The 282999-nt window shown below is 42.8% G+C and overlaps 2 protein-coding genes across 2 annotated transcripts; both read left to right on the top strand.

The window, feature by feature from the left end:
* The first annotated feature begins 6219 nt into the window (after positions 1–6219).
* On the top strand, positions 6220–209934 carry Adarb2 (adenosine deaminase RNA specific B2 (inactive)). Its single transcript, XM_026412094.2, has 11 exons — positions 6220–6306; positions 16805–16922; positions 45099–45185; positions 56057–56964; positions 136935–137049; positions 166523–166691; positions 169849–170000; positions 178883–179051; positions 193532–193713; positions 207886–208059; positions 209885–209934. Exons 1-11 carry the CDS (start codon positions 6220–6222, stop codon positions 209932–209934), a joined length of 2211 nt encoding a protein of 736 aa, XP_026267879.2.
* LOC144256849 (prohibitin 1) lies at positions 108749–109764 on the top strand. The gene has a single exon (XM_077802492.1). The coding sequence runs from the start codon at positions 108804–108806 to the stop codon at positions 109620–109622; it is 819 nt and encodes a 272-aa protein (XP_077658618.1). The 5' UTR covers positions 108749–108803; the 3' UTR covers positions 109623–109764.
* Positions 209935–282999: the final 73065 nt, after the last annotated feature.

Raw genomic sequence — 282999 nt, forward strand, 5'->3', positions numbered from 1 at the left:
AGCAGCCCCACAGTGAAGGTTTGTCAGATAGATTAATTTACAAAGAGAAAAACAGTGATGAGCAAAACCTCAAGTTATATTTAATGTGAAGCCTCTAACACCTGTCCCTGCTCCCATCGCCTCTTCATGTCATCTTAGATCGTCTGTCGGCTTACCCTAGATCTAGTGGCTTAATCCAATTCCTTCTTTAACATCTTGTGTAGAATATTACTGCTTTCTTTATGATTACAAGAAAGTCAGTGCATGCATAGTAAAAGATCCATGTTGTTCTAAGATATAACCAATAAGAGGAGGGGAGAGGAGAGGAGAGGAGAGGAGAGGAGAGGAGAGGAGAGGAGAGGAGAGGAGAGGAGAGGAGAGGAGAGGAGAGGAGAGGAATAACAACAGCGATGATAGAGAAGGGAAGTAAGATAAGAAAGAAAAAGATTTTATCTACTCTTTAGCAAGATTCCCCAAATCAGGCATCTGAAGTGACTCCCTAGATAAGTATGGTGCAGACCAGCCCAGCAGGCTTCCTGTCAAATGCATTTTCATTTGAACAAATGTATTAGAATCCAAGAAGCCTAATCATACTTGTTGCCAACCTATAGACAAAAGACTGTCTCAGCTGGGTCTAGTGGTACATGCCTGTAATCCCAGCATCTTGGGAGGCTGAGGCAGGAGGATGGAGAATGAAGCCTTAAGTAACTCAGTGAGACCCTGTCTCTAAATGAAATATATAAAAGGTCCGGTGAGTTGACTCAGTGGTACCAAAAAAAAAAAAAAAGACAATCTTTACAGTGTGGATGAGGGAAGTGGCAGTGACTTCTGACCTGCATCCATGCACTTAGGTCCATGTGGGGTTCCTATACCTATTCAATAATATCCAACTACATCCTCCTTTCAGGGTCATTTCTTTGAGAGCCAGGATTTCTGGCTGCATACCAAAGGCTTAAACACGAAGTTTCAGAATCTGTTGTCTGCAGGCCATTGGATATGCTTTTGGGTAATGAGTGTTTTGTCCTACAGCAGGTTAATGAGATTTCATCAACTAAAACAACACCAGAAGCACCACCACAGTTTATGATCATGATTTAGTACATCATTTTGATTATGAAATTTATGCAAACATAAATCTACATATCGCCGTAAACATTTAACTAAATTTTTAATTAAACTTTTAAGATAATTATAGGTTTACATGTCATTGTAAGAAGTATTACAGAGATATCAACATGTACCCCTTACTCAATTTTCCTACAATGAAAACATCTTCAAAACTACAGTACAACATTATAACCAGGATATAGACATGAATACAAGCCACCTATCTTATTCAGATTCTTCCAGGTTTACTTGTTTAGTTTATTGTCAGTCATGTGTGTGCGTGTGTTGTGTGTGTATGTGTGTGTGTGTTGTGTGGGGTGGAGGGTATACAGGTGTTTAGCTCCATGGAATTGTATCCTGGATGAGGGCTTGTGTATCCACCATTACCATCAAGGCACAGAACGTTCTGTCACCACAGGATCCCTCATGCTGTCCTCTTACAAGCACTCTCACCTCTCTCCCATCTTGAACCCCATCTATAACATCTATAACAGGCAACCATTTACCTGTTCCCCTTTCTATAATTTAGTCACTTAAAAATTGATATGAAAGGAATGATAGAGCAAGCAACCTTTGGAGCTCTTTGTTTTTTTTTTTTTTCACCCAGCCTAACCCCTGGAGATGTATCTGTGTCATTATGTCTATGAATGCTTTGTCCTTTTTACTGCTGAGTGGTGTTTCCTGGTGTGTATAAATGGGTCCTTCATGGAAAAGCATCTGAGCTGATCCTAGCTTGGGGCTCTTATGAATTAAGCTGCTATGAACATCCACATAGCAGGTTCTATGCATTCATAAATTTCATTTCCTCTGGGATTAATGCCCAAGAAGGCAACTGCTGGGTCATATATTAGTTATATGCTTAGTTTTATAAGAAACTGACAAACTATTTTCCAGAACAGTTGTAACATTTTATATTCCCACCAGCAACATACAAGTAGCCTAGTTTCTCTATCCTGACCAGTATCTGGTATGATCACTACTTTTTTTTTTAGCCATTGGGCTAGCTGTGTGGTAATAGCTCATTGTGGTTTTAATTTGCATTTCCTTAATAGCTAAGGATGTTGGACATCATTTCATGTACTTATTTTCCAACTGTATATTCTCCTTAATAAAATATCTCCTTCACCTATTTCTAGTTGATTTGTCCTTTTGATTACATTCAAGTTTTGAGAATTCTTTATATAATTTAGATACTAATTCTTTGCTCAATATGTTGGTTTACAGATGTTTTCTTCTAGTCATTAGTCTGGCTTACCCTCTTTGGGTCTTTTGTAAAACAAGAGTTTTCAATTTTGTTAAGGTCCAATAGATTGAGTTTTTCTTGAAAGGATTGTGCCCCTGGGTCTCATCTAAGGATTCTAGCACAATTTATTGAAAAGCTTTCTTTCCTCCATTGGATCCTTTGTTCACCTTTATCAAAAATCAGTCGGGCTTATTTGTGTGAGTCGATTTTTGAGTCATCTGAATTTTCAAATTCAAACTTGGATGTAAATTTTAAAAATCATTTCAGATAACAGACACTGTCATGGTCCCCATGTCTGCTCTTCTCCACTTTCCTGACTGTGAACACATCCTTCTAAGGTGGAGCTAGGAAGCAGTGCTTAGCTCCTGGATGCCAGGGCCAGGTCTTGTTCACGGCTGCACCCTAGGGCCCAGGAAACTCAAACATTAGGAAAACGCTAAAGTTTGTTGAGTAGATGAGTGAAAACAAACAAAATCATAAGCATGATGATTATGGATGAATGCATAATTTAATTTAAAGAATAGTGAACCAAGATGCAAGGGTTTTTTGTTTTGTTGTTTTGTTTTTATGGTGGACCTGGGCTGTACCATAAAGAAAGAAACAGCAATGTAAGATATTAGTATGATGAAAGAGTTCCTGAGCAAATCCTCTGATGACACAGAGATGCTCGCCATACCTTGAGTGGAGCTCTGCCTCACATGGTTGTAACAGTTCACATTCCCACCAACAACACATGAATAGCCCTGTTTCTCCACCCTCATCAGAATCTGTGTGGCCACTATTTTTTTTTTTTTCTGTAGCCATTGGACTAGCTGTGTGGTAATAGCTCATTGTGGTTTTAATTTGCAATGCCAAACATCAGGGACCATGCAGAAGACACAGTCTCTGCATGTAAGAAACTTCTTTTCCGGAAGGAAATCCAACTAAGAATATGGAGTACATTTGAGTTAAAGTGAGTTAGAGATGATGAGGAAGAATCAAAAAAAATTGGAAAACATCAAAAACCAAGGGACCTGTGTGTCTCCAACACTAGACTCATTAGCTAGATGCCATCAGACATGTGACCTTCTGATTCTCAGTTTCCCTGTTGGTGAAATGGGAACAAGCATCCCTCTCATTCAGTGTTGCTGGGGGAGTTAATAAAAGGGCATGTGGCCTAAGGCAGCCATCTGATTCCTAAAGACTCCTGTGGTTGTTTTATGCATAGAGGTCCCAGCACAAATGAGCAGCTGGAAAAGTCATGCTCAGGAGCCTCCAACCTTGGGAAGTCCAAGCCTGACCACAGGACCAGGGGGCAGGGATCTGAATCCACAGTAAAGTCCAAACACGCCACTCCTGGCTTCTCTTGGCAGGCATGGTTTGGGACAGGGGTCTCTTGAGGACAGTGATCTGGGATCTTGCTTTGCTGCCTCAGTTACTTTGTTTCAACACAAAACTGCTTGTTGAGGAGCCAGTCCCTAGTCTGATGAGAGAACCAGGGTGAAAGGGACACAGAATGGTCACAGCATAGACCCTCAGCACTGGCCAGAAGTGGTCTTCCCCACGCCAGCCCTGGGTTTCTTCCAGATCAGCCCCACAGGCCTCCACCATCCCAACACCTGTTCCCTTTGCGCAGCTTCTAGGCCAGTGCAGCTCAGTGGCTGTCCCTGTCTCAGACCCTCGGCTCCGTCTACTTCACATTCTCAGCTTTATTACAGGTAATAAGCTCCACCCCTCCTCTGCAGATTCAGATGTGTTCCTTCTCCCCCACATTCTTCCTTTGTTTTCTTTTTAGACTGTGAAAGAGGACAGAATTGTATGTTTCACAGAATCCTGTGGCCCAGTTTAATGTCACCAGCACGTGGGAGATTGATTATCCTGTGTTGGTGATCTGCCCTCCGCGTGGTTTAGCTTCATGCCACTGACCAGGGAGCTGGGGACACCAGCTTAAGCCACCAGCCCTTTCACCTGTCAGATCTTGACTCCTATTCTCTATATTGAGTTAGTTTTGTTGTTTTAGATCAAATGTTGAGCATAAATAAAACTTTCTGACAAACAGCACTCACTATTCGGCCTTTTTGAGGAACACTACCCCGTGAAATCCGCACCCGATTCAGCTCCACAGGGAGTCATTCTCTGTCCTCCATGTTTGCACATCTTTCTCTGACAACCGAGTTATGGTTGGAAGTTGGTGGCTTTAGGCAGGAGTTGGTATTTGCTAATCTATTTCACCATGTGTGCTTGAACACATGTGATATCTTCGTGGCGATTAAAAAGAATCTGCTCAATCATGAAATGCAAGTTACAAACCAAGTGCAAGAAAGGCAGGAAGTAAGGGGTTGTTAAGTCAGGAACAAAGAGTGCTTTCATGGAAGGTAACTTCTAAGACTTTACAAAAGCTCCAGCAGAGGAGGGCTGTTCTTCGTAGAGACCCTGATCCTCCTCTGAGATCTGAGGCCTGTGAGCGCATGCTCCACGGAGACCTGCTGAGTGATAAACAAACAGGACATCCAAAGGAATCCTCAGGTCATTGGAGGGTCTCACATCTAGTCTCAGACATTGGACACTTCACATATTGCTCAAAAGATGTATAAATTTAAATTTCCTCAACCCAAATAACATTTGTTGAGCATCTATTGTGTTCTAGGACAAAGCATATTATCCATTCTGTAGGAAGATTAAAATTTATTCTGGGAGACAAACACCTAAATGAATGAATGTCATTTAGCATAATGTGTTCTGAGAAACAGGTGGTGTATGAGGTAGTGGAGCCATGACCAGATCAGGCCATCAGGAAATCAAATGAAGCAGACAATGAAATCTCAATTCTTCTTTCTGCAACTCAAGACAAATTGCAGAATAACGGGACATTTCCTTTGACCAGAAAACCTTGAAAGATCAAGAAGCAAGACAGGTTCTGTGCTCTTTGAATTCTGACCACCTCACCCTATTGTTTTTCCAGACAATAATGAGGGTTGCACAGGTGTGCACACACATACTCAGACACACATCAGAGCACGAGGAGGGATAGACTCATTCCCCTGTTACTGTGATTAGCTTTTTCCACGCAGCTGCTAAATGCTTTTGGAGAGCTTACGTTAAAATTTCAGCTAAAAAAAAAAAAAGTCACAGTTGATGTTACTTTGAACAGCTGGTGGTTTCCTCCACTCACTCCCAGGTGGCCACAGTTCCAATTTGTGGCTAGCCTTGTCTTCAAACATCTCGGGGCAACCAAAATACGACAGGATGACAGATCGTCCTCTCAATGGATACTGACAAACAAATTAGTGCAAAGATGCTTTTCGTAGCAGACCAGATGTGTTGAGTTCTATCATATGGAACAAGCAATGAGAAACTGTCCGTGCCCCATCTGTGCCTTTTATTTTTTATTTATCTCTCTCTGTCTTTTTTTTTTTTCAGTCTCCTAATGCACTATCATGACAAAGTGCCAAATTTGCATGCGCATTTAATGAGCATGTTGAGAGACTCGGCCTCATTGCCATGTCTAAAACTTTCCTAGGCTATAACCCAAGAAATTACACCACCCAGCCACAGAACTCTCGGGGAGAATACAAAAGTAATTTGTAAATACTCCACTAGAACCTGAAACTTTACTACAAGTCAGTACCCACCAGGTAGCGGCCATGGAGCATGGCACTGCTTGTGTGATCTGTACCCTGGCTCTGAGATAGACTCCCAATGGCACGGTTGAGATACAGCCTTCCTGCTTCTCCTCATCAGACTAGGAGGTAGCTAGGTAAATAGCTCTGGGCTCCTCTTACCCCCAAAGCCACACTCAAAAATTCTAATATTCTCCGGGTTCCTTAGCTAAGATCAATCAGCAAAGTCTGAGCGGCTGGTATATCTAGAATCTCATTAAGAAGCAGGAGAAAAGGGAAGATGGGTCAGGAATGGTCTCCCCACCTGTCGAGAAGCCCAGCATCCGCTACAGTGCCATGAACCCCCATGGAGATGCCCAGCAGTGCACCTCAGCCATGGTGAGCCTGACTCAGGGCTCAGGGAAGCCAAGGGAAGATGGAGAGGTTTCTGGAAGTCTCATGGAATTGTGCAGAGTACCCAGGAGCCAAACACCATTTTAAGGAATGAATGGTAATCAGGTTAGTGAAGAAATAAGGGCAGCAATTCCAGGAGAGCAGGGAACCAATGGTCTGAGCCAGGCCTGTAACCTGTCGGCTTCTCATCTTCATGAGGCTGAAGGTTGGTACAGGGGTATAGTTGGAGAGGTGAGCCAGAAACCAGATGAATCCCCGCCACAATGAGAGACTGTGAGGTTTCTGAGCAGGTAGAGAGCTTGTCCCCACATGCCCTTCCTTGGGGTGGGCTCTAGGAAAAAGTATGCAAGTTGGGGCACCTCTCTGAATCTATAAAATAGGAAAAGCACACATTCTACCTATCTCACTAGGTTGTTTTGTAGCTCCCAAGAGCTCACTTAGCTGCAGGAGTTACCATTAGAAATACCCAAAAGGTGGATGCTCCTGTCGCCACACTCCGAGTGGTCATCTTTATGAAGACTCAGTGTAGACGGAGGGAGAGGGAGCAAACAACAGGCAGAGGGTGTACTGATGTCCTTCATACCTGGCTGCTGCCCAAATCTGAGTGCTTTAGAAAAGCTCAGTGATTCCTTCCCATGTGAGTAATGGGCAGACTGCGTTCTCTGATGCACATTAACAGATTAGTGGCCACTGTGGCCATAGTCGTCAGAGTTCAATGCTCAGCTGTTTCATTCCATTTTCTGCTGCTATAACAGAATGTCACAGATCGGTAAATTGTAAGTAATATAATTTTATTTGGCTCATGGTTCTAGAGGCTGGGAACTCCAAGATTGAGTGGCCACCATTGATTGGCAAGAGCCCTCTTGACTTGATTGATTCCACATAATTTTAATCATCCTTTTGACATAACTTGACATCCCTGTTCTATTCCTCCTGCTGACCTTGGATCACAAATTTATGGGGGTCAAGAACTGAGTCTTTGTTTACATGCACAGCCTTGGGCTTTGGTGGAGGACTCTGGCCTTTTTTGAGCATCCTTAGCTAGGAGCAGCTTTCAGATTCAGTGTCTCAAGCCCATTAGTCTCCCCTAGAATATGAAGCCTCAAGATGCTTTTCCATACAACGCCAGAGAAAAACAGCCCATCTGATGGGTACATTTCTCAACCCCTCCTCATAAGGCCAGTATGTCAAGGGAAAGTGCAATTAGGCAAAATGTTTTCTTCCTCCTATTTTAGTCTAGAAGTCCTTCAAGCACTCTAGCTGGATTTAGGATTAGAAGATGACTTGTGTCCCCACCATTCAACCACTTTCCTATCAACATGTCCCCTGCCCTGGGGCTCCCCTTAGGTGGTGACAGGGTGGGTCTTATGCTGTAAAGGACAAAGACCACAGTCACCACCAAACTACAGTCATGAGCTCTCTTAACTCCACATTCCCTTGTGATGCATCTCATGGTGTTATCGAGCACCTTGACTATTGGCACATTTCATACCCTGTCATCCAAGTTCATAAAGGCAAGATTTTTGTGTATCTTCACTAGTGCTGTCACCCCAGGGCCTAGACTAGTGCTAATTCTTGGTACATGTCAATAATACTTATTTAATAAGTTAATACAATTCTACAATGACCCAGATTGTAGACAATAAGAAGTTCAAATCCCTCTATGACCTGCAAACTCCTATAGCTTTTAGAAAAGGGCCAATTATTTTCCAAAAAAAAGGAAAAGTAGATTTTGTGAAACCACAAAGCAGCGACACTGAAATGTTTGATATCCCTTGTTTTAGAATTATTGAGTGTGGCCAGTTAATTCCCAGATCCTGAACAGCCCTCTTGCCTGGAAACCTACAAATCTGAATAGGAGATAGGAACTACAGGATACATGGGTGGGTAAATGTGCACCGGTTTCTTACTCTAAGGCTTTGCCTCCCACTCCCTTTTGTCTAGATTAAATTAAGCCAGGTCCGATGTCCCTGTCCAGGTCCCATCCCTACTCTACCCAGCATCTTGCCCATTCTGGTCACCTGGGCTACCATCCTTGACTTTGACCAGAGCTGGAGAGAAGAGGAGCTTGAGCGCCCCTAGTGGTGAGCGATTTTCATTAAAGCATTAGATGGACAAGAGCAAAGGCAGAATCCCAGGTTGCGTGAGAGCAGGCAAAGGAGATCTGAACAATGCTGGACTGATGAGAATTCCCCATTGTCACCTGGAATGGTCGGTCCATCTTTTCTTTACTTGCAGACTTGCTAAGGGTGAATGCATAACACCAGCTCCTTTGGAAATGTCCCTTACAACCCAACACAGATTTTAGTACCGTGTTTTTCAAGACATTCTAATTTGCTGCTGGCCCTGGAAACTTGTTAATTGACAGGGTCCTCAGGAATTATATTTTCTTGCCCTTAGCTTTCCAGATTCTGTACCCTGAGTGCAGAGTGAATGGTTCCGGCTACAGGCTGTTGCTCACTCTCTGAGAACACCATGCTTTCTCCCCATATTTTTCAGTCAGGCTATTTCATTTCCTCTGCCTTTTATTTTGATTCCTCTTTCTGGAAGATGAGGACCTGCCATCATCCATCAGGGATTTTATTCTTCATCGTGAAAAGCCGTAGCCCAGAGGCCAGCTTCTATTTGCTATGTAGAGACGGAAGATCAACCTCAACTCCAAATTTTATAAACCTCTTATAATAAAATCCCCTCAGATGTAAATGCACTGTCTCGATAATTAGATAAATACACCCGACTACTGGTTACCAGTCCAGTGAAGGATCTAATTATATTATTTTCAGTGACTGCGCTGATCTGACAATCTCCCATCAAATATCTGTCTCTGCTTTTTGCTGGCCTTACACATAGCTATCGATGTAGAAATACTTATAAAAGTAACTGCTCAAACATGAAGACCACAAGGCGGGAGCTCATTAAACAAAGAAATGGTGTGAGCTGTGCTATGTACTAGATTAGAACTTGAAATGATATTTCCTGCTAGCAGGTAAGGTATGGGCCTTTTAAATATTATTATTCATATTTAATCATTCACTGAATGCTCCTGCCTAATTGCTAAATGTTTTCTCTTGTGCTTAAATTTTATGCCACAGATTATTAAAAATTGACTTTACAATATTTATTTTACTTATCTTCTCAAGCCAGACTGGGCTTAGCCCATAGATTTGGTGAATTATTAATTTTTAAAGGCAATTTGTGCGACATTTTACACTTGGATGATGTCCAGAGAGACCCTGGTTTCTAGTCCAGAACTTACAGGACTGAATCACTTTGATTCATCTTTAATCTAAAGACTCTTAAAGTGCATAGCCAGAGATCTAAGAGCTAATGAATCCCTCCGATGTAAGTGAAAAGCTAACAAGCACTCAGTTAACATTTAGATTCATGGGATGAAAGAGGAAACTACCATTTCCAGCAGGTTATCTGAGCAATAACCTTGGACAACATAATTCATTCAGTTATATAACAAGAGCTGCTTAACCACATAATGAGACATTAATAACAACCACCAAGCCCAGAAACACTGCAGCATCACCCTGAATTTTCTGCAGATCCCCAGTGCCAAACTTCTGGACTTACCACCACAGAGTTCACCCAGTTCAACTGGTGACACTGTGTCCTCCAAAACTCACCCCCAGCTTTCCTTCAATTCAGGCTACTTGGATGAAAGCCAAAATAAACTTCTCTTATGCCAATACCCATTTGATGTTTTTAAAAAATAGTACATGATCGTGAGTTTCCAATGTCTATTCACTAAATCTTAAATTTAAATTATTGATTAAATTTGGAGTAGGCCTCTAGGCACCAAAAAGGTAAAATGATTAATAACCAAATGACTTGTCACCTTACATTCCTGTGTCTATATAAACCCCTGCTTTTGGTTTTCTTGTCTGAAAACCAACTTTGTCTAAATGTTTGTTTCCTTAGCACTGCTGTTTTACCAAGATCCAGCCTTCAAAGTAGATGCCTTTCTTCTCTCTGCTATTCAGGAAGATAACATACAAAAGGGGTAGAGGAAGCAGGAAATTTTTCCTAGAAAATTAACAAGAATTGAGAGAAAGATTTATCTTTTTAGAGTGTCCCTGCAGGAACTTTGCATGCCTTGATCTATTTGCAGAAATTTGAATGCTCATTGAGCTTGAAAATCAATGTTTTGTCAGCGTTGTTCACCCTAAAACTAGCCAGGGTTCTGGGTGGAAGACAATGAAGACTGATCCCATTGTTTTTCACTCACTCTGGCCAGAGACAGCTTTTCAGTGTAGACTTCTACATGAGCATAATGAAAATAATTTGCTCAGGACCCTGGAGAGGGGCTTCCCCCCCTCCAATGCAATTACAGTTGTTCTGCTGATACCTTGAAGAAAACTTTAATTGTGTGACAATCAGTATTTAGAGTTTCTCCTTAGCACCTAGTGCCCTGTCTCTAGCCAGAGGACTCCCTTGGAATGAGGCAACAGAGGAAGGAAGATATGGCTGACTAAACAAAGGAATAGGTCTTTGATAAATATTAAAACTGGAGCCCTAGACCTGAATCCAGAGTGCTTTCCTGGAGCTTCAGGGGATGCTCACAACTGACTCAAAATTCAAACGAGATGTTTCTCTGCTCCAGGACTGATTTTCACAGACACTTTAACAAAATCCCACCAGGCTTTCTGCTCCAAAATCCAAGTCTCTACAAACATCTGAGCCTTCTGCTCAGGAAAGCCCATGGAATTACCTTCATATGGTTTTTTAAATGCACTTCAAGTAGTTTATTCATTAAACATTCTAAGCATTTGATTTACAAAGAAATGAGCAGGGTGCTTTCCACTAATAACCTGTGCATGCTGGTGCCTGCTCTTCAAGGATAATTTTCTATCGCACCGCGCAGGGCCACAGCACTCGGTGCTAATATGTGGGGTCGGTTTTACTCATCGTGCAAATACCTGTTGAGCACCAGACACTTTGGTGACATGGTAAGTGGAGAGCTGCTAAGTGGCAGCTCAGCACATCCTGATGAATACAAAGTCAAGGTCAGGAATGGTGTGCTGAGCCCTGAGAAATGGTACCCGCCCTAGGCCTCAGTGCTCAGGGCTTCCGTCCAGGAGGAGACAGTTCCAACCCATGCCACAGACATGGAAAGAAGGGAGAGAAAAAACAGTAAGACAAAAATACCAAAGCCAATGAGATCTCAGACTTTGGTCCATGTGTCAGGCAAATGTTGTAAACTCTATTCTTATCAACTTTGATATGATTTTAGAAATATCATTTATTCCTCTTTTTCATTGCTCACCTGCAAAATGATAATAAGAACAATAATAATATCCATCCTTCAGCAAATCTTCATTGGTATTATGAGAGAATAAAATAATCTACACAGGAAATTAGCAGAGTACCTCTGAAATCCTTTAACAAATCACTTGGTCAGGTCTACACTGTCCACATACTTTGTAACCATATGGTCTATATTTCTTGACCATCTGGTCTACAGTTCTGGGACATCTGGTCTACACTGCATGCCACCATCCACACATTTTCTGTGTGTGCATATCTAGTGGATATGTCCTGACTATCTGTATTTCCTAACCATCTGGTCTACACTTCTTGACCATGAGGCCTACATGGCATACCACCATCTATACACTTCCTCACCATATGGTCCATACTTCCTGGACATCTGGTCTACACTGCATGCCGCCATTCACACACTTACTAATCTTGTAGTTTATATACTTCCTGACTGTCTGATCTATGCTGCCTGACCACCTGGTTTATACTTTCTAACAGTTGTCTACTTTTTTTGGGGGGGCAGGGGGGACAGATGGTAGAGGGGTACTTAACCACTGAGCCAACCACTGAGCCACATCCCCAACCCTTTTAAATTTTTTGTTTGTTTTGTTTTGAGGTGGAGGAGATGTTTAGGTCCTCACTAAATCTCAGAGTCTGGTTTTGAATTTTCAATCCTCCCACCTCAGCCTTCCAAGTCACTGTAATTGTAGGCATACACCACCTTACCCAGCAGCTGTCTACTTCTTGACCATCTGGTCTGCGTTTCCATTTACCATTTCTGGTCATCTCTCACGCGGGACTTGCTCTGTGGCTCCCACGTCAGCAAAACAGGACATTCTGACAGCGCAGATCTGGCTGGGGCAGGGCTCCTCTAATGGAGCTCTCACCACTTGACTTACGGGATGGGACCTGCTTCTCATGGAGAGTAAGAGACTACATAGTCCTTTTCTAGGCGAAGCACTGGGCAGAATGCCGTCCTCATAGGCTTGCAAGGGTTGCTTATAGAGTTTGACTCCTATCCCATGTCCATCTGTCCATCAGCTGAGTGCTCTATATTGCCCCATGCTGAGCAAACAAAGTTGGTGGGGGATGGGGACAGGAGCAATTACCAGGAAAGTGGGTATGGGTGAGCAGGGGTGGACACCTGACCCAAGTTGGGTGGGAAAGGGAATCAGGTAGGGGCTGCCAGGAAGGGGGACATAACAAGGTCTTGCAGACACTTGGCCTGGCAGAGAAGAGGGTTAAGGATGGTGTCACCATGCTCAAAGGCTCTGGAGGCATTTGCTGAGGCCCAGTAGCACATGAGGAGACGTATAGCTGGGGCAAAGGGGACGGTCGGGTCTCATCTTCACACCCCAGCAGTGAGCATACGCAAGGGGATTTTGAAGAGGGAAGAAACCCACCAGATTTCATCCTAAATCATACATGTGCTAGCAAGTCCCCCCAGGAGACCAGATAGGACTGACAGAAGGACAAGCTTGCCCAGGGCCAGAGACGAGGCCAGAGTGAGGTTGAAACAAGTTACTGGTGTCAAGACCTGCCCTTCATGTCCAGAGATGCATGGAGGCTGTGGAGCTGAGGTAGGTGTGGACAATGACAGGTGACAGGAGGACTCCTACCAGCAAGTCTTTAGTCCACTGGGGCAGGTAGAAGCAGTCCCAGCGCTCAGACCAGGAGAGCTGAGGTCTTTGCACTCCCAGGGTCTCTCCTGCTATCACCTGGGGGCCAGGTAATACTGCATGTTAGGGTCTCCCTGAGTACTGTGGGGTGTGGTGCAGCATTGTTGCCTCCAGCCATTGAATGCCAGAAGTACCCCCACCCCTCATCACAGTGTCCCCAGATATTGCGAAATGTGTCCGAGAGTAAGATTCTGCCTCCCAATTGCATTGGCTTAGCACATAATGAATATCTGATGTTGTTTGTTTGGCTTAACTGAATAGAAATCCCAGTGTGAATCACAGATACTGGATAAGAAATTCTTTATCCTACTTAACTGAACTCATTTCCAACATTTATTGAATATTGCTAAATATTTCTATCCATCTTGGCAAAATTGACTATATAACTTGCAAATCAGCTTTTATTGAAGACTATTTGGGTTTTGACAAAAAAAAAATTTCAAAAGGATGGATTTGTCATTGTGCCTGTGAGCACCCTTGGCAATCAGCCTGCAAGCTTCTCAAGGACAAGGCTGAAGTGCCACTCAGCAAAGCAGTGAAAGCCCAGAGGTGTGGCTGGATGGAAATCTGGGCTGCACTACTTAGCAGCCTGCCACCAAATTTTCTATGCACCAGGCTATTCTGCAAAATGGGGCTGTGTTCAGGCCCCTTCTCATGAGAGAGCAAGAACTGAAAAAGGCATGTGATCATATGATAAGCAATCACTACATTTATTATTTTGTTTGCTAGAGGAGTAGGTAACACTGAATAGGCAATTATTAAGTCCTAGCATGGCCCACATGTGAATTTAGTGCCACAAATGTGCATGAAGAAATAGAAATAGAGCTTTACTACTTAGAACTCAGCCTAACCAGTACAGGGAGCCCTCGTTCCGCAGGACGGAGCACATCTTCTGTCCATCAAACACCCACTTCCCACAGCACAGCATTACATCTGTGTTTGGAATCACCCAAGGCCCTGCTTCATCTCCAGGCTGTTAACCACCCAGGTTGACTCTAACCTATCCTGCCTGTGGCCCTTATGTACCTAAGCTCAAGTTTAATTTAAATATGCACTTACAGATTTGTTAAAATGTCATTTGAGAAAGAAAGAAAGAAAGAAAGAAGAAAGAAAGAAAGAAAGAAAGAAAGAAAGAAAGAAAGAAAGAAAGAAAGAAAGAAAGAAAGAAAGAAAGAAAGAAAGAAAGAAAGAAAGAAAGAAAGAAAGAAAGAAAGAAAGAAAGAAAGAAAGAAAGAAAGGAAGAAAGGAAGGAAGGAAGGAAGGAAGGAAGGAAGGAAGGAAGGAAGGAAGGAAGGAAGGAAGGAAGGAAGGAAGACCATTTCTTTCAGCAAACTTTCAGGTTCCTTCTCTAACCAGTTCTTCAAGATGATAAACAGGCAAAAGGAATCCAACTCTTTAAATGTTTGAACTTTCTCTTAAAGCCCTGAGAGCTGCCTCAAAACCAAACTTTCCTCCCCATCAGCCTCTGAGGTTCCTGAGGATGCCCTGAGGCCCTTCCAGGATGCCCTGAGCCAGCTCAGGACAGTTTGGGAGCTGAGGTTATTACTAAGAGAAAGCCCTTGACAAGGTACAGACATCTCAATTGCTTCCCATATGCACGACATGTGCTTGGGAGGATTTGAAGATTTCTCAGAAAATGTGTGTCCTCCTCAAAATTCCTGGTTACTTGACTGGAGTGAAAAGTAGAAATCAATGCATTTGGTCCATTGGATTCCTTAAAGTTGATGCGCCATTGCTAGGCAGTCTTCTAAGTCAATTCTGGGTAAAAGTTATTTTAAACTACAGTTTGGAGTCTTTAGTAAAAGGCAGCTGTAAGATGATGGTTTCAAAGTTTCAGTTGAAAATACAGAATAATAAAGGATGGCTTTTGCCACAGGATCATGTATCTGTCAAGCCCTTAGGTTGCGCTTGCTTTATACCTGGCACTCTAAGCTCTTTGTGTTGCCTGACTAAATACTCTTGAAATCTTGTAATATGATTCCATCTACACCTTATAGCTAGAGTTTGTCCCTAACACCCTGTGCTGCCTCCTGAGGTAAAGGTTGCAGTGTGGCTATGTGGCATTGGTCATCAGTCCCCAGTTCTATCTGGGACCACCCCCAGCCAGGGCCTGCATGGGAGGTGCCACCCCTTTAGGGAATCATCCCCACCTAGGGACACTATCAGGAAGTTACCTGAAGAGGAAATGGGTCAAACTGTTGGTTTTGGGTTCAAAGAATCTTGGGTCCAGCTGTTAGTGGGTTATGAGTTAGGAAAATGCTGTCTTAGAAAGTTCTGATATTTCCTGATCTCTTCTGACCTGGAGAGGGACAAGAGAGAGTGGGGTTATGCTGTGAGGCCGGTCCCCCAGGCTAATGGAGTCCCAGGTACACTGGAGAGGCTCTCTGTCCCCTCTGGAGTCAGGAAAGTAGCAGCACAGCCTCACTGTCATGCCCGTGCCTCAGCCACCCAGGCAGCCTGGAGAGAGAGGTCACAGGAGGAGGGGACTGCCAGGACCAGAAATGTCCTCAGCCAGGAAACCTGAGTCTCTGTGGGCCCAGAGAACCCTGGAGACAAAGCCCAACCTTCCACGAGGTTCAGCAGAGACAAGGAAGCTGAGGCTTCAATGGTGAACAACCACGCTGTGGTCCCAAAGAGCTGCAGAAAGCAGAGCAGGGAGCAGCCTCCATCCGGGCTCCAGGGAGGGCTGGGTGCCATGAAGAAAAGAGGCCTCTCTATCCTGCAGGCACAGCATAGCAGAGGAAGACCAAGGACAGGCCTTCCTCACCCACAGCACCCCAGGGGCTGATCTCAACTGGGATCTGGGGAGGAGCAGGAGCAGCTAGAGCTGAGAGAGACACTCGGAATTGCCTTGGTTTGTGGGGGCAAGGGCTGTGCCCAATCAGCAACGAGCAAGGTTCACAGACACCGGCAGAAACTCAGATGAAGAAGGTGCCGTGCTGCAAACCTGAGTGTGTGTGGCTAACGTGGTGCACATGGTTTATGCCTGACTTCGTGGTGAATCAAGGCACTCGCTGGGGGCCCCATGGAAGCAAAGGAAGATGGAAAAGACTCTAGATAGGAGAACCAGCCCTGGTGGTCACTCAGCCCTGGTGGTCACTCAGCCCTGGTGGTCACTCAGCCCTGGCACTGAGGAGAGGCACCCTGAGCTGGTCTTCAGCATTTCTCAGTGAGCAATTAAATCACAACCATGTTCCTAAGTTAGGGACATCTGAATCTGAGTGAGAAAACCACTCTGTTTAGCTTCAGGTCACATCAAGGTCACAAAACACACAAAGATGGGAAGACATAGTTGGATAGTTTCATCATGATAGGAGGCAACTCTTGCATGCCAGGGACCTGGGCAGGCAATGTGAAGGTGACTTCCCAGCCTGCAGGAGGGGAGTGTGCCACTAGTGAGGTAATGGTGTGAAGGAATAGGAGTGTGTCTGAGAGTGGAGGGTGGCTGGGAAGAGGCACCTGAGCCTGCACAATGAGGAGGGACTCATCACATCTCCCCAGAGTGCAGTCCAGCTGGCCCAGCTTCCTCTGGGCAGTCTCCGGCCCACTTCGAAGGGCCCAGTGCTTCTGCAGGTGGGATGCATTTCCTGGCTCAAGCAGCTGAAGCCATATGGGGCATTGAGGCCACCACCCTCAACCTCCAAGCCTGCAGAGGTATTCAGTCATAGGAATATCCAGCCACCATTCTGAGTGGTCATGAGAGGTAGCTGCCAGTCACAGATGTTTATCCTGGTGTCTCTCAATCTTTGGAAGTGACGGGCTGACCCTGTAGAGGCCAGGTTCAAAGTTCAATGTGTAGACAATTCACACTCACATACCAAGAAATACCAACAGCCAAGCCACCTACAAAGATGAGCATTAGAAACTACAGGCAAATTAAAGTAACAAGATGTACATTTTTCATTTTGAGTGGACAACAGTATTTTAAAATAGCAATGCTTATGGCTGGTGAGAGTTAAATGAGATGGACACATTCAATGCTCAACCATTGGTCTTGGAACTCAGTACAAACTTTGTGAAAATAATTCAACTCTGGATATCAAGAGCATTGAAGTTTATTTATTCTCTTTGACTCAGCTCTTCTATCTAAGAATATTAACTAAAAGGTAGCCAGTGGTGTGGCAAAAGATTCCTGTGTAAAGCTGCTCACTACAACATTAGTAATAATATATGGATTTCATATACAGATATACATATGTATATCTGTATATGGAATATGGAACTTTATAAACATATTTTGTTATATGTTTTGTTTTATGTTATATAGACATTGAAACTCATGTTGGAAAACCATTTTAGATAATGAAAAATTCTCACAATATGAAGTGGGGAAAAATTCAGGATTACAAAACCATGTAACACATGATCACAATTTCATTAAAAATGATACAAACACTCAGGTTTTTACAAATTAAATAAATCTCTGTTTGTCTACTATCTTTAGCTCTCAAAACAAGATAGTATAAAATATTCTGCAAGTTGATGAATGGTGTGTGCCCTTGGAAGGTGGGGTTGTAGGCAATTCAATTTCCTTTTTAAAAATGTTGTATATTTTCATATTCTCTGTAATATAAGACATCCATTTCTCATTACTCACTTAACAGGGAAAGTCTGTGTCTCTTTCCACCAATACCACCCAGAGCAGATACCATCCAGAAGAGAGGGAACCTCTGAGCCGACAAGTGGGTGGAGAATAGGCAGCAGAATGAGTAGGCTTGGGAGGTGGGCAGAGGGCCCCACAGTCAGAACCAGGGTGAGCTCACTCACAAACCTCATCCCTCATCAGACACTAGGATTCTGAATTCTCAGATGCCCCATCAATCCTCTCTGAGACTGCTAGTCTAAAACAATGGCAGGAATGACCAGAGCCATGGATTCTTGCTCTAAGAAATGACCAAGCAGACTCTAATTCAGTGGCTTCTCTGTCCTTGGCAACCTGTCTCATCAAACTTCTGTTCTCTCCTCAAAGGCGATTGCTCTCTAAGTAAAGCCCAACCTGCTGAGCAAAGGCTAGTGGGTAAATGAAGGACTCTGTGGGAGCTGGGGGGTCCTCTAGAGACAGCCCTCCTCTCAACTGGCACAAGTTCTCAGGAATAACTGTTGCTCAGTGAAGGACTCTTCCCCTGTGAGGTTCCAGGGGACATCACATCTAGGATCCCCTTTAGTGGTGCTTGTAAAAGATAGAGGTGAGCCTGTAGGTACCACAGGCTGTCACCCTGGACTTCCTCTGAAGAGATGGACAAGAGGGGCAGTTAAAATTCAGTGACACTTAGCAGCTAAGCCAACCAGCCCTGCCACAGAAATAATCAATCAACATGGAGATCTGTTGTGTTCTGGCTAGACTTGTCACCGTGTCAGGGAATAAGGGAGCTGTCAGCAGATATTTAGTAGACTTTGTAAGTGCTTGTATAAAATAACACATTTAATTTAATGCAAGGTTATAAAAATAAGTGGACTTTATTGCTGCTGGCCCTATGCAGCAGCATGGCAGAAATCCAGGAGACATCTCCCCACAGGGCCCCGGGCCACTCAGTCCTATCAACTGGGCTTATGGAGGGCACTGGCTTCTGCAAGACATCTCCACTTCCTTCTTTCTCTTTCACCTGCTCATCACATATTAACTGAGGAAGTTCACATACCATCTCTCCATCTAGGAAGGAGGCAGGAGACAGGGCCCTGGGCCAAAGAAATGGAGGGTGTTAGCAGGAAAGGAGGAAAGGGTCAGTAGGGCTCCATCTTGCAAATATTTGGTATTCCTAGATTGCCACCCTGATGCCAGCTGTAGAAGTGACAAAGAGATCTGCCTTCCGCGTGGCCTGAAGACTATGTTACGTCTACTTTCTACATTTTCTTCTCAGTTCCCAACACCATGCTTTGTTTGCCTGATGCCAAGTTGATCCAGAAATTAGATTGAATTTCTCCAAAGTTTGAAAGGTCTATAAATCCGTGGAATGAAAAGCCAAGGCCAAGTTCATTTCTAGGAACCAGTGACATCTTCATAAGGAAGTTGCAGAGATTAAGAAGAAAGGAAACCCTGGAGGAAGACGGCCATCTGTGAACTGCAGCTACTGGTTCCATCTGCCACGAGGACAGCCTCCGTGCCCACTCTTTCTCCTTCCCAAGCATCATGTGTGGACAGCTTTAGGACTGAATGGGGACAGGTGCAATGTAAAGTGTCCTCTTACAACAGATGGATTTATGGACACTGGGTGTCTTGAGAGCAGGGTGTGTCCTGATCCAAGTACCTGGAGAAGATCTCACGTGCAGAAGGCAGGAGGCATGTGAGCTAATGAATCCATCAGCCAGAGCAGCTGGGTCCCACAATCCAGAGTGGCATTGTGATCTGCTGATCATTCAGCAAGCTCATGAAGATGAAAATGTCCACTTCTATCATGGTAGTCTATTTTCAAAAGAATAACTTGTGGCCCAATTCCAAAGGCAAAGGACTCGATAACAGGTTGATTTTGATGCCGGGTTTCTGGAGGCTTCCATATGCATTGTGAATATGTGGGTATGTTATGGTACCTTATCTAGATGGAGTTGTGGGACAATTATTTATGGTGATCTCCTATTTTGTGGAGGCTCTGGGTTCCAATGGCCTAAATTTGAGCAAACTACTTAGTCCCTTCATGCCGGTGCTTCCTGGTTGATATAAAGGAGATTCTCCTTTGGCTCAGACAGCAGGACTTGTTTTATGTGGGAAGCTTCTGCCTGAGACTTAATTTGAGCAAAAGAGGACATGGGAACCTGCTGCTTAAACAAGCTGCACTTTCTTGAATTATTTAAACAAAGAGAACCAACAGAAAATATGAGTTCCAGGAAGTTGATGTGCTGCTTCCTTAGGGATGAGAAAGATGGTCCTTACAGATTTAATTCCAGCTCCCGCCTCAGGATTTCGAAACACTTGCTCATCACTTGGCCTTTGGGGATCTGGGCAGAATCCTCTGGGGCCACAAGTTTCACTGCTGACCAAACAGAACAAAGGAGCCGAAGCAGCCTGGCTCTCACACTCCAGGGAGCTTTAAGAAACTCACTATGAGCAGAAGAGCCAAAGGTTTGCTGGGATGGGACGCAGCTCCAGAGCAGTGGCGTACACACCGGCTCACTTGGCCATGGCACGGCCCCACCCTAAGGTCACTTCAAAAGCAATGACCTATTTGTACAATGACTGTTTTCACTAAAGGCACAGGAAAAGGAGTGGAGCCAGAACCGTTCAAAGTGCAACCCACCCCAGATCACCCACCCACAGGATGTCCTCAAAGGCCTAAGGACACCAGCAGAATGAGGACCATCTAGCACCAAGCCACACTGCCTTGACACTCAAGGATGTGCACTGTGGGCACCTGCACCTGTGGGGGGTGTATGCCCCACCCCCGTGTGGGTCCTGATGGCACAGCCTGCCAGCATGTTTGGGAACGTGTCCCCTGAAGCTTGACAGGCCATGAAGGAAGCCTCCCGCTCAGCTCCCTCCACAGGAACCCTCCACACTGCCCTGGGCTCCTGCTTTCCCCATGGCCACGGCACAAAGGCAGTTCCTGGCAACAGTCGATTCCATTCAAAGAAAGGAGTTTCCACCTGTTCCTCCTCGGTAAGGGGCCAAAACAATTACACTTCAATTAAATATGTGGTGGGGCTTCTGGAACTCACTGTCGATGCATGAGTCCTAGAAGTCAGCCTAGAGCTTCTGGGATGTGAAGGCAGCAGAGACAAAGCCTCACAAAGAGACTCCAGCCCTGGTTCACTGTGAGACTCGAGAGCAGCCGGACCCTGATACGTGAGCCATTAGGACTGTGAGACTGCTGCTCATGGCCATCACATCTGGTCAATGTCAGTGGGACAGCAGCCCTGTGACCATGCCCAAATGACACACCTGTGAGCCAGCCAACCTCTCAGCAGTGAGTTGGCCAGGACAACAGAGGACAGTGGAATAGCTGCAGTGATAAATGTTACACAGGAGGAAGGACATGGGGAGCAGAGAGGAAATACGCCTGAGTGCATATGAATGGGTCGCAGTCGGCAGCTGTGAGAACCGCAACTCGTCCACCTCCAAGTGGGCTCCTGGGTGGTCAGTCATCTGTCCTCATAGAAGGGTAGGCTGCACAGTTCTCCTGTGCTTGTGAAATTGACTTCTCGTTTCAGCTTGCCCAAGTTAACGGTCTAAGTCTATTCATTCTGGCACGATTCAAGTGGGAATGTATGATAATGGCCCCTTACCGACTATAGTAACAGAAAGTTCTTTAAAAACTGCATCACAACTTCAAGGATAGTAACCTATACCTTGCCAACCCCAGGCTTAGCAGTTATTCCTGCATCTCCATATGGGGCTTCAGCTCTCGTCCCACATAAGACACCTGTTCTAGTCCACCAGGCAGAAGAGGTGGGAGTGATGGCTGAGACAGGGTCCTTCTACTGACCCAAAGAGGTATTATAATTCTCTTTACACCAATGAAGAACTTGAAACCAGTGGAGAACATTCCAACGATTTTGTAAGGAGAGTTTTCTAGGTTAGCATGTATTCAGTCACAAGTGTTAGAAAATCAGTCTTGGCTCATGGAACTGAAGAGCTGAGTATCAGGGCTGACTCAGGCCCGGCTGGAATCAGAGTGTAATGGTGGGTTGTGGCTGGCCATTCTCTGCCTCCAACTCTCTTTTTTTCCATGTTGGTGACACACGGTGTCTAGAGGGTCTAGTCTCTTGCAACTGTAGGACAAATACAGCAGCTCCAGACACATTTCGTCACTTCATCAAGCAGGTAGAGAATTGCTGGAGTCCTGAGTCTGACTCTGGTTGGCCTGGCTTGAGTCCTGTACCCACCCATAAAAGAATCAGCCATGTGGCTTCTGGGCATGGGACAGGTGCAGCTACACAGGACCCCACTTAGAAAAATCCTGCTCTTGGCTTAGTGCTCTGATGTCACTACCTTGAAATGCTCAGTGATTTTTTTTTTTTTTTTTTTTTTTTTACTAAAGTGCTACATTTTCATTATGCTTTGGACCTTGCAAATTCTGGAGTCCATTCTGGCCAGGTGGGTAGGTTTATGCTGATTTAAGTTTTCAAAGTCCATCTTAGAGCTGAGAAGGGGGTTGGTCTTACTCAACCAGCAGGCTGAGAGTGACAAATGGGTGCTCCCCAGGGAAGAGGAGGATCTGTTTACTAGAAGGGAAAGGGGTTCTAAACACTCAAGACAATGAACCCCTACTAATGAGAGGGACTCACATCAGATACTTGCATATAAGACCTTTATGCCATTTTAGCCCTTTCATCAAATATCTTCAAATGATTGATATTATTAAAATTTGTGTTTGATGTAGAAGACATAAGCACAAATTTTCAAGTAGGTCTAGATTACATAGATGTTTCTACACAACCTTGGGACTAAAATTCTCATGGCATTGTTTCTGGGTTAAACACTTCCTATAAGGGTCTGACACATAGTAGCCTCTCAACAAATACTCAGAGACTGAATTTTGATGAATAAATGGCTCATAAATAACCTTTAGAACCTACCCACCCCTGAATAAACCTCCCTCAACATATAAAAGTGACATTTGTACCAAAACAAAATTAGATAGTTTCCCATTTCTTAGCCCTCACCCTGGAGCTCAGCAACTCAAAGCTAAACAAAATCTTTCCATTGCATTACTTAGTAAATGTCTGCAGGGCACCTCCAAAGACATTAGCTGGGCCTTCTGATAGTCCATATGTCAGCATTTCTCAAGTTTGTCTCTTGGAACAGAAGATTCACAAGATGCTCAGGAAAGACCTTTGCAAGGTCATGGAAGAGCTATGCACTTACTCCATCTCGGATATTTCCAAATTATAACAGCCTAGTGTGCTTTACCAGCCCTGAGAAGCCCTTCAGTAAAGAAGTGTATTTAATTTTATAGAACTCAGCTTTCCACCAGCGTATTTGCGCATGGAAACTTTTTGGCAATGATATCTACTTTTGTTTGGCAGCACACACTTTGGAAACTGCTCCTTCAGACCTTACTTCGACTTCCTATAGACAAACACGAAGCCTCAACTTGCTCGGGTGGCTTGTTCATGTCTAGGAAATGGTGGAATACATAGAAAACTCTAAATTACACAGAACAGAGTTGCACACCCATCAGCCCAGATCAGTCTACCAAATCTTTATGTGGCTTCTATTCTGCATTATAAATTGGGGACATAAAATATAAACAGTATGCAGTTTATTTTCTGAAGTGTTTTAAAATTTAGTATGGTCTTGATACTATGTCAGCTCCTATTGATTGGCATTGGTTGTGTGTGTCCTTGTGTTGAGAAGGACTCTGAGGTTTTATAGAGTCTTTGTGGAATGGGAGCTGTGACAATTAGCAGGGGGCCACAGGGCACCACCTGCCCATCATCGGTACTCCTTGACCCGATGGTACTCTGAGTAATAACTTTGCACCCCAAGAACCCATGAGTTAGAGGGGACTTTTTGTCCCCTGTGGTATATCTGAAAATCAGGGATGATGCCACAAAGCACCCGCCATGGTGCTTGACCTATTGTGTCTGCTGGGTAAAGTTGAACTTCTGTGTTGTTATCTGGCGGCTATCATCTCATCCGGCCATCACAGACCTCTGAGAACCTACAGTACCCACAGTTCATGCTTCTTTCTTCTTCATTGTTGGAAGGCTAAAATCTGGACTGAAATCCCCCAGGCCAGCCTCACCCCTGCTAACCCCACTATAGGGCCCTTTGCCCCTGGAGTTTCTTTCTGTAAAGGGGGACCCTGAGGTTGGCCCTTGCTGTGCTCAGGGCTGCAGGGACACCCTGGTGGTAAAGACATAAAGGCCTGCTGGCTGATGTGCCACGGTGCTGGGGATCAGTGGGCTCTCTGGGCAGCGAAAGGCCTGGCAAGCCTCTCTTGCAAGACTCTCTGGCTTCCTTCTTGCTCTCTCCGATTTTTCAGTTCTTGCCAGAGCCCCACATGGAGTAGATTCCAGGTGAAGAAGTGACAATTCTTAATACCTTTTCACACTGCTTTTGCATCATTTCCGGGTTCTGTCCGATTCAGCCTGGCAGGGCAGCCTGGATCACACCCTGAGTGTGGCCTTGCCCCCAAAATAACTTCCCACAGCCTTGACTGTCTGATTCAAGACACATAAGGAGCCAGACACAGGCAAGTGGAAAATGTCCATTTGCCACACTTTATTACCAAGCCTTGGTAATAATTCTACACAGAATGCAAAGTAAAAGCATAAAAAATGAGCCTCTTAATACCAGGAAGGTGGCAGAGTCGCCCTCAGTGTGGGCAGCCTTTTATCCCAGGCCCCAGATCCTCGGGAAACATGCCATGGCGTATGAGTCTGGCCCAGACAGAGGCTCATGGGAGCCCCTAATAACTCAGGGTTTTTTATCGCCGCATGTCCTCAAGCCAGGCATTGGACGGGAAAAACACTCTGGAAACAAAATTAAATAGTTTTAGATCTAATTTTACCAGGCTGAACGAGGCTACAGATTGATTTTCGTAGAATCTAATAGAACGGAGCACCACGCGGCCTATCTCACAGCAAATCCATCTCCACATTGTGCTTTTTACTTACTTGGCTGTTCACTAGAAGTAATAAGAAGCTAATATTTTACAAGGCGATGTGTTTCCCTCTGTAAATGGCCTCTCTCGCTCCAAAGCTGTCGTGAATGCTCAGCTCCAGTCCCCGTTGGTCTCCTCAAATGCCTGCTTAGATTTTGTTGTGAAACTACCACGGGAACACTTTGTCCCTCTTGCCAGAAGGAGAAGGCCCCAGGGAGACCTGTGCTGCTCCAGTGACCCCACGCTGGAGCGTCATGGACAGAGGCCATCCCCGCTCCAGGTGACAGAGCCGACCCGCCCCATCGGGTCTGGCATTCTCTGTCCTTCTGGTGGGACCTCCAATCATTCAGTCAAGGTCCACGTGTCTCCCTTCATCCAAACCCATGAAGCTCTTGTCCCTCTGATGCTTCCTCATCCTCAAAGCCAGCTTCCAAAATGACAAGAATCAAAATGGGCACAAGCTACAGAGCTGGCTCCTCTCTGAACAACAGGCACACTTAAGGTGGGAAAAGAAGTATCGCCATGTCTGGAGAAATACCCTACCTGTGCGTCGGCCTGGCCCCACGTGCCTTCCTTAATGGAATGAATGCCTCCAGGACAGCCACCTACCTGGGTTTTGTCACTTCTCTTTTATTTATTTATTTATTATTGTCACCCACAGTCTGTCACCCACCTCCACACACACACACCCTTATTCAATGACAAGAGAATGCACTTTCCAGATGACACTACAATACCCCTAATATGTGAAAGTTCAGCCTAAAGCCAGGATCACCCACACAGCAGGAAAATTCCCTGCAAGGTATTTTAACACTTCTAACATATCTGAGAATTTGTGAACAACTTCACAGGAAGCCAAGAGCAGAGAGACCATATGAAACAGGGCAGGATGACCCTGTTAATTAAATGCTCACCATCTCTAGCAGTCAGAGAAATGCAAATCAAAACCACCCTAAGATACCATCTCACTCCAGTAAGATTGGCAGCCATTATGAAGTCAAACAGCAACAAGTGCTGGCGAGGATGTGGGGAAAAGGGTACACTTATACATTGCTGGTGGGACTGCAAATTGGTGCAGCCAATTTGGGAAGCAGTATGGAGATTCCTGGGAAAGCTGGGAATGGAACCACCATTTGACCCAGCTATTGCCCTTCTAGGACTATTCCCTGAAAACCTTAAAAGAGCGCACTACAGGGATACTGCCACATCGATGTTCATAGCAGCACAATTCACAACAGCTAGACTGTGGAACTAACCCAGATGCCCTTCAATAGATGAATGGATAAAAAAAAATGTGGCATTTATACACCATGGAGTATTACGCAGCACTAAAAAATGACAAAATCATGGAATTTGCAGGGAAATGGATGGCACTAGAGCAGATTATGCTTAGTGAAGCTAGCCAATTCCTAAAAAACAAATACCAAATGTCTTCTTTGATATAATGAGAGCAACTAAGAACAGAGCAGGGAGGAAGAGCAGGAAGAAAAGATTAACATTAAACAGAGGCATGAGGTGGGAGGGAAAGGGAGAGAAAAGGGAAATTGCATGGAAATGGAGGGAGACCCTCATTGTTATACAAAATTACATATAAGAGGTTGTGAGGGGAATGGGAAAATAAACAAGGAGAGAAATGAATTACAGTAGATGGGGTAGAGAGAGAAGATGGGAGGGGAGGGGAGGGGGATAGTAGGGGATAGGAAAGGTAGCAGAATACAACAGTTACTAATAGGGCATTATGTAAAAATGTGGATGTGTAACCGATGTGATTCTGCAATCTGTATTTGGGGTAAAATGGGAGTTCATAACCCACTTGAATCTAATGTATGAAATATGATGTGTCAAGAGCTTTGTAATGTTTTGAACAACCAATAAAAAAAATTGACTGGAATTTCATCACAAAGAGGCAAATGTTGAACTGCCCTGAAAATCAGTAGGAAATAAAGATGTTAAATCCCATTTCTCTAGTGTCCACCCATTACATAAAGTGGTCTCATTTACAAATCTTTGGTGGCGTAATGTTATTACAGATTGAAAATATCATCCTACGTTTACCTAATTGCAAATGAGATTTCTGAGATGGGAAAGTATGAGACAGTTTTCTCTTTTCCCAAACTATAGACACCATCCTATTGGAATCTTAGGAAATGGGGGGTGGGGACACTTCCAATAAAGTAACATGGATCCTGTTGGCCTTGGCAGGCCAGGTGCGGGAAGTCAGGCTATTTCATTAGTGCTTGGAGACTGGCACCTACCTCAGGCAAAATAAAATAACCTGAAGCCAATGACTAAGAATCCCCTTCATTTATTTTAATCCATGTTTCCTGTGTCTGACATTATCCATTTTTGCATTCAATGAACATTTACTGTGACCTGCTAAATGCCAAACCTGTGCTGGAGTCTAAGAGAAGATTTTCCAGGGGAAAATGGTGCTCAGTGCCATTCTTGCTTGGATGTTCTCTGTGGTTCTCCAGCAAGTTACTGTCCCCATCAAGTCCCAGGAGAACCCATTCCTGCAGGATGTACTGCTGATGCAAGAATAAGAAAACTGTCTTCTCCAAAAGTGAGCATCGCCTTTCGGGAGCTGAGGTGTTCAAAACAATGCAGAGCCAAGTCTGAGCAGTATTGGGGGGTGGTGACAGGAGGGTATAAAAACCTTGCCCACATTTATTTCCACATCTGAAATTCTTCCCTTAAAACTGAATGCTATTACTCAATTGTTCTTTATTCTTTTTCAAATATCTCAAGGACAGAAATTGGCAAATTAATGCTTTGTACTTGTTTTACCTATGACCCCCGAACTGGGGTCTGGAGATTTCCAGGAAAGCCTAGAAAGTTTCTCCGGATCATGGGGTCAGGAGCTCATAGAAGGGAATTGTCATTGCAACTCTGCCAGGAGAGAAGGATGAGAACTTTGTCTTAGAGAAAGGAGTTGGCAACAAAACAGGAGAGAGCAGGAAGGACCTAGAAACGAAGGTGCTTTGTTGATGATCTTTTGATTGAAAATGTTATATGTCTTGAGAAACATTCATTTGGCCTTCAAAAATTATTTTGGAGCATCTGCTCTGCACCAGCATCTCGGATTTGGGGAATGCAGCAGCAAGTTCAAGGTGGACAGACCCCCAGCCCCAGGAAGCTGTGCTCCAGCTGGGAGAGATAGGCACTTAACAACAAGTGTGATATCTAGTACCAGTGGTGTGGAGGAAAGAGGGAAAGAATGGGGAGTTCTAGGCTGTGTTCTTAGGTCTTGAGCTTGGTACGTGTCCTATAAATCTGGGCTGAATAAATGGATGGTGGAATGAGTGAATGGCAGGCTGTTTCCATTGTTGGTTCCAATAATCCACACTTAACAGAGGGAGACCTGAAAAATGACAGGTGTAACAGGTGAGATGGGGGAGGATCCAGGCAAGAAACAAGGGGCCCTCTCACACTCCGTAGGGTTGTGTCTGTCAATGTGTGTGCCCCCATCACATGAGACTCTCATGGATCACTGGAAGAGCCCACAGCCGCCTTCTTCCTGGAGTTATGCTCTGGTCAGCCTCTAAAAGGTTGATTTAGCTGCACTCATTCTGCCTGAGACAGACTGATGAATAAACCAATCTATTAGGGAGGTTAAAAATAATAAATATCATTTTCATACATTAGCCAGAAGCTTGATTCTAAAGGAAAATAATTAAATTTAGACTTGCAAATTCAGGTACTAAAACTTTGACCTGCTCTCTAAACAATTACTTATGTGTGATCTTTGTTCAATTTTCAGTTATTAGAGCATCTAATGGAGTAAACTAATCCATATCAGAAATGAGAAATCAGCCAAATTTCTAAATGTGTTGGGGAACGTGGACTCAGTGTGGACAATATGGCTAACTGATGTCAAAGGAGGATAGGGTGACCTCAGAGAGGTTTTGTATCCTACTTCTAATTTTCAAATAAGCTCAATTCAACACCTTAATAAAGCTAATATTAGAAAATTAAATAGAAACAAACACTAGATCCAATTGCCTTCAGGAATACAAGTGTCAAAGGAAAGCCTAATACGTAGAAGAGAGTTATTGCACCATGAGATGTACCGAGACAAGGCAGACTTACTGATCACATAAAGCTAACTACGGGCAACATGTTTTGAGTGTGCATCACACCAGGGACCAGGCTACGTTCATCTTCATGAAAACCCCATGATCTAGATGATGGTGGTGACCTGCCCATTAGACATCAGGAAACTGGGATTTAGGGAGATCAGACGCGTGGGACAGAATGTTGCAGGTTACATGTGCCTGGAACCCAAAACTGCCTGTGTAGACAGCCTGCCAGCCAAGCCCGGGACTCCACCTTCAGGGAGGGACAATCCAGTTGGGGCAATGACACATGGAGGGAATTACTGGGTTTTCTGAGGGCACATGCTATGGGCATTGTGTTGGAGGAAATCAGAGGATGAGGTGAAGAGCAGGAAAGCTCTCAGGTGCATCATGACCTAGCCATTCTCTTACCAAACAACTACCAGGACCTTTATAAAGGGCAGACTTTCGATGATTTACATTAAGGACCATCAAAGAGTCTCAGGTATGAGATGAGGGGAGATGTGTCTTTATCCACATGCACCCCTCCCCATCAGCAGAGGGGTTCCTTCATCCACATATGCTCCTTCCCTTAGAGGTTCATGCGATGGTCTTTGTAGCACCGAATCTCATCACCACAAGCCGGTGCTTCCCCCTCTAAAGTTCTCTCAAGGTCAGTCTCAACAACATTGTGCAACACACGGAGCCCTCCAGGGCCCGGCTCTGACTGCCTCCTTAGACTGTAGGAACTGATCTGTAATTCCAAGAACTCTGTACCATCTCTTATTTTGTGGACCTCTGCTTGGCCTCCTGCAGAGAACAGTCACTTGGGCAACAAGTTAAAGGATAGATTGGCAAACATAACAACAGATTATTGCAAAAACCCATGGGAGAGCTCGGGTGGTGAGAGCCAAGTGTGGAACCAAGAAATGACTAGAGGCTGCGCTCTAGAGAGCTGGGTAACCCATTTAATATGTGGAGTGAGGAAAACGGATAAAGAGAAGCAGCTCCAGGGTTTCTAATTTGGATCATAGGTAGATGGTACTAAATGGGTCAGAGAAACGGTGGACATGATAGAGACGCTCCTTCTGTGTTGAGCAGATCAACTCAGAAACGTCTGTAGAAACAATCGGGTAAAACATCTAGTGGGAAGAGAGGAGTTTGACTTTAGAATCAGAAGGGGGTCAGGGATTAAAGAGCACAATTGCCTTCAGGCTACCCACCTTCAAATGAGAGCTGGGTTCGTAAGTAGGGTGACCTTATACTTTATCTTCCAAACTGGGACACTTATGAGTTGAGTGATGCTATTAAAGATCACACCAAAATGACAGGACAAACTGGGACAAGCCAAGGCACACAGGGACAGACTGTGCCCTATCCCCAGAGCACTTGCTAAGTAAATCAGGGCAAATGCCTCTCATGATATCCTCAATGTCACTATGAGAGCACAGTCTAAAGCCCACACCCACATGAAGAAATGTGCCCTCTATACAATAGAACCCACCTCAAAGAAACTTAACACCCACACTAGACACCATCCACAACAGTAAATAGCATGTTCCTGCAAGGTCAGGGACTTGACTTGGGCTGTATTCTTATGGTGCAAGGGATACATATTGGGAAGGGATATAAGGAAGCACGCAACACACATGGTCCATAATTAAAGTTCCACTGAGTTATGGAAACTTGTGTGCAAAACAACCCTATCTCAGGGGTATTCTTGGACAATGCACTACTTGAAAACCCTGGAGAGCCTCCAACTCAGTGACTGATTGGAGTGACCAGTCATTCGCTGGTGGGAGTGATGGTTGAGGGTTGACTCCCAGCATAGGAAAGAAAGGAGGTGCCTGTCTAGAGAGACCTACTTAGAAAAACAGTTTTATTTAAAAAAAAAAAAAGAAATAATATGTAAAACTGCAAAGTAAAGCAGTATGGGTATAATGTTTCTCCAAAGAGGGAAGGAAGGGAGAGGAAGATGCAGAACCCATAAAGAACCAACAACAAAGACTTTGGGCTAAACACATCTATAGAAGCAGGAAATTCAAAACCACCCTGGAATTAACCCTTACCGTGTCAGGTGTTGTTACCTTCCCACCACGGCTGTGACCCACTCACTATAGTCCTCTGAGGACCAAGCAGGTCTATAAGGGTCAATGCATATTTTATGAGCCCTTCCAGCTTCCTGCTGGCTAACTAACAGAGTCACTGATCAGAATCACAGTCTAGTCACGTCTTGTAGACGTTCTCGTACATTTGCTCATCCTCCGAACCAAGTAAGTAGTAAAGGCACCTGATCTCAGCCCCAAATCTACCACAGTTTAATCTATCACGAGAGTCCTTGGCCTCCTGCTCTCTCTGAACAACAGCTCCTTCATCTCCCGCAGGTGGTCCCCCAACAGAAATTAATACTTAAGGTGGAAGAGATGGACACAATGAAACGATTAGATTTAAAGGTGTTCTAAAAGGCACAGGCCTTTTGGAAATGATAGTAACTTTGCCCCTTGTCTAGATAAGAGCCAACACATACAGAGCACAAAAGAAGAAAACAGCTGGGGAATTTCCTACAGCAACATGAAACTAGGATAAGGGACATCATCTATGGTTGTGTGTGCCAAAGGGTGGCTGAGTGCTTATTTCAAGGGGGGAAGATTGGTATGTGGAGAAATACAGTGCAAGCTATATCAAAACTTCCCTGACTGCCTAGATAATTGCAGAGTGCAGTTGCTGTCACAAACAGGTGAGTTTCTCAGCCAGGTGCACAGCGGGCTGCAGATTCAGGAGGCACTTGCTGAAGAAGTAACTCTGAGGAGCTCAGTTCCTTGGTTTAGTGGAAGGACATTCTGCCAAAGGAGCTGCTAGCTCCCTGGTCTGATGTCAGGGTCTGAAGCAACAGAGCAGCTGAGCCCCAATCTCTCCACTTGTCTCACTGTCACTCGCTGCTGTGGACCATTCAGACGCCCCATATAGAGAAGGTAGTCACAGAGAGGCTGGATGGCCTCTAGTCCAAGCTCTGTGACCCCAGTTGTGCAACATGACACTTGGGCCAGCAGCAAAGGGAGAGATCCTGCAGTAGTGCTCACATCTTAAGTCCACTGTAGAGAATTATGTCATCCAATTTCTAAAAGCATCCACTCCCAAATGGAGCGTAGAAAGATGTTTAGAACTTTGCAAAGCCACAGAAGGCCTTGGCAGATCATTTGGAAAGCTATGAGTCTCTCCAAGAGAAGTGTGAACACACACCTTTAGAATCTTATTCCTAATTTAAATATACTTTCTTGCAAAGATTCACCTTCCCCTGTCAATCACTTGTCAGACCATCTGTGCCTGTGCCCACCATTCACATCTGGAAGAGCACATGGAACAATCTGGTCTATGCTTGTTTGTGTTTAGGCTTTTTCTCTATTTCCAAAAATAAACCAAAGTTAGCTGGAATGCAATATATATATATGTATGTATGTATATATATATCTCAAGCCACGGATGTCTGCATGGTCTTGGAAACTGTAATCACTGTCTGCTCAAAAACATACCTGAGATATGGCCCAATATTAACATAATCATCTGCTCTAGGAGGAGAACAAAATGACTTAGAAATGAGAAAGTAACAGATTCCATATAAAAGAGCTCTAAATTTTGTCAAGCAACTAATTGGCAACCATGCTGCTAATGCCTGCGAATTAGAACCCACATCTGTGCGCACATGGTTACTAATAGCCTTCATCCCTGCCAGGAGCTTGCCGCAGCTTCCAGGTAGAGATTGCTTCCAAGGTGTTTGGGAATTTGAGACGAATTGAGGAGTTGTGTATTTCCTGCACTCCCCTGAGGCTTCAAAGGGTAAAAGGAACTCTCCCTCTTGCTTTCAGCCCCCACACAGAGGGAAGCATCCACTACTGCCAGGCTGGCAGACTGGGAAGCCTGGGACTCTGAGGTCAGCACGTGGAAAGGCAAGAGTTCCAGAGGGCAAGATAGTACCCGGAGTCTGGGGAGGTTCACTCACAAAGCAGGAATCACTGCCTCATTCAGAGTTTCAACTCCTTGGAGTAAAAACATGGAACAGTTATTGGGCGCTTTTTTTTTTTTTCCATTTCTCCTTTTAACCCTATTCTGTTTCATCCCCCTTTCTCTATCCCTCAATGGATCTCAGGCAGAATTCACAACTTTCTCTTCATTTTTCAATTCATAGAACAATCCAGTCCAGATAAAAATTTGCAGTCTCATAACCAAGTGGAAGCCCATCTCAGAGAAAGACAAGAGTCTCTTTGTTTAATTGACCAAGGTTGCCATATGTCTGCCTGGAGATATGGAGATAGCTATCTATTGGAGATAGCCAACAGATCATTCAGGTCCCTTTCTTTACAAGTGTCCAAATGTTGATTACCTCATGGAGCAAACATGGAGGTGATTCTGAGGCCCCTGGATCTGAGGTTCTCCCTGACACACAAACTTCTGCCTACTTTCTCCCTATTCCCACTGCTCATCTTTCACAATCCATAAGTTCTATGCCTTTTCCTCTCTGGTCCCTTGGGACTCCCAACTCCCATGTGTGGCTCCTCCCTTTCCAGATTGGTAGTCCACTGTCACTCTATGAGACCCTGCCTGGGTTCAGAGATGGAGTGCCTCATCAATGGTAGACATTATTATGAGCCATTGAGTCTTAGCTAATCAGTCGCTCCCTAAAAAGCCTCTCCAAGGAGGTGAGGTCTTTTCTGCAATATTTCATCATAGCATCAGAGTCTGAAATTATGAAATTAACTATGTGATAAGTTGAATGGATATACTAGTGTGCTAGAGTTGCCATAATGGACTACCACAGTCCAGGAAGCTTCAATAATGGATTTGTTTTCTCTTAGTTCTGGAGGCTGAAATTCAGGGCATCACCAGGGTTGGTTCATCCTCTCTCCTTGGCTTGTAGATGGCCACCTTCTCCCTGTATCTTCACAAGGTCATCCTCTGTGTCTGTGTCCTAATCTCCTATTCTTAAAGGACCAGTCATTTTGCATTAGGGCCAACCCTGATGACCTCATTTTACCTAAATCACCTCTTTAAAGGCCCTTCTCCAAAGACAGTCACATTGGAGAGACTGGGGGTTGGGGCTTCAACACCCGAACTCCAGGTAGATGCAATGGAGCCTACAAAGCCAGATGAGTGACCTATACTGAAGACTGGACTCCTGTTTACTTGGGTATTTTCAGGACCAAACTCATGAGTTTTATCCATCTCTGAAATTGCAGGAAGAGAGTCACACCTTACAGTCACCCAAAAGAATCAAACCTTCTTATGTTTTACAAAACTTAGCAACAACCCAGAGCCTTTTTTAAAAGTTACCTAAACCCCATTATGTGGTCATAGGATGCAAGTTTGAAAGCAGTGTTTTTAAATCCATGTTCCTGAAAATTTGTGAGATAAATTCTTTGCCTTTGCTCCAAAATGTTGCTCCTTTTCTGGGCCTGCTTGGAGGTTAATTATTTCCTCACTTCCCAGGGTAGCCCACCTGTTCACACTGATTTGCGTTTGTGTTTAGATAGAAGCAGCACCCACCTACGGACATACCTGTATTACATTAGAATATACAGTTATGAAAGAAAGTGGGTCAGGCTTGAGGGAGGCCATCTGTCAGAGTGTGTTTTGGCAAAAGAAAAACATAAGAAGGGAACTTATAAAAGAGGCTGAAGAATTGTAGCCCAAGGGTACCGACAGAGTTCTGTGGAATCCAACTGTCAACCTCCTTTCCCAGCTATGTAATTGCTCAAGATAGCTGCACTAGATGTGGAAATGTACGTGGCCTACAAAGGGGAAGACAAAAGTAGAAAACCTCACTTTCAATTTTTGAAAAACAGGATAGAACCAAAGTGTTCAATTTATGGATATTTTTTAAATAACCCATCCCATAAAATATTCAGTCCTCTTTAAGAGGCAGAGGGTAAAATCAAATTCTTAGGTGGTTTAGCAATTATCATTTTTTATTAAAATTTCTAGCACATGTGTTATTTCACATGAGTTCTCCAGATAATTGACATGAACCAAAAGTTGTGGGTTTTTTTTCAATTTTTATTACACTGGTAACAGTTGGTTTATAAGTTGTTTATGAACAAAACAGTGTTTGCATCCATATGTAAGCTCCAAAAACATGTAAGCTTTCCCCAGTCCCTCAAATCGCTGAGCCAACTTGTCCGCGAGTGGTGGGTGGAGGTGCATCAAGCTGATCTCCGAGCTGTCCCTGCAGCTCTCGGGGGTGACTTCTCCCTTTGTTGTACTTCCACACAGTTGTCTTGGTGTGACTCTCAGGATGGCTCCAAAGGACTTGAAGTGATTTTTCTTGTTGCAATATCTAATCCTTTCTAATATATCTGAAACTTTCACATCTATAAAATAAGCAAAAAAAATAAAACCTGAGTCCTGATAAGTGAAGCATAAGTGATCGTATAGTTTATCCTTTCCTCGTACCCACCTATATTTGATCTCTTTCATGGTTCATTTTATTCTTTGTATATAGATTCAATAATACCTTGTTCTGTCCCCCATTTCCCCTTTTTCAGATTATATAAAACTTTCAGGTTTGATTCCTCTGATTTATTTTTTTTTTTTGTCCAATCATGATTTTTGGTTTTTTAATTTTTTTTAATAATAGAAGTATAGTTTACATGATTTGAAATGTACAAATTGGATGTGCTACAGCTCCATGACAAATGCATATACGAGACACATACCCCTATCTAAATATGGAGCCTTTTCATGGTGCCAGAAAGACCTTCTTGTCTCTTCCCAGCCCATCTCCAACCCACCTGAAAGGTTCTGGTTTCTTTCCCATGAATCAGTTTGGCCAGTTCTGGAACCTCTCAAAGAAGATCCCATAGCACATTCTCATATGTGCCTAGACTTTTTTTAAAATAATTTTTAAATTAATTTTTTATGTGCCTAGACTTTTTGCTTGAAATAATGCTTTTGAGATTCATTCACAGCATACTGTACCTTAATAGTTCAATCCTTTTGCTTTCTTTTGCCTGTCTTGCTCTGTGCTATTCCATTATACAAATGCACCATGATTTGTTTATCCTTTCTTCTCTTGACAACCATTTGAGATCCTTCCAATTTGGAGCTAGGATGGAATTTCTAGAAATATCCCTGTACAAGTCTTTTTTCTGAACATACTTATTTCATTTACTTTAGGTAAATATCTAGAAGTTGAGTTGGTAGGTCATAGATAGGTATGTATTTAATAGGTGAAATATTTTTTAAAGTTTTCTAAAGATATTATGATTTTTTTCTATATCTTTGCCCGTATTTAGCATTCTCAGTCTTTTTTTTTTTAATTTTAGCCATTCTAAGGGGCATTTACTGGTATCTCTTTGCTTTAATTTGCATTTCTCCAGATGTATACTACTGTTGAATACTTAGCTACTTATATATCTTTCATTGTGAAGTTTCTATTCAATTATTTTGAACATGTTTTATAATTGGACTTTTTAACAAAGGGCATTATTAAGGACAAAAAAACTTAGGTTGCAAGAGTTTTTCTTGTATTGTGGATACAAAATATGTTTTGAGTTGTAAACATATTATCTCAATCTGTGTCTTTCTTTTAGTTTTATTAACAGCATTATGTCAGTGAGTTGAAATTTTTTATTTTGATGGAAATTGATTTACAATATTTTTACTTTTACTGTGAGTGTTTTCTGTGTCCTAAGAAGTATCTTCCTACATGAAAACCTTGAAACAAATCTCTAATGTTTTCTTCTAGAAGATTTCTTGTTTGGGCTCAGAATTTATTTTTCTAATATGTTGTCCAATTTTATTAGCACTGAGAAAATGCTCTCTTTTCTCATGAATTTATTTGAGATCTTGTTGAAAATTAATTGATCATGTATGGATAATTCTATATCTGAATTTTTTATTTTGTTCCATTGGTTTATGTATCCAAGGCCATAACTATATTACATTTGTTCTTCATTGTCAATATTTTTTTGACTATTCTGGGACTTTTGCATTTCCATAAAAACTTAAAATTATTTTTCAATTTCAACAAAAAAGCCTATTGGATTATTGATTCAGATTCTATTGAATCTGTGGATAAATTTGGAGAATATAGATATTGTTACAATCTTGCCTCTTGTGAAAATACTGTAACATTCCAATTAATTTTTTTCAGTAATATTTTTTAAAATGTGAGTGGAAAATGTGTCATGTCTTCTTTTTCTTTCAAATTCTAAATACTTCACACCTTTTTATGCTAACACCATAGTATCTTTAATTCTATTTTTATTTCTTATTATGTACATAGAATCATGTAGAGTTTTATATGTTAGAGTTGTATCTAAATTCATTTGTTAGTTCTATTGATTGTTTTAACCTTGTGTTAAGAATTTCTATATCTATAATCACACCATAAGAAAAACAGAGTCTTACAGTTTTCTTTCTAATCTCTGTGACTCTCATTTTTCTTGTTTTATCACACTAACTAGTACCTCTAATGCAATGTTGAATAGAAGTGGTGAAAAGACACATTCTTACCTTGTTCCCAATCTTAGGAAATCATTAATCTTTCATCATTATATATAATATTAGCTGTAGATTTTTGGATAGTCCCTTTATCAACCCATGGAACTATTCACCTAATCTTGTTTTTAGAGAATTTTCATGAATAATGGGTGTTCAATTTTGTCAAATATTTTTTCTGAGTCTACTGACATAATGGTTTTTCTACTTTATTTTGGTAACAGTGAATTATGCGGATTGATTTTCAAATATGAATCCATATTTGCATTTCTGGAATAAACTGCCCATGTTCATGTTAGGTCATCCTTTTTTACATAAGGCAAAACTTGGTTTGCTCCTATTTTGTTAAAGACTTTCATCTGCTGATGAGGACTATTTGTCTGTAGTTCTTGGGTTTTGTTTGCTTTGTTTTGTTTTTCCTTATAACATCATGACGTGGTTTGGGTTTTAGATTAACATTGACTTCATTAAACAAGTTTTGTATTCTTCCCTCCTTTTCTGTTTTCTGAAAGATTTTGCATAAAATTCATATAATTTATTTCTAAAATACTTCTTACAATTCACCAGAGAAACTATCTAGGCCTAGGGGTTGGTTTTATGTGAGTTGATTTTGGGCTCTTGGGTTTTCTATTTCTCCATCATGAACTGTGATAGTATTTGTCTTTCAAAGAACTTACCCATTCATTCTGTCTATTCTTTTCATTTAGTTTTCTCTTTCAAGAGTAAAAATTTCTTTAGTGAAATTCAAATATATGTCCTATCATTCTCATATTAGCTGTTCTGTATTGAAGGTGTCTTGTTTTTCTGACTGCTTTGAAAACATTTTCTTTACCTTTTGTTCTCAGCAATTTAACTATGATATGCTATGCTTTGGTACAGCTTTCTTTGTGTTTATTCTAATGAATATTGATTGATCTACTTAGAGCTGTGATTTGACGTTTCTAAAAATATTTAAAAATTTTTAACTATCATTTAAAATGTTTATCTTACCATATATTTTTCTATTCTTTCTTGAATTCCAATTATATATATATATTCTTTCCCATCTGTCATTTTGTTTTTCCTCATGCTTCAGCTTTGATAGTTTATATTGACCTGTCTTCAAATTTACTTATAAATTCTTCCAAAATGACCAAACTAATGATAGATCCATCCAGGAATTTCATTCTTTCAAATACTATATTTTTTTAAAGAGAGGAGAGAGAGAGAGAGAGAGAGAGAGAGAGAGAGAGAGAGAGAGAGAGAGAGAGAATTTTAATATTTATTTTTTAGTTATTGGCGGACACATCATCTTTGTTGGTATGTGGTGCTGAGGATCAAACCCGGGCCGCACGCATGTCAGGCGAGCGCGCTACCGCTTGAGCCACATCCCCAGCCCCTCAAATACTATATTTTTTAGCTTGAGAATTTTCATTTGTTTCATCTTTAGAATTTCTATTTCTTTATCAACATTCCTATTTACTCACATGTCCAAATTTTTCTTCCAGTTTTTAAAGGTATTTGTAACACCTATTTGAAGTCCTTATGTGCTGATTTCAATATCACTGCATCTTTTTCTCCAACTGTATTTTTCCTGAATCCAGGTTATTTTTTTAGAAATGCGCTTCTTCCCAAATTGAGCAATGCTTTCTTCCAACTATTAACTGCTGGAAATTGAGGGTCCTGTATTGCTAAGAGTCTGGATTTTACTGTTTCTCAACTTTTCTTCCAGCAAGCAATTTATTACTAGCCAACTAGCTTGACCATTTCAAAGACTGTTTTATTAAGTCTTTGTTAGGACATGTTTAGAGTAGTCCTTTCTCTGGGCAAGGGGATCCCCAGTCCTTAATCATGACCTTTCTAAGAGTCCAACTGAACACCAACTCTAAGTGAGGCCTCTCTACCTGCCTGATTCCAATGCCTGTCCTGGACTATGCAGTCTCCTGAAGCTTCCTTCAGTTTTCAGGTCCCCAGAAGCTGCTCTCTGCCAGATTCGTTGAGTCTCCCTTTGCTTATCTGCAGCCCAGCCTTTACCCAAGACATCAGAGAATTCCACAAAGGCCTCTGGATCCATGTCTCTCTGTGTGCAGCTTCTTGCTGCCCTCAGTTCTAGTTGCCTTAGTGGCACAAACCTTGATCTTTGCCTTTTCAACCTGTCAACATTGCTGTGTTACTAAAGTCTATCTTTGTACTATGACAAGATGCTTCTAGGCAAGAAGTTTGGGAAATTGTGAGACTCATGTCATATCCTTCTCTTTCCTCAGAGATTGGTCACTCATTGCCTGTTATCCAAACTCTGAAAACAGGTGCTTCATATATTTTGTCCAGTTTTATTATTGTTTACAGTAAGACAGCTGGTCAACTTCCAGAAAATTTATCACAATCAGAAATGTGCTCATTCATTGTTATTGACCCTTCCTTTCTGCTCACTCTGGGACTGAGGATGTAGACTTGGGATCATGTAACATTTGTGTGTTCTCTGCTCATGATGGAGAATATGGTACATTTACCATGTCCCTTCCTTACCTAAATAGATCAGAAAGAAATTGGTAAGATAAATCAAAAAGTCGTTGGACCCTCTTTTGGTCCATGGCCTGCTTTTGGGAGAGGCAGGGTAGAGAACAGGTCCTCCTGACTCACATGCAGGGAATGCTCTTCAGCAAGCTGTATATCTGGGTTTCAGAAATCCTGATAACTTTTGTTTTTTAATGCAATTAGTGATTACTTTTGCAGAAAACCCATGTAATTGTTCTATTAAAATCAACCCAACCCTCAATTTAAGTTTTTTATTTCTTGAATCAAAAGTTATTTATTACATTACTCTTCTTGCTTTATTTTGTGGCATTAGAAACAGAAAAAAAATACTGTTCTTCTGGTTTTAAATGTATGCAGATAAAACACAGGGAAGTTAAAGTTCTACAAAGGCAAGGCAAGGTGCGAAAATCCAGAAAATTTTACAGCTACTTCCAGGAGAAATTTTCATTCTAGAAGAAAATATAGAAAGATAAAGAGTTCCTTAAATAGGCTTTGCTCCAAGAGAAGAAAGCCACACTTGGAAACATGTACACATCCCACAGCCCTATGGACAAGTCTAGGTGTATCATTTAGCTTTGGGGTTAAAGTCTTAGTTTCTTTATATGGAATAAAGAGAACAAAATCGCGTCCTAGTAATCATGCAAGTTAATTCATAACCAAGTAACCCAGTGTCTTCAGTACACGTAGTTATTTTGATTTGGCCAAGAACTACATTTACCACTTTAACAATAATTCTTTTTTGGGGTGGAGAGAGTACTGGGGTTGAACTCAGGGGCACTCAATAACTAAGCCACATCCCCAGCCCTATTTTGTATTTTATTTAGAGACAAAGTCTCACTGAGTTGCTCAGTGCTTCACTTTTATTTATTTATTTATTTACTTACTTACTTACTTACTTACTTACTTTAGTGCTTTGCTTTTGCTGGTTTGAACTAGTGATCCACCTGCCTTAGCCTCCTGAACTGCTGGGATTATAGGCATGTGCCACTATTCCTTGCTTCAACAATAATTCTTAACATTTAAGATTTTGTATCAAAGTTTCTTTCTGGGAGAGACTCATGAATCCCTGATATTGAATACAACATTGTTACCTATATTCGTTTTCTCAAGGAAGATAATCATAGTTTACATCATATGTGAAGCTAAACCTCATCCCAAAATCTTAACAAAAAACAGTAAATAAACAAATTGGGATATTTTAATTGCTAAACAAGATGAGGAGGAAATCTTTAAAAACCTAAAATACACTTATTGCAATAAGTATATCTCTCCTCCCTATTACACTGTAGTTTTTCCCAAACTGTCATGACTTCAACTCAATAATAACTTTAGAATCTATGCTTTGCAGATCCCAACTATCCTACATGATCTCATATGGTTCCAGGAAAGAGCTTCTACATCTGAAAATGCTCCCTTATGTGCTTCAAAAATATATAAAATCATTTCAATAAGGGCAAAGACATTATTCTTCAACAAGTAATAAGGTTTATAATGCAAATGTCCTGGAACATTTTAAGTAATGCATTAAAACCCCCACACTGTGGTATGCCTAATGTGATCAGACCTTTCCTGAAAACAGTTCTTGGCTCCCACACCAGAGCCAATCCAAGCCTGCTGTATCTCTCTTAGGTCAGTTTCCAGCGGAATGGATTCACTTCAGATAAACTGGACCATGAGATGAGAATGCCCAGGGAGCTCACCAACCTCCTCCTTCTAGGCTTTACATTCAGAGAGGGATGATGCTGGAAGAATGGAGAATTCTGTGAATCAATTACTCCAAAAATATCCACAAATGGTTCAAAGTATGGCCTCTAGTTTTTAGCAGCAACCTGAATGAAAACAGGTGTCTAAAAGATTTTGTTGTACTTTTTCTATATAAAAGATTTAATTACTCACTCTCTTTATAAGGATATTTTGAAGACACAGTCTGTCTTCCTTAGAAACCATTGTTTCTCTGCTTTGTATGTACTGTCCACAGTATGATATTTCTCTATTATACAGTGATGGTGGTAGTAAATAATGGTTGGAATTTCAAGTGTATTTACATGGTAAACAAGTGTTAGCAACTCTGTTAGTTTGGTTTGTTTAAACTGGCCTGTGAAATGTACAATCCACTACACTAGAGAAAAGAAAAATTGATAGGGCTTAATTAGGGCTGCTAGATAAAAAATGGAAGGAACAGATAATCCAATTCTTTTCTTTCTTGCCATAGTGACTATTTATTTTCAAAATATTTAATTGACACAAAGCGTATATTCAGAATGTGTAGTATGATAATTTAATATGTGTATACATAGCCAAAATCAAATTAATTAAGCTCTCCATCAGCACTTATAGTTACCTTTGTGTGTGTGTGTGTGTGTGTGTGTATACTCCTGAAGACAGAAAATCTGCTCTTATCAATTTTTAAGTATACATTAGTATTAAATATAATCACATGCTGTGTGTTAGGTCTCCAGAATTCATTATTCATCTCATAAATGAAAGTGTATATCCTTTTGCCAATATCTCCCCATCCAGCCCACTTCTCCAGCCCCCGATGACAACTGTTCTAATCTCTGCTTCTAGGAGTTGGAACTTTTTAGATTCCACATATTAATGAGATCATGCAGTATTTATTTTCACTTAGCATAAGTTTCCCCAGTTTCAACCACATAGTCACAAATGGTAGGATTTCCTTCTTTCTAAGGCATACTTTCCACGGTATGAGAATGTTTATCCATTCATCTGTTGATGGACATTCGAAGTGCTTCTGACTCTAGGCTACTGTGAATAATACCACTACTAACATAAATGTGCAAATATCTCCCTGGGCTTCAATTCTTTGGGGTATAGATCTACAAGTGGAACTGCTAGTTCCATGGTGGCTGCATCCTTTCACTTTCCCACCAATAGTGTACAATGATTCTACTTTCTCCATTAGCCATTGTAGTGAGTAAGAAGTGGAATTTCCCTGAGATTTTCATAACATTTCCCTAATGGCTAGTAATGCTGAGCATCATTTTTGTGTGCTAATTGGCCATAGAGTATCTTCCTTAGAGAAATGGGTTTTCAAGTTCTTCGCCTGAAATATGAATATAAATAATGAGTAATTGTCTCAGTTTAGCTAGCCCTCACACAATTTTGACAATATAAGTATACTTGAAAAAAAATGTGGTATTTATCTGAAATTCAATTTTCACTGGGTGTCCTGTGTTTTTATTTGATAAATCTAACAACAGTAGAAAGTAAGAACTTCGGCAGATCTTAAATAAAATCTTTAAATAATTTCACAATTTTGTCAAGGTGAGCTCTGAAATAGTTCAAGGTATTTTTGTGGGTGTTTGGCCAGTAGTCCTGCTTTATTAAAAAAAAAAATTTAATTTCATTTTGAGATCCTCCAGACTAAATCATTTGAGCTTCACAGTCTTTGTGTAACATTATTGGACTCCCTTAATGAAATTATAACTCAAGCAAGATATTTCATTCTCTTGTAGTAAATTAGCTTAGGCCGTGAGAGTTCAGAGAGAGCAAATCCTTCCCTGGGTTTATTCTTCTTGTTTGATAGAATGCAGAAGGAGCAGGCGTTTTATATTCGGGTTATTTATTGTTCTCTTTGTGTGAACATTATATTGTTGCCTGTCCCTGTTGGAAACAACAGCTGTTAACAGGCTTCTGAATGAATTTCAATGTGAACTCCCCTGGCCTCTGGATAGCTTGGCTAAGGAGAAAACAGGCTCAACCTCAGGAAAAAAAATAAAAATAATAATAAAAAAAAGGAGCAGGTTTCAGGCTGCGTCCAGATGCCTGAAGGCTAAGGACATATAAAACCACCAGTGAGTGTTTTCATGAGAAAAAAAATCACACTTTGATCAAGGTATACAGTGCCTGTGGGAGCCCCCTGGAGACAGTGCTCCTCTGTAGTGCCAGAGGCAGACAAGGCGCAGAGTGCAATGTGAACACTGAAGCCCCACTAAAACACCCTGCCCTTAGGGGTGGATGCCCTCAGAGGAGGGAGAAAGACATCAGCTAGCAAAGCAACTAAGCCCTTGGTAGAGAGTTCACCCAGCAACTTGGTAAGAAAAGAATAAGTCACTCTAACACAAGTCTGCACCACACTGAATAAGTAGTGATGGCATTTCCATCCGTAGCCTTTTAATAAATGTGGTCAATATCCATCCTGCAACAAGGAGTTCTGCAGATGCAGGGGCATCAGTGGGCAGCTGAGAATCCCTGGGCTGAGGGGCTCATGTGCTGTGTCTCTAGCGGGTTGTGTTCCGGTGCTGCAGGTTCTATGCACACAAATACTCCCAACTCCTAGCCTTTAACTTAGTCAATGGAAATCACTAAGATGAGGATACCCTCCTTGAGCTCCCTTCCTTGGTCATTTTTTCTCCCCAAATACCTCTAACCTATAATTCCTTCACCTATCTGTTTAAGAGGAGTTTCTGAAACTGTGGAGGAGATATTTTATTGGTCTTGAGTGGCATTTTCTGGATTGGTCCATTTTGTCAACTGTACTGTGCCTGGTACCCAGGATGCCTGGCCACCTCACTTTTGACTTCCTGGCTACCAGGCCATTGGCAAAGCACAGTTCTGGAATTGCATCGTCAGCATCCATCATACTTGGCCATTTCCAGGAAGGACTGTCCAGACCACCCGCCCTCATTGTCTTTATGCCCATCTGACCCCTCTTAGACATCTGCTCAAATGCCCACTAGGTGACATGGCTATGGTTTTAATAAGCCCATTATATTCATGCATTTCAAGCCCCTAAAAGAAATTCTCCTTAACAAGGAATGACAATTGAATATAATATAATAATTACAATGAGGAATAATAATGGTCTGGTTCTCTATAAATTATAAATTGTTTTACTCATCCTAGTTCCTCTCTGGGATGTGACCTTGCTATGATGGGCTCTGGCTCACCCACCTGGTAAGTAGATGCAAGGTTGCTACCTGAAGACAATTACTGCAAGTTTTAAGGGACATGAAATGAGAGCAAGGAAGATGCCAAATATAATCGAAGAAAGATGAAAATCATAAAGTTTCAAATTGAATGGAGAGAGGAATTTGATAAAATGCTGTCAGAAATTCAATAAAAGACAGAGCCAGAATGAAGTGTCTAAAACCAGAACGACCTTTCCACCTCCCTTGTCCAACCCCTCGGTAATAAGAACATATGAAAACATTGAGTTCTTCTGAAACTCGATGTCAAAAGTGCATTTCCTGTTCTTCTCTTTCCAGACAAAGTAAGCATATTGTCCACCTTCCTCGCTCCCTTCAAGTACCTGAGCCCCGGCACCACCAACACGGAGGACGAAGACAATCTAAGTAAGCAGCTCCCTCCCCTCTGCCTCAAAATGTGGAGAGGTCCTTGCTTGATATGGGGGGTTTCCTGCACTGTTCCTAAACAATGAGATCCTGGGGACCATATGAGAGGGGCTGTGGTCTTCCCCAAAGCAGGAGCTCTGCTCCCATCCTGCCAGGGAGCCCACCCTCCTCTGCAGCGCCATCCTTACCTGCAAGCACCTCCTCCCACATAGTTCCATCCTCACCTGGAATCTCATGCTCACCTGGAGGCCACGATCACCTGAAACCCCATCCTTACCCAGAATCGTGTCCCCACTGCAGTTCCATGTCTTATCTGGACTTCTACCTCCATTCTTTTGTGGAGTCCCATATTTATCTGGAATCCTGTCCTCTCCTGGATTCTCACCTTCAGGTGCATGCTAATCCAGAGTCTTGTCTTCACCCACCATCTCAACCTCACCACGTCTCACCTGGAATTGCACCCTCCACCTCACCAGGGACCATCCTTACTTTGGGGTCAGGAATATATCAGTAATTTCTAAGTGACAGAGGACCCCAGGGATTGTAGGAAATAATCCAGTTTTCTTAAACCATCTCCTTCTCCCTTTCCTTTGTTTTCCTCTTCAAACCAAAAAAGGAAAAATGATTATAGTTTCTTAAAACATGGTTTGTACCGCTGTTGAATGAGGAAAGAGTTGGACTTGAGGCTCTGTGTTGAAACAGTTCTGGCTCATAAAACTGGAGAATCGCCAAAGCAGCAGTGTCAGGGTCCTATTTTAAACAAAGCCAGTTTAGAAAAGGGATCCAAGCAGTCTCTTCTGCTCAGCTTAATAAGGACAGTCAGAGTAGACATTGCTGGTGATGTGTGTGTGTGTGTGTGTGTGTGTGTGTGTGTGTGTGTGTGTGTGTATAAGAGAGAAAGCTAATCCTGGGAGCACTTAGCTTGCTCTATACTCTCCTCTCACTTGTAGCATATTGTAATGCATTTAAAAGAGGCGGACAAAACATTCCCAACCACATGAACACCTTTTTTGAATTTTAATATCACCTAACAGATGGGCTACTTTTTCTCAACTAAAATGATCTAAATTGTGCTTGTTGTGGGTTGGAGAAGAAGCAAGGTGGCTGCTAAGGTTGTTGCTTGGACCACAAAGAAGCCATGGCAGGGATTTCCATGGGAATGTTGTCCATCTTGCCATCAGTTTTTAGGAATTGCAGCACACCTGTGTGATGGACAACCCCTCTCCAGTACTAGTGATGGAACACAGAGCCTTGTACCTGAGAGGCAAGTGTTCTGCCAACAAGCTATAACCCAGTCATTTTTATTTTGAGACAGAGTTTTGCTTTGTTGCCCAGGCTGGCCTTGAATTTGCAATCCCCCTGCCTCAGACTCCCAAGGAGCTTGGATTATAGGTATGCACCACCACACCCAGCTCAAACAACATAATTATTAATGCTAGTGGAAACTGAGTTTATTTCCCTGTCTTACTCAACAAAAGCAAAATCATAGAATCACCCAAGGTTAGAAGCAGAGCAAACATTCATGATTATAGACTTGGATTTCTACATTTTCTGGAGGATCAAGTGAAGGGATAGGGAACAGGGGAAGACTCCACCGGAACCAGACAGGGACTCTTAATCCTGTCTTCAGGGTCCTCTCCCCAGCAAGGCATGCAGTGAACATGTGGCTATTTATATTCTCTCATAATCTAAACTGGAAAATTTCCAGATCAGCCGAGTTATTGGGTTATTTCAGAAACCTTTAATATATGGAGAGAGAAATCTGAATGCATATGCAGGTGGGGTGGTGTTCTGACGCGTGGGCAGCGCTGTGTGGGACACTCCTGGCAGGAACTCCCACTCTGCCTACTGCTGTCTGCTGCTGGAGCTGCTGGAAGCCGGGGGAGTCCAGTCTCCTAAGGAGAAAAAGAAAGGAAGTATCGAGGCTAGAGAATGCTGGGGAAGTGAAGAAAGTGGTTTTCAATGTACAGAAACAGAAAGCCACCCTTCAATAGCAACCAGAGGCCCAAGACCTTGAGAAAGTAACTGTCTGGAGCTTTCGCAAAGTTCCTGTTCTGCTCCTGAGGTGTTGAAAGAGTGACCCGCCATGAAAAGTCCCCCTACACCACCATCCCATAGCAGCAGACAGACTCCCTCCTGCTGCCCACACAGTCGGGAAAGCAGAGCCTCCTGTGAGCTCCAGGACTTGCCAGCCTGGCAAACTCAGACCATGAATTTCACCTCTCGGAGCCTCAATGCCTTGTTTGTAAGATGAGAGTCGTCAGCCCCCTGAATCATGGAGTTGAGGAGAGGCAAGGACTCAGAACCTTTCAGTCAAGATTGGCTAATGCTTATTTCCCCCTAATTCTGTTTATTGGCCAGTGGGTAAAGACTTAGAGATACAAATAACTTCTAATTGTTTATCATATGTTAAAACGTTTTAGAAATGCTTGGGAATCTCATTTTCATTCAATGGATTGATTACCCCCTTTTATATAGATGCTGTTAATTAAGTAGAAAATGTTACTATCATATTGTTTAAGATAGACCTCCAAATGAATGGGGCCTACCTTAATAGTCCCCTCTAAGTATTGTCAATGAAATCTTGCTGATTTGCTGTCTGAATGATACTGGAAAATGGAGAAAGATGTTGTGGATGTGGTATGATGTGTGTGTGTGTGTGTGTGTGTGTGTGTGTATGTGTGTGTGTGTGTGTGGTATTGTGGTGAGTATGTGGATGTTTGTGTGATGTGCATGTGAACATGTAGTATGTGATTATGTGTGTATGTACGTGTGCAGGGGGACACAGGTACATGGAGAACACACACGTGATCCTGCTCTGCAGCCTCACGTCTTGTGCTCTTTCGTCCTGGTGACCTGGTGTGTCCAGGCTGCTCTGATGTGAAGATAGTTCATATCTAACCATGGCATGGATTCAATCATTCAGTAATCTGCTGTGCTTCCCTGCCTCTGCCGGGATCCCTGGCAACCTGGCACATATCACAACTCTTGTCTGAAGGTGTGAGTCACTCGCCTTAAAGGCACTGAGGGGGGTGACAGGGAACAGGGAACCAGGACACACACAGGACATACACACTTTACCTGAGGGAGGTGATGTCAAGGAGGGTCCTGGAAACCAATCAGCAGCAGGCTGAGTGTGGGCTGAGAGATGCCCATTCAACACCATGCTTTCAAGATCCATCTGCCTTTCCTCATGAGCTCTGGAAACTTTCTCTTTCCAACACTGGCTCCCTCACCTCTGCTGACCACTGCCCAGAGCTTGAGATTCAACCCAAATAACCCACGAGGAATGTCCAAGATCAAGACTTCACACTGGTCTCAAATCCCACACCTGCACCCTTGGGGATCTGGTGGGGGGGAGGGGGCTCCTAGCCTGCCATACCCCTGCACTTACCGCTTACCCCTGCACACTTGCAGTATGGCTTCATGGGGTCATGGGTCATCTGCCAACTGACCATCCTGATGCATCGTCATACCAATGTCACTAGCAAATGCCAAGACCAGGCTGCTGTCTGCCAACCCAGCCCACAGCCTCTGGGCATGCACCCTAACATGTCAGCTTTCTTGTGTGCCAAGTCTTCCTTCCTGTGCGAATGAGAACCCAAGCCACCTGCCACTCTCCTACCAGTAAGCCCTGCCACATGGAGGAAGGGTTGTTCCTTTTTGTTAACTGGGGCTGCTTGGCAGCAGAATAACCTTCACCAGAAACAATATTATCTCTTCAAATGTAGCGTGGCGCCTCAGATGGCTGGTTCTCTGGAGCCCTCCTGACCTGGCAGACACACCAGTGTCATTATTAGTGATGCATGTGATCCCAGTGATGCCAACCCATGAGGGGAGCCGAGTGTGCATAATGACCAGGCGGTGGACGCTGGTTCACAAGGGAGCCAGCAGAGGAGGAAGAGGCCCATAAATAAATTCACAAGCAAGTCCAGGCTCCTGCACATGCAGCAGATGAATGATAGTAGTGAGATGCCATCAAAAGACCCCAGCCTCCTCCTGGCATCCCCACTTTTGAATGATGGCAACCCAGGTCACCAGACATAACCAATCCCAAAGAATATAATTTCACACAGACAGTAAAATTTAGCCACAGGTATACCAATATCAAATTTCGCTCTTCTTCCCCAAAATGAAATTCTTTTAGTACATTAAACCTTTAAAGTTAGCACTGTGATTGCTGACACTTATTGTCAAATGAGATAATGTGCTTATGAGGCTCAGGAGACAAGTCCATGTGTGAGAGAAGGGGAATGGAAATAATTTCATTTTACATTTTCCCATACGGATGCCTCCCTGACTTACACATTTTCTTTTAGTGCCTGGCAGGCTTCAAATTGCTCATGATTGTCCTATTACTGCTTGTGGTATTTATCTAATGTAGTTTGAAGTTATTTACCTGCCTTTTTTCTAATTTCCACAATGAAAGGACATATGTAACTCTCTGAAAAGACCTTATAGAAGTCACATTTCACAGACATCTCCTTTTAATACCATCTTGTAGAATGAGACCATTTGCCAGTGTGTCTAGGCTGAAGGGACATGTGGGCACTCAGGGATGCCACCCACCTAGTATCAGTGGGGGGTGGATTTCATTACAGAATCTAGTCAGGAATTTTCCAAAGGGGAAGAGATGTGATATGAGCCCCAGTGGGGCAGGTGAGGTTGGTGGAGGGGCCCTGCCCTCCCCACAGAGCCTCCCGTCTCTGCCTCCCCACCAGAGTGGGTGCCCACGCACATACACAGGCTCTGGCTATGTTACATCCCAGGTACTGTTTACCTCCTGGAAGCCTCTGTGGGCTGGTAAGAAGCAATGGCTTCTGGCCCAAGTTAGTGACCCTGAGAAGCATTCCAGTAGCTATGGGGTGTGTGTGTGTGTGTGTGTGTGTGTGTGTGTGTGTGTGTGTGTGGCGGGGAGAGGGGGTGTGGAGGGGAGACGAAGCCAGAAGGAAGCAGGGGATAGAAACCTTTACATGAATCCTGATGTCTGCTGATGTGACAAGTGACCCCAGTCTGCTGGCCCCAATAGCACCACCAACAGTAAAGAGGCCAGTTCCTTACAGAGCTACTTCCAACTCTAACATCCTACAAGTCTATGGGTGTCAATTGGCAAGAATAAGAATTATTTGGTAGAATTAATTTCAGAGATGAATTAAAGGACGCAGGAATCCCTCTATCCTCTATGAGCCATCCATCTAAATTGTTCTAAGTGTGCACATGTGCACTTTCAGAGTCACTTTCACTGCAGAAGTCCCTCAAACCCCACCATCCCAGAACCTCTGGGAGAATCCCAGGCCACTGTGCTTCACGCCCTCAAAGGCTGTGGAGAGTGACTGACAGAGTTTTGGGTGCTCACGATCACCCAGCATCCCAACAGCAGAATGCGCATCCGAAGCTCCTGCAGCTCCCAACAAGCCCCAGGTGGAAGCTTCTGTTTCCAAATCACACAATGGGCTCCTGAGGTCCTGAAGCCAAAATGGCCAAGGTCTCACGCCAACATGCGGGTAGGGCAGAACCACACTGCTGGGCTCCAGGCACAAGCAAGCCAGCTCACCAATCTGTACCATGAGGTCTGGAGGCTGCTTCCTGAGAAAAGGTCAAGCCTCTGCCAGCGATGGGTCAAAATATAAAGAACGACAGCTAGGGAAAGCACAGGCCTGCATGAGACAGCTCCAGGGATCAGAATGGAGGGAACAACTCAGAAACAGTATGTCCCTGGCCCAGCCCTAGCAGGAGGAAGAACAGAACCATCCATCTGTCAGGCAGACTAGGCATGCATGAGGCAAAGTCAAATTTCCTTTTTCTTATCTTTTTTATCATATTTATTTCACATATGTATGTGTGATATGATATTTGGGCACACACACAAAAATATATATATATACATGGTGAAATGATTACTGCAGTTAATCAATTGACATATTCATTTCCCATATCACCACATGTGTGTGTGTGTGTGCATGTGTATGTGTTAACCAGACCTTGAATCTACTCTCAGCCAATGGGCAAACACCAAATCCACCAGAGGCACCCTTAGAAATACTCAGAAAAAGCAGAAAAGATGCAAATATTTATGACATACCTCCAGGGAGCAGTTCCCAGGCAGCAGGAAAGACAGGAGCAAGCAAAAAGTCCCCAATGTCTCCTCACAGCCCAAGTGTAGCTTGGTATGCGCACAGACCCCCAAGGACAGGAAGTACAGGACTGGGCTGGGAGTCCCCGGTGCAGACACAGCCCTCTGCGTTCAGGTTCTGAAGCACAGGGATGGTGGGCCTCAAGCATATGCGGCGATAAGTAGCTTCCCTCTCCCACATTGACAAGTGAGAGATTTCCTGGTCTCCTGACCTTTTATCTGTGGGTTATTATATATGACCATTGGGTATGTGAAGCCTATTAGCTAAATGGAGAAAAAAATGAGCATAATTTCCTGGGTCAGAGGAGGGGAGTGTGAGGTATTTAATGCCTTCTGTACGGAAGAGGAGAATATTAGCCTGTAAAATCCGAGTAGGAGGCCTGAGAAGACCCTGGGGAGGATTGCTGCAGCAAGAGCCTGGACTGGCCACCAGGTACTGGGCTCCAGTACCTTCCAGCAGCTTCGTAGCAGGGGAGGGTAATCCTATGAGGTGGAGCTCGGCTCGCACCTTCTCCCAGGGCCTGAGGTGGTACTGCAGGAGGATTATAGGTGTCTATGCTTCTCCCACTGCACCCAAGTGGCCCAAAAAGAAAAGACTAGGTTTTTGCTTCCTATGCACTGGTGCTCAGCAGATTCTGGCTAGTGTTTATGAGAACAAATGTCTGCCTCACCGGTCAAGACAGAGACAGGGGCTTTGCTGTGTGAGAAGCCAGTGCTGCTCCCCCCTTGGCCATGTAGGAGGGAGTGGGAGGCTTTCCAGGTGGTAGACCATGATCTCCAACCCAGCACACCAGAGACAAGGGGACGGCTCACCCGTCTTTCTGGGGTATACTGGAATTTCTGGAAAAAAATGATGGAGAATTCCAGCAAACAAATAAACAGGGAGAGAACAAAAGGAAACAAATGAGAAGTATCTACCTCGCCACTCCCCTGCTCCTATCAAAAAAGACTGTCTCCTGTGGCAGTCATGCTTGTTCACCTTACAGGAAAACACTATTAAAATCCTCATTCATGACCACCCACAGCCTCATAGGCATAAATGACTAAGGAATCATTTGCTCTCTCACCTGCTGGACCCAGACCCTGTGGAGCAGTCACTGAGCCTCCTCACATCCCGAGTCTCCCAGGACAGAGACCAGAGCCCAGGCCCCAGCTGGCTTTGCTGTGCTCACTGGGATCCAGAGTCCAGTTAGAACATATGGGCTAAGGTGTGCGGGCATGTAGGAAAGTGCATGTGGGCCCATGGAAAGGATGCAAATCTCTCTAAACAGGGGTGCTACCACCTTGGAGACTCTAGCTAGTGTCTAGGTGGAGACCAGAGTCTGCACCCTCCATGGGTTGTTATTAATTACTAAGACAGGGCTCCCACCCCACAGTGATTTGTGCCATGGAAATCCTCAATTATAGCTATCATAGAATGTCGAAAGCTTAGGGGAAAAGCATTGTGCTGTGAGCTCCCTTTCTCTAAGATACAACAGAGGTCATCTGATATGCTGGCCACTTTAATCACACTAACAGTCTTACTCAATCCCCACATTGTAAGAAATCAATAAGAAATTAGAGCACTCCAAGCAAGTTCCAGGCAATCTAGTGTGGGGGTTTGGGAATTGTATTGTTTGTTCCTTTTTCCATTTGTAAGTTCAGTTTGGAAAATCACAACAGCTAATCTGATCTGCTCCCCTTTGGCTTGAAATACCCTTAATGGTAGACTCCTTGCTGAGTACATGTATACCCAAAGTGCATAATGACGAACAAAAATGGTCAAGGTTCAGTGCTTGCTATTTATTCCTACTGAAATGGATTGTAAATGAATGTTATACACCTACAACTATAAAGTTCTCAGATGCACACTTTTGAGTAAAATAACCTCCCCAAATTTACTGGTTTTTAGAAGCAAATTGAGAGTAACAGAAGCATTCACAATTCAGAAAATTAAACCAACAAGTTGAAATCACTTTCAAAGCAGAGCCTAGCGCCTCCTACTGGCACAACCTCCTTATAGAGACCTGTGAGACTTATGGCTGTGTGATAAATAGCTTAACCTGACTAAGAGGAGGCAGCACACTCCGAAAAGAACACGCTCACCTGTCAGCATAGCTCTCAAAGTCACCTGATTTTCAAAGGCATCTTTTGTACCTGGGAAATTGTACTTCTTTCTTTATTATCCTCCAACAACAATGTCACAAACCAAGAGGTGGGGAGCACCTGTGCGTCAGCAGGTCTCAGCCTGACAGCTTTCAGGCCGCTTGAGGGAAATCTGTCCACATGTAAACATCCAGGTCCCCAGCGCCTGTGGTTAAGCTATGGGTTAGCTATAAAAATTACCCTCAGTTTCCACTTGCTTAATGAGAAAAATCTCATTCACAACCTGCCGCAGAGACAAGACCTCCCAGTCCCTGAGAACACATCTAAAGGGCATAAATGAAAATGTGTCTGTGGTCCTGCCTGACCAGGTCAGCTCACCTGGTCACAAGGGATGCAGACTGTGACCTCAACTTTCTCGTGATCTTCCAAAGAGCCCCAAAAGGGGTGTCACTATTCAATGGCCAAGATAACGAGGGAAACTACTTGGTCCATAAAAATCAACTTTGTAGCCACAGCACAGATGAGGGCAACCTGTGACTCCTAGGATTGAATCATATCAGCCAATTACTAAGCTGAGTTTTCCCACCTGTAAGGTGGTGATTCTACTACCCAACCCCAAAGCTGATGTGAGGAAGAAGAAACATAGCAAAGTCTGGAATAAAAGAAAACAGGATGACTCACTACCAGAATTCCCAGGGTATTTTACAGCAAACTTGAGTTTAGCATTTCAGAGGCATACTCCCTAATGAAGGGCACCAGGCCCTCAGGAGGTGATCTGGTAATTCACAAGTGAGATTTTTCTAAACAAAACAGCTTTATCAGGAAACAGTGGCCCAAGATGGCTAGTCCAGAAAAATTAAATGATCTCTAAATTCATCCATAACCTGCAGTTAACAAGTAATTATTTTGCTAAATTTACTTCAGATAATGTTTTGCAGAAAGAATGAAATATTACAGATACAAATAAGGGCACCCCCTAGCCTCTAATCCCATCTCCCTCCCTTCTTTCCCAGGGGGAAGTTTGACTGTACCTTTATTATACAGGTGTCTGCAGCTTTACCACACAGATGTGATTACATGAGCAATAGATAAAGTTGGTGTTCTTCTCATTCATATTTATGATATCCTACTCTGGATTGTTTTGCAAGCTGATTTTGTCACCTAACATTTATTTCTGAGATTTATCTGTATTGAGGCATATAGATATAGTCTATCAGATATAATTGCTATACATTTTTCTGTAATATAATTATACTACAATTTATTGCTATTCCTTTAACTGTGGGAACTTAAGGCATTTTCTAAGTTTTCAATTTCGCAACAATACACTGCAATGAACATCTCTGGAAAGGATGCTAATCTCTCTAAGCAGGGTGCTTCCATGCATGAAAGCTTCTGTCAGGTGCATCCCAGCAGCAGAATCACTGAGTAGGGTATGGACCCCATGCTCTTCATTGACTGCTCCCACAATGCCCTCCAAAGAAGTTGTGCTTGTGCTCTCTGCCACTGACCCATAGGTGCATACTCCAGCATTGTTAGTCTATTTTCAATATTTGCCTAGCTGGATAATATGGCAAGAATATCAGGGGCACAAGTCCAGGCAGCAATCAGGGTCCCTGCTGTCACCACCAACCTGGCTGCCTAGAGCATCCCCAACTGTCCATTCAGACCCATGGTTCCCACCCCATCACATGGACACATTGACTTTTTGTCTAATGCCAGTGCAGTTCCCAGGGGATGACAGACTTGGTGTGTGTGCTGAGTTTTCAGAAACCCCAGGCAATTCCAGTAGTAACAAGCCATGTACCTGTGGCCCTAGATAAAGCCCGTGGGTTGTTCCTCCAGGATGAAGCTGGGAAACACTTTTTTGGAAGACCAAGTAGTAAATAGCTCATACTCAGAGTCATGTGATCCCTGTCACAACTCAGCTCTGTTGTTTTTACTTGTAAATAGACGGTGTGCCTTTTGCCCACAAAATGATCTACCAAAACAGGTGGTTTGCTGTGTGCCTCCACTTGGTTGGCTCCTAGCCATCCCCTCCACCTGAGGCCTCAGGAGACCCCAGCCTTTCTCACCTCCCATGTGAATTAGGGACTGAATATTGCAGAGCATGTCACCAGCAGAGCCCTCTTCCTGGGGTGCTGGGGGTATCATAGGCATCAGGCACTGATCCTGGAGACCCTGAGAGCAAGTGGGAAGGGAAGGGTCTCCTTGTTGTAGGAAAGGCTTTTGATGTTGCCAGGAAGGGCCCTGTGTCTTTTTCATTCTGGGGAGGCACTGGCAGACAGGAGGGAGGGTACAGGGGCAATGACATCACAAACCGCCTTTGGAGCAACTGGTGGGGAGCCATGAGCACGACATGCTCCTACTCACTTCCCTTTCTCTGCTTCTTCTCAAACTCAGCTCTGAAGTCCCCCAAGGATGTGGGTCCTTCCTTCCATGGGCACCTGGTTCCCACAGGTGAACTCATTCCTCACACTCAGCATAGGCCATTCCTTAGAGCACACTTCATAGGCCCTGCTTAGGGTACTGATGGCAAGAACTTCATAGGAATGGACTTCAAGTTTCACAACATAGTCATTAGTAATAGTATCTATCACAAGTGGCCACCTGCCAGAGCCCTGGGTCATGACTAATTTGTTCTCACCTCCAGGTACCAGCAGCACTGAAGTGAAGGAAAACCGCAATGTGAGCAACCTGGGAACCAGGCCCCTGCCACCAGGGGACCGGGCCAGAGGAAGCACACCCAGCATAAAAAGGAAAAGACCCCTGGAAGAAGGGAACGGGGGCCACTTCTGCAAACTCCAGCTGATCTGGAAGAAGCTCTCATGGTCCATGACACCCAAGAACGCCCTGGTCCAGCTGCACGAGCTGAAGCCAGGCCTGCAGTACCGGATGGTGTCCCAGACAGGCCCGGTGCATGCCCCGGTCTTTGCAGTGGCTGTGGAAGTAAATGGACTCACGTTTGAGGGCACAGGGCCCACCAAGAAGAAGGCCAAGATGCGGGCAGCAGAGCTGGCACTGAAGTCCTTCGTGCAGTTCCCCAATGCTTGCCAGGCCCACCTGGCCATGGGCAGCGGCACAAGCCCATGCACAGACTTCACCTCTGACCAGGCCGACTTCCCAGACACGCTGTTCAAGGAGTTTGAGCCATCAGCACCCAGCGAGGACTTCCCAAACTGCCGCCCTGTGGACACCGAGCTGCTCTCCACAGCCTACCGGCAAGGGCGGCTACTCTGCCACACTCTGGACCTCATGGGCCAGGCCCGGCCGGACAGGGCCAGACCAGCCCCCGCAGCCCTGGGTGAGAGGAACCCAGTGGTAGTGCTGAACGAGCTGCGCTCTGGCCTGCGGTACGTGTGCCTCTCAGAGGTGGCGGAGAAGCCTCGCACCAAGAGCTTTGTCATGGCCGTGTGCGTGGACGGGAGGACGTTCGAAGGCTCAGGACGCAGCAAGAAGCTGGCCAAGGGCCAGGCCGCACAGGCCGCCCTGCAGGCCCTCTTCGACATCCGGCTTCCTGGCCACACCCCCAGCAGGAGTAAAAGTAACCTCTTGCCACAGGTGAGATTTCTCAGGTAGCTGCCTGCAGGTGGAAGGATGCTGGGATGGATGTAGCTGGGGCTCCTTGCCATGATGGGGGAGTGGGCAGGCCCCTCTCCTCCTGTGGCTGTGAGCAGAGTGCATCCCTGAGTTCTGGCTGTCCTAAAAAGTCTCCCCTTCCTAACCTTATTGAGAGCAATTTCCAGGCTTTTTGGAGAGAGAGAGAATCATGAGAATAAAGGAAATAAACAAAGGAATAAATAGAGGAACAAGAATGTCAACGCTCCAACTTAGCAGAGGTGATGACGGAATTCATGAAGCCAGGTGATTTTTACCATGATGACACCACATGCCAGGGAGAAAGGGCAGCCAGTGTGGAGGGATTGATTGTCGGGACCCTTCTCTCCCCACTGAGAGGGTCACACCACAGGAAGGGCAGGCTTTGTTTGCCAGGCCTCTCAGTAACTCAGGAGGCAGCTGAAAAGAGCAGGTGTAACATAGGTGAGTTGTGTGGGCATCTGGTTGAGTTCCTAGCCAGGGAGGCTGGAGAGACTAAGCAGGTGGGGATTGTCCGGTTGGAGGCCAGTGCCTCTGGGGCCCTAGATGCATGCCAGGTGGGGGCTCCTCCCTAGGACACTGGTGGAGTCTCAGGGTCAGAGGGCAAATATGTGCTGGAAGGCAGAGGTCGGTGGAAATGAAAATTAACAACTGGAGTCTTGCTTTACTCCGCCAACACCATCATTTCCCTGGCCTCTGCATGCACGATCATGGGTCTGCTTTCCTACATGAGCTTACTGTCACCCATTAAAGAACCATTTTTAGCATGGCCTGTGTGGCAGGAACTATTCTCATACCATTTTAAAACAGCCTTATTCTGCCAAGTCTTGTAATTGCTTATTTATGCAAATTATCTTGTTTCTTATCATTGTGAGAATTATTTGTGGGCATCACTAATGTAGTAGATACAGAAAAATTATCTTTATTCATTTTGGGCATCAATCAAGGAAAGAAACACTTTACATAGTTAAAAGGCACTTAGCCTGGTGCGGGATTCATCATAAGTACTTGATAATTGTAAGTTATTTCTGTGATCGCCACCATCACTGCATCACAACACCTAGAAAGGAATCCATTATTTTGTGGTGGGAGATCACGAATCTGTTAAATAAAGCTGGGTACCACCAAAACCTCAGCTACTTGTTCAAACTGCATGCAGACACAAAGTGCATAAAGGACTCCCACACACGGAGTCCAAGCTGAGTAGAGCACTGACTTATTTATTCACTCCATATTTATTTGATTCTGAGCAGACAGGGGATAGACAATGGGCAAAGCAAGTGTTCTGCTTCTCACAAAGCCCGGACAAGAGAAGAGAGAGATTAAATAAATGAGGTACTCAGATGGAGAGAGGACTCCTTCTCCTCCCACCTCTACCTCCTGTTCATTCACTTAAGTTCGAATATTTATTAAAACCTGATGATTATGCGAGGCTGCAGGTGGGAGGGGTTTAGACCATAATCTCCATAATCTAGCCTTTAGACCTCACCATCAAATAAATACACAATCCAAGTGAAAACAGGGAACTACAAAAGCAAGAACAGCTTCCAGACAGGTCCCGACACATCTCCCAGTGGGCTTTTCTGGGACTTGACCTTCTCCTTTCTTTTGCCTACATCTTAGTTATTTTCTCTCTTTTTCCTTTCTGTTCTGTTTCTCTATTATCCATCCTCTGAACTTGCCAAAACAGCCATGAACGTGCTTTACCCCTGCTGCCTGGGGAAGGGCTGAGCAGGGCAACTTGTCCCTCCCTGAGGCTGCACATGACCTTTGGCATGACCTTGGTCAGGGAGTGTCTCTTGCCACCTTCTCGGAGAGGTCTCCACCAGTGTTCTGTGCCCCCCCTTTCACTGCTATTTTACTCTCATCCAACCTGATACTGCTATAGCAAGACCCTGGCACCCTGCCGGGGGCTCTCAGCCAGGCTGAGATTCCTCCATCTAGTAGGAAATGTCCTCTGCCTCCCCCACCCCTCTCTGCAGCTTCCCACCCTGAGAAATTGAAGGATGTCAGTGAATTCTGGGTATGATGCCTCCTTCTTTTATGTTGTCAGCCCTGAGCTCTCACGATGGAGAAACCAGGCAGCGCTACCACTTTGTAATAGTCATTTGACCCCAGAATGCAGCACATCAGTTAAAGCCACGGCTGCTAAATTATTTTTCTCTGACAGTCTGCTAACCACTCCGACTGGATGATGAAGGGCGCAGAGCGGCGTGAGGGTTGCAGGCCATTCATCACACCATAGCATGCCGCCATGCAGGGGGGCTTGTTATCCTCCCTCTCAGCCCCCTTGAGATGTGCACCCCTCAACTGGGTGGGAGCCAGTTTTGACCAAGAGTCTCAGGACAGCGAATCCCAAGCAGTTTGAATTAAAACCTTGTCCAATGGAGTCTGGGTTCAGGGGCGGGGGGGAAATCAAAAGAAAAGATTTCAAGAATCACTGTAAATGCTGCCTAAACCCCACCACCCCAGGAACTCTGCCTGTGCATCTGCCTGTCTATAAATCATGAACTGCTTGTCAATAGTACATGGAACCTCCATCTATAGGTCATAGAACCATCTATTCACCATGGACCCCCATCTATAGAGCATGGACCATCCACATTCATCTTGCTTCCTGCTCAGCCAGATCCCTGTTCCCAGGGGCAGCATGACTATGGAAGCATGACTCTTACCTTTAAGTCCCTAGAGATATGGCCCTTCATGATCTGTATGCAACTTCTCTCCTAATAACAGCTGTGGGTGGAGCTAACCAAACATCTTCTCAAATCTGTACCCATGCTCTCAGAAAAAGGCAGGCTTGGCCTCCATTGAGCAACGACTCCTCCACTAAAGTCAGCTTTAGGAGCAAGGTTGGAAGAATGCAATTTCTGCAACTTGGGTACTGAAAAACATCAGTATTTAATATTCTTTGCCCAAATATCCACGCTTTGCTACACACAGGCAGTCAGACTGCCAGGACAACAAACCAAAGTGTGTTTCAATGATCCACATGTCACTTCTACAGCTGCCAATAGATGCTGGGTCTGTTTAACGCTTTAACCAATGGCTGGGACTTACCAACAAAGCTTCAAAGCTATCTTAGTAAGAATTCTCCTGTGTAAGTGATAGTCTGTGAAGAGTGTTTCATGTGTGACAGCTCATTAGGAATAGCTAGAGTAGCATGTTTAAGATGCTGCTGGAAGAAATGTAGTGGGTTCTCCAGTGGCATCAGCAGTATGCATTCCAGAAAGTGGAACCTCCTGGTTGTTGGAGAGTCCTCCTGATTCCTAGTTGGAGAACTGCTCTGCCTGGGACTTGTGCACCTTGAGAGTATTATGGGCTGTTCTCAGCCTCCACCTGGGGTGGTTACACCAAAGAGCAGGTCAGGGTCTTGCTTCCCAGCAAGAACAATTGTAAGACAGCAACACCTGTGCCAACTTACCTCCAAAGCCTGTATGGTGCATCTGTGGGCATGTTCTTAGTCATTGTGTTCATAATCCAGACCTGTTTGCAGTCGGGATTCTGAAACAGTAAGTTCCAAAGCATGATATTCTCAATGAAGTTTTAAATCACAAGTGTGATTTTTCTATAATTGCATCCTCACCCTTTTCTGTACCTGGAGGGTGTGTTGTAGAACCTGGCTGGCCTCACACTCTCAATTTCTTGAGATCTGACTCTTGGCCAGAGTGGATAAGCCAAGTGTCCATTAAATTCTTTAAAGCATGGGGCAGACTTCAATGCTCAAGGTTTACTATGCTGACAGAGTATGCAGGCCAGGGACTCCATAAATATCTGTTGATAACTGCAGTGCCCACCAGGAGATGGCTGGGAGGCTCAGTCCAAATCCTTCATGTTTTCTTTATCTGCAACTAGTACAATATTCCTCTGGGCTAACCAGACACTTGGAAGTAAGAACAAGACCACATGAGAATATAAATACGCATTACCTTGGAAGCATAGTCATGAAAAATGATAAAATCACAAAACCTATTCTCTCTTTGGTCCTCACTTCCCACACCTAGCATGAAAGAGTTGAATTCATAAAAGCATAAATTCAGCAATAAAAGCATATTTTTTAGTATTTCCTTTCCATGAAAACTTGTTAGAAAAGAGAACAAAGTATACTATAGTAATGCTATTTTTTTAAAAATAAAAATCATCCTGGCACATAGTAACTCTAAAAAAAATAGTTTATTGGGTTAGTTGTAGACTTCTCATTCATCATCAATTAATTATTTCTTTCTTTTTCTTTTTTTAAAATTTCTATGGCAAGATCATTGGTGTTGATATGCCTGCAAAGAAAAGAGTTAGTCAAAGAAACTAAAATACACCTTTCCCTTGGAGTAAGAGAGGGAACACCTTTGAAACTAACTCATACAGATTGGCTGCTTGAATGGAGTCCTTTAAGGTCATTTTAGGGAAAACTATCCTTGTGGCTTTAGTCCTAGCTAAGTCTTCCATTGCACCACATGCTTCCTCAGTACCTTATTCTATGTCCTGCTCTTGGCAGCTATTAATATTAAATGGGGAGAAACAAAACATGGGAATATACAAAATAATTGAAAAGAACCACTTTTTAAGTTTTGAGCATTTTAAAGCACATTTTGATCAGATTGTTGTACATGGTCCCATTTCATGAAGTGTGTTCCTAGAATTATCAGTGGACCTGGGGACAAAGTCTGCGGCCACTCTAGCAACATTTGCACTGCAGGACACAGATAAGCTGTCTGCACCAGGTCTCTGTCCTGCTCCTGAATGCCCGGGTGACCCCCAGCTGCTTTTGACCACTTCGCAGATTATTTTTCTAGTCTCATTCCCTCCATTCTAATTCATCTTCTTTGAAAAAAGCAGCATTTTTACTTTTGGAAAGCAGAACTATTCATTAATATCACCATAACAAATTAGCAATGGAAAGGTCCCCAAAGTTTAAATAGGCTTAAATTAAAAGTGAATAGGTGTGGAAATTACATTTGCTTAGCTTTGAAATAGCTTATTGCCCCCTATGCCTGAACTGGTTTACCTGAAAACAGATACGTTTCTCTAGAGACAGGACATCCACCCACATGGGGTCCTCCTCACTAGACTAGTTATGAGGATCCCCTCACACTTCCTCAAAGCTCCAAGTAGAGACAGAAAGTGCTGACTCAGCCATTGGCCAAGTGTCAGTCTGTGTGTGACCCATTCCAGAATGCCATCTGAGCTGATACGCAATGTGGCTCTACAAGCAGAAAGGAATGATCCTGGATTCCCAATGATCTTCTCAAAAAGGTCAGATTTCTTTACACCGTGGCAAAAGCATACATTCTAGTTTATAGGCAGCTGTGGTTTGACATTGTTACAGCTTTTCTTAGCTCTGACTTCCTAACATCTCCCTGAGGAGCTGGGAGCAGGGTCAGAACTCAAGGCACCCCGGGACCCACAAGAGCAACAGACCATGATATGAACTCCACCTCAGGAGAGCATCTGTCCACAGAGAAATCCAAGCAAAACAGGCCTCTACCTCCTGCTGAATCTCTAAACTTACCAGCCAATCTGGGGTCTCAGGAGATGTTTCTCTGAGCTCTACGGTGGTTACCCGATGATGAGGGGCACCAAGCAGCAGGTAGCAATGCCTCTTCTCCTTTGCCTTTCTCACTACTTAGAGACTTGACCCCTGACCACTCTCTTCAAAAAGTTGGAAGCATCAGGAATCAAAAGTACCTCCTCCAGTGGAACTGCCCTAGGCATAGCCTCAAAGCTGGAGCTGATTCCAGTAGAGTTAGAGTTTAAAAGATACCTGAGCCACTGACTTGAGAGGACCTGATCATCAGCCCTAGAGTGGGGGGCTGCCCCTCACCCATGAAGGATTTCCATCTAATTTTGTGGAGAAAGAAATAAAGAAAAAGGCACTCATAGTTTACTCTCATTATATGTTTTATTGAAATTGAGCAATTTGTGTGGACCTTGTGCAAATATATCTGCGAATCACTCACCTTAAGACAGCAGCACATACAAGTGCTTATATGCCACCATTCAAGTCAGAGAAAATCAGCTTATTACGCCGACTGCCAACTCTATGCTTCAGTCAACCCCACATTAAGCATCTCTCAATGTCCCATCCCTTCACTAACCCATCTTTTAATATCCCCCTTCCCAAAGCAACCAAAATGATGAGATCTTTGCTGTCTGAACTTCATCCCTTCCTTTCATACCATCTAGTGTCAGGAAGTAAGTGTTTTAATCAGCTTTTCATTGCTGTGATCAAAAGACCTGACAAGAAAAACATAGAGGAGAAAAAGTTTGTTTGGGCTCATAGTGGCCAAGATTCAGACCATGATCGGCCAACTCCATAGGTCTGGTCCCAAGATGAGGCAGAACATCAAGGCAGAAGGGGTGGTGGTGGAGAAGAGTGTCTCAGAACATGATGGCCAGGAAGCAGAGAGAGTTCTGTTCATCCGGGACAAAATATAAACCCCAAAGCCATGCCTCCAGTGACCCACCTCCTGCAGCCACTCCCTACCTACCTTCAGTTGTTGTCTAGTTAATCTATATCAGTGGATTAATCCACTGGTTAGGCTACACCTCATCCCTCTTATCATCTCATTATTTCACCTCTGAAAATTCTTGCACTCTCTCACGAATGACTTTTGGAGGGATACCTCATAACTAAACCATAACTGTAAGAAAGTGGATAATGCCGCAGATTGTTAAATAATTATTTGCATAATTCATGAATAAGAGTCCTAAGGATGAACGAACGTATGAGCCACTGGCTTGGACCCTGCCCACATAAACACCGGGCAGATTCTTGGTCAGAAAGTGTGCATTTCAGTGATGCATCATGGAAGAAAGGACACTACCTGCATTGGTGCCATGACAGCTCATCCATTCAGCATTTCCTAAAAGAAAGGAAAGCCGATTTCTCTAACCCACAGAACGGAGCGTCCTGGGCGAGGGGGTGTGAGGCTCGCAGGGCTATACCCGTGGGTAAATGTGCCACCCTCTATGCTGCACTCCTCTCCCAGAAGCTCAGGCTGTCTGGTCAGCCTTGAGTACCCACAATCAGTTCACTCTCTGAACCACTCACTAACCAAGGAAGAACAGCTCCTTGGCTGCCTTTTTATAGATTAAAAAATAGTCTTTGTTTAGCTGTGAAAATGCCTTTCACGGCCACTCAGCCTTGGAAAGGGAGGGAATCGTTCCACCCCACAGAGAGGAGTCACTGGCGTGTGCAACGGCAGAAAAACCCACGCAGCCAGGTGAATCCAGGGAGGGCGGATGGGTGGCACCTTGGCCTTGGCACTGGCTTTGTGCCCACCCCTGCCTCTCTCTGAGCTGTGGGGGTGTGGCCCTGGGAACAAGTGTTTGAACTGAGTACTGTGAATTTGGATCTGTGAAGGGAAATATTAGCGACGTAAACTGTGTTCATAAAAACCCTGGGAGAAGGAACCAGAGCCTTGGCTTTCACCACGTGGGACGAACGTGAATTCCACCTTCTTTCTGAGCATTCCTCATGTGCTGGGGCAATGAGAATGTGCCTTTCCTATTAGATAACATGATGGATTTTCCATCTACAACCCTGTATACCTTGGAAAGAGGGGAGCCTGTGGCCAGTTCCTGCCAGGGCTTGTCTTAACTCCTTGCCCAGCTTTTACCATCCCCTTTGGGTAGAAACTAGTTGTTACAAATTTGTTTTCATAAATAAAACAGCCTCTCATGGAGGCTGAACACGAGAGTTTCTAATATCAAAGCAGGTTGAGGGTTGAGAAATTAATTTGTTTAGAAGCTGCCTGTTTGCCGTTATGAACTCTTATTTATCTTGACATTTACTGTTATTTCACATGTATCCACGATCATCATCAAGGGCTTGAAGCAGGGCGGGCCCTGGAAGGGACTTCCTGACAATAAAGCCAGAAATCCATTATTAGAGATGATGTCAAATTTCTCTTGCTGAAATGATCTTAGTGTATAACTTGGGTAAAAGATTGAATAGAAAAAAGTTATGTAGGAACTCGGCCCTTCTGTCCCAGAAAATGTTCAATAACTCTACAACTCCCTTAGGAGGAGAAAGAGGAAATTCTTTCTGAATTTTAAAATTGACTTGTCTGAGGTGAATTCCCATTTCTTGAAGCCGTGATGGGTTGCTCTGTAGATACTTGGTGTGAAAAAGGTGTAGGGAGGGGAGACAGAAGAGACTCGGGGGTGATATCTGGAATCAAGATATCATCCTGAGAAGGGGCTTCTCCTCCAGGTTGGGGCCACCTTAATTCCTCCAAAAACAAACATCAAAACCCCAAGTCCTCTCACGGTCCTTCTGGGTCAGATAAGTACCCTGGCATGCTCAGCAAGCTGGGACAAGCTGGACCTCCCACAGACGAGCCCTCCTGGTTCCAGTAACCAGGCATCCTTAGGGTTTCTGTGGAATTCTGTCGTTTCCACCTATACACCCTGGACTGGTTCTTCTCTGAGCTCAGCTCTAAGATGGAGCTGTGGGCCCACCCTCTAGCAGCCGGGTTCCCAAGATGTCCTTGCAGCCTTGGAAAGCTCTCTGCTTCTCTGAAGTTGTGCTCTCCCCTCCTCTGCAAACGCTTGACACCATTTAAAGCAGGCATTGTTGGGTTTTCCTTCTTTCAGCACCTGCACATTCTGCCTCTTGTGGCCACAAACACCCTCTTGTGGCCCACAGAGGAGGTCAGGGTGGCCTGTTACAGAAAGAAAATACCCTCCTGCAGATCCAGCCATACCTGAACTTTGCCAGCGTTTCTTCTTGTCCTGTTTTCTCAGAAGAGGAACTGACATCCAGAACAATAGTGCAGACACTGCTACTACACATGAAAAAAAATCTTAGAAAACCCCTCTTCAATTAGGCATTGAAGGCTTTTTAGACACTTTAAGACATATATATATATATATAATGTATTTATACAACATTTAATATGCTTTATATGTGTGCAAAAGATGCATTATACAATGTGCATACAGTGCATACTATGTTTATATGACATACATTTATACAACCTATATACAATGTACCCTGAACGTTTACACAACAGCTTCTACCATTTTTCTTTCTACTGAAATATGATTGGTGAAATTCAAGAAAAAATATTATACGAATATGTATCTCAATCCATGTATTCTCAACACTATGTTTGGAATTTTCAAATGTAACTAATAGAACTATTCATTAGTTAAGTAGAGTCTAAAGCCAAACTTCATCAATCATCTCATCATTTTATAGCTACTATCAAATATAGTGGTGATGGCAACATTAGTAGCTAATATTTGTTGGGCACTTCCTCTGTGTTGCCTTTTATTCTAAGGACTTTACATGTAACAGCACTTTCAATCCTCAAATAAAACCTGTGAGGTAGACACAAATGATGTTCCCATTTTTTCAGATGAGGGCATTGGGGGCACAGAGAAGCTATGCTTCTTGCTCACAGTCTAGTCGCCATGCATTAGCACCGGGAAAATAATTATAGATAGGTCAGATTCAGGCTGTCCTCTGGATGCCAACCCGCCATATTCTCCCAGCCTCCAATGGCTTCCTAGGCTTATGAAGGGATGAAACACTTAGTTTAAAAAGCAGTTTGTGACTTGGTATGAACGACCCAAAAAGTGTTTGTTATTACTTCCAAACTTGGAGATGTCATTGTGGACTAACAAAAAAGGAGTTGATTAACTGCAGAGGTGTACTATGTGAAGGGAACGGTGGGAAGCTGGGGTGCAGACACACAACTCAGTCTCATATAGGCAGAAGACTCTTGACTATATGGAAGCCTTGTATAAGTGCTTGGGAGGGAAGCCTGCAGGCCACCCCTGGATTCAGATCCTATCATACACCCTCTGTGCAGCTCTCTGATTCTGGCAGATGCCTCCATGGGGAAGGAAGTTGGAGGAAGCCCACTTACAGCTCCCCCCAGGGAAGATCGCTCTTGTCAGCAGGGAGCCTGCAGCCTCACTGGCATAAACAGGCTTTGTTGGGGTGGCCTGTCCCTCCTTCCTTTGGGATTCATTGTTACATTTGAAAAGGAGAGAGACAGCAGAAAGGAGATGGCAGTGGGAGAATGCCAGCATTTAAATGAGCCAGAGAAAGAAAAGAAGAACACCTCAGAGACAGAGGAAAGAGTCCCCAGGCACGGGGAGCCAAGGGGACACAAGGACGAGGACAAAAGCACACATAGGGGACTGCCAAGGTTGCCTTTGCCTCCCCAACCCCAGAGGACACCCAGGGAAGAGCCCCCCCCCCCCCTGGAGGCTTCTCTCATTCACCAGTTGCAGCCAAGCCTCCTGCTGTGCTTTGTCTCTGCAGCCACAGCCCAGTGAGTTGCTGGGCTGTTTTCATTTGCACCCTGTCTCTGTGCTGTCACACTTGCCCCTAGCTCAGTTTATGCTTTTTATAGAGAAAGCCCTCAGGACCAAGCAGGAGCTCTGGACACACCAGGGGCCTGAAGTCTCGTGGTGATTGCAGAGGCCACATTAAGTCCAAAAGTCAGCATCTGGAATCAGGACCCCACCCTTGGGCTTCGTATCCTGAACTTCTGCTCATCCTTGTGTGGGCTCAGGCTCCCTGGGAGAGCAATGACAGAGTGGGGCATGTAGGAGGTTCACTAAGGTTGGAGGAGGAGAAGGAAGGGGAGCAGAATTCTGCAGGGAAGTCCCTCAGACCCAGGGAGAGAATAGGGGAAGGAGCACAATTGGGCTGAGACACCACGTGCACCAGACAGGTTCTGGGCCAACCCCACAGGGAACTCCAGCACAAGCACTGACCTGACCACATGAGCAAGAATGGCAGGTGCCCCTGGACTTGGCCATTGCCTTCAACGTCCCAGGAAGGGCAGCAGCTTGAGCACCTGCAGATGAAAAGGTGATACCCAGGACATGGACCCCTGACCACTCACCTGCAGATTGCAGCCTCCAGGCCAGCAGCCCCTACTGGCTGTCTAGAAAAACCCAGACTCCTGGGACCCCATCCTGAATCAGCATTTGATAAAAGCAGGCAATAAAGTTTTCTTTATAAATGTCAAAGATTATTTCCAGGAAGCTTAAAGTGATGGATGAATGTTCTTCCCCATGAAAAACAATTTGGTAGCCACTCCCATCCCATCTCCTGACAACACAATGTACCCCCACACTTGCAAGGGCAGGATAGGCACCACCATGCCAGTGCCCTTGGCTCATTTCTTCTCTCTGTCTTTTCTTCTCATTTCTTCTCTCTGCCACTCCTGCTTTTGGCCACTGCTGTGGTACCTACGTCTCTTCCACCCTTGGATCCTTGATTCCTTGCCTATCCATGGGGTGATCATAAAAGCTCTCCATTGACAGAAGGCTCAAGTGGGTTAACACGAGGGCTTAGAATAGCATTTAGCACACTGCAGACCCTATGGAGGCATCTCTCATTCTCATTCCAGGGACACCAGTTCTGGAAACATGACATCTATGGGCAGATGTGCCTTTTTGGAGAAAGGATAGGGAGATATAGTCCAAGAAAAACTTGCGTGAGCTCTCCTAATGCCCTTTCACATTCACTTTCCAACTACCCTGAATTCTCTTGGCTAGCAATCCTGGTATATCCTAAGGATATACGTAATGTCTTACATACCTCTGACCCCAGGGGAGTAATTTTTATATGTGCATTCTGTTGGCAAATTCTTATGTAATGTTTATTATGTGCCAATTTTGGTAAACACTTAGATAATGCCCTATTATATGCCAGAACTGACTGAAGTGTCCACAGACTTGCCAAGGGTCACACAGCTAATGAGCACCGAGAGTTGAGCTTAGAAACTCAGCCCCTGAACCCCTGCCATCTATGCCTTCCAGCTCTCTTCTAGGACAGTGATACATTACACAGCTGTTCGTCCTCAGGAGAAGCTTAGCATGGCCTCCGGAGCCAAATACCTGCATCCACACACCTGCTGTGGTACCTACATCCCTTCTACCCTTGGATCCTTGATTCCTTGCCTATCCATGGGGTGATCATAAAAGCTCTCCATTGACAGAAGAGCCAGGAGGCTCAAGTGGGTTAACACGAGGGCTTAGAATAGCATTTAGCACACTGCAGACCCTATGGAGGCATCTCTCATTCTCATTCCAGGGACACCAGCTCTGGAAACATGACATCTATGGGCAGATGTGCCTTTTTGGAGAAAGGAAAGGGAGACATAGTCCAAGAAAAACTTGCATGAGCTCTCCTAATGCCCTTTGTATGGTAGGGAGAGAGCAGCTTCTAAAATGCTGAGGGGCAGCAGGGGGCTGGCTGGGGAGGTGAAGATCTGGGGTCTTGACAGCTTTTGGCACTCCTGAGAGGGCCCCTGGCTCCCTGGGCCTCAGTTGCCTTGTCTTGGAAGTAAAGGACAGTGACTGAATGCTTACTTTCAGCTCTCACGTTCTGAGAACATAAAACCTCATATGAGATGCCATCTGTCAGTGTGATGTATACAGTATGGGAGAAATACGCTGGCGGCCACTTATCTGATAGCATTTAAAGAGCAACAAACAAACACATCACCATGTTGACGTACAATCTGCAGCATCTTGCCCAAAACCAAAACTTGTATTTTCTCCCTCCTGTGGTGCTTTCTATTAAAATCTAGTTTTCTAAATCAGAGGAAAGTCTGAGGACCCAGAGCAGGTGGGAGAAGGCAGAGATAATGCTCTTGCTCTCACCTGATAATTGTGTGGGCTCTGGCTGGCTTAAGGAGAACCTGCTGCCCCCTGTATAGCATGCAGAAATGGGGATAAAGGTGGAAACTTCTAAGGATCTTTCACCTCTAACAGTCTCATTCTCCTGCCTCTAGCACCTTGGCACTGGAAAACTCTTTGTAAGGGTTGGCGGCCAGCTTGCTATCCATTCTGTTGAAATGTGTGGCATCTAGAAGTGTTTCCTGTCTCACCCAGGCACTCTTCAACACCACCCCCGCCCCACCACCGACACCACAAATGATCCCAGAACATTCTGAAGTGCAAGGACTCAACCACATTCATATCCAGTCTATGCTTCTCATAATCAACTCTTGTTTTGTATGTTGATTTTGTGAGTAAAATGCAGTGGCCACCTGGGTTCAATCCCTCAGATTTGGAGGGATGCCTAACTGCACAGCAACATGTGAGCCTTTGATGACACAAACTCATTGTTCCCAGATCTCAGTCTGTCCCCCTTCACCTTACATACTTGTCACTCCCTCATCTGAACATCTCAAGAGTCTAATGGTGCATGGAGGGTAATAAAGTGGAACGATAGTTTGTAACAATAGCACCACAATTAAATGTTTTTAAAAATGTGTTTTTCTAAATTAATGCACACAGTGGAATTGTGAATGCATTCAAGTATTCAAAATTAAAGGCATACAGACACTAAGCATAAGAGAAGCTTTTTAAAAAATACAAGAATGTTTCTTCTGATCATGATCATAATATATACAATGATAAAAGCTGTCCTCTGCCTTCCTTGTAGGTTTCTCCATTTTGTTTTAACCATGTTTTATTTGTGACAATTTTAGTAAAATTAAATGGATGGAGTTGGAGAATATCATGCTAAGTAAAATAAACCAATCCTACAAAACCAAAGGCCGAATATTTTCTCTAATATGCAGATGCTAATTCACAATAAGGCAAGGGGAGGGGGTACTAGAGAAAAATAGTGTGACCTTAGATTAGGTAGAGGGAAGTGATGGGAGGGCAGAGGAGAGGATGTGGGGATAGAAAAGATAGTAGAATGAAATAGACATTATTACTTTATGTACACATGACCGATATTATTTTGCAACATGTACACTCAGAAAAATGGGAGATTCTATCCCATTTATGTATGATATATCAAAGTGCATAAATGCATTCTATGGTCATGTATAACTAATTAAAACAATTTAAAAATTAATTTTTAAAAAAATGTTTAGTAAAATGTCTCTCTCTGGATATAGCATTTGGGGTTGAGGTTCTGTTTGTTTATCTAAATTGAGAAATCAAAGTGAATGTTTCTATAAAATACATGGATTAGCTTATAGCATGCATGCAATGTTGTTCTGGATCTCAATGCCTAAAAACAGGAATTTGGAGTACTAAAGAACAGATCAAAAAAGGGAAAGATATTCAGGAATGAGGCCTTTGTAACTAGCACAGAATTCTCCTCCTACCTCACAGCAAAGAGGGGGATGCAGCCCTGAGCTGTCCTAACAATCAGAATTATACAAGACCTCCTGAACCACCCCAGCAGCTCTGGCTGTATAGCCCACTCTCAGGACAGGAAGGCAGATCCTTGAAGGGCCCTGTGCATGAAGTTGGGAGGGCTCAGCCACCATCAGTTCCCAAGGGCTGCAGCAGAATGTGGCAATCAACAGCTAGAGGGTGGTTGAGCTGTGATAGCTGTGGTCATGAGAGTGTACTCAGGCTGTCGGGAAAGTCAAAGATGATCAACTCTGATGGAGCTGGGAGAGTCTTGTGGGCAATTTACAGACTTGAATTTAAGTTCAGCTCTACCCCAGACCAGCTGAGTGTCCTGGGAAAGCTTGCTTATACTCTCTGCGTGTCCTGTATAAAATGACCACTTTCCTCAATGAGCACCTTGGAGGTCCAAAGCCATGAGGTATATGAGAATTTCCCCAAACTGAACAGTCCTCTTCAGGCAAATGTTATTCTGGGCCTGATGGCAGGTAGGGTCAGGGATCATAACAGAATGGGTTTCCTAACTCAGTACCCAGAATGAAGCCCAAGTGGCCACCAGTCACAGGCAGAGCTGCAAAATGCAGGTGTCTTTACACTCAGTGCAGCCCTTGTCCCAGAGCATCCAAGAACAGTCATCTTCTGCAGGTCTGGTTTCACTGAGAGGAAGTGCAAAGAGAAAAATCAACTTTCCCAAACTCTCTTCCCCTGGAAGGAGTTAGAGTGGGCAGAAGCCAAAGGGCTCCCCTAGTAGCAGCCTCACCTTGAGAGGAACTCAAGGAGGTAGGAAGCACCACTCCCTGATCCTCTGTTGATGCCGTGGCCATTAGTGTGAGCTACACAGGATGTAAGACGCATATGTTGTAGTTCTGAACAGGAACTTTAAGGTAACATTGATTCAAATTTCAGGCCTGGGTCTGGAGTGACCATCTGTGGAACTCTGAGAAAGTCACCTCACCTCTTTCCATGACATAGGAATGTTGATTAAAGAGGCCACATGGTAGGGTTGTGTTAATGTTTACACGAGATGCACCCTGGCAAAGGGCCAAAATTTATAAAAGGGTAAATTTGACTATCACTATTTTCACTTTACTAATCTTTGAAAGTGATTGGGATAAATGGAGAGTGAAGGGGCTCCTGGCAAAATGGTGCCAAGACTCAGAGGTTATTGGCTAGTCACACTTTCCCACTGTCTGCTGAAGTTTAGATCTGACTAAATTCAGACCAAATCTGGCTGAATGAGACATGCAATGATGCTGTAACAACAGAGTCCAGGAATGGACACATGAAGTGGAGCATGTAGAAAAAATAGAAGTATCCCAAAATATTTTTAAAAATCATAAAAGGAAATATTGTGGGGCAGGTGATTTTCTGGCTAATGCTAATCGAGTCTCAGACCAACGTGACTCTCAACCCATTTGGGGCCACAGCACACATACAGGGGGACAATCACACACACAATATGTTCCCTGTCCACTTGAGCATCAACCTATAATCCCACCCCCTTATCCTCTCAAGAAGCAAAGTCAGAACATAAAATAATGCTGGGAGAATAATTGTAAAGCTATCAAATTTTATATCAAAAGGCTATCATTCCAAGCCTTCTGTATTTTATTGTTAGGAACCAATTCTTTTTCAAAAATCTACATTTGGTCACAGGTGAACAGTTGTCAGAGACGGGCACCTCTCTATTCTTTTGAGTTCCCAGGGGAGCTTTAAGGAGCAGAGTCAAAAGCAACTACATTCTTATTTCCTCTGCCAATAGCAATTGTTCAACTTTTGAATACTAGAAAAGCTCTCTCTATCTTAGTTAGTGGAAGTATTTATTTTAACATGGAAAAAATTCAAGGTTTGGCTCTGTAACCTAGATTGGTTGAATTTCTGTTGTGTTTGGTTTTGTTTGAAGTTGCTATGTCCATTTTTAGCCCCTTTTGTAATGTGGGAGGCAAGAAGGAAAAATGAAAACAACAAAAATGCAGCCAGAGGTCCACATTAACATCTTTGTAAACTACTGCGTAAACTAATAGAAGACGCTTACAGATCCTTCATATGAAAGGGCCAGCCCAGAATGCAGCCCCACCACCACCCTCACCAAAAAAAGACTTCTATTTATTCCTCTAAAAACTGGAGTGAGTAGAGGATTCAGAGACACACTTTACTAGTAGTGAATGCTATTTTACCAATTCTGTAAGATGCTGACTGATCCAGTTTTCCCACAAGAACTGAGTTAGCTTTAGGGATAGGCCCCTGTAGAGTGTGATGGATCAATGTCCACCCATAGGATGGATAGAAAGATACCTTGGTACAACCCCAGCTTGTGATTATGCAACTGGGGGAGGGTTGGAACAGCCAAGGAAGAGAGACAAGAAGATACAACAGAAACTTGAAAGCTAGATCCTGTCCGACCAAGAACAGGAAAGAGTCTCCATTGAATTAGATCCTTTGTATTCAGGGCACAGGACTCTGGGCAGACTGCTGGTGGCTGGAATGTGGAGATGAGTTAGAAAGATCCGCTCCTAAGGTCCAGAACCTCTAGGAATGAGACGAATGCTGGACTAAGCCAGGTGGCGGTGACCCAGCCTCCAGCCCACTCAGAGGAGAGACTCATCCATTACTCTGTTTTCAGAAGCTGGAAGCTGGTTGGCTGGAGGAGAGGGAGGAGGCACCTATGTTTGCTTCCAGCCTCCCCCACTCCACCTGTGTGTCCAACCTGCTACAAGACAGGAGGCAATGGAGAAGCTGGCTCTCTTGGAGCTATCCCATTTTCACTTTAGATTTATTCATAACACAGACAAAATTGTCAAATTAAAAACTAACTGATCCATGTTTGGGGATCTGTATCCTAAATAGAGAATCAGCCACTTAAAACCTACACCATTCCAGACAATTCTTAACATAATTTTCCTGTTTTAGTATTTGCCTGTATAGTGTATGTGTGGGTGTGGGTTTTTGTGTGTGTATGTGTGTGGGAGGGGCATTCACATGTGCAAGTGTGTGTGTTGGGAGGGAAAAACCAAACATTTTATATAACTGGGATCCAAAGAACAGAAATTGGAAATGGGGAAGAAGGATAAATTGTGAAGTTTATCTATAACGTTGTGGTCAGGGACCAGAAGCAGTGAACTGAGAACAGTCAGTTGAAAGTGTGTGGCTCAAGATAGCTAAACTCTTGGTTGAATGAATTTAAATATATTGGACTGAACTTCTGAATAATGTTCGATTAAGTACTTATCAGTTATGAATGAAAAAAGAAATGTGTGCTCCGTTCTTTAACACACCCTGTTCTAAATGAGATGTCCATAGAGTTTGGGGTTGGTTCTCCAGCAGAGTTCTCCCTCCTAAGCCTTGTCCATGTGTGCTTGTTTCAATGAATACTTCTCATTGAAAATAGTTGTTTTTATTTCAGAACATCATCAATTCCAATTCACTTTGCTAAGTGCCACTGAGGTATTAAATCATGATGCCAAAGCAAAGTGAATGTTTGTCCCAGCTAATGGCACAACATCAGCACAGCATTAAAAGTATGCAGTTCACACAATTTGAAGAGCCCCAGGCTGGATTACCACCAAGGAAGCAAATTCTATAGTTATCCATTGCCGTAAATAAAGGGAACGCCCCCTTTAGAGTCTGACCAGTTACCTGGAAAGACTTTATGGCTCACTCCTTAACTTCTCCTGGTATTTAAAAAAGAGAATTAAATAAAATGAAATCAATACAGTAAAACAGTATGGATAATTAGAAGGGCCTAAATTAAAGAAGGGGTGCCAGAGATTTCATTGTAATCTCTCCAGCTCCACCCAGGATAATGCTGAGAAGATGATGAAGGACCAGGAGGTAGAAGGGGCTAGCAAGGGTCTCCTCCATTGTGCCAAATATCACTTATACTGCAAAAAAGCCAGAGCTCTCATCTCGGCACTCACCACTTCAAACCAGCCATCACGTTTGGCCTGTCATATAAACCAAGTGTGCTGGCAAGATGATAGAGCTGTGCCATTAGCATCTGTAATTAGAGTCTAAATCCTCCGTGAAACCCAGTCTAGGTATTTTTTCTTTCCTGATACTTTGGTTATTTGACCCAGAAATTTAATTTGGAGATAGGCATGTGCACACACATGCCCCACCACCCCCCCGCCCGTGCGCGCGCGCGCGCACACACACACACACATGCATGCACCCCTATACCATATTTTTTGGAACATGTACTATATGAATCTACTTCATATTTTTCCTGGTAATTCACTTGGTTTGTAAAAGTCAATTCTTAGTTACATCTGAAGCATACACACAAAAACCTCTAAATAAAAAAGAGAGGAAAGTGTCTGAATCAGCTCTAAAATAGCTTCATTCGATATCTGTCTGCTGATTTGGGGGTATCTTGAGTCATTATCTACTGTGGATTGTGGAAGAGAGGAACAGAGGGGAATCCTAGGGTAGGTGGCCGCACACACGCTGGAAAGGTTACTGCCGCTGAGAATCGCTGATGAAGACCAGGAGTAATGAGCTGAAAAGTTCTCTCCAGCACTAAGGACAAGAATAAAACTTCTCCTGACATGGGGAGTCCTCAGTGGGATGAGGAAGTATAATTTTTTCTACAGAGAGGTCTCATGGTCTTCTGAGGGTAAGTGGGCTATAGGAAATGTCTCTTCCATGAGGAACCCTTCATAATTCACAAGCAGCCAAACCTAAGGAGTTGCAAAGGTCATTCTTATTTTATCACAAGAAGAACTATCCAAGGAACCTTTAAACCTTTCATTTTCCTTATACAGAGGCGCAGTACTCATACATCATAATAGAGAATTATCAGCCTTTCTGCAGTATGGATATTCATTTAATAAATATGGGAGAAGAGGGGTTCCCTGATGTATTAGGAATTTTGAGAGAGACAGAGATGTTCATGAGATCCAATTATATCTTTCGATGCTTGGAGCATAAATTAGGTACTAGGTATTTAAGACATTGAGGAAACAAAGATAAACATGATAAAGTCTGTAAAAAAAAAAAAAAAAAAAAAAAGCTCACAGTGAACAAGAGAGACCACCATGAAAATAACCACAGAATAATGAGATAATTGCTGGAACCGAGGTGCTACTTCATTCCTTAAAGTGTTTAGCCTGATTATCCAAAGTAACATTTTAAATGCATTAGGAGATCTCATTGTTTCAAAGTTTCCTGCAATGAGGTGCATGGAAAATCAAGGAATAACTTTGAAATGAATTGGTGCTGAATTTATGCATTCCATAAATTTGAATGTTTGCATATTGTGGTTTCTTAAAATGGGAGATGTATTTAGAAATCATTGGATTTTACAACCAAATTATTTTTGAATAAGAGCTAATTATGTTTATATTTGTTATGAAGATATATAGAAACATCCTTTGAATGGTCATATTAACCACCACGACCAAATGCAGAGACCCATTTAGCACTATTCAAACCCAAATTCAACATTAAGGCACTTGAAAGGCAGTTTATTTGTAATGCAAACATATTTCTGACTTGTGTATGCTAAATAGAGTAAACCAAGCAATGAGCTCTCTGCAGAAACAATGAGATAATCAGGATGTGCAAATTTTGTTTTGATAACTTTTGAAATCAGAGAAAAGCGAGAGTATTTCCCATCTAGTCAGGGACTTCTTTATTCTTATTTAAGACGTACCAAAATATTCCTCAGGATTAGAAAGTTATAAATGACTAAGTTTGATCCTGAGTCAATCAGTGACTTGCAGTCAGGCCTACCTACAGTGATCCTGGTTTCTACACATCCACCCATCCATCCCTCCTGTCACCTGTCCTTCCCTTCATCCGTCCATTCATTTCATAAGTATTTATAATAAGCATTACTCCACCCTGGGCAGTGAGGGAGGTGTTGGGGACACACTGAGAGGTGAGTACGACAAAGTCCTTGCCCTTCAGAAAATCTCAGAATCTGGTCAGGAGGTTGCTCAAACTGTGGCCCAGTAACTCACAGCATAAAATTTACCTGGACAGAAAAATGTTTAAAAATGAAGATACTGGGCATTTATTCCAAACTTAGCAAATCAGAGTACGCCGGGTTGTGTTTTTTTTAACAAATACTCCAAATAATTCTTAGTCATGCGAAAATTTTAGAATTCAACTCAGGGAAGGATTTGAAATGAGAACAAGTCATTATAACATGTCATATAGTGTCATGGTAGAGACGTGTTAATAAAAGGCCAACTCATCTCACAAAAAGAAGACTCTCTGAGCCATGGCCCATCTGGGTCCTCCACACAAGCTCCACAAAGAAATCATACACCCTTTAAAAATCAAATATTAAAATAAGAAGTGTAACTCTGTTCAAATACATTTGGTTTCTGAAGGAAATTTCCTTATAAAAGGAAAACTTCAAATTATACAGAAGACTATCCACTATGAGATCTTAAAGGACTCATCTATTTAGGTTATAAATCTATTTTTTAAGGTTACATATCTTAATAAAGGATCCCATGTAAGTAGCCAGTTTTGCAAATGTGAATGATAACAATAAAAGCATTTACTTATATAGGTACATACATATATATATACACACAAATCTCTAGATAGCACATATATAAATGGATGTGCACATACACATTTGTACACATTAAAAGGAAATAGTCCTACTCTCTTGAAGCTTGTTTCCCTTTAAGAAGCAGAGTGATGATTCTGCGAGGCTCAAACATGACAGCTGCAATATTACTGTGATATTACCAATCGCAATTATCAGAGAATTTGATAAAATATTTTCAAATGCATTTGACCAAAAGCAGTGGGCCTGATCGCTTTCAGATGACATGTCATTAATTGATCCATTTGCAGATATCACTAAGCACCTCCATAAAACACCTGCTCCCTCTAAATGTTCCCCACTCTACCGCTAGTATGGGTAAGACCGGTGAAGCAGTTGACCCACCCCCACCCAAAAAGCTAAAGGCAGAAATAGCTCTCGCTGTGTCTTTAGCCTAATTGTCCCAGCGTAGTTGAATAAGATGTGTGAACATTTGTATTGTGAGATTTATTTATGTGCATTTGTAAAAAGATATTTTGAGGGCTCCATGTACATTTCCTTCGAGAGACTTCTATTTCACCAATCTGGGCAGTGAAGGGGGCAGGGATTGCATTTCAGATTTGGGCCGCCTCTTTGCTTCGATGAATTAGCAATCACTGTGGCGTTTCAGGTGAGTCTGATGGAACAGAAGCAAGGCAGACAGCAAGGAGACGAGCTGACAGCTCTCTCCTTCTAATCAGGCTCTCGTAAAGCAGGTGCTTGTGGGAAGGCAGCAGCTTCCATTGCAGCACACGTAACATCTCCTCTCCTTCCATTTGGCTTTGAGATGTGTGACTGATAAATCCTCGTCATCTCGTTCCCCCAATCATCACACCTGTCTAGCCCCAAACCCCAGTTCCCTTCCCACATATACCGTTTTCTGTAAGAAATTTTGTTACACACACACACACACACACACACACACACACTTTACTCATTACAGGTATATTATTAAAATGAGAAATGACATGCAGAATTATAAGGAAAATTACCTTTTCAGGCCAACAATCACCCTCAAGATAAATTTGGGCTCATCAACAAAGCCCAGTGATGCAGTTTAGCAAGGTGGTTAGACAAGAGACTGGGAAGGCTGCCTGAGCCTGCTCCTAGACTGTGCCCTGCTGTACTCTCTGCCCAAGTTCTGTTGAATTGGGACAGCAGAGCATTTACCCCTTGGGGTCTTTGTGAGCATGAACGAGCAGTGCCTGGTACGCTTTGAGATACCAATTCCTTCCCTGAACGACTTCACTAGTTGCCTAAAGATTGCAAAACCCACGATGACTCCAAACCATGCAATTATGGCATCAAAGTGAATTGAAACTGAGAGAGAAACTAGTAAAAAATTTAGTAGACTCAGCTAAGTCTGGGGCACTTCTAATGAGCTTGGCAATTGAATGAGAAACGGATCAAGCACTTTTCTTTAATGAGCTTAGGGACTTGTGTCCTGAGATGGCCACTTGTGATTGGAGTCACAAATCAGTAGTAGGAAGGCAGAGTGGAAACCAAGAACCCACTAAATTCAGACCAAGGCTCCGCACACACCAGTTCTGCTACCGTTGACAAAAGTGTCTGTTTCGATTCATGGAGTGGATAATTTTTTTCCTCGTTTTGTTTCCCTAAAGACAAAGAAAGAGATAGGGACAACTGGACAACCTAAAATCTAGAACAGGGAGAAGAGTGACTGTGCTTTCAATGTAATCAGATAAATTATTTTGATAAGCAATTGAGTCAAAAAATCACACAGAGCTTTGGGGATTATTCCTCGAATCAATGGATGCATCTTGTCTGAATTAACCAAATCAAACCACTAGTTGTTTTTGTATTGAATAGTCACTATAACAGAACCAAAATTACAAAACGTATGAACGAGGGGGAGGGGAGGCAGAAGGTGCCCAGATTAGAGAGTTCTCTTGATCCTCCTCATCCCCTGTCTTCGCTCCATGAGTGAAAGAACATCTTATGCTGCCTTGAAGTCCTTTGGATTCCTGTGTCAAAACATCAAAATTATGCCATTTTTTTTTGTTTGTTGGAATAGTTTTCAATAATTGACAAAAGGTATTTAATATCTGTTAAGTGTCCCCAAAACAATTCTGGGGAGCAAAACCCTCCACTCTAGCTGTCTTGCAGATCCAAGGTTTTAACTTACTCAAACCAATGAGAACACAGAAAACCATGGATGATTTTTGTGATTCAAATCAAAATAAATCAAGTCCAAGTCTTGTGCCTATTGACAGTTGCAAAAATATATTTTCCAAAAACCTTTTTAACTACCCAAATAACAACTAACACATGACAGGGGAAGGAGGTTTCAGAAGAACCCCTAAAATCTCTCCAAATAACTCCACATGCATGGCCCATAATTGATCAATATAGTTCACTAAAGTCTCCCAAGCATGGAGTGTGCAGATGTGTCCTTGGAGTAAAAGAGGAAACTGGAGCTTGTATTGGTACTTTAATTTCATTATTTCCACAATAAATTTATTGAGATATAAATCAGTTGCTGTAACAATCACCCTTTTAAAATGTACACATTTAGTTTTTAGGATAGTCATAGCGCTGTACAACTATCACCACCATCAAATTCTAGAACATTTTCATCACTCCAGCAAGAACCCATTGGCATTTTTCTCGTCCCTGGGCTCTGTATAACAGCCATCATCTTTCTGTCCCTGTGATTTGTCAATTCATGTAAATAGAGCCACATGGAATGTGACCTCCTGAACCTGCCTTTGCTCATTTAGTGTACTATTCCCAAGGCTGAGCATGTTGAAGTACACAGCTTCAATTCTTTTTATTGCTGAGTAGTATTCTATTTATGAATGCACTAAATTTTATTTTTCCTTTTGTCTGTTGAGCTATTCAGCACATGGGTTGTTTCCATATGGGACTAGTATAAATAAAGCTACTATGTACATTTCAGTAGCTGTTCTTATGTGGATGTATGCTTTCATTGCCTAGCAATGAATGGAATTGCTGGGTCAAAATGTGTCTGCCATTCTGAGAAACTTCCAAACTGGTTGTATTACTTTCAACCCCATAAAGAACCAACAAGGGCTCCAAGTTCTTTGTCCTCTTCAGCATATCCCCTTTGTCTTGGATTTTACCCTTCCTATTGGTGTGATACGTTATCTTGATGTAGTTGTAATTTTCATTTCTAAAGACATCAAGCATCTTTGAATGTGCCATTTGCCATTTGTGTATTTTCTTTGGGGAAATATAAATATCTGTTTAAATATTTGCCTTCTTTTATTTGAGTCTGTTTATTGCTGAGTTATAAGATCTCAGTTTATACTCTGGAATATAAACACATTATCACACACGTGATTTTCACAGATTTTCCTCCCACTCTGTAGGTTGCCCTTTCCCTTTCTCTCATGGTGCTCTTTGAAGTATCAAAACTTGTAATTCTGTACTTTATTTCTCAATTGGAGTAACCTATTCTGGAGTCTTCCTAATAAGCCACAAGGAATCAGAATAACCAAGATTTGATGGAACCCCACTGCATCACACTAGGAAACACTCGATGGAATCCTGTCTTGAAAGACAAATGAAGTATCTGGGATGGTGCCTGACAGCAGAATCTGAGTCCAGGATTGTCCTGGAAAGGACTGTCCCCAAGCCACCAAATACGGACTTTTGTTGTGTGTGTGTGCTGAGGATTAAACCCAGAGGTGCTTTATCGCCAAGATACATTCTCAGCTATTTTTATTTTTATTTATTTATTTGTTTTTGTTTGCTTATTTTTGAGACAGTCTTGCTAAGTTGCTTAGGGCCTTGCTAATTTGCTGAGGTTGGACCCAAACTTGTGACCCTCCTGTCTCAGCTTCCCTAGTCACTGGGATTACAGGTATGCACCACTGCACCAGGTTCCAAATATGGCTCTTAAAATTAAGTGGTCATAGAGGGTAGCATTTGGAGAGCAATTAATAAAATATCTATACAGGCTATAGAAAAATATCTATACAGGCTATTGTTACCAGTTCCAAAGCAACTGGTCAGAGAAGTGAAATTCAGACACAGCTATTGGGCAGAAACCACAACCAGGGAAGTATTAAGGTTTGAATTAGAAAGCAGGGTAAGGATCCTGGAAGAGACAGAATTAGAAACCTACATGTAAAACCCCCAAAGCCATAGAGCTGGTCATGGTGCCAGCCAGACCCAGCCAACTGCCCCACCACACACGCGGTTGTTATAAATTTTAAAAATGTCAGGACATTCTGTTTCCAATCTGAGCAATTTTTGAACAAGTAATACATGTTAATAGGTTTAATTATTTAAACTCTGAAGAATCACTGGAACAAGTGTATTAGCAGAAGTTTTGCTTATTATTTTATTCACACTTTCATTATTGTTAATGCCTAGATTTCCATTCAGAAAGAAGCAGTCTGACAATTTTTACATCTCAACTGGCAGCAGTCACAAAATATGAGACAGCTGCCAACCAGCTCCCTGTCATGCTGCAAAGTGCTATTACAGCATTTTGTTAAGCCCTTTATCTACATAGCTGCCACAAGCAGCATGCACTCGGGTGTGAACTTTGCACTGAATCAGAGGCAACATGTCTGAACTAGATGTACCATAAATTAGCCCAGTGACAAACTTCTAGAGCCCCCTTTCTCTTGCACTGTTTCTTCATAAGCAAAGTGAAATAAGAGTTTTACATGGCAAAGCTCTGGAGGGTGATTTTGACACAGGCATAATGTAGCAGAAAGCAACAAGACCTCTCCTTCTTCTACTTTATCAACCAACCTGAGGAGGTGCGTCCTGCTCCAATACCTGTGAAATATGTTAAGGGTTAGAAAGTTTTTTGTTCATCTGCAAGCTGGGGAGCCAGAGAAGAGGGTAGTAAGGACTCAGTTCCAGAAGCCAGATGCCTGAGAACCAGGAACACTCAGGACACAGCCTTCATCTCAGGACCAAAAGTTGGAGAATCTGCCATGGTCCCTGGAGTCCCTGAAAGTCCCAGAGTACAAAGGACAAAGAGCTTGCAGTCTGAGGTTCAATGGCAGCAGTCTGAGAAACGCATTCTGCTTGGGAGAGAGAGAGAGAGAGAGAGAGAGAGAGAGAGAGAGAGAGAGAGAGAGAGAGACCTCATTCTCCCACTTTTCTGCCTAGCCAGTCCTCCAGTTTATTGGACGTGCTACGCACCTTTGGGATGAGTCTTCCCCTCTGTTTGCCGACCCACACACCAGTCTACTCTGAAACACCCTCAGTGACAGGCATACCTAAAATTGTCTTCACCTGGCTCTGAGCAGCCCTCTGTGCAGTCCATTCGACACCCAAAATTCATCGATGCAGGGTTGACTTGAACAACAGAACCTTCCTGGATTGATTCAAGGCAGTGTCCACAGCACAGCTGTTCATTCTGTCGCACTGACCTGGCGTCCCCTACTTCCCTAGCCCGACTTGTAAACTCTGCTTTTCCACTCTCACTTACAAGCCTGCCTCTGAGGTACTGCTGTTTCTCATGCAAGGTTGGTATTAACTATTCATTTCCTAACTACCACCCCATTAACTATAGCCAGGGGTTTCCTGGGATTCCTCTCCCCCGCCCCATGTGGCGGTAGCCATGTCACCATGGTGACTTGACATCCATGTGTATAATCTCCCCAACACTCCAACACATGTTTAAAAGAATACAATGCCTTTCTGTGCCTGTGGATACCACCTTAGTGCAGGTCTCCCAACTTTCCTGACAAGATCATTACAAGACTTCCTCCCCTCAAATCTATTCTCCATGATGCTGCCAGAGTAATCCTCCTAAATCTCACGTCTCACCTGCTCAAATTTCCTCTGGTGGCTCCCCATTACCTTTATCATAAAAATCAAAGGCTTTCCTATGAATGCAAGGCCCTTCATGATCTGGACAAAGTGTATGAACTACCTGCATCGTGTCTTTGCACAATAATTATTAAATAGCTTTCTGCCACTGTAACAAAATACCTGAGGCAATTAACTCATTTTGGCTCCGAGTTTTGGAGGTTCTAGTCCAAGACTAAGTGGCCCCATTGCTGTGGGCCTCTGATGAGGCAGCACATCATGGTGGGACTTTGTGGTGGAGCAAAACTGCTCACCTCATAAGCCAGAAAGCAAAGAGGAAAAAGAACCTGGGGTCCCAGGAGCGTCTTCAAGGGCATGCCTTCCACTGACCTAAGGAAGTCCCATAAGACTCCACGTCCTAAAGGTTCATGACCTCTCTATAGAATGACCTCAGGGAACCAGACTTTAACACATGGACCTTTGAGGGACACTTATCCAAACCACATAAATAATGCATTTCTACCACCTGATATTCTGATGACCCAGGTACCACGGCAAATACCATGTCTCCTGCCTGAAGAATCCCTAACTTTGACTCAGGTCTTTTATCTGCACTTCAATCCTCAAGTACTTTCTTCTCCACCATGATTCCCTGGCCACACTTTCTGGTCCATCTCCAGCCTGGGCAGTTCCTCTTCCTTTGCACATCCTTTTATCTATTGAAGGTGCATTACTGTTATATGATATTCTACTTCACCATTAGCATCTGCTTTCTGCCTGCCTCTTCCCATTAGTTTAAAGGCTGTGGCTTATTTCTCTCCATTCCCACTTCAGTTGAGGATTGTAGCATAAACAATGCTCTAACAAATATTTTTTGGAGATGGGTGATATAATATTCTTGTTTTCTTGGATTATGTTTTTTTTCCTGCTTATGATCCTCTTCTCCTTTTGTAAGAATAGGTGAGGTGCTTGTATGGAATCCAAAGTAAAATTACTACCTCAAGTTCACAGAAAAATAGTAATTGAGATGAAATTAGTATGTGTATCATCTCAATCATGGGCCATGTCCTTTCTGCTGCATCATGTTTATCATTTTGCCAATGCCATGACATAATTTAAAATAAGTGTATAATTCTATTTTTTGTTCCTCAAAAGTTTCTCACTTTGTGTTGTTGGAGAGCTCTGGGTGTTTTTGAATGAGGGAACTGAATTAATTTCCAAGAACATTCCTTCAGTCTTAACAACTAGTGATTTATGGATTGATATTTGTTTAGCCTTTTATGTTACAAAACTCCTAAAAGTACACACTTAAACCCACGTAAGTGATTTACTTTTCTACATTTAACTTTGTAGTTAAACACCAATTTGCTAAGTTTACCCAAAAGAAAAGGTCAAATTCGCTTGCATTCAATTTTCCAAGATCAGATTTTCTTAATCTTTGTGTATTTATTTAACATTTTATTGCCTTCCATTTCTCAATGATTTCCTAAGACAGAATTGATTAGGAAACATGTCTTCAAAGCAAACTATAAATTAAACTTACAGAAAACACAATTAGCTGAAGAGATAGTGGACTTTATATGGGGTCACTATGGCCTGGAGCTTTGAGAAGATTAATTCACTTCTAGAATAAGCTGTTAGTTTGAGTACGCTTATCTCCATAGGCCCATTTGTAGGAATCTGTTGTAAGAAAAGCAGATGCCCACCACTTGGCCATACCATGGATGTTCTTCTATTCTCAGGAGTTAGAAGGAAGTTTGTGTCTCCAGCCCGGAGCTGTGTGGTGGGTGAGAATGTACCACGGTGGAGAATGAAAACAATAACTAGTAACAAAAAGGGATCCTGAGGTCTTGAACTGTTACTTGAATGTCCTATTCTTATTCACTTTTCTGAATGAGACAAATGTTTCAATATGGAGTAAAGTCAACTTCCAGTTATTACCTCAAATTTTATCCTGAGGTAACACTCCAGTGGGAGAACATTAGCCCCTGTCTCAACCAACTTAAAATAGAGTTAAGAACCTATGAAAAGAAAATGATGGGCTCATAAATAGTGGGGTGCCCTTGTCAAGCGGTGAAGAGAGATGAGGTATAAATCTGGCACCCTGGATATACTCAGAAAGGAAGCCCAAGGTCAATGTTGGTTCGTACATACCATCTATGTACCAGTGTTGGATTGGTCCTTCTGCAGAATCACCCAGAGAGCTTCTTCAGCAAACACCTTGACTTCCCTACTCAAACATTCTAATTTGTAGCTTTGGGATGAGGCCCAGGACTTCATGTGTTTTTTTTTTGGGGGGGGGGGGCTTATTTTTATTTTAGTTATCATAAATAAGCATACCATTTTAAGAAATCATACAAAAAGATTCCATGTGCCCTTTACCTAGTGTCCCTTAATAATTACATCTTGCTGGGGCTGGGATTGTGGCTCAGCAGTAGAGCAATCCCCTAGCATATGCGAGGCCTTGGGTTCAATCCTTAGCACCACATAAAAACAAATAAATAAAAATAAAGTATTTTTTAAAAATAAAATAATTACATCTTGTAAAACTATAGTACAATTTATCACAGCCAGGATTGGGGCTTTAATAAAAATCCACTCACCTTGTTCATACTTCCCAGTTGCAATTGCACCTGTGTGTGTTTGTGTGGTCCACCACCATAGTCCAGACACAGAACATCTCCATCCACAGTGGCCCCACAAGTAGCCCTTATATAACCACAACCGCTTTCCTCCTACCATTTATGCATCTTTAACCTGTGGCAACCATATTTATCTGTTCTCCGTTTCTATAATTTTTCATGCTTCATGAATCTTATATGATATTGTATATAATATCATCTTCTTTCACTCAGCATAATTCTCCTGAGATGGATCCACTTGGTGTGTGTATCCAACGTTCACCCTTTCTAATGATGAGGAGTACTTCATGCTGTGACTGTATCACCATTTAACCACTTATTCACTGAAGACCATGTGGGTTGATGCATGCAGCTGTTATAAACACTGGCATACAGTGTATGTGTGTGTCTGTGTATGTGTGTGTGTGTGAGTGTGTGGGTTCATAAACTTCCATTCCCCTGGGGTAAATGCTCAAGAGTTCAGTTACTGGTTTACATGGTTATCACATGATTAGTTTAATAGGAAACTGCTGAGATATTCTCCAGGGTAACTGTACACTCCTACCAGCAAAATACCCGTGGTCAGGTGTCATCTCTGCCTATGGGCATTCGATGTTGGCATTACTGTTTAACTGTGGCCCCTCTGCCTAGTGTGCCCAGACATCTCACATGGTTTGCATTTGTATTTTCTGAATGACCAACAAAGCTGCACGTCTTACGTGCCCCTCTTCCATCTGTAAGTCCTTTTCACTGAAATGCCTTCATGTTTTTTGCCCAATTTCTAACTCGGTTATTTATACTGATGAGTTTTGAGAGTCTTTTGTATCTTCTAGATACTACTTCTCCATCAGATATGCAATTTGTAAACATTTTCTCACAGGTTGGAGCGCATTTTTCACCCTTTCAAGGGGGTCTTTCACAAAGCCAAAACTTTCCATTTGAATGAAATGAAATAGTTTGATTTTGTTTTCCTTTTATGGCTCTTGTTTTTGGTGTCAAGTCTAAGAACTCTTTCCCTTGCTCTAGATTCCAAAGATTTTCTCCTGTTTTTTCCAAAAAAAAAAAAAAAAAGCTTATCCATTAAGTCTCTGCTCTGCTTTTAGTTAATTTTGTAGAAGGTGTGGGCTTTACGATTTACATTGATCTTTTCTGGTTTTTGCCTGATGGCTCCAGTGTCCTTTTTTGAAAAGGCTGCATCTCCTCCACTGAGTTGCCTTGGTACCTTTGTAAAACCAGCTGGACACATTTATGAGTCCACTCCTGGACCGTCTGTTCTGCTCCATGGTTCTGAGTCTACCCATCTACCAACTCCATGCAATTGGTTGCCATAGCTCTTGAGTGAACATGAGCATCAAGTACAGCAATTCCTCCCACTTCATTCTTCTTTCTCATAAGGTGGATGCTTTAGTTATTCTAGGATTTGACTTTCAAATTTGAGAATAAGCTTATTAGTATACACAAAATATTTGCTGATATTCTATGTAAGAATTGTGTGAGACTATAGGTCAATTTGAGAAAAATTGCTATATTTACTATGCCAGTCCTCCCATCCATGGACAGAGTACATAGCTCCATTCACTTAGATCTCCCTTGATGTCTTTTATCAGTATTGTGTGATTTTCAACATATACATCCTAACAGTGTATTTTACAATTTCACAATATCCTAAAAAAAAAAAAATCTGAGGAGGTGGGAGTGTGGGTCAGTGGTACAGCACTGTCCTAGCACACACAGGCACAGGATTTACCCCCAGCACCATAAAATGAATAAATAAATAAAAATGAAGAATCTGTGAGGTCTGATGAATTTGGTGATAACTATACTACAATTACCATAGCAGTACTGGTTACTAGACCCTGAACTAACTCTATTAGTTCATTTATCAAGAGAAGTAGCTTCTATAATAGGGCTCTCCTCCTTTTATGAGTTTCAATTCTTTCTGAAGCTCTGATTGACTTTTTTTAAAAAACTGTCCACTAAAAACCAAAGAGTTGTCTTACTTTCTTGATTCTAACACTGTCAAAATAAATTCAACACAGCTGAGTCCTCTTTTCCTCCTGAGCCAAATGTGATGGAGTTCAAACAAGCCTTTTCCAGTTATGTGTTTCTGACGCCATCTTACTCATGTACATTGTTAAAAATGACAAGTTATACATCATTGAATTTTTAAGGTCCGTTTGAGTGCATTATAATTATTTATGATATTGGGGTTCATTGTGTTATATTCATACATGCACATATTTGAATTTTGAAATAATTGAAAATTATGTCTGTAAGTTCTGGTTATTTTTCCTTAGTAATTTGTACAAAAATTGTTATAAATGCAACACCTTTTCTTAAATACAGTGCACCAAGTATGTTATTTTTTCTGAATCTCTCATCATCCTGGACTTATGCTCTCTGACTTACGCTCTCTGACAGTAGAATGAAGCTGTCAATGGCTGCCATGATCTCTTGGATATTTTCTATTTTCCTTCCTTAAATGCCTTCAGATAGTTATATGTTCTATATTTACTTGCCCTTTTTTAATATTTCATTATTTTTCCCTCAACATTGGACTTGTAGACATATCTTTGTTCTTTTCTCATTATTTCTAAATTGGTGAAATTCCCTAGATTAATTATTATATGGCCTAAATCAAAAGCCCATGCAGTGTCGGGCATGGCGGCACACACCTGTAACTCTGGCAGCTTGGAGGCTACAGCAGGAGGATCACAAGTTCAAAGTCAGCGTCAGCAAAAGTGAGGCACTAAGCCACTCAGCGAGACCCTGTCTCTAAATAAAAAACAAAAGAAGGCTGGGTATGGGGATCGGTGGTGGCATACCCCTGAATTCAATCCCTGATACAAAAAAACATTTGGTTAGTAATAAGGAAATTCAGCTTAAATAGCTTATAGAATTAGGGACAGTATGGGGGGCAGGGAGTGTGCAGAATTTGCATTCCAACTAAAGTCCATCTGGCTTTGCGTCTCCGGTTTTTTTTTTTTTTTTCTTCTATGCTATGAGGAGTTGTTGTTTGTTTGGGTTTGGGTTTGGATACAGACAAAATCGTTTCCAAGACAGACAGTGTCCACCAAGGTTTTCAGCAAATGGCTTTGAGTCCTTTCTGCCTACAAAAAGCAGGATTTAGAACCAGACACAGGAAATCAAGTTTATGACCCATCCTTAATGATTTCCATCTCTCCCATCACCTCTCACCAAGCTTCAAAGACTTTCATTAAAAAGACAGCGAGGAATGTTGAGACCTGCACTTTTCTCTGGTACTGAGTTATTTGGAAATATCACCAGGGACTAATTTATGTCTCCTGAGTCCAGTGCTTGGGTTGCTCTGAGGAGGTAGAAGCCAGCGAGGAAAAGAAACCCCAGGAGTCTCTCCATTTCTGCTACAGGCTTCCACCTCGGGTCTAGGGGTTCCCAGTATTCTGCACAACCTCGCTCCTTCCACCAGCCTTGCCATCCCTTTTCCTCTCCTGCCTTCCCAACTAGAAGTCGGGCACCGAGGCCCACAGGCAGAACTGGGCCCATGAAACCTACCCAACTACTTCCCTGTGAAAGCACAGGGGTAACCAGTCCTGAGCCATTTCAACCTGAAGAAAAGTGCTTGTTGCTGGGAATTTTTCCCTGAAACAAAGTCTGTTGCTTTATTTAAGGCAAAAGTGATATTAAAATCGTGGCATTACCCCGAATCTGAGACTGTTAGTGCAAAGGTCTTTTCTTACAAGGGGACTCTTTTAAACAGTGCAGGATGGCACTGCATCTTTGAATAAGGAAGACACTGCTGAGCTCTTCCAAGGCAGCTGACTCCCAGCTGCAAGGAAGGGAGGAGATTGGGTGAGGCCAGGCTTGGAAGCTGCCTCTGAGAGTGGGCAGAAGCACAGGTCTATATGGATGCCATCATATGGGAAGAACAATAAAGAGCAACAGGATGGATTTCTGCTCCAAATTACTTATATGGGTTTTTAACTACACAGTCATATGGTACACCAGTCTGACAGATGGAAGTGGAAATGAAACCTGTTGTCTAGGGGATGGGAACTTTACATTTTTTAGTGTAATCAGAACGTTTCACAGTAAAATATGCTCCTATTGAAGAATGAATCCCAAGGATTCTACACTGCCATAGGGTACTAATGCAGTTAGGTTTATAGTTGCAATACCACAATGTACATGCCCAGGACCTACCCTCTAAAATGCTTTATTACAGTGCTTAAAAAACAGCCCCGGCATGTTATCTTCAGCCTTCCAGCCCTTCTAAGTTCTACTATTTTCTTCTTAAGGAATTGTTTTATCATCAGTCTCTTATTTTGTTGTTCACCATATTATTCCCTCCCATTATAGAAAATAGGACCTAACAGGCTGATAACAAATCTCATTAATGGCTGCTATCTGGCAGAATGACAATTAAAAGCCACCACCACCAAAGTGACCAAATAATTCATTGTGAAAAACCCCCTCTCCTCAGATAACACTTAAATGGGACACATCACAACTACAAACTGTCACACCATGGTCTGGTGGTTTTTCTTAGCTTGAGAGAGCACACTTGGACTTTACCAAGGAAATACCTGGAGACATGAAATTGTGTCCTTGCCTGAGATCAGAGACTGGCAAGAGAGACAAGGTTGCCAAAAATCAAAACAGCATCCCCATGATGTGACAAGAGATGCCAGTTACCAGAACCTAATCTGGGAGGCTTACTTATCTGAATGAATCACTGGTTTCTTTTTTACAATTCAAATACTTTTGCAAGCCCCACTCTGCTGAATGAAAGACAAAAATGTTTATTGAGACTTAACTTCTTCTCAATAACTTCTTCTCAGAAGCACATTGCTAGATTCCAGAGCTGCAACCAACATCCAGAGACCCCACGAAGAAGGACTCAGTCTAGTCATGTGGCTTCACTTTGATGGAGGTGAATGTGCAATTTAAAAGATTCTTTGAGTCTGAGGATCCTGAGACAGGACACGAGGGTGCTAGAAGAAGGGAAGGAAAGGGGGACCTGGAAGAGGGGAGAAGAGGTTTTGCAGGAGCATAACCACCATGCTGCAAGGGTGTGTGGTATCACTATCAGACACCACGGGTGGCCAGTGCCTTGTACATTTGGCAATAGATGCCAGTAATTTTTAAAATGTTCACACATACAACCCTGTAACTCCACTTCTGGAAACCCATCCAAAGTGAAAACTGGACACTGATAAGGAAAAGTCAAAGAAAAGGCAGTTACCACCAAAGGAGCCAGGAATCAACTACAGCGTGCAATTGTGTGTATAACATCTAATTCCTGGAGGGACAATAATGTCCCAGGAAGTAAGCGCCACAAGCTACAGAGGCACTATGATGGAGCACAGAATACCCTAGTGTTCAAGACAAAGAAGAAAATACGAGTTGCATAGTCCCCAGAGCTCTTAAAGGAAAAAATAGCAGCTACACATTAATCAAGAAGTAGACACTTTATTTCAAGTTCTTATATGAGAGGAATTGATGTAGTGAGTCTTATCAATGGAGATACTGTGATTATAATCATTTTGTTTGAGATCTTGCTAATCCATCATCATTGCCTGAATATATCTTTGATTTTGCTTTTTGATTATGATAGAGGGCTTTTGATACAGAGAAATTTTAATATATATCTCATCTACCTTTCAAATGCTTCATTGATTTTTCTGTTTTTAATGCCTTGAAAGATTCTTTTCCACCCTACCCCAGGAACCTTGGAAAACATTCATTTATGCTTTCTTCTACTACTTTTATATTTCATTCTATATATTCTTTTATATTTTATTATAGGTTTATAGTCATACTGTAGTTGGGTTTATCCCAACAAACTCATATATGCATGGAATTGGATTTCAGTTCATGATCCCCCCTTTTTTTCCCCCATTTCTCTCCCATTTTTTCTCCCCTCCCCATTCTCCTTCCTCTACTGCACTAGACTCCCTTTAGCCCATCTATTTATTTGCATTTGATTAGTTCTTTTATTTATTTTTTTTATTGTTGGTAGTTCAAAACATTACATCTATTTTGATATATTTCACAGTTTGATTCAAAAGGGTTATCAACTCCCATTTTTACCCCGTATACAGATTGCTGAATCACATCAGTTACATCAATTACATTTCCATTGATTTACATATTGCCATTCTAGTGTCTGATGAATTCTGCTCTCTATCCTATTCTCTACTATACCCCTCCCCTCCCCTCCCCTCCCCTCTTCTCTCTCAACCCCCTCTACTGTAAAACACTTCTTCCACTTGTATTATTCTTTCCTTACCCCTCACTTCCTCTTGTATGTAATTTTGTATAACCCTGAGGATCACCATCCCTTTCCATGCAATTTCCCTTCTCTCTCCCTTTCCCTCCCCCCTCTCATCTCTATTAATGTTGATCTTCTTCTCCTGTTCTTCGTCCCTACTCTGTCCTTAGTTACTTCCCTTATATCAAAGAAGTCATTTGGCATTTGTTTTTTAAGGATAGGCTAGCTTCACTTAGCATAATCTGCTCTAATGCCATCCATTTCCCACAAAATTCTATGATCTTGTCGTTTCTTAATGCAGAGTAATACTCCATTGTGTATAAATGCCACATTTTTTTTATCCATTCATCTATTGAAGGGCATCTAGGTTGGTTCCACAATCTTGCTATCGTGAATTGTGCTGCTATGAACATCGATGTAGCAGTGTCCCTGTAGCATGCTCTTATTAGGTCTTTAGGGAATAGAACGAGAAGGGGAATAGCTGGATCAAATGGTGGTTCCATTCCCAGCTTTCCAAGAAATCTCCATACTGCTTTCCAAATTGGCTGCACCAATTTGCAGTCCCACCAACAATGAACCAGTGTACCCTTTTCCCCACATCTTCGCCAACACTTGTTGTTATTTGACTTCCTAATGGCTGCCAATCTTACTGGAGTGAGATGGTATCTTAGGGTGGTTTTGATTTGCATTTCTCTGACTGCTAGCGATGTTGAGCATTTTTTCATGTACTTATTGATTGATTGTATGTCCTCCTCTGAGAAGTGTCTGTTCAGGTCCTTGGCCCATTTGTTGATTGGGTTATTTGTTGTCTTTTTGTCTAATTTTTTGAGTTCCTTGTATACTCTGGATATTAGGGCTCTATCTGAAGTGTGAGGAGTAAAGATTTGTTCCCAGGATGTAGACTCCCTATTTACCTCTCTTATTGTTTCTTTTGCTGAGAAAAAACTTTTTAGTTTGAGTAAGTCCCATTTGTTAATTCTAGTTGTTAACTCTTGCGCTATGGGTGTCCTATTGAGGAATTTGGAGCCCGACCCCAAGGTATGTAGATTGTAGCCAACTTTTTCTTCTATCAGACGCTGTGTCTCTGTTTTGATATCAAGCTCCTTGATCCATTTTGAGTTAACTTTTGTGCATGGCGAGAGAAAGAGATTCAGTTTCATTTTGATGCAAATGGATTTCCAGTTTTCCCAGCACCATTTGTTGAAGATGATATCTTTCCTCCATTGCATGCTTTTAGCCCCTTTATCAAATATAAGATAGTTGTAGTTTTGTGGATTAGTTTCTGTGTCCTCTATTCTGTACCATTGGTCCACCCGCCTGTTTTGGTACCAGTACCATGCTGTTTTTGTTACTATTGCTCTGTAGTATAGTTTGAAGTCTGGTATCGCTATACCGCCTGATTCACACTTCCTGCTTAGAGTTGTTTTTGCTATTCTGGGTCTTTTGTTATTCCATATGAACTTCATGATTGTTTTATCTATTTCTACAAGAAATGCTGTTGGGATTTTGATTGGCATTGCATTGAACTTATAGAGAACTTTTGGTAATATCGCCATTTTGATGATGTTAGTTCTGCCTATCCATGAACAGGGTATATTATTCCATCTTCTAAGATCTTCTTCTATATCTTTCTTTAGGGTTCTGTAATTTTCATTGTATAAGTCTTTCACCTCTTTTATTAGGTTGATTCCCAAGTATTTTATTTTTTTGGGGGATATTGTGAATGGAGTAGTTGTCCTCATTTCCATTTCAGAGGATTTGTCGCTGATATACAGGAATGCATTTGATTTATGCGTGTTGATCTTATATCCTGCCACTTTGCTGAATTCATTTATTAGCTCTAATAGTTTCTTTGTAGACCCTTTTGGGTCTGCTAGGTAAAGGATCATGTCATCTGCAAATAGTGATAATTTAAGTTCTTCTTTTCCTATTTTTATGCCTTTAATTTCTTTCATCTGTCTAATTGCTCTAGCCAGTGTTTCGAGGACTATGTTGAACAGAAGTGGTGAGAGAGGGCATCCCTGTCTTGTACCAGATCTTAGAGGGAATGCCTTCAATTTTTCTCCATTCAGAATGATGCTGGCCTGTGGCTTATCATAGATTGCTTTTACAATGTTGAGGTATGATCCTGTTATCCCTAATTTTTCTAGAGTTTTGAACATAAAGGGATGCTGTACTTTGTCGAATGCTTTTTCTGCATCTATCGAGATGATCATATGGTTCTTATTTTTAAGTCTATTGATGTGGTGAATAACATTTATTGATTTCCGTATATTGAACCAGCCTTGCATCCCAGGGATGAATCCTACTTGATCATGGTGCACAATTTTTTTGATATGTTTTTGAATCCGATTCGCCAGAATTCTATTAAGGATTTTTGCGTCTAGATTCATTAGAGATATTGGTCTGTAGTTTTCTTTCTTTGAAGTGTCTTTGTCTGGTTTCGGAATCAGGGTGATGTTGGCCTTGTAGAATGAATTTGGAAGTTCTCCCTCTTTTTCTATTTCCTGAAATAGTTTGAAAAGTATTGGTGTTAGTTCCTCTTTAAAGGTTTTGTAAAACTCTGCTGTATACCCATCCGGTCCTGGGCTTTTCTTAGTTGGTAGTCTTTTGATGGTTTCTTCTATTTCCTCTATTGTCATTGGTCTGTTTAGGTTGTCTATATCCTCCTGACTCAATCTGGGCAGATCATATGACTTAAGAAATTTATCTATGCCTTCACTATCTTCTATTTTATTGGAGTATAAGGATTCAAAATAATTTCTGATTATGTTCTGTATTTCTGAAGTGTCTGTTGTGATATTACCTTTTTCATCCTGTATGCTAGTAATTTGGGTTCTCTCTCTTCTTCTCTTCGTTAGCATGGCTAAGGGTCTGTCAATTTTATTTATTTTTTCAAAGAACCAACTTTTAGTTTTGTCAATTTTTTCAATTGTTTCTTTTGTTTCGATTTCATTAATTTCAGCTCTGATTTTAATTATTTCTTGCCTTCTACTTCTTTTGCTGTTGTTTTGCTCTTCTTTTTCTAGGATTTTGAGATGAAGTATGAGATCATTTATTTGTTGGTTTTTTCTTTTTTTGAGGAATGAACTCCAAGCAATGAATTTTCCTCTTAGAACTGCTTTCAATGTGTCCCATAGATTCCGATATGTTGTGTCTGTGTTTTCATTTAACTCTAAGAAGTTTTTAATTTCCTCCTTGATGTCTTCTAAAACCCATTGATCATTTAATAACCTATTGTTCATTCTCCAAGTGATACTTGATTTTTCCTTCCTTCTTTTATCATTGATTTTCAGTTTCATTCCATTATGATCAGATAAGATGCATGGTATTATCTCTACTCCTTTATATTGTCTAAGAGTTGCCCTGTGACATAGTATATGGTCTATTTTTGAGAAGGTTCCATGTGCTGCTGAGAAAAAAGTGTAGCTACTTGATGTTGGGTGGTATACTCTATGTATGTCAATTAAGTCTAGGTTATTAATTGTGTTATTGAGTTCTATAGTTTCCTTATTTAACTTTTGTTTGGAAGATTTGTCCAGTGGTGAGAGAGGTGTGTTAAAATCTCCCATGATTATTGTATGGTGGTCTATTAGACTCTTGAACTTGAGAAGAGTTTGCTTGATTAACATAGCTGCACCATTATTTGGGGCATATATATTTATGATTGTTATGTCTTGTTGGTGTATGGTTCCCTTGAGCAGTATGTAGTGTCCCTCTTTATCCCTTTTGATTAACTTTGGCTTGAAATCTATTTTATTAGATATGAGTATGGATACTCCTGCTTGTTTTCGCAGTCCGTATGAATGGTATGATTTTTCCCAACCTTTCACTTTCAGTCTATGTATATCTTTTTCTATCATATGTGTCTCCTGTAGGCAGCATATTGTTGGGTCTTGTTTTGTGATTCATTCTACTAGCCTGTGTCTCTTAATTGGTGAGTTTAAGCCATTAACATTTAGAGTTATTATTGAGATATGGTTTGATCTTCCAGCCATATTTGTTTATTAATGTTACTAAACCTGTTTTGTTTTCCTCTTTGATTACTTTCCCCCTTTTACTGTCCTACCTCCCGCTGTTGGTTTTCAATGTTATTTTCCATTTCCTCTTCCTGTAATGTTTTGCCAAGGATTTTTTTTTTACTTTTTTTTTTATTTTATTATTGGTCGTTCAAAACATTACATAGTTCTTAATACATCATATTACACGGTTTGATTCAAGTGGGTTATGAACTCCCACTTTTACCCCGTATACAGATTGCTGTATCACATCAGATACCCTTCCATTGATTGACATATTGCCTTTCCAGTGTCTGATGTATTCTGCTGTCTGTCCTATTCTCTACTATTTCCCCTCCCCTCCCCTCCCCTCCCCTCCCCTTTTCTCTCTCTACCCCTTCTACTGTAAATCATTTCTTCCATTTGTATTATCTTGTCTTACCCCTCCTTTCCTCTTATATGTCATTTTGTATAACCCTGAGGATCGCCTTCCATTTCCATGCGATTTCCCTTCTCACTCCCTTTCCCTCCCACTTCTCATCCCTGTTTAATGTAAATCTTCTTCTCAAGCTCTTCGTCCCTACCCTGTCCTTGTTTACTCCCCTTATATCAAAGGAGTCATTTGGTATTTGTTTTTTAAAGATTGACTAGCTTCACTTAGCATAATCTGCTCTAATGCCATCCATTTCCCTCCGAATTCTATGATCTTGTCATTTTTTAATGCAGAGTAATACTCCATTGTGTATAAATGCCACATTTTTTTATCCATTCATCTATTGAAGGGCATCTAGGCTGATTCCACAGTCTTGCTATCGTGAATTGAGCTGCTATGAACATCGATGTAGCAGTGTCCCTGTAGCATGCTCTTATTAGGTCTTTAGGGAATAGAACGAGAAGGGGAATAGCTGGGTCAAATGGTGGTTCCATTCCCAGCTTTCCAAGAAATCTCCATACTGCTTTCCAAATTGGCTGCACCAATTTGCAGTCCCACCAGCAATGAACAAGAGTGCCCTTTTCCTCGCATCCTCTCTAGCACTTATTGTTGTTTGACTTCCTAATGGCTGCCAATCTTACTGGAGTGAGATGGTATCTTAGGGTAGTTTTGATTTGCATTTCTCTGACTGCTGGCGATGATGAGCATTTTTTCATGTACTTATTGATTGATTGTATGTCCTCCTCTGAGAAGTGTCTGTTCAGGTCCTTTGCCCATTTATTGATTGGGTTATTTGTTATCTTATTGTCTAATTTTTTGAGTTCTTTGTATATTCTGGATATTAGGGCTCTATCTGAAGTGTGAGGAGTAAAGATTTGTTCCCAGGATGTAGGCTCCCTGTTTATCTCTCTTATTGTTTCTTTTGCTGAGAAAAAACTTTTTAGTTTGAGTAAGTCCCATTTGTTGATTCTAGTTGTTAACTCTTGCACTATGGGTGTCCTATTGAGGAATTTGGAGCCCGATCCCACAGCATGTAGATCATAACCAACTTTTTCTTCTATCAGATGCCGTGTCTCTGATTTAATATCAAGCTCCTTGATCCATTTTGAGTTAACTTTTGTGCATGGCGAGAGATAGGGATTCAGATTCATTTTGATGCAAATGGATTTCCAGTTTTCCCAGCACCATTTGTTGAAGATGCTATCTTGCCAAGGATTTTTTGAAGAGATGGTTTTCTAGCTGCGAATTCTTTTAACTTTTGTTTATCGTGGAAGGTTTTAATTTCATCTTCCATCCTGAAGCTTAATTTCGCTGGATACACGATTCTTGGTTGGAACCCATTTTCTTTCAGTGTTTGAAATATGTTATTCCAGGATCTTCTAGCTTTCAGAGTCTGTGTTGAGAGATCAGCTGTTATCCTGATTGGTTTACCCCTAAATGTAATCTGCTTCCTTTCTCTTGTAGCTTTTAAAATTCTCTCCTTATAATTGATTAGTTCTTTTAACTTATACATAAAAATAATTCCCTGGGGTATATTTATATATGCACATCGCATGATTTTTTAAGAAATCATTCCCCGTTGCTTCCCTTTCCCATCCTTCCACTCTGCCTCTTGATCTCCTTCTACCATCTGCATTATATTTTGAAGTAAGATTCAAGATGGCTTGCTTGCATCCATCCTAAACACATTTACTGAATAATGATTTCCCTCTTTGCTGTCCCTTCTCCTGCATCATACATTGCTTGCTTATGGCTAACAAAAAGTCTTCCTCAGGTAACAGCCCTGTCCCACAGACCCAGCCTCATCCCCACACTAGTTCCATTTTGTTGAATGGCTCTTACTTTATGGTGCATGTCAACATCTATGCAGGTGAAATTTCCTCTTTATTTCAAGTTTCTAGAGTGTTTTTCTATAATCTCCAACCAGGATTTTGGAATTATTGGTATGTTAGATATATTTATAAGTCAGAACTTGCCTATCTATTGTGAATAGTTTTCTACAGAAGAAATATCTGGAGATGGGTACTGTCCTTGCAGCCTGCTGGAATTTGTAGGGTGTGTTCTGAGAGGCTGATGAGAGTTCTGAGAGTTCTGAGAGTGATGAGGGTGGGCACTAGGTTGTTTTCTGTTTATAGCTGACACAGCACAGCAACAAGAGAATCTCACACTCTTTGGTACATTCTTTCTGACAAGGACAAATCACGTTTTGACAACATTCTTTGGGTTCACAGAAGGCATTCCCAAATGTAAGCTCGCTTGGTCTTTTTATCAATCCTAAGCTGAAGGAGTGGGCATTGTCAGCCCCACTTAAGAAAGAGGAAATGGATGCTCAAAGGAGTCACAGCGGAATGTGAACTCCACAAAGGCAGCTTCCTCTTTCGCTTCTGCAACTTCCTCAGCACCAATGAGTCTCTCAAAGATTGTGTGTTGAGCTAGGAAGTCTATAAATAAATGGATGGATAATCAAGAAATGAATCAAGCCACTCCCAAAACTACGAATGTATCTGGCACTTACTGTTTCACTATCCTGAGAGCCTGAGAGCCTGAGAGCCTGGGCCCAAGAGTTCTCTCCAGCTCATTGATGGTTCTCAGAGTCTATAGGGAGCAACCAGTGTTAGAATTTAAAAGAAACTCCAGTGCCTTGGGGACTGCAAGAGGTTGCCAAAGTAAACCAGTGCTGAACTGGACCACTATGGGCTTCATCGAATTCTCCACCAGCGGATTAGTCTCCTATGGATGGGATTTTTCTTGCTTATGTTACTAGACGAATCATGTAACAGTAAATATCAAAAAATGGCATACATTTTATTTTGTCTAAGCACCACTTTAAATTGTGCTGCACAATAGATATATAAGTAGTAAACACTTCAAATCCATGCAGAGAGGGTAGAGTCCTCTCCTAAAATGACTGCTTTGTGGATCAGAGTCCAGCAAGAACCCAGCCCACCCAGGCTGGGGACTGAAGGAGAATGGAGTAAACAGATCACCTACCCAGCAATGAGCAGAGCATAGGGAGGAACACAAGCCTGGAGCCAGTGGAAGGGGGAAAAGAGAGAGCAGCTACTGACCTGGCCACCTGTCCAAGCTGTGCCTGTGGTTGAGGGATGCTGCCCACCCACAGAGGACAGAGCAGGTCACATACATGCACTGACTGGGGAAGCCCAGGCCACCTCTGTGCCTGTGCCCCACTGGCAGACTGGAGCAGCATCCAGCCTCTTTGAGCCCTGGGAGGATGGGAGACAGATGAGAAGACCCAGCAACACTGTGAAACTAGCTTTATCCAAAGGCACCATGGCATCCTGCTCAGAACCCACCCCAGAAATAAGTTTTCTCAGGAGTGACATTACTTATATGAAAACTCATCCAGTGGTATTAAAACTAAGCCATGTTTACTCAGCTATTTAATCATCTTCCTTTGCTGAAACTAATAAAGTTATGTGAGATCCACACTGTTCTGGAAAATTCCAGGCCATACGATTACTTACAAAGCCAATCGACTATGCACGTAGGGGTCTCAGTGATTATGTAATTATGCTTAGGATTATGCTTGATTATGTAAGTGATATTTAGTGATTAACTCTCAGGGAACGTTATCTAACTTGAAGTATAGAAGATGTGGTGTACTAATTATTTTTAAATTATGTCTGCCTGCCTCCATTGTCATTTTTCCTAATAAAGTAGAAAAGGAAGGTGTTAAGCACAAGTGAGAAAAATACAAAAACATAAAAATAGGCTAAAATAAGAAGTACAACAGAAAGAGGCAGTCAGCAAAAAACTACAGGGTTGGGGGGGGGAGGGGCCCATTCAACAGCCTTTCTAAAAATGGAATTATTTTATTTTGCCACGGCAATGCCCATAAAAATGATTTTCCTTCCAGCTGCAGCAGTGGCAGCACAAAAGGAAATGGACCAGATCTTAGATTGGGGGTTTAACTGGGAGAAAAATGGCTAGGCTGCATTTTGCACACAAGCATGCACATGCATACATGGACACACACACACACACACACACACACACATACACACAAATACTGCAACCTTGTGCTTCAGGAGCAAGAAGCAGAGCCCATTATTCATTTGCAGCAAAATGATGGGAAAATCTATCATTTTAGTATTTCATTTTCAGGGCTAAATTCAATGAAAATCTAGTTGAGTTTTACCCAAATGGCATTTCCATTAATGCAAAATGGAGACTTTCAGAGCTCCCTCTGTTAACTCTCTACCCGTGAATGTATGGAGGGCAGAGAGAAGAGGAGCATCACAGCACTGGGTGTCTGTAAGAGACCCAGGGTTTTGCACCGTTTCATAAGGACCAGCATGATGTGTCTTGAATACAAAGGATTTACAGGTACTATCACTTTTTAAACAATCCTATATGGGGTAGGAGGAAAAATCAATAACCATCAGAAGGCTTGGAATTATTTTAGGTCATACAGCAGCATGGGGCTCACACAAATATGGAGGCTAGATCAGGGTACACACTAGGTCAGACTCTGTCCTCAACATCTTCCACACATTTCCTCATTTAAGTCTTCCAATAATCCTGCAAAACAAGGGTTGCTATTACCCCACTTTATGGATAGGGAAACCAAGGTGGAGAGAAACTGTAACTTGGTGAAGTTGGCAGAGCCGTGGGCAGAGAGGATTCAACCCCTAGCAACCTGGTCCCTGGTGTCACTCCCATCAGGGTACCTCTTAAAGGGATCAGCCACAGACTCAAAAGTGAGTCTTGCTTTAGAAATTCAATGACAAGCAGGAACATCTCTGCTTTTCCATCTGAGCAAGAATGAAATGAAGAACTGTGAAGTTCATAACTGGTTTAAAAAAATTAAACTTTTAACATTAATTGCTCCTGAACATTTGTGAGTGCCCAAAATCCTGACATAAAAGCTTTAATTTCTATGCAAAGCAGATAGGATGATTGAGTTATAATTAAAATGGTAATTATACCCTTAATGCTCCATATTTGACTTTTCAAAAAAAATGTTATGCTCCAAGAAAAGCTATTTAAAGATCAGAGGAAAATGTTTGAAAATGAATGTATTCAAGACATTTTAAATCTTTTAAAATCCAGTTATTGATTTTAACATGCTTTCAAGTGTAGTCTAAAACATTTTCTTCATTTATTTTGGTCGATGGAAATAATAAAAAATCATTGGAACGTGAAAAGCTTAAACGAAGGCAATATTCTGGAGGTTGATATTTAAAGTGATAAATATTTGAAATGTTGGGGCGTAGAGGGAGGGACGTCTCCACCTGTAGACTGGTGGCTGAGAACCTCAAGCCCCACCCAGAGTGGGCAAGGGAAGAGCCAGTTGGTAGGAAGGAACCTTGGGCGACTCCCTTTCCGGCTTTGGAGGTGCTACTCCAAGCTCCACTACTACAAATATGACATTTCCTTTGATCCTTCATTGACTGTTTAGAATTTAAAAAGAACACCTAAAGCTATAAATCAAATGTCAGGTGCGGCAGTCTAGTGGAACCGTATCAATATTTCATGATGTATGGCTTGCTGGGAGGCTCGGAAGCCCTGGTCTTGCCAAAAACCGCATTCGCGATGCTTTGAGCTCACCCAGCCGTGCTGGGTGCCCGGCCCGCAGTCAATGAAGGCTGAAGCCAGGAAACAGTGTGCTTTGGCAGGAGGGCCCCCTGCAGACCTCATCTGTCACCTGCGGCGCACGCACTTCTAGCCCAGTGGCTGCCGGCTGGGCTGCTGGCCAGACCATGCTCCCTAGCATCCCCTGGCCAGTCCCGGGAGGGCGCACCCACCCACCCCCCACCCCACCCCCGCCCCATGGGAGGTGTGGCTTGGGAAGAAGGAAGGAAGGTCTACACCTTCTCAGGTCGCTCCCGGCCTCCCTTCCCCTTCCAGAGACTGGGGAGGGGAGGATCTCTGGGCTCTGGGGAAGGATTCCTTCCCCTGCCCTATTTCTGGGAGGGCAATGACGGTATGGGAAGGAGGACTGAAAGCAAGGCTGTGTGCAGAACCCGAGTGTCCTGGGGCACTTTACTAAGGAGTCTGTCTTAGCTGGACTTTTCTTCCACCTTTATCATTATGAAGAGGATGAAATATATCCTAGAGATTTTTGCACCAACAGTGAAATACCTAAGAGTATGAGAGACCCCCAAGTCGACCGTGAACCCTACAAGCAGCAACATGGAGCCTTCTAAGCAAGTGTCAGCCCCTCCAGAACCTCTGAACCTCTCCATTCTGGAGGGCATCTCCTTGGCTTCTGTTTGTGTGTGGTTTGATGCCTTCTGAGGGGCCTTTCTTGCCTAGGTCAGGCACATGGTCTTCACACCACAGGCAGGGGAGGTGGACATAGCCTCAGTCACAGCAGGTCAGGGGCTGGAGCAGCCAGAAAGCTCAGGAGCCCAGGACTCCAGAGGTGGGGGCTCTGAGGAGGTCCTGGCCTTGGCAGATAGAGCTCAGCCCCAAGTTGAACTCAGGAGGAGGGATTGGAGGCTGGAGCAGAGGTTGGGCAAGTAGGGGCTGTCTGCTCCACTAAGGGCCCCAGCCCTCTTAAGTGGAGGTGCCAGCAGCTGGGGACAGCAGTGGTCCACCCCACGTGCTGCCTCTTCGAGGATGGGGCAAATAGAACACAAATGATCAGGGACCGTGCACATGCCGGAAATGTATCCTCCTGAAGGGCAGGGGCTTCAGAGAAACTTCTTGCTCAATTTTGCTGAGAAGCAGATTAAGACTGCAGCACATGGGCAAGATCCACCTGGGCATGATTTTCCTGGAACAAAGTGAAGAAGTGGTCCAAAATGCACTGCAAAATGTCAGCGTACAAATGACTAAAATTCTAATGCAGGAACCCCAAGTTTCCCGGTGCCTGGAGTCTGAAGGCTCCTGAGCTGTCTCTCACTCATACTATATTTCCTTTCTTCATCAAGAGTTGAGGCTAGATATTGCCCTGTATAATGTTCCAAATGACTGGTTTTCAGATGTAGTGAATTTCAGAAATATTACCAGTAAGCAAAAGACACATTATGGATCTTTAGCATTGCCAGTTGGCTGGAGAAATGTGTGGGGAGGCAGCATCGATAGCCACGAGCATTTTGGAATATCTACAATCTCAGAAAGTTAAATGGCAAGCACATTTTTGTGAAAGCTTTGCATAACGGAAGTTTGGCCTGTCTGATTGACTGGCACGGGTGGTTTCCTTGCTGTGCGTGTAGTGTGGCGGCTACAGCTCCCCACCTTCCCTCCCACCAGAGGAAGCAGGCAGCCTGCTGTCTGAGAAGCATTAACTGCTTGTGCTCTGTTTGGGTTTTGTTTCTCCTGTTATTGCAGGAAGCAGTTGCTAACAGGCAACGTCTACTGTGGAAACTGGTGCTTTTTGCTAGCAGGGACTCTTGTCACAAAGATCAATCCACACTTGAAGTAGATAATCCCTCGTGAGTTGTAGCAATATTTTTTATGATGAGTAGTTACAATTCTGCTTTGCTACTTAGTGTTGGGCATCTAAAAGGGCTCTGTGATTTTTCTGTTCATTCACATTAGGGACCCTTGGTAACAGCAGGGCAACCACCATGCTGTGTAGAACAAGAGGAAAGGCTCTGGGAAAAAAAGGACTGCAGCAGGAATCTTCCAGAACTTCAGACCACAGTTCTGAGTTGGCATGAAAATATTAAGGACTGTCCCCGCCCCATGTCCTTCTCCCCAAAGCTGGCCCTTCTCAATGAGCTCTTCCTTGCAAAATGGAACCCCGAAGATCCATACACTCCTGTACAAATCCATCTCCACTTGCATGGCCCAATGCCTAGCACTCACGAAGCCCTCATCAAACATCCTTGGAAGAATTGGAGGAATGATCCCAGAGTTAACTGCCTCGGTTTTGAACCCTGGTTGCTACCATAAGCCTCGTGACTCTCAGTGAGTTCTTCATCTTCTGTGCATTCTCATCCTCTGCCAATGAGAAAAACAGCAGTGCCCACCTTGAAAGCTTATTGTGACAATTATATGAGAGGATATATATATATAATGCTTACCATGGTGCCAGCATAAAATAATAAGCAATCGACGATGAACTTAGCTCTCTCGTGATCACCGGGAGAGAGGGAGATGTTCAAAAGACACCAGACTTAGGTGAGCCTTGAAATCTGTTTGAGGGAAGATGGCATTCCGATCATAGCCCCGTAACTGGGCCTCAGGCCAACCTGGCAACTCTCCAGGTGCTTTCCCTAGCCCAAAGTTATAAGTGGCCACAGGTATCTCCTGGGGATTGGTGGCCTCTGAGAAAAGCCAATGGTGCTGCCTTTTTCCCATAAAGTACAGAAAACAAAATGCAACCTGCACATCCTGACAGGAGCTGCCAGCCTGCCTTCATGCTGCCCCAGGTTTCCACAGCTTCAGAGTCAGTGCAAGGCACAAGCCAGAGATGAGAGCATCGGCGAAAACCAGCTGCCTGGGAGTTGAGGAACAGACAAGCAGGAAAGTTATTTTTCTGTTTCATTTCACCTCGAAGAAGAATTATTGATTTTAATACTTTATTTTCACATGAGTTTATCTGAGTGACAGGTGCTACTCAGGTCATGCCCATGAAGGGGAAATTAGATTCTGGTAATTAAGAATCTCATCCAGAGGTCACAGGTACTGAGGAGGATTAAAGCTGTTCACTGGAGCAAGCACAGAAACTCTCAGGGGATTAGGACACAGACTCAATAATTTCTTCCAGTTTCTTAAATTACACTTAAATTCTCAGGAAGGCTTAAGATCCAGCCCGTTGGTTCCAGAAAGAGCTGCATTTAACTACGCTTCCATCATCTCAGGGCAGAGATCCTAGTGTGAGCGCCTTGTTCAGGAAAGGCTCCCCAGTCGCCATGCTGAGGGTTTGGGAGGTGGGACCCAGGGCTGTCAGAGGGAAGAGCCAGCTCAGGGAAGAAGATGGATGGAGGTAACTTCATGGGTTCTTTTCTCATTCAAGGTCTTTATCTGTGTCATGGCTAGTCTCTGTGGACAGGTGTCCTGTTTTAGTCCGCTTTTCTATCACTGTGACCAAAATACCTGACAAGAACAATTTTAGAGGAGGAAAAGTTTATTTGGTGCTCACAGTTTCAGAGGGTCAGTCCATAGATGGCAATTCTGTTGCTCTGGAGATAAAGCAGAACACCAGGGCAGTAGGGTGTGGCAGAGGAAAGCAGCTTGGGAAGTGACAATTAGGAAGGACAGAAAACAGGGACAAAATACAAATCTCAGCGACTCACCTCCTTCAGCCATACCCTGTCTGCCTACAGTCACCACCCAGTGAATCCATTCAAGTAGATTAATGCACTGATTAGGCTAAAGCTCTTATAACCCAATCAGTTCACCTCTGAAATTTCTTGCATTGTCACACACATGAGCTTTCGGAGGACTCCTCGTATCTACACCGTAACATGACCCAAGCCACTTCAGTCTTCACTGAGTGCCAGGTAGACACTGACCATTGAAGGTATTCATTCAGACATGTGAAAATCTATTATTAAAAAGTAAAACCTTTAACATCATTTTGTTTTCATTTTCAAGAACTTGCTAAGTCTCTATTGCATTCTTTCAGAGAGTGTCTAACACACAGCATCCCTGCAAATCCACAGCACCCCTTGTCCCCAGGTCAGGAGACTCCTTGAACAAACACAGCCCCATGCCCTGCTACTGCTGCCTCAGGTCTGGATGACACCCACCGAAAAGCCTAATCAAAACCAGTACCAAAAACATAGGTATCGCTGCCAGCTGTGACACAGACACCTAGTGTGCGGTGTATTTGCAGAGAGTGGACAGGACAGGAAGCCTGCTCCATGGCTGTGCCTAGTAGACCACGGGGATCCCTGCTTCAAGAGCTCTCGCTGTCTCTTCCCAGAGGTGGGACTTGGGTGGGCTGTATTATTTGTTTGAAATCACATAAAGGCAGTGCTTGAATTTAAATCCAGATCTCCTTATTAGCCCTCACAATTATTATTCTTTTTACAGTTTCACTACTGCCTTACTCTTGAATTATTGTGGATATTGCCAATATCCACATCTAGATTGTTGATAGCCATTATAGTCATCATCTGACTCTCTGGAATGCTTATTTATTCCAAAGCACTCATTTTAGCGATTACATTGGAAAATATGAAATTTCTGTTCTTGTAGGTATTGTCACAGTCATATAGCTTAACTTGATTCTAAATAAGTTCAAACTTTAGCTTTAATTTTTTTTTGACCCAAGATACTGAAAACTATTTGTTGTCTTTACAACCCTGTCTCCTCTTGCCCTGTGCCACATCTACCATAAAGGAAGAGTCAAGGTGAAGAGGGGAAGTGGCACTGAGGATCCGGCACCCTGAATAGTCAGCCCCAGTTGCCCTTCCTTCCTGCTTCTCATCCTTCCCTGCCCAGCATTCCTCTGTCCTAATTGAGGGGCTACACACTCAGAAGCACTGAACTGGCACAATAACATCCCTCATGCCTGGGACAAGGTCTGGCAGAATGGGCTCTTTGTAAATATCTTCACAGGCAATTAATACATTAATTTACTGCAGGTCCTTCTATGACCCATAGAGTTTGGAGAGCAACTTTAGACCACTTCTTCTCTTTTCTGTCTCTTCTCCCACACATGCACACAGAAAAAAATAAGAAGTTTTTTTCTGCTGATCCCAATATCGCCATAGTTCATCAGGAGCGTTTGGTCTCCTCACAGACAACACGCCATTTGAGGCTGCTTATCTAGAACGGGAAATGTCAGCATCTGGGAGAGTTTCTCATCACCAGGTAGTGTGGGAATCAGAAACCATCCCACTGTGCAAATGTAAGCATCCTCAAATCCCTTGCCCAGCATGACAATTAGACTTTGCATAGTGCATGGTCCAAAACAGGCCCCCATTAAACATTGCTGAATTAACAAGTGAACAAATAAAGCAGCAAGAAATTGTAGAGACTGGTGAAGTCAAGGACCGAGGACCAGGTTGAAGTGGAGACTAAAAGATAAGAACTAATGGAGGGAACACAGTGTTACAGAAAGAACAGAAGCAAGAGGGTTGAATTTAAACTGGAATCCAGAGGACAGAAAGAACTGATTCTGGAAAGTTCAGGTAGAAGGAGGCTTGCAAAGCTAGATCAGCAGCAGACGTCCCCTGTCTGAAGAAGCCAGAAACCAAAGGACAATTGGAGAAAGATGTGAATCCAGTCTGAAGGGCCCTGAGAAGAGCAGCAAGAAAAACGTGGCTGAGAGGTTTGGAAGGGAGGCAGACCCATTGGGATGAAAGCCTCCTTCCTGCCCCCAAACTCTGGGTTCTCTTCTCCAGCTCAGCCAGTCTGAGACTGAGCTCTGTAGACCATGGTCTAGCCCATTCCAGCTGCCTTGCCCAATCCTAAGCACAGATGGTTATGCCAGGGAAAGAAATGATCATGAGTAATTTTACTAAGATCCCTATTGTTTAATGGAAGAACAGCCATTGCTTCTGGTATATTTCACAAAACTCTTCAAAATTTAAGACGAAAACATTGCTACTGATGGCAGCTAATTTCACCACCAAATCCCACCATGACCAGTCACAAGTCTTGCAATTCTTGCAAGTCCTCTAGATGTGCCTTGTACATCCCAAGGAGCATGGTGAGCCCATACCCAGCCAAGAAAAAAAAAAAGTTGTTTTCATGATGCCCAAAATGAACCTGCAGTGAGAATGAGGGTCTATAAGCACTGAGCAAAACTGAGATTTAATAGTCAGGGTTCCCCTAAAAAACAACTTCACATCAGCCAGCAATGATACACATTTTTCTTAACAAAGTGCAAGGCTCAGGACCTCCAGGATGACAGTCAACATCTCTTGATCACCCTTGGGGTATGGAATACCAGAGGCAACCTCAGAAACATCCCAAAACAGAAACCCTTCTCCAAGTTCTATGGCTAAAATGCCCGTAGAACTTACTGTGGGGAGGTAGACAGACTTCAGTATAAATATCCACTAAACAACCAAATTTTATAGAAAAATTATTGCCTCTCTGCTTCCCCCGGTCCCCCATCAGAAATCCTTCATGGGGGGGGGAATTCATGTGGAGGTCATAGTGTAAGCAGGTGTGAGTGGGTCCAGCAGAAGGAAACATGGCTGCCAAAGTGTTTGAATCCATTGGCAAGTTTGGCCTGGCCTTAGCCGTTGCAGGAGGCGTGGTGAACTCTGCCTTATATAATGTGGATGCTGGGCACAGAGCTGTCATCTTTGACCGATTCCGTGGTGTACAGGACATTGTGGTAGGGGAAGGAACTCACTTTCTCATACCTTGGGTTCAGAAACCTATTATCTTTGATTGCCGCTCTCGACCACGTAATGTGCCAGTCATCACTGGAAGCAAAGATTTGCAGAATGTCAACATCACACTGCGCATCCTTTTCCGACCTGTTGCTAGTCAGCTTCCTCGAATCTTCACTAGCATTGGAGAGGACTATGATGAACGAGTGCTGCCGTCCATCACTACAGAGATCCTCAAGTCAGTGGTGGCTCGCTTTGATGCTGGCGAACTGATCACCCAGAGAGAGCTGGTCTCCAGGCAGGTGAGCGATGACCTTACAGAGCGAGCAGCAACCTTTGGGCTCATCCTGGATGACGTGTCCTTGACACATCTGACCTTTGGGAAGGAGTTCACAGAAGCGGTGGAAGCCAAACAGGTGGCTCAGCAGGAAGCAGAGAGGGCCAGATTTGTGGTGGAAAAGGCTGAACAGCAAAAGAAAGCTGCCATCATCTCTGCTGAGGGTGACTCCAAGGCAGCCGAGCTGATTGCCAACTCACTGGCCACTGCAGGTGATGGCCTGATTGAGCTGCGCAAGCTGGAAGCCGCCGAGGACATAGCATACCAGCTCTCACGCACTCGGAACGTCACTTACCTGCCAGCAGGGCAGTCCGTGCTCCTCCAACTGCCCCAGTGAGGGTGCCCTGTCCGCACCTCCTCAGGCCACTTGGGCCACAGCCCCGATTCTGAATACCATCTTTCTTCTGCCCCCACCCCAGAAATCACTGTGAAATTTCATGATTGGCTTAAAAAGTGAAGGAAATAAAAAGTAAAATCACTTCAAAAAAAAAAAAAAAGAAATCCTTCATGGGTATGATGGAATTTGACACTTGCCAAAAGCAACTTACAAAAAAATACTTTCTATATGTCCTAGAACTCTTAGGCAGCTAAGAAAACAAGATGCTAAGAAAAAATGTGCATTCCATGCTTTCTATCCATCTTGAACTTTCAAGAGAAAAATAGGAATAACAATCTATATTTCAAGAGTTCCCCATGCTGGGGAGGGAAGGGAGAAGTGCTAGGGGTGATATTGGCCAAATAATGTTGTTATATTGTGTGCTCGTACGAATACGTAACAACAAATCCCACCATTATGTATAGCTATAATGCACCAATTTAAAGATGTAGACAAATAAGAGTTCCCCATGCTGTTAATCACCCACAAAACTGAATTATATGATGAGAAATTAGTTACCTGGACAGCAATTAAAACAGCAATGAGATACCACTACATATCTATTAGAATGCCCCAAATCCAGGACACGGAGGGCACTAAATGCTGGCGAGGATGCGGAACAACAGGAACTCTCGTTCATTGCTGAAGGAAATGTAAAGTGACACAGCCTCTGTGTCACCAGGAAATTGGCAGTGTCTTACAAAATTAAACACATTCTCACCATATTATTCAGCAACCACAGTCCTTCATGTTTACTCAAAGGAGTTGAAAATGTATGGCCACACAAAAACCTGCAGGCAAGTGATTATAGCAACTTTATTTCTAATTGCTAGATTTTGGAAACAAGATGCCCTTTAACAGGTGAAGGGATAAATAAACTATGGTACATTTAGACAATGAATATGATTCAGTGCTATAAATACATCAGCTATCAATCCATGAAAGACCTGGAGGAAACTGAAATACATATTACTAAATGAAAAGGCAGCCCGGGGACGATGCCAGGGGCACACGGTCTACAAAAGGCAGAAGTATAGATGACAGAAAGATTGGTGGTTGCAAGAGGTTAAGGGGAGGGAGAAGCAGGTGGGAAACTGAGTGTCTTTAGGGAAGTGAAGCTCTTCTGTAGGATGCTGTAATAGTGCAGACATGTCATTATACATTTGTCCAAACCCATCAGCTGCACAACACCAAGAATGAACTCTAGTGTAAACCATGGACTCCAGGTGTAGATGATGTGTAAAAGTGGGTTCACTGACTGCAGCAAATGCACCAACTGGCCCAGTGTGCTGATAAAAGGGGGTGCTATGCATTTGGGGTGCAGGGGTATATGGAAGTCTCTCTATTTTCCACCCAAGCTTGGGGTGAACCTAAAACTACTCTAAAATATATAGTCTATTTTAAAAATTAGATATCTGATAGGATTATACTAGGGCAGTCTGTATAAAATTCAATGACAGGAAATAAGCCACAAGGAATTTTATAATGATTTCCTAGCGTTGCCTGATATTCATTCTAGATTCTAATTAATCACCCTAGTATTTAATCAGCCTAACTAATGATCCTTGAGGAAGGAAAAAGGGAGGGAAAGAGAGAGGGGAGGGAGGGAGAGAGAAGGGGAAAAAGGAGCATCAAGATTGTGTAAGGTTGGTTTTCTGGATGATTTTATGTTGGGCTCTGGTTTTCTATAGTCTTATAGGTTTGTGTTTAATAACATATATAAGGTCTTCCACTTACCAACAGTTTAGGTTTTAAAATTCATCTGTTCAATTCTAACTTATCCCATGTGGAAGACAACTGTCACCCTCTGTTGGTGGCAGCCAGAGTTGGTAACTTTTGTTAGACCACTTAATTTTTCTCAGGCCTGTGAGCATTCAAAAGCTAAATTGCTTCAATATTGGGTTTTAAATGCAATTAAATAAATAACTCAGGTCTTTCATCTTGTTATCTTTAAAATCAGTACACACCGTAACTATAAATCTATCAACCTGTTAAACCACTGTGCCGTAATGTAATCAGTACCGTAACCAAGGCAACTGGGAAGCCTGGCACAGGTCCTGGCTGCTTTACCACAAGCGGTGGGCTTTGTAAAAGTACTGACATTTTCTGGTATTTGAGCAATATGACTCAGAATAGGTGGTCTTTAAACAAGAGTGACACACTGGTCTGGAAACGGTGGACAGAGGCACGCTCAAAGCAGATCAGCTCTGTGCACACCGGTCTCATTAGAACAGCAGAAACCTAACCGCAGCAATGACACACTTTTGCATGTGTGGACAGCTCAGCTCCTCCCAACACAGTGCCTATACATGGCCTCTTTGGGTACAGTAACTACACAAGGTAAGAGCAGGTGTTATCACATGCATTTTATGTGTGAGGAAAAACGCCTCAAAAAAAGGGTCAATTATCATCCAAAGCCACAGAGGGAATAGATGAAGGAGGCGACCACAGCCACTCCTGTTTCAGTCAACATCTACGGAGCACTTCTTAAGGCCCTGGGAATTTAGAAATAAAGGAAACAATATTGTGCTGGGGAGGCACCTAGAATCTTCTTCTGAATAATACTCAGTAAACACTAATGAAGAAACAAATTGTAACACGGGGTGGAGTGGGAGGCAACCTAAGAAAGTTTGTTTGGAAAATTGCAGGAGAGCACAGGAGGGAAAATTAATTAGCAGAGGAGGTGGCATCTGCCTAAGCTGGTCCCTCAGGGAGGTGTGAGCTGAGCTGATGTGAGCAGAGGAACAGGGCACCCGAAAGAGCAGGGTCTTGGGTGTGGGGTGGGGCGAAGTCGTCTGTGGATGGCAGGACCACCTCTAGGTACAGACCCCAAGGAGGAGGAGGTGTTGTGAGAGGCGGATGCAGGGATGGGAGGAGAGTGTGGAGAGCCATCGACTGGCACCCGCAGTCCTCTGATGGATTTGATCTGCGTGTGATATTTTGCCTACATTTGAGAACAGTTGATCTATTGGCAAAGCTAAGAGGGTTTGGATATAAGAAAGACAAGAAGCAGAGAGACAAGAGAAGACGCTACCGTAACAGTTCTTCTGAGAAAAAAAAATATTCCCCAAAGCACTCAAAATAGGAAGAATCTTCTTTAGACCTGTGGGAGGCAAAGAATGTAAAATTCAAGCACAACATGTACCACTCATCCCTATAGGGTGAGAAAAACACAGTCATCGAGACTGAAGGAAATGGGCAGGTGTTCCGGTCCCTGTTGCCAAGGCCCACCCTGAGTGGTCATTGAAATGTGTCACTGAATTGCCAGGTGTCAAGGTAGCCAATTAGGACAATAGCCAGATTCAGAGTGACAAGGAAGCCTTTACTCATTTAGTGACACAGTGTTAGGAAGAGGCAAAGAGGGCCAGGTGACTGGAATCCTTTCACTGTGGAGAAATCCCAAACAAAAGGCTCCTTCCCCTTCCAGGGCCTGAGAGGCCAGAAGGAGGAGGAGGAGGAGGAGACATGGAGGAGTGAACAGGCACAGAATCCTACTAACTGCAGCCCTACCTGCACAAGTCTGGTGTGGGGAGCTCAGCTCTCCAGTGAGGTCTGCAAGATAAAGTCTCACCGTCCCCTGGGAAATCATGTACAGACTTTTAGCCAGATTTTCACCTATACGCAGATCAAATTGTTGGTTGGCACATAACCAACTGACTGTTCCATTTTCTGCAATCTCAAATGGGAGAGAAGTCAGTCTCCCAGAGGAAGATGGCCCAGGAAAGAGTGTTTGGGAGGACCAACAGCAAGGGGTCTATTTGCATTTCTAGAATGTAGTGAAACAGGCACCCACCAGCCTCTCAACTCTGGAAGCAAGCCCAGGGTTGGTGTGGCTGAGAGGAAGTGGGTATTTGTGTGCTGGTTTCCTGGGTGGCCACAGTGGGTCACGGGAGTCCTCCCAACTCAATTGATTTCACAGTCCGGAGTGTTGGTTACCTGTGTACCGTAACAGTCCAAATATATTAAAAGGAAACTTTCTGAAATAATTTATAAGTTTAAATAACTTTTACCAAAGTATATTATTATAGTTGTTGTATTTTATTACTTATTATTGTTGTTAATCTCTTACTGGGGCTAATTTATAAATAGAGCTCTATCACAGATACTGTATCTTTAGGAAAAGGATGACACACATAGAGTTTGGTATTATCCATGGTTTCTGGCATTGACTGGGAGTCCCAGGACATATCCCTTGAGGATAAGAGGGATATAAATGCACCACAACTGGATGGTTTTAAACAAATTTAAGAAACTTATTATCTCTCAGTTTTGGAGGCCAAAACTAAAATGGAAGTTGCAGTGGGGTTGGTGTCTTCTGAAAGTTCAGATGGAGGATCTGTTCCAGGACTCTTTCTGGCTCCTTGGGTGGCTGACAGTCCTTTCTGTCCTTGGCTTGTGACTGCATCTCTCCCCTCACTCCCTTTGATATCACATGGTGTCCTCCAGGGTGTGTCAGTATCCAGAATGGTCCTGGGGTGACAGACTCTTATAGGAAACAGATATGGCCACCAGATGGCAGTAGCATGCACAGGCAGAATTTGGGTAACAACTTTGGCGGGTTTGCCTGCAAGGGATGTCCCTCATGGCTGAGATTGTTCTGAGAAACTTACAGCAAGGAGGTCAAGGGAACTCCCGGGGAGAGGGGACTCAGAGGGAGGGCTCACTGTTTAGGCTGGTGGACAGTGTCTGGGTCAGAGAGTTCCAAAGGGACCCAGCAGCTGGAGGCCTTATAACTACAAGGCTACATCTTATCAATGGATGACAACTGTATGGTAAGTTGTCACCAGGTATGTACACAGGAATGCACTGAATAGCTAAAAATCTGCTTGTTTGAGCTAATTTTTAAATAATTGGGTGCCCGAAATCTGAGTCTGGCTCTAAGAGTTCTAGACCTGCACTAAAGAAACGAACAACCCAGGTGCCAGTCACAGAGGCCAGTTGGCTCTTTTGTAAAACAGTTCCCAAGCCTCCCTCCCCTTGCTGTCACAAAGCCACCAGTCACTGGATTTAGGACTCACTGTGAACCCAGGTGGTTTTGTTTCTAGATCCTTTATTATTTACAGCTGCAAAGACCCTATAGGGTCCTAGAGAAGTCCCTGCCTATGGACAGGGAATGCATTCCAACACCCCCACTTGATGTTCTAAACCACATACGCTACCAAACCCACATATGTCATGTTTTTCCTAACATATGTTATCTAATTTACAAATAGACACAGAAATAGATAACCACAATCAACCACAAGAACCAATACAATGGAACAATTATAACATTATGCATAATAAGTTTCTTTACACTTAAGAATTATTTATGTCTGAAATTTTCTGTTTAATGTTTTTGGACCAGATTGACCGTAGGTTACTTAAACCATGGAAAACTAAAGCATAAATAAGAGGGAGCCCCTGTATTTCCAAATGAGGTCACATTTTGAGGTTCCAGATGGACTTAAATTTGGGGTGACACCACTCAGCCCAGTATGCTTTGTTCATTGTTGTTTGTTTATGTAGGTATTTTGTATTGAAGGAAACAAAGACAAAAAAGACACAAACAAAAATATTTGAGGGAACAAAGTAAGAAAAGAGAGTTACTGACAGACACTGTCCTAAGGGAGATGGAGGAAAAATAGAAATTCATTTGAGAATCTGAACTAAGACTCCTGCACATCACCATAATAAGAACATGTTTCAAGAAGTTGCCAATCCAAGAGGGATACAATGTAAAAGGAGAAAATCTGACCCTGAACCACAGTTGCCAGCCTTCAGAGGCCAGCCTGTGCCAGTCCAAACCCAACCAAATGTCAAGACTCCTAAGTAACTTATAAATACTCATTGATTAAACCATTGAGTTTGGGATGGTTTGTTCCACAGCACGTACTTACTGATACATCACATACACACACACACACACACACACACACACACACACACACACATATGTTTTACTACTAAGCTCTGTAATTAAGTTTTAAAGAAACTCCAGTTCTCCAATATTAGGTGGCACTAGAAGATTATTTCTCTGGTGATAATATTCTTAAATAATAAATAAAACCATTGAACCTTATTTAATATATCAGACAGATAATTCAAAAAATCAAAAATATTTAATGAATCCCTCTTTACATACTCAGATATTTCTGATCTTAAATAAACCAAGATGCTAGAGACAGAAACAACCCATCAGTGTACTCACATGGAAAACAAAGACCCCAATGGCTCCGTGTCCCAGGCTTCTGCTGCCAGTGAAGCCTCTGCTTATAGTCACTCCATCCTCCCTGTTCACTCTGCTTTTCCTTCTCCCAAATTTCATTATATAAATATTGGGGATATTGTCCCAATCATTTTTTTAATGAAACTTTGATGGTCTATCTGAACATTACCTACATGGCCTACGAGGCCAGAAGTGCACATCAATTCAAGTCAACACATCCTGCTCCGGACAAATGCAGATACTCCCCACGTAGCTTCCTATGTCAAATTGTCTCGCCTTTTTCAACATTTCATAGCACCTTGAAGGTCATTTCTTGTTTTTTCGTTCCTGATTTTTCTCACTCCCATGTCACACTCATGCTCCCAGCCCCCTGTCCACCAGCCAGTCAACATTTACAAATGTCACTGTGTCAAGCTCTGTGCTAAGCATTATGGCAAGATCCCAAACAGAAAGATACTGTCTTGGCCTTCCAGAGGTGTTGAAGCATAAGTGGCTAAAATGAGATGAACACACACAATGGAGACCTCCAAACTGTTCCCACTAGAAAGACTGTAAGCTACTCCAAAAAAAAGGCCAGCTCATTACCTCCTTGCCAGCAATTCTCCACTCGGGCTACACATTGAAATCAGTGTTTAAAAACAAAGGTCCCCAGCCTCATCCCCAGGCATTCAGTGATCATTGGTCTAGGCTGGGGTCTTGGTGCTGGAATGTTTGTAAATCTCCCCAGGAGAATATAAAATGCAGCCAGGGCTGAGAGTCATTACCTTATGCTGTGGGTACACATGGTTGTTAGAGTTGGGGACGGCTGCCTGGGGATGGCTTCAGAATGGAGGTGTGTCTTAACTCAGTGAAGGGTAGGAGTTAGTTGGAATTCCATCAAAGATGTGATAATGAACTCAATAAAACTTTGAAGTTGGAAGTGAGAGAAAAGGAAAGCAAGAAAGCATAACCCAATGGCTACCATCCCATGATGGGGTTGGCGCCATTACTTCAGGAGGAAGCTGAGTAAATCACCTAGAGGAGAAAAGAAACATCAGTAAAACTATCTTCCTGGTCATTAATAGGACATAGCTTGAAGAGGTTGCCGTCTTCTTGGAGTCTCAGTTTCCCCAGCTGTAAAATAGAATGTCAGTGTGTTAATACTTCCTTCTCCAGATAAGCCAAAGGACCCATCCGCTCTATTTGCAAATGATCTCATTCTACTGGAATGTGCTGCTGTGAGCAGCAGAAATAAGGAATTATTAGTCATTCTGATAACAAATAAGAATAAGTGACAAATGATGTCACTTCTGCCAGGTCCTATTGCCATCTCAATTTTTCCAGGGTTTCTATTCTTACACACTCTCCTGATGATAAATTTCCACACACCAGCCTCCAGTTGACATTAGAAATGGAATCTCTCATAATAGAACTGCAAAAACATTCTGATGGAGGGATATGGCAAACACCCATTATCTTGGCCATAGTTCATCTTCAATAGTAGAAAAGTTAAATTCTCTCTTATCTCGGATGATCTATTTTTGTCCCCTTTGCACCTCCCACCAACCACTCCGTAGAATGCTCACTTCGGGCAGGTTTCCTTCCAAGCCAGCTCTGGGTTTTTCTTTGTTTGCACCTTTTCCCAGACAACACAGGCATCCACCTCCTCCATGCCCCCAACCCTTCCCAAACCGCAGATGCTGTCTTTTGTTTTGCATTTATGTTGCGAGAAAGACATTGCCCTGCTGACACTCTGAGAAGCATCAGTGAGTAAAGTCTGTTATACAGGCTGCAAAGCCATCTGGACTTTCTGCTGAAAAGGTTGGACATGGTTTTAGGCAAGATTTTTATCACATCTGAGAGGGAAAAAAGTCTTGAATGCATTACCATCTTCCAAGGTTGGTGTCAGATATTTTTTCCCCTTGTCAGTTGCAAAACAAAGCCAAAAAAAAAAAATGACAAACAAAAGGAGTTGAGAATGAAGATACACATCTCCAGAGAAGCTTTGTCAAAGGTAGCAGAGTATAAACAAAAAATAAATTAGTTTTGGTTTTATCAGAAACTGGACAGACCTCCACTGGTATAATAGTTTGTCTGGCATTTCCAAGGAGTGCCCTTAAAAATGCAAAAAAAAAAAAATTTTTTTTTGAGATGCTCACAACAAAGGCAGAGATTTGCTTGCTAAAACCTATTAAAAGATTTTTAAACACATAAGAAGAAAGAGAAGGAAAGGGGTGAAACAGACCACATAAAAGTAAAACTGCTTGAAAATCTTTCAATCTTTCATATTCTCTCTCTCTCTCTCTCTCTCTTCTCTCTCTCTCTCTCTCTCTCTCTCTCTCTCTCTCTCTCTCTCTCTGACATGCACTTTTCTGAAAGGGTTTCAGAGTAGAATGTTGGGTATCTTAGCAACATAAGGTTTTTTCCTCCCAACCTATGGAAGACAGGCATCAGTGGGTTCCGATATCAGCAGTCTTCCCATAATTCTCCTTTGGAGAATAGGTGACAACTGGCCACTGGACCCTTAGTCTCTGGGTGACTTATTGTGCAGCCCTCAGGTTATAGACATTCTTGGCAATGAGCAATTGCTGTGGAACCTCAGACTGAGACCTGAGTGATCTTCTAGAAAACACCATACCACCAGCCAACACTTCGTTGTGAACTGTGGAGTGGATACAGGACATAGCACGATTTCCTTGTGACAGATCTTGAGATGGATTCAAGACACTTATTATTCTTGACACGATATGGTGTGAACAAGACACCTAACTAATATATCTGGGGAAAAGTAATATCTGCATATGACAATTTTGGGAAGAAAGTATCTTAATCTTGGTGGACCTCGTAAGAAAGCCTTTTGTCTAGATAAGGGGGATAAATAGGCCTCACAATACAGCAATGATTATTGATCCCATAAAAGTAATTTGTGTCAATTTCCCTAAACATCTACTTCAACAAACACGCATTTGTGTCTACTACTCTGTTCCTGTGTTCTGTGGGGGTTAAAAACATAGTGTTCTTTGTCCTCAAGGTGTGCTTAATTAATTTGGAATTCCCTTTTGAACAGATTAGAAAACACAGGACCAGTTACGTACATTAACATGAGAACTAAACTTGGCCACATTTCCTAAAGCACAGTACAGAAAAGCCATTGGGTTTGGGAAGGAAATAGCTCAGGACTGGCTGAAGTTACAAAGGACAAGCCTAGGCAGGCCTGGCCAGGAAAGCGCCAGAAGCAGAGATGGAGGAAACTGCTCCAGTTCTGAGTGGAGAAAAGGAGCACACTAAGACACGGAGGCCCTGGGCCTGCAGGTGGCTGGAGGGAAAGGCGCAAGGCCAGGGGAAGTCCGGGTCAGTGACAGATGCGGGCGGGGCCTCCAATGTCAGCATGGGGGCTCTGTTGCTGGGTCATTTCAGACCTGCTCCGTGGGAAGGGCACAGAAAGGTCATGCAAAGGAAGCCCTGGAGGTGGTTGATGGTGGAGGAAAGCAAAGGGGATGGAGGCCAAGGAGATGCGAGCAGAACCCAGAAGGATGTGTTGTTCATGTCCTGCTACAGATCCATTTCTGTTAGAAGATGGGTCCCAAGAGCTCACCCAGTTACCATGGCAACCCATCCTGATTATCTACCCCTTTGTGAGGCTGTTCAGAGAGTCTGGAATCCTACAGCTGGGTCAGAGCCTCCCCTCTCTGGTTGGCACTGTGCCGCTGTAAAATTCCTTAACTTGAGGTTGAACTAATTACCCCTGAACTAGGTCCAGTCTCGGGCATGCCTGGGTCCTTTGGATAGGACTCAGTTCATCTAAAAGAGACAAAATGTGGGCCTAAATGAAGGCAGGCCTGAAAAAGATGGGTGCTGGCCTGCTCCCAGTTGAAGTAAGGCAAGGGCTAACTAAGAGATTGACAGGAGATGAATGAGTCATTGGGCTATGTGACCCCTGGTGTGTAAAGAAGACCACTGTGTCCATCTGCCAACAGGACACCCTATGGCAGCCTGTACTCAATTCCCAGTTGCCTAGCAGCAGAGAGGGACAAGGAGCAGGCCCTTTCACCAGCTGAAGCAGATGCAGACCACCCTCCTATCTCACGCAGTCAGGTACATACCCCAAGAAGCCCTTGAGAGTTCAGCTTTGTGAGAGGGACAGGAGCATCACCTCTGCAGAACCAGGAGGTGGTGGGGAATCTCAGGGTTTGAGGACTCCAGGCCTGTGCCCCTTTGCACAGTTTCACAGAGGAGTTTGCAGGACAGCTTTAGGGCCAAGAGAGAGCCTGGAAGACTTGGCAGCAACCATCAGAGCAAGGGGACTCCATCCTTCCTCCCTATTCCAAAGGACATTCATTAGTGCATATGACAAAGCCAGAAAACTGAAAGACCATGTGGGTCAGAAAACGCAACTCCTCTTTTACTGTAGAGAAAAGGCTCTTAAAGGAGATTCTAAACGCAATTCTGCTCAGGAGCCCAGGTGTCTTTGGCCAGAGCTGGCAACTCCTGAGGGGGGCTGTCCCACACAGCTTTCCTGCCAGAGACAAAGCCACACGCTGCAGACGGCAACACAGCACTGAGGCACAGGGAAAACTGACCTGCCAGTCCCCTTAAAGCAGATATCACAAAGAAAGGTCATCAGGATTTAGAGGGCACCTTCCCTACCCCCACTTGCAGGCCAGCTGGAAACAAACAGAAACCAAGCAAGTTCAAGTTCATGTAACATCTAACCCTGCAGCGGCAGAGCTCTTCTTTGTGAGTGGTGTTGGTGAGATCAGCATCTCAGAGGAAGCTGGTGGCAGAGCAGGGAAGACACCCCGGGGGGCATCACATTCTCCGTGTGTAACAAAGAGGATGGGTAACTCACGGAGGGTCTGGGAGGTGCTTTCTGTGTCTGGCACCCACCCACCGCAAGACACGCGCCAGGCTCCGCCCACACAGTCCTGGGTCCTCCCCCTCCGGGCCCCTCCCCTGGCGGCTCCTAACACCGGGCACCATTCGCTCTGAAGGTTTCCCCCGTGCTTCGCCAGAATGCACCTGAAGGAGCCATCCTCCTGTCATGTATTTAAATTAAACAAATTTAAAATATCACCCGCTGAGATGGACTATGTTCACCATGTTTTTTGAGATACTTTTTTTTTCTAATCTTATAGCGTTTTGCGATCTATTCTGGCCCATACTAAGTCCAGATGACTTCTCTCCAAGAGGGCATCCGATGTGTAAATGAGCAATTGAAAAAAAGACAGAACAGGGGTGGGCAGGGCTCCAAACAGCACAAGGGGGGAGGCTATTTTAGCATGAGCAGGGGCTCTAACCCACTGCATGCTCCACAGATGAGCAGCTGACTCCCAGGAAAGCTCAAGGCTGGCTCTGCCCGGATTTTATTGGCGCCTCAGATGCATTGTTTGGAATTATTTCACCATTTTAATCTATTTCATTTCTCTCCAGAGGCTATTTTCAGGGAAAAGAAAGCAGATTAGGGGGCAGAGTAACGAGACAAAGAGGGCTGAGGGCCCTCCAGTTGGAAGCCAGTAGAACATTGACGTCATGCTGCAGTTTTGCAAGACAAATATGAACATTCCCTGTTATTTAGCCAATAAGTGCAAAACTTCTCTTAAAGTTAACAAAAGCTGGAGAAGTAAATATGACTTTCTTTACGGAGCAGTGACTTTTCCCCTGGGAATCTTTTCCTCTAGATGCCTTGAAACAGTTCTTGTTTATGACTTCTTCGATCCAGATGAACGCAAACAGCCATGAATCAACCCCAAACCGAGGGCCTCATCTGTTACCATCTTCAAACGATCTCGCTAATGAGAATTTAAAGATTCTAATTAAAACCAGACTCAAAAAATGCCTTTCTGAGCTGATCAGAAAGCACCAATTTAACAAAAACAGAAATATTACATCTTCCCAATATGGTTTTTAGTTCATTTTCTATGTTTTTCTAGGATTCCAATTTGAAAGTTGATTGTTAAAGCAGAAACTACTATTAAAATATATAAACAGATTTGTGGTCATCTAACATTGTAGGAAATTGTGAATCATTACCAATTCGTCAAAGGGAGATGGACAGATATCTTTACACACAACCTTCATCTTTCATTTATTCAAGATCTACTCAGCATCTTTTACCTTATACTTGTCTGAAATCCTCTTTTAGTAAAAAGTCCTTGAAAAGCATCTCTGATAGCCTAGTCAAGAGCCAGATGTTGGCGCTCAGACTTATACATTGGTATTTGAATTTTAACCCTCTCCCCCACACAAATCACTAACCCAACTCCAGTTAGTGGGCTGGCTTCTCTGTTGATCACCTCATCCATGTAACAGGGGTGCAAGTACATGTCCCTCCTTCCCCGGGGCCTGGCAGCATCTGCAAGTATCAATGTCAGTGCCTCTGCCTCTTGCCAAGAGGAGGAGTCTACACTGGGCTGCACTGCTTCTTAAGTAACCCATGAATTTCAGCTGCTCTCTGCCCTCCTGTCTCCGGTGCAGATGCTGCTGAGCTGAACAATGGCCCAACTCATTCACCAAAAAAAAAAAAAAAAAAAAAAAAAAAAGCAGAGGGCAGAATCTATTTGTCAGACATAGTGTGGACAGGTCAGCTCCTGACATTGCAAAGACTTTGGTACCCCTAAAGCATCAGCTACTCACATAACTATGCTCCCCTCTTTACTCCAAGCAGGTCCTTTAATTTTAAAACATGATTTTCTTCATTTTTCCCTACCCTTCCCAATTATGTAGAATTAAGACACACTAGCAATTCAAGAATGAAAGCACCTTAATGCCTATAAAATTGGAATTTTAAAATGCTACCAACCACCAGCCTATTCCATGTCAGTTCTAACCCAGCCTGTCATGGGGGCTGAAGGACCTCCTTGTTCCCTGGCCAAGAGTCCTCTCATCCATCAGAGGGCCCAGAGTGCAAGGAACCTGTCTGTTCTGGTCCTGGGATGGACTGGTTGGCTGGGACACATCACCATCCCCACAACAGGTGAGGATAGCTCAATCTCCCATCAAAAGGCCTGTTGTTGCCCGAGAGTGTTGTGTGTGGTGAGGCCTGCATTGACCATGGACAGAGAAGGGAGCCTCAGCCCAGGGAGCAGGTGGTTAGCCCTGAGAGACACCGAGGATGGGAGTGAGGTCACCTATCACCAAAGTAGCATTGAATAAGACATACTAAAGTCTCACCGTGAAGGCTCCTGGAATCACCTGTCAGGAAGTCCCTGTCTGTCCAGCTCAGCAGCCCCTGGCCTGTGCTGGCTTCCTGCCCTTTGGCTTTTGTGGACATAGTCCCACCCTCCCCCACCGGCTTCCCCCTAGCTCCTTCAGATCCCTCCATGTCTACATAATAGCTGTAAACTTTGGTGTATGTAAAATCTTCTGAGCTTTGCCATCAGAAGCCTTAGTCCAGTCAACTGGGGCAGGGCTTCTGCAGATCCAGATTCAGGCAAGCAAATTCCTACTTCAGGTGGCCCTGAAGTAGGAATTTGCTTGCCTGTCTCAGGAAGTCAGGGGTCACTGGTCACTGGCCCCCTTAAACTTCTACAGAGGAGGTGGTCCTAAACCCCAAATTTGTGCAAGAGGCAGATTTGGAGTGTCTCACTTCTGCTCAACATGAATGTCCTTACATTCACCAGGCTACAGGCTCATTTTCTCTGGAACATAAGTAGTGCCTGGCCTCTCCCCAAATGTTCTCTCCACAGCATCTCTAAGGTGACACTCGTCAAGGGTCTGAGTGAGCTTGTGTGAATCCTGGAACCAAAACTCACCGCCTGTGTGCTCTTGATGAGGTATATTATTTTTCTTAGTCTCAGCTTGTTCATCTATAAAATAATACAGTCATTGCAACTGTCTTAGGATCGTAATGGAGATTCACAGAAATCACACACACTGGTGGTAACTCAGAATAACACCTGATATACAATGAACTCTGAGAAATATCAGCTACCATTGATCACAAACTGTTTTGTGTTTCCTCTTCCATATCATAGGCCTTTTTATAGAGAGGACCTTGTCTTATTTATCTCTGTATTTCATTAGTGCTTGCTCAATAAACTTTGATTGATTCTTTTCCCCAGGGGACAAGTAGAGAGATGAAATAAAAGCAGAAACGCTTGAGAAATAATATCTCCACGATGGCTTCTCCTCAGGCCAGCTTGGAGACAGCAGCTTGTCCACAGGGACAGCTCTGACAAACACCTTGTCAGTTCCTTCTGACGTCCCTTCAGGGGAGGGCTCCAGAGGCAGCGTGCACACATGGAAACCTCCCAGAGGCACAGTCACATCTTGATCAGAACAAGCCCTGTGCATTTGCCAGACATTGTGATTGCACGTGCTTATCCTCAGGCCTCCAATCTGATGAGGATGATGAACATGTCAACAGTCACATAAGAATGTGACCTGAGCTAAGAAATCCAAAAGGAAGAAGTACCTAAGTCAGAAGAGAGTGTATCAGGGCACAAGTACTCACAGTGTGGGACAGCACAACTCCAAATAGCATTTATTTGATGCTTGAAGGTGTTGCTGCCTGAGATATTGGCTTCCAAGTTTTAAAAATAAATAAATCGTTTAAAGGCATTAAAAGAGCCAGCAAGGAGTTTAATTGATGAGCATTTCTTCACCAAAAATTTGATTGACATTTTCACTAAAAATGACTAACTGAACCAGTTGATATACATGCAATTTCCCCTGAAGTTTGTCTTTGAATCCAAAATATACCCAGCATCTGTGTCTGTGCGTGTGGAGTCAAAAGCCCAGAGCATGATTCAGCTCATTATTCAGGTTCTTCTGAAGTGAATGGCACTATGAGTGCAGTTGTTGGGGGAGAATCACATGGGCAACTGTATGGACAGACATTATTAACCCAGCTGGGGTGGAGAGAGGATTCCAGTAAGCCACTTAACACAAATGTTTCAGGAAAGCTGTGCTGACCATGTGCCTTCTCAAAATCCCTGCCCATTTAGCCACTCCAACATGCCACCTTTGAACAGCTCACTACTGAGAACACTTTGATTCCGACAACGATGCCAATGAGTGTGGAGTATTTCTGTATTTTTTTCTAAGAACTTTACATTTGTACAAGGTTAGGCAATAATAATAACAACAATTCATATCTGAGTACTAGATGCTGAACACACAGTGCTTTGAACTAGACCCACTATCTCATTCAATCTTAAAATAATCCTGGTGATGTAGGCACGACTCCTGCTTCTGAGAGGAGGAAATTAAGGCATGACATCATATAGCATTAAGAATTAGCTGATCCAGGATTTAAATCTGGATCAGTGTGATGTCAACATGACCGTTTGAAATCCCTGGGCTGTATAAGCTCTCAGAGTATAGGAATGCCTAACCACATCAGTGTTGGTTACAGCGGCATGGAGTGAAGCACCAAAACTTAGCAGTTTACAGTAGCATCGTGAATTTTGCTTACAAACCATTAGGGGCAGGGATGGCTCATAACTGTTCCACATGGCATTACATGGGGCCATTCAGTGGGGGAACATGGGACCCACTCACATTTACTGGCAGGAGAGGTCAGTCCAGCTGTCATCAAGGAACTCAGCCTGCCTGGGGCTGGAACCTCAGCTCTTCGCCATGAGGCTTCTCCAAGGATACCTGAGCCAACAAGACACCCATGGGTCACACTTTATGATGCCGTTCACAAGTCGCGTTGCACCAGACCCTCCCCACAGTCAATAAGGAGAGAGCACAGAGCCCACTGCTGGGTGGGAAGTGTGAATAGTCACTGGTGGGTTGAACCAGTAGGATGGAGATGCTGGTGATCCATCTATACTGTATTTTGCTCTGTGTTAAAATATAGTAGCTTCTAGCCTCAGAATCAGTGTATGTCCAGCCAGGATACTTCAAATGAGGACAGTCACACACACAAAAAAAAGACCTTGGAAAAGCAACATACAATCCTGTGCTGTTACCTGTCAATCATGGTGCTATCAGTGCTTCTAAAACACATATTTTGTTGTGTCTTTTGGGAACATAGCATATTCTCCACCCTTTTTAAAAAATGCATTATCCAGAAACATTGTATGGTAATGCCATAGGCAGAGGTCTCTGCCATAATTCAGAATCTCAGACCCAGATGTCATTATTACGATGTGAAGAACCCAACGATGCAGAGTTGCTAATTGTCCCTTGGTGGTTGCACAGTTGGGAGAAGATGGTGGCAGAACTTAGCGATTTCTAATTCCATACTGAGGAATTTCCTTCTATACCATGCCTATGATAAAAGGTTTTCATATCTCATGCCTTCATCCAAAGTTGTTATTGGTCTCTGGGTAATTTGAAATATAGATTAATTGAATAGTCAAGTCATTTGAATTATTTAATTGGACAGTGATTTTTGCCAGTCCCTGATCTTAAAATTAATGAGGATTTGTTGTGATTTTTAGCAAATGGGACTTGTTACCAAGTCAAAAAGACTGCCATTCCCACAGAAATACAAAGGAATACTAAGATGGAAGTCAGGGAAGATCATCTTCCATTTTCTCAGATTATCTATGAGGCTCTCTGGCTGGGTGATTTTTCTAGCAGCCTTTCTCCAGCCTAGAAGACATGGATTGTTCCAGAGGGGGGACTAGTATGTTGAACAGTGCTGAAGAGGTGCTCCATGTCCATGTGGCCATTTGGCTCTCACTTCCTCTGCTGTTTGCAAGCCCAAGTTCCCTCTCACCCGCCCCATCACCCCAATATGCTGCAAAACAGAGTTCAAGGAGAAACAGTGGAGAATGTGTTGCTATTGGTTTCCAGATTCAGTCTTACCCCACCCATATGCAAATCTAACCTTTTTGATATTTCAGCATGATAAACCCAAAGACAGGATTTCAACAGGAAAATATTTACTAAAGGCTTTCTCCCTTATAATCTATTGATTTTAATATCCCTACCACTTTGGCTGAATGTCAATTTTACCCCGAGGACTGCTGTTGCAAATTTGAGCACATTTTATTTATTTATGCCATTCAAAATATTAGTATTAGCAATGCACAAAGTTTGAGTCTTGCAATGTTCCTATTTAAAGTTTATTTTTCTGATTTGAATAATGCCAGTAATTTGCCATGATAATCGGGGCCAACAGGCAACACAAAGCACAAGCGAACACAGCATTTTGTTTTATTCTTTGATGAAGTATGGTAACACACAGCTCAGTAACTATGGAGCTGCTTCCCCACTTAACCTTTGGAATCGGAAGCACCTGATTATCACCATCATTTAACAAGATGCCAAATCATCTCTCCTATGACCATTTCTATTCCAAATGTCCAGCCTGTGCCAATTTGTGCATTAATAGCTTCCGTGCTGGTATCTCAGATCTCTGTTCTTCTGGGCTTCAAGGGTAGCTCAGGGCATCACCTCAAGATTCCACCACCACCACTACCCATCTCAAGACCAACATCTCTCCAGCCCTGTTAGAAGCCAGCTGCTCTGTCAGGTTTTACTGGGAGGTGTCTTTCCCAGCAGTATAAGCTCTGGCTGGGAGAACAAGAATGGCTGTGGAAGATACATCAGCCCCCCTGTGCTACCAAGGGACCCTTTAGCAGGCATTTCCTAAATTGCTAAATCACCATCAATAATGAGTACAGCTGGATGTCTCTCTTTTTCATATTTAACAAAGAATTTATGTTGCGAATGACTCTTCTGTTGATTATTCAGGCTTTTTTGAGCAGGTTTTAGAGTTTCCCTGTGGAGGGCTTTCTAAATTGCAAAGCGCCATCCTACCATCCTCTGTCCAGCCTCTCTCAGCCCCTCCCCTGCTCCCCTGTCCACTGCGGGAGACTGGGTTCTGGATGGCAGCCCATGTCACCCTGAGGTTGTCTAGAGGGGACCTCCTCTTGGGAGACTCTCTGCTCTTCCCCTCAGTGACTAGATGGGCTGGACCATGGAGGGTCCCCTTCGCTCAAGTACCAAAGCTCAGCTATGTAGACAGGCTTTACTTTTAATTTCTAAGGATTTATAGCATATTGTGAGATTTGTGTTCTGAAACCTTTAAGCGCAGCAAATGGTGTGTGTTAAGATTGGCAGCTACAACTCAGCACCCAGACCTCCACAACTCCATTTCTGCCTCAACTACTCATAGTTGCTTTCAAACTAGCCAAATGACCAAAGCTCCCCACGCTTTAGTTTCTGCATCCCTGAGAATGCAGTTGTTGGTGGAATAAAATGACCAACAGTCCCCAGCAGAGCTCTAGGAAAGTAAAGAGCCTGGAAAGAGCGTTGTGCCCATGCACAGAGTGATGTATTACGCTCCCAGGCAGTGACTGTCCCACTATATTCCAAAGGAGACCACAAACTACAGACTTCACAATGACTCAGGCCCCCATGAGATACCAGGGCATGTGGCCCCTTTCACACATAGCTCAGTTACATCACGGAGCAGGGTCCCTTGGTAAACAGCCCTTTGGTCTCCAGTTGACATCTGAGCTCCATTGGGAAGAGTAACTGCTTGGTTCTCTTGGGGAGTGGGTATCCCCTATAAGAGTATCTGGACCCGAGAGAGTTCCGTAGGGATTCATTAAAGATGAACCCCATGGCCTGGCATCTGGAGCTGTGCTCTGACCTGGTAGCCTGTCCAATCACTTTCTCATCATTTACTCTGCACAGATTCTCCCTTGGGCCAGATTGATCTACCCCTCGCCAGATCCCAGAAGCAGGCTTCCCACCTCTGCATTTCCTCAGATGATGGCTTCCCCTAAATTTTCCTGCTTCTCTTATTCCTGCAAATTTAGATTATATGACTCCTTTAAAGCCCAGGGAGCCTTCACTGACACCCCACCTCCAACCTCACCCAGAAGTGGCCTGTGTATATATCTACATAGATGCACTAATGAGCCGCATGGGACACGTGTGCCACCTCCACCTGCACATCGATCCACATGATCACTAACAAAAATAGATAATGGCAGTGCTAACATGAAGCAGTATTCAAGGATTAATTTTTAAAAAATTTGGAAAGTGTTGGGCAGGTAGTGAGCTTTCAGTGGCATTCACTGTAATTACCATTAACCAATGCAGTTCAATAAAATCATAAGCATTTGTATTGCATATATAGACATAAATAGGAAACAGGCAGAGGACCAGACAAGCTAAATCAAGAAAGAGTGCAGGTCTTGCCAGGCATGGTACTGCACAACTGTAATCCCAGTGACTCAGGAGGCTGAGACAGGAGGATCACAAATTCAAAGCCAGCCTCAGCAACTTAGCCAGGCCCCAAGCAACTTACCAAGACCCTTCCTCAAATTTTTTTTTAATTAATTTTTTAAAGGGTTGGGAATGTGGCTCAGAGGTTAAGCACCCCTGGGTTCAATCCATGGTTCAAGAAAAAAATAAAAGAAAAAAACAATGAAAGAGCACAGCTTCTAAATGCTATAGGAGTCTGGAGAAAAATGAACACCAAGATCTCAGACATCTGAGAAGCCTTTCTGGCCTTCCAACTTTGTAGAGAGAGCAGCGTAGGGTTGTTTGCCTACCTTGTATGAAGCAAGTGCAAAGTTCAAGTAGACTGACACAGTACACGTGGGTCACAAGCATCACATTGCTACTGCAGAGCCTCAGACATTGGTACTGAGTCAAAGGCTATTCAAAGACAGTACTGATTTCTTATAATATACAATGAGGTGTCTAGGTCCTCAAGGTCAAGGGGAAGTGCCTTCCATTCATCTTGGAAGTAATAATACAACATAACTTGGCCCATGTGCTCAGAAAATACTCTAGAAGTTAAGTGGTTTGGGCTAAATTTAACACATCTATCAATCCTATGAGATTGAATGAACTCCTTGCAGCTCCATAAGCACACCTTGAAATTTGAATTTATAAAATTAATCAGTCACAAGTTTGTTTCTGAGCATTTTAGCTCCTTCTACTGTAAACCAAGTGCCAGGTGGGGAAGAAAATCAGGTTATTGCAAGGTCTGATTAGTTGGGTTTACAGTAACCAACACTGACTGTATATATTAAATCCCATGTGATTAAAGCATTACAAGCTCCCAATGTGAAATTAGACAAGTGAATATGCCTCTCTATATGAACTCCAATTTTCTGTCTCACTTCTAAACCCCGTGTAATCAAGAACAATGTCATTTACATACCCAAATTCAACTATGAAAAACTACATACAGCTGCAATCATGTATGTTATTTAATTAAAAGCCAATCACTTAAAATAGCTGCGCTGTGGAGACAGCAGGCAAGGGACGGGGCTTTCTTTAAAAAATAGGGTACAGAGCAGAAAACCTCCAGGGCTTGCTTTCTCTGGACCTTTCCAAAGCCATTTTTTCCCTCAAAAACTCCAGCAAGTCTATAAGAAGAAAACTTAGGACTACATAACAGATGTTGTTCTTCCTGATAGATAATGATTATTTACATTCTCTCCTTCAGCTTTTAAAAACCAGCAAAACTAAGGGTCATAGTTCAATAAATAAAAATTCCCTAAAATTATCCCTCCAAAACCTGTTTTAATTGACCTCAGTTTATCAATAGCATATGTGTGTGTTTGAACAAACACAAAGGTATTGTAGACCTCTGACCCACACATAGAAACCAAGCAGGGCTGGGCGTGGTGGGGTGCACCTGCAGTCCCAGCTATTCTGGAGGCTGAGGTGAGAGCATCACTTGAGCCCAGGAGTTTGGGGGCCAGCCTGGGCAACAAAGCAAGACCTTAACTCAAAAAAAAAAAATCAGCCAGGTTCTGAAAGGATGGAGAGAGGAGCAGAACCTGAGGTAGATATGACACCTACCCAACCTATTCTGAGACCACTGCTCAGCAATAGTTAAGAAGAAATTTGGAAGTAGATTATTAATGGAGTTGAGCTACCCCCCTCACCATGATCTTCATAAGGAAGTGAAGACCTATCATGTGGGAGCTCATAAGCCAGACTTGTGAAGGTGGTCATGGGAAGGAATACCAGCTAAATATCAAAGAGATAAATCCTCACCAACCAACTAAAAACTTCTCTATATTTTAATTAGTTCACCATCCAAAGTAAGAAAAGTTAAAGAAATCTTTGCCTTTTTTCTTAACATTCATCTTTCTAAAACATTAGTGAAAATATATGCTTAATATAAATGTCATGAACCCCTTGGGGAAAAAATGTTTCAAAATAATAAAGAGAAAAATATTATAGGGGAGGAGATTTTTTTTTTAATGTCTTCCTGGAGCCTGCCTGGGTTTGGAGGTCAGTCAACCAGCACCTTAGCACCAAGTAAGGAAGTAGTCAGGTTAAATGAGGTCCTGAGGGTGGGGCCCTGATCCAATAGTGTCAGTATCCTGATAAGAAAAGACATCAGAAAATGCGCTCTCTCACGCAAGCTCTCTCTCTCTTTCTCTCTCTCTCCCTCCCTCTCTCTATGCCTTTCTTTCTCTCTCTGTCTAGGGTATCATTGTCACCCAGGGGACATGAAGGGCAGCATCAAGGCAAAGGATAATTCTCAAGCCTTAAGACTGAATGGTACTGGCCCTACTAGGTCTTAGACTTGCTTAGGACAAACCACCTCCTTCTTTCTTGCCATTTCTCCCTTCTAGAATGTGAGTGTCTCTCCTGTGTCTGTCACACCAGTGCATTTTGGAAGCACAGAACTTGTTTGCTTTCACAGGTTCACATCTAGAGGGGAATTTTGTCCCCAGATAAATCATACCTGGAGTCTCACCCATACCTGATATACAAGCTCTTTAGATGAAGTCTTAGGGCTTGAGACTTTAATGTCAATGCTGGAATAAGTTAAAACTTCTGAGACTGATGAAATGAATGTGTTTTGCCATGCAAGAAGAAAATGACTTGGAAAAAGGGGCAGAGTGGTACAGAATGGATGCTTGGGTCCCCAAAAATTCAAAATTCATATGCTGAGCCCTAATCGTCAATATGGCTGTTTTTGGAGGTGAGACCTCTAAGGGAAGTAGCTATAGTTAAAGGAGATCATCAGAGTGGGTCTTTGTTGTCCTTAAAAGAAAAAACAGATACTGGTAAGCTTGCTCTTCTTTCTCTTGTCACATTCAAAAAAAGGAGGCTGTGGGAGCACACAGCAATGAGACCCATCTTGCCAACACCTTGATCTGGGGGTGTCAGCCTTTGGAACTGTGAGAAAATAAACTTCTGTTGTTTAAAGCCACACAATCTGCATTAGAAAAAGACTATTAAAGTTGAGGGGGCGGGGAGAAGATTGAGAATATGAATGAAAAACATTTTCCAGATTTTTTTCCCTAACATTTCTGCCCTATAGACAGCCACTTCCTGTCTAAAGTTCACCTCTGATCATTTCACGGGTTCACACACTCAGCCCTCTGTTCCAGTTTTGCACCCTGATTGGTGTCATCTGGGATCACACACAGTGCCAGGACGGGGCTGAGAAAGTGCAACACCAAGGTGAGCCGTGTCCCCAACCAGGAGTGCAATATTAAGTTGAGATTGTATCATTAAAAGCTGGAAATGGTTAGAAAACCAAACAAGACAAAATATTCATAAACCCCTGCATGGACGTTGCCAGTGCTGTAACCACAGTGGGCTGCAGAAGCTTGAGAGGACCTCCAAATGCTGGAAATGGAGGGTGAGCCTGACTGATTTAGAAACAGGATCTGGCATCAGTGGTGCACACAGATATGAGGAGGGCGAAATGCCCCACCCACCCTGGTGGGAAGCAGTCACACCAATTGAAGCTGTCCCTCCCAGGACCAAGTATGCAGCATGCAGCACCCAGCACCGTGGTCATACAGCTGGCAGCTGCGTCCCAGGCCCCCTGGAGACAGCTGGGTTGGGGGACACTCACCAGCAAAGTCACCACGCTGTTTTGCTCAGTTTGAGGCTGTCTCTGCTCGCCAGAGGTCCTTGTCACTCTCTGAAGAGCACAGCCCACCTGACGTCCCATTGGCCTATGTGCTTTACCAAGTGGAGTGAGCCAAAAAGCCTTCATCTGTGGAAATGCTGAAATCCAAAAGGAAATGTGATTTGTTCTGCTTCAGCATTTCCTCAAATGATGCCATTAGAGAATGGCTGTGGCTCAGGGCTAATTAGTTCAGAATGGGTGCAAAGCATCCTGGGATACAGATCTGGAGGGTGTCCAGGGACCACGGGGCCCTTCTCAGGATGACGGTGCACATTCAGTCATGTTTCATTAGCAGTGGTGCTGAAGCACTTGAGGGGTCTCCAGAGAGTCCCACTTTTCCTCAGTGCCATCTAGTCACCATGTCAGCATGAAGGGTCTGAGTCAAATCTATTGGGTTTAAGCTCTGTGTCTGCCACATTCGGGCCATGTGATTTGGTTCCATTCATTGATTTAAAAGGACAATATCAGTGCCTCCCTTGTGAGGATTAAATGGGACAATGCATATGTAGGACCCAGCACCATGCTTGGCACATGGAAGTCTCTGCTATTGCTCTTTGGTTATTTCCCCATCTCTAAAGGAAGCAGAGCCGTCCTTAGGTTTCCAGAGCACAGCCAGTTAATGCATACTCTCTGACATTTCTTGGTGGTTTGGGGACAGCTTATTCTGAGAGCCTTAGGGAGCCCTATCCAGCAGACACACAGTATTGTTGGGCATTCTCATCACCCTTGGATATGGAGAAACTTGATTTTATGAAGAATAATTGAAAGCACCATTTAGAATATCTCGGTAGAACACACAATGCACGGGAATCAGTTGCCCAGCACAGTGAGATATTTTAGAAGAAAAAGGTATAACTTTGCCCTTGAAACTTAAAATCTTGGGGAGTGGAGATTAACATACATGAACAATTTGAAATTGATTCCAGAGGGTAAAAGGACAAAGGATAGGCTCACCCTCCGCCCACACGATGCATCCCAACCACCTACGGAAAGTCATTCCCCACAGTTGAAGCTCAGGTGCTTCTGCCAGTAAAACAGCTGATGGATTTCTTCTCAATTGTTGCGTGCTACCGAGCTGTTCAGAGAGATGGCACAACTCATTCTTTTACCTGAGAAGTAGAAGTTTGCAGAAAGAAATGTAACAAATCCCTCTCTTCTTTCAAATTTCATCTCAAACATTAGCTTTAGACAAAGATTCTCTGGACCCCTTTGATGAGATGGGAGCCCCTACACCTTCCTGCCTGAGCCCCACCTGCAAGTGACTATAGGGACAGGTGCTTCGGGCCCAGGGACCAGCCCCACCCTGTTTCCCAGACCCAGCCCAGACCTCAAACCCCAAAGCCTTACAGAACACAGGACTCCATCCATCTCCAGGGACCAGGCCAGGGCTGTCTTACTGAATCTGGACCCAGAAATATTTTCTCCCTCCAGCGACACCTATCAGCCCTGAAAGGGTAGAGATGGGGACCCCACGCCCGCCACAGACCACGTGATAGGGGCTACTGTTATCTCTTTGTTATTCATTTGGATACCGGGCTGAGCGGCTGATTTTCAAATGCCAAGGTGATAGCTGAGGGCTTTGGGATTCTCACTCTGAGAGCTTCACTCCCCCTGGAGGTAGGAACTCTACAGTTCCTGTCCCTTGGCCACCCCTCCCCAAGCCCCAACTTGGCTCCAAGTTCTCAAGAGGCGCAGGTGGTGTTAGATGACCTCCACTCGAAGAGTTCTGATTTGTTGTCAGACCCTGTCTTTAGATGGGGGAGGCCCCTTCTTGATGAGACCCAGGAACTGTTATGAGGCTCTTGTCTACTGACTGGCCCTGTGGACATTAATCCATGACCACAGCGCTGTGATCTGGACACCCAGGGAAATCAGATCAACACTTTCCTCCTCTCACTCAAATTAAGAATTAGGCTCCTCCAAACCAAGAAGTGGAAATTAACCAAATTCATGCCTCTGTGGAAAATGGCCTCTCTTTTACAGTATGAAGTCGAAGGACAAGTTGCAGGGGGGCTGAATGGCAGCCCCCAAAAGACACATCAGATCTGATGACAGTGACCATATTTGGACAATAGGTCTTTGCAGGTGTAACCAGGTTAAGAATTTTGAGATGGGCTCATCCTGGATTACCCAGGTGGGTCCTAAGCGCTTTGATTAGTGTATTTATAAGAAATAGGAAAGGAAAAGACACACACACACAGGGAAGAAGATCACATGAAGACCAGCAGAATTTGGACAATCTAGCCCAAAGCCCAGGAATTCCCGGAGCCACCAGAAGCTGGAAGAGACAGAAGGGATCCTGCCCTGTTGCCTCGGGAGGGAGTGGGCCCTACTGACCTAATCTTGGGTTTCAGCGTCCAGAGCTGTGAGAGCATAAATCCCTGTTGTCCAGATTTTTCCAGCAGCTCCAGGACCCAGCACACAGGGTATGTGGGGAACATAGACTGTCCTCTCTGGACCTCAGTTTCCAGGACATAAAAGGATAACCTAAAGCAACCTCCAAGCCTCTACAATTCCATGTCTCTGTGGCTTCACACCAAATAGCCTGGGTGGGAGGAGCAGCCAGGGAGACCTCAAGTACACAGTGGTGCCCAAAGAGCCAGGGCTTGCTCTCTTTCCTCTCCTCCCAGCATCACACACAGTTTGTGTGGCATCTGTCCTACATAGGGTTTCCATATTTACTTAAGGTGCATTTGAAAAGCAACAAGCACTCACCAGCACAGCTACAGTAGTTCAGGGAAAGGCCCAGGAATCCCAGAGGCTGCATCCAGAAGAGACAGCACTGGCCCTCCCTCTCTGCTGCCCACCTTTACTGCCCACTGAGGACTTGGGAGGGGAAGAAGCATCAGATTATTTTTGCAGCAGGTGGCAGCACTATTTTCACATGGATATGTTTTATTGCATAAAAATGGGATTTTAAAAAACTCTTTATCTCTCTTATCTTTTTATATCAGAAATCTGTCTATATCTGCTTTCATGCCTTGTACAATATCAAAATGTACCTTTTGAAAATATGAAAACCCAGTCATCCCCCAAAATGAACTGCTTACCCACCTTATGGATACACTGATGGTTTGATTTGGCTACATAATGGTTTTGTCAATGCAGCAAAGACTGAGGGAAAATACACAGTAAAAGTAATAGTTACAAGCATCATTTTTAGCACCTGCCAAGTGTGCAGCACTGAGCTAAGCATTTAGGGAGAACCGATTCATTCACTCCTCACAAAAACACTATCAGATGGAAATAAAAAACAGGGCTCAGGGGTTTTGAATGACTTGCCCAAGCTCAGAGGTTACAGAACCAAGACTCCTAGCAGGTTTCCCTACTCCAAGGCCTGTGACAATCACGCCACTCATGTTGTCCCTAGTGACAAGTCATGGGGCCTCACATTTAGGCAAAGGTGATGTTTTAATCACAGGACCTGGAGGGGTTGGAGGAAGGATGACCACAAAGCCATGCTTTCTGGGCTCTGCAGCTTTGTTGCCATACATACACTTCTTTTACAGAGATATGGAGTGGCTTTAGGACAGCTCAATAGGGGAGATTCCAGCTTGGTGTGCACACTTCTGTGTGTGCATTTGTGTGTGTGTTTGTGTATGTGCATCTATGTGCATACATGCATGTACCATTATCTGCGTGTGCACACACGTGTACATGCATTGCGTATTATGACTGCATGCATGAATTTGTGTGTATACACGTTTTGTGTATAGGCACATGCTCTGTGCAATGTGTGGTCTGTGTGTTCGTGTGGACATTTGCAGGAAGGTGAGAAAAGACCTTGGCACGTGAGCTATAGAGAGTTGTTCAGCCTGGAGAGTACCTTGAGATGTGCCCACTAGTTAAAAATTGGTTTTGTGATACCGAGAAGAAAGTGGTGGCCGGTTGTCCAACATGTGCAAATCCTCCCTCCCCTATCAGGATGCTTTCAATCAATGTCTACCTGGAAGACTCTTGGGAACCTACTGCTCTGGGGCAGGAGAAGGAAGAAGGAATTGAGCACCAAACCCATGCTGAGGTCTCTTGACCAGGCACAGGTCTGGATTTTTGCCATGGGTGACACTGGGGGTTAATTACAATCAACTCTTTCCTAAGGCCATTGGGCAAAGCCATACAGACAGCAGTCACATGCATGTGACAGCAGGAGGTGCTCTATGAGGGGCACCCCTGATGCCTACATGGGGACGAGGCTGAGAAGGAGAGGACACAGAGCAGTTGTTCACCCGCTGCTTCTGCTCACCAGTCAAAGAGCCCTGGTGCTTGTGTCTTTCAGGAATTCGCCGACTCTGTGTCCCAGCTGGTCACACAGAAGTTCCGTGAGCTGACGGTTGGCCTGACGTCTGTGCATGCCCGCCACAAAGCACTAGCAGGCATCGTCATGACCAAAGGTAACCACCTCTCCTCTCCCTGTGGAGGTTTTCTTCTCCAAAGAAAGGAGTGTTCAAGTTTACCTGACTGGGGGGCCAGCAGATTCCCTGTACCCACAGGGATATGGCAAGAAAGACAATACGGAACCCAGAAACCAGGGGCCAGCACTTACCAGCAGCACCCTACAAGCAGTGGTGGCACAACTCGCCTGCCAGGGCCCATCTGCATGAGCTCCTGTCAGTCCCATAGACAAGCTGTCAAGGCCTTGGCTGATCTGTCCCATTAGGCATGTCCCCATTTTCAAGAATGATGCTGTATTTGTAAAAGCTGGAGTCTGAGGCCAGACCAGGCCACCAAAAAAAGTCACCTGAAGCTGATAGGTAAGGAGTTGGTCCATCCCTATCAGCCCCAACGTGCCCACGACCAGGAGCTGATGCTTCCCCGTGTGCGGATCACGTGTGTCACCATAGGTCTTGGCTCCAGGGCAAGGAGGTGGAGCCCCACTTGGACAAGGGAGGTGGAGGTGACCTTTCAGAAGGATGTCAATTGTCAAAGTGTCTGTTTCCCACGGCTATGGCATCTATGGGCCTGTCCGAATGCAGACGAATAGAGGAAGGGAAAGGAGGGGACATAAGAGGACACCGCAGGCGCAGGAAACCAAGAGGGGACATAGTAGGACAAAGGGGGACACTAGGGAATAAGGGACACAGAAAAGACACAAAGGGCTATGGAGGAGACAAAGAGTAACACAGATGGGACATAGAGGGACATAAGGAGGACACAGAGAGAACACAGGGGAAGGGGACACAGGGAAACAGAGACCAAAAACAGGGATCACAGAGGATATGGGGGAGCAGAGAGAAGATATGGGGGAGATTCAGGGAGAGACACAGGGACGGGGAGGCAGAGGGGACATAGGAGGATGCAGAAGACACAGAGGGACACAGGGTGATACATGGGGACACAGTACACAGGGGACCCCAGAGGACACAGGGGAACATGGGAAGACATGGAGGGATACATAGAGACACAGGATCACATGGCAGAGATCTGCCCTCTTGCTGGGGTATAAACCAGCTCATGAATTTCCCCCTTTCTGTCAAGTCTCCAACCCAAACTGATCCCAGGGATGGAATTCGATTCTAGAAAACAAGACTGACCTGTCCAGGGAGGTCAGCTCTTTAATAAGGTCAGGAAAAATTAATCAGATTTGTGGAAATGTCACATTACTAACCTATAGTAATTAACCAGCTGGTTATTCAAATTAACTATTTTTATTTCCAAAGTTTTGCATGAGTTTTAATGGCCTGCTAAAAAACGATTTGGGGTCATTCAACACTCACACATGACCCTGCCGCACAGGATTGAAAAGAACATCAATCTACCCATGTCCAAAGATATGCAAAGTCAGTTTTAAAAATCAGATGACTGGGCTGGGGATGTAGCTCAAGTGGTGGCGCGCTTGCCTCGCATACGTAAGGCACTTCAGCACCACATAAGAATAAATAAGTGAAATAAAGGCATGCTGTCCATCTACAACTAAAAAATAAATATTTTTTTAAAAATCAGATGACTGGCATGTGTTCCCTGTCATTCTAGACCCCCGTGGGGCCTCTCCAGTGAGGGAGAACATTGGAGCAGGAGCAGAGCGGTCAGGACCCTGTCTTAGCCGTGGAACAGGGCATGTTATTTATTTAGCCTTCCCAGTTCAGGCCTCTTAGTAAAATGGAACAGCAAAGCTTCCTCCCAGTGTCACTTGTTGAGAAAGACAAAGTGTACAAAATGTTCAAAAGGTGAACATTACTTTATAAATTCAGTGCACTGGTCTAAGCCAAAACTGTTCCGTTTTGTCAATGATAACATTGTATGTGGTGACATGCACACCACCCAGAAAATTTCATTTTCTTTTTTCTTACTGGGAAAAAATAAATAAATAAATATATCTTTTACCTGTTTGCCAAGTCACATAGTCCCTGAATCATAGAATCATAGTTTCTGTGGATGGGACCCACTTCTGTCCCTGACTACTCCCTCAGGAACCTCTGCCCCTAGGACCTCTGACATCTGCTTCTAGTATAGACCTACCATCTTCTTCAATATCCTTCTTCTCTTCTGTTTCTTTTTTTTTCCTTGTATCAGTGCACCCTTGGGGGTAGAGGGGGGCAGTCCTTTTAAAAAATGAATAGGAGATGAATTTGAGGGATAATCACATACCTCAAGATACCTTGAACTGGTTCTCATACTACCTTAATAGTTGCTCTATGTGAGAAATTTTAAGCTCAAAATTATTTTCTCTCAGTATTTTGAAGTGGTTTTTTTTTCCATTATCTCTTATCTAATAAATATGTTGAGAAACATTACAGATCTGACTGACATTCTCTTTGCAGGGACCAGCACCCACCTTGGCCCAAGGAAGGAAAGGTCTTTTTTTAAAACTTGGATATTTTGTAATTTCCTAAGAATACATATGGGTGTGAGCCTTTTGCCTTCCCTGACATATTTAAGCTGCTTGTGTATTTTTTTTTCTTTTTTTTTCTTTCTTTTTTTTTTATTGTTGGTTGTTCAAAACATTACATAGTTCTTGATATATCATATTTCACATTTTGATTCAAGTGGGTTATGAACTCCCATTTTACCCCGTATACAGCTTGCAGAATCACATCAGTTACACTTCCATTGATTTACATATTGATATACTCATGTCTGTTGTATTCTGCTGCCTTTCCTATCCTCTACTATCCCCCCTCCCCTCCCCTCCCCTCCCCTCTTCTCTCTCTACCCCCACTACTGTAATTCATTCCTCCCCCTTGTATTATTTTTCCCTTTCCCCTCACTTCCTCTTGTATGTAATTTTGTATAACCCTGAGGGTCTCCTTCCATTTCCATGCAATTTCCCTTCTCTCTCCCTTTCCCTCCCACCTCTCATCCTTGTTTAATGTTGGTCTTCTTCTCGTGCTCTTCTTCCCTAGTCTGTTCTTAGTTACTCTCCTTATATCAAAGAAGACATTTGGCATTTGTTTTTTAGGGCTTGGCTAGCTTCGCTTAGCATAATCTGCTCTAATGCCATCCATTTCCCACAAAATTCTATGATTTTGTCATTTTTTAATGCAGAGTAATACTCCATTGTGTATAAATGCCACATTTTTTTATCCATTCGTCTATTGAAGGGCATCTAGCTTGGTTCCACAGTCTTGCTATTGTGAATTGTGCTGCTATGAACATCGATATAGCAGTGTCCCTGTAGCATGCTCTTTTTAGGTCTTTAGGGAATAGACCGAGAAGGGGAATAGCTGGGTCAAATGGTGGTTCCATTCCCAGCTTTCCAAGAAATCTCCATACTGCTTTCCAAATTGGCTGCACCAATTTGCAGTCCCACCAACAATGTACAAGTGTACCCTTTTCCCCACATCCTCGCCAGCACTTATTGTTGTTTGACTTCCTAATGGCTGCCAATCTTACTGGAGTGAGATGGTATCTTAGGGTGGTTTTGATTTGCATTTCTCTGACTGCTAGTGATGTTGAGCATTTTTTCATGTACTTGTTGATTGATTGTATGTCCTCCTCTGAGAAGTGTCTGTTCAAGTCCTTGGCCCATTTGTTGATTGGGTTATTTGTTATCTTATTGTCTAATTTTCTGAGTTCTTTATATACTCTGGATATTAGGGCTCTATCTGAAGTGTGAGGAGTAAAGATTTGTTCCCATGATGTAGGCTCCCTATTTACCTCTCTTATTGTTTCTTTTGCTGAGAAAAAACTTTTTAGTTTGAGTAAGTCCCATTTGTTGATTCTAGATATTAACTCTTGTGCTATGGGTGTCCTATTGAGGAATTTGGAGCCCGACCCCACAGCATGTAGGTCGTAGCCAACTTTTTCTTCTATCAGATGCCGTGTCTCTGATTTGATATCAAGCTCCTTGATCCATTTTGAGTTAACTTTTGTGCATGGCGAGAGAAAGGGATTCAGTTTCATTTTGTTGCATATGGATTTCCAGTTTTCCCAGCACCATTTGTTGAAGATGCTATCCTTCCTCCATTGCATGCTTTTAGCCCCTTTATCAAATATAAGAAAGTTGTAGTTTTGTGGGTTGGTTTCTGTGTCCTCTATTCTGTACCATTGGTCCACCCGCCTGTTTTGGTACCAGTACCATGCTGTTTTTGTTACTATTGCTCTGTAGTATAGTTTGAAATCTGGAATCGCTATACCACCTGATTCACACTTCCTGCTTAGTATTGTTTTTGCTATTCTGGGTCTTTTATTCTTCCATATGAATTTCATGATTGCTTTCTCTATTTCTACAAGAAATGCCATTGGGATTTTGATTGGCATTGCATTAAACCTATAGAGAACTTTTGGTAATATCGCCATTTTGATGATGTTAGTTCTGCCTATCCATGAACAGGGTATATTTTTCCATCTTCTAAGGTCTTCTTCAATTTCTCTCTTTAGGGTTCTGTAGTTTTCATTGTATAAGTCTTTCACCTCTTTTGTTAGGTTGATTCCCAAATATTTTATTCTTTTTGAGGATATTGTGAATGGAGTGGTTGTCCTCGTTTCCATTTCAGAGGATTTGTCGCTGATATACAGGAATGCCTTTGATTTATGCGTGTTGATTTTATAACCTGCCACTTTGCTGAATTCATTTATTAGCTCTAACACTTTCTTTGTAGACCCTTTTGGGTCTGCTAGGTATAGAATCATGTCATCTGCAAATAGTGATAATTTAAGTTCTTCTTTTCCTATTTTTATGCCTTTAATTTCTTTTGTCTGTCTAATTGCTCTGGCCAGTGTTTCGAGAACTATGTTGAACAGAAGTGATGAGAGAGGGCATCCCTGTCTTGTTCCAGATTTTAGAGGGAATGCCTTCAATTTTTCTCCATTCAGAATGATGCTAGCCTGAGGCTTAGCATAAATTGCTTTTACAATGTTGAGGTATGTTCCTGTTATCCCTAGTTTTTCGAGAGTTTTGAACATAAAGGGATGCTGTATTTTGTCGAATGCTTTTTCTGCATCTATCGAGATGATCATATGGTTCTTATTTTTAAGTCTATTGATGTGGTGAATAACATTTATTGATTTCTGTATATTGAACCAGCCTTGCATCCCAGGGATGAATCCTACTTGATCATGGTGCACAATTTTTTTGATATTTTTTTGAATCCGATTCGCCAGAATTTTATTGAGGATTTTTGCATCTAGGTTCATTAGAGATATTGGTCTGTAGTTTTCTTTCTTTGAAGTGTCTTTGTCTGGTTTCGGAATCAGGGTGATGTTGGCCTCGTAGAATGAATTTGGAAGTTCTCCCTCTTTTTCTATTTCCTGAAATAGCTTGAAAAGTATTGGTATTAATTCCTCTTTAAAGGTTTTGTAAAACTCTGCTGTATACCCATCCGGTCCTGGGCTTTTCTTGGATGGTAATCTTTTGAAGGTTTCTTCTATTTCCTCAATTGATATTGGTCTGTTTAGGTTGTCTATATCTTCCTGACTCAATCTGGGCAGATTATATGACTTAAGAAATTTATCTATGCCTTCACTATCTTCTATTTTATTGGAGTATAAGGATTCAAAATAATTTCTGATTATCTTCTGTATTTCTGAAGTGTCTGTTGTGATATTGCCTTTTTCATCCCGTATGCTAATAATTTGGGTTCTCTCTCTTCTTCTCTTCGTTAGCATGGCTAAGGGTCTGTCAATTTTATTTATTTTTTCAAAGAACCAACTTTTAGTTTTGTCAATTTTTTCAATTGTTTCTTTTGTTTCGATTTCATTAATTTCAGCTCTGATTTTAATTATTTCTTGCCTTCTACTTCTTTTGCTGTTGTTTTGCTCTTCTTTTTCTAGGATTTTGAGATGAAGTATGAGATCATTTATTTGTTGGTTTTTTCTTTTTTTAAGGAATGAACTCCAAGCAATGAATTTTCCTCTTAGAACTGCTTTCAATGTGTCCCATAGATTCCGATATGTTGTGTCTGTGTTTTCATTTAACTCTAAGAAGTTTTTAATTTCCTCCTTGATGTCTTCTAAAACCCATTGATCATTCAGTAACCTATTGTTCATTCTCCAAGTGATGCATGATTTTTCCTTCCTTCTTTTATCGTTGATTTTCAGTTTCATTCCATTATGATCAGATAAGATGCATGGTATTAACTCTACTCCTTTATATTGTCTAAGAGTTGCCCTGTGACATAATATATGATCTATTTTTGAGAAGGATCCATGTGCTGCTGAGAAAAAAGTGTAGCTGCTTGATGTTGGGTGGTATATTCTATATATGTCAATTAAGTCTAAGTTGTTAATTGTGTTATTGAGTTCTATAGTTTCCTTATTCAACTTTTGTTTGGAAGATCTGTCCAGTGGTGAGAGAGGTGTGTTGAAGTCTCCCATGATTATTGTATGGTGATCTATTAGACTCTTGAACTTGAGAAGAGTTTGCTTGATGAACATAGCAGCACCGTTGTTTGGAGCATATATATTTATGATTGTTATGTCTTGTTGGTGTATGGTTCCCTTGAGCAGTATGTAGTGTCCCTCTTTATCCTTTTTGATTAACTTTCGCTTGAAATCTATTTTAGTTGATATGAGTATGGACACTCCTGCTTGTTTCCGCAGTCCACATGAGTTATATGATTTTTCCCAACCTTTCACCTTCAGTCTATGTATATCTTTTCCTATCAAATGCGTCTCTTGTAGGCAGCATATTGTTGGGTCTTGTTTTGTGATCCATTCAACTAGCCTGTGTCTCTTAATTGGTGAGTTTAAGCCATTAACATTTAGGGTTATTATTGAGATATGGTTTGTTATTCCCACCACATTTGTTTATTAATGCTACTAAACCTGATTTGTTTTCCTCTTTGATTATTTTCCCCCCTTTACTGTCCTACCTCCCACTGTTGGTTTTCATTGTTGTTTTCCATTTCCTCTTCCTGTAATGTTTTGCCAAGGATTTTTTGAAGAGATGGTTTTCTAGCTGCAAATTCTTTTACCTTTTGTTTATCGTGGGATGTTTTAATTTCATCTTCCATCCTGAACCTTAATTTCGCCGGATACATGATTCTTGGTTGGAACCCATTTTATTTTAGCGTTTGAAATATGTTATTCCAGGATCTTCTAGCTTTTAGAGTCTGTGTTGAGAGATCAGCTGTTATCCTGATTGGTTTACCCCTAAATGTAATCTGCTTCCTTTCTCTTGTAGCTTTTAAAATTCTCTCCTTATTCTGTATGTTGGACATCTTCATTATAATGTGTCTAGGTGTGGATCTCTTATGATTTTGCACATTCGGCATCCTTTAGGCGTCTAGGATTTGGGATTCTGTCTCATTCTTCAAGTCTGGGAAGTTTTCTCATATTATTTCACTGAATAGATTGTTTATTCCTTTGGTATGGAGCTCTGTGCCTTCCTGTATCCCAATGACTCTTAAGTTTGGTCTTTTGATATTATCCCATAGTTCTTGGATGTTCTGCTCATGGTTTCTTAGCAGACTTGCTGAGCTGTCTATGTTCTTTTCAAGTTGAAATACTCTGTCTTCATTGTCTGATGTTCTATCTTCTAAGTAATCCACTCTGCTGGTAGTATTCTCAATTGAGTTTTTAAGTTGGTTTATTGCTTCCTGCATTTCTAGGATTTCTATTTGTTTGTTTTTTATTACTTCTATCTCCCTGTGAAATTGATCTTTTACTTCCTGGATTTGTTTATGTAGTTCCTTGTCAATGTGATCTTTCATTGTCTGATTTTGCTGTTTCATGTCTTCCTTGAGACTCCAGATCATCTGAAGCATGTATATCCTGACCTCTCTATCTGACATTCCATCTGTTGCAGCTATTACCTCTTCTAAAGTTGAGTTGACCTGCATTGCCTGTGGTCCTTTCTTTCCTTGTCTTTTCATACTGCTGGCATTTCTTTCTGCTTGGTGAAACTGTTGTGTTTTTGAAATTTTCCTTCTATTTATTTATATTGCTCTTGTATAGTTGAAAAATCTCCCTTGCAGGGCAGGTAGTGGCCGTGATCCTCCTCCAATTGGTGTGATCCGTCTACCACGCTGGCGGGCCCTAGGTCTGTTCTGCTGGTCGGTCGAAGGTCAGCCTACCCAGCAGGGGCGAGGGGCACCTCTGTCACTCCGCAGGTTGCTGGGCCTAACCTCCCGGTGGGTCGCAGGTCCGCCTACCTTGCAGGCGCGGGGGGAGGGGACGGGCCTGCCCCTCAGCAGGCCGCTGGGCCTGATCTGCCGGTGGTCACAGTCCCGCCTACCTTGCAGGCACTGGGGGAGGGCTATTTTTTTTCTTGTATCAGTTCTTTGACGAATTCATTCCGTCATACATATTTTTGTTGAATTTTCAATATCTGAACTAGTCATCTATCTTTTCCCTTTTTTACTTTCCATCTCTTTGGTCTTTTGTTTTTTGCAGATTTCTTAATTTATCATAAAGATCTTCCACTGTACCCCCTGATTTTTGCAGTCTATTTTTTTATTCAAGACTCTCCTTAATCTCAGGATCCTTCTTTTTCAAGGATTACTCTTCTTGTTTTGTAGATGTGATGTCTTCATGCATTTCTCTGGGGAGACTTGCCAGCAAACGTCTAAGTTCTCTTCTGTCCTCTGATTGGTGTGACTCCTCTGGGACCCATGGCTCTCTTTGTTATCTTCAGTCTTGCTCTTTTATCCTGCTTATGGTTTTTGTCTGAATATTTGCATTTGTGAATAAAATATCCTATCAATGGTCCTAGACCCCAGGCACAAATGTCCTCGGCCCTTGTGCAGGTTGACCAAGTTTCCCCGCAGGCCTGGCCACATGAAAAGACTAATTGGCTCTCCAGCTCCGGTCAGCTGCTGCCCCCTCAAGCTGGGTGAGCAGGAGCAAGCCTCTTGTCACCAAATGAGGAATGTTCTGCTCTGTGAGACAATCCTTCCATCGGGTCTCCTCACTTTTCTCAGGCAGTTCCTTCCATTCCTTAACCATGAGATTCTTCATTTCTCATCCTAAGAGAAAGCTTCAATTCTCAGGTGTCCTCTCCAAGGAGCATGGAGATTTGGCCAATGGGGGCCACCATTTACTAAAGCATCATTCAATGCATCCCCCTTTCGGGTCTGCACTTGCTCCTGGCTTCTGGACCCGTGGACTCCGAGCCTGAAGCTCCAGCCTCAGAGATGGAGCTTCCTCCTCCCGGCAGCTGATATTTGGAGCTATTCTCTTCATTTCAGCCTCTGCAAACTCCCACCATTTTACATCTTCTAGGAGACTCTGGGAAGCTCTCCAGCCATCTCCTTATCACAGCATATTTCAGATTTGTTCCCATTTGGGGATGTTTCATTTCAATCTGTTCCATAAAGGGACAAGAAAACACAGTTGTTGTTCACACTCTTGCACTGACGCTGGACAGCATAGTGGGCTCCGCAGTCAAGGAACAGCTTTGTGAAGAAAGTCCAGTATTTCCGTGAGAAAGTGGTTCTTGAAGGAGTTATTGATGGTGGTGACATTATTTAATATGCACATTTATCATTGTGATAGCATTTTCACACACGTCAATCAATTTGATTGACACAACCCTGGGAAGTGGGAAAAATAGGGCTTTTTGCTGTCACTTTGAAGAACTATAGACAATAAAAACAAGAGGCTAAGTAACTTTCCTAAAGTCGTAACAGTAGGAGGAAGGGCAGAACTAAGATGTGGGTTGTGGAGTCCTGATCCTTTGTGGCCTCTGATCCCCTTTAGACACATACATCAGGATCTGGGGGTAACAATGCATGTTCTTTATGTGTAAAATTATTTTTCCAAGTTTATTAGACAAATAGGAAAAAAAGAGTTTTCTAGTATACATTATTAAGATCAATTCCTGGAAAGGAGGTTTAAAGCTTTGTTTTTCTAGTCTGGCCTGCAAAACAAATTCAGAAGCTCTGGTTTTCACAAATAATATTCCCCATTTTTGCTAACGTGAAGTTTAATCATTCCATAAATTCTCTGGAACTATAAGTGTTCTGGAAAAAAATACACATCTCTGAAAAACAGGCTGGTCAAGTTCACTAAATTGGTTCACTAAAATGGTTCACTAAATTGGTTCACTAAATTGGTTCAGCATAATTGCTGAGATTGTTAAACACTCTGGGAAACAACCAGTCCGGTCCTACTGGGGGATATATGAAAGGAACAATTCATTGAACAACAGTCATTCATTTTTGCAAGTTCTGAAGTGAAGAGTGTGGTTTGCTGGGTGCATTTGCCCTGGATCTACCCTGTGCACATGAGGTAGTCCGTCTCTACACTGTACTGTCCATGCTTCCAGCTTGAGTCAAGAATCCTGTTGCTGTGCAGAACCAGATAAAGCTGATATATAAATGCTATTTTCCCATTGCACTTGACAAAGCATGACAGTTTAAGTACAGTTGAAGCCTGTTTTCATCATATGACTAGTGTTTGTGTCTGCTCACCTTCATCAATGCCTAGAAGAATCCAGATAAAGTAGTTTACTCCCCAATATCTCAAAACCTTCCTTTCCACTTTCTTCTCTGAATGACTAGCAATCACCTCGATCTTGAAATTAAAAGCAGAATATTTTTATTTATAGTCAGTCGAGTCTAAGGAAGATAAGCCAAAACAAAGGTACCAGGCAAAAAAAAATCCTCTAACAGAAGCTTCACACCATGTGAAAGATGGTAAATTATCAACTGGGTTTCCAAGAATTGATCTTAGTAACTTCTAAGTAGATACAAAGAAATATGAAGTAGATGACACATCTCCATGGATCTGTGCAGGCACATTAAGATTTACAGAAGCCAACATCTTGGGACATTTCGGAGTGCTGATGGGCAATTGATTTTAAATCTTTGGTTGCAACCATTAGGTTCAGACTACAAAACGCAGGATAGATTGTACAATGCTGTGGCAGACCCTGGTGTCGCTTGAATGCTGTCCCATTTATACCAAACACCTTTCCTTAAGATAAAGGGAAAGAATGTCAGTCCCCGACTGGACATCTGTCCCGCCCCAACTCCATTCATGGCTCATTTAGAGACAAATAGTTTAGTCTAGAATAATTTACGAGGTGCCAATAAAAACCCTCAAAGCTAAATTAACCCTAGAGAGGAGAGAGAGCCCTGACCACCAGCTAAGTCCTCATAAAATGCTTTAATTTATTCCTTCTTTTAAGGCAGTGTTTAGACACAAGTGCATTTTAAAAAGGGAAGAAGAAAATTCTTTTGCTGCATTCTTTGGAGATCAGACACTACTATCAAAGCCCCTCAGACACTTTTGCGTTTTTCTGATCATTAGCTCATAACCGAGCATTCGATTTTAGCTGCAATCTAATTGCCCAAAAGCCTTCACTGAGCAAAGAAAATCCAACACTGTACCTCAAGGTGATAAAACTGACCTCTCTTTATTCTATTCTCTTTATTCTAGATCTTTTTTATAGTTTAGTAGAAACAAAATACTAAGTTCATTGGTGAAAGAAAAAAAAATTAAGAAAAGACTCTGTTACTGCTGTTTGCCTAAGAACCTAGGCAATGTTTCAGGGTGTTAAACTGTGTTATCTTCTTTTAACAAGCAAAAACATTCACCTTCGCCATAGGAAGATGCGTCCATTCTAAAGGTCTGGTTAAGCATGCTGTGGAAGGAAAGAGGGAGGAAGGGAAGGGAAGAGATACAGAGAAAGAAGAAGCTAAGGAAGAAGAGAGGGAGGACAGGAGCTTCAGAAAAATCATAGTGCTTTATTAAATAAAAATACTCAGAAGGGTTCGGGTCTTTATGAACAGATTTGAAACGGAGTAAAGCTGTCACCCTTTGAAGTACTTGTGGACTCTCAAACATGGGCACTGGGGTCACGGTTTCTACTCCTTTCTGATCTAGTGGACCCTGTATTGAAATTCCTAAGGTTTTTCCATCCACATGAACTGATGCTGAGAGAACTGCTCTGTGGGAAGTGGCGAGGGTAAGTGGGCTGCTTCGGACACCTCTGCATGGGAACTTGGGGGGAATTCACACTCAGGAAATCCAAGATCTCAAGGCTTAATGGGGTCCATTAGTCAGTGTCACGTCGTTATTATAAATACCTGAGGATTATCCTGAGGTCTGCAGTGTCCCCTGAAGGCTTGTGTGTTAAAGGCTTGGTCCCCAATGCAGCAGTGTTCAGGGATGGGGCTTTGGGGCCATTAACCAAGGAAAAGTGTTTCAAGTCACCAACTGGATTTGATCCCACAGTAACTCGCCCGGCTGGGTCAAGAAAAGACGAGGAAGCATTATGAGGTTAACAGAGGGCTCAAGTCAGGGAGTGGAGATTTCCAGATCCTGCGTGAGTTTCCATCTGAACTGTTCCAAGGATGATCCCTTATCTGCCTTCTTGAAAACAGCACAGAGCAGAGGACACAAATGAGAATATCAAGCTTGCTATCAGGCAGAGAAAGCACTGCCACTTAAAATATTTAGAACATGAATCATTTATGAGTTGTGGCTTTGTGCTCTCATTATTTCTGGTTTGAACACCAGTGAGGAGACCTTGTCAGTCATCGTTGGTGCACAAAAGAAAGGACTTCTCATCGACCAGACCAGTGTTCCATATTTGCTCCTTTGATATAAAAGAATGATTTACTAATGGGGCAAAGAGCAAGCTCGGCCCAATCCAAACAGAGAGATGGGTAGATTTTTCAATCTATTAATTGCACAGAGTTGGATGTCATTCTATTTCTTTCTTGGGAGTAGGATGAGGGTATGGAATATATTCACTGAATGCAAAATTACCTTATTTATATCCAGTGAAACCCTTTACAATGTGGATGTTTGGGGACATAACTAATAACCTCCTCATAAGCTCATCTGGTCACCTTACATCTTTTAATGTACGCTATTTATCACATTGGATTCCCATGCATTTTGAAGTTGTGTCATTTAGGAACACATCTGGCTGCAGGAAAAGAGAGAGCTGAAAAGCAGTGTCTTAAACAAATCCCTTTTTATTACTCTTCACATAAACAATGGCTGGACAGCACCAGCAGACTCACCTAGTTCAGGCCCGTGATGGTTTCAGGGTCTGCAGCTTCCTGGCTCTGTCATCATCCCATCCTGAAACGGCCTTTCTTTTTTGCATCAGCAATGACTGACAGCGTCTCCTCAATGGTATTAAAACACTTTAGTAGGGTGCAACTGCCCAGAAGGATAACTCCCAAAATCTGAGTCCTAAGTGCAGTCGGACTTTGACTTTTATACATAAGCAATTTTGGAGTACAACAAGGCAAGGGAGTTAATGCAATTCTATTGGAAGGTTATTCTACATTCCTTATGTGGGTACAAGCTTGTCAACAACCCAGGGACTCTCATGTAGCTTGGGGACTTTTCTTCCACTCACCCTAAGGGGGAATGTTCTGTCCCCATTGCTGTTTCCTGCTTCTGCTACTGAGTTATCTTCTACAGGTACCTGTAAGCCACTGCAAGCCTATATGGTTGAATGTCAGTAAGCAGAGCTGCTGTGTGTCAGCGTGCAAAACCACAACTTGTCAGCTCTTAAATTGCTCAAGTTCCCATTTTGCTCTATCACAATATGACTACCAACAGCCAGCTGAAAAAAATGGATAAATATGCACCTGCCTTTTTCACATACCTGTGTTCACCAAGTTCACCTGGTCACAAGCTTACCCTGGAAGGATTGTTGAAGACAGGTTTTCAGGACCCTCCCGAAGAGATGCTCTTTCAACAGTTATGGGGCTTGTTCACAGACAGCTGGGAACGAGAGATTCTTCTGATCAGAAACGTTTAAGGCCGATAGCTTGTTTGGTGTCTTGTAGGCAAGAAGTGCTAGTTCTTTTAGGGCTGGTGGAGGTCACATAGCAGGCCAGACTGCTGCCCAGTCCTCTTCCATTCTCTTCTCTGGGAAGAGGGTGAGCAATGCTGGTACTGCATGTCCTGGGGTTCCCCACATCCTGATCTCAGAGGCAGGAATCCTACACAACTCACTCTCCAGAGCCTGAGGACTTCACACAGGCTGCTTCCCCTTCATGGTTATTCCTCCCTTGTCATCTGACTGAGGGTCATGCTCCCTTCAGCCCAGGGCAAACATCCCACCCTCCCCCTCCCCCTCCCACACTGGCTTTGTCTTCTGCAATCACCCCACCCTCTCAGAACATGTCCACAGGTCTGTGGGAGCTCTGATCACAGTAAGTTACTTCTCTCTCCTTCCTGACCTGTGAGTATGTGCTGATGAAGGGGCTTTGGGATCTCACCATTTGCGGCCCACTTTCTCAAGCTGTTCAATACACATTGGATGGATGGATGGATGGATGGATGGATGGATAGATGGATGGAAAAGGATTTTAAAAACATGCCATGGACACTGTAAGTGGGTACTCTTCATTGAGTTTTTCATTAGCATATAGACCAGAGCTGTGTTCTTATATATTTTTCAGGTATCTCCAAATCTGCTCTTAGCTTCTCAAAACAAACCCTCTTGTTCTCATACAAAAAACATATGGTTGTGGTCAGTTTAAGGAACAATAGATCATATGGTTTTGAATATCATTCTGTCTGGAGATGGCAGGAAAAGCCTGGTTGCAGATAGATAAACACAATTATAGGAGAATTGAAATATATACAAAACTAACAGCCAGAAATTATGACATTTAAAACTCTTTAAACTTTACATGATTTTCTTTAATCCTCAAAAAGCTTTTCATGGGTGGTGGGACTGCAAATTGGTACAATCAATTGGTATAAAAAGTAGTATGGAGATTCCTCATAATATTTGGAATGGAACCACCATTTGACCCAACTGTCCCACTCCTCATTTAATACCCAAAGGACTTAAAATCAGCATACTATAGTGACGGGGCCACGTTAATGTTTATAGCAGCTCAATTCACAATAGCAAAACTATGGAACCAACCTAGGTGTTGTTCAATAGATGAATGGATAAAGAAAATGTGATATATATTTTTTCTAATGGAATATTATTCAGCTTTAAAGAAGAACAAAATTATGGCATTTGCCAGTAAATGGATGGAGTTGGAGAATATCATGCTAAATGGAATAAGCCAATCCCAAAAAATCAAAGGCTAAGTGTTTTCTCTAACATGTGGATGCTAATTCACAATGGGGCAGAGGGTACTAGTGAAGAATAGAGTTACCTTAGATTAGGTAGAGGGAAGTGAAGGGAGGGGATGTGGGGATAGGAAGGATAGTAGAACAAAACAGACATTATCACTATATATATATATATATATATATATATATATATATATATATATATATATGTGTATGTGTGATTCTTCAACATGTACACTCAGAAAAATGATACATTATATCCCATATATGAATGACATATCAAAGTGCATAAATGCATTCTACTGTCATTTATAAATAATTAAGACAAATAAATTTTTTTTAAAAAATCCTTTCCCAGATGAGACAACAGAACATAGTTAAATTTACTTGAACAAAGTCCAAAGTAGCAGAAATAGGGTTACCTGTGCCCTAGAGCCTATTAGTTTCTGCCTACCAGAGCCTTATTATCTGTTATTCTTTACAGATGTTTTGTCATTTATAAGAAAACACACAAAACACTGACACATAACTTATTTTCCCTCTAAAATCAATGTATTTGCAATATTGAGAGAATAAAAGCCCAGGAGACACTGCTGTCTTCCAATTCTGGAGGCTACTATCAATCAAGACCCTAGTAGAAGAAAAATATTCCATCAAAAGCAAAACTGTTTTCTTCAGCCTTGGCCCAATCCCACACCTAAAGACCAGACACGCCTCAGGCAGGCATTGTTAACTCCACCTGATTTTGAACTAATTAGAGGAAATCTAGAGGATGGAAACAAAAACTTTGGAAGAAAAAGGATTTGCTTTCAGGAAAAGATTGAAAATACAACATAGATGTTAATCAAATAATGACTAGAAGAGGGATTGCAGGTGGGTCATGATATTCTTTGCAAATATTCAGAGACTGCAAACCACGAGGAGGCTGGGAGCTCTTACAGATAAAACCTGAGTAATAGAATGGAACCCGAGACCATCGTTTAGCCGAAGATTGGGGAAGTCTTCCTAATGCTAAGCTCTAATAAACTGTGGAAGAGACTTCCCAAGGGGATATGTGGAAACCCTGTTACTTGAGTCGTTAAATTCCATGGACATGGTATTAGAAAACAGGGAGTCAGAATTAACTATACATCATACCCGTAAGGCAGTCCACATGTACGATAAAAAATCATCCCTTTCTGTCTCTGGTTTATGTAATTTGGGGATTTATTTCTTTGGTGCAAGTTGATATATTTTATGTTTGGTTTTATTCTTAGAAATTTGTTAATGTTTTCCTCCAAAATCAGATAGATAGACAGATAGATATGAATAATATATATATATATATAGTGAAACTTCCATTCAAAGAGTAGAAACAGGTTAAGAATTACTTAGTTCTAATTAAGTAAATAGATGTACCTTCTTCCTAGAGCTGGGGGGTTGTGCGCTGAGGGTCTGCTAATTGTCTTAGTCCACCTGTGCTACTATAATAACATACCTGAAACTGGATAATCTACAAACAACAAAAAGTTATTTCTTATGGTTCTGGAGGCTGGAAAGCCCAAGAACAAGGTGCTAGCAGGTTCAGTGTTTGCTGAGGGCCTAGTCTCTGCTTCCAACAAGTGCCCATTTCTTTGTCCTCCAGAAGGGAGGTACATCACGTCTTCACATAGCAAAGAAATGGAAGAGCAAATAAGACCTAGCTAGTTCCCTCCAACCCCTTCAAGCCAACACAAATCCACTCAGAAGGATGGAACCCTCATGCCCTCCCTAATCGTTTTCCAAAGGTCACGCCTTTGATACCTCTTGTTTATGGGGATGATGTTTCAACATGAATTTAGGAGGGACACAAATATTCAAACCATAGCACCCACCATCTTGGAAGTCCTACGCATCAGATGTCAGCCAGATTGACAGCTGCCAGACTAGTCGTCTTCTCTCCCAAAAGTAATTTCCCTGGTGAGAAAGAGGAAGGAGGTAAAATGATGTCATTAGAGGACTGGACCGACCAGTTCTGGGACTAAAAAGGTCAATGCCAGAGGCCAGCCAGAGAGTTACATTCACCTGCATCAAAGCCAACCACAGGCATGAATCCCCAGAGTGGGGGAGGGGAAGAAGGGATGCTCTAAAAAACTGAAAGTGCCTGTAAGAGAAGAATCCAGCCTGAAACACTTGCTAGTCCAACAAAGGTCCAGCATCTGCCAAATCCAACATTCAAGTAGGAGCTTTGTGTTGGGCTGTGGTTTGAATGTTTGTCCTCTCCAAACCTCACGTCAAGATTTAATTGCCACGGTGACAACATTGGGAGGTGGGGCCTTCAAGTGATGCTCAAGTCTCTAGGGTTTGAGTTTAAGAGTGGACTCAGGTTGTTCTTTGGGGATGGGGCTTGTTGTCACAGGAGTGGGGGTTCACCCCCTTTTGTACTCTCTCCTGCCCTTCTGCCATGTTCTGCTGCAGCAAAACGCCCCTCCCCAATGCCTACCCCTCGATCTTGAACTTTCCACCCTCCACAAACATGAGATAATAAACTTATATTTGTTACAAATTACCCACTCTGGGGCATTCTGTAATAGGAGCACAAAATAAACTAAAACAGGCTGTTTCCACCTCCTTCCTCCCCCAATTTGTCCCTAAGGATGGCAGACCCTTGGAAATAGGGCTGAGGAAGCAACAGAAGTTGGGGGAGTTTTCAGCTTATGTAATGTCCAAAGTGACCACTGCATGGAAACGGTCACTTTAGTTGATGAGGTCAGTCAATGTCAAGGGGACTTTCTTACCTAAGAAAAGAAAAGAGCCTCCATATCCAACTGCAGCATAAGTCACAGCCGCCAAGGTGACAGAGGGACAGAGGGAGGAATAAAGAAATGGTGTTCATACACATGGTGAAATATTATTCAGCCTTAAAAAAGGAGGAAGTTCTGCCATGTTTGATAACATAGATGAGCTTTGAGGACATTACACAGAGTGAAATAAGCTGGGTCAGGATTCCACTTGTATATGGAATCTAAAGTAGTCAAGTGAATAGAAACAGTAGAATAGTGGTTGCCAAGAACTGAGGGGAGGGAAATGGGAGCTGCTGGTCAAGGGGCATAAAGTTTCAGTGCTGCCAAGTGAGATCCACTGTACAACATGGTGCTTCAGTTAACAATACTGTGCTGTGCACCTAGTAATTTGTTGCATGTATAGATCTCATTTTAAGTGTTGTTACCACAATAAAAATAACTAGTCGTTAAAGGTAGTAAGTATAAAAACGTTATCATAGTGTCTGACTTGTAAAACATGTTTAATAAAACTAGACATCCTTTGTACAATGAGAAAAAAATAAGCTTAAGAATCAATATTAGCTGACCAGGGGAGGAGAGCAAAATAAATGTGAATGATCAGCAAGAAAAAACAAATCAAGTTTGTTTTGGTTGCTTTCTAACTACATCCAGTGCACACTGCTGGTTCAGCATACCGTTATAAATCACTCTGAATATGGCCCTACAAAAAGGCTCACTGGCACCAGCAAAAGATTGCATGATCTGTCATTTTTTGCTCCTTCCCTCTACACCTCAGTTATCAGTGCTGATGAGTTACTCAGCACCCCCACACTTCAGTTTTATCACCTCTAAAATGGGGACAATAATAGCAGGCATGATGTAATGCATTCACAAAATAGCAAGTACTCAAAAACTCCTTATTTTATTATTTTTTTCTCTTTAGTTATACATGTACTTTGACATGTCATACACACATGGAGTATAACTTCCCATTCTTCTTGTTGTACACTGGTCATGTATTCATATATGAACATAGGAAAGTTATGTCTGGTTCATTCTACTGTCTTTCCCATTCCCATCCCTCACACACTCCACCCCATCTGTTGTGACTCAGTATTTGCATATCAGCAAAAACATGTGGCCTTTGGTTTTTGTGGATTGGCTTATTTCACTTAGCATGATATTTTCCAGTTCCATCTATTTATCAGAAAATGCCATAATTTCACTCATCTTTAAAGCTGAGTACTATTCCATCCGTATATGTACCACATTTCTTTATCTATTCTTCTGTTGAAGGGCACCTAGCTTGGTTCCATAGTTTAGCTATTGTAAATTTAACTGCTATAAACATTGATGTGGCCATGTCATATAAGTATGCTGATCTTAAGTCCTTTGGGTATACACCCAAGGAGTGGAAAAACTGGGTTAAATGGTAGTTTCATTCCAAGTTTCCTGAGGAATCTCTATACTGCTTTCCAATTTGCAGTCCCACCAGCAATGTATGAGTGAACATTTTTCCCCACATCCTCGTCAACTTTTATTGTTATTTGTATTCTTGATAATTGCCATTCTAACTGGAGTGAGATGAAATCTCAGTGTAGTTTTAATTTGCATTTCTTTAATTGCTAGTGATGTTGAACATTTTTTAATATATTTGTTGACTGATCATATTTCTTCTTCTGTGAAGTGTCTGTTCAGTTCCTTTGCCCATTCACTGATGGGGTTATTTTCAAAACAACGATTGTTTTTTGTTTGTTTGTTTGTTTGGGGGGTTTTTTGTTTGTTTATTTGTTTGTTTGGTTTTTTGGTACTGGGGATTGAACTCAGGGGCACTCAACCACTGAGCCACATCCCCAGCCCAATTTGCATTTTTATTAGAGACAGAGTCTCACTAAGTTGCTTAGTGCCTCACTGTTGCTGAGGCTGGCTTTGAACCCCCAATCCTCCTGTCTTAGCCTTCCAAGCGCTGGGATTATAGGCATGTGCCACCACACCTGATCCAGCCATTGTTTTTATCCTCATCTCAGAGTGACAGGTGTAACTAGACCCACCCACGGGGGGAAAGTTGCAAAACCTTTTCTTCATGAGCCCAACTGAAGTATTTTTAGAAGTGACTTACCTGGGTTTCCCAATTTAAATTACCTCCATACATCATAAAGATGTTTGAAAGTATCTGAGTTGAACTACCCATATTCACTAACTGCCTTGTAAACCTAGTCTCTCAGCAGATTTAGGATCTCACTGGTTCTCATATGTCACACAAAGGGCCCATGGGGTGTTTCAAAAGTAAGACACCTGGAGTCAAAGCAAACTTTTCTGTAGCCTGGGGACTCATGCTGCTAAAAGGTGTCCTCTGACAAATCCTCTTTCATCTTGGAAAGACATTACCACTCACACAGGGGGACGCTTCTTTCTAGTTGCATGTCGTCCCTTTATTCACAAGGCTTATTTATAGCCATCTCTTTGGACCATATATTATTTGCCATGGTTGTAAGCTCTAATCTTTTGAAAAGGAAAATTTACTATTGATATTATTTAATTGTCATTTTATTGTATTGTATTGTATCAAAAAGCCTACAGTAAAGCTTTCCCTCCATCCATCTCCTAAGCCACCTGTTCCTGTCCCCCTCACCCCCTTCCCACAACTCTAATCACTGATATTTCCCAGGTATTATTGAGAGAGGACACTAGCCACCAGCTCTAACATCACCACACTTTCTTGTGGCTATGACAAGTGTTTAAGGCTCTGAATACTCTTCCTTTGTTAGGGCTGCTTTTGCAGCAAGCAACTTTGAAGGATGAGAGGCTATTCCATCTGGGAAAGAAGCAGACATGCTTGCCGACCCCTCCCAGCAGGTCATGAGTTTCCAAAGCTCATTATCCCCTCAGCTGCACTCAAACCCACTATCCATGCAGCATCCTGTGCGGCCAGGCAAACGGAGGGGTAGCAAATCAAACCTGAAGTTCCTGGTGCTGCCTGCTGCACTGGATAACATCCTCTGTCTCTGACCGGGGAGTCTGTGTCTTCCACCAGCATCTGTCCAGACATGGCAGGCTAACACTGGTATACCTGCAGGATGAAATCCCAGACTGACAGGTGCCCCTCCAGTTTTTTTTATACATGTGCGAGGAAATGCCTGTATGTTCTTATCTTCCTTTTTTTTAATACAAAGGACAGGATATTACCCACATTTTCTGCATCAGGATTTTTTTTCACTTAACAACACATCTTAGGAATTTTTCTATAAACTGAAGAATTTCTCAACCCATAGTTCCACAAGGTTCCAATATACAGATGCTATAAATGAATCCCCTATTGATGAACACTTAGATTGTTATTTTGCTGTTACAAACATTGCAGCAGTAAACATATGTCTACATAAATCATTTTCATACATATACAGATGTATGGATAAAATAAATTTCCATTTATAAGTCTAATTGATATTGCTACATTGTCCTTCAAATGTGTTCAATATACATTCCCGATCACCACTTATAAAAGTTTTTCCATTGTCTTTCCAAATGTACATTAATAAACACTTGGATACTTACCAATTTGATAGATAAGAATTGTGTCTCTCTGCATTTTAATTTAATTGTTTTTATCAGCAAAATTGAATTTTTTCCATATTTAAGAATCACTTATTTTCTTTTTCCAAATTATTTAGTTAGCCTTTTCCCATCATTCTACTGGAATTTTTTTTAATTTCTATAAGTCCTTTATATATTAGTTATAGTGCTATGTCTGTGATATAAATGGCAATTTTTACTAGTTTTCTCAATTGCCTTTTTACTGCCTTTAAGATACTTTTTTTCCTATGCAGAAATATTTTTTCATTTGCATTTAATAATTTTCCTCCTTTGGGATTTTAAGTTATGATTAGAAAGTCCTTTTCTCCCCATCAAGGTTATAAAGAGATTATCCCTCGTTTTCTTCTAGTAGATATAGATCTTTTTTTAATCGAAGTTCATAATTTCCACTAAGGTTCACTCTTGGTGTTGTACAGGGGTTTGGCCAAAAGTATAATCCATCATTCTAATTTCATGCACTGATGTAATAGTTTTGCTGCCCCTAAATCTCTGTTTGGGCTGTTAATACCTCCCCCAATGACCCCCAGCAGCCGTTGAGCTTTTCACTATCTCTCTAGTTTCACTCTTCCAAAAACACCGTACAGTTAGAAACATACAGGGCATGGCCTTTTCAGATTGGCTTCTTACGCTTAACAATATGCATTTAAATTTTCGCCACATCTTTTTGTGACTTGACAGTTCATTTTTCTTTAGTGCTGAATAGAATTCCATTGTCCCGATGGACCACAGCTAATTTTTCCATTCACTCACTAAAGGGCACCTTGGTTGCTTCCAAGTTTAGGAAGTTATGAGTAAATTTGCTACAAAGATTCATGTGTGGTTCTCCCTTTTTTAAACATCTAAATCTTGCTCTCCTTGGCATTCATCCCAGTGATGGTATAAGATAAAGATTGGATTTTACTTTTCAAATGGCTCTTGAGTTATGAAATGAATGAATTGAGTGGCCTCTCTTTGCCCTGGTGATTTGAAGTGTTACCACTTTTGTCCTGCTCTAAATTCCTCCTTGTGTGGGGGCTGATTTCTGGACTTCTCTTTGTCGTACTTGTCCACGTCACGTATCAGTACCAGTGAACCTTGTGACCCACTGGATCCCTGTTCTCCCATAATTCTCTGAGTTTCACTTTAAAACCGGCTTTCCTGGTTCAAAATTAAGTAATAAAACAAAGCTACACTTTTGAACCAGGCATCTTGGTCCAAAACACTATCACTTTTTTTTTTTGAAGTCACACTAATCTTATACATCAATTAGGAAAGAAATCATGGTGTCAGATCTTCCTGCCTAAGAATGTAGCATGTCTTCCTGTTTGTTCAAGTACTATTGGCATCCTTCCAGGGATTTAACGTTTTATTCATCGTAGTTCTTGCTCATTGCTTGTTAAACTTATTCCTATTACTTTGTTTGTTGCTGTTGTAAACGGGGTTGTTTTTCCTTTATAGTTCCTCTCTGGTTCTTGGGAGTACATATGAAAACTATTGATTTCTGGATATTAACTTTGTTCTCTATCACCTTATTGAACTCTCTAACAGTATTTCAACTGGGCTCTCCTGAGGTTTCCACCTATATGATCAGAGCGTGTTCAGAAGATGCTGCCGTTACCCGCTGCTTTCCCATTGCTATACTTCTAATCTCTTTCCCTTGTTATGTTGGTTAATAGCTTCAGCAGATGCACAATGGAGTTATAGTGATGGTCTTGGCATTTTCCTGGGTGTAGTAGAAATCCCTCCAGGGTTTCCCATCCAGCATGATGCTGTGTGTGTGTGTGTGTGTGTGTGTGTGTGTGTGCATGCAAGCACGCGTGTGTGTAAAATCATGTTGGAAAAAAAATCCCTTTATTTTACTTTATTGAGTTTTTATCCAAAGTCATGGTTGAATTTTATCAGATACCTTTTCAGCGTCTGTGATTACGATCATATTTTTGTATTTTATTTCTTTATGTAATCCATTTTCACATTTCTGGAATAAGCCTATGTTATACTGTTGTTTTCCTCTGCTGTTTGATGGACAGAATTTTATTTAGGATTTTTTTATATTCCTAACCTAGGGCCTTCTTTTACTCCCTTCCCCGTGTTCTCAGGTGGATAATATCCATGATGCAGGCATTAGATGGCGACAGTCTGAGGTCATCCTTACTTTAATATGCTCCAGAACACTGTTAATAGCCTTTAAACCATCTGCCACTTAAAGGCTCAGTGAAAGCTACAAAACTAGCTAGGATTGGTACTTGGGTGGAAAAGGACCTCTCATCACTTTTACTATATATCTTCTAGAAATCAGTATGTTTGGTTTGCATGATCCATGCTGTTCTGCTTTACTCTCATATTAGTTTTATGCCATTTTATAAGAAAAGAGACAGCCAATAATTACTATATATTGAGAGATGTTTCCAGACAAATTTACATTTTTTCTAGAACAGTGTCATTTGTAGGATCTTAACATGCTGGGGTACCACCCCAGGCTCCTTCCTACCTCCTGCCTGCTTCCCAGCTGCCCAAGTGCCTTCTGAGAATGGCCCTTGGATTGCAGAAGCCAGCACCCCCCGGAAATGGCTCAGCAGCAGACTGGGACTGAGCATAGAACTCTCAGCCACCTTGCCTCAAGGCAAGACCATTCTGTGGTGTCCTTCAGATTTCAGAGTTGGTTTTTTTTTTTTTTTTAATGAGGTCAGCCTCTGTCTAGATTTCCTCAAAATCTCCTTCTTGCCCGGCTTCTTCTTTTACTTGTCCTCTTTTCCCGACTCTCTCAATAAATCAATGTCCAAGAACCCCAGATTCAGCCTCTGCTTCCAGATAGCCTGGCCTTAGACACATTAGACAAAGCATTATTTATGGCGTCTACAAGCATGGGGGAGGTGCAGCTTTGAGATCCCCTTGCAATGACCATTTGCTCCCCACCCCGGGAATCAAGGGTCTTCATGTGGGAAACCAATATGTGGAAAGGAGAATGTCATGAATTTCTGTGTAGTAACAGGATGCTTCTACTCCAAAAACCACTAATTCACACATGGAGACGAATGCTCGTAAGACCAGAAAAATCATCTTATTTCAATACAAAAGGAATGATCTTTATCTGAGGAATAAGCATGTACCGTAGCACTTTATAATATTTGTGGGCCCCCTCCCCTTGAAAATTTCATATTTTCACACTAGAATTGTAGGATGGGAGAGTGAAAGAAAAAAAATCACCTACTTAAATGCTAGTTAATAAAGACTTTGTTCCTAATACTTTTTTGCTTATATTTTTCTATCACTGCCAAGTTCTATTTTCCAACTCATAAAATTGATAGTGCCATCAAGTCACCCTCCATGGGCTTTGAGGGACCAATAATGAGCAATGTCTGCCTTCTCCTCTCACCCAAATTAAGACTGTCAGCGTTGAATTTGGCCATTCTTAATAAAAAAATTTTCAAGTTTTTATTTTTAACATGTAATTCTTAAGCATTTGTTTTCTCTCTCTCTCTCTCTCTCTCTCTCTCTCTCTCTCTCTCTCTCTCTCTCTCTCTCCCCCTCCCTCCCTCCCTCCCTCTCTCTATTATTTCAGTCCCCAGGGTCTTTTCTCTGACTGCCTCCACCCTGCCCTTTCTGGCCTGGATTTCCACCTCCTCATTGTACAATGTGCAGACTCTAAACCATTGCAACAGCCTCTCTCATCTGCTACTATAGCATCTCCCTCCACTCATCCACTCACTGATCACAATGTCACTGTCCTGCTCAAAGTCCCAGGTAACAACTTCCCATGCTCTTTGCATGAGATGTAACATCTTCAGGGTGGCATTCACGAACCTCCGTAATTAATTTCTACCTGACTTTGAAGCTGAACCACCACCACTGTTCTGAACAAATCTCCCACTGGTACCAAAACAGACTTCATTGTCCCAAAAAATACACCTGTGCCTTTCTCCATCCACAACTTTGGATGATGTCTTCACTCCACCTCAGGTGCCTCTTCCTACACCACATGCCACACACCAAATTTCCAAAATCTATCTAAGTAGCAATCTCTGTGTGTCTTCTTTCTGTCTGTCTGCCTCTGTGTCAATGCTAGTGACATTCTGTGTGTAGCACTTAAGTGATATTCATCACACAATATCTTATTTTGTACACATTTCTGTCTCTGCATCATGTCCCTAAGTAGATGCCACAGGATAGGACCACGTCTTAAATACCCGGTATCTCCCGTGTCAGTTTAGCATGGTGCTGGCGCAGAGGAAGTGGGGTTAATGAAAAGCGAATAAGCAAATAATGCATTTCTTGAGCCACATAATTGTACTGAAGATGACAGAGCCTGGAGTCAAGCAGGGTTGAGAATTAATGAGGAGTGAAAGGAAAGCAGTTTATTTTTTTCTACAGCTATAATCTCCATGGCATCAAGAGAAGAGAACCAGGCCAGGACCTCAAGAGCAACAGTACCTGTTCTCAAAGAGTTGCCTGTTTCTAAGTTGGGCTACGTGTGTCCCCCCCCCCCATCAGAATACTGAAACACGAGAAGAAATGATTAGAGATGTTATTTCCCATTGCTCTGAACACGTGCTTTAATGAAGCTGGAGTCTGCAAAATGATATCTCCATCAAGGTGGCTCCTCATTAACTGTTTCACAACTGTCCACGTGACACTTTAAAATGGTCCACATAGAAAATAGCACCCAGACACCTGAGTGAGCAGCTGGCTGGTCCCCCTTCTCAGAAGCTTTAGGCCTTGCTGACAAACCATTGTCAGCACTGTCTCTGGCCCCACAGCCAGAGGTAAGCCAGTGAATGGCTGAGCCACAAGGCTGCCAGAACCTAGGGGGTGGGCAGCAGCCAAATTGCATCTGCTGTTAAACTTGTCCTGGGGAAGAAAACACAGGAGTTTGGTTGACTTCTATTCTTTGCTTTTATCAAAGCAGTATAACTTTGACTAACATGTCCAGTTGCTTTGTGAGATCACCAAGAAGCCAAATCCACCACCAAGAGGGACACAGGACAAGGATGGCCCAACCCAACTCCTGAGTCCTTTTCACAAATGGAAATTACCAAGAGAAACCAGAAGGACAGCAATGAATTAGTGGGTGGGAGGCAACAGTGTACAGGGCAGCCTTGTTAAGTGGGGAGGGAAGATGGACAGACAGTTAGCCCAGCTGCCAGAGCTCTCCAGAAGCAGGAGTATGTTGCTCCACCAGCCACCATGGAGGCTCACTGAATGCATATGGCGGGCCAACCCTCCATTGATGGCAACCAAGGGAGTAGATGTTTGCCTGCACCTCCCTGCCTCTCTTCCTCATTCTCCCCTCTGGTCTCCATCCCTTTTCTTCCTTTCTGTCTCTCTTCCTATGTCACAAAGGAAGATCCAAACTGTGTGTAGGGCAGGAGAGGGCAGATGTTATCTGGGGTTAGAATTGAGTTCTCAAAGGAGAACATTTCAAGTCCGAGGAACAAGAACATATAAAGAACTTCAGATATGCTCAGTAATGTTTGCATCGGAGGAAGTAATTCTTAATAAAAATGAAAAGTCTGCTCCCATGTGCCCTCAATTTACATATCATATTTGTAAAAAATGGTTCACATTTACCAGAGAAATCAGCTGCTAAACCACTACTCTGTACTGACCGTTCACGGCATAGAATCTAGAACCCAGCCAACAGTGGTTTGCTCAGTGTATGGTAGAACTAATAGGTGTCCCTGATACCATCCCTCGACATGCGGTTGTAGTGCCTGGAAAATCAGATTTGTTTTTGAGTCAGTAAGATAGACTGGTTTGTGCCAGGCAATCTATATAATTGCCCAGAGTCCTGGGGAGCTCCTTCTTAAAATATTCTGTGGAAATTTCAGCTACTCCCCTCAAGGAATTTACCCTAAGTGAAGAGAAAATACACATTCACACATGGATTGATTAGAGCAGGAGAAAGAATCAACTTTGATTTGAGGTTTTCTAGGGTCTTGAACAAAAGTGATCAATATCATAGTTTAAAGAAAACGAAGTTTGAATGTTGTTTTTTAAGGTTCTTTGGGTTTCGATCAATGCAGAGAACCATTTCATTGGCAAGTTTCCTTTGTTTATGATTTGAAATGAACATTATCCTATGAAAAGGAAATCATGAAGGATCCCATGCTTTTTCATGTTAATATAAACAAATTATCAGCTCCTGTCCTGAGAGTTGATCCTATCGAGGGAAAAGGTGAAAATGCAGAGGCCACTACGAGGGGTGGGGAAGGGAGCATCTTGGCAGCACCACGTTCTGTGAGTGGGAACCCGGGACTCAGGGAGATAAAGAAAATTGGCCCCTTGATAAGTCTGAGCTCCAAACTCTCTGCTCTTTTGGCTCAAATATAGCATTTAGATACTAGTAATAAAACCTGAGGCACTTGGTGAGTTTGTCCCTGGCTGTTCTCAGAGAGCCGTCAGGATCTCTCAGTGAGTTGCATATGACCAGAAGCAAGGCGAAAGCCCTTTCACAGTTCTAGAAACCAAATCATGAAAGTGCCTGGTTTTCAAGGTTTCCTAAGCTCTAAGGACCAGCTGCACTGTGATTCCTGAAAAAGACCAGGAAGGAGGAAAATGGTTCAGGGCTGCAAGAGGCTGGCCCTGCCCCTGTACACCCCATGGAGGAGGTAAGGGACCATGGCCTCTCAGAAATGGGAAGGGGAAGAGGGGAGGTCTGGCTGCCGGCTGCCTGCTGCCTGCCAGCTGTGCCCTGGCTTCTCAGGGCTAGTAAGTGGGAGCTGTGTGGTCTAGAAGTGGGAACCTCACTCTTTCCTGATGTTATTGATTTACAACACTGTTTTTAGGCGTAAGTTTCAGGAAGTACAAAATGTCACATAGATGTGTTTTTCCTAAACTATGAGGTCAGAGCCAAGCCTGGACCCTGGGCATCTGCCATGGGTACAGCACAAAGCTCCTGCCCCAGACAGCTACCAAGTGCACTCACCTGGGTGTGTGACTGTTGCAGCCACAAGCTCTCGGTCTACTGTGCTGTTCCCTCAATGCTGCTGAGATGCCTGTCCCTGCACAGAAATACACAGGGGCACCAGCCTGTGAGCCGTGGTGTTGGAGGGGGACTTCAAACGCCTCCCAGCCCTGCTGGCCTGTGCAGTGACCCCTCAGCCGGGTTCTGCTTTTTTCTTAAGCCACAGGCTGCTTCCTGTCCCACCACATGCCCCTTATTGTTCCAAGCCACTGGGCTTTGACTTCAACAGTGTTAGAATTTTCCGGAACTAAAGGGCAAACCCATGTTAAGGTCAGAGAATGGGAAAGACAGGTGTCTCCACAGCGCATGGGACTGAGAACCAAATGGATAGGCCCTGGAGGACTTAGAGAGAGGGGCATGTTTGGAGTGGAAGGTACAGGGGACCTGGCTCGGCGGCTCACCTGGCTCCTGCATTCTGAGGGGCAGCCATGCTCTCCTACGGGAAGGAGGAACAAGGGCAGGCTGGCCTCAGGCTTATACCTTGTCTCCCCCTACACCCTAGGCATGATAAATAGAGGGGTCTGCAGGGTAGGGCTGGGCTCAGGACCCTTCCTTTGCCTTCACCCACTCCCAAGCATAGCACATGCCCGTTAGCTCACCTGGGATTGAAGATGCAGTTGTTGACATGGAGGGCAGGGCAGGTGGCAGAATTTCTAGGGTAGAGAAGGTGATTGGCTCATAGGGCTGTGGGCACTTTGCTCTTCCCTTGGAGTCTCAGCAGCTGCCCAGCTGCCTCCTGCTTCAGACTGGGCTGGCCCTGTGTCACTTCTTTAGTGGCAGGTCACCATCCTAACTCCATCATGCCCATCTTTCCCTAAGACTCTCCTACATGAAAGTGGGGGAGCTTCAAGCTTCCCATTTCCCATGAGATAAATTATCAGCAGCTCACATGCAGCCATTTGGGAAAAAACTCAAGGGTGACCATGCTGATCTTGGCTTGAGAAGCCAATAGACATCTCAGAGTGAACACTGTGATTCCAGCTGTTTTCCGGGGATGCAGCTTGAAAGCTACATAGGGATGAGGTGAGATCCCACAGGAGGCACCTTCTGTCACTCACACAAACCCCATGACATAGCAAAGCTTCTCTGCATGCCAGCCTGGTAAACGTCGAGGCTGCTGCTTATGGGACAGTGGGCAAAGTCACCTGCAGCAGGTCTCCCTATGAAGTCCAGGCTGTTCTGACCACTCTCTGTGTCCCACAGGCTTGGACACCAGGCAGGCACAGGTCATCGTCCTGTCCTCGGGCACCAAGTGCATCAGTGGTGAGCACATCAGCGACCAGGGCCTGGTGGTGAATGACTGCCATGCGGAGATCGTGGCCAGGAGGGCCTTCCTTCACTTCCTGTATGCACAACTGGAGCTGCACCTGAGGTACGGGGCCCTGGCCATGGCTGCTGGGACTCCAGGGGCTGGCTGCTCTTTGATGGGTGTGTTGGCACACCACTGCTGGTGAGCAGCCAGGGGAACAGAAGGGGGACCCACACCAGCTCAGAACACACTGCTCCCTTCATCCTGGCAGATTCCTTCCCAGGGTGCTCCACGAAGCGTCCCCTTCTATTCAGACCTGAGCACCCTTTGAGCACCAGCAAGATGCTGAAACACCAGGTCCCCTCCTCATTACTCCATGCCACTCCCCAGGAAACCTGTTTGCCTACAAGTTGCATACACACATACCTCCACACAGCTGCCCCCACATGGACACACTCAGGGACATGCTCATTCCATTTGATTATTTCTTTTAAAACATGCAGGGGCTCATCACAGTGTCCCCAAAAGTCAATCTTCTTCATGAGGCTCGGATCCACTACAGTCCAGAAAGCCACAGACACAGTCATGGCTTCATCTCACGTGCAGTCCACGTTCAGTGAAGGTGTTTCTCCAGTGACATGCTGGGACTCTAAATGCCAATAGCATGAAGACAGGATCCAGCTCTAGGGACAGCTAGAGGAGCACAGAGGAGCCCCCCAATGCTGGCTTCATATGTGCCCTTAATTGAAGGCAATACTCTTTCCACCACCAGCTTCCAGTTAGGTCCAGAATGAGCATTACGGGAAGGAAGGAAGGAAGGAAGGAAGGAAGGAAGGAAGGAAGGAAGGAAGGAAGGAAGGGAGGGAGGGAGGGAGGGAGGGAGGGAGACAAAGGAAGGAATGAATTCACTATCTCTTGGGAGACGGGAGGTATTGCTCTCTCTGAAACCCATAGCTGCATTGACTGAACTGAAGGTGTGTTCTCTTACTGTGTGAGGTAGCTTGGATTAATGTATCTGCTGTCTGATAGACTTTCATTTCAGCCATGGAAATGTGCCAGTTTGGAGGCGGCCTCTCTGCTCAATTTTGACAAGATTGTATCCACCTTGAATGGGGCCCACAGGGCAGGATTTCCATGGGAAGCAGCGCCACCCTCTCCCTGCTCAGTCTTATTTTTTAAATTTCTCAGCCAGGGAAATTTCTTACAGAGTCGAGGTTTCTCTAAGAGTGGCCAAGGCTATCTCTCAAACCTAGGCTCACAGATGGCTATCATTTTGCTTCCCAAGTGACAGGCTCTAGTTTCCACTGGACAAGTCCCAGGCAAGCAGCTCTTACATATGACAAGGTGGCCAGTCCCATGTTGGTGCACAGTACCTTCTAGCCCTTGTCCTGCTGGGTGAGGCCATCCTCTCCTGGCCTCATTTCACCCTACATCCCCACATTCCCAAATGTGTTCAGTTTTCTAGACCTTGCCCTCAGGTAGTGGGACTAAAGTAACCAAGGATGGGTTCTGAGATGTTACCTGTCTCATTACTCCACCTCCAAGTGTATTTTAATAAGGGCATTCTGAAACAGAGGCCACTGAGACCCCAAGAAATGTGCTCGGAGGTTGGAATTTTCAGTGTTCTCATGACAGCCTTCTCCAGCCATCAGGAAAAGGCAGACTGTCACCTGGGCTGGCATCTCTCTCTAAGACACATTAAACAGGAGCAGAGATGCAGGTGGACTAGAGCGCATGTCTCGGATGCATGCCTGCACTGAGCTATTCGGTCACAGGGTTTGATGGCTGTGGGTCTCTTTGCCAGAATGTTCCTTCCCTGCATCCTCCAGCTGCCCTTCTGTAGCCTTTGAAGCAGTGTTCCTCAAATCCACTAATAATGGGATCTCAGGGGGGCTCTGTGAGTGACTCATCATGCCCATTAGCATGTGCAGCAGCTACACAAAGGGAAGAAAGGCCCGAGTATATGCCAAACAGACTCAAATAAAAGCAATACCTTAATACACTCAATTAATTTTTATCTGAGCCTCTGAGCAGTGCGCAGAAGCCTGATATATTGCCCCATCGGTTCCAGGAGGCCCGCCCAGGCGCGGCTAGAGTTGAACGTAAGGGAGCAGAGTTGGAAATCTCTCAAAATGCAGAGAAGGATTTCTCCTGAATATCCAACTGCTCAGTTGGAAATATTTCCAAGTACCCTTTCCTCCAGTTGGTGTAGTGGGAGGGAATCAGGCCAAGATCTGCCAGGAGTTGGCTGCATGCCCAGCACTGTGCTGCCAGCTTGCAGGGTGGGGGCTCAAAGACAATGTCTCCCATCCCTTCCCTGCATGGGGGCACCAGTAATGGCTTATGAAAAGCCAGCTACAGGGAGTGAGGTTTGAGCCCCTTGGCAAACCGGGAACGTTGGTCCCCAGGATCCCTGGAGGAGCTCACTTGGGCAGAGGGAGGGTGGGTGGTGGCCAAGGAGTAAAAGGCACAGCAGCAGAAAGGCTGGTAAGGCATCTCCCAGGTTTCCTGGGGAGAAAATGTCTGTTCTGCTGCCTGTGAGATCTTAGGGCCCAGCAACACAGAATCCATCACCAATGGGGCAGAACATGTGAAAACAGCCAGACTGGCAGAAAAGAGGATGCAAGAAACCAGGGAGAAGAAAATCCAGGAGAAGAAATGCAGCCACCTTGGTGCAGCACCCAGGCTGGGGTCTCCCCACCTCAGTGGAGGCAGGGGCCTCTCACATTAGAGTTTAAAGGCTACCAGGGAGGTTTCCAGGAGTAACAAGCCAGAATTCCTCCAAAATGAGGCAGTTTAGATTTGTCCCAGATGCACCCCAGGAAGAGTCTGTCCTGGTTGCCATTTCTATCTAGCCCTGCGGAGGACCGAACTCCAGCCCCCTTTTTTAAAATCCCTTTTCTGCCTTTAATGCTCACATATGTTGCCCATCAGGACCAACAACTCTACAGTCTTGCCAGACATTGCCAAGAGAAGCCTTTGTGAACCCGCAGGATTAGGGCTTTATAAACTGTAGACCGCTGTCTCTGCGTAAGATAAACCTGAAATGTAAATGCTAAGACGGTGAGGGTGGCGGGATTTCTGCAGCTTGTTTGCTTTCACGTGGTTTCCCGCCTCTCTCGGAAGGGTCTGTGCAAGGAGCAAACACAGTGTGGAGTGCGGACAAGAAAGAAAAAATTAGGAGTGACTCTACCAAACAGGACAAAAGCCTCCTCGGCCTGGCTGGAATATTTCTGGTTTGGTTTGTAATAAATGACCCAGATCCTCTTCTTGTCCCCAGCAAGCGACGAGAGGACTCGGAGCGATCGATATTTGTGCGTTTAAAGGAGGGAGGCTACAGGCTTCGAGAAAATATTCTCTTCCATCTCTATGTGAGCACGTCCCCCTGCGGAGACGCGAGACTCAACTCTCCCTACGAAATCACCACAGACCGTAAGAGACAACATATTTGCCTTTTGTAAACAAACAGCGCCAGGCTCCCCTGTTTCTGGACTCTGTCCCAGGCTGCCTTGGCCCGGGCACTGTGTGTGTGTGTGTGTGTGTGTGTGTGTGTGATGGCCACTGCTCTGGGAAGCTGGAAGAGGATTCAGCTGCAATTAGCTAGATAATCATACCTGCAAAATCTTTGCCTGAAATGCCCAGATCATTGGCAGAAAAGTAGTTTGAAGCCTAAAATTAGCTTTTCAATTGCCATAGTTCTCTGCTTCATTTTAGTAGGTCACACCGTCCCCGTGTCCCAAACTGGAAAATGGAATGAAGGAAAAGGCAAATGAGAATTACACAGGGTGGAAAGCAAATTCAAACCAGCTCTGTTTTCCTTTGTTTGCAACTTTGAGGAGAATAAAGTTCCACTTTGGGAACAAAGTCAGGGGTGAGGGATGCCCTGCCAAAGGGTTGCCCCAGGTTAGCTACAAAGTTTCACAGGACCAGCCCCTCCATTCTCATCAGTGGAGGAGGGACAGACAGCATCCCATGCCCTTTGCCCCTCCTTTCATCTGCAAAGAGTGGGGACATGGTGTTTCAGCATTGGAGGACAGGCACAGCTCCACTCTGTGAGGACACCGGTATCTCCATTCTAGAGAAAGTGTCGGGGCTAACATCTCCACCCTTAAATGCTATTACGAAATTCTATGACTGGGCCATACTCTTCCAAACTCTTTCCAGAAGCAGCCCTAGGAGAATCTCCTGATGTAGGCAGTGAAATTAAATATGTATATATGTATTCCTACCACCCCAATATAATCACAGTTAACATTTTTATCCCAGCTAAATAAAATATGAAAATAATATAAAATTTATAAAATATTTTGTGCACAAAAAAAGTGTATTTGAAGAGGGATCTAAGAAAGATACTGAAACATAGTAAAAGTATATTCTATAGTCAGAAGAAATTTCCAATAGAAACTCAATGGATGATGCACAAAGGTTTGGTTTTGGCCTTCTGGTTTTCCTTGCATGGAAGGCTACATATTCTAATTACCAAACTCAGGAAAAAATAAGCATTTATTGAGTACCTGCCGAGTTGTAGGCCTGTGGAAAGTGCCACCACTAAAGATAAAGAATGGGGGAGAAAGTATCCAAAAATCTACATGTGCTTAGCCTGTAGCCTGGAAGCTGGACCAGAGAAATACATTCTCCTTGTGCAGACTCTCCTCCAGCCCCATCATTTCCCCTTTGGAGAGTAGTTGGGTGGGAGTCTCCATAATGAGATTCTAAGTGACCTTTCCACATCCTTTGGAAAGCAAATGGGGGAACCTAGTGGAACTGAGAATCAGAAAAGGTGACCCATTAAATATGAGATAACTTTTAAAGGAACTGCCCTCAGGAGGCTGAGAGGGCTGGGGTGGCTGAGGCAATGTGAGACAAAGACAGCCCCTCAGAGGAAGCAGGCACAGCACAGGCTGGGTGAGACCACAGAGGACATAGCTTTACTATTATGCAGCTTTCAGAAAGAGACAGACAGGAAAACAACATGGAGCTGATTTATTTCCCTGGGAAATGCCCATTATGCTGGATGTACATGATACCAATTTGCTCTATAAATAAAATTGTGAAATTTGGTCCATATCCCAATAGACAGCTATTAGGAATTACCTTTCCACTTTTTATCAAAAAGTTTGGCATCATGAAGACCCAACATAGGAAGCCCTCAGATCGTAGAAGGAAAAGTTCATGAGACATTTGCAGCTGGCTCTAATTTATTCAGCTTCTTCTGTGGCCCATGTGTCCCCAGCGGAGTCAGGAGAAGGCTGAATGAGGATGGCAAGAACCTCTCCACGCCTGAGACCTCCTGGTCTCCCTGGGGGACAGTTCCAGCTCATTGAGCTTCCTGTGTCTCTGTACATCAAACACAACTGTGGCCTCACAGCCCTCATTCCAACTTGCAATGCCAGTGGTTTAGAAAAACAAACAAATACATTCTCGGAGGCACCCTGGGGTTCACTTCCAGCCACAGATGTCTTTTATTTCATGGTGCTTTTAAGAAGTGGCAGGTGCTGCTAGGAGGAAAACTAAAGCGTTTTCCTCACATTTTTATTGTAGATATGCCAGGCCAAAAGGAGCTGCTACTGCCTGGGTTATGCCTCTAAATTAGGTTGCTGTCTCCTGACTGTCCCCACTGGGGCAGGTGCAGAAGGCAGGCCCTTAGCCAGATGCCACACATTGTTCTCCCCTATTCCTCTGCTCCGGAAGAGTCTTTGAGTTCAGCATTGCTCACAGCTCCTGAGGCAAGCAGAAACTCTCAGGAATGAATTCCACAATTTCCACTTTAGAGACACTCACTAAGAACTGCTTTGTAATAAGAGGGTTGGGCAGCTCTCCATGTTGCTGGCTCCATTGCTACCCTTAAAGGAGGGTTAGACCACTAGAGAAGGGAATGTGAGTGATGGGGTCTTTGCTTTGAGGGGCTCCTGCCAGGGAGGCAGTCACTGGTGACAAGCCCCCTGCAGGAAGACTTGCACGCAGATGCTGGGAAAACTCCAGTTAGGACTAGTCCCTGAGAAGTCAGCAGCCAGCACCTTCTACCCTACAGATTAAGCCGTAGAACCCTCAGCCTCACACCACTGCTCAGAGGGAGCCAGACTCCTAGATGAAGCCCTGAGAACCACACTGTCCCCTGGCAGTCACTGTGGCTTCATATTCTCACAGACACAGAGACTGAAGAGCACAGACAGGTTCTGACAGTTTTGCTGAGTACCTAATCCGGGCTCTAAGAAGCTCATGCCAAAGCAAAGGAAGCTCTAACCTTGAGTCCTGTGGACCTGCAACTGTGCTACGATCCCCTCGCCCCTGCTTCTCCCTCTCTCGCTCATGGGCATGAGCACAGATGCACAAACATTCATGCACGAGTATGTGCACACACTCACAAATACTCAACAGATTCTGAAGCATCCGAATCAAAAATATCTAGGGCTTGACTATGCCTAAAAGAAGCTTGGGAGCTTGAACAGGTGGTCTAGATTGTTCCCCTTCCCTTTAATGAATGAAGGGACACAGAACAGAGCATAATAAGAAAGTTTTCTGTCAAGTTTTAAACAATCATTAAAGTAAAGACCAGATGCCAAAAGGCCTGTGAGAGACACCATCCCTCTTGGAATTTCTAGGAGCCAGTTTCCAACCCCCACAAACTGCAGAGAGACTGCCTTCCTCCAAGGGCCTCTCTGGTTCACAGCTGTTCTGGTAGCTCAGAAGGTTTCCCAAATTTCCTGAGCCCCATAGGTCAGTCTGCTGGACAAGCCCCTCAATCCAGGATTCAGGGACTGAGTTCAAGGGACCATCAAGAAATTTTTCCCATCCAGCCCCACTTCCCTGGGATACCTGTAGCTAGAGAAATTCTGTATTCGGCTTTTCCTTTTTTTTTTTCCCCCTACCAAAACATTCATCTGAATGGATCACAAAGTCTCCTTCTCTGGAGTCTTTAAATATAATATCAATGTCAACTGGCCCACAGTATTTTGAGAAATATGTTGCATGCAAGCTTAGAAACTTATTAGATTCAGTTGTTTCCAAACCTGGTTTATCTATCTGGGTCACTTGAGAAGTCTTTACAAATTCAGGTTCCTGCCATTCACTCTTTGGCTGAGATTCTGTGCAACAGGAATGGAGTGGGGTCCACTAAGCATCAGCATCAGCCACATTTCAAATCCTTGGATTTAAACCCCTTTAAGTCATCTCCAGTCCACATGGGGCATTTGTTTCTTGCAGGCTTAGTGGAGAGGTCTTTGAGGAGAGATGGAATGGCAGAGTACCTGCAAAGGCTAACAAAGCTCTGTGGCAGGACTCCACCATGCAACAGGGTGGGCAGGTGAAAAAGGCTTTTGCTGGTGTGTTGCATGCACTGTAAAGGAAAAGTTGTTCCCGAGACAGCTTCTGCAAACTAAGGTCTCTGATCTCACCCAAGGCATAGCTACTCCATCTCAGGCCATTCAAAATTGCTAAGTGCTGTGATTTCCTCCTGCACCTAGAGGATCAATCAATAAGTCCAGGTGGAGAAAAATGCCTAAAGATAATATTCCTTTGCACAACCAGGAGAACTGTGCTATTTGGGATTTTGTTTGTTTTTATTTACAAGGTCAGAATCAGGACTCTGAACACTTCTCTTGAGGGTTGGGGGCACCAACTGCCACCAAGGAGAGACAAGACTCCCTCCAGACTCACAGGTGACAATGCCATTTCTCAGTGCCTCGGAGGCCTGAGCTAGAGTTGAGCAGTTCTAATAAGATCCTCAATGTAAGACTAGAAGGATCCAGGGTACCTCACTTTTGCTGAGCAAATTTTGTCCCCCTCCCAAATCACCAATCCCCTCACCTCCCTCTTAGAATGACTTTCAAATCACCTGATAAATTCAGTTCTTATGACCATTGTCCAAGAATTTCACAGATCAAATTTTCCAAACTATCTCCCTCAAGATGCCATGAAAAAGAGCAGGATTACATCTTCCATTTATCTGCCAAGGTATGATAAGTGTCTAGTATATTCACACCAAGCCTGTTCCACTCATTATAGAAGAGCAGCTGAGGAGAGTGAACCAAAATCCCGTAGGAAGTCAGGAAATCTAAAGTACAGCTCTTTAAATTCCTTTCTTCAGACGTCCTACTGAGTTATGGAAATGCACAGTAAATAATAGTTGTTCATTGCAGGATAATGGATTTTAATAGTCTCCTAATTTTGACATCATCACTACCATCGTCATCATCAAATGATGACAAAGGTCACCTATATGACCACGTGGCAATTATTACAGGTTTTATTATTACAATAAGTAATGGATTGCTTCACAGATATATTTTCTGCAATATTGCTTTTGGAAACAGTTTGGAAATCTAACTTTTATTTGATGTGTAGCCTTATGGGGTTTTGCGGGTGTGGGGGGGGGTTGGTTTTGCTTTGTCTCTGTCCCCTATGCCATGTTTTTTGTTTTGTTTTGATTTGTTTTTAGATAACTCCACTAGGAGGTCAATGTCTTAAATTGTCATTTTATTGCCACCTCCTTTAAATTCTCCCCTAAACATAAAATATTCATTTGAAGAAAAACATTTTTAAAATATGTTACTAATCTACTTTATTAATTCCAAAAGATAACAATTTTAGACTAATAAGCACTATAATGATGAGTCTGATGATTTGGAACATCAGAATTGGCCTAGAATGTTCCAATGCATTTGAAGGTAGCTCTGTGTGCATGACAGGCCAGGCCTTGACATTTCACACTTGCACAGGCACACCATCAATCCACCACAGCTGGGGGATTGACATTTCATTCTGCTTGAAGTGGCATCTTCAGCTCCCCCCTACCTCTCACCATTAGCCAAGACAGAGGCGGGGAACTGTCTCCCCAAGTCCACCAACCCTGACGCTCACCCTGGGACCAATGAGCCCGTGGGAGGAGGCATGCTACAGAAGGTGGCAGAGACGTGACTCCTCCCAGAATGAGCACTCTCGGGAAGCTCGTGCACCTGGCTCTTGAGGCAGAGGGACTCTAGCCTGAGAGTTTGGGTTTCCTCCCAGAAACCAGTTGTTAATTCGAGCCAGGCCTCTTGCCGTCATGACATTAAAGACAGTGAGAAGCCAGAAAGGTTTTGCAGAATGACAGGCAGCTTTTGAGGTCTGGGAAATGATGCCGTAGTTGAAGTATTAGGAGATTGTGAAGACACCATGATTTACAGAAGTAGACATCAAGAACCACGTCCCCTGAAGCAACAGTGTAGAAACTGAGAGGCACGCCAGCTTCTCCATCTCCAATGCTGTCTACCACAGAGAGTCCACTGAGACCCCACCTGGATCGTGTAGATGTTCAGATTAAACCAAGGTTCATGCAAGCATTTTTGAGTCATGTGAATTATTTTCTGTTCAATTTGTCATCATCACCATCACCGTGGTTCTCACTGCACCATCAGCATTACCTTTACCACCATCGTGGTCATTGTTACTGTCACAATCATTATCATTCTCATAACCATCACCATCATCACAATCACCATCATTACCATTATTGTCACCATCACCATCATCACAATCATCAAAATCACCATCACCACCATTATTGTCACCATCACCATCATTATCACCATGTCTGCCATCATCATCACCAACACCACAATCATCACAATCACCAACATCACCACTATCATCACCATCCTTGTCACCACTATCATCACTATTGTCACCTCCACCCTCACCGCCACCATGCTCACTGTCTGATCACCTGTGCCATTTAATGCTGAACAGAAGGGGGCTCCCGAGGCTCCACTTTTCTCCTTGGTTCCTCCTTCCGTAGATGACTCCTAGACAAATCCCAACTGGAGCTCACAAAGTAACTGGTGTTTGCAGGATGAAAAAGTGATTTGAAACCTGTCAAAAGTTGACTCCCCTCTTGAGAGTCTTCCCAAAAGATAGCCCATAGGTATGGTGAATTTAAGAACTTCAGTTCTTGGAAGCGATAAGAAAGTGCAGTGGAAATTACTCTGGTGTGTCAGATAATAAAAAAAAAAAAACAACCTATGTTTACTATTCACCATTCAGTGCAAGTAAATGAGGAGAAAACTCCAGCTACACAACTTCTGAAACTTCAATAGAAATTTTTTAGAGAAAGCATCTAATATCTATTCATGTCACTATAAGTATGTAAATGTTGGAATCATTAGGCTCTTTTATATATATATTTAATGTGCAAAGCAGTTAACCATTTCTCTCATACACAATAACCCAGACTTATATACAGAATTTTCTAGGGAAAGAAAAAAAAAACAGTGTAAGGCTTCTCTTGTTCTTGCTAGTTCTCCAAATAACTGTCGGGATGTGGTATAGCATATGAAGATGGATGTGTGTCAAGAGGGCCCTGGAAGGATAAGAACCCAGAACCCATGAGGGAGATATAAGGACACCTTGAGGCTTGTCATTTCTATGCCTAAAAAAGTCCCTACCCCATAGAGGCCTCCATAATAAGAGGCACTTGAGAGACACTGAGGCGCTCTGAGCTACACCCCACCCTCACACACGCCACCCCGTTTAATCCCCATGGCCCGGGAGCAAGGTGATATGAAGAAGGTAGAGGAAGTAAACACACAAGAGGAAGTAACCACGTTGTAGCCTGTAATCGACTTTCCCAAGTTCACATAGCTCACCACCTGTTTCTACATGGCCCCAAAGCCAAGCACGTTCTCACAATTTTTTAATGGCTGGAAAAAGTGGAAGGAATAATACGGCCATCCCCTGGTAACCATGGAGGACTGGTTCCAGGACCCCGCTGTGGATACCAAAATCTGTGGATGCTCAAGTTCCTTATATTAAATGGTGTTGTGTTTGTGTCTAATTTTTGCACAACCTCACGTCAGCTCTAAATCATCACTAGATTACTGACCCCTCCTAATGCAATGTTCGTGGTATGTAAATGGCAGTTACACTATGTTGCTCAGGGAACAATGACAAGAGAAAATGCCTGTGCCTGTTCAGTACAGACATGATTTTTTCCCAGATTTTTTTGAACCTCGGTTGAATCCAGAGATGTAGAACCCATGGATATGGAGGGTCAACAGTACTTCATGATGTGAAAGTTAGATGTTCAAATCATATATTCAAATTTCAGAGCCCATAAGTCAAGTGTTGGGAAATGCAGCCATGCTCATTCATAACGTGTTATCCAAGGCTGCCTGTGCACCTCAGTAGCAGAGTTGGGTGGTGGTGGCAGAGACAGAACAGTGTTAGTCTCTGAGATGTTTGCCCTCTGCCCTTACAGGACAGTAGTTGACTCTTGCTAGCAGCATTGCTCTGAAGCCCATCTCTTTTTGTTGTTATTATTCTTTTTAGATACACATGACACTAGAGTGATTTTTTTTTGTGGGGGAGGGTACTAGGGATTGAACTCAGGGGCACTCAACCACTGAGCCACATCCCCAGCCCTATTTTGTAGTTTATTTAGAGACTGGTCTCACTGAGTTGCTTAGTGCCTCGTTTCTGCTGAGGCTGACATTGAACACTCAATCCTCCTGCCTTAGCTGACATTACAGGCATGTGCTACCACGCCCAGCCAAGAGAATGTATTTTGACATATTATACACACATGAAGTATAACTTATTCTAATTAGGATCTCATTTTTGTGGTTAAACATGATGTGGAGTTTTACTAGTTGTGTATTCATCTATGATCACAGGAAATTTATGTCTGATTCATTCTACTATCTTTCCTATTCCCATCCCCCCTACCTTCCCTTCATTCCCCTTTGTTTAATCCAATGAACTTCTATTTTTTCCTTCCCTCACCCCTTATTGTGTGTTAGCATCCATATATAAGAAAGAATGTTCAGCCTTTGGTTTTAGGGGATTAGCTTATTTCACTTAGCAGGATAGTCTCCCGTTCCATCCATTTACCAGAAAATGCCATAATTTAATTCCTCTTTATGAATGAGTAATATTCCATTGTGTGTATACACCACATTTTCTTTATCCATTCATCTGTTGAAGGGCACCTAAGTTGATTTCCTAGTTCAGCTCTTGTGAGTTGAGCTGCTATAAATATTGATGTGGCTGCATCACTGTAGTATGCTGATTTTAAGTCCCTTGAGTACGAAAAAAGTGAGTTAACTGGGTCAAATGGTCATTCCATTCTAAGTTTTCTGAGAAATCTCCATACTGTGAAGCCCATCTCTTTACCATGTCCCCACCATCTGCTTCTGTTACTTCTAAAACCTGCCTCTTGAGCTCAGTCCCTGCCAAGACCCTTGGATGCAGCCTGCCATGCTTCCCTCTCAGCCCACAGAGCCCCCCTAGCTCTGGGCGGTTGTGTCTGCCACCTCTCACCACCACCTCTTCTTTCCTAGTGAACAGCAGCAAACACATCGTCAGGAAGTTCCGAGGGCACCTGCGCACCAAGATAGAGTCTGGGGAAGGCACAGTCCCCGTCCGGGGCCCCAGTGCAGTCCAGACGTGGGACGGCATCCTGCTGGGGGAACAGCTGGTCACCATGTCCTGCACGGACAAGATCGCCAGGTAAGAGCCCGCCTGGCCATCCCCTTCCAAAAGTCAGCTTGTGGTCCCCAGTGGGAACAGCAAAACAGCAGGCCCTGACCCACATGGGTGTCCTGAGCGAGCTCAGAGAAAAATGGTTCCTGCCACTGGGGACCTAGAGCCCAGAGCCTGTCTTCCACAGGCAACTCACATTCTCACACTTTTTATTGCATGTGCTTGAAGTAAAGCTGCCTAGAGAGGGCAAGCACCCGGCAACGTCAAGTTGTGGCTTCAGACAAACATTACCCCTGACTGGGCCTGCCATTCCTGAATAGGCTAGTCATTGTCTAAATGGGCCACAGAATCGCCTGGGATGCAACGGGCACTTGCTCGCTCCTCCAGCCTCTTGCTTTTCACTAAAGCCTGACAATCAACCAGAGAAAGATGTGGACTTCCAGCTGCAAGAGATGCCACTCCCCCTGGACCCAGAGATATATTCATTCTAGAAGTTTCAAAGCCCCCAAATGCTAGTCTCAGAGAGAGAGAAACCGCAGGGTGAACAGGAGGAGGAGGAATTTGCAGAAAGGGCATCTCGTCTCTCTCACAGACAGCCTGCTAGTTAGTGAGAGGCCCCAAGCCAGGCAGGCACAGCCCCGCTCTCCCCACACCTTGTTCTGATGCCCAAGGTCTGTTTCTCCATGCTCAGAGAAGTTCTGACACCAGCTGCGGATGCCATCCCCACTACAGGATCGTTTTTGTGACTTTGGTTTAGAAAATAGTCACTGGCGGGGGGTGGGGAGAGGCACAATGCTGGAGTCTGCCTAACCCCATCCAAAGCCATTCCTGAGGACAGTAATGACAAGTGGTCATGGAACACCTAAGCCTAGAGTGAATCCAAAGGCCTCTTGGACACTCTGATAAATGTACTGAACCTGTAATTTATAACCCAAGGAAAACAGGATCGCATGCAAATGTGGTCTCTAAGCAAAGGCGCAGCCCCAAATGCGAACAACCTAACTGCCCGAAGACCCACTGCGTGGACGTGTTTGAAACTAGTCAGGAGGTGAGAAGGCTGGTCTCACAGGACACGGGAGGAAAGAGGCTGGGGAGGAGACAGGGAAAATGAAGCCCAAGGAAAACCAAGCCCACTATCTTAGCAAAGACCATGAGGTCCTCAGCTGCCCGTCACCACTGCAGGATCTGGGGACGGAAGGGGAGCATGGGTCATCCCTCACAATCTCCAGCCCAAGTGCAGCCATCCCAGGTGTTCCCCAACAGAGAGACGCCCCAGAGCATCCTGGGAGGGAGCTCGATGACTGAATGAGGCTCTTCACCTACTAAAAACTAAAGAACGGATGTGCTCACTCTGGAGAATAGAGCACAAAGCCGGAGGGTTAGAGAGATTAAGTTCCACTTGCAATCACCGGTGGGGACATCAGGCAATGTGAGAAAACACAGAGCCAAGGAAAGAAGTCAGCATTGCCAGTCCCGGAGGACAGGGGAGACCCCAGGGCTTCCTCTTTCTACCCCGCCTCCGGCTCTACCATAGACCACCATCTTAGTGGCCTCTTGGAGGCTTTCTGAGGCTACAGGGCAGATGAAACATCAGCCCCAAAGAACTGTGATTCCAAATTCTCGTGGGAAATTACCGAATGGCTACAGGAAAAATAGTGCCATTTACTTCCCTGGCTTTGATTGCTCCTGGCTCTGCAGAGCAAGAAGACGGCCTAATGACAATAAATCAAAGCACTGATTTCTGTATCAAAGGGAACAGCCCGTAGTCGTCAAATAGCTCATCTTTCAGAAGAAAATGTATTCCTCCTTTGTAATGTTTTCATCTATTCATGGAGAAAAAGGAAAAAAAAGCAGCAATTTTCACTTTAACAGAAATTCTCTTGTGCCCTAAGATAGCATTGGGTTTCTAAATTAACTCTCTGACTCCCCAGAAAAATGAAGTAAATTAATGCTACAGAAATGAAATGAAATTTTGTTGTCTCTGGGATCTTAAACATCAATAGACAGTAAATTAAACAGGGGCTACAAAACCCGAGCTTTATTTGCTGGTGGTGGGGCTATCCATGGTAGTGCAACCCCTCAAAAGTCAGGCTTTTCTCTTTTTAATAAAATCTTTTGAAAAATGAAAGTCCACACTGCACCCCCTTTGGGGGTTTTCAAGCAGTGTCCTGCCTGGGGAAAGATTCTAGACTGATTCTGCAAGAGAGTACAAGTCTGGGACATCGTGATGCTCTAGGCTCTGGCCAGCTGAAGGGAGACCTCCCCGGGATCCCCAGGGTTAATCCATAGGGTTAATCCACACCTGCCCCACAGGGTGGGGTTCAGTAGCTGCCTGGTCTCTTCCGACTCACTTAGACCTTCATCCCCAAATCTGGGTAGTGGGAACAGGACGGAGGGCACAAAGGAGGGAGGAGGAGGCGCCTACAGACCTTGAAGATGCCCCTCACCCCCTTGCTCCCTCCCCAGAGCCCACTCAGCCACCTGCCTACTTCTATGCTTTGCTTTGTCTTCTGCCTGGCCACAGTGCATTCTCTCTTCTCCATCATTTCTCTTCTCTCTGTCTCTCTCTCTCTCCCTGCCTCTCCCTCTCTCTGTCCCTGTCTCTCTCTCCCTCGCTCTTTCTCTCTCCCTCTATCCTCTCTCTTTGACCCTCTTCTCTCTCTCTGTCTCCTTCTCTCTGTCTCCCTCCCTCCCTCCCTCTCCATCCCTCATCTTCCTCCCTGGCTGAGCCCATCTCCTCTCTGCTCCACTCACACTCCACTGCTGGATCCTCCTGAGGCTCTCCTACTGCCTCCCTGCCTCTTCCCCACTCAGGCCACCTCTTTCCCTGCCCAGATGCAACATCACCCTCTTCAGGTCTCACCCCCATCACCATGTCCTCTCTCCCGCACTGAAATTGCAGGAATTTGTTTTCCAAAGTGTTTGCTTCTGTGCTGAGCTGTGACCTTCAAGGGATGGTTCGAAGCCACTTGATTTGCATGGTATCTGTCACAGTGAGATGCACACGATGGCCCCCAATAAACAGTATTTGTTGGTAATGATGATGAAGACAGGGCAATGGTGACCATGACGATGACAGAAATAATGCCACCAGCTCCCAACAGTCCGGTCTGGGTCAAGCCAGAGTGATTGGCATCGGAACACATCCTTTGGCGTGGACGTACTCGTGCTCCCGCCATAGTCAGAACCTGAGCATAAGACAAGGATGCGAACGCTAAGGCATGAGCTATTTTGAACAGAGGCACATTTGCCATTTTTGAGTGGGAACATATGTTATGCTAATGATTCAAGACCATAAGCATCTGTAACATGCATTATTTGTACAAAGGCTTTGCAAAGAGACCATCTGATAATGGATGTGCTCATCTGCTTTCTGTCCTGTACAAAAACAAAAATTCAACCTCAGGCTTAAATAATGTTCAAAAATAAAGGACCTTCATACACAAATACAGATGAAGCCTTCTAACTCAATGAATTAATAGCACTCGATGCTCTTTAGCGAGTGAGGCTCTGAGGACACAAAGACACAGGAGTCACAGTCTATGGAACAGTGGGGGAGGCACACTGGCTCTAAAGACCACAATACATGATGACTGAGCCTGGAACAGAGGCATCCTAGAACCAGTTAGGCCTAAGAGGGGATTATTGAATTTCCAGGCAATTTTGAAACTGCAGTCATTATTAAAAATGAAATTACACAAATTTACAACTAAGTGATTATACTAAGACCAAAGTAATAAATACTCAAAACTCACCTGGCCTAATTATCTTACTATTATTTATGCCCTTGAAATTATTTACCCCTATTATATCTGTATGGGGGAACACAAATAAGCAATATGCTTCTCTTTTGCCCAAAGTCTTTCCTTCTTCCCAAGTCTGCACTCAGCACCCTTGCAATGGGGCTTGGAATTGTCCACACTGTGTAAATTAGCAAAGGCTACAACTTTACTATTTTTAAATATTTTTAGTTGTAGTTGAACATAATACCTTTATTTTGTTTATTTAGTTTTTTACGTGGTGCTGGGGATCAAACCCAGTGCCTCACACGTGCTAGGCAAGCACTTTGCCACTGAGCCACAGCCCTAGCCTTATTATTTATTTGTTTGTTTGTTTATTTTGAGAGCCAATCTTTATCAGCATAACACTGATACCACTGCATATCAGTTTGGTGAGAGCCAGGACATGTACTCAGAGCCTAGAAATAATGTATTTGAGGCTGTGTGTTGTCAGTGTGTTGTCTGTCCTCGAGGGCCTCATTCCCCCTTAGAATTTAACCCTCCCATCAAACTCTAAGCTTCCTGTGGGCAGGGAGCTTGTCTTCTTCTACATGACGTATTCCGTATCTGGCACAGTTGGTGCCTGCATAGATTAGGCACCATGAGTATTTATGGGAGAAACAGACAGGTGGTTGAAAAGGAAGATGAGAGATGGATCCATGAGAGACCGAGTCCCACACAGGTAGTAGGGTGTTGGCGCCCTCCAGCCTCTGCCTGAACTGCTTTGCAGAGCTGAAAGGGAGCCTGTCATGGTCAGCAATGCCATACTAATGCCTGTGTTGGCCCTTGACACTGACTGCACCAGCCCTCAGAACCAGCCCATCCGTTAGCGGGTGAACAGGGCTGAAAGCCACGTGGGGAGGGTGTTCTAGTCACCACAGGGGGTCCAAGGCCGAGGGAAGGGCAGGTTCTGACTCTGAGAGCCTTTCTATCCTGTCAAGTCATGCACACTGGACTCTTGACACCCCTCACATGGTACAAAGGCATAATGGGGTCAGTCATCAGCAAATATTGACTGGATGAATGAATGAGACTTACCCCTCCATCAGAACAGCCCAGATGTGAACCATGAATAGGCACCTGAGAGAGTGCAATGGGGAGCTAAAATTTAAAACATTTAACTCCCACCAAGGCTGAACTGCTATTTGTGCTGCCCAGAGATTTTTTAGCAACGTGTCTGTAAGCGACTAAACCTACTATTTTCTTGGAAAGAAAATAAGAGTCTGATCCCAAGTGATGCTGAAACCCAGTCTCATATATTTAGTAAGCTAGAAATTTCTTGTATTTTGTTCTATTGATTAATTAATTAGTTTATTTATTTGTTTTGTTGTTTTTTTATTTCTTTTCTTTTTTATTTTTTGGTATCAGGAACTGAACTAAGAGGCACTTAACCACTGAGCCACATCCCTAGCCCTTATTATTATTTTTTTTTATTTTGAGACAGGGTCTTGCTAAGTTTCTAAGGCTGGCCTTGAACTTATGACCTTCTTGCCTCAGCTTCCCAAGTCACTGGGATTACAGGTACGCACCATGGTCCCAGTTAGAAATTTAGAAATGTCTATATTAATAGATGCAGTTTTACATGAGAGGCCATGAAAGAAATAATCCACTGACTTTTTATCTAAATTTCATGACTTTCATGTTACAACATGAAAGAAAGAAGAAAACAAATGAGCCAGGTACAGTGGCACACACCTGTTATCCCAGTAACTTGGGAGGCTAAGGCAGCATCACAAATTCAAGGCCAGCCTCAGCAAAATTGAGGCACTAAGAAACTCAGTGAGACCCTGACTCCAAATAAAATACAAAACAGGGCTGGGGATGGGGCTCAGTGGGCAAGTGCCCCTGAGTTCAATCCCCAGTACCAAAAAAAAAAAAAGAAGAAGGAGGAGGAGGAGGAGGAGACAAATGAATAAAATTGCAATTTTAATTAAGGTAGGATAAGTACATCCACTACACACATCTGTGGTTCTCTTTGCAAATTCCTTTCAATATCAATGAAAAATGAGTTGGAGCCTATTGTTTCCACAGATCTAAATAAACAACACAGCTAGTTGTTTCCCACCTACACAACAAAACATAAAGCACAGGTGGCACCTTTTTAGGGTGATACAGAGGTAATCATATGCTTAAGTGACCACAGGCACCCTTCTGAATATGGAGTTTCATGAATAACACTTGATTTCATTTTACAAAGTCAATGGTACAGTCTGCAGGAAAGTACGAAAACGTGTTATAGAAAGCTTGACATTTTTCAGGGTTTTATAATGTGCCATAAAACATCACAAAGGAAACCTCTCTCACCTCTCCATACATATCATCTCATGGTCCAGAGTGTGCCTTCCTTGGTCCTCTGTGTAACTTTGGACTTTCTCTAGAACTCCTGTCTGTAGGAGGCCCCTGTGAAGAGAGTTACTGTTAAGGGAAAGTGACAAATTCTTCCACTGGTGCCACCCATCAATCCCAAGACCCTGTCTAGGACAAGACCCTCCCTGGGAGCCAATCAATGCTTCATGACCAGAGTCACGACTCTCTCATGAGGCCTTAACTTCTCTAGGAATCATTTAATGAAAACATCTCTCCCCATCATAAGAGAAGCAGCCCACATGCTGGGGTGCTGGGATGAAGGCTCTTGCCCAGGTCCTTCTACCCAGGTGCAGTTTTCCCCACCTTTCATAAAGCTCCTGGAGCTGTCACCAAGCCATGTTCTCCTTGCTCCACTGGAAACACTGTCCTGGTCCCTAAGGGATCCGTGATTAAGCTGCAGCTGGACACCCCAGCCTGTTCCCAGGGCGGAGCCTCCATCCCACCTCAGCACCATGACAGCCCTGGTCCTTCATTAGGTGCTCGTTGGCTCCAGAGGAGAAAGAACTGCCTTCACCTGGTAAAAATCTTCTCTGCACCAGGCACGGTGGCACACGCCTGTGATCAGCTCCGGAGGCTGAGACAGGAAGATCTCAAGTTCAAAACCAACCTCAGCAACTTAGCAAGGCCCTAAGCAATTTCTCAAGACCTCGTCTCTAAATAAAATATTAAGAAGACTAGGGATGTGGCTCAGGGTTAAGCACCCCTGGGTTCAACCCTGGTACTAAAAAAACTTTTTTAGTCCTCTGTGCACTCCTTGCCTTCCCCAAACCCTCCCCCTGCCAGTGCTCCTAGGAGACAGGGACCACCGCTCACACCTCCAGACTGGGTGTTTCCGCTCTGAGCTGATAACCATGTAACCACTTTGATCTCAAAGAGCCCACAGGTGTTGCCACTCACTGTGACCAGTAGGAAGCAGTGGACAGAAGTGAACCTGCACAACTTGATTGGCAATTTGGGAACAGGAAAGGTTTTCTAAGACAAAAATCTGGAGGTCTGGAGCCTCCTTCCCGAGTAAGGCCCAGAGGTCCCTAACAAAGGGCAAGCTTCCCTGATCCCTGAGGCTGATCAGAATAGGCGAGAAGTTCCTCCCCACAGAGGAAAGGACATGAAAGACTGGGACAGGCTGCTGCGCTTGACATGCCCACATCACAGCCAATGCAACTCGTGACAATGACACTGAGGACAGTGGACATCACAGAGCTTGGAGGATAGAGCTTTCTGTGGCTGGGGATGGGGGTGAGGGCGCAGCACCAGATCCAGGGCACCATCAGCACAAGAGGGCCCAGCTCTGTACAGGGTTTGAATTTTCTTTAAAGGGACCTGGTGGTATTGAAGGTGACTCTCGAGTGTAGGCAGAGCAGATGTTGATCAAAGTCATCATTGTTAACTTCACTTCCCTGACATGGAACACAGGCTCAGAAATACACATGTGCTGGCCTGGGAGGGCTGCCCTCTTCAGCAATGAGCTGGAAGCTTCAGGTTTCTAGCATTTCTCAAGCCCCTGGTCCCCTGCACACATGGGTCCCCGAGTTGTCACACAGACTGATCGCAAGCAAGCTGGGTGGAACCTAATACACAGCTGGGCATCTGATTTCTTGAAGGCTTCATTACAAACACAGTCCCCTTTCTGAGGCAGGCAGGTGTGTCTGGCCTGAGTGAGGTCACCCCGTCCTTTAGATCCGGTATAGTGGTTGGAGGTCTTCTGCCTGAGGGACACCTACAGCTGGAAGCCCAGAAGCAGGCAGATCAGAAGCAGCAGAGTAAGCAGGAGAGGGAGAGAGCTCTTGGCTTTCCCCTGGGTGGGAGGCAAGAAGGCCCTGAAGTCTGCAGAGGGGATGTGCAGCCTGATTATTTTTCCTTCAAAAATAATTTTGAGCCGGGTGCGGTGGCACATGCCTCTAATCCCAGTGGCTCGGGAGGCTGAGGCAGGAGGATCACAAGTTCAAAGCCAGCCTCAGCAAAAGTGAGGTGCTAAGCAACTCAGTGAGACCCTGTCTCTAAGTAAATTACAAAATACGGCTGAGGATGTGGTTCAGTGGTTGAGGGCCCCTGAGTTCAATCTCTGGTACCAAAATAATAATTATGATAATAATTTTGATATTGAACATAGCATGAAACAAAATCAGATTCCTTTGTTCTCGATCAGAGTCATCAGAATTACCAAGAAAATTCATGGACCCTGAAAGTCCTTTGAAAGCGAAATCGAAATTTCCTTTTTAGATGTTTGAGTTGAAATCTTGGAGAAAAATACTACATTAAAGATAAAAAAAAAAAACTAGTTCAAATGAACCAAATGGGGAGAATTACCCACACACTCCTCCCACCCTCATGAGCAAACTGACTTTGCACAGAAAACAAAACTAAGCCTCTGTGGCCACAGATCATCCTAAATGCATCAGCAACCCTGGGTGTTAGGATTCATCTGTGATGAGCACCAGGAAAGCCTGCTCCAGGGCACTGCCTGAGCCTTTGTGGACATTCCAGAGAACCATGAGGGGGGCCATGAGGTATTTGCACATGCAACCTAATAAAATGCCCCCAGATAAAAGAAAACCAGGACAATCAATCCAGAAAGTATCAAGAAATAACCTGTCATACTGCTGAAAAGATGGTGCGGACTTAAATGAGATCTTATATTTGAAGGTTTTCTTCATTAAAAAGACCCAGAAAAAGAAGGGAGAAGAAGAAATAGCAGCTCATATCCCAACAGTCACAGAAAACGGCAGTCAACTGTTGCTATGTCCCACTAACCTTTTTTCACTGACATTTTTCCCTGTTGGGGTGTCCATGGACACTAGTTTGCTTCCAAGCCATGGCTCACCACTACAACCATGGCTCTTTTTAAAAATAACGAACACTTCAATGCATGCCTGACAGGGTGCCTAACAGTCACGCCGTCTGCGAGATGGCTCCCCTTCCTGGATGTCCGGGATGTTTCCAGAGGATTCTACTGTGTGAACTGTTTCCAAAAATAACCTTTGTAGGAAAGCCTTTCTCCAAATCTCAGAGTTCACACTTGGAACATACTCTTCAAAGTGGAGTTACGAGGAAACCCACCCCCGGCAGAGGGTGAACAATAGGTTCTCAGAAACAGGGGACATGATGGCATGGCCTCATATAGAGAGAGCTGGATAGTGCCCCCAGGAGAGAGGTCCAGGCCCCTGAGTGCAGCCTCAGGTGGCAGTATTAAGTTCATGAGGGTAGGTGGAGGTGCCTACCCTTCCAGAGCCTCCAAGTGAGACTACATGTATCCTCCTAAGAGGGAGGCAGAGGAGGTCTGGGGACACACACCCAGAGGAGAAGGCCACTTGAGAGCAGAGGCAGAGATCAGGGAGCACCAGTCACAAGGCAAGGAACACCATGGATCGCCGCAGCCGCCCGCAGCTGGAAAAGGTGAAGGAGGGTCCCCCCATCTGGCCGAGTCTCCAGAGGAAGCAAGTCCCTGCTGACACCTCGACTTTGGGATTTGGGCCCCCAGAACCGTGAGAGATGCAGTCCCATTGTTTCAAGTCACTCGGCTTTGGGTTATCTGCTACAAGTCTTAGGAAACTAATACAGCAAGGTAAGAGGAACTACTCATTTAGTTTATCTCTCTGGAAAATCATGGAACCAGAAAAAAAAATCACAGTAAAATCTACTCCTAAAAACCCACCAATAATATCATTAATATTGAAGACTGAATGAAACCATAGAAAGTCATCGTTTCGCCTCATCAGTGAAAACTGACCTTTAAAACCAGAGATTACAGTTGAGTAGCACATGGCCAACAAACCCTGCCCCTGCGTGGAGCAAGGGACAGATGACGACACGTATGGTTGTCACATCCCACATTCTGCAGATGCAGCCTGTTTGTCCAGCTCTGAGAATTCAGTTTACTATATTCTCACCACATAGCATCCTTAAAAAGTGAGGAAAACCAGAGAGGTGTTTTCTGCCTTTGTCTCTAAGAAGCAAAAGTTGGAGTGGCATATAAAAATCTAAATCTTCTGGAACTAATGCTCCTTTAGATATGGTTTCTAATTTTAAGTGCCTGAGCTTGATTATTGATCACAATGTGTCTTTAAATGAACAGATTAAAACTTTCTCCATAAAAATGAACTGTAAAAAATGATAGCTGCTCTCTGGAGAATGAGGCACTGATCTCTAGACTTAAATTCCAGCTGTGAAGAGAAAACTCCCCTTCCGAGCATAAAGATCTGCTGCTCAGTATCCTCTCAAGCCCATTTCTCCCTCCTTCTCCCTGCACCTTGCCCACCTGGGGAAAATATTCTGACATCCTTCCTTCTTGATTTATCAGCAGGTACCTTATCAAGTCTACCAAAGTTAAATGAGAGCATTGTTCATTCTCCTCATCTCAAAATATAGGTCCCTTTGCAATGATCGCACTTGTAAACACCCAACCCAAATACTCAGTTTGGTTTAAAAGTCTTTTTACCTTTTTCACATAGATTGCTTGATGATTTTTATGACAGCTCTGAAATGAAACTTCGTAAAATCTCTAATAATGAAAGGAGTGATTGATTCAATCAAACTTAAGAAATATATGAGAGCAATAGCAACATAGCAAGAACTCTGCTGTAGCTGCCACCTGTCTCTGCTGCAGCAACCTCACAAAGTGGACAGAGTGGCTGATGATTCCCACCCAAAACACAGCCGGCAGCCCATCCCCAGGAACTCTGTCTAGACAAGTGCAGACAAAAGGAACTGGGAAGCCCAGCTCTGCAAAACAAAACTAGCAGCCTAGTGAGCAAGAGATACCACTCAAAGACAAGAGTGGCCTCTCCATCCAGGACATCCCCAAAGATGGCTTACACACAGCATGGATACCAACTCTACATACTCCGAGCAGGGGCTTCTGGAGCAAGAGTGTGTCCTAATATGAGTGGGGAGAGGCCAGGCAGGATGCCTTTAGGAAAAGGAAGCAGCCACACAGGAGAAGATGCACATGAGAGGCCAGGAGGGCAGGTGGCACCTGTGCCTGAGCAGACCACTTCAGGGGAGCCAGTGCAGGTTTGGGGTGGGGCTGGGAAATGTGCACTCCTGCGGAGTTCCCAGGTAAGGCATGCAGCTGGCTCATCCTGAATTGGCTATTGTTCAAGGCAGCAGGAGGTATTCCAGAATGGCCTGGCTGGCCAAACTATGGACTTGGATTTGACCTCCTCTTTGGACTCCAAAAATCTACATAAACTACTCTGCTCAGAAGTCCTCTACCCTGACTCACATAAGAATCATGGAGGGAGACCTAATAAGGGCAGATGCCCAGGCTGATCCCAACCAGTTATGCCAGAATGTGCATGGGGACGCAGACACCCGGGGATTGTCAAGGCCTCCAGATGATCTGGGGTTCAGCTCGACTGCAGGGCACTTGCACGTCCCTGAAGACTGTGAACACTGGGTCCTCGGCACCCCTCCTGGACTCCACAGCCTTCCAACAGACATGGGGAGCTTTCTCCACTGGGTAGATCCATCCACAATGAAGAGAGCGTAGGAAGTGTGTGTTTGTATTGGTACCTGAAAATGTTACCACCCACTTCACTGCAGTTTTGGAGAGCAGCTTCTTTCCTTGGGGCCACATAGAGGCAGTGAAAACAGCAGACAGGAAGACAAACTGATTGCTATTCTCTGCCTATCTCCAAAGCCACCCATGTGGAGACAGTCTCCCACGGGGCCTATCCTATAAGGAATCTTGTCATGTTCCCATTGATATTGGGAGGCCATGGTTTGAACTCTGCAAGGAGATTGCATCTCTTGGCTAAAGAGAGGCTGTCTTTCCCCAGATCTCTCCCCACTTATCCGTGGTATTTCAATGATTGACAAACAGAGAAAAATATATTTATTTAGGGATTATCTATATTGAAAACTAGACATGGGATTTTTTTCTCTGTCAACATTGTGGTAATATCAGCTATTTGAACAAAAGGAGAGGTATTTTTCCATTCAATCCTGAATGCTGAGAATTCTCCAGTTTATATTCAGAAAGACATTTGGTTTTATTGATTGTGTTAGTTGAATAAGTTTGAATTCCTATAGCCAGGCAAGGAGGAGGTTGGTTTTCTCTTTATTGTAAAGGTTATTAGGAGGAAACCAGTTATAGAAGTTGTTTGTCTTTAGACGATCCTATAGAATCAGAACCACTCAGATCTGTTCCAGAAGTTTGGTTCAAAGCCAAATTCTTCAACAGTCTCAAATACCATGATGTCTCTTCTGGCGATGCTAATTTTATTTTTTAATACTTTGCTATTCTAAGGAGTGCTTTGTTATCAATGGAGAATTGTACATTTCCCTGCTTTTAATTGGGGAGAAATTTTTAAATTGCACTCACAGTCTGAGAATTAATAGGCCCTATTTAGAATGTCTGTAACCCAGAGTCTTGCTCTGATGGTAACCTTTCCTTGGCATACTTTCCCAGCATCCTTTGCTGTAACGGTGACCTCTTATTGGCACACTTTCCTTTGCAGCCTCCTTTGTTCTTACAATAACCTCTACGGGCACACTTTCCACCATCTTCAAATTTGAAAAAGAGATACTAAAAGACAGCGACTTTGCTGTATTTCTCCTCGGTTTTTGGTCTTTCTTCTCATCTCAGATTTAAGAGAATGAGCCACAGCCCTGGGTCAATACTCAAAACCATTAGTGTTATTCTTTCAAGGAAAAGCTCAGGCACCACAAACCTCTCCTGGATTTTGCAGATATTCTGTAAATCGTCAGGGAAAAGCAAGGAAAAGATAGAAGAACCACATTTGGCATGTCAGAGCATAGTGGTAGAAATACAGGTGGAGGCATGAATATTATTGCCAAATGGAGGGGTCCTTAAATATCAGTAATAAGTACCTGCGCTTCTTTCCGAAATGTCCTTTCCCTTGAAACCTTTTGACATTCGCCCTTTGATCGCAGCCTGCGTGTCCAAGGACAGCCCTTCCCTTACTTTCTGAGAGAATGATGTGACTTATAAAAATGACCACAATATTTTTTAAATGAAGTTATGCAAATCTGATAGACTAAAGTAAATGTTTCATAAAACCAATGACTGTTTAAATTGTAGGACTAAATTGTTTGTATATAAATATTACCTTTTATATTCCATTGGAGTTTTATGTAGATGAACACATTACTTTAATGACCTGCATTTACAGAGGGAGAGTGTAAGAGTTGCTCCCTGAAATTCTCGCCAGCCAGATGGCTGCCTTTTCTTGCATGAGATTAAAAGATGTTTCTCATTCACCGCGATGCTTCTGAGGCAAATTAATATCGCCAGCTAAATTGCTTGTGTTTTTGGAATAAAATTTAAAGAGAACTTTTTAAAGCAATTGGTGTCACAGGTTCTCAGAGCAGATTGCTCTCCAGGTAGAGAGACATTCGGTAATTAATGGAAAGAATTCTGTGTTAATTGACTGCTTCGGGAAGGGAAATATAATGACTCCTTATTAATCATGAAAAGAGATGTACGGCATGGAGGCCCCACAATAATTGCTGGAACAGTGGAGAAATGTTAATTAATGAAGAGAACAATGATGTAAGAAATTAGCTGCATAATGCTTGCCACCGATGGAGGTTGGATTTTAAACACATTATTTAGAGCGAAAACCACAAAATGTTGCCTCCAATAACAGATACGAGGAAACTCTGGCCACCAGAATTCAAGGGGGAAAATCCTTCCGGTGCTCCTGGCATCCTTGGTTGAAGAAGCTCCGTTTGCATGGAGCTATATTTATTTCAAAGAAAATGGCCTTGTCTTTTTCTCTCTGATCTGGACTTCTAAAATCACAATCATCCCCAGACCAAAACAAGGTCATTGATTTAATGTCATTTAATTTCAACACAGTAGGTCATTCTGACTGCTAAGGACAAAGAGAGGGGAAGACAGTATTTTTCCCTAAACTGAAATAAACGAATTGAATTTCTGATATTTCCCAGCTAATATAAAGAAAAAATTCAGATTCTCTTTGGGGACAGAGTGTCTTTTTTAAAGAATCTAATTTTAAGTCCCCAAGAGAACATATAGCTTCTTCTATGTCTAACAGCTCATTTTCTAGAGAAGGAAGCTGAGTTTATTAACATGCAGAGGCGCTGCTAGCTCAGTCCCACTGCGTTGGAGCCGCTCAGAATCATTAGTGGCCACAGGCCAAGGCCAGCCTGATGGCTCTACTGTGTCTGGGCAGCTCCCAGGCAGGCCCTTCCAGCATCTGCATGATGGGAAGAGTGACACTTCGAGGACCAGTTTGCTGAAGGGCAGAAAGAAAGAAGCCCACGCTGCACAACAGGCTGCTCCCACAGTGCTCCAGGTGGGCAGAGGGCTGCTGTCCCTGTGCCCTCCGGCAGGTGAGAGAATCCCACCCACTCCACCCTTGATTTTCATTCCAGGTGGAACGTCCTGGGACTACAAGGAGCTCTCCTCTGTCACTTCATCGAGCCTGTGTACCTCCACAGCATCATCGTGGGAAGCCTGCACCACACGGGCCACCTCTCTCGGGTCATGAGCCACAGGATGGAGGACATTGGCCAGCTGCCCACGTCATACCGACACAACCGGCCTCTCCTCAGTGGTAAGTAAACACCATCGGGGAATCCACAGTCTCTTCCCTATCAATGGGCCAGCTGCAGACAGCCCCCAACGGTACCACTGCCAAGTCAGAGGCAACTGTATTAATTCTGATGAGTAACTGTTGAAGATAATGAACAAAATTTCAATGATCTAAAGACTTAAAAAAGAAAAGGAGGCAAAACAGTATGGCTCTCTGAATACAGGAATAGGCAGCATTTTAGCCAAATTCACAATGGGACTCAGCACATCTCAGGTCACTGTGACATTTTCACTGCAGTGTATAAAGGAGCCAGTAAACATAGACCCCACTAATGACCTGCCTAAGAGGCCCCAGCACCACACCCCCGGGGCCCTTCTACAGGCAGCATTGCAGAGGGACATGCAGGTGGGGGAGGAGGGGCAGGAGAAGGAAGGTGGCAGCCAGACCCCAGGACCAGAAGTAGGTCTGCAGGACCCAGGGTCCCTGTGCTCTCAGGGGCAGGACGGAGTGGGCAGCAAGGTGACTCCGTGAGCTCTGAGCCAGGCCACAGCTCCTACCGACCTCCCACAGAGCACAGACATCCTTAGAGATCCCTGGCACTTCATCCTGCCTTGGCATACAGCTGGCCACAGGGGTCATGGGTCATGCAGCCATGAAAACATTGGGGAACCTGTCAGGTTCTGTGTGCACTCAAAAGAAGCCAATAGGAAGTCTTCAGGGCTTTTTTACCCTTGAGACTTTACCCATTTACCCACTGTGCCCACTGGCCTTCCACATTAAGCAAACGTCCCGGTTTGTGGAAACAAATGGAAGGAATGTGTGGATTTTAATAATGCTCTGTAAGCCTCATTGTGGGGACATAGAGGAAAACACTAGGCCCTTGGGTCAGCCCCCTGGCTGAGGAGGAGAGCTCTCTTCAGAGACTGCTGGTGGCAAAATCAGACACACCGAGGAAGAGGCGGAAATACCTATACCCAAGGGAGGCACAGCCTCTGCTCCAAGATCCTAGAGACCAACACCCCTGAGCTTTGCTGCTTTAGTTTAAGACTAGATCAACAGAAAGAGAAAACATAAGATTAAAAAAGCTAATTTTAGTGTTGGAGATGGAGTACTTGGGCCTAAGATTTATTCCCAAGATTCCAAAATTTTTCTACATTACAAAACCAGAGGCAAAGTAGGGCCTCTTGGGAGCAGTGGTGGGATTTAAAAGAAATAATTCACGCACAACACATAACTACGCTAGGCAGGCACTTAAGATGTCTCCTACCACAAAAGTGAATCCATTTCTTCATTTTTTCTACAATCTCGACCGACTATTCAAAGACTGAACACCTTCTATGTATTTTTGTGGGAGATAAGATCACAGACTTTGAAGTTAAAATACAGAAGGAAGAAGAGGAGAGGTTTCACCTCTATACATCCCTAAGAGATCATTGTATCTTCATGTATTAAAATTTTTAAATTTATGAGACCCTATTCCTAATAGTCTGAAATCCCACCACCTTTTCGTTAGCAGTGGAGAGACTTTCATGGCATTGGATTCAAAACCAACTCATGTTGGAACTGGTTTCCCCTGTTGTCACATCCACAAAATCTCCCAGAGTCTTGTGAAGGAGAACTTGTAGTGAAAATTAGCGAACTTCAACAAGCTATTTGAAAGAGGTGGCTATGTTTGATCCAGAAATGTTAAATAGATGTTAACTCGTTAAGGCTTTACCTTTCTTTACTATGACATGGAGCTGAGCTATTGTGGAATGGGTGATCCTTTACTACCATCCTCGGGATAAGTTAATATTAATAAAGCAAGATGGCACCTCCAGGCTAGGGGGACCTTACCTTCAGTGCACCTGCTCTGCTGCTATTTATTCTTTGTCCCCTATCCCTACTTCTGCCCTCAGCGGATCACCTATCTCCTTCAACCTCCACAGAGGTGTTGTTGGGTCTTAGTCACTAAGTGGTCTCTGATGTGCCTGGTGGGCAGAGTCTCAGTTCACCTCAAAGGTCGAAGCTAAAAAATACTCTGCATTTTGATCCAACTGATAGCTGTGTCCAGGGCTGCAGAGTTCCATGGCCCAAACCATAACAGCTTTGGGGCAAGGAACAGCCTATGGGTAGTTTCCTTGGAGCTGAGAGGAGGTGAACATTGAGAGGGGCCTGATCTGAATGGGGCAATTATTATAAAGTTCTGAAGTCTCTTTCTAAAGATGGCTTGTATCATTTAGAGAAGGGAGTTCTTGAATAGGTATTGCCTTGCAATATACCAAGTTCATGACATATATTTTCTCATTTGATCTTCACTCCAACTAACATCAAATGGTATTATCTACATTTTTTCCTATGTCAAAAGAAATCCAGATAAATTCAATAACTTGCCGAAGATGCTCTATCAACAGGAAACAAGATTTGAATTCAGACCTGATTGATTATAAATCCTAAATTATTTCAATGCACCACACTGCATTCCATGGCAAAATAGTATAATTTCTTAGATATCTATTTTTTTTATTTTTTTTAGTTGTAGATAAACACAATATCTTTCTTTATTTATTTATTTTTATGTGGTGCTGAGGATTAAACCCAGATAGAACCTCACACATGTGAGGCAAGCGCTCTACCACTAAGCCACGACCCCAGCCCAAGATGTCTATTATTTTTTTAATCATATAAAAATTAATAGTGCAAAGCAAGACTCGCTGAAGAGGTGGCAACATGTAACTAATGGCAAATTGGTGTGGGATAGGCAAGCCAGGCCACTGAGGCTTCTTGAACTTTCTTCTCTGCCCACTGTTCTCATGATCTCTGAGATAATACAAAGGACCCACCTGTTGCAAGCAAGGAACTGAACAATTTGCCTCCAACTCTGTCTCTGTAGAGTCTAAACAGTCAATAATTTCAGCAATTCTGATAAAATATTACTTTGGGCTCAGCTTCATCCTCTTATTTGCTTTCATTTTTCCTTTCTTTCTCTCTGCCATCTTTTCTTGAAATCATCTTCTTACTGTGGTTGAATGGCCAAAGCAGCTCTGAACAAGACCCAGCGTGGCTGGTTTGGAACTAGTTGAAAACGTTCTCATATTGAGTGCCCCCCAAAATGTAGTGTAGTTCTTAGATTGATTTCCAAGTTAAATTTGAGTTTGCATCTATTTGGATGAGTTACAAGCTCTTTTTTCATGATTTTGGCTATTTGGGTTGTCCACATTCTTCTGTGTTTATTTACTAATAAAGAATTATTTAAATTTCATAAGAACAAGGAAATCAAAAATACAAATACAACCACTGTTACCAGGTTGTCACTGCCAAGGAAATAGCTTCTATGCCTCTTTTGGGTACCAGCACATTACTGTCTGGGCATCCAGCCTCCATGATATGCTCTTTTTAAATGATATATTCATCCAAGAACATATCAACATAAATAAAATGGGAATTATCTTTTTTTCTTTAAGTGTGAAATCAGTGAATTTTTAAAAGACAACAAAGAGAAATACAGAGTAGCCTGACATGGTTGGGTGGTGTGACATACATCAAAGCTTCTGAGACCCCTTTTTTACCCTCTCATCCAGGTGACATCTGCCCCATCACAGCCAGGCCATTCTGACTAAATGCTTTGGTCTGTGCTTAGGTGTTTATTTAGAACATGATTTTCACTATTGTAGAAACGCGAATGAGCCTAAACCTTAGTATCTCACCTGCACCCAACCTCCAAACAGTGACTGCATTGGTCTTGATGGGTATTTAAAAACCAATCATGCAAATTTTGAAAGGAAATCATCAGAATGTCTTGCAAAAAAAGGAGAGAGGTCTTGCGTAAAGACAATAATAAAAAGCACACTCAAACAAGCCAATGAAATTTGCTCGAAGCTTCCTCAAGGTCAGTTTGCAGAACTGCTGAGAAGATGAAGCTCATGTATTAGTGGAATGAAGGCCTGCAATTTAGATATGGCTTACTCAGTTTGGGGTTAGAAAAAAGCAGCCAAGCTGAAAAAGAAACCCTTATTGACACAGTCATAAGGTGAATATTAATATTCTTGCAAGACATACTTGAGGACTTCTGCACACTCCCGGCTAATCTATGGCAAACTTCAGGACCAGAAGCCCATTGAAAAGCTGTCAAGATCCAGAATTCCTCAGCAGAAGGTGCCCTGTCACTCAATAGCAGATACCCAAAGGGAGGTTGCCATTGATCTTTCTCATGAACTCAGCGAAAATAAAATGATAAGCATAATAATTAATAAAAATCTGAACCTGAATACTCATCTTTTTAGAAAAAATATGACATAAAACAAATTGAATTTGACACCTTGCTCTACCAAGCTCAGGATATATGCTTTTGTGAACTCTTAAACTCAAGTCTAAATTTTACTTTTCTTCATTAAGAAAAAATAAATCACATCAAAGAGAAAAATCTGGAGAGGATGGATAAATTCTTTGTTCAAGTCAATGGCTTATTTAACGTATATATTTTTCAATCCTGAACTTTCTTTGTTCACAACAAAGATAAACCTGTATGATTTTTTTAAAAGTGTGCAACAAGATCTTGGCAATGAACTTGAAACTTGAGAGATAAGTCCAGAGAACTGATTGCTAGAACCATGAGTTATTAAAGACTCTTGGCCTACGTTCATGTGATGGACATTACACTACTGGTGATAAAATAGATCATCAGCCTTCTTTCTTCATAATACACATTTTCCTGAAATAATAAAACTGGATAGTTGGCATGTCTATCAGAAGATCCTTCAGACATTCATGTTGCATAGCAACTTAATTAATCAGAAGTTTGTTACTTACAAAAATGTTCACCAACTATAACTTGAAAAATTTTACCCAATACCATTCTATTTTTTGCATTTTAGATGCCTCTCTGATGCTACTTATATTCATATCTTTGTGTGAGTTCAGATTTTTAAAATATTATCACACTAAATTGAAGAATCTTATATAAATGTCAGGCCTCTTTTAATTCAGGAGAAATTTCTGAAATTAATGATCAATAGTATTTTGCAAAATAATTCACTGAGGTGATAGCAAATATGTTTTTTTCCAGGTGGTAGGTAATTTGTAATGCTATTTTAACATTCCAACAAATATAGGTAGATGATGGATAAGCAACAAGTTTTTCATTAAAGCTTTGTATAAAATGTGTGATCTTTAAAAGAACTTTTGAGCAGGCTGTTTTGTCCTATTATAACTGATTGAGGAAAATACTTCAATTGTTGATACATTTAATTCATCCAAACATCAACAAGTTTATCAACATAATCCAGGAATACTTTTAGTCATTCAACAAATACATATTGATTACTTATAATGTGTCAAGCACAATCCTACACTGGAAATCAAGAAATGAATGAAATGATCAGAAATCCAAACTGGGTAATGGCATCTCAGTATGGAAGACAAACAAACAAGAAGCAAAATGTAAGTGTATTGTAGAAAAAAAATAAAACAAAAAGAGGCAACTAGGAAATTGGAGCTTAGTTCCAAAGAAAACTTCTAGAATGCAACCTGGCAGCGCAGAAAAGAAAGTATATTAAGGTTCTCTAGAGAAACAGAACTAAAGGGGTAGAGATGGAAGATAGACAATAGATAGATAAATAAATAGATAGATAGAGAAGATACTTTAAGGATTTGGCTCATAAAACTCTAGGGACTGGCAAGGCTAAGATGCACAAGGCAGACCAGCAGGCTGGAATCTCCTTAGGAGTGGGATTTGCAGCATGGAGTCCAGAAGCCATCTGAATGCAGAATTTCTTTTTCCTTAGGAGACCTCAATCTCTGCTCTTAAGACCTTCGACTGATTGGATAAGGCCCACCCACATTGTGGAAGGCAATTTGCTTTACTTGGTGTCTACAGAATTCAATGGTCATCACCTCTAAAATATCTTTACAGCACTCTCTAGACTGGTAGTTTTCTAAGCAACTGGACACCACAGCCTAGCCAGGTTGGCACACACAATTAACCATACAGAGGGAAACACACAAAAGAGAGGTGAATGGCAGAGTGAGAAAACCAGATACACAGGTAATAGGATTTCCAGAAGGAAAGAGAAAGGATGAAGCTGAATCGAGTTTTAGAGAAATCATGGCAAGGAACTTTCCACAACAAATGAAGAACAGGAAACTGCAGATCTAGATGCACTCCTACTCCAAGAGGAAGACTTTAAATCCTCATCTCAGCAGTAACATTTGCCTAAAGAAAACAATCAAGGACAAAAACAAAATCTCAAAAGTAGTCAGAAGTAAAAGGCAGATTACCTTCAAAGGAGCTATATCAGACTGATAGCTGATTCTTGGAAAACCAAAAAAAAAGGGGAAAAAAAGAAATGCCATCTTTAAAAGTGCTAATAGAAAATTAGCCTCAATTTAAAATCTTGCTTCTGATAAGAGTATCCTTCAAAAATAAGGGGGAAAAATAGCATTTCCCAGAAGACAAAAATTGAGAGACTCCAACTCCACCTCCTTGCTACTTGAGCGTAAGAAAAATGACCTTGAATAGATAATGCAGAATTAAAAGCAAGGAAAATCGTTCACATTTTCATTTGGTCTGAAACTTGGCTTATGACTACATCTTGGATACTACAGTGGCAAGAAAAAACCAAATTCAAACCACAAATGACCATATTCTGATGAAGCTCCTTTGTTCCACATCTTTTGAAATAATTACAATCCTTACAGGGACCAAGAATGTTATTATCTGGTTAAAAAAAATTTAAATGCAAACTTATTCTCCTGCCATGAAATTTCACATCTTTTGATGTGGGCCTAGCCACTTCAAACTATGTGGAATGAAAACCAGAGTCCTTTAGCCTTATGAATAAGGTCACAATCCCACTGGCTCTAGTAACACCATACCTGAATATCAGCAGAGCCACAAGTTCTCCTGAGAGGAGAAGATGCCCAGCCTCACCAGCCCAGTGACATTCACTGTCCCACACAGCCTTCATGGAGTGCAGCCAGCATGGTGACTTGTGATACACACCCTTCAATCACATGCCTTTGACCATTCGGTTATCATTAACTAATGGATAAAGGCAGCGAGCAACAGACTGTAAAAGACTGTTTCTTCAAATACCCAGAGACCTTGTCAATGCCCTCTTACCACAGAGAGGACCGACTATCAGCCCCCAGTCCTAACTCTGCAGCACATTTCATATATTTTCCATTGAATACGCTCTATTAAGACAAGACAGTAACTATAAAATTACTGGCAATTATGATGATGTTCGTGTTAATGATAATGAATAAAATTAATTAATACAGGTTAGTACTTGGTTACCCCAAATCCATAAATTTATGATCAGTTTACTAATTCTACTTCCGTTACATGTGTCTGGGCGGGCGGGGTGGGGAGGGTGAGCACCCCCAGGGTATCTGACAGCATACAAAATTCAGGAGGTCTCTTCTATTCCTGCAACTTTATGATTCCACACATGCCTGGAAGCATGCTAGTCCATTCATTTCACAAAATTAAATGTAATGCTACTTTGTATTATAGACTTGCCTCGCTTCATGTAAAAATTACATCCCTGAAATGTCTTGTGTAAATTTAATTTTGGAAAAGTGAATTATATTTTAAATATAGTAGGCTCACTTGCTATTTAAAGACATGCTGTAATGTCTCACTTATATAATGCCTTTTTCAGCTAAAAGTAAATAAGGATTTTTAAAGTAAGGCATCTTTATATAGCTATGTGAGCCATACTAAATTCATTTTCATGGATCAGTTGTGGATTCACTCTCTTTGCTCTTAAATAATGGCCAGAGTAACAGCAGTGGTCCCAGTGACAGCAGTAATAATGTAAGAGCAGCTGGCGGGAAGAGAAGGAAGAGTGGCATGTTGTTAACTGATCCCAGGTCATTCTGCCAGTAAGTCATAGACATGATACTTGACCTTGGTCTATTTGCAGAGCCCAGCCTATTTACATGATTGTGTCACTAAAATGACAGGGCACTCAACCTCATTGGGCTCATCTCCCTCCATTAGTGAACCTGACAGGATCTCTGTGTCCAAGGCTAGTAGAGACCAGCTTATTCTCATGCAGATCTACCATGAAATAAGATATCACTCTAGGAAAAAATCATAAAAGACAACTAAGTTGTGGGACATATTTACAAATCAATGAGTGTCAACACACCTCTAGGTTAGGTATCAGGTTGAGCAAACTTCCTTTAGCACGTTTCCTTTACAGACTATTCTGATAGAGAAACTGATTAGGAGGAGGAGTTATTTCCAAGACTGTTTGGAAGTAATTACTAGAGGAAAACCAGTGCTAGATCCTGTTCCTCCCCTAGGTGACACAGGTTTTCAGGAACACCTTTCTTTCTTCCCCCTTTCTTGCCCTTTCTGCACAAGCATCTAAGTGCAGGATTCTGCCGGATGGAGGCAGCCTCAGCCTTCAGCATTCAGAGAGCAGCATTGCTGTGGCTCTGTTCCTCCCTTGTTCTGCTCAAGAGCGGCCCCAGAACTCTCCTCTGCCCAGGCCACCAACCTCAAGAAGAGGGAGTCTGGCTGGAGGCAGTCTGAGAGATACTTGTTCTCTCCCAGCAAACCTGCCACTCTGCCAGAGAGCAGAGCCCAGAGGGCAAGACTCCTCCTCCAGGAAGAGTTTGCACTTGGTTCATAGACCGAGTTCCAAATTTCAGAGTTAGTACTTGTTCTAGGCTGAATAGTGGCCCCCAGAGATACCCAGTCCTCATCCCTAGGACCCAAAAATTGCCTCATTTGGAAAAAGGGTCCCTGCAGGTGCGATTAAATTAAGGTTCATGAGATGAGATGTGAACTATCTCAGTGGGGTCCTACATGCAGTCTCATATAAGAAAGCGCAGGGAGAGGCCAGGCAAAGGCAGAAGCCAAGATTGGAGTGATGTGGCCATAAGCCAAGGAATGGCTGTAGCCAACAAAAGCTGGAAAAGTCAAGAGGGGTCGCCCCCAAAGCCTCCAGAGAAAGGAGCAGGGTCCTGCTGACACCTGGACTGCAGACTCAAGAGCTTCAGAACTGTGGGAAGGTAAAGCTCTGACGTTTTAAGTCACCACATTGATAGCAATTTGTTTAACAGCAGATAAGGAAGCGGAATACAGTGCTACATAGTTAAAGTATAATTTTCCCTACAGATGGAAACCAAATTAAAATATGCAGTATTGTTCTTGTGATATAAAGCAATTCATTAAAGACAAAATTTACTAAAGGCAAATTTTCCAAGGCTCCTATTTAGTTTTATTTTGATTTGGTTTGATTTCTGGATGTCAGGGAACAAGTGCCCGGAACCTTATTTAGGACCATCTGCAGAGAAGAACAGGAGGCCCAAGCATGGGTGTGTAATGAAGTCCACAGACTTAAGCCAACGCCATTTACCACATGGCGGTGTCTGAGTGTTGGTCTGTCATGGGTTCACGATGAGGACATTCTTTTCTTCTTGGCACACCATTGGCACAGTGTTCAGGTTTTCTGGGCTCAGACCACAAAAGCGCTGCCCTAAAATCTGAACCAGGACTCGGGGTACCAGGTCAGCTGTCACACTCTGACCCATTGCTGTCTTTCACTGGAGGGAGACGGCTGAAGAACCTTCTGAGGGGCTTCATGCTGTGAAGTGAGGACAGGAGATGCTATTATACTTTCTGAGTGCATTAGATTTCCAGGCATGTGCTAATGTGTTGTCTTGAGGAACATGTGGAGCAGGTCTTAGTCAGGTACACCTGGGACTGTCATTTACTATGTCCTTGGGACTCCAGTTTAGTCTTAAATCATTTCATGTCTGATGTCTACTTCAGGAAGTATACCCCAGGAATTTACACTCTTCTTTCCTTTTCAAAGTGCCTAACCATAGAGAGAAAAAAAAATTAAACACATAAATACAAACCAGACTTTCATTTCTAGATTTGAGCAAACAGGTTCTCATCCTGTCCAGTACCATCTAGATATCACATACGATTCAACACTGAGTTAGACAGTCTGGGCCCTAAGTTTCAAAATCCCAATGCTCCTTGGCCTGAAAAGGCTCAATAAATACAGTGTGAGAAAATGGATGAATGAGCTCTTGAAAATGCTCCATGGAGGATCCTGGGTACATGCTGACAGGCACAAATTATGAAACAGCACCCAGAGAGTCAATATAAAATGATAAAATCAATATAGAAACAGTGAGGTCATTCCTATATGTGAAGAAGGTTCCTTTGAAACCAAGAATCTCCTCCAGGATGAAACAAACAAGTAAAATAGGGGCTACCTACTGAATCCTGTTAATATATATCCAGAAGATCAGCTCAGCTGAGGAATTATATATGTTGATGTGATACAAGATCAAGGGAGAAATGGAGAGAATCATCCTGAAACAGGAAAGTAGAAAAGCAAATCAAAGTAGCACAGATTGGCAAGAGGTTTCATGACAGGTAGGAAAAGATAGCCACCCCAGAGCTTTCACACCTGTTTCCAGGAGGACTCATCCCTCTGGAGTAAAGAAGTAGCCTGGTGCTGGTCAATGTTTGGGCAATACAACTACTATCCCTAGCTCCATCACAGTGACCAGGAGATTCGTATCCGTGCAGGGTTTGCCTGCAGAAAGAGAACATCACGTCAGACTGACATGAATGTTCTGTGAGGTAATTGTTTGTTCTGTTGTATGTTGGTAAATTTACATATTAGATTCAAGTGAGTCTGGCACAGTGGCTTCATCTCCTTGGCTATAATCAGCAGCAATCGTTAATTACAGTGATGTCAAAAATTGTACTGCTGGCATGAATATTTAGTAAACATTCCAAGCGCTTTATCTTTATGGTGGATTTATTTTTAAAGGTGGATGGCGAGATTGTCATTCTTCCAGGTTGCTTTGGAAAGTCTTTTGTGTTGTTGTTGTTGCAAACAAAGGACAGAAGGGAGATAATCCTTAAACTAGAGGCTCAAAGTATAAGTAGACAATTAGGTCTCCTACAGAGGTATTAAGGCCATATGTTGAACAAACACATATGAAAACAAAAATGTTTAACAGAAAAGACATCCTAGCCTTTGGTCAATGAGTTCTCCATTCCCCAGAATAATTAGGTGTATCTAAGTGAATGGGGTTATTACCTAATTGTTCCAGAGAATGGAGTAACTGGGAACATTTTTTGATCTGTGTGACTTTGAAAGCACTAAACAAACTAGAGGTGACCTTTAAATCTTCCTCCAGATGGAAATAACAATGCCCATAATACTTGATTCCTTAAAAGTGCTCTTATCTGTCCTGTTTGATCTTCACATCACCTTGTGAAACAAAGTTACCCTGTCAGAAAGCAAAGGAAGAAAAAGAAAAAGGGTCCCAGAGAGAAGATGAGCCTGGACTCAAGTCTCCAGATTCCTGAGGCACAAGCCTTGTCTGCAAGTGGAATCCCAGGGCCCCATCAACCACACCTTCCCTCGCAGCACGTCCTGTGTTCCTTCCTTCCTTCCCTTTTGTCCCCCCCCCCACACAATGTGGAGCAGAGCGCATGCAAAGTTGACATGAGCACCCTCATGGCTGCCTTCCCAGTGCTATCTGGGCCCCCGTGAGGCTGGCAGCCAAAGATGTTGGGAGCAGAGCCCAGTGAGGCTGCAGCTGGGCCCTCTCCAAAGCAGGTGTCTGTGCGCTGAGAGACAGCAACACTTTGACACACAGAGAAGAGGGCAGGAGGCGACGCGCCCTGCCAGGAGCCGGGCATGTCCCATGATGACATCAAGCACTCCAGGGTTTCCTCTGAGGTCAGAGTTTAGCACCTTGGAGAAAACCAAGCTCTGAGCCTCAGTGGTCAGCCCTGACCATTGTAGAGACTAGAGGGATGGGAGGGGAGGGGAGAGGAGAAGGAGGACAAGGAGGCGGCCATGCTGCTGAGCCTGGCTACATAAATCTGGGGCAATGACCGTCTCTCTTGATACCCAGTCATCCCTGACCTCAGCAGCTGCCTCCTCCTGCCAAGGTGGTCCCTGCCCAGTAGGACAGCCCATGGCTGCCAATGGGCCAGATTGTCCCCTCTGCCCAGCTCTCAGGGGTGGGCAGCTGCCACAAAGAATCACTTCTAGGAAAAAGCTGACACAAATAGAATTAGCCTAAACACCCAACACTGGCCATGCATGACCAGAGGAAGGTCATAGGGTGACTTTCAGTCTGAAGTCCAGGCTGTGTAAGTGGCAGACAGAAAACTCAGATGTCAGTGTACTCAGAGACTGGCCTCTGTTCTATTCAAGAAGCCCCTGGCCCTGGGGTGAAGCTGGGGACATAGAAGGATCCTGAGGTCTGTGGCTTTGCAGCTCTGAGTTGATGAGCTCTTCCCCAGAATTTAAATGAAGGCTGTGTCCACAAAGGCACTGTGTGCTGAGCTTCCACTCAGCACGGGAACAGTTCCCACATGGGGAGTCTGCTGCAGGACTTGCACTGTGCTCATCTAGCCAGTGCTTGGCACCTGGACTGCTATCCCAACACCTGGGCTTCTCCACCAACATCAGCAACACATGGCTGGGACTTCTGAGCAGCCATCCCAGTGGCCTAAACTCAGTGTACCTGCCAAAAGCTCTTGGCTTCTCTGCAGGCTCCCATCTCTCCAGGTTGCAGGGTCTGTACCTGAGAGGCTCTGCTGCATCCCTTTCCCTCATTCATCCTGCTGCAAAGTAGGACCCAAGGCACATGGAGACATGGGCAGGGCTAGATCGTCAGGACCGACCTTCATAAGGTGAAAATGGACAAGGGAGCAGAGAGGTCCAGCTGGGCTGAGTTTGGAGAAGGTATCATGGAGATGCTGAAGGGACCCTGGGTGTGGTGAGAGATTCAAGAGGCACTGATAGGAGGCACGTGACCAGGGTTTCTGGGTTACAAACCAAACATCCCAGAATTTTCTTGGAGTGAACAGAGACTAAATTCCTTCTCTACTAATTTTTATGGTTGGACCATGAGACTCAGCAGAGACTGGACCATATGGCACAGCCTCTAGAAATGATGAGGGTCAAATCTATTACGCTCAGGGTTGCCACAAGGAAGTCCAGCACGTGGAAACCATCTGGCCATGGTCATCTGGGGCATCTCGCCTCCAAACTACTGCAGCATGGGGACCTCCCCAAGGTCACAGGTTGGCAAACATAACCTTCAGGAGGCAAGAAGAAAGACAACATATGGGAAGCAAAGCAGCACCACAATATTAGACGGTTGGGATCCTCAGGATGGCGTCCCTGAACGAGGAAAGCCAGGCACATGCTCACCAGACACCTCACCCAGCATCTTCAGGAAGTCCTGATCAGCAGGGGGAGCACTGCAGGGTGGCTGGGCACGAGTTGATACTGGGCTGAGGTTAGGAGCTGAGAAGTGTGGCTGGCCCCAGACTGAAAAGTGAGAGGGCTCTGCTTTCTCCCTCTGCTCTGCTGTAGGAGGCTGGGACCACCAGGTTGGTGGACTCCAATTCAAAGGCACGGTGGACAGTCTGACAAGGGGAAATTCACCTTAAAACAAGGACTTCCCTGGAAAATCTGGATGCTTCTTGGCAGCACCAGGTTCATGGACGCATGACTCACCCCAGGAATCTGAGCTTAGTAGAACCTACATTTGGATCCATATTCTGCTGTGATCTTAAAACTCTTGATAACTTTCAGACAAGGGGCCTCTCATTTTTATTTTTGCAGTGAGGCTTGCAAATTTTGTAGTCAGTGCTATTTCTGCATTGTTTGTTTTCCCATACTCATATATCTCTCTTGTTTATATTAGTGGGTGTTTTTTTTTCATATCAATTAAACTATAAGCCTAAGGATCTGCCTGGTATTATTTACCACCCAGTGTTTTACCTTGAAGAGGGCTGGGCATGCAGTGAGTGCCAAATAAACACACTTTCTTAACTTGTTTATACGTGGTTCTGTTTGTTCATTAATTCACTCAACAAACATTTAGAGAAGGGGAAAAAAACCTGGGCTGAGTTTTAATTATTACAAAACTGCCCATAAAAATCCTTTAAATTGAAAGGTTAAAAACAGAGACCAGAAGTGACTTTTGAGCATGAAACTGTCCTCAGGGCCGTGCTTGATTTCCACCCTCCAGTCTTACAAGTACAATCACCTCAACGTGAACTGCCCTCGTTTTGAAGATGGAAAGCGGAATGACATGTGTGACTCTGCACTAGGGTCACCGCCCAGGATGCGCTCTGGAGGGAGGCCCGTGCAGGGCCGGGATGTTAATGCTTGCTGCTTCCTATCTCTCTCTTGACAGGAGTGAGTTATGCAGAGGCCCGGCAGCCAGGGAAGTCGCCCCACTTCAGTGTGAACTGGGTCGTGGGCAACTCGGACCTGGAGATTATTAATGCCACCACCGGCAGGAGGAGCTGCGGGGGCTCATCCAGGCTCTGCAAGCACGTGTTCTCTGCCCGCTGGGCACGGCTGTATGGTAGGGTAGGTCGCACCTGTCCTCTCTGGGGTAAAGCTGGCTGCAATAGGATGAGGCTGGTGGCCAGGGACTATGACTTGGTCTGTGATGAGGTTGATGTAGGACACAAAACCAGCTCCCGTAGTGTTTCCTCCTCCCCACTGCCCAGGCCACTCAGCATGTCCCCGTAGACTTGAGACTCCACCACCCAAGTGTGGTCCCCAGACTAGCAGCGTGAGAGCTTGGGAGGTCACATAGGAAAGCTTACTGCAGAACACAGTGTGGCCAGGCCCTGCACCTGCTGTACCCAGGGTGTCTTAAGAAAAGCACAAGGAAGCATTTTGAAGTCAATACTATCCTTGGTGTTATTCCTAATATATTCAGATATAAGGAAGCTACGAAAGTGAAATAATTTTCCTCAAAATTTCACAAGTAGTGAATTTCAGGGTCAGGATTTCTCCCCAGCCCTGAAGCCTGCCCATTTCAGAACCTGCTTCCTCCTCTAGAAATAAGGAAATAACTGTATTTCTGGAGTTTTAATGGAGATGTAGGTTTTCATGTGCTTCCAAAGCATAGTAGATTGTAACCAAAGCGGGGGGGGGGGGGGGGGGAGAAAGGAAGGAAGGAAGAAAGAAAGACAGAAAGAATAACCATAAATAAATAAATAAATAAAATGTTTGGCTTAATTTTCTATACTTTGTACTCAGGCAATGAATCCAAATAGAAGTAACCGTGTTAAACAGTGTTGCAGCCAATGTAGCAACCAGTAAAGGAACAGCAGAGAAGCACAGAGACTTAATTGTTGTTGTTGTTGTTGTTGTTGTTGTTGTTGTTTAATTTTGGGGTTTGGGGGGTTTCTTTTCTTTTCTTTTTCTTTTTCTTCTTTTTTTTTTTGCCAATTTAGAGAGCACTGAAAATTGCATATTTATCTCTGAGCTTAGCAGTGGCTTCTGCCTCTGCCATAGCCATTGCACATGGACATGGGTCTGTGGCCAGACATCCTACAGCTCTGACCCAGGGTCTCAGCCCTTGCATCCTGCTGCTGGGGCACTTTCCCATGTCTCACTTCTAGAGAAGCACTGATTTTATCTTACTAAACAAACTAGGCCTCTTCTTTTCCTCATGCTCAAAAAGACATCGGCCAGTGAATGGGCATGCTGATCTACAAACTCTCCCCCAGAAGATGCTGCAGTGTGATTTGGGGCTCCCCATCACCCACCTGCCCTCCCCTCTTCCCCTCAATGGGGGAATTGAAGCCATATTTGACCCCTGCCTTATGTGGGCTCCAAAGCTTTGCCTGTTACAATTTAGAAGGCTGATAGGGAACCCATTATATTTTTTTCATCCTTTGGTCAAATAACAAAATAACTCAAAGCCCTTCCTCTTTCCTGCCTGCCATGATGTTTATTCCCATAGTCATTCATGGCCACTGCCCCATTTTGAGCCCCTAATCCTCCTCCAGAAAGAAAAAACAGTGTTGAGATTTTTGTTTTCTTGTGCTGGGAATTGAACCCAGGGCCTCATTCTTTCCAGGCAAGCAGTCTACCATTGAGCCACAGAGTCTAGATTTTTAATAACAGGCAAATTATATGTTACATGTTTGTTAAATCATTCACACTTCTGATGAAGTTTTCTTCATAACTGAGTTTTCCAGAGAATTCCCTGATAGGAATGGGTCACTAGCACCACAGTTGCTTTTTATAATATTTTGGGTTTTTGTTTTAAAGGAAGAGAGAAAGAAAAAGAAAACACTGAGCCCAAGAGCTGGTGTTGGGCTAAAAACTCCTTTGGTAGAGTCTCCTATTTGTGCTGGTGGTTAATTTCTTTTTTCTCCTTCTGTCCGCAGCTGAGCACATGGACACCAAGCCATGGAGATACGCCATCCATGTACTGTGAGGCCAAGCTGGGGGCTCACACCTACCAGTCTGTTAAACAACAGCTGTTTAAGGCTTTTCAGAAAGCCGGTCTGGGCACCTGGGTGAGGAAACCTCCGGAGCAAGACCAGTTCCTACTAACTCTCTGAGTCACTCTCTGACTCTTTTGCTACTGGACTGGAGTGAGAAACCTGGAGAGGAGGCAGCCACGTGTGGAGCCCTGTGGTGTGTCCATCAGTTCTCAGCATTCATTTTCCCTCAGTGTTCCAGAAATCACACAGGTGTACAATGTGTGGAGGAGCTACTAGGTTTGAATTCGGGACCTGTTGCTTCTCCCCAGGCTGCTAGCCTCCACGGTCCTGTCCATCATACCTGGAGGTTAAAGTGCCCTTGCTTGGCTCCATCGCTTCTTGATGGTATCAAAGGGGAAAAACCTCTAGTTGGGTGTGAGGAGCTTAGATGCAGCCTTGAAAAGTGGTACTAAAGCGTGACTAGTTAGAAACAGCCTCCTACACCATCCCCTAAGCTTCCCTTCCCTTCTATGAGCCTCTATAATGATGTGTTTGGGTCTCGTTAGCACACCTTGATGTGACACTTCAAGATAAGCCAAGAGTAAAGAGAAAAGCCATGGGCACCCCCAGCCCAAAGAAACCAATAGGAATGCTCAATTATTTTCATTATTCATTTAGATCTCTCCACTTCTTTTCAAAAAGGATTTGAGTTGCACAATATCGGAGAACAACTAAAATAAGACCAGAGAAATGAAAACCATTCTTGCCATGCAGAGGAATAGTAACCCTACGCACCAGTGCTCTGCCACTGCGATGCAAGAAATCCATTTCCACAGTCTTACTGAGTGCTGCAAACCAAGCTATGCCTGCTCTGTCAATCACAGCTCTTGGTTTCTTTTGGCAGGTAACAATAGGCATTGAAGTTTGAGTTGTATCATTGTCAGCCACCACCCTACAATTTCCCTACCAGGTAACAAGGAAACTGAGTCTTGGATGAAATCCGAAACAAAGTCCAAAAAAAAAAAAAGTCAAAATAATCTTTAAGCTTGAAAAGCTACAACCTCTCTATTCTTTCAGGTCCTCCAATCACCTTCTTGCATAACAAAAAATATCAACTTATGACAGCTGCCAAAATGCAAGAAGCCAAGTTCTATCACATTTAGGACAGGCATCCAGGTTCACGACTGTACACAGGGCCATTTAGCATCATTTGCTACGAGGAGAGGTGCTGCGTCCATGCGAGGGTGAGGCCCTTCTCGAACATGTCAGTAGTCAACCCATGTTCCTTGAGTTATTATTATCTTACCATGGAGAACTCATTTCTAACATTCATCATGCTAGTTAACAAGTTTCTAATTTCTCCAATTAAAACATTCCTATCTGAAATGCATTGTGCTAAGTAACAAAGCATAGAAGTAGCTACCTCTGGAGTATGAGCTTCCTAGTTAGAATTCCAGCCGCCCACTCCCTAAGAGTGCAAGCATTACATCACACTGTATATACTCTAGCACATAGTACAAATATCATAGCAATGAGGCAAAAATGAAACAAACTGAGTTGTAGCTATTTGATACAAGAAAATAAGAAGTAGAGATATTAGTATGAAAATAGAAACTCTTCGTGGGATTTAATATGAGACCAAATTTATGGCTCAAGTCCTTTTAGAAAAGAAAATGGGGAGTCGGTAGTAGACAACTACTTCAAGATAAAGTTTTGAAAGTTATGAATATGATTTTGCAAATAGATAATTCGTGTTAATCTTTCACACAAAAATTAGAAAATAAAATGAAATCTTTATTCAGTGTACAAGCTGAGATCAAAGGATCAGTTTAAAATTTCTGATCACCTGATGCATCACTAGGATGATACCTAGAGAACCAAAAAGCCCTAAGGGCTGGTTTATGACTTAGACACTGTCTCTCAACCATCTGATATCTGGAGCCTTTTTCCGAAAGTGGAGGCCCCTTTAGTTCCTGGTTGAAATCTGTGAGCCAAACCTCAAATTCCTCATATTCTGAGTTGTTGTTTGAAGAAGGCATACACACATTATATCAACATGCTCCAGACAGTGTTCTTGTACAAGAAGGAGATTAGCATTAACAGCAGGGTCTTCTCCATGACTGGAAAGAGGCAGCATAAGGGCATCCTACAAATGGGCTCATGGTGCCACCTGTATGATCTGAAGCAAAGAATGTGGGAACTCCTGAACTATAGCTATGTAGCCATGATTCATTTTGACCAGGGCACTGCTCTCCAGAAACTACCCAAACTTTACTAAAACACAAGTATCTATGGAGGAAAGCTGGCCAGTGACTCCATTCTCCCCGTCTTAGCATTAGCATAGCCACTTATTAAGTCAACAGGAGACTCCTTGGAAGAAAAGATGGAGGCTCTGCCAAGGTTTACAGCAAGAGAAGAATTTTTTAATAACTTTATTTTATTTGTTCTTTTTTTTTAATGTGCTGAGGATCAAACCCAGTGCCTCACCAGTGCTAGGCAGGCGCTCTACCACTGAGTCACAACCCCAGCCCAAGTCGAATTTTTAATGCACAAAAAGTAAGCTTAGGAATCAGTGTTTTTTGTAAGGAGTTATCTGTGAATGTGAAATGGGGAGGGAAATCTGGGGCAAAGGAGGAAAGAATCCCAGGCCCCATAAGGAGAAAGGAGAAAGAAACTGTTGAGACCACCAAGGTGAGCAACAGGTAGGGAAGCCGGGGCTTAGGAAAAGATGATCTTCAAGGAATGGGAAGAACAGAGGGGAGTTAAGGAGGGAGAGTGGAGAATTGAATCCTTCACGCTCTGAAGCAATCCAAGTTAGGACCGCATACGACGACCAGATTGTGTCACATGTATGCTGCTCCTGACCCACAGAAGCCTGACCCATCTGAGCGGTGGCCAGTCACAGGATCCTGACACAGCATCCGGTGTACCTGGAAGGGGCGGGTCATGTCAGCTCTGAGACCAAAGAGCCAGTGCTAGACACCTAGGGATTTCACTCCTCTGGTGTTTGGAACACCCCATCGCAAATTTTAAGCTAGGGTCAGGCTGCATGGCGACTGCTGAGTGGAGTAGCTCACAGGGTTCTGTAAGGAGAATCAAGCACAAATAGGGGAGGAGTAACTTGGTCACCCTGAGGGGAAAATATATATATAAAACCAAGCAGAACAAAAAGGATAAAGGACAGAGACCCCCAGGCTTCTGTCACTTTGACCCTCTGTCCATCTGATTTGCCTCAAAACTATCATCCCCTTATTTTTTTGTGTGCCTCATGCCACAGAAAAGCTCAAAATCCTTGGTTCTAAAGTTTTCTGTCTGCTGTATTCATACCCATTTAGCACCACTACTAAAGTCCAAATAAAATCAGCATCATCTGTACCTGCCTCAAGACACACGCAAAGCATGCTTTCCTACTGGGGAGAGAAGCAACTAAGGTTTCCTGCCTGGTTCTGAGTCAAAAAGTCAGTGTCTGATCATTTGCAAGCTTTTCACAGGCCTGAGCTCTGGGAAAGGCCGAGTGGCTGTGCACACTCTTCTTGTCCACAAGGTTCACAACAATGTATAATATCAAGTTATTGAATTTAGGATTTCCTTGGTTTTGGTTTTTGTCAACAAAAGGATTTGCAAGCCTATAACTATTGTTTCTTTTTTATTTCTGTGATTCTCTTTAAACCTGTATATATCTTCCATTCCACTACTGATTTTTGTGATGTCTCGTCCTCAGAAACATCAAGCTAAGTTACTTTTCCAACAAACTCTTAGCTCATATTTTTCCACATGATTTCCTTTTCACAGGGAACTATTCTTATCAATAAAGTTGAATGCTTTTTTTTTTTTTTTTGGTTCAGCATTTACCATATCTGGAGAGCCATAAATAGTAAATACATAGTATATCAATGCCCAGAGTAGAATAGTTAGAGTATTTTGATGAGATCCTATTTTTAGATTATAAATTTCAAGATGAACCTATAGTATCTTGTTTTAAAAAAAAAGACAATTTAAACTTAAATATAGTAAACGTTTTTAATTTAGGGAAGCTTATATACTCGTTTTTTAAGAAGCCATTCTAATAAAGTAACATAATTGGCCCAAAGTACAATAAATACCACTTTCTAACAGCAACCAAAGGGAAGGTAGAAAAAGTCTTTCTTTTTATATACTGCCATTTGACAACTCTTACCACTTCTTTTGGCAGAAGTCTCACGTGGCACTCAGCAAAATCTGACATACCTTTTTGCTGGTTTCTCTATTGTCCTTCTCTAATAGAGTCTGCAGAATCCAGACTCTAGTCCAGGACTGGGAAACTCACTGTCCTGCACATTTTGAGTTTTGCAGAGGTTACACAGGAAATGATATAGCACCCTGGGGCAGTTTTATCTGGGACAAATCCACCCCTCTGAGGTCTTGCTGGTATTTGATGCCTGAGGGGCGGGACAGGAGGGCGTGGCGTGGAATGGAGGGAGCAGCCTTGGTGTGGGGGGACTTGTCCGGGTCCTGACGCATCACAGCCCCACTGCGGGACAGTCGGGACAGTCGTTTCTGGGAGCGCTGGGAGGTCAGTGACTCTTGTCGAACTTCTCTCACCAACTTTGAATCAGATAAGATAAAATATGGTGAGGTAAGCAGAAACAAAGAGATGATAGATAAAGGCCACCTGAAGGGACACAGAGAACCAAGGAAGCTTTGTTGCGACAAAGTTTCTCCCACCCCTCAATTCTGGGAAAACAGAGAACAAGGTGACCTTCGCTGCAGCTCTGCCTATTCTCTCCCGCTCCTTCTTTTCCCCTTATTACAGTCTTCCCTACTCATAAATTTCTGCTTCTTTGTTCTGGTTCCCTGGGGTCCCCAAATCCCAGGCACATCTGCCCCGGAGCTGATGCATGCAAGCAGGTTGATGCTCAGGTGAGGATGCTCTCGTAACACCTTGACTACAGGGATTTGCCACCATCTTTTTAGACTCCTGGGAACATGTCCATTCAATCTGTCCTCCCACCAAAAGGGTCTGGGATGACCACATCTCTAGAAATTTAGACCAAACAAAATCATCCTGCAGGGAAAGGTACACTGTACCAAACCCTGGTGAAAGAAAAATCGTATTTCCCAGCTCATCATTTCAAACTCAGATTTGGAGAGATGAAGTAAACTTTCAAAATGAATATAAAATTATCTGGATTCTAGTGCCTCTTTTCACACAGACACTAGATTTCTATCACTCTGCAGTATATGCATCAATTTAAGAAACGTTTTCCCGGCAGTGCCCAATTAATTTTCAGCATTTTTTTAAGCAAAATGAACTTAAGAGTCATTCTTAATTGAAGGTTGTACATACAAAGCATGATTGAATGGCAATATTGTACCAATGGATGTACATTTGTAAGATTTGTAAAAAATCCAAAACCTTAAAATATGAATTTACATATGTTAATTTGCCTCTAAGTTCTGTAAATTGCATTTCAGTGATATCTGATAAGTGAATGTTTCTGTTAAGTGAATAAAAATATCAAGTAAAATTGTTCTTTCCTGGGTTGTTGGGCCTTTTTCATTAAGCAGAGTTCCAGGAGTATCTGAAACCCCAGATTGTATAAATTTAGCTAGAATGCAATAAATGTTGGCCCACTCTAAAGAAAGGCAAATTTTCTCTTAGGGCTTTTTCTTTTTATAACAGCAGACTATGCAGGAATGACAATTACCAGCTCGGATATTACTCTTATGGATTTAATGTAAAATAACTAAATTATCACAGAATTCAGAATGAAAAGATATATCTTTAAGCCTTGAATCAGCATCTCATTAATGGTGTAAAATGAATCGTTTCACACACAACTTTACACCTCAGTTTTCTCCATGTCAAGTGTGGAAAATAAGACTTACCCTACTACTTTACAAGATTGCCAAGGGGAATTGATGCAAATCAACATGTTACAATGTTTTGAAAAGTTAACACACTATGAATATTTAATATGTCCTGATTCTCCACCCAAATTTACCATAACATATGAAGTATAGGTATTACAGATGATTTCCCTGTAAATACTAAGCCAGATGGATAAGAGAAAAAAACTCAAACATCACTTGGGGATGTTGATCTCTATGCTGTATGCACTAAACATTCCATAATTCAGTTGAGCATTTGCCCAATAACACATTTTGCTCCTTTCCAGTGACATAAGTTTGGACACAAGCATATCTACAATGGTAGAGGGTTTGCTGGCTGAAGGAACTTTGATTCTCTTATGTCAATCTAGAAATGTGCAAAATTACAAGATTTACACACAGATCTTGTACACTATAGTATGAGTGATCACAGTTAAGCCTTCTTGTTTGAAAATATTTCTCTCATCTATCAAAGTGTCTGAAATTCTACCACACTTTCCCTTCATTCCAGAGTGAGGATTTCCTCCATTTTTTTAAGTCTGTGGTTATTTCCCATCAATCACAATGATGTTCAGCTCAAGTAAGAACACATGAGGTCTCAGGCAGACGGTAGAGATAAGGGTGTGGGGATCTGACACATTCCCCTTCATCCTCAGAAGGGGGAAGTTGCTCTTTGTTGATTATTAATGTTCTAAAGAGCTTCTTGGTTTCTAAGTCTGAGAGTAAGTTACTCCTAATAGAGGGGATAATTAGGGATCAGGGCTTTAGTAGGAAATAAAGGAGAAATGAAGCTTCTCCAAGGCGAATATCAAGGCATCTGAGTTGTGATCTGCTTCAGAAGTCATCTGGTCTGAATTATCAAGCTTTGAGAATCTGAGTATCTGGTGGCAAGTATTATTTATTAACCAAAGGAGAGAAAAGTCTCCAAACTAATCTTTTAGGGTCTCCCAGAATTGACTCTCAGGGTTGGTACCCAATGCCTGCTGTCACTCACAGAGGACCCCCACCTAAGGGAAAAGCATCCACCATTCTTGGAAATGAGTGGTCTGATGCCTGGTAACCTCTTTCAAATTAATGGTTCTACATATATACCCAAGTCACCCGGCAAGCCGGCAGGTCCCCACCTACCAAGCCTGGAGGACAGCCTCATTTCTTGGGGCATTTTTCTTTCTTGTTGAGAATTTTTTTTAAAGCATGAAATATGAAGTTTATGATATATCGTCTTAGTAAAAGCTTTTATGGAAGTGCGTGTTCCCAAGGAAAGTAACTGGAGTGAACTCTGATTCTTAAAATTTGATAGGTGTGCATGAAGGTTGAAGGACAAAGTGGCCGCAGCCGTGGTTTTAAAGCCTTATGATTGATCACACCCCTGTCCACTGTGGAGCTATTAAATCAGGTTCCCTTAGTCAGGTTTCACTTGATGACAGAAATACACTCTTCTGAGTATTTCCAAAAGCCCCTGCTCTTAAAGGGCCAGATCCCCAAAGAGTCTTTTTAATGACAAAGACGAAGCCAGAACAAGACCAAGGATAATAATGATGGCTACAAATGCTGACTTACTTCCAAAGTAGCCGCATTCAATCCCCTGTAATTCAGAATTGTAAATTACTTGACTGACCCTAAAATTGAGTTCACTAAGAACTTCAGTAGTCAAAGTCCCCCTAATCGTTCAAACTCAGATTTGCTAAAAGGGAATTTTCACTAATGTCCTGCACTCAGCTTTGGGGAAACAAGCTAATAAACTCTTCAAAGACAGGTGATTTGGATCTGTGAGGAAGTGGGCTCAGCAGAAGTCATAAAAATGGGATGCCTTTCAAAAGCAGAAGGTTGCACTTCCAGTCCTGGCTCTATAGTTCAGTAAGGTCTGTGACCTGGGGTAGGTAACAGTACTCTTTCAGGAACTTTGAATATAACATGGAGTAATCAGAGTGATAGTAAAGATTATATTTCTGTTACACTGAAAGATGTCGTACACATATCAGCTGCTTTCCCTCAGATATTGAGCATAGTTGGCGGATGTCTCAGGTGAGTGAGTTGCTTCCAAGGACGTCTCCATTCAAAGGCACTGCAATTGTAATGATGAGAGCAATACAGCTTCCCAACGTTAGAAAGTATTGGGGCATGGAAGAAGGACGTGGATCCATGGAAGGTGATAGGTAGTTCCCAAGAACGAGGTGATGCAATTTTTGTAGGAAAAAAAAATGATCAATCATGTAAAAATATTTTTTAAAGAAGAAGAATATGAAGACTTTGAAAAGATCATTAACAACAATGAGTATGTTTGTGAACATTAAAGGGGAAATGTCATTAGAAGATTAGAAGCAGTCTTCTGACACAGGGAGGTAAGGGGAAACTATTAGCAGGCAATGGAGATGGTGAGCATAGATGGTTGGCTAGGAGACTTAACTAGAAAAGATGAGCTAGAGGCCTCAGCTGAGAAGGAAGACTGTCACATGAAGGGCTCCTGAGCACACAGGGTGCTCAGTGGAAGGCGGGGTGCCCAGGGCATTCTACAGGGACAAACAGCACCCTCAGGTGCAGCACAGAGGGAAAGTCCAGAGCTGACCTCAGCACAGCCATTGCTTTCTGCTGCCACCCTGGAGTCACCTCGCCCTGGGCACAGTGCACATTGTAATGTGAGCCTTCTGAGAGTTTCTGCCAGAAAGCAAACTCCACTTGGGGAGCAGCAATTGGGGACTGCCGGTTTTGTCTTATTTGTTTATTTGTCTGTTTACTGATGTGTGCATAGTACCTAGCATTTAGTTGGTGTTCAGTAAGTAGTTGGATAAGCATTTCTACTGATGGGAGGGGAACAGTGTAGGGTATGAAATCAGGACTTGAGAAAGAGAAGGGGAATCTTCTTCAGGCACCCAGCACAAATGCAAACTCATGTAACTCTAATTGTCTTTTAAATCCAGATAATATGACAGGGGGAAGAGTCCACTGACCCCATTTGTAAACAAACACATTTCAACCTGAAGAGGGTTGTTCTTGAACCTGCCCTGCACATTTCATGTGTTCACTCCCCGCCCCCGCCCCCGCGCATCTCTCTCTCTCTCTCTCTCTCTCTCTCTCACACACACACACACACACACACACACACACACACACACAATCTAATTGCATCTTAAAATTGCATAAACAAATCAAGTCCCTGCTCTGGAAAGTCCTCTCCTTTAAAAAGTACCTGCTCACACCTGTCTCTGCACATTCCATTCCACAAACACAAATAGAGAAGCCTGTTGAACAACATCACTTTTCTCTTAGGCCTCTTAAATTATACTACATGGATGAATGTCCCTTGTAATCAGAGCCCTGAAACTGGCTAATGTGGCCACATCATGCCCCAGCAGTCAACTGACAACCTCCACGGAAGTGAGCATGTCCCCAGAGCCTGCCCATTAGGTCTCAGGTTCTTGGATCATGACCATCAGTTCCCATTTGTGGTGCACATGGGCTCCGTGACATGTGATTAGTGACAGGCCTCCAGAAACCTTGGTAAGGCTCAATCAGAGGTCCCAGACCACGAGCGTCTCCAGGTACTCAGCAGGAATCAACAGAGGGTCAGGTCTCAGTCCTTTCAAAGACCTGCAGGACAAACCAGGAGCCTCTAATCAGTTGGGACATTGTCAAAATGGAGCCATGGGTTTAATGATTGTAGAGTAATTGACTACTTTCTGACTAATGGCAGTTTGAGGTTGGGAATATGATTTCTCTGCTCTCCACATAGTTCATGACACAACAGGCTTCATTATTTTCAGTTTTGGTCACCTGAAGTGACAGAATTAAAAATAAATTTGAAGGTACTCTGCAATATCAAGGACCGATGGTTGGCAGGAAAGAGGGCATCCAGCCACCCAGGAAAGTTCAAACGCACAGAAGCAAAGAACACTTTGTCAGGTGACTGCCTGCCCTGGGTGGCTCCTTCAGCATGAGGCTTTGGTCACCATTACATTTCAAAAGCTGGATGCTCTGTCCCCTTTCCTGGAGGTATTAGACATGGAAAGAAATATGCATTGTCTTTTAGAATATGAAGTATGTCATCCCCAAGGAGCAAACCCCAAGAGTTCCCCACACCTTGTGCTTCATGTCCTAGCAATGCCCACTTGCTAATAGGGTTGAACATTCCCGTGACCTGGCTCATGCTGTTCCTATGCATTGTATTAATCAGGGGTGTCTGGAGAGATAGACCCAGCAGGACGGGTAGATATTATATAAAAGGAGAGAGATTTACTTAAAGAAATGGTCTCACACAATGATGGAGACTTGCTCCATTCAAACTACAGGACAAGGCAGCCAGCTGGAGACCCAGAGAAGAGGTGCAGTTTGAGTCCAATGGTTGTATGCAACAGAAGTCACTTTTCTTTGGGTACTTTGGTCCTTTCAGGCCTTAAACTGACTGAATGAGGCCCACTCACTTCATGGAGGGCAATCTGCTTTACTTAAAGTCTATCATTTAAAATGTCAGCCTCAACCAAAAGCACTTTAAATGAATAATGTGTAACCAAATGTCTGGGCAGTAAGATTGGCACATAAAATTAACTATCACATGTATGAAACACCCTTCCTTCCCTACTGAGCCTTCATGCTCACTGGAAAGTATGATGCACTCTAGTTGCTATCAAGAATGGCCCTAGGAAATATATTACACAGATGGGATTCTACAGTTGGATCACTCTCTGGCAAGCTGGCTTAAAAGGACTCCCTGACTAGTGGCAGGATTATTGATGTTTCCCAGTGCTGCTGTGAATATATGGCCAGATGTGAACTGAACAAAATAATAGGGGAAGAATATGCACTTCTTGGTGCAAAATCTCTGGCACTCAAGCAATACTTTGAAGACTGCTGGATTCAGTGATTATTTCTGGGTACTATTGGTACTTTGAAGAGAGACGATAATGGAGTAGGATAATCAATAATCAATTTAAAGCAAAGTGCAACCATCAGAAAACTTCTTTGGTAGTCATTTCAATAATCATCTCCAGCAGCTAGATAGACAGAGCTGGAACCAGGCACAGAAATTAACTTGCTGAAATTCAAAGGAGGTTAAATTTAATTGAGGCAACACTCCTGTACCCAAATCAGGAAGAGATGAGATCCTAGGACATGAGATGGTGTATCAAAAAGATTCACTTAAGAGCTTTGGGACCTCAGTTTACCCTGAGCCATCAGGGTCTGAAGAAATGGTCTATTTGCTTGAAGATGAGGTGGAAACCTCAAATAATTGTGTGCCTTACAAAACACTCCTACCTCCCAAGGCACTGGATAAATAACCAAGGTTGAAATTTCATACAGAAGAACCCAATAAGGAAGGAAAGGGATCATATGCCGGAGGAACTATAGGACCCAGCAAGTATGTGCCAGCAGGAACTGGGAGTGAATGCCTGGGAATCCTGAGAACCCTGCACAACCAAGTGGAATGTGGAGTTGGATAAAGAAGAGTTTTCCACAAGAGGGCACTCTTCTGTGTTGCAGGCACCTTGTGTGTTATTCAGAATTCTCCAGAGAAATAGCCAATGGGATGTGAGCCAAGAGAGAAATTGACTAACATGATTAGGGAGGCAGTAAGGCCAGAATCTGCAGGGTAGACCAGTAGACTGGAAATCCAGGCAGAACGTTGAATCTGAAGACCATCTGGAGGTAGAATTCCCTGTTCTTAAGGAAATTCAGTCTTTTTTTTTTTTCCCGAAGGTCTTCAGCTAATTAGATGAGACCCATCCACATTATGCAAAATAATCTACTTTACTCAGCCTACTGATTTAAATATTGGTATTACCCTAAGTAGGGAGGAAAAACTCATATAACACCTAGATGGGTGTTTGACCAAAAAATTGAATATCATGGCCCGACCCAGGTAACACATAAAATCAACCACCACACACACTGACAGGGACCACCCAAGAGACTGTTCTAATGAATGGAAGAGTTGTCTTGGAAGATTAGGAAAAGCATTTCCATTAAATGAAGCAAAGATATCAAGACTAACATAGAAGACTATGGAGGAAATGGTCCAAAGTCACCAAGATGTGATATAATGTTGGAAGGAATCCCTGCATAAAGCTGTACTGACTTGCTTCTTCCCGTGTCCTGGAGACATGGCATTTACCAAGGCAATAAGGTATGTTGTCTGTGGCTGTCTCTAGAGGTCAGGGGTAACAGCAGAGAATACTGTTTCAGAGTTGCCTCCTGAAACAGTTGTCACCAAATTTGCTGTGTATGCAGATAACTTGGCCTCCACGCTCAGATTTTCTGGCTTTGAGGTATATAGTTCAGGGTTTCTCAAGCTCAGCACTACTGATAGTAATGGGTACTGAAAGATATTGAGCAACAACCCTGACTCTAACCCAGGAGATATTGTAGCATCTCCCTCCTTTGTTGTGACACTTAAAGATGTCTCCAGACATTGTCAAATATACCCTGGAGAGTAAAATTACCCACGGTGGAGAAATAATAGTGTAGGTACAACTTAGCCTTCTAGTTTTATTAAAATATTTTTTAAATTTTTTTAGTGGTTGATGGATTTTTATTTATTTGTATGTGGTGCTGAGAGTCGAACCCAGTGCCTCACACATGCTAGGCAAGTGCTCTTCCACTGAGCTACAACCCCAGTCCTCAGCCTTCTAGATTTTTAAAAGTTATTCAGGTAATTCTAACATGCAGTCAAGTTTGAGAATCACTATCTAGAAAAAAAATGGAAATGGTAGAATCCTGGAAAAGAAAAGCTGGAATCCAGTTGGCAGTAGTAGATTATCAGAACCAAGAACAGTATAACTATTGAGATGGGCATCCAGGAGCGCTAGACTACGAGGATTTATGCTGGTGGCTCACAGAATGTGGTGTTCACAGGAGAATAGATGGTCACCAATGAGAATATCATTCAATATCAATAACATAAAAAAGAATGAATGAGCAGAAGACTAAGAGCACCCACTCAAAGGAAAGACATGATTTCTCCCTCAGTCTCTAGACCTGAGGTAGCTCTCAGATATAGAAACATCAACTGAACATCACAAAATGAAGTGGTCATTCAACATCTATATAAGCTTTTCCAGAGGGTTCAGGGAACCGCACACACAGGTGAGCTATTCTTCTATGACACCACTGCTGTTGCAGGTGTCTCTCCAATACTGTCCCTCTGTGGCCTCCTTGGAGGTTCCCAGTGACCAGTTGATCAAGGAGGGAAAGACCAATGCTTGGTTCCCAGATGAGGTGACTTGGTACATGGAAGCAAACCACAACTAGACTTCTCAGCTCCAGGACACCACTCAGGGGCAGCATAGAAAACTGGTGAGTTGCCTTCAGGCAGCAAACCTGGTCATTCACACATTTAGAGAGAAAATCGACCCAAGGTAAGAATACACGAGATTCATAAGCAATGCCAAATGGCTCACCGGGTTGGTCAGGGGCCCAGAAGGAGAAAGATTGGAAGTTCAAGCACAAGAAGGTCTGGAGAAGAAGCCAGTGGACAGGCCTACAGGAGTGGGCACAAAGTGTGACTGTATGTATTTGATGCTGATGCTCACCAGAGAGCTTGCCCCGCAGACAGGATGACTCACAGCAGACTTCAGCCAACCTGTGTCCTCGGATATCCCAGGGCATGGCCAAGGATCTCATGGACCAAGTAGCCATGGGGATGGAGGCTATGTTTGGACCACTCAGCATGGACTTGCTCTCATCCAAGCTGGTCCAGTTCCTGCTGATGCTGTAGCCTCACATCTGCCAAAAAAAAGAGCCCATTGACCTTCCCTTGGTTGTACACCATTCTTAAAGAAAACCAATGAGTCATTTGGTGGCAAATTGTTTACATCAGGACACTTCTTCCCTGGAAATGGCAATGGTTCACCTGGAAATATAAGTTTGTCTTTCCTGAGTGTAGCACCTTAGCCAAAACGCTACCCCGGTACACAGAGTCCAAGACCTGACCAATATGGGGTCACCTCAGACCAAGAGACCCAGTTTACATCAAAGACGGCATGACAGTGTGACATATGACAGACCATACAAAGCAGTGAAATGGATCCTTTTTGTTGTTCTTTTTAATTAGACATGACAATAGAACATATTTTGACATATCATACAGACATGGAGTATAACATCCCATTCTTGTGGTTGTACATGATGTGGTGTTACACTGGTCGTGTATTCATCATATATGAACATAGGACAGTTGTGTCCAATTCATTCTATTGTCTCTCCCATTCCCATTACCCCTCTTTCCCCACTGCCACCGTTCTCACCTATCCAATGCAGTGAACCTCCACTCCTTCCTCCCTCATCAACCTATTGTGAGTCAGCATCTGCATATCAGAGAGGACATTTGGCCTTTGATTTTGGGGGATTGGTTTATTTCCCTAAGTATGATAGTCTCCAGTTCCGTCCATTTACTAGTAAATGCCATATTTTATTCTTCTTTGTGGTTGAGTAATATTCCATTGTGTATATATATATATATATACCACATTTTCTTTATCCATTCGTCTTTTGAAGGGCACATATGTTGGTTCCATAGCTTAGCTAATGTGAATTGAGCTGCTATAAACATTCATGTGGCCATATCACCATAGTATGCTAATTTTAAATCCTTTGAGTATATGCCACAGAGTGGGATAACTGAGTCAGATGGTGGTTAGATTCCAAGTTTTCTGAGGAATCACCATACTGCTTTCCACAGTGGCTGCACCAATTTGCAGTCCCACCAGCAATGTATGAGTGTACCTTTTCCCCCACATCCTCACCAACATTTATTGTTACTTATATTCTTGAAAATTGCCAGTGAAAGGGATTCTTGAAGATGCAGCTGAGGCACCTTGGAGTCACTCTCCACCAAAGTGAGATACTGTCATCCTGAGTTTATTACAGACTATAAACTAATGGCCATTATGTGGTCTGTGTCCCCAGTGGCTATTAAATATAATTCTGGAGACCAACGGATGGAAATAGGAGTGGATCCATTCCCATAATCCCTTTACACACTTAGAGAATCTGTACTTCTCAACTTGCAACTTCAGGGAGACGCATCAGCCACTGGACACAGTAAGAGTCACACTACTCTGAAAGTAACTGCTGCTATTGGGTCACCAAGGGCTCTTTGTGCCTGTGAGCCAGGGGAGCAAATGAGGTGACTGTACTGGCAACAAGAATTGATCCTAATCACCATGAAGCACATGACAGGGTCAAGGAGCTGTATCTTTTTTTTGCCACTCAGACTTCTATTAGGGCATCTCTTGACAATACTATGACAAATTTTAGCTGAACACATAGAGCAACCAGAACTTGATGAGAACATGGTGACTAGACCCTTCAGGGATGAGCCTCTGTTCACTCCATGAGGCAGGTCAGCCCGATGTCAACAGGTGCTGGCCCACTTTGTGGCATCGACAGCAGAGACGGGTGTTGGCCAAGGAGGTGCAGAACCTGGAATGAGTGATGGAGTCAGGAGACAACAGCTGTCCGTTCCCACTGCAGGACAAACTGCACCATGGGAGCTCTCGTCCACCCTCTGACCCAGTCCTCTAGAAATCTTCCTAGAACTTGGAACCATTGAGGAACCTCGAGAAGCTATGCCAGGCAGAGAGAATTTAATGAGAACCAAAGACCCACGCTCTTGCCTTAAGAGGGTGCAGTGCTTGCCCCTGATCTCCGATCTCCCCCAGCATCAGGCTGAAGCCGGCTTGGTGCTTTCCTCTGTGCCTTTGTTCTGAGAGCATTTGTCCCTGTGGCAAGGAGAACCCCACCCCCACCCAGAGCACAAGGACTTTGAAGAGGCTGCACTTCCCAAATTAATGTGCAAGGCAAGGGCCAAAGAATAAAGCTTACCATTGTAACAAGATCCCATTCTAAGTGCAGGATAAGGTAGCCTACAGCCTCCTGTGGCCCCTGATGTCTTAACCTCCTCACAAAGACCCAAACTCTCCATTCTTTCTGGCTGGAGCCTCCTTTGAAGGGAAGGGCTTGGCTCCTTATTGCCTAAATTTAACGCAGCCATTAAGCTTCTTCACAGGAATATCAAAGACAGAGTTCCCGGTATTTTCTACGCCTTATGAAGAACTATTTTGCATTTCAAAGGGAAGAGCACTAAGCTGAAAGCTCGTAGGAAGAAGGGGCTGTTTAATGGCTGGAATGGTCTATCATCAAGCCCTAGCCAGCTGCCAATCAAAAGAGCAGAGAGGAATCCCCAGGCTGAGACCCAGTCTGCCTGCGCGCTCCGCTGGGTTGGTTCACGTTTTGTTCAGAATTCACCACAGTGGTTTCCGTTGCTCCTGATCTGGACCCAGCCCTGACTTTCACCTGAGTTGATTTTCTTCTAGTGAGTGGAGGCTAATCTCACCTAGCACCAGAAAGACCCACGTTCACCATGCAGCTTTAGAATAAAAATACCTACATTGAAGGATTATTATGAAGATCCAATAAGATAGTGCATATAAAGGGCAAAGTCAGCTCTCAACAAATAGCAATAATAATGAGAGTAGTTATTTAAATGAGTGACTATATCAAGCAGGAGTGAATAGAGAAGCCATAAATATTTGACATGTGCTTGCTGCCTCTGCTGCTGCTGCTGCTGCTGCTACTGCTGCTGCTGCCACCGCCGCCGCCATCAGGTAAAGAACGGACAAGTGAAGCTGAGGAAACTATTGAGAGCCACAACCAAGTCAAGATGGCGCCTGGCATTTTGCCAGAAGGAGTGGTTGAGGGGTAGCGCCAGCGAGCCATTAAGATGATGATAATTAAGTTAAGCTGTGTATAATTATTAAGATAATGACTGATTGCTGTAACTGGATGATGCTAAATTGAAACAAGCTGTGTATTCAGTTGTGTATATAAACCTCTGCTGTCTGGCAATAAGGCGGCTCCTGCTACTTTGGGTGCCCGATGCTTTTGAGTTCCCATGGAGTTCCCGTTGAGTTCGAGTTGGTTCTGGAATAAAGTTCGTTCCTCCTTGAATCTACAAGTGGCTCGTGACCTCCCGGTTATTTGTGCCCAGCCAGACTGCGGCAGGAAACATTTCACCTGAGAGGCAGCTCACTGATTGGCCCATCATCATTGGATGTTAGGAAAACCCTGCCTAGTGACCAGGCTTATATTATTCCTGCTTTGACTAAGCTGCAGGCCAAAATGTGGAATGGTGGTACTTAATCATGGGAAGACATTATCCTGGGACTCAGAGAACCTGAGTACACCAGGAAATTTGAAAAGAAGTTGGAGTCCTGCATTAGTGGGGAGGAGCAAAAACTAATAAAAGTTCAAGTTGCAATAAAATTAAAGACAAAGATTCCATCATGACATAACCCATCCTAAGCAGGTTGGCTGCTCTGGCCGAGCAAGCGAGGCCAATGCCAGAAACTGCATCATTCCTGAACTTTGAAGTGAAATGGCACTTCTCCACGTTCTAAGAAGTGCAAAACTACCCTCTTTGTTGTCATCAAAGAACTTTTATTGAGCACTGAAGGAGAAAGCTGTGCAAGGAGAACAATAAAATAGACATAGCTCTGTTGTCCTGGAGCCTGCGACGTTTGACAGTGAAGACCGCCTGGTCTGCAGCTGTCGCAGGAGAGGACTGCTCATGATTCAAGGCCATTAAATCCAAAATGAGTACCAAGAATCTGCAACAAATGCACAAAGGAGGGTCTCAATTCACGTTTATAGCACATATAGTCTCTCCCCTTGGGGAACCTCAGCCTAATCAGGGAAGTGAAGAGCTGCTCTGCTCTCTCCTTTCCCCAATTCTAGTCTACAACTTGCTATCCTTAAATTAAATCTCCCAAACTCAGAAAGTCAATGTGTGTGAAGTGGCAAACGCAAAGCTTAAAATCCCGGCCTGTGGCAGGGGAAGCACACAGACACGAACCCTCACACTCTCTAAACTCAGAACATGTTATTATCCAAGGAGAAATGCTGTATAATAAGCTGTCCCTCCCTAGTGCCAAATCTCCCCAAGCCCCAGTCACCTCAGATCTACCTTCTGTGACTATAGCTTTGCCTGTTCTAGACATTTCATATACGCTGGATCTTACAATATGTGGTCTTTGTGTGTGGTACTACTAAGTATGTCAGAACACTCTAGAATCCATCCATGTTGCAGAATGTATCAGTACTTCATTCCTTTTTACTTCTCAACAACCTTCCTTTGGGATGTATATAACATATTTTATTTTCTCATCCATCAGTTGATGGACTGGCTATTCCCACTTTTTGAAAATCACAAATAATGCTGATTAAAATGTTCTTTACAAGCTTTTGTAAGGTCATGTGTTTTCCTTTCTTTCAGGCATACACCTAGGAGTGGAACTTCCAGGTCCAATGGTGATCCTATTCTTAGCATTTCAAGAAACTGCAAAGTTTTCCAAAGTGGTTGCATTATTTTAAACTTCCACCAGCAAGGCATGAGCATTCCACTTTCTCTACGTCCCTGTCAAAATCTACTGGGTATAAAATGGTGTCTCGTGTTTTGATTTGCAGTTCCCTAATGACTAATCATATTGAGCATTTTGTGTGTTTATTTGCTTCTTCTATTCTTTTTTATAAAACTATTCACATCTTTTGACCATTTTTTTGTTATTTGTCCTTTCATTATTGATCTACAAGATTTCTTTATATATACTGGATACTACTCCTCTACTAGATATATGACAAAACCAATTTGTGCATTGCTATTTCACTTTCTTGATAATGTCCTTTGAAGCATGAAAATATTTAACTTTGTCGAAATCCAATTTGTTTTTATTCTTTCTTTCTTCTGCTTTTTCTCTCATACCTAAAGAACTATTGCCTAACCTAAGGTCAAGAATATTTACTTCTATGTTTATGTCTCTTTCAAAGAGTTTCACAGTATTATCTTTTATATTTATAACCATTTTAAGATCACCTTTTGTTTATGAAATGAGGATGGGGTCCATCTTCATTCCCCACTGAAGTGCCTTGACATCTTTGTTAAAAATCAATGGACTATAAATGTAAGAAATTATTTCTGTTCTTTCAGTTGTATTATATTGATGTCTCTCTCAATTCTTACACCAGTATCACTATTTTTATTACTGTAGCATTTTAGTAACCTTTGAGAACAGAAAGTCTGAGTACTCCAATTCTGTTTTTCTTTCTTGAAAATATTTTGACTTTTATGGATCCCTTGTAATTGCATAGAAACTTTAAAATTGGCTCACCAAATTTTGCAAACAGACCAGCTAGGATTTTGGTAGAGATTGCATTGAATTTATATATCAATTTGTAGTAGTGTTGCCTTCTTAACAATACTAGCTCCTCCAACCCATGAACATGGTATGTCTTTTCTTTTATTTGGTTGTTCTTTAGCTTCTGTCAGCAATACTTTATAGTTTTCAATGTTTAAGTCTTACATTTATTTTATTAAATTTATTCCGTAGCAGTATTTTTGAAGCTACTACAAATGGAATTGTTTTCTTAATTTAATTTTTTGATAGTCCAATGCAAGTTTATATAAATACAATAAAATTTTGCATACTTATCTTGTATCCTGAACTTGCTGTAACAGTTTCTTTGTATAGCTTCCTGAATATTTTCTATCACATGCCTGTGATTCCAGTGACTTGGGGGGCTGAGAGGTACAAAGCTAGCCTCAGCAACTTAGTGAATCCCTAAGCAATTAGTGAAACCCTGTCTCAGATTAAAAAATAAAATGAGCTGGAGATGGGGGTTAAGCAACCCTGGGCTCCTGATACCAAAAAATTATATAATTTTTAAAAATGTGTTTATATTTTCTATCTACAAGGTCACATCTCTGTAAACAGAAATCATTTTATGTCTACCTTTCCAATATGAATGTTCTTTACTTATTTTTCTTGGCTAACTTCTAAGAACCTAGAGTACAATGTTGAATAAAAGTGATAAGAGCAGACATATTTATTTTGTTCCAAATCCTGGATAAAATGTAATAAAAATGGATAAGATATCTGAATAGAAAATTTGCCAAAGAAAATATATAAATAGCAAATAGGCATATGAAATGATGATCAACATCATTTGTCATTAGACCAATATGCAAATTGAAACCATAATGAGATACTGCTACATAACTATTACAATGACTGCAGTTCAAAGGGGGAAAATAACACCAAATGCTACAGAGTGAAAAACAACATAAATTCTCATTCATCACTGATGCAAATGCAAGATAATACAGTCACCTTAGAAGATTTTTTGAAAGTTTCTTTTAAAGTTAAACATAGAGTTATACTATCCAGAACTCTATGTGATCTGAGAAAAAAATGAAAGCACAAAAACATACAAATATTTATATCATCTTTATTCAAAATTACCAAAGTCTGGAAACAACCAAGATGCCCTTCAACAGATAAATGGATAAACAACATTTACATTTACACAATGGAATGAGATACTTACCTAACCTTTCTTTGTCAGTTTTCTTATCTTTGATATTGAGATAATGGCTATAATTAATCCTCCTTCATAGGATTAAATGAAGATTGTCAATGAGGATTAAATGAGATTAATATAAGAAGCACTTGGAACTGTGCCAGACCTGTGTATCAGAGACCAAAAAAAAAAAAAAAAAAGATAAATCTTAACTGTACTTTCCTAAGTGAAAGATGTCACACCCAAAGGTTGTGTTTTGTGTAATTCCAATGACATGACAAACTGGAAAAGGCAAAATCATGAGGGAAAAATACAGAAGAGTGGTTACTGGGAGATGGAGACTATAAACTTGGGGATTTTTAGGATGATGGAACTGTTATTACTGGGGTGTTGGACGTATGACTCTATGCATTTGTAGAAACCCATAGAACTTTATACCATGAAAAGTGAACCTCAATAAATGCAAATTTAGGGGCTGGGGTTGTGGCTCAGTGGTAGTGTGCTCACCTAGCATGCATGAGGCACTGGGTTCGATTCTCAACACCACATAAAAATAAAGACAATAAAATCCATCAACAACTAAAAAATATATATTTAATAAATAAATAAATGCAAATTTAAAATAAAATTCCAAAAATGGAGATAGAATCTGATAAATAAATCCAGCAGAATTCTAAAGGTATGCAAACTCATTATAGAAAGCAGGTAAGAAGTAGACACTGACTAAATACTAATACTAAATACTAAACTTTGGTATTTTTACTGAATGTGAAAGAGAAAAATAAATGTACATAAATATTAAACTCTAGTCTTTATATTTGTTCAAAACAATGAGTTTATAATCCTGAATATACTTTACATCTGTACTAGAGTTGAACAAATAAGTAAATAAATGGTATATATTGGAGCTAGATCTCTTAATACCAGAGAAAAAAGTTACAAATAAACAAGGGAATAACCTTGGAATATACCCTGTAGTAATGCATTAGAGTCGAGACATCTATTTAAATTCACATTTAATTAATAGATGATATATATGTATATAGAATCATACATATATATCTTATGGGTCTGTGTCCACATTCCTGACATAGAGATTCTAAATTTCTTATAATTTCCTGAGTGTTAAAGGTGGTAGAATGCCTTTTGTTATAATATTTGGTTCTTGTACAAAGTCTCTAAGACTCTCAGAATTTTCTAAGTGATTGGAGTATCCATTAACCCCTTTCAATCACAGGTGGGTCTGTACTAATGACATGACATGGAGTTAAATCCTTCCATAGCCTTAGGCTGGAGCTGGTTCCCAGAAGGACCAAGGGATTACAGAATCAGGGGATTGGTACTTCCAACCTCCAGGAAAGTGGGGTAGGTGGCTGGAGGTCAAGCTCTATAAAACTCTTGGGCAATGAGATTTGGTGAATGTCTGGGTTGGTGAATGCATCCGAGTGCTAGCATGGGATGTGCCTCAGCTCCACAGGCACAGAAGCTCCTGGACTCAGGCTCCTTTCAGACCTCACCGTGCTACCTCTTCTCTGGCTGTATCCTTTGTAATATCTTTATAATAAACCAGTAAGCTTAGGTAACATAATTCCCTGAATTCTATAAGCCTTCCTAGCAAATGATCCAACTCAATATTTCCAGGAATGATATCCAGTTGGATGGTATCAGAACTGAATTAAACAAACCCAGTTGATGTCCGCTGGAGAATTGCTTGGTGTGGAGGAAAAGGACTGCACATCTGGTCACAGAAATGTTGGCACTGAGTGTGAGGGTATAGCAGGGGGGAAACTGTTTTTTCTTTAACAATAAGCACACAAGCACCTAGATTTTGGTTTCTAAATATCATTCTTCAGTAAAGGGAAAATGGCATTTACCAGTGATTCTTTGGTTAATTGACTGATTCAAAAGCAGTCACAAGGAAAAATGAAGATGACCCTAGAATACCTTACTATATCAAAAGATAGAAAGCATTAAAACACACATGCACTTTATGTTGGGGGTATGTCCAGGGATAGAGAAGCCAGCCTGAAGGAGTTTCCAACAGCCAATGCTGGAACAATTTGAGAAGCACCAAAAATAGTGTAGTATCATATCATGACTCAAAGTACAATATAAATACACACATCCAATACTGATATAAGTGATTGATTAAATAAAGGGTGAGAGGAGAAGAGAGAGCTCTTCCTTAGAAAAGATTTCCAATACAATAAGGAGACAATCCCCTCCTCTAGAAGGTGGAGCTGAATCCGTCCCCTACTTCCCTACCTGAGAATGGGCTAGACTTACTGAATTATTTACAAAGAACAGAATATGAAAAGGAAAATTAGTAATCTTTCAGTGGAGAGACCTGGCTGATATCACATTAACCAAGGTTGGTATCATCAGTGGTAAGTCATGTCAGTAGGACGCACCCCTGTAGCAAGCACGCAGTACTCTCAAAAATCCATAACCCCAATGCAGACGTGAGAAAAATATCAAAGAAATCCAAAGTGATTGACTTCATACAAAATAGAAGAGCAATACTCTTCAAAACTGTCAAGGTTATGAAAAATAAAAAGAGAAACTGTCGGAGACTGGAGGAGACTTCGGAGACATGACAACTAAATGCAATGTGGAATCTTGGATAAGGCACTGGGACAGGAAAACACAGATGGAAAACATGCAAAACCAAAATCAAGTACAGAGCTTGGTTATTACTAATGTGCTATTGTCAATCTATTAATGTTGTTGGTAAATGTACCCTGGTCACGAAGGATGTTAACACCACTGAAAACTAGGTGACAGATACACAAAATTCCCTCTGTATATTATATTCTCAAATTCTGTAAGTCTAAAATTACTCCCAAATAAATACTGTATGAAAAACAAAAACAAGACTTCAGCATATTTGCCAATTCAAAATCAATAAAAAAAATTGATTTTGTTTCTCTGTGAGAACTTTTTAACTTTTAAAATACCATTTATATATGCATCAAAAATATGAAGCACTTAAGAGTAACTCTAGGGACTGGGGCTGTAGCTCAGTGGTAAAGTGCTTGCCTCACATGTGAGAGGCACTGGGTTCGATCCTCAGCACCACATAAAAATAAATAAAGATACTGTATGTTCACCTACAACTAAATAAATTTTTTTTAAAAAAAGAGTAACTCTAACAATAAAAGCTGGATATCTTTATGAAGGACAGTATAAAACTTCATTGAGAAACATTAAAAATAAAAAGATCTAAATAAACAAATGGGTGTCCTAAGTTAACATATTGGAACACTTATTATTTTAAAATGTCACTACTCTCCAAATTGATTTCTAGATTCAATAGAGTGCAAATCAAAAATCCTGTTAGACTTTTCTTTTCCTTTAATTCTGGGCATGCGTTATTAGAAATCGTGATTTATTATAAAGCTCGATTAATTAAGATATTGACAGAGGGATTGGCAATGAAACAGAATAGGAAGCTCAGACATGGAGTGGGATATTTGGACACTTGATAAATGACAGTGGTTGAACTATATAGATCATTGACGCTGGGACAATTAAATATTCATATAGAAAGAAAAAAACAAAATTCTACTCCATCCAATTTCCCACCCTATACAAAAGTGAATTCCTGTCATGTTAGTCAGTTTTCTGTTACTATGACAAATACTGAGACAACCAATTTAGAAAGAGGACTGGCCTATTTTGCCTCCGTTTTGGAGGGTCTCGTCTGTAACCAGATGACCCTGTTGCTGTTGGGGCTGTGACAAGGCAGCACATCACAGTGATTCATGTGGTGGAGAAAAACCACCCACGGCATGGCTAGGAGGCAAGAGAGAGTTAGGACCTGGCCAGGGCTACGCAGGCCCCTTCGAGGGCACTGCCAATGACCTCCCATAGACTCCTCCCCCTGAAGGTTCCTCCACCTACCAATAGAGCCAGCCTGAAGACGTCTTTGACACCAGGGTCTTTGGAAGACATTCAAGATCCAAAGGATCACAGCTGTATTGAAGGGAAGTGTGAAAACCTTCACAAGTTTAAATAGAAATCTACCTCATCAACCTTGGAGAAGGAAAGGATTTCTTAAATAAAACACAGAAACATAAAACCTCTAAAAGATGGATAAATTTGACTACCTTAGAATTTTTTAAATCTCTAGAGTGCAAAAGATATTTACAACCTATATAACTGACAGAGGAGTTCCTATGAATCCAGGAGACGAAAAGACTACCTCATAGGACCCAGAAAACAACGTAAAAGAGAACACTATTTTCACAACCAGGGACATGGCCAATGAAGACATGAAACCTTACCGGTGATGGGGGAAATACAAATTCAAAGCCACAGTGAAATCTCATATGCAATCATCAGATTGGCAAATATGTGAAGGTCTGAAAATACCAAGTGTTAGCGAGGATGTCAAATGTGAGGAACTGTCATACCCGGCTGATGGAAAGTAAACCAGTCAGCCACTCTGAACAATAGTTTGGCATAATTCACAAGACCAGCCGCCTAGTTTTCCCAATGCATAATGAAAATTTCTGAATATTTTCCCAATAAGGGCCCCCAAAAGCAGGGCCACTTATTGGGAAAATATTCAGAAACTAAAGATAGTAACAGCAGGCACCTCACGTGACGGCACAGGCCACGTGCCCACGAAGCCAGGTTTGACTGCAAACGTCTAACAACCCAGCCATTCAGTGTCTGGGTATCCACATTACATACACACTGGCAGATTTGTGCCCTGCTCATAATAGCAAACCTGCATGGTGGCTGGTCTCCAAGGTCACCTCTCCCAGGGGAGCTGAACCTCCCTGTCCCTGTCTCTGTCTCTGCCACACAAGTCCCTCCAATGGATGGGGTAGGCCTTTTAACAAACAATGTGGTGGGTGGAGATCTGTGTGAGCACACAGGTGAAGTCCTACAGAGCCTTCTGAGACTTCTGGAAGACTCCGACTATCAAGGTCCTCCTTCTAACCAGGCATTACCCATGAAAAGCCCAAGGCAGGGACAGCACATTGACACTGTTCCATCCACTGCCCCAGGACTGCTGATGACACCCTGCACCTCTCAAGGGTCAGTGAAGGAGGAAGCCTTTATTGTCAATTCAGGAGCTGTTTGTCCTTTTAATACTATTTTACTGATATCTAAGACATGACACTAATCACACATTAAATATCTATCCTGTGGCACGTGGGCTGTTCACAAGAACAGGTGCAGAGTCTGGCCACCTGTGTATACACCTGTAACTTGTCCCCCACCTGTAACTTGTCAGGCCTTAGTGACTACTTAATCAGTCCATGCTTCAATTTATTCTTCACTGACCACAATGAGGTCATGTAGAAGTGCCTACACACAGAGATGGGGAAAGTGCTTGAGTCTGTGCCTGGCCACCAAGTTAGCAGTCAGCAAGTATCAGCGATGCTCTGTGAGCTGACCTCATGGATGTCCTCTGGTGTGCTGTGACCCAAATCGTGTCGGCACATACTCTCCGAAGCAACAGGATTTTGTTAACCGAGCCCTCTGAGTCACAACCAGTCGTTTGGCGATACTTGTGCATTGTGCTCTCTGAACAAGGAAGAATTAAACATAGAGCTTGAAAAGATGTCAGTATTTAAGAGCCACTGGAGACAGAACTGTCTCCATAACAAGCCCAGGGCCCCCCGGGCTGCTTTCTGTCAACCTGACCCTCTGTCAAGGACCACAAGTTTAGGGCCTAGGGACATTGAGCCCCTGAATGGCTCCCCTCTCCTCATGCCCGGCACATAAAACAACCTGGCCTCATGCAACAGCTGACTCCACACTGCATCATTTTTCAAAATAAAGCAAAGTGTCAGGCTGGGTTTCAGAAATTCCCTGACAGTCCTGGCCAAAAAAGAAAAAAAAAAAAAAAACCCAGAGGCTCTCACAGGAGTGGAGAGGAGACCAGAATGGGAGATGTGGACAGTCAGAGCCAGGACATTCTGAAGGTTGAAATTAATCACCAGATGGTCCCAGAAGCTCATTTTCCTCACTCAAGCAACATAAGTGGAATTTCTTCTACAATCTCATGAAGCAAAAAAGTGGGCACCTTATGTAGTTTCATAGTTTGAGAGTTTGATTGAACATGTATTAAGCACCTATTACATATGAGATATAGGGAAACATAGGGTTAGAGGTGGACAGGCAATTCTGCCCTCAGGTAGCAAGTGTCCCAGTCCAGTGTGGTGTGCAGAGTACAGGAAGCCAGAGGAGGAAAACTGCCCCTGTCCATTCATCTGCAGAACTGATTTCTCATCTAGGATGGAGAGAAGAGAAGCTTCATAGCTTCATAGGACAGACCAGATAAATCAGTGTCCCAAAGGCCTTGTTGCTGGGCTTAATTGTGTATATGAAAAACACCAGCACCTGAGAAGACCCTGAGACTTTATAGAATAACCAAGATCAACACAAGCAACATCACCACATGAGATGCCGGGGACACTCTGATACAAGAATCGTCTTAAAGATGTGTCACCTCTTCACACTTATACCCCCATTTAATTTCCCCCCTTTCTGAATATTACGACCTCTGCACACAGAGAGATTGGTTTCCTGAAGGCTCTAAGCACTCTTGAGTAGACCTAGTAGCCACAGCCCCAGTACCTCTCACACTTACCATTTAAAACCAAACACCAACGTGACCCGAGAAGTCTGCTCAGAAGAATCAGAGCAGGGAAAGGGCAGGAAGAGGGTGAGGACAGAGACAGGTGCTGGGGACCAAACCTGTTCAACAACGCGTGTTTAGAAATTTCCATGATAAGAAGTTTCAAGAGGAGACAAAGTAGAAAAAGATAAGCAATTGACCATTATTGCTGCCCCTCAGAGTTCAAAGTATTTCTCATGCTCTCTTCTTCCTGGCAAAGAGAAGATCTAAGGCAAGATTCCCTGTGGCTGAGGGGGCAGTCAATGACTGGGGAAGGCTGAGGGGCTGCTTGGCTCTAGTGAGAGAAGGAAGAGACCCTGGGGTGCGAGAGGAGAGGGGAGGACAGGAGAGAAGCCTCCGCCATAGAGGAGGAGGATTTTACAGAATTTCCACATTGAATCTGTGTTGTTTCAGTCCCTCCCTGAACCCACTAGGAAACCTTCTAATTGTACTTATGGGTGAGTGTTTTTGAAGAATGTGGGGTGTGTGTGTGTGTGTGTGTGTGTGTGACTTTGTACATGTATACAAGTGCTGCACTGCCTGTAGGTACAACATGAGTGTTTTGGGTGAGGTGTGTGCACATGTTGCTCTGTGTGTGTGTGTGTGTATGCATGTGTGTGTGTGCTGGATTTAGCCAACAAGAGGTGCTGAGAGCCTGGGATTGTGGCTCAGCGGTAGAGCGCTCACCTAGCACGAGCCGGGCCCGGGTTCGATCCTCAGCACCACATAAAAATAAAGGTATTGTGTTGTGTCCATCTACACCTAAAAAATATTTTTAAAAAGAGGTGCTGAAAGTCCCAGGTGCAGGAGCAGGTGATCAGGGTGTCTGTCTCCACCCCTTCTTGCTGGCTTCCTCCTAGCCTCATTACTCCCTTGGATCCTTGGCACTGTCTCTCCCACGCTTTTCAGCCCCACATATGCCCACAGTGCCTCAGCCATGAACCTTGTCAGTGTTGCCAAACCCTTCCCTCGACTAGTTTGAGTGGCAGCTGTCTGGACATGCTGGCTGAACTAGCCCTCTCCACACAGAACAGGAGAATATACCAACAGCCCAGAGCTCTATGTCCACACCCAGTTCTGTCACTTTTCAGTGACAAGATTTTGCCCAAAGTTGTTCACCTCTCTGTGAGCCTCCTTTTCTCTTCTCTAAAAGGGGGTTGATATCATGATCCAATGGACTACTATCCAGAAATTGTAAAATGTAACGAGCTACACAACAATTAGCTAGCAGCAGGTGTTGTATTAAATGTATTGTTATACTTCCCAGCAACGTCCACAGAGCATGTCCTTCCATAGCTGGGTGGACTCCGGGTCAGGGGTGTAGCATTAACACTGATGAACTCTGACCACCAGCTGTGTGGGCACAAGCGTGTTCTTTGTGTTTCGATGTTTTCTCCTCCATAAAAAAAGGGGCTCTTATGGACCCTGCCTCATGAAGGTTTGTAAGGACCTTACTGAGCATAGTGCAGACACGCTCAGGGCTTAATTAATGTTTCCATTGATGCATTTTGATGAGAAGGAGAAATGAGAGAGCCCAGGGTCCCTGCACTTTGAGGAACTGGTGACTTTGTTCACTGGAGAACCAAGGAGAAACACCAGATCAGAGGGGCCTTTCTCCTGCTTCTGTTTGGTCCCCCAGTGAGGCCAGCTGCTCACACCTCGAGATAAAGCAGCAAGATCCAAACTATGCTGCTCTCTTCTGGAAACTGCTGGAAATTGCACGGTTCACATGGACACAAAAGTCTTTACGTGAAAGACAGAGGTGACGGCCTCCTTTGTAAACCAGTGAATCCCTGAAGATACAATTCTCCAAACCCAAAATATAAGTTTGGACACACTTTGAGCTATACACAGGGCTTTTGGGTTGGGCCACCCATCACTGGGCTGGACGAGCCAAGGAGAAGAGCATGACCCATAAGATAGGCTCAAAACCCACCTCTCACAGAGAAGATCTCAGCTCACCCAGGCCTCATCAGATACTGAGGATTTGAAGAGGGACAAGAAGTCCTACCAAAATTACATTCAGCCAAGTTTATCATGTTTCTGTGTTGGGACATGGTTTCAGCTGCTTCTACCAACCACAGAGAGGGGGTTTATTACTCTCCCTGGAAAAGCGTGAAGACGTCTCTGGAGGTGGCAGGGAAGGGAAGGTGGGAAGTGTACCATGTTCTTTTTTTGGGCCCAGGCACTCATTCAGCTTCACTAAGGCATGCTGGGAACACAGCCCAGTGGACACCAGGTCAACATAGACAGGAGACTGGACATCAGGGGACAGGCAAGTCCCCCAGTGGAAACAGACCTGGGGAGCCGAAGGACTGCCCTGCCGCCCACTGGGGTGTCAAGAACCCAGACCCCACCTCTGCTTCCCGCAGTGACTCACTCAGGTTCAAATTAACACACCTTTCCTTTCCCCACTGCCCTGGACCCTCTGAGGCAGGATCACATGTTTTGATAAGCCTGGCAAAGAGAAGGCCCTCAAATCCTATTTTTAAAGTAAATGCATAAAGCCATAGAAAGCCAAAGGAAAGGAAGCTTTATCAATGCTGTCTATCACAGATTCTTCAACTCCACTACCCCAGGGGTCCATTATGAGATCCAAGAAAGCTACACTGGAAAGCCTGGAGCAAACCGCCCAGGCACACAGGTTCATTGTGCACCCTATACAACCCCCAAGGGATGCTGGTACAGAGCTTGTGCACGCTAGTATCTCTGCCAAGACCATGCCAGCCCCACCTATTCTGCAAACCTAACTTGGCACCTAATCATGAGCCCTTGGGGTCCAGAGTTTGCTTATATTGTGCTGCAAATGGAAGCATTTAAAACTATTACTCTCTGTAAGTATGCTACACTTCTCTGACCACATCAAATAATACCTCTTACTAATTTAATAAGAATATTAGCACCTCTCCTGCAGGGTGTTTGGGAGACTGGAAAAAAAAAAGGTGTACAAAACATCTGAAAGGTAATAGTCATTAATAAATAATAGTTATTCATTAATTTATCAGTACCCAATAACTCATTATTGATAGTGGTGTGGATTAAGAAGCCCTTATTTCAGAAGGGTATAATTTTATTTCAATTGGATATAAATTTACATACATTTGTCTCACCTCTAGATAATGATTTACCTGAAAGCAGGGAAGATATTTTTCTCAGGGATTTACTATGTAATTTTCAAATTTTCAAATCAATGGGCATACCCTTTGTCTACAGAATCAAAATTTATAGTAGGCTCCTCAAATTAAAGGATTTTTATTGATGCGTATTAATTATACAGAATGGTGGATTTCATTGCTGCATATTCATGCACACACAAAAAAAACACAAATCGATGAGCTTCATTCCCCAATACTTCCTCCACCCCTCCCACCTCCCTTCCCCTCAGCCCCTTCCTCTACCCTACTGATCTCCCTTCTCATTAAATGGAGTCTTTTTTTCCTTCTATTTTACACTTATAGTGAAAACACCCAGGATTTTTCTTTGAGTCTTGACTTATTTCACTCAAAATTATGGTCTCTGGTTCCATTCATTTTCCTGCTAATTACATAATTTTGTTCTTCTTTCTTTTGGGCTAAATAAAACTCCATGGCACATATATACCACATTTTCTATATCAGTTCATCTGTTGACGGACTCCCATGCTGATTCATAAACAAGGGTATGCATGTATCTCTAAAATATGTAGATTTTAGTTCTTTGGGATGAATATCAAGGAGTAGTATAGCAGTTCATATGGTGGATCTATTTTCGGTTTTTTTAGGAACCTCTGTACTGATTTTCACTGTGGCTGCACTAATTTACATTCCACCAAGAGTGTATGAGAATTCCTTTTTCTCTGTGTCCTCACCATCATTTATTGTTATTGTATTCTAAATGATTCCCATTCAAGCTGAAGTAAGATGGAATCTCAGTGTAATTTTAATCAGCTTTTCCCTGATGGCTAAAGAGGTTAAAAATTTTTTCATATATTTGTTGGTCATCTGTACTTCTTCTTTTGATAATTCTGTTGGGTTCATTTCCCTATTTGTTGATTGGGTTGTTTGATTTTTTAATGCTGAGTTTTTTTTTTTGAGTTCTTTATATATTATGGATATTAGTCCTTTCAGAGGAGTAGAGGGCAAAGATTTTCTCACATTCTGTCAACTGTCTCTTCATTTTGTTGTATCCTTTGCTACGCAGAAGCTTTTTAATTCTATATATCCCTTTTATTGATTCTTGGTATTATTTCCTGAGCTATTGGGTCCTATTCAGGAAGAATTTGCCTATGCTATGTTGAATTCTTCTAAGAGTTGTAAAGTTCTGGTCATATACTTAGACCTTGGATCCATTTCAAGTTTACTTTTATGAAGGGTGAGAGATAGGAGTCTAGCTTTGTACTTCTTCATATGAACATCCAGTTTTCCCAGCACCATTTGTTAAAGAAGCTGTCTTTTTTCCAATATAAGTTTTTGGCACCTTTGTCAAGGATCAGACAACTCTGGTTAAATAGCCTTTTCTCTGTGTCTTCCATTCTGTTCTGCTGGTCTATGTGTCTCTTTTTATGCCAGTATTCTGCTCTTTTAGTTACTATGACTCCACAGCATAACTTGAGATCAGGTATTGTGATGCCTCCAACATTGCTTTTGTCGCTCAGGATTGCTTTTTGTATTCTGAGTCTTTTGTTCCTTCATATAAGTTTTAGGATTGTTAGTCTCTAGACCTGTGAAGAATGTCATCGGTATTTTTGTGGAGATTACTTTGCGTCTTGGTAATATGGCCACTTTTACCAATATTATTTCTGCCTATCTATGAATATGGGAGATTTATCTTCTAGTGTATTCTTCAGTTTCTTTCTTCAGAGTTCTATAATTTTCATTATAGAGGTCTTTCACCTCATTGGTTAAGTTTATTCCTAGGTGTTTTATTTTGTTTTGTCTCATTTTGTTTTGTTTAAGCTATTGTGAATGGAATTATTTTTCTGGTTTCTTCCTCAGCAAGTTTATTATTAGTGTTTAGAAAAACTATTGATTTTTTTATGTTGGTCTTATATCCCACTACTTTGTTAAATTTGTTTTTCAGCTCTAGAAGTCTTCTAGTAGAACTTTCAGGGTCTTCTAAATATAGCATCATATAGTCTGTTATTTGCATCTCTTATTTCTTTCTCTAATTGCTCTGGCTAAAATTTAAAGTACTGTGTTGAATAAGAGTGATGAGAGTGGACACCTTTATCATGCCACTAACATTAGTGGAATACATTCATTTTTTCCCCATTCATTTTGATGATGGCTTTGGGTTTGTCATATGTAGCCTTTATTATGTTGAGGTAAGGTCATTGATACTATCCATAGTTTCTTTAAGAATTTCATCATGAAGGCAGGCATGCTGAATTTTGCCAAAGGCCATTTCTTCATCTCTCGAGAGGATCATGTGATTTTTGTCATTGGTACTATTTATGTGATGTATTACATTTATCAATTTGTGTATATTGAACTATAGTTGTATCCTAGGAAGAAACTAAACTTGATTGTTTTAATGTACAGTTTAATTCAACTTGCTGAATTTTATTCATGATGTTTGCATCTATGCTCCTCAGTTATATTGTTGTATAGTTTTCTTTCCTTGAAGTATCTTTATCCAGTTTTAGTATCTGGGTGATACAGTCTTCATAGAATGAGTTTGGAAGTGTTCCCTTCCTTTCAATTTCATGAACTAATTCAAGGAATGTTGGTACTGGTTTTTCTTTAAAGATGCTAAAATTCAGCTATGAATCTATCAGGTCCTGGGCTTTTTTTATTGAGAGTCTTTTCATTACTTCTTCAAAACATTTTTTGTGATTTGTCTGTTTAGGTTTTTCTGACTCCTCTTGGTTCCATCTTTGTAGGTCACATGAGTCTAGAAATTTGTTCATTTCTTCTAGATTTTTCAAATTATTAAAAGATAAATTGTCAAAAAATCCCCTAATGATCCTCTGAATTTCAGTTTTATCCCCTTTTAATCTCTGATTGTATTAGTTTGAGTCTTCCCTCCCTATCTTCCTTCTCTCTCTCTCTCTCTCTCTCTCTCTCTCTCTCTCTCTCTCTCTCTCTCTTTCATAGTTTGGCTAAGAATTTATCAATGTTATAAACTCTCATTTTTTAGAAGAATTTTTTGTTTCATTGGCCCTTTGTATTCTTTTTTAGTTTCTATTTTGTTAATTTCAGCTCTAATCTTTATTATTTACTTTCTTATGTTACTTTTAAGATTGGTGTGTTCTTATTTTTCTAAGACCTTAAGACATATCTTTAGGTTGTTTATTTGAGATCTTCCTTTGTTTATTTGAGATGTTTTTAAAAACCATATATGCACAACTATAAATTTTCCACTTAGCATTGCCTTTGCTCTCTCCCAGAGATTCTGGCATGTTATGTTTCTATCTTCATTTGATGCTAGGTATTTTATAACTTCCCCCTTAATTTTGAAGTAATTACCCACTTATTATTCAAAAGTGTATTGCTAATCTCTTTATATTTATGTAGTTTCTGTTTCTTCTTGTTGTTGATTTCTAATTTCATTCCATAATTATCAAAAAATCAGTTTTTTGTTTTGTTTTGTTATATTTTGCTAAGACCCATTCCATGGCTTAATATGTGATCAATTTTGGAGAAAGTTCCATGAGCAGCTGAAAAGAATGTATATTCATTTTTTGTCAGATAAAATATGTTGTAGAAGTCTGTTAAATCCAATTGGTCTATAGTAAAGTTTAAATCTGATATGTACTTGATTTACTATAGGATGACCTATTAGTGAGAGAGATATATCAAATTTCCCCATATTTATTGTATTAAGGGTCTACCAATTCCTTTATATCTAGCAATGTTTTTTTATAAAAACAAGAGCCCCAATATTTGTAGCATAAATACTTAACAGTGATTATATCATCTTGTTGAATTGTTCCCATTACAAATATGTAATGACCTTCTTTGTCTCTTTTAGCTAATACTGGCTTAAAATCTGCTTTGTCTAATATGTGAGTAGCTTGCTTTCAGATTCCATTTTCTATCCTTTACTTTGGGTCTGCAAATGCCTTTGCAGGTGAGGTGTGCTTCTTGGAGATAACATACAATTGGATCTTTTTTATAATTCAATCTGCCAGACTGTGTCTTTTAAAAATTAAGAACTAAGATCATTTACATTCAGTGTTATTAAAAGAAGTATGTGTTAATGTCTGTCACTGTGTTATATTTCTAATGTTTGAATTGTCCCTAATTCTTATTTAGTTAGTTATTTTTCTAAAGTGGTTCATCTTTTCCCATGTTTTTAATCTTTCCCTGTTGTGTGTAGGATCTCCTTAAACATCTTCTGCAGTGCTGGCTTAGTAATCATGAACTTTAAAGCTTAGCTTTAAAGTTTTTTTTTTCTTTGATTTTCAAAGACACATTTGTGAGATAAAGTAATGTAAGTTGGCAATTGATTTCTTTCATGGCTTGAAATATATTATTCCATGCCCTCCTGACCTTTAGTTTCTTCTAAGAAATTTATTGTTATTCTGATGGGTTTGACTTTATAAGTGATTTGTTAAAGTCAAAGTCAAAAGGCCAAAATTAAGAAGCTGCAAACTTTTAAAATTCTTTATTTGTCCTGAATTTTTGGCATTTTAACTACAATATGTTTTTTTTTTACTTGTAGTTGAACACAATACCTTTATTTTATTTATTTTTATGTGGTGCTGAGGCAAGCGTTCTGCCACTGAGCTACAGCCCCAGCCCCTAACTACACTATGTTATGAATAAGTTCTTTCTGGTCCTGTCTATTTGGAGATGTGAATACTTCTAGTACGTCCATGACCATCTCTTTCTCAAGATTAGGGAAATTTTCTGATTTTATTTTAGTTTAAATTTTCCATGTCATTATTCTATATCCCCGCTCTTCCTCGAAGCTTATGATTCTTAAGTTTGGCTTTTTAACATTGTCTCAGAGTTCTTGTATATTCTGTTCATAGCTTACTTTGTTTTTATTACTGTCTGAAGGTTTTAATTCCTGCATCTTATCTTCCACCTTGATCTTCTTTCTTCTGCTTAATCCATCTTTGGTGAGACTTTCCTCTGAGTTTTTTTATTTGATTGAGTTTTTCATTTCCAAGTCCTCAATGGTTCTTTTTCAGAGCCTCTCTTTGTTGAAATGCCCCTTCATAGTCTGCATTTTCTCCCTTAGTCATTCCTTAAACCTTCTTTTAATTCATTGATCATTTTAACAATATATGTTTTATTTTTCTATTTATTTATCTATTATTTTTTTGAGGGGGGAGTTTGCTAGAAATTGAGCCCAGTTTTGCTTTACCACTGAGTTATAGCCCAAGTCCCTTTCTTATTTTTTATTTTGATACAAGGTGTTGCTAAGTGGCTCAGGGTCTCACTAAGTTATTGAGACTAGCCTTGAACTTGAGATCCTCCTGCCTCAATTTCCCAAGTCGCTGACATTGTAGTAGTATGCCACCATACCTGGTCACTTTTTGAATTCTTTGTTCAGCATTTCCTTTGCTTCTATATCTCTGGGTTTAGCTGTTGGGGAGTTTTAAAGTTCTGAACGCACTTTACTGCCTTGTTTTCTCACATTACCTGTTTATATGTTGAAATTTGCTCTTCTTTTGGAATGGGTATCTCTACCACTTTTATGCTAGGGTCTTTTTAGTGAGCTGCTTTCTCTTTACAATGTGCCCCAGGCAGAGAGTTTCTCTCAAAGTGCCCACTCAACATCTAAGGAAAGCTGTGTCCAATCCCAAGCTCTGCTCTGAGAGGAGCTCATAACCATCGATAACAGCTAGAGCTTGAAAGCAAGTCATATACCAACATACAATGAAACGTTACTCAAAATGTTCTCCACCACTCCATTAACCAAAGCAAAGAAAGGGTACATGATTATATAGATTAGACTGAAAATTAGGGAACAGATAAAGTAAAAACAATATTAAACTATATAGAAAATAGAGGGAAAGGGGATAGAAGGGAAAAGAAGAGAAATAAAGCAGGAGAAGAGGAATAGAAGATAAAAAACAAGATGAGAAAGAAAGAAAAAGGAAGGAGGGAATACAAATCAGAGTAGGAAAAAAATCTAATTTAAAAACTTTTTAAGTACTTAAAATTATATAAAAGTATGAAATAACAAGTAGTGGTGGGAAGCCAAACAAACCAACATAGAAGACAATACAGGGGAAACTAAAAAAAAAAAAAAAAATACATATGAAAAAGACTGAAAGCTTTCCTCGTCAAATATTAACATGTAGAGACTTCTCTCAGGGGCTTCAGAATTGAAATCAGCCAGGTTCAAAGGCATAACATCCAAGCCCTGGCTGTTGGGCCCAGTCCTGCCTTGTGGACTGTGCATTTGTTTTTTCTCACAGTTCGCTCAGGCTCTTGCTTCAAAACACTGAGTTCTATGGAACTCAGTGCTGTAGCCTTCACATCGAGTTTTGGCCCCCCTTCTTCCGCATCTGTTCTGAACCAAGGCAGTTCTGGGTGTTCTCTTGTGGGCCTGTGAGCTAATGGGTCACCAAGGAACTATGTCCTGCCTGGATGGTAGCCAGGTTCCTCCCTGGCTCAGGCAGCAGTTTTGTGTGCTCTCAGGGTTTTCCTGGAGAGAGGCACTGCCGGTCAGGGTTGACCACCCCACCCTCCTACCATGCAGACCTAAGTGGCTCTAAAATTTTGTGACTGGCCTGGGAACCCAAGTGCCCCTCATATTGCAGCGGGGCTGGCACTGATGTGTCCCCTTCCCAACAGATCAAACCTCTCAGGCATGAGCAGGGCACTTTTTGTGTCCCTGGGAGTCTTCAGCGCACTAGGAGAAGTGGGTCTGGCTCTGTTCCCTTGGCCAGCCAGCAGTGTCACTGTCTTCAGGGCCCAATAATCACACTGCGCCAGTCATTCAGATAGCTTGCTGCCAGGTTCCTGCCTGTATTCTCTGCTGAGATCTCCAGGGGAGATGAAGATACGGGGGATCATGTTTCCCTAAGGTGCAGTCTTAGGGAATGCGGCTTAGGGAGCCCCAACAACATGCTGCCTGCCCCAGATCTCCACTTATCAATGAGAAAAGCAGAGTCCTTCTCTTTGGACTTCCCACTGCGTAACTGTGGACACAGCTGAATTCAGAAGAAGCTTCCCTTCTGTCACTGCTTCTGTTAACAGTCTTGTCAGATAGGCCTCTCATGCGGTCCCTATGCGTGACCCCTCCCTGCTGACCTGCCCTGGCACTGTCATCGGTGCAGTTCAGAACTGATGAAATCTTTCTCACCCTCTGTTCCAGCAACCAGAGTCTGAGTGTCTCAAGCCTCTGCCCAGCAGCAAGGCTCAGCACATTCCCTCACTCAGCAGCTACTTCCACTCCAGCCTAAAGAAGAACTGGACATAAAGCCTGCTTCCCAGCCAGTTGAAAAGGATTTTTTTTTTAATCTTTTCTTCTGGGGGGAAAAAAATAATGAATAAGAAGGCTGAGAATATTGATTGTAACTTCCTGGTTCATGGTAACCAGGCAAGGTATCTACAGACATTAGATTGTTGTTATCAACACAACCAACTCATCAAGGTTATCAAATTCTTAACAGAGGATCTACATGCCTAACAACACAGATGTCCCTGGCCAGGGAATCTGAGCCCCAACACCAAGAGAATAATGTACCTATGTACTCCCTCTTCAGAAAACCCAGCACAGGAAATTCTAAGTGACCCAGTATCTAAAAGCACAAAAGTTTAGAGCTAAACTCCAGTTGAACTTTATCATTATTTAATAAGCAGGTGAATGCTTTTCTTATCAAAGAAAACTTTTCAGTAAAAATTTCATACCATTGCTCCTACGGTATGTGAGTACATCTAAGGCACAGTTATATCTTCTGCAATATCAAATATAAATGTTATTTTATGAAATTGTCTTGTGTATAAAATGAGGCCTACTTATATTTTGTATAGCCCAATGATTATTGGAGAAATTCCTATCTTAAGAAAATAGCAGAGCCAATCTGACTCAGGAGACATCTGCCAATAGACAGAGACTATAGAGTAATTCTTTTGTGAGCTTAAAGAGAAATAAGATCACATGAGAGGTACATGATCATTTAAAAATAAATGTTTAATGTTGAGAGCCACAGCTGAAGGGGCCCCAGCAAACTTCCAGCTGCCAAGAAACTTCCAGCTGCCAACTGCTGATTGGCTCACAGCGGCCCCAGCAAACTTCTAGCTGCCAGCTGATTGGCTCCTCTGCGGTGATGCTCATTGGGCTGTTTCCCCGCCCTTTCAGACCACGGAGCTACTCATTGGGGGACTTTTTGGCTCCGCCCACATGACACAGCCAATCAGCCTCAAAAGCAGGAGGAGTGGGGGAGGTTGAGAGGCTTGTGGGAAGCTGGTGGTGGCAGTTGGGCTCTGAGGGTTTTCCTGAGGACCTGTGTGGTGCGGTGTGTGTGGTTCCAAAAATAAAGTTTGTTTCTTTTGACAAGTGGCTCCTGAATTGTGCCCAGCCAGACTGCGGCAGTTTAATTATGATGAATAAATAAGTCATGATGCATGTCAAAGCTGAAATACTATTTCATGTTATCAGAACATCCCAGGTAAAGGAGAGTGTGCTCTGTTGTCAAGTGGAAAAGTAGGTTTCTATTGAAGATACCAAACTGATGATACTCAGCTGTTATTAGTGATTTTGAGTGAGGGGCTTGCCAATGGCATTTTTATAACTAAGGCATTTTGCACTTATAATTATGAAAAATAATTATTTTCAAAATATTGATGCCAACTTACTTAAAATGTGAGAGAGATTTGCCTAATATTCTAATATAATACAATAAGAAAGAATATGAATGCAGTCATTTCCCTTTTTAAGATGAAAAGTGATTTTCTTTATTTCTTCTCTCCTACTCAGGGATCTTTTTAAGCCCCTTTCATGTGAAAGGATGATTACAGGGGAGCTGCCCTCCCATGGACAACCTGTCTCTTGCCACCCTTACTACTGTCATGTTGATGTCCACCCACTTTTGATTCCATGGGGTTTACAAACTAAGGAGCTTGACAAGGTTTTGTTTTCCTGGTTAAAAACACCATTGCTGTTCCCACATGGGACCAAAGCTCCAGGCAAGGTGTGTCATGGTGTCCCAGATGCCACACTTCCCTCATCGTCTCATGCACAATGGTCAGTCCACAACTGGAGAACATATCTCAGTGGCTTAGACAAGACCCAGTTCACAGGAAGCTGCCTTGAAGGGTCATGAGCCACCAACCAGAAAAGGTAATGGTATTTGGAGGTGCCGGGGAGAAAGAGGATGCCCTTCACTTTGTCTGAATTATTCCATGTACACAATTCTCGAACTTTGAGTGATCCACTGGTAATAATAATATTTTTTTTAAAAAAAGTAACCCAGGAGGCAGTTTATTGTGGTGGTTGGAAATCAAAGCTGAACTTCAACCTTTACCATTCGGTCTGCCAGCTGAGTGCATGTGTAGTTCAGAACATGGTAGTTAGAGTGAATGACCATGAATTCCACACATGAGCGATATTTACCTTACACTAAAAAGTATCAATTACTTGACCTCATACTGGGATCTTGCTACCCAATTGTCTTTGCTTTTAGACCTTACAATTGTAGGAAGTAGATATTGGGGGCCTTACATAATAAATGAGAAAACTAAGCCTTGTGAGCTTTAGTTACTTGTTTGACATGCCACAGCTATGGAGTTTGAGCACTTGACCTCCACTCATATGCCTTTTGGCTCTCCAGAGCAGCAAAGGACTTGAGGCATTTATGGTTTGGATCTGCAATCCCTGCCCCCAAGAGTTCATGTGTGTGCAAAGTATGGGCCCCATTGTGGCAATGTTCAGAGGTGGAGCCTTCAGTTGATTGGATTGTAAGGCTCCGATCTCATCAGTGGAAGTGAGAAGAAACAAGTCACTGGAGACATGTCCTGGAAGGATTTACATTTTCCCCAGCCTCCCACACCCTCTCTCTCTCTCTCCTTTCTGGCTGCCATGAGCTGAGCAGCTTTCCTCTACCATATTGTGATGTTCTGCCTTACCTCAGGCCCAAGGAAATGGAGCTGGCCAACTATGGACTGAATTCTCTGAAAACTATGAGCCAAAATAAATCTTTCCTCCTCTAAATTGTCCTTGTCAGGTATTTTGGTCATGGCATTGAAAAGCTAACACAAGGTGCATGGACATTTTCTTTAACATGAGGTTCTGCCAACTATCCACTGAGAATCTATGGTTCTCCCACCAATGGTTCTGAAAGTTTCTTGATATTGTAACCACAGATTCACAGTTCCTGGAAATCTTCCATTCAGAAGTCAAAGAAATAGATGACATTTGGGGCCTCTGGCCAACATCAAGGAACATGTTGAGGGAACCACTATGTGTTGATGTGACATGGTTCAACATGCCCCTGAGGAACACAGCACCAGGGTTTGATTGGTATGGATCACATCTACTTCTAAGAATTAGTTTGGGACCCTAAATGGAGACCCAGAAAACATATGTCTATCTCAAACTTTGTCTTATATAGAGAATATATATATATATATATATATATATATATATATATATGAATATATAAGAATATATATATATATATATATATAATTTCTATCTAAGAACATTTTGTCTTTGCAAGACTGGTCACGTTGGAGAAGAAGAGCCAACAATGATCCTACTCATAGTTATTGATGAAATTCTATATTCATTAGCACAGTCACATATAACTCCTAGGGAAGGTCTTAAAAGGATCATGCATATGTGTGATATTATCAAACACATGATAAAAGAGTGCATGGATACTTTCCCAGTGATTCAACTTAATAGACTATGGAAATAATTTGCTAACCAGGCCAAGGGTAAAAAATGCATGTGGACAAAGGAGCCAGACGCCACCCTTATGTCATCACATGTCATAAATGCCTACCATTGGTCAAGGAGATAGATGAGAAAGTGCCATCCACAAACTCATACCAACCACAGCGATTATTAACACAACATATGCAAGCCTCGCAATGATGCAGTCTCCCAAGTTGTTTCAGTTAGATCACCTCTAGTCATCCAGAAAATAACTGCCATTCAAATCTCCTCAGTACCCATCCCCCTTCCTAATTGCATTCTGATGTCTTGGGGAACTTCCTTTCTCCCATCCTTTATTGACTTGATGGGACCATTTCTTGTCATAGAAGCCAGAGAATCTGGATGGACTCCCCCCCCTCCCTCAGAAGAGAGGTGGGCATGTGAATCAACCTGTGAAATCTCACTCCTGAAACGTATAATCTTGAGCTTAGGAAATACCCAACTAAGTGATTTCTGCTGAGCAATATGGGCTCAACATCCTCCTTCTTAGTCTCTGAAAGTGCCTGAGCTCTTTCCTATCAGCCAACATGTCGGAAGACCCTGTGAGACCCTGATATCCTGCTAACATATTCCTTCTGATGATTCACCAGTCAGCATCTGTTGTTTACATCTGGAAACCCCAACGATCAAACAACCCACAGCCTGTTCAAGAACAGAAAGTAACATCATTAACCTATGAAGGTCTCCACCACAGGGGGAAGGTCTTCCAGACAGAGCTGTGTTAGATTTGAGAGGGCTTTTCTCGTCACATATGGTATTTGAGAGAAATAGCAGTCATCAAAATTATGGGAGTGTTTTCCTTTTAGAAAACTCAGAAGCTGCAAAATCACTCTGGAACAAAATGTCAGTGATATGCAAAGAAACTGAACAACTTGCTTGTGAGTTGAAGCCAACACAGAGCTTCCCTCCCTCAGTACATACACATTCCCTCTTTCATATCAATTCTTTAAAAATTGTTAGAAAAATGAATATAGGTTCATTCCAAATAGCTACAATACAAGCCAAGGCACATTAAAACCCAGATGTCTCAATAGGGGTTTCGGTTTTGCTCATTTCCATTTCTTGACATGTAATTCCATCATCATTCATCAAAGCCATGGACCACAGGGTCCTCAAGCCCTGGGAAAAGCCAAACTCTCCATAACATGTTTATTTCCTATTACACCTTTCCTGTCTGCTCAGTAACAGAATATCATGAAAAATATCACCCCTATTCCCCCACAAGCATACTGTTATGATTTGGGTCTAGGAATGTCCTCCAAAAGGCGCATGTGTCAGGCAATGCAGCAGTATTCACAGGCAAAGAGATTGGAGGGTGGGAACAGTGACCTCATCAGTGGAATAGTCCATTTGATGTATTAATAATCTGAATGGACCACTGGGTGGAAACTGTAGGCAGATGGGTGTGGCTGGAAGAGGTAGGCCACTGAAGATGTGGTCTTGGAGACTGTATCTGTTCCCTGGCTCTACCCTTCCCTGCCCCCATCTCTCTGCTTCCCAGCTGTCGTGAACTGAGCACCTTTCCATTGACACACCTTCCACCATGATGTCTCTGCCTTGGAGCTGGCCAGCCATGGACTGAACCTTTGAAACTTCAGGACAAAATAAATCTTTCCTTCTCTAAATTGTTCTTGTCAGTTATTTTGAGAACAGTGGCAAAAGGTTGACTAACACTCATACATTATCCCCTAATAATCAAAATATTCTCAGAGAAAAACAAAACAAGACTCATCTTTCTGCTCACCCCCCAAGAATTCATTGGAGCCCACATACTACCAGGCTTCAAACTGAGGCTCTTGGTTGTCCAATTAGTTGTCTTTGAAATAGCTGCACAGAATGAAGGCACCAGTACTTCCTCATTTAAGAAATCAGAAGCTGCAGGAGCTCACAGTGCCATCAAAGCCAAGGAGACATTTTCATACATGCAAACCTTCATACAGCTTCCTCTGCAAACATGTGGCGAGCGCTCACTGAATTTCCGGCTCTACCTCGAAGTCGCTGCATGTTTTTTCTTATTTCCTTTTATTTCTTTACTTTATTTTTTGTAACAAGCCAACCAAGTGTAATAGCAAATTGATTTTTATTGAGGCAGCTCCAGTAGCATGCTAGCCAAACTCCCATACCTCCCCACTTTTTGGAAAATCAGGCTCTTCATCCTTAAAAATGTGGTTTGAGGTTTGAAGGTCTTCTCTCTCATCAGCAACCTAACTGGATTTAATTGTTCTTGGAGCAAGTAGCCCAAACAGCCACAGGCCGAAGGCTCCTATAGCTGCTCCTAGTTCAGGAGGCACCTTTGGAAAACTGCCTTTGACCTCTTTGGCGAAGAATGTGGGTGGCAACATTGGTCTTGCTGTCCGTCTTGCTCTGATTCTCCCAGAAGCGGGCCCTGAGCCAAGGGTTATGGTGCTAAGAATTTATTGAGAACTGCTTTCAAAGAAAAAAATGGTCAAGAGTTGGAGAAAGAAAGGAAAAGAAACCAAAAGAGGTAAGAGAGTCGCCCGTGCACATAAATATAACCATCTGCCAAAGTGCTAGCAGGCAGGCTGTCAGCCCAGGTGGTAAGCAACTTCCAGGAACAGCATACCTGTAATGTATGGAGTAGACAGAGCCATCCTGAACTACGAGATGACCTTGAAAACAGAAGTTAGATTTAAAATTAAAAAAAAAAAATCTGCCTTGCTTACTTATAGTGTTCACACTAGGCCTTGGTAGATGGCTTCCAAACTTAAATATGAGAGAGGAATAAACTCCCACTTTTAAATCAGTCACCTGAAGGTCTCATTAAAATTCAGGTTCTCATCAAAGAGCCCCAGGTTGGGACTAGGATCAGACATCTCTAAAAAGTCCCCAGGTAGCTGAGGCTGCAGAAATGTAGACCACACTTTGAACAGCAAGGAATTAAGCTGCTATATTGGGGGTTTCCCATCATTCACCACTGAAATTAATCCCAACTAATTAAAATATATTTTATCATTTGAAAGAGAAATAAATTTCTATCTTCTTTCAGTCACTTTGACTTGGGATCTCTCCATTAAACCTCAAAAATTTAATACCCCTCATTTCCACCTAATTTCATTCAGGACACAAATGAAAAATAGAATCACACAACTCTTTGGAAATTGAGCTCCATCTTCATGACTCAGCCCATGAGGGGACAATTAGAAAGGCTGTGGTTTGGTGGTGATCTGATGGTGACTCCCAGGCAATCCCATATTTTAGAAATCATAGAGTTCCACACTACATATGTGCGGGCTTTACTGCATGCAATTTACCCTCAGCTGCATCAATGCATACGGTGGACAGAGCCGTGGAAAGGGGGGGACTCTTGGACGTTTTCTTGAGGATTCTCTGTGTTCCCTCTCTCCAAGGGCTAAGCGTGCACACTAGCTCTGAGGGTGTGCAGCTCTCTCGCCTGTGTTCTCACGCCTGTTGAAGATCCTCTGGCTCTGCCTACCAGGGAGGATGCCCAGTGCACTCGCTGCGGCAGGAGTAGCGGCCGCTGCGCCTGGAACGCAGCGCAAAAAGCAAGCTCTCCTCCACAGCGAGCCTCCTGCGAACGCTTTCTTGCCTGCGGAGCTGAAGGCTCGCTGGGCTTCCGCCTCCACGGGCTGGGCTGCTTTGATCCAAAGAAAGGCCGTGTGTTTGTCTGGCTAGTGGCACCCGGCACTCTGCTCCGTGGATTTTAATTGGGTCGTTTCTAAACACACAGCCCTGAGCCCGCTGGAGGCGCAGGAGAGGCTTTATTCTCGGGTTCAGCGGCGGCTCTTGGCAACTAGATGTTTAGAAAATCAAGCTCTGTGGGGAATTATAAAGTGAGAACTTGGGGGCTTGGGCTGCAAGACAGGCTGTTCTGTGTGCTTGCCGGGGAGGTTTAAAGGACCCGAACTGCTGTGTGGGCTGAGCACCCTGCGGCCCTAGCTGGTGCGCACGCCTGCTCCTTGATCCAACTGCCTGCAAAACGCAAACGCTCACTTTGAGCCCAAAAGAGGAAAGTTTGGGATATCTTTCTGAAAGTTTATTTTGGCTAGTGGGTTGAATTGGGATTTTTTTTATTACTCTTAAACATCACTGAAGTCTTTCAACCTGCATATTACTTTTTCATGTACTTTAATCAACATATTCTTTTAATGATTGTCCAAAGAAGCACCCAAACCCTCTTTTGTTGGTGAAGCACCAAGAAAGGAGTTAACATGAGCCTCTTCTTGCACATGTGACTGTCCTTTCGCAAAAACTTAAAAGAAAATGGAACTTCTACCCCCGCACAGGCCACATTAGAGCAAGTGCTGCCTGTACAGTTGCTGTAGATCTTTGGTTCTGTGCCTGGGGGAGTCACCAAGGGGCACCTCTGCTGTCACAGAAGATTGGGAAAGGAACCACCGGCCATGTCCCACAGAGATTTGAAATCAAATATCTGGGAGACTGAACTTATCTTTCATTTTTCCTCCCAAGAGCGGTGCTTTTCTGATTCTTCCAAGTTACCTCTCCTTCTTTGATTCTCCATTCTCAACATTTCCCTTCCAGAAGCATTTTTCAAATACACACCTAACAGTTAGGTCTTGACATGTACCTTCACTGGGGAGTTCCCACCCAGGCAGCCATGTGAAGACAGGGCTGCTGGGCTGCTGCCCACCAGCCTCCCTTTGGGATGCACACATGTCCCCCATTCCCAAGAAAGAAATGAGAAGAGGAAAAAAAGTTCAAGCAGAGGATAATCTCTCAGGATCTCTGCCTAAGGCTCAGGGTTGCTTACTTAGATATGTGTATCAACAGACAACAGAAGGGGACTTTTTCTCCAGAAGGCTTCCCATATGGACAGCGGTCGGTACTGAGAAACTGGCACTCTCCCCCTTACAGCAGGAGAACATGCAGGAGCTCACACATACACACAAATAAACTGATCACAACGTTAAAGCTTTGTGAATCCATCTCCTCAAAGGGGGCCACATCCCTGCTTGCAACAGGCCTTTGTTACACAGCACATCACAAAAATGATGTCATATTTATAGGGGAAAAATCATCAGATGCAGCAGCAAAAAATATTTTTCAGGACTCAAAAAACAAAAACCAAGCCGCCGTTTGACGAATTTGTTCTGTGCTTCTAAATGTGATGTAGAAAAAGTTAATAAATGAGGTCCAGGTAAGCCTGGGGGGAGGGGGGGCTTCTTTAAATCAGGGCATCAAAAGTCCCAGCACATTCGTCACAGTTTTAAGAGAGATTGTTGATGGGCATATTTCAAAGCAAACAACACCACTACCCTGACAGGCCAATTATATTACCTTACAGTGCCTACAGGCACATAAATTATACACTAACATATTTTAACCTACTCCTAAGAAAGCAAATGTGGAGCCAGGAGGCTCTGGCGGTCTGACGGCGTGCTCTGCCCCCTGGTGAGCTCTCAGGGAAGGACTCTGCATCCTGGAACTCCCCACCCCCGGGAGCAGCTAGAGACCCAAACAGATGAGCTCAGAGGAAAATGGAGGAGAATGCAAAACGGACAGGGCAAGCTCCACACCTGTCTTAATCAGAGATCGAGAGGAGACAGGAGTGATCCAAAATGACAGGTACCCAAGGCATCTTCAGGAAAACCAAAGTGGATTGAAAACAAGAGCCCAGAAAAACGACAGGATGTGGCTGGATAGGGAAGAGGGATGTTAGAATTGAGGAGGTTTCTGCTGGACAAGGAGGCATTCAGCTTGGGAAGCTTAATAGAAAGAAGGGGAAATAAGATCCTATGTTCACCAGGTACGCAGGGGCTGGAGGGCTCTGGAGACATTCTGTTCATTTGTAATGTTTTAAAACTACAAGCGACGGATTATTTCCTTGGGCTCTTTCTTCCCGACAGACATCTGGTCTGCTACCCAAATGTCACACAGTGTTGGGGTGACATCAGGAATCCAATAAAGTGCCTCAGGAAGAATTAGAAATCTATGAAACGTCCAAACAACAAAAGAATCCAATCGGGTGTTTGTGACCCTTCCCCATTTACTGAATATTGCAGCAAATGTTTGAACACTGTAAGAAAGGACTCCCCACTCCACCCAGTCTCCATCCATTTCCTCTTCCTGAAGTTGCAGGCTTCCGATGATTGCTGAGCCCCTGCCTAAAAATGCAAGTCCTTATTTAGACTCACATTTTCAGATGAATTATTTTCAAATGAGCTACACTCCCTTGAAAACTGATATTTCAGTTAAGAGAAAGTCAAATGAAATTATAAGCAGTCTTGTAAAATCTCTCAATATTTGGAGCAATACCTCCCCACATGTATTGCAAATTTTTTTGCAACAAAGATTATATTTTGTGACCCTAGTGTTTCTGACATATTAGCAAAAAGTCCAAAAATCTCAGTCTGGAGACATTGAGACCTGGAGAACAACTTGTTCCTGATAAACAACTTTTGTCTCATTTGAGGGGAAAAAGGAAACATAACTAAGGCTGGCAAATATCGTTTTAGAAACTTGTTGAAGATTAAAGAGTGTGAAACAAGAAGCTTATTACAAAGGCTGATGGAGACTAACATGTCATAACACACAAGAAGTTTAAATGACACCAATAATTGCAGCCATTACACAATTAATGTAGTTCCTACCGTGGCCTTGGAAAGAAAATTATTTAGAAAGGTCAATGTAAAATTTATACCAGCTTCAATGTTCAAAATAACAGCCCCTCAAAAATTTCCGAATCCTAACCCCCATATCCTGCAGGTTTACTATGACACATGGCAAGGAGGGATGAACATCACAGGGGTTAGAATGCTAATCAGGGAAATTATCCAGCATCATCCAGGAGGGTCCAATATAATCTCAAGGGTCCTTAAATGGAATAGTGAGAGGAATAAATAGGAGGAAAGCTAGACTGCAAATAACAATGAGGAATATGGTGACAAAAACCCTGGTCCACAGGATGTTGCTGGCCCCAGAAAGTGGAAAGGGCAGGAATCAGAGTTTCTCCAGATCCTTCAGAAAGGAACTCAACACTGCCAGCACCTTGATTTTAGGCCAGTGTTACCCCTATTGGACTCCCAACCCACAAAATCATAAAATAGTGTTGTTTTAAGCCACCAAGTACCTGCTGATTTGTTACAATAGCAATGGAAAACTAAGGCATGGGCCTTCACAAAATTATAGATTTACCTATTTGTTGGGGACTCCTTAAACTACCACCTGATATGGAAGTACAAAAGGTTTAAATATATAGAAAAGGTTAAAATACTGACTTTTTAACTAATGGTAATAAGGTTGCCCAACGTTTTGGTCTTAACTGAAAATTTTACAGTGTATTTCATTTCACCATCTGTTCATTAGCATCTTCGAAGATTCACAGAAGTAGAATTCCATCAGTCCGAACTGAGGTGAATTTCCGTTTATTCTGCACAGGATTTAGCATCACCTGGCCCACCTCCATTAACACTGAGTTGGTAAAATACCCAGAACCATTTGTGGGACAAAATGTGAGAATACAAGAAGTGAAAGAGGAGCAAGAAGAAAAAGAATGTCGGAAAACACAGGAGAAAAGCTGGAGGGAAACAATTGAGAGAAGAGGAGAATGGCAACAATTTTTCAGCAACTGAACGTTCAGCCACAGAAATAAAAGAATAAAGATTCACAAACAGAAGACCAACAGAGATGTGGAGAGAGAAAGGCAGACATGTTATTCCCAACAAGACTGTGCCCTTCCCTCTGCCCAGTCCAGCTCTGTCTCCCAGAGGACAGGGAGAATGAACAAAAGGGAAGGCCAGGGGACAGGTGGCTGGACCCGGCAGAGAACATGGACGTGATGGCCACTGAGCCTGCCTTTTCCACCCCAGGCAACTACGTGAGTAAAGTGGATTTACTTCATAGCTGTACTGGGAGTCTCTTTAAACAGAACTTGAGAATAGAGCGCAATTCTGCATCGATCCCTCCTTCACTAGAAGTCTTCAGATATGGACTCAACCATCCGTGGATGAATGGATACAGAAAATGTGGCATATATGTACATGGAATTTTATTCAGCCATAAAGAAAAATGAAATTATGTTATTTGCAGGAAAACGGATAGAACTAGAGATCATCGTGTTAAGCGAAAAGTCAAACTCAGAAGGTCAAGGGTCGTATGTTTTCTCTCCTATGCAGAAGCTAGAGATGGGAAAGGAAAAGGTGAGGTGGATCTCATGAAAGTCAAAGGGCAATCAATAGAGGAAAGGGAGCAAGGGATGGGAGGTGGGGAGGGAGGGGGAAGTGCTGGGGAGTGATATTGGCTGAATTGTGTTGTTATATTGTGTGCATGTACAAATATGCAACAACAAATACCATCAGTTTATATATCAATAGTGCACCAATAAAAACGTGGGAAAAATATAGACAGATGCCAAACATTATTTTCTATACCTAATATGTGCGTATTTTCACAAACAAAGCAGTTTCCTTTTTACCCTGAATAAGCAGAAGGGAAATAATGATTAAAAATGTTGTGTCTTCTATAGGTGTTTTTGGCTGCGTTTAAACTACATTTTATCATGCCTAAGTTGAAAGCTGGGAAGACCACCGAGGAACCGAACTTCCTTTTCTTTCCTAGTTGGTCTCTGGTTTGCAAGAATAGAAATAACTTCAGGGGAAGAATAAGGTCAGTTATCCCTTTAACACTGGCATTCTTAATCATTAATATGATTTTTTAGAAATACATTAAACTTTCTGGACTTTATGATTTATTCTGTAACATTTACAGTACTAGATGTGCCATGACTATTATATATGTGAAATTTGTTCAATTTTCTAATCAATCATCTCAAGCAACACATTGAGTTCCCTCATGCCATTTCCCATCAGCACAAATGCCTGTGTTCTGAGGTTTGGAGAAATTGGATTTGGGTGGCAGGGAATTGGTGATTCATCCATTGCCAAAGCCAACTTTCTGAAGTTTCAAAATGGGACAGAAGCCAGATGGTTGTATAAGTTCAACTGCTCATATGTGTGATTGCAGTTGCCCAGTGAAGAAATTGTGAAATTTCCTGTGTGTGTGTGTGTGTGTGTGTGTGTGTGTGTGTGTTGGCCATGAGTAGAGTGAAGCCCTTTATCAAGTTATAATTTAGGAAATGAATATTGGGAAAATAGTCTGCCTTCATTTCTCCTGGGGCTTTAGATTTTTTGAGGAGAAAATTGTCATTCTGTGGTTCACCTTGGCACTCTCCACAGTGTGTCCTTCTGACTGTCCAGCACCTGAATCCCCTCTTTGACCTGGAAAGTCCCGCCTCCAGTGTGAGCATGTGAACACCCCAGGCTTGGGCCTGGCTGGCGAAAGTGCGCCTTTAACAGTCATGAGGTCGTGAGGGCCAGTGGTCTTAACCAACAGTGACAGTTGAGAGTTCTCTTTCTGGGGGTGTCACAATCATTCAGTTATTGAGTTTCTGGGTCAGACAAGCAGCAGGAGGTGCCGTGACATTTGTCACTCCTGAGAATCACAATGTCCCCAGATGTAGGGTGTGGACTGCTGTAGGGTGTAGTCTCAGATGGGAGCTGCCCCCATCCAGAAGTCTGCTGGAATGCAATCAGCCCCTTTTCCTTTTATATCTCTCTGCAAGTATATATATACAAATCCACAGAAATGCATAAATGACAGGTATGAAATTTGATTGATGCACCCGAGTGCATACTAAGCAATCAATAATGGTAGAATTCATTCCTGGTAAAGTCCTACACTCTGTTCTCACAACTTCCTTAAAGCTGAACAACACACCACTCACTCCTTTGAAGATGTTTCTACCCTTCACATAACAGCTCTCACTATCTAGTGACAACCCTGTTGAATCAAGAACAGTGAGGAAACTCCTCCTGAGAAAGTCACGTGTTCCTGGCAAGAGGGTATTAGGGGAGAAGGACACTGGGGTCCATGTCTAGTTGAAGGGCTGGTGTGCATACCAGTTACACCCTGTTCTTCTCTGGGGAATGCCCTTCTTCAGGTTCCTTTCCTCATTTCTAATGAAGCTATGAACAAAGCGGGATGATTAAAGAACCCAGAAAGTGATTTTTTTTGGGACACATCTTTCAATTTGCAACTCAGAAACCACCTGCTGAACCATTTCAAACTAAACCCATCTTTTATTTTCCTAAAACTCCTGAACCGAAACAGGAGAAACATTTCATAATCTGAAATACAGCTCATTCCTGGAAGCTTCTGACAAGCAGTGTCATTTGCAAACAACCCGTGGGGCCATACTTTCTGGAATATCTCTACTCAGTGCCGTGGTAGAAATGTCCACAGAGATGGTATTCACTCTTCCCTCCCTGCCCGCAGCTCATGAGGCTTGGAGTACTTGACCAAATTCTGATGGCATGGAGACGTGGCCGTTTCCCTCCATGTCACAGATGGATGCTGGAACCCCACACACTGTGGGTTCCCAGCAGGTTTGCTTCACGAAGGGACTTCCCAGACAGAAGCTCCACAGACTGTCCCAGAGGGACAGTGGCCTCTCTGCATAATTCAGACATGCTATGGTGTTCTTATGACAGACCCTCATCACTCTGATGCTCCTCTTCTGAGGTCACAGAACTCTTCACTCACAGTCTCCTCCACTGGGCTAGGCCAACTCATCATCTAATCCTCTTGTACTTCCTCTCTCTTGTACCCTTCATCTCCAGACGCTCCTCCCGGGACACCCTGGGGGTTCCAAGGTCTCTTCCCCAGCTCCTTCTTCCTTTTACTCACGAAGACCTTTTTTTTTTTTTTTCCTTTTTTTTTCTTGTTTTGTTTTGTTGATTTTGGCCAATACTTGAGATTAAACGGAGGGGTGCTCTACCACTGAGCTACATTCCCAGCCTTATTTATTTATCTATTTACTTACTTAATTACTTGAGACAGAGTCTCACTAAGTTACCCAGGCTGGCCTCAAATTTGCTATCCTCCTGCCTCAGCCTCCTGAGTAGCTGGGATTACAGGCCTGCACCACCATGCCCAGCTCTCAAAGACCTTTGTAAGGTCAGCCATGATGCTCCTTGTGCCCTCTAAGTATACCATTCTGGTAACATGTGGATCGTTCACACTGCACACTCGCCCTAGAAGGCAGCACACCTACTTGCTTTGGGTGAGGTAGTTCTTTGCACATCTCCATTTGGGCTTAAACTCCTAGAGGAAGATACCCAGTGAATTATTTCAATATACCACAGGCATACAATGAAACAGAGGGAGGGTAGAGAGGCATCTGCCATTGAAGCAGAGAGAAAAGTCCACAGGGTATGTTGTAGTCAGCTTTTGCATTACTATGACCAAAATGCCCACCAAGACCAACTTAGAGGAGAAGTTTATTTGGGACTCACACTTTCAGAGGTCTCAGTCCAAAGATGGTCAACTCCATTGTTCTGGGCCCAAGGTGATGGAGGGGCACCGTGGATGGAAGTTGCTCCCCTCATGGCAGCAAAGAAGCAGAGAGAGAGAGGAAGGGGCTCTGGGAAGATGCAGCTTCCAGAGCATGCCCCAGTGACCCAGCCCCTCCTGTCACACCCCACCTGCCTACAGTTACTACCCAAACTCAGATGGACTGATTAGGTTAAAGCTCTCAAAATCTAATTGTTTCACTTCTGAATATTCCTGCATTAACAGGAGCTTTGGGGACACTTCATATCTAATCAGCAGGGTGCATGTCTTGTGTGTGCCCGCGCGTATTTATGCAGTGTTATGTGTGTATGTGTGTATGATTGTGCATGAGTGTGCTTGTTTGTGCATGTTCCCATGTATGTATGCATGGGTTTGTGTGGGTGTATGTTCATGTGTGTGCTTGTGCACACTTACATGTGCATTGTGCCATGTGTTATGTGTGTGTGCATGCATGTATAAGTGTGGTGTGGTCATGTGTGTGCTTGTTTGTGAGTACCCTCTTTGTGCATGTGTCTGGCATTTGCATGTGTGGGTACTTGCGTATGCGTGTATGTTGTCCACATGTGTGCATGTATGTTAGAGAGGAAATCAGGACGACGTGGATATCCAAGGATTGATGGGGAGGGGAATTTGAGGACAAAGCAGAAAATCAGTCATACCTGGGTGTGCCCTGCAGCACTGCCCACGGGTCCAGGCCCAGCCTCTCCACTGCACACAGGCTCCTGAGACCAGTTAGAATGTCCCTCCTGTCAGGGAGGATCAATGGTTTCAGAATGGCAGAGATTGTGGAAATATTTCCTCTTTCCTTATCTCTCCCTCTTCCACAAAGAGAGGCTGCCGGAGCCACTCAATCTAACAATAGATCAGTTTTCCCACCAGGCACTGATGTGCAGAAAGGGCTAATGTGCAGATTAGAAATGGACACTGCTGAGGGAAGCAATTTCCACCCTATGATATTTGAAAACACTGATAACTGCCATAGTAACCCACTCACTGCCTTGCAGCTGCCTTTAGCTGGGTCTTCACAGCCGTTTATTGTGGCCAAGAGGTTAAGATAGCGTAGCTCTCGAAAGCCAGGCAGAAATGTGGCCAGGACACTTCGTGGGGATTTAAAGCTTCTAAATTTAAAGTCATATTGATGTGATTGTGTGATCATATGATAGGAATTAAACGCTGCACCTATGAGCCCCACCACTGACCCCTCAGCACCAAGAAGGTTGAATGTTAGTCATAACAGCTAAGTAGTAGAAATATGGATTTTTATTGTAAAAATCTTTCCGTTTTCCTGTAGGCTTGAAATTTTTCATAATAAAAGGCTGTGGGAAAATGACTTTTGACATAATGAGCATTGTCATCGGGACATCTGAGTTATCCAAGTGTGGGGCTCAGCATAGAATTAGGCTCTGGAGGTAAACTCTAGAACACAGAATCAGCATGTGCTTCACAGAAGGCAAGCTCAGAGTCCTACAGGAGCAGGCAGGTAATGAGACTGAGCAGAGTGGGCGCAGGAAGCCAAGCCGACCTGAGTCACAGCCCAGCTGCCCACACAGGGAAGTCCTGCTTCAGCTCCAACTAATCGGATAGGGTGGGTGGAAATGCTGGCCCTGTTTTGCCTGGCATTCTAATATTTTCAAGAAAAGGCAAAAATATGAATTTCAAACCTTCCGTTCCATAAATATCGGTTACATTTAAAAATTAACTTAAAAATTTAAAAAAAAATGGTGTACTTTGAAGGCATCCTTGGGAGTAGTCCCTGGGATTCTAGCAAACCTCTTTCCTTATAAATCTACTGGGATGATTGTACCACCTGCCACCTGGGAGAGCTGTTCCAGCTGTATGCCCTTTACTGACAGCCTTGAGCCCTCTCTCCAGGTGACCCAACTGGTTTATCTAATCTTCAGAAGAAATGCACAATTTTTTAGGAATTTTATATCCCATGAGTATTAATTAGTTGGATGAAATTTTGCTGGATTCCTCCTTCCTGGCATGTTTGAAAATCTTTGAAATATGGAATCTGACCACAAGCTAGAAAAGTAACAGAAAACATAAACTGCTTCACATCCATAATAACATTAAAAGAGTTCACCATGTACGGATTTTGAAAATTCCTGGACAATTCAAACACAGGCCTTCTGTGTCACCCATAACCACAACATTGTGTTGCCTTTCCCAAGTAGTAGATATGTTAACTGACTATTGGGAGGTACACAAAGAAGAAAAGGTGACAACATTATCTTCCCTGGTTTAAAATACTCTGAAGTCCTTTCATTTCTGACAGGTACTTTTAAAAAATCAAGGAAAAATGGATTGAAGCTAATAGTAACAATAAAAGCCTAAAATTCTTTTTTAAATAATGGCATTGACCTATCTAGGTAGAGAGCAAATTCAAAACCAAAAGCAAGATGGTAGATTTAAATATAACCTTATGAATAATCTCTCTACATGTAAATAGTCTTCATACTGCAATTAAAAGGCAAAAGGCACTATGTTGAACTTTAAAGCAAAATTTAACAGTATCTTGGCTATAAGAAATGCATGTACACATACAGACACAACTTAGAGAGGCCCTAAGCAATTTAGTGAAAACTTGCCCCAAAAGGAGAAAGAAAAGGGTATTGGGATGAGGCGCCGTGGTTTTTGTCTGAGAAAATATTTCTTCTTCACATCCACAGGATAATTTCTCTGTATACAAAATTCTAGACTGATGATGGTCTTTCAAATTTTTAAATTTCCCTCCATTCTCTTCTTGCTTTCATAGTTTCTGACAAGAAATCTGATGTAAGTATGATTATTCCTCTATGGGAAAGATGGGGTTTTTTCCTCTAAAATCTTTCAAGATTTCCTTTTTGTCTTTGGTTTTCTGCAGCAGGAAGATGATATGCCTAAGAATTTGGGGTATTTATCCACATGATGTTCCCTGAGCTTCCTTTGTTATTTGGTTTCAGTCATTAATTTTGGAAAATTCTAAGCTATCATAACTTCAAGGCTCTCCTCCTTCCTTTCTTCTTTGAAAGAAGATATTCCCAAATGTGCATATGAGAGCTTTTGTCATGGTCTCACAGTTCTTGAATATTGAGCCTCTTAGACCATTCTTTTTCTTATTTGCATTTCAGAGTGGATGATGTCTATTGATCTATCTTGAAGCTCGCTGATTCCTTTCCAGGCCATGTGGTCTATTGAACAGCCCATCAAAGTCATTCTTCATTTGTTACAGGCTTGTTGGTTTCTAGTATTTCTTTTTATTCCTGGTTTCCAGCTCTCTGACCACACTACCCATCAGTTTTTGCCTGTTATTCACTTTTTTCACTAGAATCCTTAGGCTAATTAATCATACCTGTTTTTAAATTCCAACGTCTCTGCCTCATCCAAGTCTGACCTGATGTTGCCCTTGTCTCTTCATAGTAGTTTGGGTTTTTTGTTTTGTTGTTGTTGCTGCTGTTTTGCCTTTCAGCACACCTTGTAATTTTGACTGAATATGGGACATGATGTATTGTTTGAAGGGAACTGAGGTAAACAGGTCTTTTGTTTGGGGTGTTGTTTATCCTGGCCAGGGGGGCATAGGGACCATGTACCCTTCCAGAGCATGCCGCATTGACCCATCTCCTCCATTTTTCACTGACGGATGTTGCTGTAGTAATCAGAGGCTTTGATTTCCTCTAGTGTCTTCGTCTACACTATTGTCTTGGGTTTCCTTTGAAGCCCCTTCTTCAACAGAGCCTGTGCCTGTGGCTCATCCAGCTCTAATCTGCCATCCTTGTGCAGGAGATTTACTCGTGATGGTAAAGCAGGGTGGGGTTCAAATCCCATAACTGGGTCTCAGGAGATGCTCTTGGTGGGCCTGAGCCACTAAGTGACTCTCCGTGTGTTTCACCCTCTGTGAGACAGTGTTGGAGTCAGCTGTTGCATTAGTGTGACCAAAATATCTGACCAGAACAACTTAGAGGAGGAAAAGTGTATTGGGGGCTTATAGTTCCAAAGATCTCAGTCGACAGATGCCAAATGCATTGCTCTGGGCCCCAAATGAGGCAGCACATCATGGGGGAGGGGCCAGGAGATGAAAGCCACTCAGAACATGACAGGGTCAGGAAGCAGGGGGTGGGCGGTGGGGGGGCATAGGGAAGACACCCTTCCAGGGCATGCCCCAGTGACCCGCCTCCTCCAGTCACACTCCACCTGCCTGCAGTTGCCACCCAGTTGTTCAAACTCAGATGATCTGATTAGTTACAGCTCTCATAATCTAATCATTTTACCTCTAAATATTCCCGCATGAACTGGAGCCTTGGGGGACACCTCCTGTCCAGCCCACGGGGAGGTCGACAGGGCTGCAGCTGAGTGGCTTTCCTTTCCCTAAGGCAGATGAGACTCCAGAGAAAGCTTCTCCCTTGCAGAGCAGTCCTCTGTGGTGAAGCAAGCTCTGCTTCCCGTCAGTGGTCACTTCTCCCTTGCCCTCGCCAAACAGAGGTCATTTTTCTCCCACTTTCGCTGTGGGAACTCGGTGGTGCTCCTGGAAGCCAAGCCGGTGAGACTGTGGGAGCCTAAGACTGGGCCTCTAGGACCTTGAACTCCCAGGCCGCACCCCCCCGCCCCCAGCCTCCATCAGCTCATCGGCATTGCCACCCAAGTGTCCCTTTGCACTTCTGGCTCTAGCACTTATGCTACACAAGCTGTTGTTCTCTCCATCGGCCTCTCTGTTTGGGGGTAGCATTTTGCCCTGGGACCTCAATTCTCTAATGAATCTAAGAAAAGCCACACCTTAGGTTTTTTTTTTCTTCAGTGTGTGTGTGTGTAGGAGTGACAACTTCTAAGCTCTTTACATGTCAGGACAGACACTGGAAGCCTCCAGCACAACCACTTGGGCAAACCTTTAAAGTTAAAAATATGCCCACTGGACCAGACACAGTGGAGCATACCTGTAATCCCAGCCATTCAGGAGCATCACGAGTTCAAGGCCACATGGGCAAAATAAAATCAAAAAGCCTAGGGGTGTAGCTCAGTGGTAGAGCATCCTCAAATTCAGTCCCCAGTACCACAAGTATAAATATATACACCAATTGTATATATTTATATTATATAAATTAGTAGAAATTTATTCCAGAAAGATGAAAGTATATATTTAAATATGAAGACTAGTTTTATTTGAAGGGGCCAAAAACTGGAAGCAACATGAATGTCCATGAACAGGTAAAAATAGATAAACAAAAACGTTATATCCGTACAGCAAAAACCTGCTCTACAAAAAAAAAAAAAAGGGATATGTTAGTATATGCAATAAAATGGATGAATCTCAAACTCATTTTTCTGAAAGAAGCCCAAAATAAGTATGTAAGTATATATTGTATAATTGCTTTTATATAAAATTCCAGAAAATGTGAATTGATCTTCATTGACAGAGAGTACACCACTGGTTCCCCAGGGAGGGAGTAGGGCCAGAGGGGGCAATATGTAAGGAACATAAAGGGGCATGATCATTTGAGCATTACCTTGATTTTAGTGATGATATGTGTGCACATACTTGAAAACTTATAAAGTTTTACACTTTAAATATGTCAGTATATTTCTTTTTTTAAAAAAGAGAGAGAGAGAGAATTTTTTAATATTTATTTTTTAGTTCTCTACGGACACATCTTTGTTGGTATGTGGTGCTGAGGATCGAACCCGGGCCGCACGCATGCCAGGCGAGCGCGCTACCGCTTGAGCACATCCCCAACCCCTGTCAGTATGTTTCATGTCCACTATTCTACAATTAAGCTGTTCAACATAGAGAAAAAACAAAATTAGCTTTGTCTAACAAGGATTGGCTACAGAACAAGAAACAAAAAAACACTTAAGTTTACCAGTAGAACATTTTATGTTATTTATTAAGAAAAACTTCAGAAACTAGAAGATATCTGTAATGCCTATGTATTGTAGAAAATGATATTTTTAGCTAATATTCTACTTTCCACCTATTCAAATAATGCTATTTTCTCAAAACACAGGCAGTGAGAATAAAAATTCTTATTCCAATATGTGGCCATTGCTCAACATGATTTTTGGACTGTCTACTGGATTTGAAATTATCTTCAGCCCCAGTTTATGAGCAACATAAGAAAGCTACTTGTATTGTTTTATGATCACACCTGGTAAATGAAATCCTTATTACATTTCCTACTTGAAAACTAGGATTTCTAAAATGTATTTGAAAACAGCCCAATTTTGACACCCTGTAGCACACTGCCTTTTTTACAATTTCCTCAGTGACCATTTTTCCAAGAACATTTTCTTGGAACAAAATTGACTTTGTGTTCCCTCCTATGGAATGTGCAAAAAGCCAACATTTAATAACCATAAAATCACATGTTTGTAAATGGAAAAAAAAAATAGCTAAAACCTGAAGTGAATCAAATGTGAATACACAGTAAGTTCAAAACCAATGCTATAGAACATATTAGTATAAGTACTCCATTTTATCAGCATTTGTTTTATCCATCTTTGGCATCCACACACTTTCTCTTTAGGATTTTTAGATTATTCCCTAATTATAAAATATTAGACATTAAAGGAAAATGATAAAGACATTTGTTATGAAATATGAAAATTGAAGTGCCGAGTTGCGTGTTCTCACCATCCAAATTAAAGACAGAACGACGCCAGTTCTGAGCTCTTCGCTGATCCCATCTCCTCTCCCTGCCCATCCAGCCCTCCACTCTTAGGCTAGATTTTTATGTTTTTATTCCCTTGTCCCAAGATATATGAAAACAGAGATAGATGATAGACAGATAGATAGATAATAGATGAATGGATAGATAAGACAGATTACAGATAATGGATGGATAGATAATAGATAAATATTGGTAGATATGAGATAGATGGATGGATAGATGATCGATGAATAGGAGCATTAGGTGGTAGCTTTGTTTGGCTTTTGTGTCTTATAGAAATGGTTTAATTTGTGTATAGTCTTTGATGGCTTATTTTTTCATAATATTATATAGCTGTGTGAGTTACTCATTTTTTAAAAAAATGTTAGGAGCCACAGAAAAAATATTGATATAGGCACCTTTGGATTTAATGACTGCCAGCCAGCAATTCACATTCATTTGGTAATTGGACTCATGCTGTTCAGCTGGGCCCATTTCTAGACTCAGGTTACTCATGTCACTCTTGTAATGGGAGAGTTCCCATTGGTTGGAAAAGGATGGTAGGAGGGTGTTCCGGGGGAAGTGGAAAACCCCCCGGCTCAGGTAGAACACACACGTGGCGGACCCACCTGTTAGGGGACGCACACGGCCTCTCTCTAAATAAAACTTTGTCTCAGTTTGACTGGCTTGTGTTTTTGTGCCCAACTGGGTTGCAAGATTGCAAGCCCGCGTGCACTGACAGCTCAGCAGGGAATCGCTCAGCAGGGGTGCCGCAGGCAGTGCTCGGCAGCAGGAGCGGGACTCAGCCGGCCCGGGGCCGGGCAGTTTGCGGCATTTTGGTGGCCCTGTACTGGGAACGCCCAAAATTTAAAGGTGAGTAATATCGCTCGCCCCTAAGGAAAGGCGACAGAATGGGTATTTCTGTTTTGATTTATTCTGCTTTTATTTCAGGCTCTCTAGCCTTACAATTTTTTCAGACGAGTTGGGATAAATGGTTAACTCAAGGTTTGAAGTTATTCGGCCCTGAGAGAGAGAAAATTGACATAATCATTTTCCTCCTCTCCGTTTCTGTTTCATTCTGTTTTGGCTTTCTTCTATCCTATCTTATTGGGTTACGTTACCTTTATAGTAGATTAGAATCTAGTAAAAAACAAACCGAAAAACTGTTAAGTAAATTGTTAGAGGTCCAGGCCATGGCAGAAAACATATTAGGTCAAGCAAAACAAAAGGTCTCTCAAGCTAGTCAGATAGAAGAAAATTTGAACAAGGCAAGCTCAGGGAAAAAACGGTCATCAGATAGGGAGGCTGCTACTAACTCCGTTTCACCACCAGAGGGCATAATTCAACCAACAGCTTTACCTGCCTCCATAGATGATGAAAGGAATCCTGAGGCGGGACCCCAAAAATTAGCATGCCCTGTAGTTGAGCGGGGAGAAGAAAGAGAACGAGTTTACCGTGCCTTAGATTTCAAAATAGTAAAGCAATTAAAGGAAGCTGTAGCAACCTACGGCCCAGCCGCTCCCTTCACAGTCAGTATGGTCGAATCTATTACCAGCTGGGACTTAACACCAGCAGATTGGGCTAACGTGTGTAATTCTGTGCTAAATGGAGGACAATATTTATTATGGAAAATTGCCAATGAGGAATTTTGCAAGGAGACAGCTAGGCGAAATGCAGAAGCAGGTTACCCTGAACGAGACCTGAAAATGTTACTGGGGAAAGAAGAATTTGAAGGGCAGATGCAGCAAATCAGATATGATCCTGGCGTATACGCTCAGGTCGCCATAAATGCAATTAAGGCATGGAAAACTTTGAAGGGACAAGGGGATTTTCAAGGTCAACTATCTAAGATAATACAAGGAGTTAATGAGCCCTACGCTGACTTTGTAGCTAGACTTATTGAAGCAGCCTCTGAGACATTTGAAAATACAGAACAGGCAATGCCATTTATAAAACAACTGGCTTACGATCAAGCAAATCGTTGCTGCAAAGAGGTCATTAGACCGTGGAAACAGGAAGATTTAAACACATATATTAAATTATGTAGAGACATTAATGAACAAGGACAAGTCATGGCAGCTGAAGTAAAACAGGCTTTAAGTACCAAGCCAAAAACATGCTATAATTGCAATCAAGAAGGGCATTTTAAAAGAAATTGCCCCATAGGAGGAGGGTTTAACAAAGCTAGGTATCAAAAGAGTAGAATCCCGGGTATTTGCCCACGATGCCATAGAGGGAGACATTGGGCTAATGAATGCCATTCTCAAACCACCATAGAGGGTATTCCGTTATCAAAAAATGGACAAAGACCAAGTGTCTACCCACGATATCGTGGAGAAAGGCATCAGGCCCCGTTGTCAAAAAACGAATTGGAGGGCCCAATGCCCCGGGGCCCAAAACCACAAATATACGGGGCAATGGAGGAACCCAGCAGCACCATCAAGGTGGTGCCCAGGACGCATTATCCATTAGATCCCTCATCAGACAGACTAGAGGGAGTGCAGGGTTGGACATCTGTGCCTCTGCCAGAACAGTATTAACTCCAGAGATGGGAGTTCAAATCATTCCCACAGGAGTAAAAGGACCTCTTCCCCAGGGAACAGTAGGCTTATTATTAGGACGCAGTTCTTCTACACTTAAAGGACTTATGATAAGTCCTGGGGTAATTGATCCCGATTATGAGGGTGAAATAAAAATTATAGCTAGTTCTCCAAGAGGTATATCAGTAATTTCATCAGGAGATAGAATAGCACAGTTATTAATAATACCAAGCCTACATGATAAATTTTCCAGTTGTAATGTAGAAAGAGGTTCCAAGGGATTAGGCTCCACAGGTGTAGATTGGGCTATGCTATCTTTAAATTTAGATTCTCGCCCTATGCTAAAATTAAATATTCAAGGGCATGATTTTAATGGACTGCTGGACACAGGCGCTGACCTCAGCATCATATCTCGCCAGGAATGGCCTAAACATTGGCCATTACAGCAAGCGACCCAAACGCTTAGAGGCCTAGGAGTGGCAACTAATCCCCATAGAAGTGCAATGGTATTAGATTGGAGGGATCCTGAAGGATGTGAAGGAACTATACAGCCCTATGTATTGGACCATCTCCCCATAAATTTATGGGGACGAGACGTCCTAGATCAATTAGGATTGACATTAACAAATAACGTCAATCCTAACGCGCCCACTACTAGGGCAAAACAAGGCTTTAGAAAAGAAAAGAGATTAAGAGATCAAGAACAAGATATAACAGCACCAATTCAAGTAGATCAAGAGATAGATAAACATGGATTGGGTTTTTTTTTCATAATATTATATAGCTGTGTGAGTTACTCATTTTTTAAAAAAATATTTTTTTTAGGGTTGGGGCTATGGCTCAGTGGTAGAGCATTTACCTACCATGTGTGAGGCACTGGGTTCGACCCTCACCTCAGCACCACATAAATAAATAAAATAAAGGTATTGTGTCCATCTACAACTAATTTTAATTTATTTTTATGTGGTGCTGAGGGTTGAACCCAGTGACTCACACATGCCAGACCAGCACTCTACACTGAGCCACAACCCCAGCCCAGCTCCTTGCTTTTTATTGCTGTGTAATATTCATTGTGTAGACATGACAATTTGTCTGACCCCCATTGATATTTGGGTTGCTTCTGTTTGGTGGTATAACCTTGCACATGGGAAAAAGGTCCTTCAGGACACTAGTTCTCAAACTGAACAGCAAAATTACATGCAGGAGTTCAGGAGCTTGTTTAAAAGGCAGGTTTGTGTCTCATCCCCAGAAATTCTGAGTCAGTCATTCTGGGATTGAACCCTTTGAATGAGAACTCCACTTTAACTAAGATACTTAAGATGATTCTCCAAACACTACATTGCAGTTTCCAGGTGTGGTTCTAAATCCACCCCTAGTAACTGCAGACAGGGAGACATGAATATCCAGGCTCACAAGAGCATAGTTTCCCAAAGTCGCTGTATTATGCGATACCCCAACGAACAATATTCAAAAGTTTTAGTAGTCTATATGCCCTAGCAATAATAATGTCACTATGCAATGCCCTCTCATTTTGGCCTTCGTGTTCATGTTCCTGATTTCTATATTTTATTTATTAACTATCCAAATTTCCTCTTTAGTGACATACCTATTTTTATCTAATGCCCAATTCCTGATTCTCCTGTACACATATAGAATTTTGCTTTATTTACTATTCTGAATAATAATCCTTTGTGAGTTATATATGTTGCAACTGTGATTTGGGTTTTTCACTTCATCCTTTCTATGGTGTCTTATAATGAATGAAACCTTTTACTGTTAATACAGTTGAATCAACCAATCTTTTTTAGCAAGGTTAATATGGCTAATGCATTTTTTATAATTGCTTAATTGTCTAATAAACCAAAAGTTATAAAAGTGTTATTTTTTAATTTTAATTTTTTCTTTTAATATATCTAATAGGTAATGCTGGAATTTATTTTAGCGTGAGGTAGAGATCCAAATTAATTTCATTGTGAATGGATATAATAATTAAATAGGCCACTCTATCAGTCAAGAGTCTCCAGAAAAACAGAACCAGTAAGATATACAGAGCTATCTAGAAAGAGACCTATTTTAAGGAATTGGCTCATGCAATTATAGAAGCAAAGAAGTCCCACAACCTGCCTTTGGAAAACTGGAGGTCCAGGAAAGCTGATGATGTAATTTCAGTCCAAACTTGAAGGATTAAGAACCAGGGGACCAACAGTCTAAGTCTTTATCCAAATGTGAGGGCCTGAAAACCAGAATCTCTGATGTCCAAGGGCAGAAGATCAATGCATGGATGCACCAGTTCGAGGAGAGAATTCACTCTTCTTCCATCTTTTAATGTTATCTGGGCTCTCAATGGATTGGATAATGCCAACCAAGACTGGTGAGGGAAGATCTTCTCTACTCAGTCTACTGATTCAAAAGTTAATCTCGAGGGGATCCAACATGGCGGCCGGCGAGCAAGCAGCATTTTCTATACCTCCGCAGTAACAGGATCAGAGAGACACATAAATACACTTGCATGGGACCTGCTGAAGATCTTCTAACAATATTCCACTGAAAGGAGACCTGCCGATAACTAGTAAGTCTGTGTGAGGGGTCAGTTTGTCCCAGGCGACTGAATCTCGGCAACGCGGATCAGGGACACAATCCCGCCGGTCACGGCGGCGGCTGATCTGGGCCCTGCAGGGCTGAGTCTGGGATCGGCCTCAGGGGGTTCAGCGCTAGGATCCACACTCCTACCACCCCACCCCACCCCCAGCCGGTTCGGAGCAACGCGGATCAGGGACACAATCCCGCCGGTCACGGCGGTGGCTGGACTGGGCCCCGCAGGCCTGAGTCTGTGAACGGCCTCTAGCGGTTTGGCGCTAGGACTTTGGCAGCGCTTAGGGCTGAGTTTCAGCTTTGAGACAGAGGAGAGAAGCGGTCCAGTTTGGTTCCAGACACTGGTCGGACCACAGAGGAGGACAGCAGCTGCCATTTCAGAGAGATGATGTAATCATCCCCATGTTCTACTGATCACAGCTCATTCAGTTACGGAAGAGGTGATTTCAGGCTAGTAAATTTCAAAAACACAACAGTTGCACCAAGCAGAAAGAAGCGCGTGCAGTATGAAAAGACAAGGAAAGAAAGGATCACAAGCAATGCAGGTCAACTCAACTTTAGAAGAGGTAATAGCTGCAACAGATGGAATATCAGATAAAGAGTTCAGGATATATATGCTTCAGATGATCTGGAGTCTCAAGGAAGACATGAGACAGCAAAATCAGACAATGAAAGATCACATTGACAAACAAATCCAGGAAGTAAAAGACCAATTTCACAGGGAGATAGAGGTAATAAAAAACAAACAAATAGAAATACTAGAAATGCAGGAAACAATAAACCAACTTAAAAACTCAATTGAGAATACTACCAACAGTGTGGATCACTTAGAAGATAGAACATTAGACAATGAAGACAGAGTATTTCAACTTGAAAAGAACATAGATAGCTCAGCAAGTCTACTAAGAAACCATGAGCAGAACATTCAAGAGCTATGGGATAATATCAAAAGACCAAACTTAAGAGTCATTGGGATACAGGAAGGCACAGAGCTCCAAACCAAAGGATTAAGCAATCTATTCAGTGAAATAATACGAGAAAACTTCCCAGAATTGAAGATTGAGACAGAATCCCAAATCCTAGAAGCCTACAGGACGCCGAATGTGCAAAATCATAAGAGATCCACACCTAGACACATTATAATGAAGATGTCCAAAATACAGAATAAGGAGAGAATTTTAAAAGCTGCAAGAGAAAGAAAGCAGATTATATTTAGGGGTAAACCAATCAGGATAACAGCTGATCTCTCAACACAGACTCTGAAAGCTAGAAGATCCTGGAATAACATATTTCAAACACTGAAAGAAAATGGGTTCCAACCAAGAATCGTGTATCCGGCGAAATTAAGCTTCAGGATAGAAGATGAAATTAAAACCTTCCATGATAAACAAAAGTTAAAAGAATTCGCAGCTAGAAAACCATCTCTTCAAAAAATCCTTGGCAAAACATTACAGGAAGAAGAAATGGAAAATAACATTGAAAACCAACAATGGGAGGTAGGACAGTAAAGGGGGGAAAGTAGTCAAAGAGGATAACAAATCAGGTTTAGTAACATCAATAAACAAATATGGCTGGAAGAACAAATCATATCTCAATAATAACCTTAAATGTTAATGGCTTAAACTCACCAATTAAGAGACACAGGCTAGTAGAATGGATCAAAAAACAAGACCCAACAATATGCTGCCTACAGGAGACGCATCTGATAGGAAAAGATATTCATAGACTGAAGGTGAAAGGGTGGGAAAAATCATACCACTCATATGGACTGCGGAAACAAGCAGGAGTGTCCATACTCATATCTAATAAAATAGATTTCAAGCCAAAGTTAATCAAAAGGGATAAAGAAGGACACTTCATACTGCTCAAGGGAATCATACACCAACAAGACATAACAATCATAAATATATATGCCCCAAATAATGGTGCAGCTGTATTCATCAAGCAAACTCTTCTCAAGTTCAAGAGTCTAATAGACCAACATACAATAATCATGGGAGACTTTAATACACCTCTCTCACCACTGGACAGATCTTCCAAACAAAAGTTAAATAAGGAAACTATAGAACTCAATAACATAATTAATAACCTAGACTTAATTGACATATATAGACTACACCACCCAACATCAAGTAATTACACTTTTTTCTCAGCAGCACATGGAACCTTCTCAAAAATAGACCATATATTATGTCACAGGGCAACTCTTAGACAATATAAAGGGGTAGAGATAATACCATGCATCTTATCTGATCATAATGGAATGAAACTGAAAATCAATGATAAAAGAAGGAAGGAAAAATCAAGCATCACCTGGAGAATGAACAATAGGTTGCTTAATGATCAATGGGTTCTAGAAGACATTAAGGAGGAAATTAAAAACTTCCTAGAGTCAAATGAAAACACAGACACAACATATCAGAATCTATGGGACACATTGAAAGCAGTTCTAAGAGGAAAATTCATTGCTTGGAGTTCATTCCTCAAAAAAAGAAAAAACCAACAAATAAATGATCTCATACTTCATCTCAAAATCCTAGAAAAAGAAGAGCAAAACAACAGCAAAAGAAGTAGAAGGCAAGAAATAATTAAAATCAGAGCTGAAATTAATGAAATTGAAACAAAAGAAACAATTGAAAAAATCAACAAAACTAAAAGTTGGTTTTTTGAAAAAATAAATAAAATTGACAGACCCTTAGCCATGCTAACGAAGAGAAGAAGAGAGAGAACCCAAATTACTAGCATACGGGATGAAATAGGCAATATCACAACAGACACTTCAGAAATACAGATGATAATCAGAAATTATTTTGAATCCTTATACTCCAATAAAATAGAAGATAGTGAAGGCATAGATAAATTCCTTAAGTCTTATGATCTGCCCAGATTGAGTCAGGAGGACATAGACAACCTAAACAGACCAATAACAATAGAGGAAATAGAAGAAACCATCAAAAGATTACCAACTAAGAAAAGCCCAGGACCGGATGGGTATACAGCAGAGTTTTACAAAACCTTTAAAGAGGAACTAACACCAATACTTTTCAAGCTATTTCAGGAAATAGAAAAAGAGGGAGAACTTCCAAATTCGTTCTACGAGGCCAAAATCACCCTGATTCCAAAACCAGACAAAGACACTTCAAAGAAAGAAAACTACAGACCAATATCTCTAATGAACCTTGACGCAAAAATCCTCAACAAAATTCTGGCGAATCGGATTCAAATACATATCAAAAAAATTATACACCATGATCAAGTAGGATTCATCCCTGGGAGGCAAGGCTGGTTCAATATACGGAAATCAATAAATGTTATTCACCACATCAATAGACTTAAAAATAAGAACCATATGATCATCTCGATAGATGCAGAAAAAGCATTCGACAAAGTACAGCATCCCTTTATCTTCAAAACTCTAGAAAAATTAGGGATAACAGGATCATACCTCAACATTGTAAAAGCCATTTATGATAAGCCACAGGCCAGCATCACTATGAATGGAGAAAAATTGAAGGCATTCCCACTAAGATCGGGTACAAGACAGGGATGCCCTCTCTCACCACTTCTGTTCAACACAGTCCTTGAAACACTGGCCAGAGCAATTAGACAGACGAAAGAAATTAAAGGCATAAAAATAGGAAAAGAAGAACTTAAATTATCACTGTTTGCAGATGATATGATTCTATACCTAGCAGACCCAAAAGGGTCTACAAAGAAGCTATTAGAGCTAATAAATGAATTCAGCAAAGTGGCAGGATATAAGATCAACACGCATAAATCAAAGGCATTCCTGTATATCAGCGACAAATCCTCTGAAACGGAAATGAGGACAACTACTCCATTCACAATATCCCCCAAAAAAATAAAATACTTGGGAATCAACCTAACAAAAGAGGTGAAAGATTTATACAATGAAAATTACAGAACCCTAAAGAAAGATATAGAAGAAGACCTTAGAAGATGGAAAAATATACCCTGCTCATGGATAGGCAGAACTAACATCATCAAAATGGCAATATTACCAAAAGTTCTCTATAAGTTCAATGCAATGCCAATCAAAATCCCAACAGCATTTCTTGCAGAAATAGAAAAGAGAATCATGAAATTCATATGGAATAATAAAAGACCCAGAATAGCAAAAACAATACTAAGCAGGAAGTGTGAATCAGGCGGTATAGCGATACCAGACTTCAAACTATACTACAAAGCAATAGTAACAAAAACAGCATGGTACTGGTACCAAAACAGGTGGGTGGACCAATGGTACAGAATAGAGGATACAGTAACCAATCCACAAAACTACAACTATCTTATATTTGATAAAGGGGCTAAAAGCATGCAATGGCGGAAGGATAGCATCTTCAACAAATGGTGCTGGGAAAACTGGAAATCCATTTGCATCAAAATGAATCTGAATCCCTATCTCTCACCATCCACAAAAGTTAACTCAAAATGGATCAAGGAGCTTGATATTAAATCAGAGACACGGCATCTGATAGAAGAAAAAGTTGGTTATGATCTACATACTGTGGGATCAGGTTCCAAATTCCTCAATAGGACACCCATAGCGCAAGAGTTAACAACTAGAATCAACAAATGGGACTTACTCAAACTAAAAAGTTTTTTCTCAGCAAAAGAAACAATAAGAGAGATAAACAGGGAGCCTACATCCTGGGAACAAATCTTTACTCCGCACACTTCAGATAGAGCCCTAATAACCAGAATATACAAAGAACTCAAAAAATAAGATAACAAATAACCCAATCAATAAATGGGCCAAGGACCTGAACAGACACTTCTCAGAGGCGGACATACAATCAATCAATAAGTACATGAAAAAATGCTCACCATCACTAGCAGTCAGAGAAATGCAAATCAAAACTACCCTAAGATACCATCTCACTCCAGTAAGATTGGCAGCCATTAGGAAGTCAGACAACAATAAGTGCTGGAGAGGATGCGGGGAAAAGGGCACTCTTGTTCATTGCTGGTGGGACTGCAAATTTGTGCAGCCAATTTGGAAAGCAGTATGGAGATTTCTTGGAAAGCTGGGAATGGAACCACCATTTGACCCAGCTATTCCCCTTCTCGGTCTATTCCCAAAAGACCTAAAAAGAGCATGCTACAGGGACACTGCTACATCGATGTTCATAGCAACACAATTCACCATAGCAAGATTGTGGAATCAGCCTAGATGCCCTTCAATAGATGAGTGGATAAAAAAAATGTGGCATTTATACACAATGGAGTATTATTCTGCAGTAAAAAATGACAAAATCATAGAATTTGGAGGGAAATGGATGGCATTAGAGCAGATTATGCTAAGTGAAGCCAGTCAATCTTTAAAAAACAAATACCAAATGACTCCTTTGATATAAGGGGAGTAAACAAGGACAGGGTAGGGACAAAGAGCTTGAGTAGAAGATGTACATTAAACAGGGACGAGAGGTGGGTGGGAAAGGGAGTGAGAAGGGACATCGCATGGAAATAGAAGGCAATCCTCAGGGTTATACAAAATGACATATAAGAGGAAAGGAGGGGTAAGACAAGATAATACAAAGGGAAGAAATGATTTACAGTAGAATGGGTAGAGAGAGAAAAGGGGAGGGGAGGGGAGGGGAGGGGAGGGGGGATAGTAGAGAATAGGACAGACAGCAGAATACATCAGACACGAGAAAGGCAATATGTCAATCAATGGAAGGGTAACTGATGTGATACAGCAATCTGTATACGGGGTAAAATTGGGAGTTCATAACCCACCTGAATCAAACTGTGAAATATGATGTATTAAGAACTATGTAATGTTTAAGGGTAACTGATGTGATACAGCAATCTGTATACGGGGTAAAATTGGGAGTTCATAACCCACCTGAATCAAACTGTGAAATATGATGTATTAAGAACTATGTAATGTTTTGAACGACCAATAATTAAAAAAAAAAAAGTTAATCTCTTATAGAAACTCTCTCAGAGACACACCCAGAAATAACATTTTAGCTGTTCTCTGCACACCCCTTAGCTCAGTCAAGTTGACACCTAAAATAATTAACCATTACGTTCACTTTCTTCCCACTGATCTATGATTATACATGCTGAAAATTTCAAATTTTAATTCATATATATATATATGAATTAAACATATATATATCTGTTTTGATTTCTGTTCCTATTCCACAGGTCAATTTTCCTCTCTTTCCCAATGTTCACTTTCTTAATTACTACTTTACCAGTCTTAAAGTAAATCTTTTTTCTTTCCATCCCCTTATTCTCCTCTTTTCTTGAACATCTTGCTCACCCTGGCTTTTGCTTTCAAATAAATTTAGGAACCATATTATCAGATTCAAACAATTGTGGTGATTCAAATTGAAATTGTATTGAGTCTACTTGTCAAAATGGGAAGAACTGACATCTGTACAGTATTGTCTCTTCCTAACAATGTGATGATCCCTAATTTTATTAATATTTTATTTTTTTAAGCTTTAAAATATTTCTGTGGATGATTTCAAGTCTTTTCTTATTGTTATTTTTAGATTCCCTAACCCAGATATCTTACATAATTTTGTTACAAGTATAAAATGGAGACTTTCCAGATACTGGGTAATATATTTTCATGGTTCTAAAATAAAAACACTAGAAATAAAGTCACTTTCATCCCTCCTCCCTTTTATCACATTGTCCAATGCCCTTATGGTGACTACGTTTTATCTTTCCAATGTGTTTAAGTGGTTGTATCTGAAATTTTACCACATATATATAACCACTTCAAGAAAGACTAAAAAGTTAATTACTATTTCAATGGTATAGTCAAATAATAAAAGAAAAATAAATCACTAACTCTAATCATATATTAATTTTACAGAAGTGTTTGTTGGTATTTTGAGAATTATGAAACTATTTTGTCATAACTTTTTTCTTTTTACACTATCTCCTTAAAAAGTGCCACTAGCTTTTTATTTATTCCAGTATGTCTATTTCACACTCATTCTTGAAAGGCAGTTGTTTTGCTGAGTATTTAATTCTAATAGTTTTCTTTTAGCAATTTGAAGAACTCACATAATTTCCACTCTGACTAAAAAAATATGCACAATTCTTGCAGAGATCAGCTTTCTGTTCCTACTGTAAAATGTTCAAGGGAGAGTCCTGATTAGGAGGCAGTTTAGGTGTACTGTCCCCTCAACCAGTCAAACATACATGGAAGAAGGATCACATAATGGAAAGTGACTCTCTTCCTACAGTAACTATATGGGTGAGAGAAAGAAAGTGCTCCAAGTGTGAGAAAGTGATAGTGTTGTTTGTGAAGTGGTGGTGGCAAAATGCCTATGGGGGAAATTCAAGATGGCAGATATAGGAAGTTGCTCCCTGGCTCAGGAATCAATGAACAGGAGTATTGCTTCTCAGCAAGGTGGGTGTATCAAGAGGGAATCTCCTGAAATTCAATATTAGATGGACAGTCTCTCAGTGACTCAGAAAATCAGGGGTATTGAACAAAAAAAAACAAGAAAGAGTACATCAGAGCCAAGCCAGTTGGAGCAGCCACAGCAGAAAGAGTTTACCACAGAAGTGAGGGAAGCACAGAAAGAGAAACAAGAGGACAAATTGGGCACTGAAAGACCCGGAGAGCATAAAAGCAGTCTGCAGTCAACTGAGCCAGAGGCAGCTCCGTGTGCTGCTGTTGGAAAGTGCTGTGTTTCTCAATTGGCAAGCAGAAATCTGAACAGAGCCAGCTTGCTGCTGCTGCTGCTGCTACAGCCCGGGAAATCACAGCAAACATTGCCACACTGTCCTCACAAATACCGACGTGATCTAGAGCACACCTAGTAGAAGGTGATTAATACAGAAGAAGACCATATTCAGGGGGACTCCAGTGAGAGATCTGGTGGGGAGTGCAACTTGCTTTCCCTTTGAGTTACAGCAAGAGACCAGCTGAAGGAGGTCAGGACACTTGACAGGCAGGTGTGACATCTACAGCCACTAACCCTGGGAAGGCCTTATTCATGGGCAACGGAGAGTGAGAAGTGTGCAGAGAGTTGGCTCCTCTGCCCTCTGATTTCTTGGGAGGATCCTGACTCCCAGCAGAGGTCCACATCTGCCTGGACCTAGGGATGTGGTAACCTAACCAGTCCACACTAGATACTATCCACCAACGTCCCTACAGCCTGATTGGACCAAAGCCCCAGCACCAGAACTCCCCTCACAGAATCTCTAGCAGCCCCACCCTAGAAGTACATGGCCTGTCTGGTCGAAACTGTAATCAATAGGACTTTCCATTCCATCCTACCTCCTACGGGGGAGAAGGCATGAGACCTATTGCCACCAGCTTCAGTTTTAAGCCACTCAGGCTGGCAGCTCAGTGAGCAACACAAAAGGAGAAAAGGCTCAACAACCCCCAGCCCTTGTTCTAAGGGGTTCCCAGCCCAAGAAGAAACAGAGAAAAGGTCAGCCACAGGCAGCGATCCTCTGTCCATGTCAACGGTTCTCACCACCTCCATGAAGACAATTCTTTCATTAAGAATCTGTGTGGGCTGGGATTGTGGCTCAACGGTAGAGCGCTTGCCTAGCACGTGTGAGGCCCTGGGTTCCATCCTCAGCACCACATAAAAATAAAATAAAGATCTTGTATCTATATACAACTTAAAAAAAAAAAGAATCTGTGTGTGTGTGTGTTCTTGCCAACCTGATTGCTCTATGGATACACAGATACCTATTTTTTCTCATTTTAAAAATGATCATTACTTACTAGTCTTGTCTTTTGAGGGTTAGGGTTATTTTGACATGGTTTGGTTTGGTATTTCTCATTTCTCTCGCTCTCCTTTCATCTCCCTCTCATAGACACACTCTCTTCTTCTCCCTCAACTATTTATTTTCTCCTCCTTTACAGCCATCACTTCCTAGATCTCTTCTGGTTTGTTCACATTTTGAACATTCTAAACTTTCTTTCACCTTCCATCACAATTTCTTTTCTCTTAATAAATTGTATTTTTAAGCTTCTTTTTTAGAACTATTTGGTTAATGTAACTCCTGCCGCTGCCATTCATGTTGGTGCCATTATTGGTGCTGTGGATGACAGCTGACACCTGTTGTTGACCTGAATGTCAGACCTAGATCACAGTTATTGACTGTTTTGACTGTTGATAACTGCTGACCCCACCATTCCTGTTTTTGTGGTAACTAGTGTTGTAGATGTCATAGTAGACACTGACTGTTTGTTTTATATTAATGCTACATATTGTTCTGCTCTTGTTTTTTTCCCCCTCTTTCTGTGAGGTGCCGGGAATCCAGGGGGACACATTTCACAGA

This window comes from Urocitellus parryii, chromosome 9 (assembly GCF_045843805.1).
Source record: "Urocitellus parryii isolate mUroPar1 chromosome 9, mUroPar1.hap1, whole genome shotgun sequence".
NCBI classification, from domain to species: Eukaryota; Metazoa; Chordata; class Mammalia; order Rodentia; family Sciuridae; genus Urocitellus; species Urocitellus parryii.

Coding starts and splice junctions, on each gene's coding strand:
- Adarb2 (XM_026412094.2), top strand. CDS start 6,220: ATGGTCTCCCCACCTGTCGAGAAGCCCAGCATCCGCTACAGTGCCATG. Junction 16,923..45,098: donor CAACCTCCAAGCCTGCAGAG/GTATTCAGTCAT, acceptor TTCTCTTTCCAG/ACAAAGTAAGCATATTGTCC. Junction 137,050..166,522: donor AGGCATCGTCATGACCAAAG/GTAACCACCTCT, acceptor TGTGTCCCACAG/GCTTGGACACCAGGCAGGCA.
- LOC144256849 (XM_077802492.1), top strand. CDS start 108,804: ATGGCTGCCAAAGTGTTTGAATCCATTGGCAAGTTTGGCCTGGCCTTA.